The 242,766-nt window shown below is 44.0% G+C and overlaps 2 protein-coding genes and 1 long non-coding RNA gene across 15 annotated transcripts; 1 reads left to right on the top strand and 2 right to left on the bottom strand.

Annotated features, from left to right (window-relative positions):
• Positions 1–55,829: 55,829 nt before the first annotated feature.
• Positions 55,830–95,505, bottom strand: STRIP1 (striatin interacting protein 1). Its single transcript, XM_056557909.1, has 21 exons — positions 95,209–95,505; positions 92,427–92,496; positions 87,887–87,961; positions 87,651–87,785; positions 87,431–87,551; positions 85,939–86,007; positions 80,570–80,676; positions 79,415–79,542; positions 78,830–79,012; positions 78,101–78,318; positions 74,329–74,394; positions 74,184–74,247; positions 73,579–73,650; positions 72,356–72,430; positions 67,276–67,373; positions 66,612–66,738; positions 61,553–61,653; positions 61,405–61,471; positions 61,226–61,330; positions 56,812–57,016; positions 55,830–56,709 (listed from the first exon to the last, which is right to left on the bottom strand). The coding sequence occupies exons 1-21, from the start codon at positions 95,332–95,334 to the stop codon at positions 56,462–56,464; spliced, it is 2,460 nt and encodes an 819-aa protein (XP_056413884.1). The 5' UTR covers positions 95,335–95,505; the 3' UTR covers positions 55,830–56,461.
• A 22,740-nt stretch (positions 95,506–118,245) lies between these two features.
• AHCYL1 (adenosylhomocysteinase like 1) lies at positions 118,246–226,109 on the bottom strand. 13 transcript variants are annotated; one of them, XM_056557914.1, is made up of 17 exons: positions 225,781–226,107; positions 192,168–192,279; positions 172,975–173,103; positions 172,777–172,877; positions 164,863–164,965; positions 154,375–154,469; positions 152,673–152,779; positions 149,968–150,084; positions 139,502–139,565; positions 138,193–138,281; positions 134,545–134,615; positions 134,268–134,362; positions 132,616–132,714; positions 132,120–132,188; positions 130,161–130,239; positions 129,893–130,013; positions 118,246–120,453 (listed from the first exon to the last, which is right to left on the bottom strand). In XM_056557914.1, exons 1-17 carry the CDS (start codon positions 225,868–225,870, stop codon positions 120,447–120,449), a joined length of 1,548 nt encoding a protein of 515 aa, XP_056413889.1. In that variant the 5' UTR covers positions 225,871–226,107; the 3' UTR covers positions 118,246–120,446. The 13 variants fall into 13 exon arrangements, with proteins under 13 accessions (XP_056413889.1, XP_056413890.1, XP_056413885.1 ...); XM_056557915.1 differs by having other exon boundaries at positions 192,168–192,276; XM_056557910.1 differs by having other exon boundaries at positions 172,975–173,118; positions 225,781–226,104.
• On the top strand, positions 153,379–162,507 carry LOC130356402 (uncharacterized). Its single transcript, XR_008888871.1, has 3 exons — positions 153,379–153,687; positions 153,917–154,111; positions 161,014–162,507. It is a non-coding gene; the product is annotated as an uncharacterized LOC130356402 (long non-coding RNA).
• Positions 226,110–242,766: the final 16,657 nt, after the last annotated feature.

The following is a 242,766-nucleotide window of genomic DNA, read 5'->3' as shown; positions in this document are numbered from 1 at the left end:
CCAGCCTAAAATTTAATTTTTTCGGGACAAAAATTGAAATCATGGACAGCCAATGTTTAAAAAAAATTATTGTCAAACCATAATGAATATTAAAGGGGAGTGATATTAAAACTTAACTTTTACTAGTATTATAAATAAAACACAAGATAGCGAATGTTCTATTGGTAATATGTTACCATCAATTTGACGCAAAATATAGAGACAACTGTTAAATATAGTCGCAAATTCTCATTTATCTTATATATACAACAATAGTCCCTATCCCAATGTACACGTCTCCATATGCTGACCGACGCGTTTCAGACATGGGTAGGGTGTCTTCCTCAGGGGCAAAGAAGGAGGCAGTGACCTTGTAAGAAATTCACTATTGCATATAGATTTAGCACAAACCAGAGTCGCCAATACAGTTGTGACTCTAGTTATAGGTATTTATTGCTTGTCATAGCACATAATCAATATTGTGAGCAGTGTCAGCCTATGGTCCAGTCTGATGACCTGTTTTGGCTCCTGCGTCTGTGCTCCAATATGCGCTAACCCGCTGTGGCGGGGAGCCGAGCAGTTATGCCGGCTTCCGAGCGCACGTTCTCATATACGTTGATTGGGGGCACTGCATACTATAGGTGATTAGATGCCTGATCCATCTTTTTCCATTATCAAACCATAATGAATCATGAAGATTATAAGGTCTACATGTTAATAGTTCAATATACTGATATAATATCATTACCAGCATTACCCTGAACTGTAAAATGATGACAATTACCGTCGCAATGCCCTGCTAAAGTACAACAGTCTAAAAAAAACTTAAAAAAAAAACTTTTTCCCACGGACACTGGAAAAAAGTCCCATATTTTTAGAGGCTTTCGAGGCATGTCTGAATAGTGGTCAATGCTGGTGTGTAGTGAACCCTGATGCATCTTACAGCGAGTAAGAATTTGGAAAATCATTGGTGTATTGAAATACAATGAGATATCACATTTGTGTGGTAGAAACATTGAAAAATTAGCACCTAATATTCTTTACTTATTTTCACCTTGGAAACCACATCAGCAGGATATTTGTTGGAAACTCAAACTTTATAAGTTCAGTTTAACATTATATTTTCAAATATCTTATATTATTTCTGGTTTCTGTAGTGTAGTGGTTATCACGTTCGCTTAAAGGAGTACTCCGGCGCACACTTTTTTCCTTTTATCCCGTCCGGGCTGCAAAATAAAAGAAAACAAACTTTCTCTTACCTGCCAACGAGCCCCCGGAGCTCCGGTACACTCCGGTACAGGTGTTCGGTCCCCGGGCTGTATTCTTCTTACTTCCTGTTAGCCCGGCACGTCACACGGAGCTTCAGCCTATCACCGGCCGAGGCGGGACATCGCTGCGCCCGGTGATAGGCTGAAGCTCCGTGTGACCTGCCGGGCTAACAGGTAGTAAGAAGAATACAGCCCGGGGACCGAACACCTGTACCGGAGTGTACCGGAGCTCCGGGGGCTCGTTGGCAGGTAAGAGAAAGTTTGTTTTCTTTTATTTTGCAGCCCGGACGGGATAAAAGGAAAAAAGTGCGCGCCGGAGTACTCCTTTAATACGCAAAAGGTCCCTGGTTTGAAACCGGGCAGAAACATGGGCTTTTCCTCTTCTTATATTTTAAAATGTCTATGGGGGAGATTTATCAAAACCTGTGCAGAGGAAATGTTGGTTTTTCACAGGCCTCTTTAAAAATGAAAGAAGCAAGCTGATTGGTGACTATGGTCAGGTGACCAACATTTCCTCTGGTTTGGATGAATCTCCCCCTATGTCTATAGCTTGAGCTGCCTCACCAGGAAAACTTCTTTCCATATGGCCTTTTAGCAGAGGTGTAGCTTGTAGCTTCTGGGCCCTGATGCAAAACCTGCAACAGGGCCCCATATGCCAATTATAATACTGGTCTTTAATGGGGAAGAAGTGCTTTGGGGACCCCTTAGACACCAGTGCCTGGTGCGACTGCTACCTCTAGAGCCATGCCCCTGCCTTTTAGGGCAAATGGGCATCATTTAAGAATTAGATGATTCTTTATTGAACATTTGACATTGTTGACTAAAGAAATCCTTGGTTAAACAGATTGTCATTCTCAAAAGACCAAGGGGGAGATTTATCAAGAAATGTCTATTTTAGATCAAATTTCCACCTTTTTTTGTCTATACTTTGATTAGCGTGCACCTTATTCATCAATAGTGCGCAGTGTAATGATGAATAAGGCGCAGCTCTCTTTTACCGTGAAAAGTTGTCTAACGTACATCTTTTCTACGAAAGAGTCAGACCAACAACCAGAGGCTTTGGTTCTCAACCTGTGGTACACGTACCCATAGGGGTACGCTAAGGGTTGAGCATTGGTATGCGAAAGCACCGACAAATACTGGTCATGCACTGGCAAGTACTTGTCAATGCATAGCCGGGCAAACCTCCAGCTGTTGCAAAACTACAATTTTCAGCATGCTGTGACAGAAGGGCATGCTGGGACTTGTAGTTATGCAACAGCTGGAGGCACACTACTATAACTTTCAGCATGCCCTTTGGCTGTCCGTGCATGCTGGGGGTTGTAGTTATGCAACAGCTGGAGGCACACTGGTTGCAAAACACAGTTTGTTACATAACTCAGTGTTTCCCAACCCATGTGCCTCCAGCTGTTGCAAAACTAAAACTCCCAGCATGCATGGTCTGTCAGTGCATGCTGGGAGCTATAGTTTTGCAACAGCTGGAGGCACACGGGTTGGGAAACACTGAGTTAGAAAACAGATAATGTTTCCCAGACAGTGTGCCCCCAGTTGTTGCAAAACTACAACTCCCAGCATGCCCAGACAGCCAAAGGGCATGCTGGGAGTTGTAGTTTTGCAACAACTGGAGGAGAACAGATTGGGGACCACTGTGTAGTGGTCTCCAAACTGTGGCCCTCCAGATGTTGAAAAACTTCAACTCCAAGAATGTCCAGACTGCCTAGGCATGCTGGGAGTTGTAGTTCGGCAACATCTGCAAGGCCAGATGTTACAGAACTACAACTCCCAGCATGCCTTGACTGTCTGGGCATGCTGAGAGTTCTAGTTTTGCAACATCTGGAAGAGCACAGATTGGAGACCACTGCACAGTGGTCTCCAAACTGTGGCCCTCCACATGTTGCAAAACTACAACTCCCAGCATGTCCAGACAGCCAAAGGCTGCCTGAGCATGCTGGGAGTTGTAGTTTTGAAACTCCTAGAATCAGCAACGAAGATTAGTGATGATCTTCACTGCTGCCTCTGATGCCACCGCCACTGCCCCATTGCCTCCCCCTTCCTTGGTTTTATAATTACCTGTTCCCAGGGTCCGCGCTACTTCTGGCTCCTGCGGTGTCCTGCACTATTGCTGTGAGCTGCGCAGCGCAATGACGAGTGACGTCCTCAACATGACGTCACCGCCAGGACGCCACTGGAGCCAGAAGTAGCGCGGGCCCCAGGAACAGGTAATTATAAAACGGGGGATGGGGGAGGCAATGGGGTAGTGGCGGCAGCGGTGGTTGGACTAGGAAGCACCCCAGGACAGGCAGGGGGAGAGAAGCGGGCGGCGGTCTCTGGCCCTGCAAAAGCCGCTGCAGTTCATTGATTTAAAGCGCCCGCTTTAAATCATTGATCTGCAGCGGCTTCTGAGGGGGGAGGGGGGAGAAATAGCCGATAACTTATACCGGAATATTGGTATAAGTTATCGGCTATCAGGCTGGTAACAACAGGACTTCTGCCAGTTAACCCGTGCAATGCCGCGCATCGCTGGGTTAACTGAATGCCGTCTATTGACGGCGGAATGCGCGAAAGACCTGCGCAATTTGCCATCTATAGATGGGATTCTGCGGGAAGGGGTTAAAGGTTGAATTGTGGAAGGTAGAAATTATTCTCACGCCTTCTGGTAGGTGGTGTAGCTTTGCGCCTAAAAATGTACCTTTGCGCACAAAATAGCGACTTTTGACAAAAGTCGCAAATGATAAATACGTGACCACTGATAAATACGTGACCACTGCATGGTCAAAAAGAAAAAGTTCTACAGGTAGGCAAAAAGAGTGAAACTGTCTATATCAAAAGGAGCATAACAGTCTCAAAATATGCTGCTTGCACCTGAACTGCGCCTAAACATAGACCAAAAAAAATGCTCTAAAAGCAATGCTAAATCTCCCCCCAAGCGTCACTCTAGTAGACCCAGCCATATGTTAAAAGGTTGGCAATTCAGTTGAAAGTTGCATCTCATGGGAAATCTACACTACTTTGTATTAAAAGCACCTGCTTGTTATGTAGGTCCCACTTGTGCCACCCAAACCTATAGAAGTTCTCCATTACTGAGATACTTATCTGCCATTTATCTTCCTAAGTTGCCAGTCCCCACTTTTAAAACTTCCTGTTCTCCATTCCTATGCACAGGAAATGCCTGCTTAGCCAATCACTAGCCACACCGGTGACCCACCCCAGCCGGTTATTGCTGATCAGCCATTTCCTGCAATGATGAATCTGAATTTATGCTTTGAGCATTTTCTACCTTGATCTGATAGCATGTTGGCGGAATAGGTTTACTACCTTTTTAGGACTTATTTGCTTTTCTTGTATTACATATACTCCTCATACTGATGATTCTATTGTAAAATGTTTATATGTTTGCCATTCTTTGTAGTCTTGTAAAAATACAAATTAAAATTTTTTATAAAATATGTCGAAAATAATAAAAATGGATGTCCTGTAGGGTGCAAGGTTTGGGCTTAATTTCCAGAACATTCCACAGATGCTTAGTTGGACTGAGATCTGATTACTTACTGATTACTCATAAAATATAGACCATTTCTCAACATTTTTTGTTGTTTGACAGTGTGCACTAGCCTGCTAAAATAGGTGTGCTTTGTCTACAGCAATCTTTAGGTAGGTGGAACATTTCAAAGTAACATCCCTATAATGCCGTTACCCAAAATTTCCAGTAGAACATTGCCCAGAGCATCACACTGCCCATACTGGCTTTCAGCCTTCCAATTATGCATACTGGCACCATATGTAAAAGAAACTGTGGTTCATCAGACAAGGTCACCTTCTCCCACTAATCCATGGTCCAATTCTGAGGCTCAGGTGCCCATTGTATGCGATTATGGCAGTGGACATTGGTAGGCATGCCTCATATACAACAACTTGTGATGCATGATGTGTTCCGAGAGCCTTTTATCATAGTCAGCAGTAACTTTTTGACAACATGTACTACAGGTGCTCTTCTATGGATGCAGGCTAGATGGGCTAGCCTTCACACCCTGCACAGATCAACAAGCCTTGGATGCCCATGACCATAGTTTACCAATTATCTTCTTTTGGTTCTCTTCTGGTAGGAACACATAACTCCATACTGAAGGTATTCAGAGCACTTGTGCGTCTAGAGAAAAGAAAACTAAAGGTCTAATGGTGGTGCGCACAGTACTGGTGACAGGAAGCGACCACGGACATCATGGGAAAAAACTTGATAAAGAGAGTAGAAGCTCTCAAAATGTGTTGTCCTTTTACAACTACTAGGCACACCTTTGTACAAGCATACAAAGGTGTTGAGCTCTATGCCCAACACCATCAGGTAAGAGGCACCAGGCAACGCCTTCTCTTGTTCGGCTTTTTCTGCATATCTACTGCACATAACTCTATACTGGAACACATGGATTTTTGCACACCAGTTTAAATAAAGTATACTCTAGAGTTAGAACAAATACAGTACAAAGAGAAGTGACCAAATGGATAAGGGGCATGCAACATCATAGTTGGAAGGGAAAGTTAAAAGAATTACATTCATTGAGTCTTGAGAAGAGACATCAAAGGGGCACATGATCAATTGTACAAAAATAAGGTCAAAAGCGGTTTCATGTGAAACCCTCTCAAATAACAAGGGAACGGTCCCTTCATTTTGTAGAGAAAAGGTGACAAATCTTCATTATCATAACTGTAAACCTGTGGAATGGACAACATTATTTGCTAGTTATAGCAGTTCAACCAGTCAATACATTTTCTTTATAAATGCAGATTGGTTTATACCTTATGGATATTTTATCTTCCTACTGATCAATAGGGACAAATTACTAAAGTTAACCCACATTCCTTCTCTTCATGTCCCTTGATTTAACTTAAAGGAAAACTGACAGCCTGGTTACCCACACTAAACCCAATATTCTGTGTTAAAGTGCCCCTGCATAAAAAAACTGTGTCCACTTACTTTAATTGGTGGATTAGTTGCAGTGTTATGTCTGTTTCCTTATCTATCGCTATTATGGTGCTGTGCTCAATGGAGGCGGGGAGCAGGCTTGCCAAGCTCCACTGCCTCCTCAATTCATTGCCCGGCCTGCCCCCATGATGAATATTCACATGTCTTCCATCTCCCAACACTAGGAAGTGAGAGCCTGCCGCTACCTCACTACACCCGAAAGTGCCTGGCACCTCAATCGCAATAGATAAGGAAACGGCATGACTCTGCAACTACTCCAACAATTAAAGTAAGTGACCACTGATTTTTATGCTATTCACCTGCACTATAACCCAGTATATTGGGCTTAGCGCAGGTGAACAGCCTGTCAGTTTCCCTTTAAAGGACATATATCATTTTGCAACCATAATATTTATTAAACTTTCCATTTGGAGATGCTGTGACCCAGTCACCTAGGGGGAGATTTATCAAAACCTGTCCATAGGAAAAGTTGCTGATTTGCCCATAGCAACCAATCAGATCGCTTCTTTTATTTTTAAAAAAGGCCTCTGAAAAATGAAAGAAGTGATCTGATTGGTTACTATGGGCAATATAGCATCTTTTCCTCTGGACAGGTTTGGATAAATCTCCCCCCTAGTCATTACAATCTGGCCCACGCTTGCCTGTTTCTCCTGCTTGCAGCACATTTACTAGCTGCCTAATATATCCCATCCCTCTACAGGTGTCATTTAACAAGCAAGAAAAATAAATAAACCAAGCTCACGAGTCATGACTAAGGATCATGATGTAGCGGTCCAAAAGGCATTGGCTTTTGTGGAGTGCCTGTACATCCTGATTTTATGTTTTTGCAATAATTTTTTAACAGATAAAGTTTTTGTTTTTATGTATAACGAACACCGGAGATACTCATTTTACTTACTGCAATTGTAACAAGATAATCAATGTTATTTACTTTAAGCTTCAATTTAAGTTTTAATGTTATGGCCAAACAGTGTATGTCTAGCTGAGGCTTCTGAAGCCAAATCCATGGTAGTTAGATGACTGATAAGGCAACTTCAATTTAAAGGAAAATGGTCACCCGTATTTACCGATACACCGGGTTATAGTGCTGGTGAACAGGAGACCAATGCAGGGTCTTGAACTACTAAACCTACCTGCAGTCCGGAGCCCCAATCTGCCAAAGGTCCCCCTCTTCGAGCGCTGAATGGCGCTTTGAGGCGGGCCGACAGCTAGATTTAAATATTCATAAGCGCTGGTCACGTGAACGCTCGTGCCTACCGAGTGCTCACGTGACCAGCGCTTATGAATATTTAAATCTAGCTGGCGGGCCCCCCTCAAAGCGCAAGTCAGCGCTGGAAGAGGGGACCTTCGGGGGATCGGGACTCTGGACTGCAGGTAGGTCTCCTGTTCACCCGCACTATAACCCGGTGTATCTTTAAAAAGAAAAATAAGAGAGTGCATAGAGTAATGCAAAAAATCTGTCAAATTCATAAACCTAGTGGCACAGATTTATCAAATTGGGTGGGAAAAAAACTGGAAAGATTTTCCCACAGCAACCAATCACAGCTCAGATTTCATATCTTAACAAGCTCTGATAAAGTGAAAGTTGAGCTGTGATTGGTTGCTGAAGGAAAATCTCTCCAATTTTTCTCTCACACTGTTAAATCTGGGCCAGTGTATTTCTGGCAGAGAGGCCTTTGAGGCATTCCCTCTGGCATAAGTGCCCTGGTGTGACTGTTTCATGTACACCCCTATATCTAAGGATGCAAGGTTCTGCTAATATTTGTGTTTATTACATTATTATCCAGACAATCTATTGTATATTCAGTATTCACTGTTTATGCTATATAACTGGAAAATGGTCATCCTGTTCCCGCACACTAAACTCAATACACTGGGTTACAGTGTGGGTTAACAGGAGACCGATGAGGGGTCACTGATTAATATATGTACCTTTGGTCCCGAGATAAGTCCCACCGACGATCCGTGACCAGCAACTCCACGTCACTAGGACGTGAAGTCGGAAAATGAATATTCAAATTGAGCTACAGTGCGCAATTCAGAGAAGATAGAAGTGGATCTTTGGTGCAACATTTCTCTGAACCGAAGGTACGCATATTAGTCAGTGACCCCTCACCGGTCTCCTGTTCACCCGCACTATAACCCAGCGCATGACCGTTTTCTTTTGGACTTCTTTTTTACATACCTAAATACCCTTGGTGGAATATTGTTATTTAAATAAAATAGATCAGTGTTCTGTGACTACAAGCAGCATGTTTTATAGTTCATATAACCAGTGCAAAACATTATTGTCATAATGAACAAAAACACAGTAACCTAAATTAAATGGTATTCTGTACAATCGTATTCTGTGTGATCAACACCATTCCCAGCGTAGGTAGTGAAACAGAAACCAGGTGCTGCAATATTAGACAGTATTATTCAAAATAAGTACTAAATGTTTTCACTGTATTTTCAACTATTACAGTACCTGAAGTGGGCATAACATACACAGGCTATGACTAAATTGAGCCAGGAGGACATGCATGACTGTGACCCAGGTTCAGAAAAAGCTCTGTTGGTAGAGGTTAGAGAAAGGGTCCTCCCCACCCTCCAGTCCTTAAAATACAGCATGTTTGTTGTCAGATTAAAATTATTTATATAGATGTCACCTGTACATCTTTTTCCCCACCACTTTCTAGCGAAGTTTATATTCCCCACTTACCCACACTTCAAGCTCTTCCACACATGTGCAGTTGTGTAGGGTGCATTCTTACTTACCCTCACCTCTTAAAGGAGTACTCCAGAGCATAGATCGCGGGGGGTCCGAGTGCTGGGGCCCCCCGGGATCTCCTGGACGGGGCCGCGGCAGTCTGCCGGAAGGGAAGTTTTGTCCTCAGCAGAAAGCCACGGCAGACACTCCCCCTCCATGTATCTCTATGGGATTCATGGAGGGTGTGTGTCGGCCGCCGCATCATGCGGGGACGGAACGCCCCCTTTCCTGTAAATTGCCGCGGCCCCGTACCGAAGATCGCGGGGGGCCCCGGTGCTTGGACCCCCGCGATCTATAACTTATCCCCCATCCTTCGGATAGGGGATAAGTTATTTTGCACTATAGATGTCCTTTAAGCCCTCCATGACTGCTGTACATAGCCCTTTACATCACTCAAGCAGAGGCTGGGAGGTGAGGATAAGCGAGGGCGCATGCCAGACTGTGGCACTTAAGCAGGGAGCTCTGCCTCATTGACACTTGGCTGAGAAGTTTGGCAACCACCATCAGCTTTAGAAAAGTGTCAGTCTGTTTTTAACCCCTAAGGGTACGGTCACACGTAGCGCATCTGCAGTGAATTTCATGCAGAAGGGTAGCACTGTATGTCTGCTCATCAAGCAGACACACAGGGCGACCCAGCCGCAGCAGGGAGCTCACTCTAGTGACTGGCATCGGTGAATCTGCTATGTGAAGCCCATACCTTTATAGCTATCCAACTGTGTATGCCGCTCATAGCAGCAAATACAACTGACTGATTCCCTTTACGAAGAAACAACTTGAACCTCCATTGAATACTGTCGACTGCTATTAGATCGATCTTGATCTGTACAAGTATAAAGAATATAAAGATGTGATAAAGTTTTACCATTTTGTCACTGACCCTGCACATAAACTGATGATGACCAAGCATAATAACACCATCGCCGATTTATGGATTAGGAAGGGAAATGGCTAGTATACAATAATCGAACCAGAAAAGACTGGCATGGATCCTGAACATATTGAGTCACAGTGCGAGTAAACAGAACTTCAGGGATTTCATGTTCTCATGAAATCTGCAATTACCACTTTCTTGTGGGTCTTGGCACTACAATAATGCGTGCGTTGTTAAAGATGATTATAAGGCACAAAGTCATGTGATTGGCTGCAGTTACTGTGCCCTAGGACGTCATGACAAGACCTCTGTACACATGTCCTCTACAGACCTATTTCCATAAGTGCCCTGATGGCTGGCTATAAATAGATCTGTGAATTCAACCCTTCTGACTCGGAGCATCCAGAGCGGAGGATCTGTCACCATGGAAACCTGATCAGCATCTTTCAGATGCTCCTGCCTGTGTCTGAGAAACACCAGCTGGTGAAGAAGTGAGCTAACAGGGAGCTTTCCATAACACATCAAACCCCAGAAAACACCAGTGACAAATGCTAACATGCAGTAACCGCTCTGCAGATTATCCTCAGCAGAAAGCTAAAGGTTTCTGCACATGAGGATTAAAGAGATTAGAATATGAATATTAAGCATCTTTTATGGCACAGTAGTGGAAAAGAGCAGAAACAAATTGATCGAAATACAAGATTATGACGCTTTGGTGATTTTTGATGCAGAAATATTCTGATCATATGCACAGTATGAACAACTGTAAGTATATACTCACTAAACAACCTGCTATATATACTGAAATAGGGATTTTAGAGCAGTTTTTTCTTTACACATAAGAGCAAAAAAAAAAATGTAAAGAGGAGATAGGGGGGACATAATAGCATAAAAAAAATTGAAACCATTTGAATATAGGGTAGGGTCATACTTGCAATGGCCTAAAATGACTTTAAAGTTTATTTGTTAATAAAACATCGTATAGATCTGTTATGTAATTCATTCAAGCATTCTCTCGTTTTTCTTTAAGCCATTTCTTTAAATAACTTCTACTGAATGGAGCTTAAGATAGGAAAAAAAGAGATATGGCTGGCGTGTTAGCAGATTTACATTTGTTGAACACAATCCCAGAGGCTCATGCTCAAAAAGTACAAATGTAATGGAAGTAGAGAGCATTTAATGTTAAGGTAAGCCCAACCATTGGATAGTATAATCTATTAGAATAGGCAGAAGACATCTAGTTTTAATCAGTCTGCTTAAGGGTAGGGTCACTTGTAACGGATGTAATGCGTGCTTTACACTGGGGATCCATGATGACCCCACCCTATAGTGTCCCTCCAGCTGTCCATGCAGCCACAGCATGATGGTAGCAGCTACATCAAAAGTATTCAGCTTTTTTATTGTTTTTGTATTTTTAACTCGCTGAAGTGCGGCCTCCTCCCTACTGCTACTCTAGGCACAGGCCCACATGGGCCATTGGCAAATAGAGCCCTGAGCGCAGGGCAACATGGAAAGTACATTCAGGTGCAGGGACTCCTGTCAAATGCAGGAGTAGCTGCTAATGTACACTGAGAGGAGAGGCATACAATGTGGGCCTCACCATTTAGTTTACATCTACTTGGCCGAGTGCAGAAAGTGTGCAGCCTCCTGGTGGTAGGCACTCCCTATGTTCACTGGGCTGGATGCTCTGCACATAGGCCAGAGAATGTTAGCAGAATGGCCATGCATACAGTGACAAGAATTACTCTCTCTGTAAAAGGTCTCAGGAGTTCTGATATAGGGAATACACCTTGGCATGACCTTGTATGATTTTCTTTATACTGGGGATATGCAGAGGACTCAAACATAAAACAAAAACCTGACACCTATTGTGGATTAACCTGAAGTTATTATGACATTGACCTATTAAAAGGGGCATTTATGGTGAGTGTACACTTCATTGACTATTTTTAATGCTATAGTTAAACTCTCTTGTCTCTCAATGAAATCTGTGTATTTTGTACCCACAGAGAAACGTATAAGTGTACATCTAAACAATTCATTGATGTAGTACCTTGTATTTAGTGGTCATTGTGCCTGGAAATTGCTGTTTTCCTCTGTAAATGCTGCAGATGTCTGGCCCATGTCTCCCCCTCTCAAATGGTTCAGCTGCCACTGGTAAGTTCAGTGAGGTCAGAAGTGAGCAGAGCAGGGAGATAACCATGTACCCCCTGTCAGTAAATCCTACCATATTTGCTGTTGTAAGGATGGATCAGACAAGCAGGCCAGGGTCTAATGATTAGGGTTAGTGACCTCTAGTGGCAGTTTTTTCAAAATAAGTTTTTCACATCTTTAGCAAACAAATATTTTAATAAAGAAAATTAAGAAAATACTTATTTTGAAAGGCAGTATTATAAAAAAAAATGCTAATTACAGTAACGAGAAGTGCAATTTTAAATGGCTCATCTCACATATTTTGTTTAAGTTTCATAATTTTTTTTTAAAGAGTACCTGTCACCAAACTAAATTTTTTATATATTGTTCCTTATGTAATTATAAGACACTTTGCTATTTACTTGCTGTTAAAATTCTCAACTTATATATGTTTTTACTGTGATTGAAAAAACGGCCACTAGGTGGCTCTGTTCCGTTCCCTGCACAAGTCAAACAGTTAGTTTGGTCGTAGACCAAACTCAGGAAGTGCATGCGGGGCACGGCAAGGCACAGCTCTCGCAGGCGTCAGTGACATTGCGCCTGCTGGGGAACGCCCACTTTCTCCTGCCGGGAGCTCTCACAATGTGAGCAAGGGGAAAGGTATGATACAGAGCTTTTTAAAGGGCAGGAGGGGTATAAGTAGTAGTTATGGAATATAATCTTAGTATAGTAAATATTGTTTGATGACAGGTACTATTTAACCTGTTGGGGACAGAGGGCGTACCTGTACGCCCTCTGCCCACTCCCTTTCTATAACACGGGGCCACGCCATGGCCCCACGTCATAGCGGGTCAAGCCTAGCCTCTAACAATGGCCGGGACCCGTGGCTAATAGTACGCGGCACTGATTGCGGTGCGGCGCGCTATTAACCCTTTAGACGCGGCGTTCAAAGTTGAACGCCGCGTCTAAAATGAAAGTAAATTGCTCCCGGCTAGCTCAGTGGGCTGTTTGTGAAATTGCAGGCAGGAGCAGTCAAGTGCCGATAACACTGATCACAGGCGTGTTAATACACTCCAGTGATCAGCATGAAAGATCAGTGTGTGCAGTGTTATAGGTCCCTATGGGAGCTATAACACTGCAAAAAAAAAAGTAAAAAAAAAAAAAGTGTTAATAAAGGTCATTTAACCCCTTTCCTAATAAAAGTTTGAATCACCCCCCTTTTCCCATAAAAAAAATAAAACAGTGTAAAAAAATAAATAAATAAACATATGTGGTATCGCCGCGTGCGTAAATGTCCGAACTATAAAAATATATCATTAATTAAACCGCATGGTCAATGGCATACGCGCAAAAAAATTCTAAAGTCAAAAAAGCGTATTTTTGGTCACTTTTTATACCATTAAAAAATTAATAAAAAGTGATCAAAAAGTCCAATCAAAACAAAAATCATACCGATAAAAACTTCAGATCAAGGTGCAAAAAATGAGCCCCCATACCGCCCTGTACGTGGAAAAATAAAAAAGTTATAGGGGTCAGAAGATGACATTTTTAAACGGATACATTTTCCTGCATGTAGTTATGATTTTTTACAGAAGTACTACAAATTTAAAGTTATATAAGTAGGATATCTTTTTAACCGTATGGACCTACAGAATAATGATAAGGTGTCATTTTTACCGAAATATGCACTGCGTAGAAACGGAAGCCCCCAAAAGTTACAAAATTGTGTTTTTTCTTCGATTTTGTCGCACAATGAATTTTTTTTCTGTTTTGCCGTGAATCTTTGGGTTAAATGACTAATGTCACTGCAAAGTAGAATTGGTGACGCAAACAATAAGCCATAATATGGATTTTTAGGTGTAAAATTGAAAGGGTTATGATTTTTAAAAGGTAAGGAGGAAAAAACGAAAGTGCAAAAACTGAAAAACCCTGAGTCCTTAAGGGGTTAACCTCAGGCACTGGCATATTCCTTTGACACTTCAGTTAGCAATAAATATCAGTCATTTGTGGCACGATAGTTCTAATGGTCAATAGTGCAATAAAGTCCATTACGTAGAAAAAGCTGGACATTACAAAAAAAATTACAAGTGATGGACTAGATTGTTTTCTGGATTTAGAAAATGAAACATTATTGTGCATTTTCGAAGCAGTGAAAGTGCAAATGACAAGTGGTAATTTCAGCATTGTATTTTCCATGCAGCTTTGGCTGACACCCACACACTGCTGTCAATTCACACTCATTAGTTCTGCTAAACCTCACCATTAGCACAATGTTCAGTATACATCAGCATCAATACGTTAGACATAGGGACACGTGAAAGATCACTTGACTTTTCAGAAGTGTAAGTGATTGACCTGACTGGACATAAAGGAATTTAGATCTTATGGATAACTATCAATAGGGCAAAGGACATTTTATCATGAGCGATTCCAGGGGCTTTCCTCAACCTAACACATAAAGAAATACAAGATCTTCATTTCCTAGAGAAACTCTGTTTTATTCATGAGATGAACTAACAAGGGAAGTAAGCACATTCTATGATTTTACTTCAAGATGGATTTGTCAAAGCAGAAAGAAAATAAATGATAATTTAAGAGTTGGCTGAAATATGTCTAAAACCAGTAAGGACTTTTGATATATCCATATAGAATATCATTTTCATGCTTAGGTATGTCTTAAATTACATGCTAGATTACATTAAATAATGAAATAAATAAATAAAGCACAATAATTGTAAGCACTTTTTTTTTACCATCCTCTATCTATGTCATTGGCATCATCAAGTGTGCCGCCATCCACATTATACAGTCCGCCCAACTTGCTGGCAAAGGCGAATTTGGGCAACTTTAATATGGGTACCTTTAGACCATAAAGAAAAAAACACTGCTATTAAACATGGAAGTGTTTCATCCTACCTTTATTAAGTAAATAAGTGTGTTCTTACACAGTTTACGACTGTATGTAGAAAAAAAACTTGACATTCTTATTGCTTAAGAATTTTCCCAATATGTAGATGTTATTTCATATACAGGCTCTGAGTTTAAGATGCAAATAATTTAGAACATATCTGATGATAGAATACTAATATTTTCATAAAAAACAGATAATCTGAGTGGTAGTCAACGTGACTTACTGCAAGGACTTAAAGAGGCACTGTCATTGTTAAAAACTTTTCATATATTGTAGGACTCATTATAATATGACATTTCACAATATACACCTGTTAAAAAAAATGTAAATTTTCACCTGAAATTCAAGCTAAAAATAGCCACCACTAGGGGTTGCCGATCTTTTAGCAAGACAGGCTAGTCTAGATTTTACAGCATACTGGATACCGTCCGTAAAGCATACCGGTATCCAGTATAGGATATTTCTATTGTGTAAGCAAAACTACAGATAAAGGATGTGTGGACATGCTGGGAGCTGTAGTTTTAAAACAGCTGGAGGCAACACTGCTCTAACACAGTTATTTACAAACATTGCAGCTTCAGTTGATACTAAACTACTAACCATGGCTGTTTGGGAGATGCCAAACAGCAGCCAGCAGCGCCGTTCTCCGGGTCCGGGTGTGTGCCGGGTCCGGGTGCGTGCCGGGCAATTAGATAACATTTTTATTTTATGTGGCAGGTGGCGGCCAGCTGATTGGCCTGTCAGTCTGCCCCTGCTTGTATCATTTCTGTTCTAGTAATTTGTTAGACTAAAGAAATTCATTTGTCTGTTTAAAAAGTTGTGTTTGAAGATTTTTGAGGATTCACATCTCGGGAAAAGACATTACTAGCTTATCTTCTAAAAGATAGCAATTATTTCTCTGTAAGTGCTGGCACCAAAATCTCTCCAGCCTAATGAATCAGTGTTCATGATAACATGCGGATGACCCAAAATGCTTTGATAAAATAATTTGTGATGCATTTGTGACTGATGGCATGATCAGCAGATGAATAGCTTAGAGCTACAGTGGGGCAAAAAAGTATTTAGTCAGCCACCAATTATGCAAATTCTCCCACTTAAAAAGATGTGAGAGGCCTGTAATTTTCATCATAGGTATACCTCAACTATGAGAGACATAATGAGAAAAAAAAATCCATAACATCACATTGTCTGATTTTTAAAGAATGTATTTGCAAATTATGGTGGAAAATAAGTATTTGGTCAATAACAAAAGTTCATCTCAATACTTTGTTAAATACCCTTTGTTGGCAATGACAGAGGTCAAACGTTTTCTGTAAGTCTTCACAAGGTTTTCACACACTGTTGCTGGTATTTTGGCCCATTCCTACATGCAGATATCCTCTAGAGCAGTGATGTTTTGGTGCTGTCGCTGGGCAACACAGACTTTCAACTCCTTTCAAGTCTGGTGACTGGCTAGGCCACTCCAGGACCTTGAAATGCTTCCTTTACACGGATCAGTCATCCTGGTCCCTTAGCAGAAAAACAGCCCCAATGCATGGTGTTTCCACTCGCATGCTTGACAGTAGGTATGGTGTTCTTTGGATGCAACTCAGCATTCTTTCTCTTCCAAACATGACGAGTTGAGTTTTTACCAAAAAGTTCTACTTTGGTTTCATCTGACAGTACCATACTCCCAATACTCTTCTGGATTATCCAAATGCTCTCTAGCAAACTTCAGATGGGCCCAGATATGTACTGGCTAAAGCAGGGGGACATGTCTGGCACTGCATGATTTGAGTCCCTGGCCACGTAGTGTGTTACTGATGGTAGCCTTTGTTACTTTGGTCCCAGCTCTCGTTCTGGGATTTTTTTTCTTACTGTTCTTGTGATCATTTTGACACCACGGGGTGAGATCTTGCATGGAGCCCCAGATTGTGGGAGATTATTAGTGGTCTTGTATGCCTTCCATTTTCTAATAATTGCTCCCAGAGTTGATTTCGCACCAAGCTGATTGCCTACTGCAGATTCAGTCATCCCAGCCTGGTGCAGGTTTACAATTTTGTTTCTTGTGTCCTTTGACAGCTCTTGGTCTTGGCCATAGTGGAGTTTGGAGTGTGACTATTTGAGGTTGTGGACAGGTGTCTTTTATACTGATAACAAGTTTGCCATTAATACAGGTAATGAGTGGAGGACAGAGGAGACTCTTAAAGAAAACAGTTACAGGTCTGTGAGAGCCAGAAATCTTGCTTGTTTGTAGGTGACGAAATACTTATTTCCCACCATAATTTGCAAATAAATTCTCTAAAAATCAGACAATGTGATTTCATGGATTTTTTTTTCTCATTATGTCTCTCATAGTTGAGGTATAACTATGATGAAAATTACAGGCCGCTCTCATCTTTTTAAGTGGGAGAGCTTGCACAATTGGTGGCTGACTAAATACTTTTTTGCCCCACTGTATATAGACTTATCACATATTGAATTTACCGAGAGGTGAAATGAATAACATTCATAACATCAGGTAAATAGCCAGTTCATTACCCCTAGTGGCAGCCATTTAGGGGACTTCTGGTACACCACTTTAAGAAGAATTTCTGGAGAAGATCGCAGTACCATGCATTGTACACAGACAATGCCCAGGTTGTTTGCAACAGCACTGGGCATCTGGAAACTGTTCAGTGACCCAGATAAGACATCCAGAAGTGGCTCTACCATTAGGCAAGTTAGGCCAACTAACTCGCCCCCCTAGTAAAGTAAAATGTGTGGTGATACCTATGTAATTTACGCATTGCCACTCATTATTGTACAGGAACAGGAATCCCTGCTCCTGCACTCACAGCTCCGCATCTCTGATCATGCAGGCCGATTGTGATAACATCATCTCATCACACACGGCCTGCACTAGAAGTTCTGCATCGGAACAGTCTAAGGCCCAGGAAGAGGACAGCTGGCAGCTCCGGAGCTGAGACTGAGCACTGCTGAACCAGAGAGCGTGGACACCGGACAGCAGGCAAGGGGGCAATCACAGCAGGGAAACAGAAATAAGGGAAAATAGGACACTGGGATTATTAAAGAGAGCAGGGCCACTATTAAGGGGGAAAGTAGAATCTGTAAGGGGGGACAGAAGGGGTCTATAAAAGGGTAGGGAAGAACAAGTATTTTAGGGGGGCAGGAGTATAAGATTGCTCTATATAGGGGGTACAGGAGGACAGAAGGGGGCTTTATATAAGGGGGACAGGAGGTGAGGAAGAGGGCTGTATATAAGGGGGTACAAGATGAGAAGAGGGTTCTATATAAGGGTGTACAGGAGGAGAGGAAGAGGGCTCTATATAAGGGGGTACAGGAGGAGAGGAAGAGGGTTCTATATAAGGGGGTACAGGAGGAGAGAAAAAAGGGCTGTATATAAGGGGGTACAGGAGGAAAAGAGGGCTTAATAAAGAGGGTGCAGGAAGAAAGGAGGACTCTATATAAGGGGGTACAGAAGAAGAATAGGGCTCTAACTAAGCTGGTACAGGAGGAAAGGAGGGGTATTTAGACAGGGACAGGAGGAGAAGATCATTGGGGGAAGCAGGAGGAGTGGAGGGGTCTATGGGGGGGATAGAAGAGGAGAGAAAAAATGCATTTAAATTGGGGGACAGAAGAGTCTATGTGGGGATGCAGGAATGACACCTAATAAAGGAGGATCAGGAGGAGGGGTCCGTATAGAGGGGGGAACGGGGAGTCTCTGGGAGGTGGGTGACTGGATATTTATGGGGCTTGCAGATTAAGAGCGGCAGGACAGGGTAAGGTTCTTCAGGGGAGTGTCAGAGAGAAGACATACAGGGCAGCAGAGGGAGCACCCCAGTCTGTCACTATGAGGTCCCTTTAGGTCCTGTTTCTGCTGCTTCCATTCTGCACCCTGCAGAACGCACACACAGTGGTGAGTACTCCTGTTACACTTCCTGGCACCAGTCGTCTGTCATTAGTATAGGAGATTTATGTAGACTTGATAGATTCTGAGGTTTTCCCTTTGTTTTCTTTTGTTGTTGTTGCAAAAAGGGTTAAACAACAATGCAGAACCATAAATCTGAGCCGCTGTAGTGACCTGCCCTGTGATACCTGTACCTAGGTAGCTGCCCAGTATTTTACACAATTCTGTCCCCTGGCCCTGGTGCTGCCAACCCACACTACATCATAACATCTTGTCAATGAGGGCCTTCTGTTTCATCTAGGGCCTCACAAAGTCTAGAGCTGCCTCTGAAGACACCAATGAAGTTGTTTTGACAGATCGATGAGGCCCTTCAGTCAGCCCATTAGCACACTTTGACACAATTGAGGCATACAACAATGGCAGCCAGGGGCCTGAAAAATCTTACAAATATTTTGCCTCACATTGGACAGGATGCAGTAATACTCTGAAATACGAAAATAATAAATAAAAATATATTCATCTAATATATATTCATAAAAATATATTCAATATATACATCTAACCCCCCCCCCCCCACAGTTTATGGGATGTATGTCTCCTTCGGCACAAACTGGGCTCAACATATTTGGCACCGAGATAAATTAGCCATGGAAAATTAGCAATTTATACTCTGTACTATTCAGTGTGATTTAATTTCTAAAAAATACGTGGACTTTACATGCTCACTACAACCCAAGATGAGTTCCCTGAAGACTGTGGATTTTAACCCCTTAAATGGGCACTGTCACCAACTTTATTTTTTGATGTGTTGTAGTACTTATGTACTACAACATATCTCTAATATATTTTTATAATTTTTTTTTCATTAAAAAGGTTTAATTTACATTTAAAAACCGGCCACTGAAAAAGGACTGATTTTGGAGTGGCAATCAGTCCTTTTTCAGTTAGGCTGCACTCGCTCCCTGCCTGTCAATCAGACAGGTGGGAGCGAGCGCATTGGCTCCCCGGCCACTCCTCCCGCACATCGCCGCCGCCGCCTCGTTGCCGCCGCTGTCCCTGCACCCCCGCTGCCAGACTCTGCAGTAACTGCAAGTGTAATGAGGGAACGGGGTATGCAGGGTGGGGGTGGGGGTGTTGGGGGGGGGAGGAGTGAACGGGCTAGTGCCGTACCGGGGGGGGGGGGGTCACGGGCTAGCAAAAAAAAAAAAAAAAAAAATAGGATGGTGGGAGCTACCCTTTAAGGACCAGGCCATTTTTCATTGTTGCACTTTCCTTTTTTTCCTCCTCGCCCTTTAATAGCCATAACTCTATTGTTTTTTAATCTACATACCCATATAAGGGCTTATTTAATGCAGGACCAATTGTACTTTGGAATATCTTCGTTCATTATTCTATAACATATGCTCCAAAATGGAAAAAAATTATGTGTGAGATGAAAAAAAAAAAAAAACATGATTCACCGTCAGGTCAAACTAACCTTGTAATCTTGATACTTTAGGTCGATGCAATTAAAATGCTATTTGCATAGTTTTCATCATGTTTTACTACTTTGAAAAAATTCTAAACTTTATAGAATTTTTTTTTAATTGCCATATTCTGACCACTATAACTTTATAAAAAAAAATGTTTTACCAGGCTTTGTGATGGCTCATTTTTTGTGCCCTGATCTGTAGCTTTTAAGGGTACCATTGTGGAATTGATGGGACTTTTTGATTTCTTTTTACTTAATTTTTTCTGGGGTATGATGAGATAAAAAAAAAAAAATAATTCTGGAGTTTGGAATTTTTTTACATTTACACCGTTCATTGTATGGGATAAGTACAGTTATATTTTAATAGTTCGGACAATTACACATGCGTCGATACCAAATATGTTTATTTTTATTATGATTACACTTTTTTATATGGAATTTGGGAAAAGGGAAGTGATTTAAACTTTTAATATGGAAGGGGTTAATGTACGTGGGTTAAACCGTTATATCGTTATTATCGTTTATTTTATCAAAAGCCAGGGGGGGGGGGGGCTTCAATTCACCCCACTAGACCACCAGGGTCCATTCTAATGTCCCTTTAGACACCACTCTCAGGTTTGACAGTGGTGATCTAAAGGGCTAATAGCCGGCCACGGCAATCATGTCGGCTATTAGTGACAAACCTCAGCTACAAGAATCAGTCAGGAGCCTTCACCATACACACATTGATGGCACATTGATGTATATACATGTCAATGGTCGTTAAGAGGTTAGAATGGGGTCACTTCTAATATACCTCAAAACCTCTGAAAAAAGAAAAAAAAAGTACAAAGCTGAATAACTATCACACACAATTATTAGGCAAGTTGTGTTTTTGAGGATTAATTTTATTATAAAACAACTACAGTGCTCATCATCAATCAAACATGTTAATAAACCTTAAACCTGAATATTTAAAAAGGTACTCCACTGGCCAGCATTCAAAAGTACCGTATTTATCGGCATATAACATGCACTTTTAAAACTTAAATTTAAGGCAAAAAGCCTGCCTGCGTGTTATACGCCGATAAATCTTCTGGTCACTGATTTAAAGCGGCTGCTTGTTAAGTATTAGAAGCACGGCCGCGGCCACTTTAAATCAGTGACCAGCGGCGTCTCCTCCCCGCTCTACCTGTGGATAGTGCGGGAGAAAACAAGTGACAGTTTTACTTTTAATTTTTCTTACCTCCCCCCTCCCTCATCATTCCCCCTTTTCCCTGCTTTTTATAGTTTTTTTTTATTTTCCTTACCTGGCTGCGCTTCAGCAGGTCAGGTCTTGCGGGCTGCGGTCAGTGAAGCAGATGAGTGACGTCCTCTCCCGGTTTCTCTGCGCGGCATCAGTGATGTAATTTTTTATTTCCTGTAGTCGCCGCACTCCGAACTCTGACTAGCGGCGGTTACAGGAAATGAAAAGTGACGTCCCTGATGCCGCGCAGAGGAGCCGGGAGAGGACTTCATTCATCTGCTTCACTGACCGCAGTCCGCAAGACCCCCGCCTGACCTGACCTGCTGAAGCGCAGCCAGGTAAGGAAAATTAAAAAAACGATGAAAAGCAGGGAAAAGGGGGAATGATGAGGGAGGGGAAGAATAGCATAGGACAGTGGTCTTCAACCTGCGGACCTCCAGATGTTGCAAAACTACATGCCCGTTGGCTGTCCGGGCATGCTGGGAGTTATAGTTTTGCAACATCTGGAGGTCCGCAGGTTGAAGACCACTGGCATAGGAAGAACATGATGGGGGGATGATGAGACAAGGGGAAATGATGAGGGGGGGGATGATGGGGGGCATAATGAGACAGGTTAGGGGACATGATGAGACAGGGTGGGGGATGATGAGGGGGGAATGATGGGGGACATGATGAGACAGGGTGGGGGGGTGATGAGGTTGGAATGATGGGGGACATGATGAGACAGGATGGAGGGATGATGGGGGACATGATGAGACAGGGTGGGGGATGATGAGACAGGGGGAAATGATGAGGGGGAAATGATGGGGGACATGATGAGACAAGGTGGGGGATAATGAGACAGCGGGAAATGATGGTGGGGGAGGCACTAAATGCTAAATGTCTGTATGGCTAGTGGTGGTCTATGACAGGGGGAAATTATGAGTCATGGGGGGATGATGAGACATGGGGGGAGGCGATGAGAGGGGTAAATATGGCACAGGGACTGATAAAAGGGAAGGAATGATGTGGCACTGGAGGGGACAGGACCAAACTGAGGTGCAGAAGAAAACGAAGTTGGGCGGATGATATGGCATTTAGTCCAAGTCATTTATTTTACATTTTATTTTTTTTACTTAAATTTCCCTGTTAAAATGGGGGTGCGTGTTATACGCCAGTGCGTGTTATACGCCGATAAATATGGTAAATGTTCCGAACGTCTCTTTATTCTGTGGACCAATACAATTAAAATGATACCTTTACACGCTTTTCTATTACTGCACTACTTTAAAAATAAACTTTTTAACGAAATTAGTATGTTTAAAATTGTCCTATTCTGACCCCCTATAACTTTTTTATTTTGCCGTATACAGGGCTGCATGAGAGCGATTTTTTTGCGCCGTGATCTGTAGTTTTCATTGGTACCACAAATATGTATATATGTCTTTTTTAATTCTTTTTAATATTTTTTTTTATGTGATGTGACCATATATAAGCAGTTTTTTCATGTTTATGCGGTTTACCGCACGGGATCATTAAAATAATATCTTAATAGATCGGACATTTCCGCATGTGGCGATACCAAATATGTTGATTTATTTTTATTTTTTACTCTTGTTTTTTGGAAAATGACAGAAGGGAATTCTATTTTTTATTGGGGGAGTGGCTTTTTAACTTTTATTAAAACTTTTTTTTTACACTTTTTTAGTCCCCACAGGGACTAAAGGAATTGCAAATTCTGATCAGCATAGCACTGATCAGTGTTATCTGCGATCTACTTCTCTGGTTTGCTCGAAGGCAGACTACAGAAGAAGACCCCATGATAATGGCAGAAGGCAGGTAAGGAGACATCTGTCTGCCATCTGCAGCTGTGCTGAGGGCGATCAGATCAGCCACCCAAACCGCCACATTGTCGCAGATGCCGTGATCAATATTGATGGGTTTGCTGATGCTCACCATTACTGGTGGGTATCTGGCTGCTGATAGCACTTGATAGCTCCTGCACTTGCTTCATAGCCGTAGTGGGACGTAGGACGTACAATATAGCCGCCCTTCATTTCAATAATAGTCATCAGCCTTTCATTTATAGATTTATTAGTTTCTGTCATGTCTGCATTGGCTTGTGTCTACACACAGCTATTGGTTTGGTTGTGTGTGAACAGTTTTATAGTTGATAGCCTTTTGCTTGCTAGCCAATAGCTCCTAGGGTGTGTCTATTTAAAGTCATCCCAGTCTAGCCTCTGGGCTGGTGATTGACTTCATTATATCCTGACTTGCTAAGATGCTGGACATGCTGCACGGAGCTCTTGATGAAACACTGTTTGTTTGAGCTTTTAATCTACTATCTCTGTTTTAGCATGAACTTTATTTTTTTTTTTTTAGCCATTGTTATGTGGCATGCTCTTAGTAGATTTTAAACTGTGTTTGTTTAGTCTTAGTTTTAGGATTTGTATGTTCTTTTTGCTGTGTGTCTGTTCACGCTGTGTTTTCTCTTGTATTCGTTTATATGAAGTTCTGTGTTTTATATTTCTGTTTTCCTAATAGGTCAGCTTCTGATCACACTGTGGAGTGTGCCGCTGGCCAGTAGTCTATTTGGATTTATTATTATTCATGGGGACTCCTTGTCTACTGGAGGTATTCAGAGGGATTACTATTCCTGTCTTGTGTTCAGTGTGAATAGTGTTCCATAATTATATCCTGTGTATTTAGGCATCCCTGTTACCTGTCCATGGGGACTCAGAGGGTATTGTTATTCCTGCGTCTACTGGAGGTTTTCTGAAGGCATTGTGATTATTCCTGTTTGTGTTCAGTGTGAACAATGTTCTATATCTATATCCTGTGTATTTAGGCACCCCTGTTTCCTGTCCATGGGGACTCAGAGGGTATTGTTATTCCTGCGTCTACTGGAGGTGTACTGAAGAGATTGTGATTATTCCGGTCTTGTGTTCAGTGTGAACAGTGTTCTATAAATATATCCTGTACATCCCTGTTACCTGTCCATGGGGACTTTCGTGTCTACTGGAGGTTTTATGTGGGATTGCGACTATTCCTGTTCCGCGATAGATCCTGTTTACCGTCAGAGTGTATTGTTATTCCTGTGCCTACCGGAGGTTTTTCTAGGGGATTAAGCTTATTCCTGTTTTGTTCTGGAGTATGTTCAGACTTATCCGTTTTACTGTCTGGGGTTTTGAACTCTATGGGGAAGATTTATCAAAGTTGTCTATTTCCTGCATCAATATAAACCCACCTACAGAGGGTTAGGCCGGTCTATTGTGCGCCTAATTTATCAAAAGTCGCAAGGCTCTTGATAAATTCTGGATCTATGGTTTAGACTGTATTTAAACCTGCTGCATACTTTGAGCTGATGCAACTTCGAAAAGTCGCTTTTGATAAATTCAGCACCAATGCATTTTTCTGTCTAAAATGGAGTAGAATGCATCATGTTTTAAAAATCCTCTAAAGCAAAAGTTGCAAAAAAGTTGCACATATTTAGACTGCGACTTTCTGTGCGACAAATTTAGATGGGAAAAACCAGTCTAAATCCTTTGATAAATCTCCCCCTATATGTTTATTAGTTCTTTATTCAGATCTTTGGAGTTCTGTTCATGACCACTTATCTATCGTGTCCTCTGTTCATGACTGCTAATCTATAGTGTCCTCTGTTCATGACCTCTTATTCCTCTGTTTATGACGGCTGATATGGCGTCCTCTGTATTAACTCTCTGATCTGAGCCTTCTGTACTTTTATACGATGGAGTTCTATGTTCCTGTTTTTTTCTGGTTTGTGACTGACTATTTCTTAGTATGTGTTTTTATTAGGCCCCTGCACTTTAGTTCAGGGAGGGACCGGCGCCCAGATCCGGTTAGGGTGGATGGGCAAGTAGGTAGGGAGAGCGGGTTTAGGGTCAGTTTAGGGCTCACTTTCCCTGTCCCCTGGTCGGTCCCTGACAGTTTCTTGATCTGTTGATCAACTTTTGTGTGCAGCAGTAACCACAGCCTCCAGACACTGTTCAGAGAGGTGTACTTTTTACCTTGACCGTAAACTGGAGCACTGATCCTTACAGTTAACTCTATAGATGCTGCAACACGTGCAACTGCTGCATCTACAGTTCTAAGAGGGGAAGGAAGCTTCCCCTGTCACCCATTGGATACCCTGTAATGCGATTTGAATCACGGCCTCCTAGTCTGCCAACTACAGTAGCCTCCGAGGCCCAGCCACAGGATGACTTTCTCAGGCTTAAAGGGGTTAAACACCATAAGGTGAATTTAGTACGTACCTGCCAGACAGTAATGGATATGCTTAGGAAGGATCTGCACTTGTCTTGGGGCTAAATGGCTATGTTGTGAGATTGATTCACAGAAAAATTGTATAGATACCCAATGTCAAATCAGAATTCACAGAAGGGGTAAAGCAATTTAAAACTTAACATTTAATGTGCAATGTAAAACCACAAGACCCCACTGACAATACAACAACAGAAAAATGTCATGTAAAACAATGACCCAGAGACCAAGATAGCTGGTGTAGCAGTCCGAGCCCGTGTCAAAAATTGGCCAAAATAAAGAAGTCAGGGGATAGGGGTATATTGGGGATGTCCAGGGAGGGTAGGGTGGATAGCCCTAAGAAACCCTAGCGGGAAGATGTAGTGCCGCTACCCCTGCTCGCTCAGGGAACTGTCGGGGCACTCGTCCTTGAAAGGACGACCCCTGCCCCGTTCTACCCCTTTGTCAGCCCCTACACTTGAGAAAACAAAAAAACCTGCCCAACGCGTTTCCCCCAAGTTGATGGGTTCGTCAGGGGCTAGATGGCCCAATGTAGTCAATCTTAAACAATAGAAATCACGACAAATAGACCATATAGAATGATCAAAAGTCACGGCCAACAAGGTGCATCACAAATAGTATCGTGCACTAAACAGAATCAGTACATCACTATTACATCCACCGTTTATAGATAACCCATCATTATGTAATACATTGACTGGGAAAGTGATGTGCTAGAAACCCAGGGCAGAGCCCTGCTCCTGGGTATGGACTCACGGATACCACAGTGGTGGTCGGCGAGAGGCTGGCATCTGCAGTGGCGGTATGCCCAGCTTTGGCGTCTGTTATCCGCTGCTGGTAGCAGTGAAAACGGGGCCTTTTTAAAGCACCTACCTAAGTCAGACGCTACCACGCTCGAATCACCCGCGCCGCTTCCGGATGCCGACGTCAGCTAGTGAGTCCGCGTCATTTCCGGGGGCGCGTCATTGCTGTCGAGCGGAGCGTCTGTCGTTGCTAGGCGACGCCCGCTGAGCAGGCGCCGCTGCAACTGATTAGTAAAAGAAGAGTATTCTGTGGCTGGGATCCGACATGGAACTGAAAGAAGTAACCTGAGAGGTAGTAAGTACTACACTATGGGTAACTTGACAATAGATTACACCATAATATGGAACGAAGTAGTAATCTAGTAAATTAGCGGGATGATATTTAGAACAGGGGTCAAAAATGTTGTGAGATTACCATAAGACTGTGGCTACCTTTTTGTGAATTGGTATTTCCTGTTTGAGTTTCCTTCTTTGCCTACAAATCCCATAGTTCAATTTTCCTCCCTCCCACACATTAGCCACCCCACCCATTGAAACATAAATGAGCTGCATCCCTTCAAAAGACCTCTGTTTTTCCTCTGTTTTTCAATTAGTTGCAGATTGATCTCTCTTCCACCAAGCGATCGCTCCACCCATTGAAGCAGGCAGGCTCCCTATCATCAGGTGACTAGCGATGTCAGGTCTCGGCCGCATTGCAACCTGGGAAAAATCTGAGACAACTGTCATTGGGGTGAAAATCACATAAGAATTGTGAGAAAACCGTCGCACACAGGTACAGACACTATATTATGAACTACGCTAACTTTACAGCCCCTGTAGCACAGTCAAATCCCAAAAATTCCTGGAATACTCTAATGTCAGTATAGTAAAAAAAAATCCTTTCAAAAATCTTTTCTAAGACCCTCACATAGTGGTGTTTCATATTCACACCCACAATTATTAAAATTTTTGTCTGCATCTACATGTTATATGTACCACACATATGCAGGGACACATTATGGAAATTACTAATGGCTGTAAGTATTATCAGTATGTATACACGAAGAATATTTGTAATTATATGTACATGCATTTTTATTATGCTGTTGTTGTGTATGTGATAGGTGTAGACCAGTGGTCACATTGGTTTTAAATGTCTCTATTTGCTTTTCACGTAGCCCTACCCCCATTATGGGTCTGGGCCATGATTCTTTTAATTGATTGCATCTGTGTATGTGAGCTTTGAGAGGGGTACTCCGGCCCTAAGACATCTTGTCCCCTATCCAAAGGATAGGGATAAGATGTCTGATCGCGGGGACTCCCGTAATCTCTCAGGCAGAGACTGTTTCAGCTGCACAAAGAGATGATCACATCCGCCCCCTTGTGATATCACGCCCCACCCCCTCAATGCAAGTCTATGGGAGGGTGTGTGATGCCCATGAGGAGGAGGGGCATGATGTCACAAGGGGCAGAGTCGTGATGTCATGATACAGAGCGTCAGACACGGAGTGATCATCGCTTCGTGCAGCTGAGACAGGTGGGTGCTGCATGAGAGATTGCGGGGTCCCCAGCCATTTGTTCTTTTGAATTGCTGGATCATCTCCTTTCATTTTAATGTCAGTATAGTAAAATATAATATATATGACTGTTACGCCGAGCGCTCCGGGTCCCCGCTCCTCCCCGGAGCGCTCGCTACACTCTCGCTACTGCAGCGCTCCGGTCAGATCCACTGACCCGGTGCGCTGCGATACCGCCTCCAGCCGGGATGCGATTCGCGATGCGGGTGGCGCCCGCTCGCGATGCGCACCCTGGCTCCCGTACCTGACTCGCTCTCCGTCGGTCCTGTCCCGGCGCGCGCGGCCCCGCTCCCTAGGGCGCGCGCGCGCCGGGTCTCTGCGATTTAAAGGGCCACTGCGCCGCTGATTGGCGCAAGTGGTTCTAATTAGTGTGTTCACCTGTGCACTCCCTATGTATACCTCACTTCCCCTGCACTCCCTCGCCGGATCTTGTTGCCATTGTGCCAGTGAAAGCGTTTCCTTGTGTGTTCCTAGCCTGTGTTCCAGACCTCCTGCCGTTGCCCCTGACTACGATCCTTGCTGCCTGCCCCGACCTTCTGCTACGTCCGACCTTGCTTCTGTCTACTCCCTTGTACCGCGCCTATCTTCAGCAGTCAGAGAGGTTGAGCCGTTGCTAGTGGATACGACCTGGTCACTACCGCCGCAGCAAGACCATCCCGCTTTGCGGCGGGCTCTGGTGAAAACCAGTAGTGACTTAGAACCGGTCCACTAGCACGGTCCACGCCAATCCCTCTCTGGCACAGAGGATCCACCTCCTGCCAGCCGGCATCGTGACAGTAGATCCGGCCATGGATCCCGCTGAAGTCCCTCTGCCAGTTGTCGCCGACCTCACCACGGTGGTCGCCCAGCAGTCACAACAGATAGCGCAACAAGGCCACCAGCTGTCTCAACTGACCGTGATGCTACAGCAGCTACTACCACAGCTTCAGCAATCATCTCCTCCGCCAGCTCCTGCACCTCCTCCGCAGCGAGTGGCCGCTTCAGGCCTACGACTATCCTTGCCGGATAAATTTGATGGGGACTCTAAATTTTGCCGTGGCTTTCTTTCTCAATGTTCCCTGCACTTGGAGATGATGTCGGACCAGTTTCCTACTGAAAGGTCTAAGGTGGCTTTCGTAGTCAGCCTTCTGTCTGGAAAAGCTCTGTCATGGGCCACACCGCTCTGGGACCGCAATGACCCCGTCACTGCCTCTGTACACTCCTTCTTCTCGGAAATTCGAAGTGTCTTTGAGGAACCTGCCCGAGCCTCTTCTGCTGAGACTGCCCTGTTGAACCTGGTCCAGGGTAATTCTTCCGTTGGCGAGTACGCCGTACAATTCCGTACTCTTGCTTCTGAACTATCCTGGAATAATGAGGCCCTCTGCGCGACCTTTAAAAAAGGCCTATCCAGCAACATTAAAGATGTTCTGGCCGCACGAGAAATCCCTGCTAACCTACATGAACTCATTCATCTAGCCACTCGCATTGACATGCGTTTTTCCGAAAGGCGTCAGGAGCTCCGCCAGGATATGGACTTTGTTCGCACGAGGCGTTTTTTCTCCCCGGCTCCTCTCTCCTCTGGTCCCCTGCAATCCGTTCCTGTGCCTCCCGCCGTGGAGGCTATGCAGGTCGACCGGTCTCGCCTGACACCTCAAGAGAGGACACGACGCCGCATGGAGAATCTCTGACTGTACTGTGCCGGTACCGAACACTTCCTGAAGGATTGTCCTATCCGTCCTCCCCGCCTGGAAAGACGTACGCTGACTCCGCACAAAGGTGAGACAGTCCTTGATGTCAACTCTGCTTCTCCACGTCTTACTGTGCCTGTGCGGATATCTGCCTCTACCTTCTCCTTCTCTACTATGGCCTTCTTGGATTCCGGATCTGCAGGAAATTTTATTTTGGCCTCTCTCATCAACAGGTTCAACATCCCGGTGACCAGTCTCGCCAGACCCCTCTACATCAATTGTGTTATCAATGAAAGATTGGACTGTACCATACGTTTCCGCACGGAGCCCCTCCTAATGTGCATCGGACCTCATCACGAGAAAATTGAGTTTTTGGTCCTCCCCAATTGCACTTCCGAAATTCTCCTCGGACTACCCTGGCTTCAACACCATTCCCCAACCCTGGATTGGTCCACTGGGGAGATCAAGAGTTGGGGTTCCTCTTGTTTCAAGGACTGCCTTAAACCGGTTCCCAGTTCTCCTTGCCGTGACCCTGTGGTTCCCCCTGTAACCGGCCTCCCTAAGGCCTATATGGACTTTGCGGATGTTTTTTGCAAAAAACAAGCTGAGACTCTACCTCCTCACAGGCCTTATGACTGTCCTATTGACCTCCTCCCGGGCACTACTCCACCCCGGGGCAGAATTTATCCTCTCTCTGCCCCAGAGACTCTTGCTATGTCTGAGTACATCCAGGAAAATTTAAAAAAGGGCTTTATCCGCAAATCCTCCTCTCCTGCCGGAGCCAGATTTTTCTTTGTGTCCAAAAAAGATGGCTCCCTACGTCCTTGCATTGACTACCGCGGTCTTAATAAAATCACGGTAAAGAACCGCTACCCCCTACCTCTCATCTCTGAACTCTTTGATCGCCTCCAAGGTGCCCACATCTTTACCAAACTGGACTTAAGAGGTGCTTATAATCTCATCCGCATCAGAGAGGGGGATGAATGGAAAACGGCATTTAACACTAGAGATGGACACTTTGAGTATCTGGTCATGCCCTTTGGCCTGTGCAACGCCCCTGCCGTCTTCCAAGACTTTGTTAATGAAATTTTTCGTGATCTCTTATATTCCTGTGTTGTTGTGTATCTGGACGATATCCTGATTTTTTCTGCCAACCTAGAAGAACACCGCCAGCATGTCCGCATGGTTCTTCAGAGACTTCGTGACAATCAACTTTATGCCAAAATAGAGAAATGTCTGTTTGAATGTCAATCTCTTCCTTTCCTAGGATACTTGGTCTCTGGCCAGGGACTACAAATGGATCCAGACAAACTCTCTGCCGTCTTAGATTGGCCACGCCCCTCCGGACTCCGTGCTATCCAACGTTTTTTGGGGTTCGCCAATTATTACAGACAATTTATTCCACATTTTTCTACCATTGTGGCTCCTATCGTGGCTTTAACCAAAAAGAATGCCAATCCTAAGTCATGGCCTCCTCAAGCGGAAGACGCCTTTAAACAGCTCAAGTCTGCCTTTTCTTCGGCTCCCGTGCTCTCCAGACCTGACCCATCTAAACCCTTCCTATTGGAGGTTGATGCCTCCTCAGAAGAAGCTGGAGCGGTCCTTCTACAAAAAAATTCTTCCGGGCATGCTGTTACTTGTGGTTTTTTTTCTAGGACCTTATCTCCGGCGGAGAGGAACTACTCCATCAGGGATCGAGAGCTACTAGCCATTAAATTAGCACTTGAGGAATGGAGGCATCTGCTGGAGGGATCAAGATTTCCAGTTATTATTTACACCGATCACAAGAACCTCTCCTATCTCCACTCTGCCCAACGGCTGAATCCTCGCCAGGCCAGGTGGTCTCTGTTCTTTGCCCGATTTAATTTTGAAATTCACTTTCGGCCTGCCGATAAGAACATTAGGGCCGATGCTCTCTCTCGTTCCTCGGATGCCTCGGAAGTAGAGCTCTCTCCGCAACACATCATTCCTCCTGACTGCCTGATCTCCACTTCTCCAGCCTCCATCAGGCAAACTCCTCCAGGGAAGACCTTCGTCTCTCCACGCCAACGCCTCGGAATCCTCAAATGGGGTCACTCCTCCCATCTCGCAGGTCATGCGGGCATCAAGAAATCCGTGCAACTCATCTCTCGTTTCTATTGGTGGCCGACTCTGGAGACGGATGTTGTGGATTTTGTGCGAGCCTGCACTGTCTGTGCCCGGGATAAGACTCCTCGCCAGAAGCCCGCTGGTCTTCTTCATCCTCTGCCTGTCCCCGAACAGCCTTGGTCTCTGATTGGTATGGACTTTATTACAGACTTACCCCCATCCCGTGGCAACACTGTTGTTTGGGTGGTCGTTGATCGATTCTCCAAGATGGCACATTTCATCCCTCTTCCTGGTCTTCCTTCAGCGCCTCAGTTGGCAAAACAATTTTTTGTACACATTTTTCGTCTTCACGGGTTGCCCACGCAGATCGTCTCGGACAGAGGCGTCCAATTCGTGTCAAAATTCTGGAGGGCTCTCTGTAAACAACTCAAGATTAAATTAAACTTTTCTTCTGCCTATCATCCTCAATCCAATGGGCAAGTAGAAAGAATTAACCAGGTCCTGGGTGATTATTTACGGCATTTTGTTTCCTCCCGCCAGGATGACTGGGCAGATCTTCTACCATGGGCCGAATTCTCGTATAACTTCAGAGTCTCTGAATCTTCCTCCAAATCCCCATTTTTCGTGGTGTACGGCCGTCACCCTCTTCCCCCCCTCCCTACTCCCTTGCCCTCTGGTTTGCCCGCTGTGGATGAAATATCTCGTGATCTTTCCACCATATGGAAAGAGACCCAAAATTCTCTCTTACAGGCTTCATCACGCATGAAGAAGTTTGCTGATAAGAAAAGAAGAGCTCCCCCCATTTTTTCTCCTGGAGACAAGGTATGGCTCTCCGCTAAATATGTCCGCTTCCGTGTCCCTAGCTACAAATTGGGACCACGCTATCTTGGTCCTTTCAAAATTTTGTGCCAGATTAATCCTATCTCTTACAAACTTCTTCTTCCTCCTTCTCTTCGTATTCCTAATGCCTTTCACGTTTCTCTTCTTAAACCACTCATCATCAACCGTTTCTCTCCCAAACTTGTTTCTCCCACTCCTGTTTCCGGCTCCTCGGACATCTTCTCCGTAAAGGAGATACTGGCCTCCAAGAAGGTCAGAGGGAAAACTTTTTTTTTGGTCGATTGGGAGGGTTGTGGTCCTGAAGAGAGATCCTGGGAACCTGAGGACAATATCCTAGACAAAAGTCTGCTCCTCAGGTTCTCAGGCTCTAAGAAGAGGGGGAGACCCAAGGGGGGGGTACTGTTACGCCGAGCGCTCCGGGTCCCCGCTCCTCCCCGGAGCGCTTGCTACACTCTCGCTACTGCAGCGCTCCGGTCAGATCCACTGACCCGGTGCGCTGCGATTCCCCCTCCAGCCGGGATGCGATTCGCGATGCGGGTGGCGCCCGCTCGCGATGCGCACCCCGGCTCCCGTACCTGACTCGCTCTCCGTCGGTCCTGTCCCGGCGCGCGCGGCCCCGCTCCCTAGGGCGCGCGCGCGCCGGGTCTCTGCGATTTAAAGGGCCACTGCGCCGCTGATTGGCGCAAGTGGTTCTAATTAGTGTGTTCACCTGTGCACTCCCTATGTATACCTCACTTCCCCTGCACTCCCTCGCCGGATCTTGTTGCCATTGTGCCAGTGAAAGCGTTTCCTTGTGTGTTCCTAGCCTGTGTTCCAGACCTCCTGCCGTTGCCCCTGACTACGATCCTTGCTGCCTGCCCCGACCTTCTGCTACGTCCGACCTTGCTTCTGTCTACTCCCTTGTACCGCGCCTATCTTCAGCAGTCAGAGAGGTTGAGCCGTTGCTAGTGGATACGACCTGGTCACTACCGCCGCAGCAAGACCATCCCGCTTTGCGGCGGGCTCTGGTGAAAACCAGTAGTGACTTAGAACCGGTCCACTAGCACGGTCCACGCCAATCCCTCTCTGGCACAGAGGATCCACCTCCTGCCAGCCGGCATCGTGACAATGACAGTTATACTATGCTGCAGTACAGATGTACCGCAGTATAGTGATCAGAAATGTAAAAAAAAGAAAAAATATATAATATTTTCCCTTTTTTCAAATAAGGACCTTTATTAGTAAAAAAATAAGCAAAAACAAACTCCATGCATATTAGGCATTGCTGCGTTTGTAACAGCGTTTGTCTTTTAAAACTATAATGTTATTGATCTCTTACTCTGAACACTGTAAAGAAAAACAAAACTGAAAAGAATGACACTAGAATTGTCATTTTGGTCACCTTGCCTCGAAAAATATGGAATAAAAATTATCAATAGGTAGCATGAATCACATACAGTTGCATCTGGTGACTCTACAGCGGTGGCTGTTCTGCTTTTCTATAGAGGACAGGGAGAGGTATGTTGCTATTTGCTAACATCACTGCCTCGTGTCTTCTAGCAGATGTTCCTTTGTGTGGCACATGTGCTCCCAGCAGCCACTGCTCCTTTAAAGTGGCATAGGGTGGTTGTACTCTTAGTAAGGCCATAGCGGACTTGGGTGACTGTCACTCAAGAGAACACACTGTATCAAACTTTACCCATGGAATTACCTTTCCAATAATGTACTGTAACAAACCCTCCTCTTGGAAATACCTTCCTGATAACCCACTGTAACAAACCCTCCTCATGGAGTTAATATTCTGATATTAATACACTATAAGTGTACACTATAAGAAAAACTTATGTCGTTACCATCATCACAACACACTGTAACATACCTCCACCTCATGTAATAATTTTACTGCTGGGGTGACACCGGGGAAGCAGAGATCTCCACACACAACACAGCAGCAGTGACCTCCACTCTAGCTCAGCATCACCACAGGTCCTTAAGCTACAAGTGAAGCTCCTCAACTAGTTACTGTCAGTAGATGGTGACACTATCACAGGTCCTACACCTCCAGCATCTAACAGGCTGAGTCAAGAAGGAGGCACTGTCTTCCTTTCTCTGCTGAAGCTGCTGTGGTGTGTGCAGGACAGAGAACAGAGAAACAGTAAAGAGAAAGGTGCGCAAAGGGAGGGTGTTGACCATGTCACTGCATGGCAAAGTTCATTAAAAGATAATTGCGCCAATTCAGCCCATGAAATGCGGCCCTGAAGGCTTCCAATATTTGCAAGTAGGTGATTACTGCCCTTCTGACATTAAGGGTATGTCATGTGAATTGATCTTCTACTGGATAGTCAAAGAAGTTAGGCTGGGTTCAAATCAGCATTTCGAGCTTTGTTCTGAAGCTCCATTTGCTGATTTGGCTGAAATGACAGGGTTTTAGTAGGGAGAAAACCCGGCATGTCAGGTTTTTCACTGCTAAAATCATCTAAAATAACGGGCATGTAAGGGAACCCTAACAGATTCACTCAAATTGAATGGACATGTCCATTTGATTGATGCCCGCTGTCATAATCTCCGTCCCAGCACTATTATCAGTATTTGTAATGGAGCTCCACAATGCTCATGTGAACATAGCCTTAGAAAGGTAAACCTCTTGATCTACATTCTGTGAAGAGATGAAGTAGTTTAAAGCACTAGACAACATTGTGCCACTCGCAGATACGGTTCTTTACAAGAGAGGTACATCTTTTTGCAGATGGCGACCAAAAATTCCACCATTCAGGTGAAAAACTTCATTTCAGAATCAGGAAGAGGCTTAAATGGAGACTGTGTTAGGCTAAGTTTCCACTTTTTTTTTTTTGTTCCAAAAAAGCCCATAAAAACGCCCATTCTGCCGCATGGCATTTTTATTGTGAAAAAACACTGCGGGCAGATGTTAGCTGCAGGTCTATAGGGAACTTCAAAATGCCATATCCACTTGGCGTTTTTCAGCTTGGCCTTTTTTTTTTTTTTTTATCCTTTTGGCGTTTTTCTGCTCCTTGGCAGTTTTTCAAAATCGTAGCATGTTGAGACTATGGCGTTTTTTCACAGAAATCTTGGCGTTTTTCGCCCATAGTAGTTTATGGGACTGAAAAAACGCCAAGAAAAACGCCATGCGGGTTTTAACTTTGGCCTGTACTAATAGACCAGTACCTGTACTAATAGACAGATCGCAGCAGGTGCCACTCCTGTCACCCGTTGTGATAGCATCGGTTGTCAGGAGTGACACCCGGCGCGATCTGTCTATAAGTAGGTATTAATAATATGTTCATCGGAGAACCCAAGGGATCTTAAATCCGCCTGTTCAACCTCCAGTCTGTGAGTTGGAGCTTGTCAGGAGCTGGATGTAGAATGTCTCTCTGTAGCAGGATATCTGTTCTCTGCAGAATCTTTAAAAAATGCCTTCTCAATAGTTTCAACACGAGTGGAAACCATGCCCTTCTGGGCCAAAAAGGTAGAATGGCCATAGCTATGGCCTGGCCTTCCAAGATCTTGCTGAGAACTCTCGGGATCAACGGGAACAGGAAAGATGCATATCAGCATCCCCTTCCGGGAAAAGGACAGGCTGTTCAGGTGATCTGGTTGATAGAAAAGAAGTTCTCTACTAGTCTGTTCTCCCTGGTCTCCATCTTTGGACACCTGAATCTCCTGGTTGATCTTGTCGGCAGATAGAACAGAAGGTTTCTATTGGCCTGTTCTCCCTGGTTGCCTTTCCATCCATCATTGGACATTATTTATCTATAATTAATCTAATTACCAATTCCTGAAACACTTCCGGGTGAAGGCTCCATTCCGCAAGATTTACAGGTGATACACGAAAAAATTTGAATATCGTGCAAAGTTCATTTATTTCAGTAATGCAACTTAAAAGGTGAAACTAATATATGAGAGAGACTCATTACATGCAAAGCATGATAGATAAAGCTGTGATTTGTCATAATTGTGATGATTATGGTTACAGCTCATGAAAACCCCAAAGCCCCCCTGCCCCCCCAATTACTATGATTTGGGGAGCCATGTCATCTGCTGGTGTTGGTCCACTGTGCTTCATTAAGTCCAGGGACAACGCATCCGTCTACCAGGAGATTTTGGAGCACTTCATGCTTCCTTTCCTTTTAAGTTGCATTAATGAAATACAATGGACATTTGCACGATAGTCTAATTTTTCGAGTTTATATAGAACATAGAAGCAATGTTGTCTGACTGAACTATAACCTTGTTGTGATGGACGAGCAACTCAAAGTGGGCCAAAGCTAAACAGGCTGCTCACAACCTGACCTCCTTCTGAATCCAATAGGAGCCTAGGTGAGCTCCCAATCCAGAATTGGGTGCATCGGTGGTCCGTAGGATTTGTGGCGTGACCAAAATTCATTCAGAGAGAGATAGAGAAAAAATTTCTGCTCCCATCTTGCAAACTCTCCTGACAGAAAAAGCCTCATATTTTTTTGAATCTACTGTAAATCCTAGGAAGCAGCATTGCCAGGATACCTGAGACTTATGATTATTATGGTTTTCTAGGACCACAACAGTAGTGGAAACTTGCTGAATGACTTATTAAAGCAACATCCAGCAGCAGTTGTCCAAGTAGGCAATGAAAAAGATGCCCTGAGTTTGTAAATAGGTCGCCAGCACCACCAATACTTTTGTGAGAAATGCCAGATAGCCCAAAGGCAGGCAGGTGAAATGAAGGTTCTCATTCTGTTCCCTTCTGAAAGGCCAGACAAAGAAACCTTTTATCCGCTGGTAGTACTGGGAAATGAAGATGAGCATCTTTCAGGTTGACTGTAGCCATAAAATCTCCTTCCTGTAAAACGATGATAACCGGTTGAAATGTCTCTATCTTGAACCTTTTGTTGAGGTTTTTTGGCAAGAACTACTTCTATGAGAAGTGTCTTTCGGAATTTACATAGAACATGTTGGAAGGCAACTTGTTTGGCTCTAGAACCAGGAGTCTGATATCATCTCTAGCCAGGCAAGAGGTGGCCCAATCTTGCAACCACCCTAGGACCTGTACCCGTAGCCTTATTGTTTAGGGTCCTTTGGACCTGGAAAGGGCTTCTTTGCAAAGGATGAAAAGTTGTACTTTCACTAATCTTGACGTGTTGCACCCTGTCTTAACCCCTTAAGGACTAAGGGTTTTTCCGTTTTTGCACTTTCGTTTTTTCCTCCTTACCTTTTAAAAATCATAACCCTTACAATTTTCCACCTAAAAATCCATATTATGGCTTATTTTTTGCGTCGCCAATTCTATTTTGCAGTGACATTAGTCATTTTACCCAAAAATGCACGGCGAAACGGAAAAAAAATCATTGTGCGACAAAATCGAAGAAAAAACGCCATTTTGTAACTTTTGGGGGCTTCCGTTTCTACGCAGTGCATATTTCGGTAAAAATTACACCTTATCATTATTCTGTAGGTCCATACGGTAAAAATGATACCCTACTTATATAGGTTTGATTTTGTCGCACTTCTGGAAAAAATCATAACTACATGCAGGAAAATGTATACGTTTAAAAATGTCATCTTCTGACCCCTATAACTTTTTTATTTTTCCACGTACAGGGCGGTATGAGGACTAATTTTTTGCGCCGTGATCTGAAGTTTTTATCGGTATAATTTTTGTTTTGATCAGACTTTTTGATCACTTTTTATTCATTTTTTAATGGTCTAAAAAGTGACCAAAATACGCTTTTTTGGACTTTGGAATTTTTTTGCGCGTACGCCATTGACCGTGCCGTTTAATTAATGATATATTTTTATAGTTCGGACATTTACGCACGCGGCGATACCACATATGTTTATTTTTATTTTATTTTTTTACACTGTTTTATTTTTTTTATGGGAAAAGGGGGGTGATTCAAACTTCTATTAGGGAAGGGGTTAAATGACCTTTATTAACACCCTTTTTTACATTTTTTTGCAGTGTTATAGGTCCCATAGGGACCTATAACACTACACACACTGATCTCCTATGCTGATCACTGGCGTGTATTAACACGCCTGTGATCAGTGTTATCGGCGCTTGACTGCTCCTGCCTGGATCTCAGGCACGGAGCAGTCATTCGCCGATCACACACCGGGGAGGCAGGTAAGGGCCCTCCCGGTGTCCTGTCAGCTGTTCGGGATGCCGCGATTTCACCGCGGCGGTCCCGAACAGCCCGACTGAGCAGCCGGGTCACTTTCACTTTCACTTTAGAAGCGGCGGTCAGCTTTGACCGCCGCTTCTAAAGGGTTAATACCGCACATCGCCGCGATCGGCGATGTGTGGTATTAGCCGCGGGTCCCGGCCGCTTCATATCGCGGGAGCCGGCGCAGGACGTAAATATACGTCCTGCGTCGTTAAGGGGTTAAAGACCTTTCTGCCTAAAATGATTCAGGCAACATGTGCCAAATGTCCACCCCTGCCACATGTCCAATGGTAAAGGGGCAAAGGAGAAGGAAGCCGGACTAGCTAATTGCAGGAGATGGCACTTTACTACAAGAAACACCCCCTTTCACCTCCGCAACTGCTGAGGAGAGAAGGGCTCAAGTAAGCTGTATACGTGTCAGGCTGCATTATACTGAGACCCACCCTGAAGCGCAAAGGGTATTAGGGAACCCTGAAAGTTTTTTTTTTAACCCCTCAAGGACAGCCTATTTTGACCAGATCAAACAAAAAACATTTTTTTTTTATAGATCACTCAGTACCTAATCCTGACCATGTACATCTAATTTTTATGTGTCTAGCACCTTTATTTATTTTTTTATTACACTTTTAATTCAGCTCACTAGTCTGAATTTGTCTAAAAGGGAGGGGGCATGGCCTCACTGTGCAGGTCTCCACCCCATCCCTCAGTATGCTGTCTGCTCACATTTCCCCTAGCATTACCAAAACTACAACTCCCAGCTTGTCCTCACTGACAGTAGCGGGACACAAGCTGACAGTGGGAGGATTTTTCCTCCAGCTATGAGCCCCGCGCTCACAGCTGTCAATCAAGGAAGTGTGTCCATGACATAGGGGACGCATGGACACAGCAGGACTAGTATGTGTCCAAGCAGGCAGGGGGGGCAGTTGTTTGACTGGCTTTTTCAGTATGAAATACTGAAAATTTTCTAATGAAAGCTTGGTTTTGCATGCTTTACAACATATCAAAAGTTTTTGTATCTGACAGTGCCCATTTAAGGACACAATTTCCTTTTTGCCTTTTAAGAGGCATAATTTTTTATTTAACCTAGGGTTAACCTATGAGCTGGATCCTCATTGCAATCGTGAAGGAGCAATTCCCAGACCTTGGCTGTCCGCCCTGCACCAGGACACTGCAAGGAGGATGGAGAATGGAGCTTCTAGCGGGTGTCAGGAGAAAAGGCTTTTAGTGACAAAAGGAGGCGCTCATTGATGATGCTGCCGCTGGCTTCCATACTGCATTCCAGGCCACAGTCTCAGGAGTATGGGTAAGCCAGCAGAGTCTATTAGTTGCCAAGCCACATCCCCTTACTACCAACAAATCAATGATGGAAATCGTTGACAACATCCATAACATTGGTTAATCGTTGCAGTCTTACAAAGGTCCCATACACAACTGTAAGAACATACCGGTCAGTGTACGTACCAGTCCCACACATCCTCCAGGAACAACACAGTCTCACACCTCAGCAAGGGGACACTGGCAAAGACAAGCCATACAAGGATCCGGCAGCTGCAGGCTCCGCACTGATGAGTATAGATTATAACCAACACAGAGTCTCTGGGTGATCAAATATGGTGGTGGTGGTGGGGGCCTAGAAGCTAAGGAGTACCTTAGTATGCCTGATCTATAGGAAACAGAAGGAAGAAAACATGCAAAGCTACCCAAAAAACACACTTTGTGTCTGGGGTAGCTTTTTTTTTTTTTTTTTTTGTTTAATTATTACAAATTGTTAATCCTAGTAGGAAAAGAGGAGTTTTTAACCTTTTAGTGTGCTTCGAAATCTATAGTATCCATTTTGCCTGAGGAAAAGAAGCTGCCTAATAATTATGCACACCTTGATAGGGTGTTCAATTCCTTAATAGACATCCTCCCTCAGTACACAGATAAACATCACGTGATAGGTTTAAATTCAAATAAACATTCAAGTTTATACAGCTTATACAGTTTAAAAATATGCATAAAAAATGGGAATTATGACTTACCGACAATTCTGTTTTCTTGAATCAACACATCAGCACAACAATGAGATTGCCCCATTGATCCTAAAGGAACAGGAGCACAAAGAGGTTAAAAGGCCCCTCCCCGGACAACCCCTCAGTGTTTACAAATTGCTAAGAAGCATATATATATATATATATATATATATATATATATATATAAAACTAAACATACGTACACTACTTAGGGAGGGATTAAAGGGTGCTGATGTGATGATTCAAGAAAACAGAATTATCGGTAAGTCATAATTCCCATTTTTCATCTCATCATCACATCAGCACCACAATGAGACATACCAGATAAATGATGTCAAGGGAGGGACTGCAGCTTGCAGCACTTTCTGTCCAAAGGACAAATCCTGAGACGAGGCTACATCCAATTTGTAGTGTTTAAAGAAGGTATGAGGGGTAGACCAAGTCGCTGCCCTGCAAATCTGCTCCAAAGAAGCAGATGATTTTTCAGCCCAGTAGACTGCCATTGCTCTAGTTGAGTGAGCTTTTAGATGTTCAGGAACTTGTTCCCCAGAACTTCTGTAAGCCTCAGCAATAGATGACTTCACCCATCTGGCAATAGAAGCTTTAGAGGCTTTCTTCCCTTTATTAGGGCCCTGGAACTGAATAAAGAGATTTTGATCTTTCCTCCAATCCTTGGTCTGTTGTAAATAGAAAAGGATAGTTCTTCTCACGTCCAAGGAATGGAAAATTTCTTCTTTTTTATTTTTTGGGGAATTACAAAATATTGGTAGGATAATATCTTGGGACCTGTGAAAATTTGTCACGACTTTTGGTAAAAAAGATGGATTTAGTTTCAGGATAATTCTGTCTTCAAGCACAGTAAGGTAAGGTTCTTCAATTGACAATGCTTGAATCTCACTTCCTCTTCTTGCTGTTGTAAAGTCAGGAAGACTGCTTTCCAAGTTAGGAATTTTATTGAAGAGTCTGAAAGTGGTTCAAAAGGTTCTTTGGTAAGACTAGTGAGTAATAAATTTAGATCCCAAGGTGGTGAAAGGTTAGATATTTTTGGCTTTAGTCTCGACACAGCACCAAAAAATCTTCTGATCCACTTATGTTCTACGATACTTGAATAAAAAAAACCACCTAAGGCTGCCATCTATACTTTCAAAGTACTGATTGATAATCCTTTGTCAAGTCCTTCTTGAAGAAAGTTTAAAATTTGCGGTATATATGGGTTCAGAGGATTAGGAGGGGAGGAACCACAACAGGAGACAAGTTGTTTCCATTGTTTCCAATAGATAGCCGAAGTTGAAGGTTTCTTGTTTTTTAATAGAGTATCTATTACTCTGTGAGACAGGCCCCTATGAATCAAGACTGACTGCTCAAAAGCCAAGCTGTCAACTGCAGGTTTGCTAGATCCTTGAATAATAGAGGACCCTGCAAGAGATCTTCTGTTACTGGAAGAGGGTAAGGGTGACCTATCGATAGGTGTTGAAGTAGAGTGTACCAACCTCTTTTGGGCCATCTTGGGGCTATGAATATCACTTTGGCCCTCTCCAACTGTATCTTCTGTAGAGACCTGCTGATCAGAGGGAAAGGAGGGAACAAATAGGCTATGTTGAAGTTCCAACTTTGTTGAAGGGCATCTACTCCCTCCGGGAGATCGCCTGGAAACAAGGAAAATAATTTGTTTACCTTTCGATTTTTTCTTGTGGCGAATAGATCCACTTCTGGAATGCCCCACTTCAAGACAAGTTCCTGAAAAACTTGTGGATTGAGTTCCCATTCCCCTGGATTGATCTGATGTCGGCTTAAATAATCTGCCTGGATGTACTCGCTTCCCTTGAGATGCACAGCAGAAAGTGACAATATCTTGTCCTCCATCCAATAAAAAATTTTCTCTGTCAAGGCTTGTAGGAGACTGTGTCTTGTTCCTCCTTGATGATTTAGGAAAGCTACTGTGGTAGCATTGTCGGTGTAAATCTTCACATGATGATTCAAGATTCGATGTTGTGTAGCCTTCAGAGCCTTGAATACGGCTTTCAGTTCTCTGAAGTTGGAAGAGCGCAGACGAGTTTCTTCTGACCAGGTGCCCTGTATGTAAATATCCTGAACATGTGCGTCCCAACCTTTTTGACTGGCGTCTGTTGTAACTGTCACCGCGGGAAGAGGAATCCTGGATACTCCTTTTTCCAGGTTTTTTCTTTTCATAAACCATTTGAGAGAATTTTTTACAGAATTTTCATCTTCTTTTCCTCTGCGAACGGTTCCAGACTTTGAGAACATGCTTCTGAAGGATTCTTGTGTGACTTTGGCACCATGGGACTGCTGGAATGCAAGAGGTCATGGAACCCAACAGGGACATTGCATTCCTGATGGTAGAGAAATTTGCTTGATGGAAGACTTTGATTTTCTGGATTAGAGCAATATCATCCCTAAAAACATCTTTTGTTTTGAAGGGAGGAGATTCGACTTCTGGAAGTCTACAATCCAGCCTGAATTCTGTAAAGAGAGAATTGTTGAATTTATATGCTGGGACAGAAGTTCCTTGGACCTGGCAATAACTAGGAGATCGCCCAGATATGGAATGAGTAGGATTCCCTTTCTTTTGTCTCACTCAAGAATGCCACTACTTCTATCATCACCTTGGTGAAGATTCTCAGAACTGAGGATATTCCGAATGGCAGAGCCTGGAATTGATAGTGGAAGGTCAGATGATTTTTGGTTTCCGCAAATCTCAGAAATTTTTGATGTTTTGTAAAAATTGGCACATGAAAATAGGCGTCCCTTAGATCTTTGGTTGCCATCCAGGCATTGTGAGGTATCAGGGCAACTGCTGTTTTGAGAGTGTTTGTAAGTTATGAAACAGTTCAGATGTTTTAGATTTATTATCATTCTGAAAGAACCATTCAGTTTGGGAACAAGAAAAAGGCAAGAGTAGTGGCCCTGTTCCTCCAGAGGAACAGGAATGATTGCTCCCAGAGCCAACGAATCCTGAACTCCCTGAAATAACTGGTTGTTTAGAGACTCTGGGGGAGATTTATCAAAACCTGTCCAGAGGAAAAGTTGCTGAGTTGGCCATAGCAACCAATCAGATCGCTTCTTTCATTTTGCAGAGGCCTTGTTAAAAATGAAAGAAGCAATCTGATTGGTTGCTATGGGCAACTTTTCCTCTGGACAGCTTTTGATAAATCTCCCCCTCTGTGCTGAGATTTGTTGTGCAGAAGGATTGAGGTGGAGGAGAGACAAACTCTATCTTGAACCCGTTCTTGATGGAATTTAGAATGAACTGGTTTGTTGTTATATTCTTCCACTGATGGTAGAATAGAGTCAGTCTCCCCCCACCGGAGGCTAGTCACTGATTTTTGTCTGAGTTGTTAGGGTTGAGCAAGAAGTCTCGCCCCTTACCTCCTTTAGGATAACTCCACCTTCTGGACTTTCCCTTTCCTTTATATTCCTTCTGTCTACTCCTGAAGGGATGAAAATTCTTCTTTGGTTTTGAAGATTTCTCTTCAGGAAACTTCTTTTTGTTGTCTGCCGCCTGCTGTAAGATGTTATATAAGACAGATCCAAACACCAGTTTACCTTCAATAGGAATAGAGCAGAATTTAGTTTTGGATACAGAATCTCCCTGCCAGTTCTTCAGCCAAAGGGCTCTTCTGGCAGAGTTGGATAATGCCACAGATTTTTTCTGCCATTCTCACAGACTCAGCTGACACATCCACTAAAAAAGCAGTGGCTAGCTTTAACATAGGGATAAAGGAGAGAAGTTGATCTCTGGGTGTTTTATTCTCAATATGGTTTTCTAATTCACCCAGCCACAAAAAAAAAAAAAAGAGATCTTGCAACACTTGTTGCTGCAATGTTGGGATTTAATAAAGCTGATGAGGCATCCCAATTTTTCTTAAGAATCCCTTCCATTTTCCTATCCAAAGGCTCTTTTAACCTCCTGAGCGGTATTCCCGAGCGTGACTCTGGGTTAATTTTCCCTGCCAGGATCGGTAACCCCGAGTCACGCTCGGGGTAGAATTGCAGAGTTCCTGGCCAGGCTGCACGATATATCGCAAAAGCAATGCGATATAGCGATGCGGCCCCCCGGGAAAACTTGCAATTATCTGCTCGGGTCGGCTCCCGTTGCTGGGGCCGGCCAGAGCAGGTAAAGAAAAATACTTAAAGTCAGTGTTTCCCTACCAGGGGGCCTCCAGCTGTTCCAAAACTACAACTCTCAGCATGCCCGAACAGCCAAAGGCTGTCCGGGCATGCTGGGAGTAGTAGTTTCACAACAGCTGGAGGCCCCCTGGTAGAAAAACACTGAGCTAAGTGTAAAAGGAAGAAGTAGTAAAATAAAAAAACCTTTTGCTCACCTAATCCCGGTCCCTGCAGATGCCGTTCCCCTCCGTGCGGTCCGGGGTGTCCTCTCTTCACTTCATCTTCTAGGACCTTTCACTTTTCAGCCAATCACAGGCCGCAGTGGTGTAAAGCCTGTGATTGGCTGAAGGGGAAAGGGCTTGTTCTGCAGCAAATACACTAGGTTTGAAATCTGCCGGCAAACCTAGTGTATCCTGCTGCAGGACAAGGTGACAAGGTGAGAAGGGGGGATGAATGTGACAAAGGGGGGAATGTGACAAGGGGGGGGATGTGACTGGGGGGGAATGTGACAAGGGGGGGAATGTGACTGGGGGGGGGGGATGTGACAGGGGGGGAGGGGAATGTGACATGAAGGGGGGATGTGACAGGGGGGGAGGGGAATGTGACATGAAGGGGGATGTGACAAGGGGGGGAGGATGTGACAGGGGGAGGGGAATGTAACATGAAGGGGGAGAATGTGACAAGGGGGGGAATGTGACAAGGGGGGAAGAATGTGACAAGGAGGGGGGAGAATGTGACAAGGAGGGGGGAGAATGTGACGGGGGATGTGACAAGGGAGAGGGGAATGTGACGGGGGAGATGTGAAATGGGCGGAGGGAGATGTGAAATTCAGTTAAAAAAAATTGTACCACTTTTGGTACACATTTCCAGACAGAATCATACCGCCAGGGAGGTTAACTGTGAGGAAGCCTCAAATGGGAGAGATGTTTTCTTGACCACTTTAGCCACCTGATTATCTATTTTGGGGGCTTCACTCCATAATTCAGTATCTTCACTATTGAAAGGGAACCTTGCTCTGAATTCCTTAGCTTTCATGAGCTTTTTATATGTATCTTTCCATTCATTCATAATTAAACTTTTCAGGTTCTCATGAATAGTGAACATATTTTGTTTCCTAGGTTTTAACTCTGCAAACATTTCATTGAAAGGGTAACCTTAGGATCTTCTATATTCATAGTACTTTTACGGCACTTAGGAGAGTATCCGTATCTTCGGCCAAAAAATATTTCTTATCTTCAAATTTTTTGGAGGAAGAAGGAATATCATTATCTGACTCCAGGTTAGAAGATAAGGCATTCATTTCTGAATCAGAATCCCCATTAAAAGTAGGCTTAGATTTTTTAGCAGGAGGAGGATCACAAGAACTTGGCTTAGGCAGAGCAGCTGCCACAGAGGCCTGGGCTTGTTGGTTAATTAGTGACCTTAGTTCTTCCATAAAGGACGGAGTCTCCTGATGAACATTCCAGGCCATACAGGAATTACATAAGGATTTTAGGACTTTTCAAAACATATGGCACATTTCTTAAGCTTGGCTTTAGAAGACTTTTTCGGGGTGTCCTTGTCTCCCTAAAAAAGGAGAGAAGGAATACCCATGAATAGAGAAATAATCCCCACAAAATTAAATAAATGAAAACCCCAAGGGGCCAGATACTCACTGGGCTGATAGAATTCCCTAGTTCCACAGACTCAGAGCGAATTGCAGAAGCAGAGTCCATTTTAGCAGAAGACATGTCTTACCAGAGTCTTACCTTTAAATAGCCCAGCTGATTTGAATTTGGCGCATTTCCAGTGGTGTCCATGTGCAGCACCGCCTGGCAATGATTTTCAAAATCTGCACCACAAGAGGAGGCAAAACTTCCGGTCCCCGGCAATCCCAGCACCCCGCGCGCAACGTGACGTCACACTGGACCGCTGGAGACCAGAAAAGACCAGCGGGGACACGCGCGTGCGCCTGAGGTCCCGCATGCCTATCTCCCTGCCGCAGAAACTCACCGAGCGCCGCAGCGGGGACTCTGAGGGTCCGGGAGGCCAGCTACAGAGAGCGCACGACCCGGAGCGGCATCTATGAGGGGGAAATCTCCGGGACGACCAACCTCTGCCGTCTGGCTTGGCCCACACCGATCCTGATACCAGCCCAAGGACCAGGAGGTAAAACATCAATGCTTCCTAAAGGAACAGAAAACACTGAGGGGTTGTCCGGGGAGGGGCCTTTTAACCTCTTCGTGCTTCCTGTTCGTTAGGATCAATGGGGGCAATCTCATTGTGGTGCTGATGTGATGAAGAGATGAAAATGATATGATAAAAATACTCTAATAATTGTGCACACAGGCATAAGCCATGGTGCTATGTCCCTTCCGAGCTCAGCCATTTACTCAGTAAACAGATAACACGTTACATCTGGGGTATTACTGTCCCCGGGAGAATTCCGCAGTATTATTTTCAAAATGAATGTTTCTTTTGTCTGCCTTATTTACAGGGTCTAGATATGTAATAAAGTAACACTAGGATAGGAGTTTAAAAGATTGCTTCTGAACAGATTTAAGGGTGGTAGGATGTAAGTGGATTATAAGGAAAGGCAAGGCACCTTACCTCCAGTGATCTATACTTTGCAGAGATACAACTGGCTTAAAGGGGTACTCCGGTGCTTACACATCTTATCCCCTATCCAAAGGATAGGGGATAAGATGCCTGATCGCGGGAGTCCCGCCGCTGGGGACCCCCGGGATCATGCATGCGGCACCCCTGTTGTAATCAGTCCCCGGAGCGTGCTCGCTCCGGGACTGATTACCGGCGACTAAAGGGCGGGCGGCGTGTGACGTCACGCCCCCGCCCCCGTGTGATGTCACGCTCCGCCCCTCAATGCAAGCCTACGAGAGGGGGCATGACAGCTGCCATTTGTGTGTGTACATGAGGAACAGCACTATATATGGCTATTATATAACTTGTATAGGGTATTTAATAGCTGATTTCTGCTCCGCAGGCTCAATCTCTAATTTGTAGTTTTCCCAGAGCTTGTGGGCGGAGCTCCCTCTTTCTCCCTCAATAGACTTGTATTGCTCGTCTTGCAGACACTGGACAAAGCTGAGCTGGTATTCAGAGAAGACTTAAGCAGCAGACGGAAACAGGGAGGAGGGAAAACTTGCTAACAGAAGAGAGAAGCATTTTTGTCTTACTAGTACAATATATTTGCTTGTACTATTGATCTTTGAAAAGTTTGTTCAAAAGACATTGCCTATTTAAGCAGGGTTGACCAGCTATGTCAATCCGAAAATTTAAAAAGTACCAAATAAACGTTTCTAAACTCACTCAGGCTATGTTCCCTAACACTCTCCCACCCTTAAAAAAAAATCAGAGCTTTAAAAAGCTGTGTATCTTACCTTTATTCTTGCTCACATAGTGCAATTTCCCGGCAGGAGAAAGTGGGCATTTCCAGCAGGCTTGACATCACTCTGCTGGGGACCACTTCCGCCTTCACATCGTTGCAGTGCTATGATGAATTATAGACATCAGGCTCTGTGCATGTTTCTTTGAGGCTCTTTGCAGCTTTCAATGAGGCTCTTTGCAGCTGTCAATCAAGCTCAGTGCAGAGAAGAACTTCCTGAGATTTATGAAACTCTGAGACCACTTTTGGCAGAAAAGATGGTAAAGTTCTCATTACTACTCAGTCATCTAATATCTTAGTATAAGGAGAAAAGCCAGAGAGCGCTTGCAATTCTCCTACCCTCCTAGTCATTGTTATTGCCAGGAGGAAGCACATCTTGAGGGTGAGCAGTTTGATGGAAATAGAATGCAGAGGTTCAAAATGGTGATCCTTGATAAGGCATCTAACACCAGATTCAAGTCCCAAGGGGGAATTGTAGGTCTTGATAGAGGATTTAATCTTGTAGCCCCAGAAATAAAATGTTTAACCTAGATATTATCTGCTAACTTTCTTTTTTCCTCAAATTTTAAAAATTATAACCCTTTCAATATTGCACCCAAAAATCCATATGATGGCTTATTTTTTGCGCCACCAATTCTACTTTGTAATGACATAAGTCCTTTTACCCAAAATCTATGGGTAAACAGAAAAAAAAAAATAAATTGTGCGCCAAAATTGAAGAAAAAACACCATTTTGTAACTTTTGGGGGCTTCCTTTTTACGCAGTACATTTTTTGGTAAAAATTACACCTCTTTATTCTGTAGGTCCATACGATTAAAATGATACCCAACTTAAAGGTTTGATTTGGTCCTGGAAAAAATCATAACTACGTGCAATAATACATTTAAAATTGTCATCTTCAGACCTCTATAACTTTATATTTACGTGTACGGGGCTGTATGAGGGCTCATTTTTTGCGCTATGAGGGCTTGTTTTTTGCGCGATCAGTTGTCCTTTGTAATGACATAACTCATTATATCATAAAATGTATGGCGCAACCAAAAAACACAATTTTTGTGGGGAAATTAAAACGAAAAACGCAATTTTGCTAATTTTGGAAGGTTTCGTTTTCACGCCGTACAATTTATGGTAAAAATGACGTGTGTTCTTTATTCTGAGGGTCAATACGATTAAAATGATACCCATAATTACATACTTTTATATTATTGTTGCGCTTAAAAAAAATCACAAAATTTTTAACCAAATTAGTACGTTTATAATCCCTTTATTTTGATGACCCCTAACTTTTTTATTTTTCCGTATAAGCGGCGGTATGGGGGCTCATTTTTTGCGCCATGATCTGTACTTTTTTTTTATACCACATTTGCATATAAAAAACTTTTAATACATTTTTTATAATTTTTTTTTTAATAAAATGTATTAAAAAAGTAGGAATTTTGGACTTTTTATTTTTTTTTTCGTTCACGCCGTTAACCGTACGGGATCATTAACATTTTATTTTAATAGTTCGGACATTTACGCACGCGGCGATACCAAATATGTCTATAAAAAAAAATGTTTACGCTTTTTGGGGGTAAAATAGGAAAAAACGGACGTTTTACTTTTTTATTGGGGGAGGGGATTTTCCACTTTTTTTTTACTTTTACATTTTTTTACTTTTTTTTTTTACACTTGAATAGTCCCCATAGGGGACTATTCATAGCAATACCATGATTGCTAATACTGATCTGTTCTATGTATAGGACATAGAACAGATCAGTATTATCGGTCATCTTCTGCTCTGGTCTGCTCGATCACAGACCAGAGCAGGAGACGCCGGGAGCCGCACGGAGGAAGGAGAGGGGACCTCCGTGCGGCGTTATGAATGATCGGATCCCCGCAGCAGCGATGCGGGCGATCCGATCATTCATTCAAATCGCGCACTGCCGCAGATGCCGGGATCTGTATTGATCCCGGCACCTGAGGGGTTAATGGCGGACGCCCGCGAGATCGCGGGCGTCGGCCATTGCCGGCGGGTCCCTGGCTGCGATCAGCAGCCGGGATCAGCCACGCATGACACGGGCATCGCTCCGATGCCCGCGGTTATGCTTAGGACGTAAATGTACGTCCTGGTGCGTTAAGTACCACCGCACCAGGACGTACATTTATGTCCTGCGTCCTTAAGGGGTTAAGGACGCAGCTCATTTTCACCTTAAGGACAGTGCCATTTTTTTGCAATTCTGACCAGTCACTTTATGCATTAATAACTCTGGGATGCTTTTACCGATTATTCTGATTCTGAGATAGTTTTTTCGTGACATATTCTACTTTATTTTAGTGGTACATTTTCGTCATTACTTGCATCCTTTCTTGGTGAAAAATCCCAAAATTTCATGAAAACTTTGCATTTTTCTAACTTTGAAACTCTCTGCTTGTTATAAAATGTATTTAGAATATCCATTTTCCTATTGATTCACAAATACAATGGGGGAGATTTATCAAAGGATTTAGACTGGTTTTTCCTGTCTAAATTTGTCGCACAGAAAGTCATAGTCTAAATATGTGCGACTTTTCTGCGACTTTTGCTCTAGAGGATTTTTAGAACATGATGCATTCTAGTCTATTTTACACTGAAATGCATTGGGAAAATGCATTGGTGCTGAATTTATCAAAAGCGACTTTTCAGCGACAAGTCGCATCGGCTGAAAGTACGCCGAAATGTCAGACCATGTTGGAGCAGGTTTAAATACAGTCTAAAGCATAGATCACGAAGTCTGTGCACAGAATTTATCAAGAGCCTTGCGCCTTTTGATAAATTAGGCACACAATAGACCAGCCTAGCCCTCTGTAGTTTGGTCTATATTGATGCGGGACATAGCTTTGATAAATATCCCCCAATATGTCTACTTTATGTTGGCATCAAAAAATGGACATATTTTTACTTAGGACTTAGCTTCTTATCCCGGCCTAACTGGAGGAAATGAAGGATTTGAAGCATATTAGGATCTCCCAATGGTTCGACTGCAGGTCCTACTACTCTAAAGAGCGCTCACCATGTTCTTAGGTATATGGCGGATGTTACGTCTTTCCTACTTGCAAGTAAGTTGTTTATTACTTTTAGAATTGACCTCTCAGCGTCCAGGCTGTTAGATGAAGGTGAACTGATTTAGGATGATTAACTGGTCCCTGGTACAGTAGATGCACTCTGGAAGGACCCACGGTTGTGAGACTGACATTGTCCTTAGCAAGGTAAACCAGGGCCGTCGAGGCCAGAAGGGGGCGCTATCAATAGACTAAGGCTCTGACCTGTCTTATCTTTTTCAAGATCCGAGGGATATGGCGAAGAGGTGGTAAAGCGTACCCTCTTTCTCTTCCCCAGTCCTGAGAGGTGTCTACTGCTGTCGGATAATCCAGAGGGTCAAGAGAACAGTACCTATGATTCTTCCTGTTTCTGGAAGCAAAGAGATCTATATAGAATTTTCCAAACCTTTCCTCTATCATTGCAAATATCTCCTTGTTTAGACACCATTCTGACTGAAGATGATGAACTCTGCTCAGGAAGTCTGCCACCTTGTAGTCTTCCCCTTTTAGGTGAACTTCAGAGAGAGAGAGATGCCAACCTGGCCTCTGCTAGGGAAAAAAATCTGGAATAAGCAGAGATATTGCTTGAAACACTGCATAAAGCTCTTTGTAATTTGATGTAGACTGATACATCTGAGGAGACCATCTGCCTTGAAGGAGACGCTGGCCGCAGGTGGCAACCACACCCCAAGGACTGGCGTCCGCAATTCTACTCACTACCGCCGAGGGAGACTAAGGTACCCCTTGAGATAGGTTGTTGGGGTTCGTCCACTATATCAAGGAGACCCTTGCTTTTGAGGAAAAGGAAAATTTGTGGTTCAGTGATGAGGGATTGCCATCCCACTTTTGAAGGATATCTGTCTGTAACATCCTGGATCTGTACTGAGCCCATTTCACTGCTACAATACAAGAAGTCATGAGACCTAGTACTGACATTGCTTCCCTGAAGACCGGAAAATAACTTCTACTCTGTCCTTGATGAGGATCTGTTTGGCTAGAGGCAGGAGGGAAAGCAGAGACACTGAATCAAGAAGGATGCCTAAGAAAATGCACTATTTTATTTTTTTGTTTTTTTTTTTACCAAGAAGAGAGGGGAATAGAATCCCCCTCCCCCACCTGCCGGGGGACTGGAACCAGGACCTTTTTGGGCAAAAAGAGATTTTATTTCTGTTATCATGGCCTCTTGTTTCAGGGTGAAAGGTTCTATCCCAGTGTGAAAAACTTTGTCCGGAGGAAAAGACCAGAACTCCAGGAGGAGACCCGATCGCAGGGTGGATAGAACCCAGGGGCTGGAGGAAATTTTCTCCCAGGCCCCCACAAAACTGGACAGACCCCCCCACTTGGAGAAAGCAAACATTGTTTGGGATCTTTAGAACTAGACTACCTCTTGGGATTTAAGAGGAGACCTCTACCTTTGCTAGGGACTTTAAATTTCTGATTAAGCTTTCTGGATTGTTTTTTGCTACGAAAGGAATCAGGGGCACAACCCTGAGTGGGAAATCCTTTCTTTCGAGCAGAAGCCTTCGCATGAACTTCGTCTAAGATGGGACCAAGAAGGCGATCTCCAATGCGAGGGATGGAACATAGTTTGCCCTTTGAGCCTACATCACCCTTCCATATGGCTCTGGCACCCAATTTTTCGGAATCTACCAAGGAGTCTGCCAAAAAAACATCTACCACCTTGGAGATTACGGGTAAGGATTCTAAGATCTCTTCTCTAGGGGTCTGGTTAACAAGATGGGATTGTAATTGTGAAACCCAGACTCTTAGGGAGTGAGTGACACACGTAGCAGCTACATTGGTTCTAATAGAAGCTGTGGCCACCTCCCATGTCTTTTTGTTAAAGAACTCTGCTTTTTTTTATCCATAGGGTCAGACAGTTCCTAGATCCTCAAAAGGCAAGGTGGATTTCTTAGTCATTTTAGCCACCGGGGCATCAATTATCAGTGCTCTATGCCATGAGTTGGTAACTGATTATTCAAAGGGGTACTTCCTTTTAAAAGGAGTTTAGGAAAAAGATTTTTTTTCTGTACTCACATTAAAATCTCTCTCTCGTAGCCTTCATTAGGGGACACCTTACTGATGAGTATATGCTCTTGACACTAGGAGGTGCTGAGACTAGGAAGAAAGAAAAAAGTCAGCTCCTCCCTGGCAGAATTTACCCACCAACTGGGAGGGAGGTAATCAGTTGTGTCACAAAGCAGTAGGAGAAGCCAACAAAAACATAAGTCTGAAGGATCCTGGAAAGGAAACATGGAAAAGGAACCAGAAGAGACCATCTGGACAAAAAAAATGAAGACATGGGTGGGTGCGGTGTCCAATGAAGGCTATGAGAAAGATTTTCCAAGTACAAAAAAATTCTCCTTTTCTCGGCCGCTCTTCATTGGGGGACACCTTACTGATGGGATGTACAAAAGCAGTCCCCAAGGGAGGGAATAATGACCACGAGAGAAATGGAAACAGAGACCGAACCCACTCGGTTAACTGTGCATACTTCTATGCCCCGTGCCCCTTAGCCGCATATGGAGAAACAGGCAGCGACATGCTCCTGAACTCCCACCTGGAAAAAAAGGAAACAAAAGGGAAGAACCTAACTAAACAGCCCTCAATAGAAAATAATAAAAAAGACCAGGACTGGGGAGCACCCAGACCTGTGTCTTGCCTCCTACTGACACTAGCTAAAACGGATTACCTCACTTCCAGTGGGCGGGTATATCCTGCCAGGGATGAGCAGACTTTTTCTTCTAGTGTCAGCGCCTCCTAGTGGCAAAAAAGAATTCTTCTCAGGATCGTCCCATTCTTTATCAATTATTTGCCTGATACTTTTATGTAAATTAAAAGTACGGGACTACTTGTGGCCTAAGCCTTTATTAAGGGCATCTTCAGCCGTGACCATCTCTCTCTGCTCTCAAGATTAGCCATTAGACAGATTGCTTTAAAGGAGCTGATCAGTATCATCTGGAGAAAGGAGCCATTTGGATTTAAATTCTTCCTGCTCTTCATCGGAGGAGGAATGGAGAGTAAAATTTTCTTCTTGAACACTAGGAGAAGGGGAAATAGGAAGGGTGACAACAGAGGAGGCAGAAGCACCCACATTCCCGACAATTCCTAGTCCTTTAAGAGATGAAGCTATCTCCTCCTGGATCATTATTCTTCAGTATTGTATTACTCTACAATTGCAGAGGTTTCCTGGGCCACGATAATTTCAATACAGGCCGCACATCTAGATTTTGTATAACAGCTTCCTACATTCAGCACATTCTTTATTACGCTTTTAGAAGACTACTTCTTGCTACCCTACAAAACAAAATAGCCTGGAGCGTCCACCTCCCTCTGTCGAATTCTCCAACATGCTGGAGGAGTTCTTTTAGCAACACTGCAGGGCAATCAGGAATGGTCTGCTCAGCGGCTGCGGGCTGTAAATGCTGCAGGCTCGGGTTCTGGATAATGCTGCTGTGGATATTGCTGTGGGCTGGCTGCCTGCTGTCCACAGGGTTCAAGGACACTGGAGAACGCAGACTGGGAATCCAAACTGGAAAAATCCCACGCCCTTTTTGAAAGGAGGCCTGAACCGGAAGTGACTCTACGCTGCCAGGCTTACGCACATCCGCCGGCATCACTGTGCAAGAGTCGTTCCGGCCTCAGACGGGAGAGCTGCCAGTCAGGAAGCCCCACTACCGGAGGAACTGCAGCCCCTTGGAGAGGTATGGAGACAGCTCCCAGTTCTCCTGCCGGAGGACAGGAAACCTGAACTGGGGTGGAGAGACGTGTCCCATTTTATATTCCCAGGTTTCCTGTCTTGCGGTGTTAAGTCCTCTCCAAGGGAGTTTTTTTTCTTCTATCCATAAAATTTTTATTTTAAGGTTGATTCAGCATGATTTTTTTTTCTCGAAGGGGTGTTTCTCAGAAATTTCACAGATTTGGGGTGAGGAGTATAGAGTCCTAGAATGGATTGCAAACACCACATGTTGAGCCCAAATGCGCAGTACACCCATATATGATTTGAGAGGTGGAGTTTAAGTTTTGGGGTACTTATTTTGTATTTTTATTTAAGCTGAAATTACTTACCAGAAAAAATTCTATATTTCACCTTTGAAGCCTAATCCTAACACATTCTATAAGACTGTGGGGGTCAAATGCTCACTACACCCCAAGGGGTGATCTTTTGGAGCTTTGTATTTTGGCACCTCATTTTCTTTGCAACTAAGCCACTGACTTGACAATTGAATTCTATTTTGCCCTGGACAGATCTGAAAGTGCTCATTGGACGTAAATTGTTTGGGGCCCAACAGGCTGTATATCTGTTTATTTTAAACAGAAATAATAATGATGATAAATAAAACTGTTTAAGTGAATAAATAAGAGGACTACCCACACCAAAACAGTCCAAATTACTCCACTTTTAAAAAAATGTGTCCAGATAAATTGCAACTTTAATCCCGCTTTTATCTGTGGTCATACATTCTGTACACACTGATAAAATATATATATAAAAGCACAAATATAAAAAGCACATAAAACTTTCCTTAAAGATAAACAAGAGGAATGTTGTTTCAAAACCATAATAAATAGTCCACTGGTGTACAATTTCACTCAGCATCAGAAATACCACTGTTGCAAGTGACAGACGACTTGATGCAATACACAATATATAAATAAAATTATTTTAGGAGTCACACATAATCTTACCCTCATCCAATCCTGCAAAGGCCCTTTACAATATATGAAAGATCAGATAGTAGTTTATTGTCTACCTTGATGTGTAACCAAAAAAGGGTCAAGAAAAGAGGAGCAATTATTACTAGAAGTGAACCAAAGTATGAAGAAAAAAAAAAAACAAGGGAATGCCCTCTTTAAAAAAAACTAAAAAAAAAAAAATAATAATTCATACTTTTGTTGCATCTAAAGGTCATGTTATAACCGTTTGGCCCAGGTATATTCGAGGATGTCAATAAGAGGTCATCACTATTTTTGTAAATTAACTAGTGTTATAAATGTATGTAGGCAGATGAAACCGATCATCTTTAGGCAGATGTTAAATAGCATGTTATTGCAGCAATTCTTCCCAAGATATAGGTTTAGAAAACACCTCTCTCTCTAGCCACAAGTCATAGTTCATTTGGAAGTCCTCTGGTAGCTCCACATGTTGACCAAGCACACTCTGAAGACAGTTGTCTACTGGAAGGAATTCAGGGTTTCTATGAGTGCGATCATATCGGCGAGAGTTGAAGCGCTCAATGTTGGCTCTCAGTGCACACTCCTCAGCCTGAAAATCCCAGGGGCGAGCATCAAGATCTATGTCAAATGAAAAAAAATGAAAAAATTAACAAAACAAATGATATCTCTTGCAGAAATTTACACAAAAATAATAAATCTAAAATTCTTAAAATTTCATACCATTTCCATATGCCCAATCATCATTCAGACGGTGTCGCACTTTCTGGTAAATGGCTGACATAGTTTTCATGTTGCTTTTCCTCCACTGACGTCCTAAGTACTTGGTCTGTACTTTCAGTAACTTGAGTACATACAGCTGCATCATCGCCTGTTTGACTTTAAGAGCTCTTTTTAAGATGGGAGCAGACTTGAAAACAACAAGCATCTATGAAAGGCAAGATAAATGATAAACATTGGCTAGATTAAAAAGGCACAAAATTACTTAGTATCAAACCAATCAAGTTAATTGAAACACAAAAAGGATCATGACAAACTCGTACATGTACCTGGCCGCCGAACCATACATAAAAATATAACATATTATAACGATAACTAAGGCCAACAGGTCTACACACCCACAAAATTACTTAGTAAAAGGAAAATACATAAGTCTTACTACAATAAAAATATCTAATCTCACAAATCAGCTAAAACATGCATAATACTGTGTAGACCAGTGGTACTCAACTGATCCAGACATTGGATGCTAGTCATCTAGACCTCCAGCCGGTTCCCTGAGGAGGCATCAGGCTCTCCGGGTATTCATGTGTGCCTGTGTCTTTAAGACACAGATATTAATTAATAGCCAAGCACTGCTCAGTGCAAAGGAACATTCTGGCACAGGTTATATGGGGCATATAGTTACTGCTTTTGAGGGGGCATAGTGACAGCTCTTGAGGGGGCATAGTTACACAGCTCATGGGAGGCATGGTGGCAAAGTTTATTAAGTGGCAGTGGCATAATTTATTGAGGGCACAGACACCTCACTGTTTTAAGGTAAAAAATTTTGTGTTAGGGCACAGTGTTTGGCAATATAATATTTGGGAGCATAGCGTGTTGCAGTAAAATATTCAGATGCCAGTATTATATTTAGAGGCACAATACGTGGTAGTATTCAGGGCATGTTCGGTTTGGGTAGTCTGCCACCAAGTTTTTCACTTGGGAATTTGGAGTGCAGAGATGGTCATGGGACACTGAGTTCCACCCAGGAATGTATCTTCAACATTTCAGTCATGGCTGATTTGCTCCTAGTGCCGCCTTCACATCCAGACAGACAAAACTATGGCCATAGCGTACAACAATGATGAACAGGAAGGGCTTGAGGAAGATCTGCCAATACAAAGGGCAGAGGAAGATGGTCCTAAGTTCTAACACAATGATGAGAAGGACATCAACCTGATACTGTATTGCAACAGAACCCCAAAGACCAGGGACAGAGGGGAAGGGTGGACTTGTCTCAGAGTGGATGGCTAAAAACTGATAGTGCTCCCAATACTGCAAAGCGAAGAAACCATTGGCAAGTTAGGAAGATGGGCATGCATATATAGGTGTGCTGGATGTTCACCAATAATAGGTATTTGGGGGGGTGGGGTCAAAAGAAACATTTGTTGGGGAAGAAGGAAAATTAATGTGCAGCCCTGCAAGACAATCTGCAAAAAAACTGGAGTTCTGCACCTGCACCAACAACACAGTCCGGGAAACAAGACAGACAGCTGCCCACCAAAGGGGAGGACCCAGACTGGGGCACTCCTTCAGGCAGACAGGCTTGAAGGATCCAGACTTGGAAAAAAATCCAGACCTGGGGGCCAGACTTCCAGGAGGCACAGGTCTTGAAGGATAGGACCACCTTCTTCTCCTGATTTGTAGAGGCTTTGTCTGAGCAACCAGAGGGGGTACAGATAGGTAACAAGCTCCTTCTTCTGGCCTTGTCTGAGTTAGTGCATTGTATATACAGGTAAGAACTACAAGTGGCTATTCACTTTCGGTTACACCCACACACGTGATGTCAGGGATGGGCATGTCTAGGAACCAGAAGCACACTGCCATGTCAGTTCTATCATTTAACCCTAGAGGGCCTGTTGCATTGGATCTAATTATACAATGCAGCTCTCTTTGAAGTAGTATCTTGTCTATTCGTTCTCCTGCTTTTGATTCTACTTTTTCAAGTCCTGCAAAGCGCAGGACCTCTGGGTTATTTTCATGCATCTCCCTTATGTGGGATAGTAAACGGGGTGCACCCCGTTTCCCCGTACGAATGGAGTAAAAATGCTCCCTGATCCGTACAAACAGTTGGCATCCCGTATTCCCTACATAATAACTGCATGGACAGAAAATAGCATACACTTTATTTTTTGAGCAGCATGTTATTAGCTCATTAACAGTATGATGGATCGGACCTATCCTCAGTTATCTAGTTGACATGTTATAATTGCAAAAGTTGCAATTCTTGCATTTTAGATTTCCTTTCGGTACAAGGTCTCCCCCAACCATGTAGTTTTTTTTCTATTCTGCTCTGTACAGGCTGACTACATCAACAGAGCAAAATGGTACCACCTACCAAAAGTGCACAAGTCACTGAGCTGACCCCCTGGAAGACCCAGGCGGGCATCGGCTCCGTGACTGAGCACTTATCTCAGTACATAGATTGGCTCTGGAATCCTCTTATCCTCTATCCCATCTTACAAAAAAGACACCAGGCATTTGTTACAAATGGTAAGAGAGATTCATTGGGAGGAGGGGTACACATTATGCTCTGTTGATGTAGTCAGCCAGCCTGTACATCCGCATCCCACATGATGCGGGTGTGCAGGCAGTAAGAGAGTTCTTACAATATACAGACAGATCTGCAGCATTTATCGATTTTGTATGTGGGGGTTTACAGTTCATATTCTCCAACAGTACATTTAAAGTTTGCTGAAAAATTGTATAGGCAAGAGACAGGGACCCAGCCAATTTGTTTTTAGCCATTTCTGAAAAGATACGTGTATACTTCCCTCAATCATTATCTGCAGTATATAAAAACCTACACTAGGTATGTGGATGACATCCTAGTTATATGGTCAGGTTTTGAACAGCAGTTCTCAGATTTCGTTGCTTACTTAAATGCTAGCAATACTGTAAATATGGCTGTTAAGCATGAATATGGAGGAGTACACTAGAATTTCTTGACATTCGACTAAAAAGTTATAACAACACTCATCACAGAAGGTTACAGAAAGGAAGTGACTAGGAACACCTTACTTTACTATGATAGTTCTCACCAAAATACGAAAAAAAAAAAAAAAAAAAGAAGTCCCTTATGGACAATTCATTAGGTTAAAACGTAACAACACAAACAAAGAATCTTATAAAAAGACTGAGAGAAAGGTCATATCCAGAAAATTAAAAGAAGAGTAGATTAAGAGCAAACAAAAAAGACAGGATCTCCTGCAAAACAAATCTAGACAGAACCAAGAAAAACTTTTACATTCGTCTTTGATATCTCTCCTATGAACAGGATACTAGAATCAGCCGTTAAACGCAATTGGTATATATTAGAAGTAGATGAGGACTTGAAAAATGTAGCTAATAAAAAAAAAAACGTAATCACATAAAAAAAAAGGACAAAACAATAGGTGATGCACTGAAGTGTACAAAAGAAAGAGCAGAATAGAACAAAAACTACATGTTTGGGAGTCCATGTACTAAAAGGAAATCTAAAATGCAAGAATTGCAACTTTTGCAATTATAACATGTCAACTAGATACCTGAGGATAAAGTGTATGCTATTTTCTGTCCATGCGGATTTTATTATGTAGGGAAGACGGGACACCAACTGTTTGTACGGATCAGGGAGCATTTTTACTCCCACTATTCGTATGGGGAAACCGGGCACACCCTGTTTAGTATCCCACATAAGGGAGACACATGAGAATAACCCAGAGGTCCTGTGGTTTGCACGACTTGAAAAAGTTGAAGAAAAAGCAGGAGAACGAATGGACAAGAAACTCCTTCAAAGAGAGCTGCATTGGATAATTAGATCCAATGCAACACGCACTCTAGGGTTAAATGATAGAACTGACATAGCAGTGTGCTTGTGCTTCTGATTCCTAGACATGCCCATCCCCGACGTTGGACATCACGTGTGGGTGTAATTAAAAGTGAATAGCCACCCGTAGTTCTTACCTGTATATACAATGCACTAATTCAAACAAGGTTGTATGGCCCGAAGAAGCACTTGTTGCCTATCTGTACCCCCCCCCCCCCCAACCCCCCCCCCCCCCCCCCCCGTTTATGTCTCTCTCCTCTGTTTTTTATGTGAGTATCTTTTTGTCTAATGAAGCTTGAAGACAAGAAATAGTGAGTGGCGGGCTTTCATTTTCTCTTCTTCATGTTGTTATCTGCATACTACCTATAGCCTGAGCACCACCATATGTCCATGCTGCAGTTAAAGTATCAGCCACAGTACAAGATTCTCAGCATTGCTGCAGTGCCAAACTAATCTACAAGCTGACTTGTTAATTATGTATCCACTACTGGGTAAAGTTATAATGTATATTGTGATATAAAAAAAGGATGAAAATTAAGTGGAAAAAAAAAACCCTTGTATACTAACCATGGTCCTAGAGTGCTTCCACTTGGTCAGTTTGTTTAGGATGCGCAAAAGATTTATGCAGGAAAACAAGTTTCGCCAACAAAATCGGTTATTATCTCCAGCTTCCTGTAAAGACATTACAAAACCAGTAAATAAACATTCATAATATTCAAATTGCATATATCAAATCCATCACTTACTAGACTCTCTGCAGTAAGTTCAGGCAGCTCATGGACGACACAATATGGGTAGTCAAGAACGGAAATACTATAGAAAGAAATATAAATATAGAAAACATTACACATATTGTTTACCATAAATAATATTTTCAGCTCCCACCTCAGTTACCTGTTTTTGGCAGTAATGTACGACATAATATTTTGATTAAAAAATTTCAATATTAAAGGAATGCAATTTGCAAACACCAGATGCTGAGCCATATACTCCATCTGGGGAAAAAAAAAAAAAAAAGCTCTCATAAAACATCTTAAATGTGACATCACAGAATACCAGACCTACTTTTCCATTTCATTATTTATTGTTTGCTATTTGGCATACACATTCTAGAATACTTTACTGGCAAGTGATGTATTATGTTGACAAAAATATTTACAAAATATAACTAAACTTTGGGAATGTAGTCAGGTAATTAATAATCCATTTAACAGTCAGTGACTAAAGTAAATTGAGTGGTCATGTGCTTCTGCAAAAATGACAATAACTGGGTGATGTTTGGACAACTGAAAATAAAATCACTACACACTATTGCATATTCATTTGTACTTTTAATATAGTGCTGCAGCTTTGGGCTAGCCAAGTTGGAACACAGTATGTAGAACAACCATCTTCACATTCCTTCCCATCAGTCATAACACTTAAACCACCTGCTTATTATTAAGCCCCGTTATACCACCAAAATAGCTATCGTCCACAGAGGTATGGACTCTAGGAGACCTCTGAAGGTATCCTGAGGTATCGGACACCAAGATGTTAGTAACATATGAATGTTGCCTAGCATACCAAGCTTGACATGTGCCATTGTTACAAAATAATGTTATTCACTGAACCAGTGGTTTTAAGGGGTACTCCGGCCCTAAGACATCTTATCCCCTATCCAAAGGATAGGGGATAAGATGTCTTATCGCGGGGGTCATCACTCCTCCCTCCCATAGTCTTGCATTAAGGGGTCAGGGCTTGATGTCACAAGGGGGCAGAGTCCTGACGTCACGATACTCTGCCCCATGGTAGTGAGGCTTCAGACACGGAGCGATCATCGCTTTGTGCAGCTGAGACAGGTGGATGCTGCATGAGAGATTGCAGGGGTCCCCAGAGGTGAGACCCCCCACAGTCAGACATCTTATCCCTTATTCTTTGGATAGGGGATAAGATGTCTTAGGGCCAGAATACCCCTTTGATGTCATTTACAGTGGCTTTCTGGTGTAAATCTTAAATACAATATAAAATAATGTACAACATTATAAAACATGAACATTATCTGACCGTGCCCATTATCAGGGACAGCCTTGAAATAAGTCTCCTTCTCTTTGATTACTAGGACAGTAGCAGCGTGCAGGAGCGAAGAATACTAGGGATGGATCTGTTCCCTTTCTGAATTGAAGGGCATCCCGGCTGCTACTGTTGTAAGCATACGTGCCAATGTCTAGAAGGTCATGAACAGAGACTGCACAGATTTACTGTGAGTATAAAATAACAGCCCAATGGTATAGCCTTTACAGTAAATTAACCACAGACAAATGTACATCCTGGTGCAGAGGTACATTTACTTCCTGTACATGACTGCGAGCAGTATTTTGTAAATGTCCGAACTATCAAAATATAATGTTAATTATACTGTATGGTGAACAGCGTAAAAAAAAAAAAAAAAAAAGCTGCGTAAACGGAAAAATTAAAGTCATAGGTGGTCAAAATAGGGGCAATTTTAAACACTGGATTTTGTACAAAAAGTTTGATATTTTTTAAAAACAGTACAATTATAGAAAAGTATGTAAATATGGGTATCATTTTAAGTGAATTGACACACAGAAGAAAACATGTAATTTTTAGCGTAAAGTGTTCAGTGTGAAAAGGAAACCCTCCAAAATTAGCAAAATTGTGGTTTTGATTTAAATTTCCTCACTATTAAAAAAATTATTTGCCGTACATTTGATGGTAAAATGAGAGGTGTCATGACAAAGTACAATTGGTGATGCAATTGGGGTCTGTGGATGGAAATGTAAAAGAGTTATGGATTTTAGAAGGCAAGGAGGAAAAAACCTAAACGCTAAAATAAAATTGGCCTGGTCCTTAAGGGGTTAAAGGGTTGTCCAGAGTGCAGAAAAAGGTATTGCCTCAGCTGCTTCCTGGCAGGTAACGAATCACGGTCATCAGGTGTAGGCGAAACCCCGCCAGAGTCCAATAACTTAAAGTTGCCGATGTTAAAGGGGTACTCCATTGGAAAACATTTTTTATTTCTTTTTTAAATCAAGTGGTGCCAGAAAGTTAAAAAGATTTGTAAATTACTTTTATTTAAAAACCTTAATCCTTTCAGTACTTTTCAGCTGCTGTATAATCACAGAGGAAGTTATTTTCTTTTTGAATTTCATTTCTGCCTTACCACAGTGCGCTCTGCGGATACCTCTGTCCATTTTAGGAACTGTCCAGAGTAGGATCAAATCCCAATAGCAAACCTCTCCTGCTCATGACAGCTCCTAAAAATAGACAGAGGTGTCAGCAGAGAGCACTTGCGGTCAGGCAGAAAGGAAATTCAAAAAGAAAATAAACTTCCTCTTTAGTATACAGCAGCTGATAAGTACTGGAAGGATTGGGATATTTTTATAAAAAGTAATTTACAAATCTGGCACCAGTTGATTTAAAACATTTTTTTTCCAGTGGAGGACCCCTTTAAGATCACATTGCACAGCTATGGTAATACGTTTACTGCTCTCCAGACCACCCCTTTAATCAGGAAACAAACAGCCTTTAACCCATTCGAGACATTGGGCATAAAGGTACAACCAGGTGTTCTAATACTTAAATGCACTCCTTATGGTAAATAAAAAAATCTTTCTAATGTACTTTGCTTAAAAAAAATAAAATAAAAAAATAAAAAAATGTTTTCTATGTTTTATTTGTGTTTAAAAAAGCTGCCACTATGTGTCTCCCTACTTTTCCAGAGCACATTTCTTCACCCCCCCCCCTCCCCCCCCATCGTTTGCACGGATTATGGACTCCTGCTGGCCTGGCAGAAGTCCAAAATCAGGAAATGCTGAGGGGGGTGTGTGCAGCCTCACTCAGTGCTATGACTAGCAGCTGCCGATTCCACCAATGTCGGTCATTTAACCCATTTGACGCAGTGATCAATGACGATTACGGAGTCTAAAGTGACAATAAACGTTGCCGGTAGCTCAGTGTAGCTCACTGAACCCGCCCGACATGATAGCAGGGGTTCAGTGATATAAAATGGCGAAGGAGGGTTCCCTTACCTGCCTCCTGCTGCAGATCCACTGATGTAGCTTGGTTTAGCCAGACTATATCAGTGGATCGCCAATATATCGTACTGTGTACTGCTGTGTAATGATAGCATTACACAGTAAACGAATGATCTAATGATTGCATATAAAAGTTCCCAACGGGGACTTAAAGGGGTATTCTGGTCAAAGACATCTTATCCCCTATCCAAAGGATAGGGGATAAGATGTCCAAACGCAGGGGGTCCGCCACTGAGACCCCCGTGATATCCGTGCTGCACCCGCATTCTATGCCGAGCTGCTGTTCCAGTCTCTGAAACCTCTGATGTCACAGCGTGATGGTCATACCTATATACCAAAAAATAAAGTTAAAAAAGGGTCAGCATAGGACAATTTTATGCATACCAATTTTGTCAGAAAAAGATTGCATTTATTTTAAGTAGTAGAATAAAACAAAAAAAAAAAAACTATATATTGGGTATTGTTTTAATCATATTGACCTACAGAATAAAGATAATGTATCATTTTGTACCATAGAGTGCACTGTGTAAAAACCAAACCCCACAAAAGTTGCAAAATTGCAGTTTTCTTGGTTTTGCGTTACATTTTATGGCAAAATGTAAGATCTTATTACAAAATTACAATTGGTCACTTAAAGAACAAGCCCTCATATGGGTCTGTAGGACTCAGGGTTTTTAAATTTTTGCACTTTCGGTTTTGCCTCCTTACCTTTTAAAAATCATAACCCTTTCAATTTTCCACCTAAAAATCCATATTATGGCTTATTTTTTGCGTCACCAATTCTACTTTGCAGTGACATTAGTCATTTTACCCAAAAATTCATGGCGAAATGGTAAAAAAAAAATCATTGTGCGACAAAATCGAAGAAAAAACGCCATTTTGTAACTTTTGGGGGCTTCCGTTTCTACGCAGAGCATATTTCGGTAAAAATGACACCTTATTATTCTGTAGGTCCATACGATTAAAATGATACCCTACTTATATAGGTTTCATTTAGTCGTACTTCTGGAAAAAAAAATCATAACTACATGCAGGAAAATGTATACGTTTAAAAATGTCCTGTTCTGACCCCTATAGCTTTTTTATTTTTCCACGTACAGGGCGGTATGAGGACTCATTTTTTGCGCCGTGATCTGAAGTTTTTATCGGTACGATTTTTGTTTTGATCAGACTTTATCACTTTTTATTCATTCTTTTATTTTAGTGACCAAAACTACTCTTTTTTGGACTTTGGAATTTTTTTTTTTACGTGTACGCCATTGACCGTGCAGTTTAATTAACAATATATTTTTAGTTCGGACATTTATGCACGTGGCGATACCACATATGTTTATTTTTATTTACACTTTTTTTTTTTATGGGAAAAGGGGGGCGATTCAAACTTTTATTAGGGAAGGGGTTAAATGACCTTTAATAACACTTTTTTTTTACTTTTTTTTTTGCAGTGTCATAGGTCCCATAAGGCGCTTGACTGCTCCTGCCTGGATCTCAGGCACAGAGCAGTCATTTGTCGATCGGACACAGAGGAGGCAGGTAAGGGCCCTCCCGGTGTCCTGTAAGCTGTTCGGGACGCCACGATTTCACCGCGGCTGTCCCGAACAGCCCGACTGAGCAGCCGGGATACTTACACTTCAGACGCGGCGGTCAGCTTTGAACACCACGTCTGAAGGGTTAATACAGGGCATCACCGGGATCGGTGATGTCCTGTATTAGACGCGGGTCCCGGCCGTTGATAGCCGCCGGGACCGACCAGATATGACGCAGGGACACCGCGTGATCCCGCGGCATATCGCGGGAGACGGCGGAGGACGTAAATATACGTCCTTTGTCTTTAAAGGGTTAAAAGGGAGGAGGAAAAAACGAAAACGTCTTAAAGGCCAAAATGGGCCATGTCCTTAAGGGGGTTAAGGAATACAAACCTGATAAACATGGTTTAGCTTGAAGTGTTTTAGTAACAGCAGCAATACAGCGGAAATAGCTTTCACGATAATCTCTTTGTGTCGATTCACATCTACTCCTAGTTTCATGCTCTGTAGAACTGTGGTCCTGTAACAGAAAATTGAGAAGTAAAACAAGCATAATAAAAAGTCATGAGATTTTATTTAAAATTTATCTCCAGATATCAGGAGAATGAACTATATAGTGTGAACTATATTTAAAAAAAAAAAAAAAAAAAAAAAAAAAAAAAAAAAACACATTGCATGGCAGATTCTGCTTCTAACTAGAATCAGAATAGAATAGGTCCTCTATCAAGGAGGGCAGCCAACACAGTAGAATTACATTACATGCTGTCCTGTTGGCTGAACTACAGAATTATGTGAATCCCATAACATAAGCCACTGCTAGTGCCCTGCTGCTAGCCAAGGTAGAATCTGCCAGGGAGTTTACTAAGAAATAATTATTGTGTTTACCCCTGCATAATAATCCGTTTTCTATGTAACTAGGAGGTGGGTTTCAAAAGAAAGTAAGCCAGATTCACATAAAAAAAAAATTAAACCTTCACAGAAAGGCACACATTTCCATTCAGCAGCTAAACTAAACAACCATCCTACACATGCGCCCACACATGCCAGCATTACTTACGGCATTTCTTCCGGAAGCACATCTGCCAGAATATTAATTGAATCTGTCTTTGCTTTGGAAGTAGGCGCAGCAGCAAGCAGGATCTTTAGCAAGGCGATCTAAGAGTATTACAATAGTAACATTTATTACCTGCGGTTGCACTTAGAGGGTCTGACATTTTGAGATATGATAAGTTTTGATCAGTCAGTTTTATTTGTAAAAAAGGAAGAGGGTAACTTATTTTTTTTGGGGGGGTGAGGGGCTTATTCACATTTATTAACCCCTTAAGGACCAAGCCCATTTTCACCTTAAGGACCAGAGCATTTTTTCTAACCTTGAAGCTCTCTGCTTGTAAGGAAAATGAATATTCCAAATAAATTATATATTGATTCACAAACACAATATGTCTACTTTATATTTGCATCATAAAGTTGACGTGTTTTTACTTTTGGAAAACATCAGAGGGCTTCAAAGTTCGGCAGCAATTTTCTCATTTTTCACAAAATTTTCAAAATCTGAATTTTTCAAAGGACCAGTTCAGTTTTGAAGTGGATTTGAAGGGCTTTCATATTAGAAATATTTTGTTAAAGTCTGATGTGTACGTGAAAAAAACATTTCTTCACTAAAATGCAGTTTTTTACCCAAATTTTACATTTTTACAAAGGGGTAATAGGAGAAATTGCCCCCCCAAAGTTTGTAACCCCATTTCTTCTGAGTATGGAAATACCACGTGTGGACGTTAAGTGCTCTGCGGGCGAACTACAATGGTCAGAAGAGGAGGAGACCACTGTATAGTGGTCTCAAACTGTAGCACTCCAGATGTTGCTAGGCAACTCACTGGCTTCCTTAGTCTGCACCAGGGAGCCGGCCGCATGTCATTGCCACCCGCTGCCGATGGTAAGTGACCTCTGGCACTGGTCACCAACAGTTCCTCTGCTCTGCCCGGACTACAGTGGGTGGTGGGTGGGCAGAGCGGGGGAACCAAACTTTAACCCCCCCCCCCCCCCCCGACAAATAGCAGGGATAGGAGGGGTGGCACCGCTGCCACCTAACTCCTATCCCTTCAGGGGGACCAGGGGTTTCCCTTTTCCTGCCAAAAAATTGAAGATAATACGAAGAAAATCAGATCACTTCTGAACAAACAATTAGTTTCCCTTCGAGTCATAGCTTCAATGTCTTAAAGCACAACATTTGAGAGAGGGACTGGGTTATTTAGACAAGATTTTACTCAACTCAGATACCAAAGAGGAACTTCTATACTCCTGGAGTGACATCCGAAGATCCTGGGTCCTCTAAGTAAAAGATGTCTCTTATGGCGGTCACCAATGAGTTCACCGTTTCAACTGAATCAGAGCGGTCGGAGGCCTCAGCCACCGAATGGGAGACTTGGGTCAAGTCAGCTATAAACTGGGTCAGGGAAGAAACCCAGGCTGGTGGAGTGGCTGAACCGAAAGGGCATCAGGGGGTACCAGGGGGTCTGGGGGAGCAGTGGAGCAGGCAGGACAAGTGGGCTCAGTAGAGCCAGGCATCTTGGCATTACAGTGCTTACAGACAAAATAAGTCACTGACGTTCCATGTTTCTGTTTAGAGAGAGGAACAGCTCTGGGTACGGACATAATGAGAGAAGAGACAGGAACTTTCTCACCCTAGTCTGTGTCCCCTGGCAGCTGCGGTGAGGAGGAACTTGCTCAGTGCAGCTAGAGTGACAGAAACAGGCCAGCCAATAGCAGAGAGGGGCGTGCCTGAAGCAGAGGCACTAACTAATTGGCCCCTTCTAACTGAAAATAGCGCCCACGGCGCTGATTGGAGGCTACTTCGTGCCTCTGAAGAGCTCCGACAGCCATGTGGGCGGAGCTATAGACTGGCCGAGAAGAAGCTGTAATGGCGCCCGCTCCTTGTCCCGAGCGCACGTCAGCCGCATATGCGCTCGGGGGAATAGAGCAGGCGGCCTATACGCCGGCAGAGACTGCCGGAGAAAGTGAAAGTAAGCCGGCGCTCAGAGCGCCCGGCCCGTACAAGCGCCACGGCTGTCAGCCGCATACAAGGCGCTGCGGTCAAAGTAACCACACACACAGTGAAGTAAAACAGATTACATGCCCCCTAAAATGCCACTGCTCCCCCAGAATAAAAGTCCAGCCCCTGTATAAGCCAGCCCTATAACCTGAAAAGGTGGGCCAAAAACAGGGGGTCTTCAGAGCTTGCAAGTCCGCACCTAAGGAGAAAAGGGGGAAAGTACTTACCTCAGTCAGAAGAACTTACCTAATGGAGTCTTCAGTGAAGTCTTCAGTCAGCTTTTGTCACCTGCATCACGCCTGGCTGCTATGCGCGAGCGAGCAGGTAAATAGGGGGACCCGGACCCATGAGGTACCAACCCAGGCGCTTACCATTGGCGAGGGGGGGGGGGGGGGTGAACAGCGCATATAAGCAATGTCTGTGCCCCCTTACTCTCAATGGGGAAACAGGGAACCGGAGTCCCTGAGTCCCCACCTGAAAACAGGAAAGAAAAAGGAATAAAAAACTAACACGTCCATAACTAGGAAAACAAAAATCAGAAGACCTGGTCTGGAGAATTCCAGACCATGTCCACCTCCTTCAGACACTAAGCTTAAACTGATTACCTCAGGGCCTGAAGGCGGGTATATCCTGCTGGGAGGAGCCGACTTTTTAATTACCATAGTGTCACACCTCCTAAAGACAGCAGCATACACCCACGGTCTGTGTCCCCCAATGGAGCCGATAGAGAAATTAATTTTTTTTATTTGCAGAGCCCACTGTTCCAAAGATCTGTCAAATGCCAGTGAGATGTAAATGCTCACTGCACCCCTTATTAAATTCTGTGAGGGTTGTACTTTCAAAAATGGGGTCACATGTAGGGGGGGGGGGGGTCCACTGTGCTGGCACCACAGGGGGGCTTTGTAAACGCACATGGCCCCTGACTTCCATTCCAAACAAATTCTCTTTCCAAAGGCTCAATGGCGCTCCTCCTCTTCTGAGCATTGTAGTGCGCCATCAGGGCTTTTGATGTCCACACATGGGGTATTTCCATACTCAGAAGAGATGGGGTTACAAATTTTGGGGGGCATTTTACCCTATTACCCTTTGTAAAAATGGTAAATTTGGGGGGGAAAAATGCACTTTAGTGAAATTTTTTTTTCTCATTTACACAACCGACTTTAAACGAAAAAGTTGTGTTAAGGCTCACTGGACCCCTTGTTACGTGCCTTGAGGGGTGTAGTTTCCAAAATGGTTCTGATACCATAGGGGCTTCCTAAATGTGACATGCTCCCAAAAAACCATTTCAGAAAAACGCACTCTCCAAAATACCATTGTTGCTCCTTCCCTTCTGAGCCCGCCGAACACTTGACATACACATGAGATATTTCCTTACTCAAGAGAAATTGGGTTACAAATTTTTAGAGGATTTTTCTCCTTTTACCCCTTCTAAAAATGCAAAAACTGGGTCTACAAGAACATGTGAGTGTAAAAAATGAAGATTTCGAATTTTCTCCTTCACTTTGCTGCTATTCCTGTGAAACACCTAAAGGGTTAAACACACTTTCTGAATGTCATTTTGAATACTTTGAGGGGTGCAGTTTTTATAATGGGGTCTTTTATGGGGTATTTCTAATATGAAGGCCCTTCGAATCCACTTCAAAACTGAACTGGTCCATGAAAAATTCAGATTTTGAAAATTGTGTGAAAAATTAGAAAATTGCTGCTGAACTTTGAAGCCCTCTGATGTCTTCCAAAAGTAAAAAACATTTAAAGTAGACATATTGTATATGTGAATCAATATATAATTTATTTGGAATATTCATTTTCCTTACAAGCAGAGAGCTTCAAAGTTAGAAAAAAGCAACATTTTCAATTTTTCTTCATCAAATTTTTGAATTTTTCACCAAGAAATGATGCAAGTGTCAACAAAATTTTACCACTAACATAAAGTAGAATATGTCTCGAAAAAACAATCTCGGAATGAGAATGAAAAGATAAAAGCATCCTAGAGTTACTAATGCTTAAAGTGACAGTGGTCAGATGTGCAAAAAAGCTGTGGTCCTACAGTGAAAATTGGCATAGTCATTAAGGGGTTAAACAAGCATAATGTGAGCTTCCTCGTCTTGTAATAAAATTGGAGATTTTCCTATTTTTAATGACGGAAAATACTGATTTTATTAAAGAAAGGAGGGCAAGTATTATCCCACCCTTGTCTATACCCATTCTAGGATCTAAGACATTCGGAAAGTTTTCTAACCCTTTTACATTTCTTTATATTCAAGTTTTCCCCTATCATTCTGAACTCAATATCCCGTAACAAGTGACAAACAGAACATTAGAAATCTTATGGGAAAAGTTTATGGGGTCACAATGGTACCTCACAAAAGGATTCAGGTGCTGCCATTACTGTATACTGTAGTCTTCCCTCAACTAACAGTACAGTGACCAACTCATGCCCCTTCTGAGTGTTAGCTCAAGCAGCAACCTAATGAGGATGCTAAAAGCTGGTAAATACTCACTGGATATTCTTTTTCCCCTAAGGTAGGACAGCACAACCTGAGGGAGAGACTCCACCCCTAGGTCAGGGTTTCCCAACCAGGGTGTCTTCAGCTGTTGCAAAACTACAACTCCCAGCATGCCTGGACAGCCAAAGGCTGTCCGGGCATGCCGGGAATTGTAGTTTTGCAACAGCTGGAGGCACCCTGGTTGAGAAACACTGCCCTAGGGACAGGAAACCTCATCTCCAGTCTCAGTGAATTTCCAACACCAAAAGAGCATTCCTTATTGATTAAATACAAATATATACTGCTTAACATAACAGAAAGAACTTACACTTTTTAAAGGTAAAAGCATAACAAAAGTGAAAGCCAACACCAGGAATTCAATCCCAAAAGAACATAAGATGGAAATGCCCCCAATGTTGTCATGGCTCGGGAAAACTGATTCTGTAACGCCTATATAAATGGATGTTATAGAAAAAGACAATTGCCAATGATAGCTGACCTTCGCTAATAATCTCCCTGGTCCTGTGGAAGGCTGGAAATGCAAATATTGAGAGAGAAAAATTCACTCACTAAGATTCTGGGGACAAACATTATGTACTTACCATGTACTGAGGTAAACTGGGGAGAAGACCCTGATATAAGATCTCTGCAGGAACTTGTTCAACCTCTTCTTCACCCTAAGTAACAAAGAATTTAAATTAAATGGAACTAGTTAAAAATAGACTAAAGAAGCACTATGAATTGTTTTTGCCTGCCCATTACAAAACATGCAATTATTAAAGAATAATAAAGAGGCACTTAAGCAAGCCTTGTGCATACTAATTGTAGTTGGCATTCCCTTTATGGCTTTGTTTCCAATCTTGATTCCTATTTCCCTTCCGGTATGGCTCTTTTAATACCACCTACATTTCCCATGGTACCTCTTATTTTGCAGACAAGTCCTATCTAAGCGCAGCAAGTGATAGAATGAAGACCTCCAAAAGACTCAGGAACAAGCAGGGCGCATGGAACTCAGGTAAAACAATTAGGTTTATTACCCACAATGCAGCGCGTTTCGTGGTAAACCGCTTCATCAGGCATGCCTGATGAAGCGGTTTACCGCGAAACGCGTTGCATTGCGGTTAATAAACCTAATTGTTTGACCTGAGTCCCATGCGCCCTGCTTGATCCTGAATCTTTTGGAGGTCTTCATTGTGTTTGCTGTTTAATCCTAGGAGCGGCTGCTGGATCCCGGATCTACTGATCTTTTACACGCTATTCCATTGTTGTACTTGGCTTTAGTACAGCCACCAAGGGTGAGCACTTCCAATATTGTGTTCGCCTGCATTTGTTTATTGCGTTATCACACCATGGAGCGCTTTCCCTTATTTTAGTGATTTTCAGCAAGTGATAGATAAGAGACAAAAAGTCTGTTCCCTAACTCACACTACAGAGTATCATATTAGAGAACAAATTTTTCTATTTCTCCCTGTAGCTCTAACACATGAGAGAAGATGCCAGGCTGCCACACACAGGGCAATAACAAAAATCTGCACATAGAGAGACAGCGCGAGTCAATGAACTTGTACAACTCTATAGCTAATCCAAGTATGGACTCACCTGCTAGATCACACCTCTTAGAGCAGAGATTCTATCAACAGCAGTAGACTATACATGAGAAGTGTACAAAAGGAGGACAGAGCTGCCAGAAGAAGGTTTCCAATTATGGTGCACAGAACTGACAACTTCCTGTTATATATGAAAGCGTGCAATTTCCTGGTAGTCTGAATAGAGGTCACATGACCCAGCTGCAACAATGAGAGCTTATCACTGTAATACTACTTACGCCAGAGAGCGGACACATTATGAACTCTTCCTCAAGGCGAATCTGAATCTCAGCAATAGATGTGTATTTATGCTGTGGAAGAGGCAAATGTATTAACTGTAATTAACCGTTATTAGTTTTTTTTATTTTTATGAAGAAGTAGCCAACAACCATTTTACACATGACAATGCTTTTTTTTTATCAAATGTGCTTGAGGACTTTAATCTTATGACTGAATTATGTATTTTCTTGTAACATGGATTGTAGACACACATAAGTAGAGGATCTGAGAAGATTCCAAAAACGATATCATTTCGTAGCCTCAGGTGCCCAGATTCCAAATGTATTTTTCTTGCTAAATTATCCGAGATACAGGAATATTGCAATGTTGTAATGAATAAGAAGTTGGACAGGAACTTTATTGCAAAAATGAGCGGGAATGCTAGGCTCTTAACATGAACGTAATTCATGCCCACTCGTATTTACCACTTTCAGCGTAGATGTCACATCCTATTTTGCAATAAAGTTACTATCTAACTGGTTATTCAGTAAAAAGTGGGGATAGCTAAACAAACAGCAAAACTATAAGAAAGGAAAATGACAGCTAAAAATCACGGGAGACTTACCAGCTTTAGAGTGCGAATACTCTCATGAATAGGGCGTGGTAAACCAACTACTGTATCTGTGTCACTGAGAAATTGGAGAGAAGTTAGCAAAGACTACATTTAAATACTATAAACTAGGAATCACAATAAGGCATCATTATCTTACCTTCCAAGAGTGTAGCCAATGAACTTACTGCGACTTGATTCCAGAAATATCTCAATGTCTTTCTCCCTGTTTGAAAGAAAAACCACAACACAAGTCATATTGAATGTTTTACCATATTTAAAGGGAACCAATCATCTGATTTTACCCTATATAATGCTTGGCAAAGCGTTATATAGGGTAAAATCTTTATTTTCGCCATTCCCGGGGGATGCTCCTGCCCCCAGGGATGGTGAAGATATGAAGTTATAAACTAGTCGCCGTAAGTAGTCACCTGGGTGGGGAGCTCTTCTCATCTACTCCCGTTCTTCGGACAGGAGAGACGCCCTCTCCGCTTGATTGATGGGCCGCAGCATTGTTCCGCTCACTGAACAGACGGAGCAGAGTGATGACGCGGCCCATCAATCAAGCGGAGGGGGCGTCGCTCCCGGCCGAAGAACGGGAGTAGATGAGAAGAGCTCCCCGCCCAGGTGACTACTTACGGCGGCGGCGACTAGTTTATAACTTCATATCTTCACCATCCCTGGGGGCAGGAGCGTCCCCCGGGAATGGTGAAAATAAAGATTTTACCCTATATAACGCTTTGCCAAGCATTATATAGGGTAAAATCTGATGATTGGTTCCCTTTAAGCATATAAACCTGCTCAGTTTCCTACACTAGCAAACTGCAAACAGATAGCACAGTATTAGCAGAATGATGAGAAACTGATGAAAACTAGGAATTTTTCATTAAAATTAAAGCGATTCAGCATCCCCAACAATATTTGTCCCTGCTGTTTGCTAAGCAACAACCTTAAAGGGGTACTCTGCTGGAAAACCTTTTTTTTTTTTTTTATCAACTGGTGCCAAAAAGTTAAACATATGTAAATTACTGCCATTTAAAAATCTTAATCCTTCCAGTACTTATCAGCTGCTGTATAATACAGAGGAAGTTCTTCTCTCTTTGAATATCCTTTCTGTCTGACCACAGTGCTCTCTGCTGACACCTCTGTCCATGTCAGGAACTGTCCAGAGCAGGAGAGGTTTGTTATGGGGATGTGCTCCTACTCTGGACAGTTCCTAAAATGGACAGAGGTGTCAGAGAGCACTGTGGTCAGAAAGAAAAAAAACTTCCTGTGAAACATTACAGCAGCTGATAAGTACTGGAAGGATTAAGATTTTTAAATAGAAGTCCCTCTCTGACAGCAGCCCCCACTCTCCTGAGAGACATAGACCACATGACCACATGGTTTCTGCCCTACACTGATGAGTCATGCACCCTTTAGTGTCGACAGTTGGGAGGTGTGTGCAGCCTCAGTCAATCACACACTGAAATATCTCTGAGCACAGAGCATAAGGGGGAGGTCTGCTTTCAGAGAGGGAGCTGGCAGGCAATGAGAGCAGAGCTGCAATGGTTGCCTGGAAATTTATTCATGCTGAAAGGGAGGAAAGGATGGCAAAGAATATCAAGCAGCAAGAGAAGACAACAGGGGTCACAGGAGCCATGCATATCAGGCAGGATCATTTACAGGAAACATATCCAGGTTCAAACTACGGAATCTACTGGCAGAAAATTTCCGCACAGAGATTCCGAGTGCGGTCAGCGCAGACTGAATCAGTCGGCGCTAGGACCTCCAATAGACTGCAATGTGTTCCGCACGGATTTCCGCCTGAAGAACGAGCACCGCCATTATTCAGGCGGAAATTTCCAAGCGGATTTTCCGTTCACAAATTCCGAAGTGTGAATTTGTGAACGGAAACCCATTCACTATACTAGTGGTCTTCAACGTGCGGACCTCCAGATGTTGCAAAACTACAACTCCCAGCATGCCCAGACAGCCAAAGGCTGTCCGGACATGCTGGGAGTTGTAGTTTTGCAACATCTGGAGGTCCGCAGGTTGAAGACCACTGCACTATACAGTACATTTTAGCAAGCGGAATTTCCGCCTGCAATTTCAAAGCAGAATTGCAGGCAGAAATTCCGTAGTCTGAACCTAGAGTTTTTTCGTTGTTTTAATAAATCTGTACTTCACTGGAGCACCCCCCTTTTAACCCCTTAAGGACACATGACGTACTGGAACGTCATGTGTCCACTCCCGATCTATAACGCGGGGCCACGGCGTGGCCCCGCGTCATAGCGGTTCGGGCCCGGCCTCTAACAACGGCCGGGACCCGTGGCTAATAGCGCGCGGCATTGATCGCTGTGCCGCGCGCTATTAACCCTTTAGACGCGGCGTTCAAAGTTGAACGCCGCGTCTAAAGTGAAACCGAAAGCATGCCGGCTAGCTCAGTGGGCTGTTCGGGATAGCCGCGTCTAAAGGGTTAATGGGACCTATGGGACCTATAACACTGCAAAAAAAAAGTGCAAAAAAAAAGTGAATAAACATCATTTAACCCCTTCCCTATTAAAAGTTTGAATCACCCCCCTTTTCCCATAAAAGAAAAAACACAGTGTAAATAAAAATAAACATAAAAGGTATCGCCGCGTGCTGAAATGTCCGAATTATAAAAATATATCGTTAATTAAACCGCTCGGTCAATGGCGTGCGCGCAAAAAAATTCCAAAGTCCAAAATAGTGCATTTTTGGTCACTTTTTATATCATGAAAAAATGAATAAAAAGCGATCAATAAGTCCTATCAATGCAAAAATGATACCGTTAAAAACTTCAGATCACGGCGCAAAAAATGAGCCCTCATACCGCCCCATACACGGAAAAATAAAAAAAAAGTTATAGGGGTCAGAAGATGACAATTTTAAACGTATAAATTTTTCTGCATGAAGTTATGATTTTTTCCAGAAGTGCGACAAATTCAAACCTGTATAAGTAGGGTATCATTTTAATCATATGGACCTACAGAATAAAGGTAAGGTGTCATTTTTACCGAAAAATGTACTACGTAGAAACGGAAGCCCCCAAAAGTTACAAAATGGCGTTTTTTTTTTTCAATTTTGTCTCACAATGATTTTTTTTCCCGTTTCACCGTAGATTTTTGGGCACAATGACTGACGTCATTACAAAGTAGAATTGGTGGTGCAAAAAATAAGCCATCATATGGATTTTTAGGTGCAAAATTGAAAGAGTTATGATTTTTTAAAGGCAAGGAGCAAAAAACGAAAATGCAAAAACGGAAAAACCCCCGGTCCTTAAGGGGTTAAGTGCATTTTAAAAATACCCCTTAAAACTATGCCATATATATATATATATATATATATATATATATATATATATATATATATACACACACACACACACACATTATAAATGTATATTGCAGCTATACCTTTGGTTGCTTTTTCTGTGTCTTTATAACGCTAAAATCCACCTTTTAAGAAAGTCAGCAATAGTCAGTCAGAGAGGCATCGCCAGGGGTCTGCAATGTTCTTGCGCTGCCAGTTCTCTTTCCTCTATGTCAAAGCTTGGCCCGCTGACTGATTGACACACAGGTCCTCTGTGCATGCGCCGTTGTTCACTAATGATGAGTAGCTTTATTAATAAGTGACGATGTATACATGGTGGGCCTGTGCGTCAATCACATAGTGGGCCAAGCACTGACCAAGACGTGGCAGCCCCGAGGCATTACGGATCCCTGGCCATGCCTCTCCGACTGTTGCGGTCTGAAAAAGAGAATTTTAGCGTTCTAAAAAAGGCACAGAAGAAGCAGCAAAGATATGGCTGCGTTACATATATACACAGCTTTTATATAGTGGATATAGTTTTATTAGGTATTTTTCTTATTAAAACCTTAAGAGGCGATTCATGTTGGACCTTCCATTTAATCTTGTTATGCTCCTACCTCACTTTTGGTGCCCAAGGTAAACCTTTTGGCAGAGCAAGACGATCAGCAGGAGGCTGAGTAATTGATGGTGGCATCACTTCTTCCCGTTCAATAGAAAAAGGTTCCCCCTCTAAGCTGTTGTCTTCATCGTTTTCCTCTTCTTCATCCCGAGAATCATCTGTTTTGTATGGATCCCGCTCATTAAAGGCATCAAGGTTATCCTGCTTAATGAGAGCCTGGAAACAAAGTCAAACTGTATTATGTATGCACCTACAGTTATTCCTTGCATCTCTTATTGCACATGAAGTCCACTAGTGCATTGTTAGGGTATGTTCACACTGTGGAATATCCGCTCGCAGAATTCCGCGAGCGGAGATTTCATCTGGCGTGCACTGCCAAAAATATTTCGGCAATAGGACCATGCGGCACTGTGCCGCCACCATGGACTGGTATGCAGTGCTCGCGGACTTCCGCACAAAGAACGAACACCTTCTTTCTTTGCGCAGAACAATGTCAGCGGCAGAATTGTCCGCCGCTGAAATTCCTCAGTGTGAACGGGTCTCATAGATCCATTCACACTGATGCTAATGTTCACTGTGTAATTCCAATGGTGGAATTCTGCAGTGTAAACATACCCTTACAGTCCATACTAGGTTAAACTATGATAGTTTGGAAAATGTTATACTGCATACTGTCAAGGTGCTCTATTATAGCAGAGTATATGCCATAAAACAAGGCACTGCTTACCTTATGCTCCCTTCGGCCTCTTCTTTGCTGTTGCTCAATGAGATCAGATGCAGAAGCTGGGGGTGATGCAGCTCTCATATTGCGTATAACTTTAATGCTATCTTCCGGAAGAGGTGGAAGCCCCAAGATCTCCCGCTTCTCTGCCTTCATTTTCTGCAAATCTTCAAACCCACCCAGTGTGCACTGTAGAGAGGCAAGACATATTTTAAACTTTTTTATTGAAGGAAATATCACAGGTACATTAAAAGGGTTTTCTCAGCTCATCATCTTGCTTTTTCTGACCATCTTTTGCCTGTTTGCGGCAACTGAAGATGGTTAGAAAAGCTGAAAGTTGCTGATGTGGGAAAGTTATGCAATTTGCATAACTCCCATTGACTTTAAAAAGGAGTTGTGCAAGTGGCATAGTGCTGCAAACTATGTTGTTCACTTAACTCCCGAGTTGGCCTTAGTTGTTGCCATGCTTTATTACACACAATGGAATATAAATCGCTTAAACAAAAAAACATAATTGAATATAAAAACAAATACATTTTAATTTTATCAGTAAAACACACACATACTTTTAACTGGAAAAAGTAAACTTACCAACACAGTCTTCCACAACAGCAGCAGCACCTTTTTCATTGGAAAATGTGGAGCATGACCACTACAGAACTTTGTGACCATTCCAAAAAGTAGCACTGCAAAAGGTTCACCGTTGTATACAGGGGATCCTTAATTAGAATGATAATACAAACAGTGATTAATCCTAAAGAGAAGTAAACAATTCATAACCTTTTTACTTTCGAATCATAAAAAAGTTTTATGAAGTATAAGAACAGGCATATCATCCTAAAAGTAAATACCTTACCATAGTTCTCGGAAACGTCTAAACTCTGTCCAAATAAGGGCCATGGCCTTTGTTCATCATTTATAAACTAGAGTGAATAGGACCTACTACTATACCCATTATATTTACATGCATTTTAGTAGTTTAAAAAATACAGCCTTAGTATTTAAATGCTTATGTTGATTGCAAGGGAAAAAGAAAAAATCATATCAGTCATATAAAAATCATGTAAGTTCTATTTACTGTTGAGGTCATGGAACCTGTGGATTCATTGATTTTTTTTTACATTCACATTACATTTTTATGGAAATTCTTTATTTCTAATTTGCTCCTTTTTTTCTAACTTATTTTATTTGTTTGTACATTATTATGAGGGCAGCCATATGAACATAGGCAGCAATAGACAAGAGGGGACTTCTATAGGAGAGTTTTCTAGTAATGCTCTGTGATGCACACAGATCTTTGGGCAGGAAGAGGGGGAGCAGGGAAGCTCTGGTCATCACTTATTGTGAGTGATAAGATTCCATTTAATCTATATACTAAAATCACCTTTTACTGCAATGATAAGGAGGACACTGGTAAAAAGCAATCGCTACAGTTCAGGAAGTGCCAGCTTATTAGGCCTAGTGGCCAAAGTGAGAACTACATGATTTTAGAATTCTATAGTACAAGAGAGTAGAATGGAAAAAAAAAGTCACCATGAATAAAAAATGTTTAAGATAAAACTTAATTTAAACAACAGATCCTTTTCCAAAGACAAATTCTCTTTAACATGATCAGTATTGAAATTCTAGTGGATCTCCAGGAAAAAGTAACAGAAATCAGATGTGATAAAAACTAGTGTGAACAGATTGCAAACTCAAATCTTTAAACATTTCATAAGCTGTTTATAAAGACAGTTGTACATATACCAAGTTCTGCACGGAAAGTATTTCTCGAGGTTTTCCAGTCTTCACTATCGGCATCACCTTCCTCTCGTAATGTATCTACCATAAGGTACATGATATTCAGAAGAACTCTAAAATCAAAATCAGAGAAAATAAATTAAAACTTCCACAGTTCCCTACAAAAGGAGATTTTTGTTTACTTACCGTAAAATCTCTTTCTAGGAGGATCCATTGGGGGACACAGACCATGGGTGTATGCTGCTGTCTCTAGGAGGTGTGACAATATGGCAAAAAATAAATAAAAATGTCGGCTCCTCCCAGCAGGATATACCCGCCTTCAGACCCTGAGGTAATCAGTTTAAGTTCCAGAGCAATAGGAGGAGACCAACAGGTCAAAGAAAAAAAAAAAAAAAAAAAACTGTCCGAGAACCAGAAGAAACATACATAACTAAACACACCCTCGGACAGAGAACCAAAGGAAAACCCAAAATGGGTGGGAGCTGTGTCCCCCAATGGATCCACCGAGAAAGAGATTTTACGGTAAGTAAACAAAAATCTCCTTTTCTCTATCGGCTCCATTGGGGGACACAGACCGTGGGACGTACCAAAGCCGTCCCTTGGGTGGGCAGATAAACAGTCAGGCAGACGGCAAAGCCACTGCCGCCTGCAACACTTTACGACCCAGACTAGCATCCGCCAATGCGAAGGTATGAACTCGGTAGAACCTCGAGAAGTGTGCAAAGACGACCAGGTAGCCACCTTGCAAATCTGCGAGGCCGAGACTCTATTCTGGAGAGCCCAGGATGCCCCAACAGAACGGGTAGAATGAGCCACAACCCTGAAAGGAGGAATCTTCCCCGTACAGCGATAGGCTTCCGAAATGGCGGACCGAATCCACCGAGAAATGGTGGCCTTGGACGCAGGTTGTCCCTTACGACGACCTTCCGTAAGGACGAAAAAGGAATCACACTGACAAAACTGAGAAGTGATGGAGAGATAAGACCGAACAGCCCGAACTACATCCAGCTTGTGTAGTAAGCGCTCCGTAGGATGAGAAGGAGCAGGACAAAAAGACGGGAGGACAATGTCCTCATTGAGCTGAAAGGCTGAAGCCACCTTAGGCAAAAAGTAAGGATCTTGCCGGAAAACAACCTTGTCCTGGTGGATCACCAGAAACGGAGAAGGCAGGAGAGAGCTGCCAATTCAGACACCCTCCGGATGGAGGTGATAGGAACAAGAAACGCCACTTTCCAAGAAAGGAGGCGGAGAGACACCTCTCTAAGGGGCTCAAAGGGTTCACCCTGGAGGGCACTCAGAACCAAATTCAAGTCCCAAGGGGAGAGGGTGACCGATAAGGAGGAACAGCATGCGCCACTCCTTGAAGGAAGGTCCAGGCATGAGAAAAGAAACAGGGGCCGCTGAAAAAAAATAGCAAGGGTCAAAACCTGACCTTTAAGGGAACTGAGAGACAACTCCAGTTCCAAACTCAACTGCAAAGAGGAGAGAAGACGGGGAACCGAGAAGGTTACAGAAGATAAATCCTGGGCTTCACACCAACGAAAATAAGACCACCAAGTACGGTGGTAAATTCTTGCGAGGGAGGGCTTACGAGCCCTGAGCATGGTGTGAATGACTTGGGAAGAGAACCCGTGGGCCTTCAAAACCGCGGTCTCAACCGCCATGCCGTCAAATGCAGCGACTGTAAATTGGGGTGGCCAAGAGGACCGAGAGAGAGCAGGTCCGGAGGGAGCGGAAGGCGCAGTGGAGCCCCGTCCAGAAGCCTGACTACGTCGGCGTACCACGACCTTCGGGGCCAATCTGGAGCTACCAGAATGGCGGGGACGCCCTCTGTTTTGAGCTTCCTCAGAACCCTGGGAAGGAGCGGAAGGGGAGGGAACAGATAGGGTAGGGTAAACCCCGCCCAAGGAAACACTAGGGCGCCCATGGCCAGAGCCTGAGGGTCCCGGGACTTGCTTTAAGCCCAGATGAGAATCTTGGTCACCTCGGCCAAGGCTGCCGAGCTGCGAATGCCGCCTTGACGATTTATATGCGCCACGGCCGTGGCGTTGTCCGACTGGACGCGGACAGGACGGGACTGAAGCTGGGACTCCCAATGAAGACAATATGTTTATCGGAAGAAGAGTCTCTCGGGGAGACCAGAGTCCCTGAACCGTCCAACCCTGAACACGCCGCCCCAGTCCGACAGGCTGGCATCCGTTGTAACCACCTGCCAGTGAAGGGGAAGAAATGACCGCCCTTGGAGAAGAAGGGGGGAGCGGAGCCACCAGAGCAGAGATTGACGGACCCTGCGAGGGAGAACAATCTGACGATCGAGGGACAGAGGAGACCTGTCCAATCGAGAGAGAATCGCCAGTTGAAGGGGGCGGTAATGAAACTGGGCCTCCATAGTTGCCACCATCCGACCCAGGACTTACATACCAGTGCGGATGGGGACTGACCTGGGTCCGAAGGGAGCGGGCCCCGACAGAAGCGCAAGACGTTTGTCCGGCGGGAGGCAATTCGGGCAGAGGCCATGTCGAAGTGAAGTCCCAAGAAGGTTATAGACTGGGTAGGACAGAGGACTGATTTGTCCCGGATGACCATCCACCGGAAGCGATCCAGAGTGTGGAGAGTGACGTCCACATTCTCCAGAGTCTGGGCTCTGGTTGGAGCCTTGATGAAGTCTTTCAGGTAGGTATCACCGAGACTCCCTTCGACCGTAACATGCCCATCACTGGCACAAGGGTCTTGGTAAAGACCCGAGGAGCCGAGGCCAGACCGAAGGGGAGGGCTACGAATTGAAAATGCCCCTCCGGAACTGCAAAGCGGAGGTACCGATGATGGCCTGGAAATATTGGCACATTGAGGTAGGCATCCTTGATGTCCACCGATGAAGGAAATTCCCCTTGTTCCAGGGACGCCACCACCGAACGGAGAGATTCCATTCGGAAGAGACTGATGAGAAGATGACGGTTGAGACGCTTGAGGTCTAGGATTAGTCGCACAGAACCGTCCTTCTTGGGAATCACAAAAAGATTGGTATAGAAACCCCGGAACCGTTCCCCTGGAGCAAGGGGAACGATAACCCCCTGGAGAAGCAGAGATTGGAGAGCCTCTCGAAATTGCTTCGCCAGAGAAGGCGACCGGGGACCCAGGATCGAAAAAAAGCGATCCCCCGGAAGGGAGGTGAAGTCGATTCGGTAACCGTTGGACACCACGTCCCTGACCCAAGGTCCAGATGTCTCGAAAAAGTAAGAGACGACCTCCCACCCGAGAAAAAAGCTGCAGGTGGAGGCCTCACTTCATGCAGAAGTGGGTTTGCGGTTGCCTGATTTGGGCGCAAAACTGCCGGACTGGTTGGAGTCCGACTTCCAAGACGGGCGCGCCCGGAACGAGGGAGCCTTCTTGTCCCGCGAAGGCACCTGCCAGGACCCTTTGCTGGAGCCAAAGGTTCGAAGGAAGAGGACTTCCTTTGGGAAGTAGGGCGAGCCTTATTTTGAGGGAACAAGGAACTCTTACCTCCCGTCGCCTCAGGGATTATCTCATCAAGGCTCCTGCCAAAAGGACAGCCACCCGGAAAGGGAAGCACAGTGGGAGACCTTTTGGAAGCGGCATCAGCATTCCAAGCTTTAAGCCACATAGAGCGGTGGAGAGCCGCTAGGTGACCAACGGGCTGACTGCATGGAAGCTGCGCACAGGCAGTCTTCAGATTTAGAGCATTGGAGAGCCAGGACAGATAGATCCTCTGGGGGGGATCCCGCTAAGATATCCTGATGGAGCTTTTGGTACCACTCCTACAGGGCCTTGCCCATGTCGAGGCGAAGATGGGAAGAAGAGAAGAGCCAGCTGCTTCAGAGGCAAACTTCGCTAAGGATTCTACCTTCTTGTCCGTGGAATCCTTGAAGGCAGCGGCATCTGCCAGTGTAGTCGCCTTAGAGATCCGGGAGATCGGTGGATCCACAGAGGGAGGGGAACCACCTTAGTGACAAAGGCCTTGTCAAATGGATAACGTTGTTGAATCGTCTTGATTCCCGGGAACCTCTTGTTTGGATGTTTCCATGCAGATTCCAGAATGTCGTCAAAGTCAGCGTGAGAACTGAACCTTTGAGGTGCTGGCTTAGCACGATGAAAGGATACTCCTGGAGTGACATCCCAAGATCCTGGGTCCTCTAAGTGAAAGGTGTCTCTTATGGCTGTCACCAATGAGTTCAACGTTTCAACTGAATCCGAGCGGTCCTCTCAGTCAGATGCCGGCTCGGAAGCCTCGTCCGCCAGTTCCCCAGGAGAATGTGAAGGAGTAGAGGCAGTCCTGGAGGGGGGCGCCCCTGACCGGGTAAGCGGCGACTCCGAGAACGTCTTCCGGAAGAGTGACGTTTGTGCCCAGACGACGGGGGGGGCTGCGGGACCCCATTTATTGCCATAGTGTCACACCTCCTAGAGACAGCAGCATACACCCACGGTCTGTGTCCCCCAATGGAGCCGATAGAGAAAAAGCAGGAAGTAATTTGAACAAACTTCATAAATCCAAATGCAGAATTCGGGGAAAAGGAGAGCTCCACACTGCAAAGCTCATGTTGGCACCACCGTTTTGCAGGTTTACTGCTTTGCCATTCCTGAATATTATCATGTTCCTCACTTGACAAAGAGGCATTGCTTACTTACTGTCAGAATGGGGTATAGCTTAAAATGAAACATCATACAGCAAAAAAAGCGGCAAAACATTGGCAAATAACTGGTCTAAACTTAGACTAGACAGAGTAAACTAGACAGTGTACAGATTTGTCAAACAGGCTGAGCCACTGTGATCATTCTGGAGCATTCTTAAACTGTCTAAGAACTAGATACTTGAAAGGAGAATTGTGGTGAAACATTTTACATTTTCCCTGTGCCCGTGCTGCAAGAACTAAAAACCTTTAACTCACTTTCCTATGTTTCCCCATTGCGCAGATATTGGCGTCCTGGTTTTCCGTTGCTCGTCTTCTTCCTGGGGATGGCGAGTCATACTGCGCTCAGCGTATTGCCGGCCGCAGCGATATCCTGTCTCGGCCGGTGATCGGCTGAGTGCAGTGTCATGTAAGGAGCGCGGGCAGCAGGGAGAAGGCGGGGCTTAGGTTCCTTACATGACAGTGCGCTCAGCCCATCACCGGCCGAGGTAATACATCGCCGCGACCAGTGATACGCTGAACACAGTATGACTCACCGTCCCCAGGAAGAAGACCAGCACCAGAGGACCGGGACGCCGACATTGGCACAACGGAGGAACGTAGGAAGGGGATTATTTTTTATTTTTTTTGCAGCCTGGGAACAGAGGAAAGAAAAATATTTCACCACAGTTCTCCTTTAATTAAATTCCCCAAAAAGTCTTGATAATATTAGTAAATTTTATTGCTTACCGAAGATCTGTGCTGTCAGCCAGAGAGATTGCGGGCTTTCTTACAGCATTACTGCAAGCTGCACTGTTCCTAAATGACATCAGACATGTTCACATTATTCAGATGAAAATTTTCATTGTGATTTTCAGTACTTACAAGCAGTGTCTGTCCTAATGCTCATTAGACAACATTTCACTGAATTGCAATGACTTTCCAACCCGTGGGTCTTGGTTTTAATATCTTTCTTTTAAAGGGGTACTCCACCCCTAGACATCTTATCCCCTATTCAAAGGATAGGGGATGAGATGTCTGATCGCGGGGGACCCACCGATGGGAACCACTGCGATCTCTGCTGCAGCACCGCAGTCATCTGGTGCATCTTCACTCCGTGCCTGATGACTATCGATGCAGCGCTGACATCATGGCCATGCCACTTCATGACATCACGCCCTCCCACTCAATGTAATTCTATGGGAGGGGGCACCATGCCCCCTCCTATAGACTTGCATTGAAGGTGCATGGCCATGACTTCATTGGGGGGGGGTTTGGAGTGACCGTGTCGTCACGAAACTCCAGTGCCGCATCAGGCGTTCTAAACAAAAGACGGGTGCTGCAGGGAGATTGCGGGGACCTCAGCAGCCAGACATCTTATCCCCTAACCTTTGGATAGGGAAAAAGATGTCTAGGGGCGGAGTACCCCTTTAATGTTTCTATTTGGGCATTCCAACAAGTAGGTGAGCTGAAAATTCCTTTTCATTGTTAAATTGCATATTTGTTGTCCCATTAAGAAAAAAAGATCTAAAATTATGCAATATGTAAAAGTAAACATATTTAAAATGTTAAAGTATTTCTGAAAATGTACTGTTTAAGAGATATATACACTATCTCCCATGTGCGTGCATTGTTTTAATAAACGTCACCCTTGGCTACAACCTACTAAGGTGGGTTACACATGCTCAGTTAAATGCTGCAGTCGCCTAAAAAGTTAAGAGCAGCTAGCCTCCACTGCATGTGCAAGCAAGGGATTTGGGGAAAGTGAATCCTCTCTGTTGCCTGTATACAGCAGGGTCACTGTTCAGAGAGTAAGACAGGAAATAATCAGATCCATGGGGGAGAAGAACTGTACAGGGACGTAAGTTACTTTACTGAAAAATAGCGCATTTGTTCTCCTTTACATATGTATGTCATATATATCTGGTTGTACCATCCTTGCTTTGTGGAACAACCCCCAAAGTTAAAGGGGTTATCCAGGGATATAAACAAAGCTAATTTCTCCCCCCCAAAAATCAGCACCACACCTGTACTCAGGTTGTGTGTGGTATTACAACTTGGCTTCACTTCAATGAAAATAATATGCAATACCGCACACACAAGCTGAGGACAAGTGTGGTGTTGTTTTTGGAAGAAATCAGCTCTGTTTCTCTAAACCGGAATAATCCCTTTAAAAGACACTTATCAAGGAAACCAATGTCTACGTATGCAAATGGATATCAAATCCCTTATTAATACTCACTCGACTTCCATGTTAAGAAGTTCCACAAGGGCATTGAATGCTCCTGCTTCTAGCAGCAGGAAGATGTTATGGCGTTGCCAGGTCTGCACTTCAGACTCAGATGTGCACTCCCCAAAAGTGCCTAAGCAAATAAGTGAAAATTTGCATCAAAGTGACTAGAAGACAAACCAAAAAGCAAACTAAGAAGAGGGGGAAAAAAAACAAGCATATCCAGACTTACCCTGTGCAACATACAGGATTGCCCTGGCCACTTTTAGCCTTTTTTCTCTGCCTGTGACCTCCAAAGCATCAAGGAGCCGCATGGTGTGTGCACGCTGCTGGGACACATCTAACTCTGTCCATTTTTTGTCAGGCACTTAAAGTATGAAAAGATATAAAATATACAAAAAACATTCTAAGCAGAGCAAACCAGATGGCTAGCATATGGATAATAAAATGCTAGCTTTACAATCTTACCATGTAATTGCAAATCCTCCTCAAAACATTTCCTGTTCCATTGAAACTCGGGGCCTTCAGTGTAACTGTAAAGCTCTGTAATAGTAGACAAAGATTAAACTCTACCCATGACATCAATGTGCTCCATCAGGTTAACTGTACAGTAAAGTTAATGACTACTTGCCCATATCTTGCCTGATATAGCAACTAAGAATTCCTGTATCTGATTCACTGAAATGCCTTTCATAACCCCTGCGGAATGGAAGTTCTGGATTTCTGATAGAGCTATCAACTATGGCTACAATAAGAGCCAAGAGGGGCTATGGACCCCCATTGGCACATACCATGATCATTTTTAATGTTAGTGAATGGAAACATTCTTGTTTATATACAGTCCCTGAAAAGTTTGTTCCAGTTGTATCCAACACAGGCAATCCCCTGAAGTAAACAGCCAGCACTCCTGAACAGATATTGACCTGCACTGATACAGTGTAGCAAATCTGTACTCTTATGTATTTAAAAAAGATGCTAGATAAAGGATACTCCTGTATCCAGCTGGGAGAGTTATGGGATATTAAGGGGGTTTCAACTTCAGAATACAAAGAATGTCCGATAACACTGACTGCAAGAAGTCATCTTAAGACACAACTTTATATGAACAACACACATTACCTAAAACCAGTCAATACCTTTCTGCACTGCACCACAAGAAAAAAAGCAATACACAATACAGCGTACACCCAAAAATATATACAAGTATAACCAAGTTTATTACAGTTAACAAAAATACACAGCAAGCACACACATTTTAAAACCTCTAAAAGGCCAAAAGGGCCACGGCACACACAAGAAGGGGACCCCAAAAAAAGGAGACCCCGCCCAGGGCACCTGCAAATCTCAATATAGATAAATATGTATGCCAATCACTCTAACCTATATTATAATAAGTAAACCTGCATGATAACAGCCCTGGCTAAAAGGTAATATAGATTACAACCTGCATCCAGGTAACAGTGTAATCAGCGTATAGGCAGACAGAAGAGGGAGTATCCAAGGCAGGTGCCCCCCTGGACCCCACGCATTCAGTTGCCCGTCGGCAACTTCCTCAGGGGTACTGTAAGTCAGCACCCCTATACTAGATGAGTCTTGATATAGCTGAGCCTGCTTGCCTTGTTGTGTGTAAATACCTTTGTGCACGACACATACATTGAATACCTGATAGCTGACATGGTTTCAACAGGATTCACGAACAATACAAAGCCTAGAAGGCCCAACAATTGCTATGACATGAAATGGATCAGACATGATAGATTTACAACAACTCCTTAAATCCACCCAAAAAAAATAAAAAATAAAAATTTATATTTTTATATATATATATATATATATATATATATATATATATATATATATATATATACATATATACACACATATACACACATATACATACATATACATATACACACAGTACCAGAGGTCACTAGCAGCCATATGTGCACCCCCTCATTCTATGCTGAAATAACACTGCTACATGTGTGCTGGGAATAAGCCGTAAAATCGTAAAATCTCTCTCTCTCTCTCTCTCTCTCTTCATTGGGGTACACATATACTGATGGGTATATGCTCTTGCCACTAGGAGGCGCTGACACTAGGAAAAAAAAGTCAGATCCTCCCTGGCAGGATATACCCGCCCACTGGAAGTGAGGTAATCAGTTTTTTCACAAAGCAGTACAGGTGATAGGCTGAGCCTATCATCGGCCGGCGCAGGACATCGCTGCGGCCGGTGATAGGCTGACGGCTCTGTGACGTTCCCATCCCCAGCGTGAGGCCGTTACCGGAGCGATGACGGGGGGGGACGTAGAAAGGGGAGTTAAAGTTTTTTTGTTTATTTTTGCAGCCCGGGCACAAGGAATATGTAGAACAGAACAGATTTCCAACGCCGGCGGCCCGCAACTCACAGGAGGACGAGGTGACATGATAAGTTCCCCGATGTGGGGGGACAGCACAGCACTGATAAGTCATTCGAGGGCCCAACCAGTATTGCGGTATGGGAAAAATTCATATCATGGAGGGGGGAAAAAATTCGGTATTCAGTATACCGCCCAGCACTAGGCTGGAATGGGATTCTTGAAAGCACAGGGTCACTCCTTCAAACTCTAGGAGACCATGCAGATGAATGTCTGGCTTACTGGCATCAGTTCTGTGTACCGGCAGGGACCCGTGGCCAGATTTCTCCCACCAGAGAGATACGGGAAACCCCAGCCATGCAAGTGGCAGCAGCCCAGAGGTGGAAGACAACAGTCTGGCTTAGCGAGTACACCTCAGAGCACTGGCGAAAAGGGGGCAACAGGCAGATAGGCGAGAACTGTGTGCCCTTGAAGCATGTGGGAGGGCGGGAGGCCTTGGAGCCATGGAGAAAACAAAACCCCCCGGTCCCGCTCTCAAGGAGAGGGGGGCAGAGATAAGCTCCAAGACCTCGGCCAGCCAGCGGTGGAAGGGAGAGCAACCAACCTCAGCTGCTTGTGGCTAAATAGAAGGCATGTGGGCATCTGCTGCGGAAGCAGCTGGTACCGGAAGAGTTGGGTGTGGATGCTCCCTTACAGGAGCGGAGAGAAGCATATTGTAGGAGCCCCTGCCACTCCGAGTCAGGGGGGGGGGGTAACTGTAGCGCCCGGGTGGGAGGGATCCTGCCGGGCTGGAGGAAACCACAGCCCTGAACCAGGGAGTCAGGAGGAACACAGCCTCTGACATCCCTGGTAGCACTATGACCCCTGCAGCGCCAAGCCAGAAGGGCTTGCTGCGAGGAGAAGAGGGGTGGAGGAGAGCAGAAAGGCGCCGAGCTTCCCTGTCTGGCACTCTGAAGGCAGTGCCGACAGAGCAGAGAGAGAGAGTCCCCCTTCAGTTGAACCCCAAGATTCCGGGCGCTGAGCTTGAAAAAAAAAAAAAAAAAAAGGGGTGGAGCTACTTGCCACCATTGTGGCTACCACCAGCCAGCACAGTGCTGGAGGAGCTAAGAGTTGAGACCAAGCTGGGAAAAGTCTGTGGCCACAGAAAGTACAGGAAGCAGTCGCAAAAGCTGGCAACTGCCCTGAGCCAGAACGGCCGCCATAACTCCCAACCTATATATAGACAGGTGAGACTACTGGTGGGAATCCAGACCCCTGTAAGACCGGGATCATGGCCCCTTAAGTGTCCTGTTGAGGACCGGCATATCCTCAAACCACAAGCACAAGTGCACAAAGTGACAGTGCAAGATACCCAGGGAGAATATTAACCCCTCAAGTCCATCCACAGGCCCTGCCAGAAAGGGGGGGGGGGGTGGGGTGTACAGACTCACTCAGCCAGCTTATGGCCATGCTGCATCATACCAGGCTAAGATAGCGGGGCGAGTAGGGGCAGTGGGGGACCCGAACCCAGGGTACAACCTCCATGCGCTGGCCATTAGCGAGAAGGGGTTAACAGTACATACTCTGTGTCCCTTTGTCGCATATGGGGGAACAGACACAGAGTAAAACAGCACCAAGAGGATGTATACCAATATTTATACCTCATAGTTGTATGCAGTACTGAGGGTCTATATAAAGGTTATGCAGTATAGCTCCATATTTTACACCCAGAAAAAGAACTAGAGCAATGGCTACTGAATAAAACGTATGTTTTGTCAAAAACTGAAATGGAAGATAGTCAGCTACTCCTTTCCCCGCGCCCGGCAATCTCCTCGGATATAGGAAGAAAGCAAGCAGGAGCCAGCGCACGGTCTTCAGATTTATTCAAGAGGTATAAGCAGGTAACAGGATGATACACATACCGGCACTCCGGATAGGATGTGATGCGTTTCGGGTCACGGGACCCTTTGTCAAACAGATGTTTTGTCAACTTGATAGACCTTCTCAAGGGAAGCGTCAAGTTGATGAAACTTACATTGGGACGGTGGTGACAGGACCTAACCATGGGTGAGTGAGGTAGCATGTGGTAGACCTATTCACAGTATATAGGGTGTTTTTTATACCAGCATGTACAGGCACGATTGGTTACTAGTTGAGGCTTAGGCCCGGGTTTTCCCTATAGATACACTACTTGAATGCTAGTTATATATTGCTGCTCAACCTTGCTGCTTTATTATTCTCCCCTACTGTCTGGTGACAGAATATGAATATTTAATATATTGATTAATAAAGCATATATTTTATTCAGTCTCAATTGCTCTAGTTCTTTTTCTGGGTGTAAAATATGGGGCGGGGGGGGAGAAGAGAACAGGTAGCGCCATGCTCCTGAACCCCCACCTGAAAATGAGAAACAAAAGGGAGGAATAAAGCTAACTAAACAGCCCTTACTAGAAAGTAAAAAAAGACCAGGTCTGGAGAGCACCAAACCTGTGTCTTGCCTGCTACTGACACTAGCTAAAACTGATTACCTCACCTTTCATTGGGTGGGTATATCCTGCCAGCGAGGAGCCGATTTCTTTCCTAGTGTCAGCGCCTCCTAGTGGCAACAGCATATACCCATCAGCATGTGTGTCCCCCAATGAAGTGCGATTTATTCTACTATAGTGCCTTACCTGAGAGCTCTGCGGCCCACTTATCAGCGTCAGCATAAATAAATTCGATATCTGGAGACTCTGAGCAACCCTATAAGGACAAAACAGTATATGAAAAACATGTGAATTAGTCTGCTGTGGGAAACACAGAAGTCAAAGGTGGGAGACACCCAAGTTCACATCAGCGTTGTGCTCCGTTCCTCTCGATGTCCATTTAGAAATTTTTTTATGCCGAACGGACCAACAACCAGTCAGAGCAGAACTGACACCAAAGGGTCCCATTGACTTTGAGTTTCCGTCAAGTGTTAGCTGTTTTAGCTTAAGTTGCTTGCAGTATTTTTTCTCCGTTAAAGGGGTATTCCAGGAAAAAAATGTATATCAATTGGCTTCAGAAAGTTAATCAGATTGGTAAATTATACAAGTGGAACAACAGCCAGCGCCTGTTAATACTTGAGGTTTATTGGAATCTTTAAAAATCCATATGGACAGCAGTTGGGGAACAAGTCCATTGTTCCCCCCACTGCTGTCCATATGGATTTTTAAAGATTCCAATAAACCTCAAGTTTTAACAGGCGCTGGCTGTTGTTCCACTTGTATGGTCTTCGTATTGAGGATTGCCGTGCACCTTGGATCCAGGTGAGCTGATACTATCTCAGGAACTATCCCAAGCATTAGAGGTTTGCTATGGAGATTTGCTCCTGCTCTGGACAGTTCCTGAGACATGCAGAGGTGTCAGCAGAGAGCACCGTTGTCAGACAGAAAAGAACAACACAACTTCAGCAGCTGATAACTACTTGAAGGATTAAGATTTTTTAATAGAAGTAATTTACAAATCTGTTTAACTTTCTGGAGCCAGTTGAAAAATAATAATAATAATAATTTACTTCCATTGTGGTTTCCTTTAACCACAATGGAAGTAAATGTACGTCATGGTGCCATGGTACTTAAGGCACCATAACGTACATTTACGCTCCGCCATGACCACGAGCACCGAACCAGTGTTCGCATCATGCGCGGCAGGACCCGGCTGCTATCAGCAGCCAGGGACTTGCCGTAATGGCGGACATACGCGATCGCGTGGCTGTGCGCCATTAATCCCTCAGATGCAGTGATCCATACAGATCGCGGCAGTGTGGTACTTTAATTGGATGATTGGATAACCTGCAGCGCTGCTGCGGGGATACAATCAACCATAATGGCTAACGGAGGTCCCCTAACCTGCCTCAGTCAGTCTCCAGGGGTCTTCTGCTCTGGTCGAGCAGACGAGAGCAGAAGATCAGCCATAACAGTGATCAGTGCTATGTCCTATGCATAGCACTGAAAAGTATTAGCAGTCAAATGATTGCTATAAATAGTCCCCTATAGGGACATAAGTGTGTAAAAAAAAAAAAAGTAAAGATGTGAAAAACCCCTCCCCCCCCCCCAATAAATATGTAAATCATCCGTTTTTCCCATTTTACCCTCCAAAAAAGCGTAAAAAAATGTAACATATTTGCCATCGCTGAGTGTTTAAAAGTCTGAACTATCAAAATACATTGTTAATTATTCCGTATGGTGAGCGGTGTAAACGTGAAAAAATAAAGTCAAAAATTGCTGCATTTTTGTCACATTTTATTAAAAAAATGGAAATAAAAAGTAAAACCTAAGCAAAGGTGGTACCGATAAATAAAAACTACAGATCACAATGCAAAAAAATTAGCCCACATACCGCCTTGTATAGGGAAAAAAATGAGAGAGTTATAGGTGGTCAAAATAGGGCAATTTCAAACATAAAAATGTTGTTAAAATAGTTTGAGATTTTCTTAAGTGGTACAATTATAGAAAAGCATATGACATGAGTATAATTTTAATCGTATTAACCCACAGAATATTAGAAAACATTTCATTTTTACCATAAAGTGTACACCGTGAAAACAAAACCTTCCAAAATTTGCTAAATTGCGTTTTTCTTTTCAATTTTCCCACATAAATAATATATTATTTTGGGTTGCAACGTTCTCTGCCATTAGTAATAAAGCACAACATGCTAGATAGCGTCTAGGCCAGTGTTGCCCAACCAGTGTGCCTCCCGCTGTTGCAAAACAAACTCTCAGCATGTCTGCTGGGCAGTGACTGAAAGGATGGTCATAGACTGGCATGACCAGGACAAAGCGCCACTGCATGCCATAATGTGAGAATTTAAATAAAACAGTAGAGCGCTCCATCGAGTAAAACCACCTTTAGGTAATCCACCAACTATAGGAGGAACTCTTATGATAGGCGGTTGTGTGGTCAGCGTGTACGAGTAATGTCTGCTCTGCAGCCTCCCCAACCGAATGGACAGTGGTAAGCAGCGACTTCACAGGGTGGGTAGGGGCTCAGCGGCGCTGACCAGGATAAACAAGTCAGGGAAGATAAAGCAGGTTTATTGGATAAAAATGTGACGTGTTTCACCGCGCAAGCGCGGTGAAACACGTCGCATTTTTATCCAATAAACCTGCTTTATCTTCCCTGACTTGTCCATCCTGGTCAGCACCGCTGAGCCCCTACCCACCCTGTGAAGTCGTTGCTTACCATAATGTGACCATTACAGTGCAGAGCCTGCCACAATCTATACAGGCTGCCCCTATGTGGCATCATAGTTTATACCCCCCATAATGTGAATACAGAATAGCATCACTGTATGGAGCACAGACAATGCACAGGGTCCACTCTGCAGGTGTATGGACACCACAGTGGTAAGAGCTGGACTGACTCTCCTCATAGCTCTCAGGTGTTACTGACACCCAGCAATGTATCATTCACACAGTATGAGCATCCGAACCTCCGAATCCTTCCGCTGGTTGCGATTATATTCTCGTCCCTTTCCCGGCTGAGGACTCCCGGCACCAACCCCGCCGACACCGGCTCTCATTTTATTGTTGACAGTCAGCGACCCGGAGGCCTCCATCTTTCATAGGAAACGCCCACGAAATCTCAAAGTATCGCGATAACTAATGACGTGACATCTTCCGTCAACTGTAACTACAGCATTCCAGGCAGCTTCCGCGAGTCACGTAAACAGCGTCCGGCTGACGCCTCTACACCATGTGACCAGGCATACTGCGGCGGCTTTCTGTACCACGTGACTAGGCCTGCTGACGTCTCTATACCATGTGATCAGGCCTGCTGACTCCCCTATACCATGTGACCAGGGCAGCGGCTTTCTGTACCTCATGACCAGGCCCGGTGACGCCCCTATACCACGTGACCAGTGCAGCGTCTTCCTGTATCATGTGACCAGGCCTGCTGACGTCCCTATACCAGGCTTGCTTACGTCCATATACCATGTGACCAGGCCGTGGCGTAGTGAAGCAATTTCCCGTATCAGCAGACGCTCTTATTACCTGACGTCCTAACCAGTAGCACATATAGGGTATTTTGCCCCTGTGGAACTGGTTAGGACTAGAGATGAGCGAATTTACAGTAAATTCGATTCGTCACAAACTTCTCGGCTCGGCAGTTGACGACTTATCCTGCATAAATTAGTTCAGCTTTCAGGTGCTCTGGTGGGCTGGAAAAGGTGGATACAGTCCTAGGAAAGAGTCTCCTAGGACTGTATCCACCTTTTCCAGCCCACGGGAGCACCTGAAAGCTGAACTCATTTATGCAGGATAAGTAATCAACTGCCAAGCCGAGAAGTTTGTGACAAATCGAATTTATTGTAAGTTCGCTCATCTCTATTTAGGTCCGGCTGAATTTCAATGACACACCTTCAAGTAATTAACATTTTAAGCCCTCCCACCTCCCCCATAAAGGGAGGGGAGACACCCAGCCCCCTTGTGTTTTTTTTACTGTCCTCTGGACAGTGTTAGGATCGGTGGTGATCCTGTAGGACCCCCTATTTTTTCTTCCTTTGAATTGTTTGACATACTTTGTGGGGCTTTTTCTGCCCCTCTCTCTTTCCTACTATCGGGAGCTAGTCCCGGCGGTTGCGGCTTCTGCCGCCCCTCTCTTTTCTATATATATAGGAGCCGCATTATGTGGATCTGGGCTCCTCGTCGGTTTGGGCGTCCTCCTGCTGCTCCGGCTTTACGCTGTGCCAGCGGAGGTGCGGGATCGTGTCGCACATCACTTCCTGGTTCTGTAAGAACCTGCTATCTTTTTTAGGATATTCAAAATATACTTTTGAGCTTGCTATCATTATTTATGCCTCCTGGCGATGCCAGGAATGTTTCTTTAGCCCTGTTTTTCTTTCTCTTTAATCTGTCAGATACAAAAACTTTTGATATGTTGTAAAACATGCAAAACCAATAGGTTTTGCAATTGCTTTCATTAGAAAATGTTCAGTATTTCATACTGAAAAAGACAGTCAAACAACTGCCCCCCCCCTGTCTGCTTGGACACATACTAGTCCTGCTGTGTCCATGCGTCATGGACACACTTCCTTGATTGACAGCTGTGAGTGCAGGGCTCAGAGCTGGAGGAAAAATCCTCCCACTGTCAGCTTGTGTCCCGCTACTGTCAGTGAGGACAAGCTGGGAGTTATAGTTTTGCTAATGCTAAGGGAGATGTGAGAAGACAGCATACTGAGGGAGGGGGCGGAGACCTGCACAGTGAGGCCACGCCCCCTCCCTTTGAGAGGAATTCAGACTAGTGAGCTAAATTAAAAGTGTAATAAAAAATAAAAAAAGATAAAGATGCTAGACACATAAAAATTAGATGTACATGGTCAGGATTAGGTACTGAGTGATATATTGAAAAAATAGTTTTTTTGTTGGATCTGACGGGTACGCTTTAAGGGTTTTGGTGCCTAGGAGACTATTTAAGTCTATTTAAGTAGCTTTTTCTATTTAGTGCTTCAAATTTCCTTTTTTGTGCTTTACTCGGTAGAATTTTTTTCTTCTTTTGAAAATTTATCTTTTTTCTTTTTTTTCCCCTCCCTTCTTTAACACTTTTTGCTCTTTTTTCAGAGCATGTCTTCAGCAGACTGGTCTAGGGATGCTTCCTCTAGGAAGGCTACCTCTAAGAGGAAACATCTCCAGTGCCACAATTGCCTGGAACTACTAGAGGATGGCTATCAAATTTCCCGTTGCCCGTCCTGTCGTGCTAGGAGTCAAGCCCAGCAAGAGCTGACCATTCAAGACATGGTCGTCTGGGTGAAAGATTTTGTCTCATCCAACATGAGTACCATGGGGCCTCCATTGAGGAATTGGAACAACTCGTGACCTTCAAGCGTGCCAGACCATCGTCTCCACCTAGGTCTATGCAGGTGTCGGGGGTAGCTGCTCGGGAAGATTCCCAATCTGAGGAGGAGGATACATTTCAGTATATGTTCTTTCCTAAAAAGGACCAAGCGTCTGCTTAGGTCTCTCAGGTCGGGGGACCATGATGTTGGTGAGGGTGAAGCCTCTACTTCTGCCTCTAATGGGCCCAATGCCTTTAAAGCAGATGATTCCCATTCAGGAGGACCAGGTGTCTTCCTGGGGACCTGTTCCAAAGGTGGATTTGACCATCTCAAAACTGTCCAAATGGATCTGATGATGGTTCTAGCCTCCAGGATCTGATGGACCTCAAGACACGCCTATTCTACTGCCTCATCTGCTGCTTCAGTAGCTATTTCTTCTGCCGAGGCAGCAAAGTTTCTGAGAAACCGTTTCTCTTGGATCCAGTCTGACTTAGACCATGGGGTCTCTAGAGACGACATCCTTGCCTCCTGTAAGACTGCTAGCTTAGCGATCGATTTTCTTTGTGATGCTGCCCCCCAGCAATGAAAGCTCGCTGCCAAATCCATGGCTCTCTCCTCTGTGGGCCGTCGCTCTCTGTGGCTTAAACCTTGGAGGTCGGATACATCCTCCAAGCATACACTTTGTGCTATGTCCTATGAGCCTGGCCTTTTGTTTGGGACCGAACTCGACCGCAATATGGAGGGGCTGTCTGATAGGAAGGGGAAATTTCTTCCTCAGCAGTCCTTTTGTGGTCGAGGCAAAAGGTACGGAGCCAGGTCAGGCTCCCAAAACCAGATCCAAAAAGATTGGGGGTCCCAAAGACAAAAGGACGCTTTAAATCAATGAACTGCAGCGGCTTTTGCGGGACCAGAGACCGCCGCCGCCACCCGCTTCTCTCCCCCTGCCTGTCCTGGGGTCCTCCTGAGTCCTACCACCGCCGCTGCCCCCCCCCCTATCCTCTGCCCCCCCTACCTATCCTCTGCCCAGAGACTGCCGCTTCTCTCCCCCTGCCGGTCCTTAGTCCAACCACTGCCGCTGCCCCATTGCCTCCCCCATTCCCGGTTTTAAAATTACCTGTTCCCGGGGCCCGCGTTACTTCTGGCTCTGGCGGCATCCTGAGCTGTCACTGTGAGCATTGACGGTGACATTGCGTTGAGGACATCATTCGTCATTGCGCAGCGCACAGCGTAACACAGGACGCCGCAGGAGCCAGAAGTAGTGCGGAGCCCAGGAACAGGTAATTATAAAACTGGGGATGGGGGAGGCAATGGGGCAGCAGTGGTGGCGGTCTCTGGCCAGGGAGGTGTAGTGGGGGGGGTGGGGGGTTGCGGTGGGGGGTGCGCTGCGGTGCAGCGGGGGTGGTGCGGGGCATTATCGGATTATCGCAAGGTAATTGCCGATACCGATAACGTCCAAAATCGTGAATATCGGCCGATAATATCGGCTAAACCGATAATCGGCTGATCCCTACTTAGGTCTATTATCATTCTCCAGTCCCCATTGACTTTGGGGACCAGGAACACAGGAGAATATATTCCTGCCCCCTTCTCCTGAAGAGGGACCTCTTCCAAAGCTCCCTTTTGGAGATACTCTAGAATGTAAGCTTCCAAAACTGTTTGTTTGTTGGAAGGTAAAAGTTTGGTCCTGACAAACTTATCTGTAGGAGAACTGTCCAACTCTACCTTGTAATCTTCCGAGATTACTCGAAGGACCCAAGGGTCCCGAATATGAGTTTCCTAGGAAGACAGGAAATGCTGAAGGCGACCGCCTACAGGAATTGAAGGAAAAGGGAGTTGAGACAGAATGGGAGCACTGGCAACAATCCAAGAGCCTCGGGGAGGCCCGTAGTCAGGGCGCTTTAAATCAATGATCTTCAGCGGCGTCGCCGGGGGGGGGATGAATAGCCGATAACTTATACCGGAATATCGGTATAAATTAGCGGCTATCGGCCTTAACCTCCACAGATTATCGGTATTGCCCCTAAAAAATTGATATCGGTCGATCCCTAGACCTAAGGTATTTCAACCGGTCTATCAGATGCAAATGTTTCCGCATGGAAACAATACAGTCTGTCATCAATCTTCTCATGTCAGGGGATTTCCTGGCAACCTGGGACCTCAAGGATGCTTACCTTCATATTCCTTTCCATCCTGGGTCCAGAAGATTCTTAAGGATCGCTGTCCAAATTCAGGGAGTGCTAAAGCACTATCAGTTCGTTGCCCTCCCGTTTGGAATTTCTTCGGCCCCAAACACCTTTACCAAGGTGGTAGTTGCTGTGGTGGCAGCTCTAAGACTTCAGGGACTATGTATAGTCCCTTACCTAGACAACTGGCTTCTCAAGCCTCTTCTCAAGCGATCCTGTCCCAACAGCTGTTTCCTTCCTCCATCAACTAGGATGGATAATCAATTGGAACAAGTCCAATCTTCAGCCAGCCACCTCAGTGAGATTCCTGGGGTTCCTGATAGACTCGGTAGCCATGACTAATGTCTGCAACCGCGGAAACGGTTCCTTGGGCATTATGGCACCTATTTCCGCTTCAGTCGGAAGTATTAGCTAAGTGGGATCACAGTCCGGAGGGACTAAATTCCGTGCACTCCCGGCCTCCTCTAGTCCGGTCCTCTCTGAGATGGTGGAGTCATCTCCAGGACAGCAAGTCCCTGATCCAAACCAATTGGATCATACTTACCACAGACGCATCCCTTGTATGCTGGGGAGCGCACTTGTTGGGCAAAACAGTCCAGGGAAGAAGCAGGGAGGCATGAGGTCACAAAGTCTCCTGAGAGAGATAGGTGTGATTCTGGATTGGACAGAAGTGAACCTCACCCGTTTGTCGGCTGTCCACATCTGGGGCACTCACAATGTGATTGCGGATTGCCTGAGCAGAGGTCTTCCTACCGGAGAGTGGTTTCTTCATCCAGACATCTTCAAGGAGATTTCGCTCAGGTGGGGTATGCCAGAGATCGATCGATGGCAACGAGGTTGATTCCGAGGGTGTTGATGAAAATCAGGCAAGACCAAGTCTCATAGTGTCATAGCCATCATTCCATACTGGCCCAAAAGAGCTTGGTTCACCCAGCTTATTCTGATGAGTCGAGGTAAATTTTGGAGGCTTCCCCCAGAGCAGGGGACACTCACAGCTGCTCCAGTCTCCAAATGTTCAACCTGACAGCCTGGAGATTGACCAGTCCCTTCCAAATGTCCAAATGTAGAAGGGCTTTCAGGGGCCGTCTTGAGGACCTTATTGCACTCCAGATCTGAAGCCATGTCAAGATCCTATAAAAGAATATGGAATATATTTTCATCCTGGTGCCGGCTACGCCAACTGTCTACCAAGAATCCTGCCACATTTGCAGTTCTTCAGTTTCTACAAGACTGACTAGACAAAGGTTTATCTCCTTCCACCTTAAGAGTGCAAGTGTCTGCCATCTCAGCTTTTCTCCACAGGTCTCTCTCTCTCTCTCAAGATCCCCTGGTTAGAAGATTCCTTAACCGAGCTTCTAGAATCAAGCCTACAATCATTCGACCTATCCCTGCATGGGATTTATCAGTCGTGCTCAGGGGGTTATCATCTCCCCCCTTCCAGCCTTTGGAGGAGGTAGATCTTAAATATCTCACCTTAGAGATTACCTTCTTGTTGGCCATTACCTCTGCAAAACGAGTCAGAGAACTCCAAGCTTTCTCAGCATTTGAGCACTACATTCAGTTCCTCCCGGACCGGGTTCTTTTGAAGTTTTTGCCATCCTTCATTCCTAAAGTGCCAACTTTTGCTAATATCAAACAGGTTGTTTGTTACGTTATACACTCCGCTATGAGCGAATGGTCCCGTTACCTGCTGCTGCCGTTGGGGCTGGGACTCGCATCGCGGGACACGCCCGCATTCGAGCCCCAGTCTGTCACTCACCTAGTGCTTCTCCTGCCCCAGCCTCTGCCTCACTGCTCTGGCTCGCGTGTCCCAGTGCGCTCATTAGTGTGATTCACCTGCGGCTCATTTATTTATACCTTCACCCTCCTCGCTCCTCTGCCGGATCTTTGTTGCCTTGAGCCTGAAAGAAAGCATTCCTGTTTCTGCCTTGCCGTGTATCTGATTCTTCGCTTTGTGAACCGATCTTGCTTCTCTGCCGCCTGCCTATTGACCTCCTGCTACGTAATGACTACGCAACCATGCCACCTGCCCTGAACTTCTGCTATCCAGACTACGAGCTGCCTTATCCATCCTGTGCCTTGCATCTCCTCAGCCGCCTGTGTGGTCGAGCCATGCCAGGGGTAGCGACCTGAGTACCGCCTGCCGCAGCAGGCTCTGGTGAAAACCAGTGGCACCTTATACTCCGGTCCCTGGTACGGTTCGAGTCATCTGCCACACAGGTCCAGCGGATCCACATCCACCGGGGTTCCTGTCTTCTGAAACGTGAGTGTTACATAGTTTCTCTTCCTGTGTTAGCTCCACTCACCTCCGCGGAAGAAAACAGAGGCCTTCACAGCCTAGACCTATCGAGATGTCTTCGGATTTACCTGAATAGATCCAAGGAGTTCCGTAAGGATGAAAACCTTCTAATCCTTTTTTCTAGTGGCCGTGAGGGCCACAAGGCTTCCAAACCAACAATCAGGAAGCTATTCGGGAGTCTCATGCTTCTTTGGGCCTGGAGCCCCCTGAATTTGTTAAAGCTCACCTGTAGAGTGCATTCCAGGAGCTATTTCTCATTTGGGCTGTCGGTATTATTCTCCGACCCATGAGTGCCCTCCCATGGGGGTATCTGCTTGCCAAATCCCCATATGTCCCACTGGTTAGGGTGTAAGGTAATCGTTAATTTGTAACAATAATTTGTTTTCCCTTAGTCCTAACAGTGGAACAACAATCCCTCCCTATATATTTTTTTGTATGTTTCTTTGCTTGCTACAACACCAGGGGGCTAGGTGTCTCCCCTCCCTTTATGGGGGAGGTTGGAGGATTCCAAATGTTAATTACTTGAAGGTGTGTCATTAAAATTCCACCGATCCTAACCAGTTCCACGGGTGCAAAATACCCCATATGTGCCACTGTTAGGAGTCTTCCAGCTTCCTGTACCATGCGACCATGGCTGTTGACATGTGGTACTTCTTTGTAACGTCAAATATGTGGTTGTGTCGCAGAATTATTGTCCATTCAGACAATAGAATTTCTGAGCGGAGGTTCTGTAGTGTGAATGATCCCTAACTTTTTCTGGTGCGGTTCTACCCGTAAACAGTGTAATTTTCTTCTATGAATTCCATGGAAGAGCTTGAAAAACACGTGTGCTTTACTTTGCTTTATTCTCACATATGAAAATTAAATAGTTGGTTCCTCTTGTAAGTTGTCCTGATCGTCAGTCGGGTCCCGGCTCCCTGGGCAGCGGTTCTCCTGCTAGCAATAGAGGAAAGCCAGCGGCGTCCTCGAGGCAAGGATAGCACGTACTGTCCTATGTTTGATTGGCAGGTGCTGTGGATCCTGTAAAACGCTGTATCCTTGTGAAGCTTGGTGTGTGGCACTTTGGATTAATGGTAGTTATGGCTGGACACGTTTCAGGTCCCCCATAGGACCTTTCTTCAGCAGCTAAACATATCATAAATGTAAGATTGTGGGAAGCCCAACCACTGGTACCCCTCGCGATCTCCTGAATGGGGCCCCAGCTCTCCCCAGGAACAGGGGGTGTCAAAACAGTGGCTGACACGCCCCTTCTATGTATCTCTATGAGAGAGCCAGAAATACAGTGTTCTGGTATCTCTGGCTCTCCTGCTTTGTGCAGGGGTTGACACACTAGCTTCCTTGGGAGAGCCAGTGTCCCATGCAGGAGACTGCGTGGGGTCCCAGCAGTCGGACCCCGTTGATATAAAAAGCACCCCCTATCATTGGGGGGGATAACTTTATGGTAAAAATTGTTCTCTTCATACTGTAGGTCAATACATTTAAAACAATACCCAAGTTATATAACTTCTCTATTACTGTACTACTGGGAAATTTTTAATTTTGCCATATATGGAGCATGATCTGTACTTTCAAACACCATTTCAGATTTGATGGGACTTTTTGATCGCTTTTTATTCAATTTTTTTAAATATATGAAGGGACCAAAAATCATACATTCTGGCACTTGGTATTTTTTGGTATGATGCCATTTTAACTCATCAGACACCCGCATTCTCATAGTGAGGGTCCAGTGAGGACCACCAACATACAGGACCTGTATTTCCTTCCTTTATATGCTGTGTTCAGCATCGATCGCTGTGTTTAAAGGCTTAATGATGGGCAGCAGCGGTATCGCTGCTGTCCGTCATTAGCGGTGAGTGCCTAGCTACTGATTGTATCTGTCACTCACCGCCTATGAAGTTAGAACAGCTTCTAAGCTCCCTTCTTGTCTCTACAACATGTCAAAAGTTTTTTTTAAGTGATAGTGCCCATTTAGGTTGACTACACTATTGGTTAATATGGTATTTCTTAAACTTTCTTTGTGTCTAAGAATTGGGAATGTAATTTAACAAAAGATATGTCTTTTAGTGCATGTCTGTGGCCCATATGAGCTAAGTGGTATTAGTCATTAGTAACCCCACCCCTTGTGGAGTACACGTGTTAGTGTATTCTTACATACTGACATTGACTAAACAGTACTGACAATAGTATTGCCAAGAGGAACAACACAAGAACATGCCGTCTCCTGTCTTGCTTCCTTTGCTCCGAACAGTATAATGTATTAACCTAAGCTTCTATATGCTACCAATATGTAATATCACAGCTACTGCCTATTAGATAATAACCAATGTTAGGGCTGTATTTTTGCAACGTTTGAAGTTTGTCTATGCTGCCTGTGCTGTGACTGCCGTTATTAAGAACACACTCTCCCACCTCCCTGATGTTTTACTGGCGTGCCGACATTGTCAAGGGTAAAATACTAATGGAGCTGAGATGCTGTGCACTGGTTAAATATCCTCATGTTGTGTTGTCATTATTAGTGAGCTGGAAACACCAATCATCATATGTCAATAGTACCTCATCTTTATCCTTCCCTACCAGTGTGCATGATCTTAGGGGGAGATTTATCAAAACCTGTGAAAAGAAAAAGCCTCTTTAAAATAAAAGAAGCAATCTGATTGGTTGCTATGGGCAACTGGTCACCTTTCCCTCTTCACAGGTTTTGAGAAATTTCCCCCTTAGTCTGGGACAAAAATCTCCAGATGACATTCTAGTGCGCATCTCCCCGATGGGACATTCTAGTGCGCATGGGTGCAGGACTTAAGTATCCCCATGCATTCACAATTGCCTGTGCATGTAGAATTTCCTACCTTATCCATTCTACAGACATTTGACCTCATACCTAATTCTACTTGGTGCTAAAGGATAAAGGTGTGGATTAAGATGGCCTTCTAAGATTCTCTGTACAGTTATTTTTTACCATGATGCTTGCTATATTATTTCATAGTTATCCCAAATCTACAGACATTTAAGGTATAAATATATTCACTTTTTCATAAATTGTTATCCCCGAATGCATGTTTTATTTTATAAAATGATCTTACTTTGATAATAGCCATCTGACTAAAAGTCAGTAGTGAATATACATTGCATGGTAATACACAGTAATAATTATAAATATGTTGTAATCATTTCTATAATATTGTATTAGATAACTTTATTAAGATGGTAACAGAATAACTTAATACTGCATGATACTAATTATTAATCCAAGTTTGTTTTTTTTGTTTTTTATATCTGAAGAGTCCCCACCTCTCCCAAACTCACTCTAAAACTGGCTCTCCAGACTAAACAATCTCCCTAATTTAGGACCTTCAACCCCCATAGACCTCATGGTCCTCCTTTCACCCCACCTGTAGATATATGCCAAAAGCAAGAAGATAGACGAGAATATCCAACAGTTTCATACACAATAGGATACTTAATAAAATATTTATTTTATTATATATTTAATATAAATATTTCTCCTACATTCATAGAATAAATCTTGTAGGATAAAAAAAAAAAAAGTGATTTATTTTTGCTGTCAGGGTATCATTGATAGCACTTGTTAACCTCAAAATAGATTGAATGACATTATATGCACATAAATGTGTAGCATTTTCTCCTGGGTTTTATTATCTCTTTTCTTTCTTATATTCAATTTGTAATCTAATTTACATTTCCACTAGGACATTATACTCTGACCCACATATGAGTCAACACTCGAGTGAACATCATAGAACATATTGATAGAATAATACTATATTATCATATATGATAAACACTGAAGGCGATGACACTATACCTGGATGAAAGGACAACCCTGTGGTTTATAGGGTTGAAGGTCCTAAATTAAGGAGAGTATTTAGCCCGGAGGTCCAGTTTAGAGTGAGCTTGAGAGAGGTGGGGACAGTGTTATTTTGTTACCATGTAAATGAGGTTTTCCTGTTTGTCCTTAAGGTGGCACAAATAGGTTAATGCTTTCTAGCTGACCCGGAAGAAGAGCAATTACTAACAATGTAATTAAAGACAAGTTAACACAAAAACATGAACACCTGGGTAGAACATATAAATACCCTAATAAAACAACCAACACTTGTATTTTTTTCTTCTCTCGGAGGAAGAACATGGAGACAAGTACCTCATACTTGGAGCTCCTGAGTCTCTGAGGTTTCAGGCCGGTTGCATACCAGATGCTAACTCTGGTCCCTTAGCTGCGCCCTCCGCTGCTGGGATTCGTGCGGCAGTCAGTAAATGCTGCCATCTGTGGAGCCGGGTCTTTGGCTGCATTTTCAGACGTTTCCTACGTGCCTGAGGTAAGAGATTTCAGCCAGGTTTCGTGGGCTGGGCTCTGCTGCGGTTTGTTTCCGATCCTAATGCCGCTAGGTCTCATTGCGGACAGGTATGTGGGGACTCCAAGATGGCGCCGGCATACGGACGCGTTTGGAGTGACGTGATCAAGCGCAGGGTACGCTCTGTGCATGACCAGAAGTGCGGCTTGTCACTGTTATTTAAGCTGGCTCTGGATCTGTCAGATGTTGCGCTCAACCTAGGCAGCAGATCCTTCGGCCGGTTAGAGTTCAGCATGGTGATGTTTTCCCTCTGTCTTTCCTCTAATAATCAAACCATGAAGCTTTATTGTTGCACAAAGTCAAAGTACAAATATATCAGTTCAGCATAACCAGTACTCTGTCTCTCCTCTAATGTTTTATATACAAAATTTTGCTTGCCCTTGTGTTAGGAAAATCCAGGAGAAAGACCAAGCACAATATATGTGCCCACATGGGAGCTGAGTACATGTGAAGCCTGTTGAAGTCCTAATGATATGCAGCCTGGTGCATTTCTGAGCTGGTTCAAGGGTGAAATGTGTAATACCTTCAAAGAAATTAAAGAGTCTTTGGTGCCTAAAAAGAGGTCTACCAAACGCACTTCGCCTGTCTCCTCAGATTCTTCCTCTAAAGAGAATGTGTCCGATGGTTCTGATTCAGAGGAAGTCATTGAAGAAGTTGAGGATGATCTTTATCTTCTGCCTAAAGAAAAATTTCCAAAAGTTGATTGACTAGCAGCCAGACTGGCCAAAAAGGCTTTGATCCCGTCTAAGAATCCTCTAAACTTACAGATCCTTTGGAAAGAAAGGCGGACAGACTTGCCAAGAAAGCTTACCTGGCGGTGGCGTCAACATCCAAGGTGGCTCCAACTACAGTTCCGGTGGCCAGGGCCTTAAAGGGGTACTCCGCCCCTAGACATCTTGTCAGATGTCAGATCGCCGCGGTGCCGCTGCTGGGGAGCCCCGGGATCCCCGCTGCGGCACTGCACTATCATTACAGCACAGAGCAAGTTCGCTCTGTGCGTAATGACGGGCGATACAGGGGATGGAGCCGCATGATGTCATGGCTCCGCCACTCGTGACATCACTGCCCGTCCCCTTAATGCAAGTCTATGGCAGGGGGCGTGACGACTGCCGCACCCCCTCCCATAGACTTGTATTGAAAGGGTCGGGCCGTGACTTCACGAGGGGCAGAGCCGTGACGTAACGATGCTCCGGCCCCTGTATTGCGCGTCATTACGTGCAGAGCAAACTCGCTCTGTGCTGTAATGATAGCGCGGTGCCGCAGCGGGAATCCCAGGGCTCCCCAACAGCGGCACCACGGCGATCTGACATCTTATCCTCTATCCTTTGGATAGGGGATAACATGTCTAGGGGCGGAGTACCCCTTTAAGGGTCTGGTTGAGTCAATTATTTCAAGATATTGAAGATGGGGTTTCCCATCTTCTCAAGGGGGTAAACATGTTGAAATCGGCTTCAGAATTCCTGTGTGACACGCCCATTGGCGTATTGAAGTTTTCTCCTAGGGCTCTGGCTGTTATGCCGAGCGCTCCGGGTCCCCGCTCCTCCCCGGAGCGCTCGCAGCGTTTACCTGCTCGCAGCGCCCCGGTCAGACCAGCTGGCTGGGAGCGCTGCAATAGTGTCTCTTGCGGGGATGCGATCCGCGATGCGGGACGCGCCCGCTCGCGGTTCGCATCCCAGCCTGCTTACCAGACCTTTCCTCTGTCTGTCCAGTCCCGGCGCGCGCGGCCCCGCTCCCTAGGGTGCACGCGCGCCGGCTCTCTGCGATTTAAAGGGCCAGTGCGCAGCTGAATGGCGCCTGGCCCAAATGAGTAATTTCACCTGAGCACTGGTCTATATTACCTCACTTCCCCTTCCCTGTATTGCCGGATCTTGTTGCCATTGTGCCAGTGAAAGCGTTCCTTGTATTTCCCAAGCCAGTGTTCCAGACCTCCTGCCGTTGCCCCTGACTACAATCCTTGCTGCCTGCCCTGACCTTCTGCTACGTCCGACCTTGCTCTTGCCTAATCCCTTGTACCGCGCCTATCTCAGCAGTCAGTCGGGGTTGAGTCGCTATCGGGTGGAACAACCTGGGGGTTACCTGCCGCAGCAAGTCCATACCGCTTTGCGGCGGGCTCTGGTGAATACCAGTAATCCCTTAGACTCCGTTCCCCTGGTACGGCCCACGTCATCACCCCACTGACACAGAGGATCCACCACCAGTATCCTCTCAGTACCCGGATCCTGACACTGGCCCTATCCAACGCAACTAGAGGTGCATTATGGATTAAACAGTGGGGAGGTGACATCTCATGTAAGTTTAGTTTCATGGGACTCCCTTTTCATCCTTCTTTATTTGTTCCTCGTCTAAAAGAAATCTTAAAGTCATTCAATGAAGATAAGGACTCTCATTTTCCCTTTGAGAAGAAAAAGCCTTCCAGGGCTTTTTAAGGCAGATCCAAAAGTTCTCCTAGAAGAAATTACTCCTTTCGTAGGAACAGAAAGCTGCATACAAGAAAAAATGAGAACCAGCCTCTTCAGCAAAAAAGAAGCCCTTCAATAAAGACAAAGATTTATGATGCCAGTGGTATGTCTCTTCCTGTCGGGGGCAGACTAAGGGTTTTTTCAAGAATTTGGCGGATGACATCATCAGATTCTTGGGTTACGGACATTGTATCAAAAGGTTACTCTCTGGAACTGAAAGCCTTTCCTCTGAACAAGTTTGTCCTCAACAAAGGTTATAATCCCATAATAAAAAGTCTTAATTCTAAAAAACACTCTAGAAGAGGTTCTGGCAGAAGAGAGGTTCAAAAGCCTGTATTCTTCTATTTTTGCAGTCCCCAAAGCCTCAGGGGATTGGAGGTTGGCTGTAGATCTTTCTTTCTTGAACCAGTTCTTCTTGAAGAGGAAATTCAGAATGGAGTCCACCAGATCTGCGATCTGCAAGACACATATCTCCACATACCGATTCTTCAAGCCCACAGGAGATTTCTCAGAATCGCCATTCTTGTTCACCATCAAATACAGCACTTTCAGTTTACATGCCTTCCATTCAGCATCACGTCTGCTCCTCGAGTGTTCACCAAAGTGGTGGTGGAGAAAATTCAAAATCTTCATTTTTTACACTTGCATATTCTTGTAGACCCAGTTTTTGAATTTTTACAAGGGGTAAAAGGAGAGAAATCACCCTAAAATGTGAAACCCAATTTCTCGAGTAAGGAAATATTTACATGTTTGCAAGGGGTAATAGGAGAAAATGCCCCCCAAAATTTGCAACCCCATTTCTTCTGAGTATGGAAATACCCAATGTGTGGATGTCAAGTGCTCTGCTGGTGCACTACAATGCTCAGAAGAGAAGGAGCGCCATTGAGCTTTTGGAGAGAGAATTTGGTTGGAATAGAAGTCGGGGGCCTTGTGCATTTACAAAGCTCACCGTGGTGCCAGAACAGTGGACCCCCCCCCCCCCACATGTGACCCCATTTTGGAAACTACACCCCTCACAGAATTGAATAAGGGGTGCAGTGAGCATTTACACCCCACTGGCGTTTGACAGATCTTTGGAACAGTGGGCTGTGCAAATAAAAAATTACATTACACTCGCAAGTTCTTGTAGACCCAGTTTTTTAATTTTTACAAGGGGTAATAGAACAAAAAGCCCCCCCAAAATTTGTAACCCAATTTCTCTCAAGTAAGGAAATACCTCATATGTGTATGTCAAGTGTTCGGCGGGCGCAGTAGAGGGCTCAGAAGGGAAGGAGCAACAATGGGATTTTGGAGAGTGAATTTTGCTGAAATGGTTTTTGAGGGGCATGTCACATTTAGGAAGCTCCTATGGTGCCAGAATAGCGGAAAACCCCCACATGGCATACCATTTTGGAAACTACACCCCTCAAGGCACGTAACAAGGGATCCAGTGAGCCTTAAGACCCCACAGGTGTTTGACGACTTTTCGGAAGTCGGATGTGTAAATGAAAAATTTTTTTCACTAAAGTGCAGTTTTTTCCCCAAATTTATCATTTTTACAAAGGGTAATGGGAGAACATGCCCCCCAAAATTTGTAACCCCATCTCTTCTGAGTATATAAATACCCCATGTTAGGACGTAAAATGCTCTGTGGGCGAACTACAATGCTCAGAAGAGAAGGAGTCACATTTGGCTTTTGGAAAGCAAATTTTGCTGAAATGGTTTTTGGGGGGCATGTCGCATTTAGGAAGCCCCTATGGTGAAACAGCAAAAAAAAGAAGAAAACCACATGGCATACTATTTTGGAAACTACACCCCTCAAGGAACGTAACAAGGGGTACAGTGAGCCTTAACACCCCACAGGTGTTTGATGACTTTTTGTGAAAGTCAGATGTGTAAATGAAAAAAAAAATTTTTTTCACTAAAATGCATTTTTCCCCCCAAAATTTTACATTTTTACAAGGGGTGATAGGAGAAAATGACCTCCAAAATTTGTAACCCCATTTCTTCTGAGTATGGAAATACCCCATGTGTGGACGTCAAGTGCTCTGCTGGCAAACTACAATGCTCAGAAGAGGAGGAGCGCCATTGAGCTTTTTGAAAGAGAATTTGTTTGGAATAGAAGTCGGGAGCCATGTGCGTTTACAAAGCCCCCCGTAGTGCCAGGACAGTGGACCCCCCACATGTGACCTCATTTTGGAAACTACACCCCTCACAGAATTTAATAAGGGGTGCAGTGAGTATTTACACCCCACTGGCGTTTGACAGATCTTTGGAACAGTGGGCTGTGCAACTGAAAAATTAAATTTTTCATTTTCACTGATCACTGTTCCAAAAATCTGTCAGACACCTGTGGGGCATAAATGCTCATTGTACCCCTTATTACATTCTGTGAGGGGTGTAGTTTCCAAAATGGGGTCACATGTGGGGGGGGGTCCATTGTTCTGGTGCTATGGGGGCTTTGTAAACAAAGGTGGACTTCAATTCCGGACATATTTTCTCTTCAAAATCCCAATGGCGCTCCTTCTCTTCTGAGCATTGTAGTTCACCCGCAGAGCACTTTACATCCATATATGGGGTATTTTCTTACTCAGAAGAAATGGGGTTACAAACTTTGTTTTTTTTTTTTCCTATTTTCCCTTGTGAAAATGAAAAATTTAGGGTAACACCAGCATTTTAGTGAAAACATTTTTTTTTTTCATTTTCACGTCCAACTTTAATGAAAATTTGTCAAACACCTGTGGGGTGTTAAGGCTCACTATACCCCTTGTTATGTTCTGTGAGTGGTGTAGTTTCCAAAATGGGGTCACATGTGGGTATTAATTTTTTTGCGTTTATGTCAGAACCGCTGTAAAATCAGCCACCCCTGTGCAAATCACCAATTTAGGCCTCAAATGTACATGGTGCCTCTCACTCCTGTACCTTGTTGTGTGCCCGCAGAACATTTTATGCCCACATATGGGGTATTTCCGTACTCAGGAGAAATTGCGTTACAAATTTTTTTTTTTTTTGCTTTTACCGCTTGTGAAAATAAAACGTATGGGGCAACACCAGCATGTTGGTGTAAAAAATTTAATTTTTTTTTTACACTACCAGGCTGGTGTAGCCCCCAACTTTTCCTTTTCATAAGGGGTAAAGGGAGAAATTTCACTTAAAATTTTGGGGGGCTTTTTTCCTGAGTACAGAAATAGCCCATATGTGGCCCTAAACTGTTTCCTTGAAATACGACAGGGCTCCGAAGTGAGAGAGCGCCATGCGCATTTGAGGGCTAAATTAGGGATTGCATAGGGGTGGACATAGGGGTATTCTACGCCAGTGATTCCCAAACAGGGTGCCTTCAGCTGTTGCTAAACTCCCAGCATTCCTGGACAGACAGTGGCTGTCCGGAAATGCTGGGAGTTGTTGTTTTGCAACAGCTGGAGGCTCTGTTTTGGAAACACTGCCGTACGATAAGTTTTTCATTTTTATTGGGGGGGGGGGGGGCAGTGTAAGGGGGTGTATATGTAGTGTTTTACCCTTTATTATGTGTTAGTATAGTGTGGTGTTTTTAGGGTATATTCGCACTGGCGGGCGTTTACGGTGAGTTTGGCGCTAGGAGTTTGCGCTGCGGTGAAAAATTTGCAGCCCAAACTTGAAGCAGAAAACTTACTGTAAACCTGCTCGTGTGAATGTACCCTGTAAACCTCCAGCTGATTTAAAACTACAACTCCCAGCATGTACTGACAGACCGTGCATGCTGGGAGTTGTACTTTTGCAACAGCTGGAGGCACACTGGTTGGAAAACCTTCCGTTATCTAACTCAGTATTTTCCAACCAGTGTGCCTCCAGCTGTTGCAAAACTTCAACCCCCAGCATGTGCTGATCGCCGAAGGGCATGCTGGGAGATGTAGTTATGCAACAGCTAACTCAACTACAACTCCCAGCATGCCGAGACAGCCGTTTGGGCATGCTGGGATTTGTAGTTTTGCAACATCTGGAGAGCTACAGTTAGAGACCACTGAACAGTGATCTCTAAACTGTGGAGCTCCAGATGTTGCAAAACTACAAATCCCAGCATGCCCAGAAAGCAAACTGCTGTGTGGGCATGCTAGGAGTTGTAGTTTTGCAAGATCTAGAGGGCCCCAGTTAGATCACTGTACAGTGATCTCTAAACTGTGACCCTCCAGCTGTTGCAAAACTACAACTCCCAGCATGCCCAAACAGCTGTCTGGGCATGCTGGGAGTTGTAGTTTTGCAACATCTGGAGGGCTACAGTATAGAGACCACTATATATGGTCTCAGACTGTAGCCCTCCAGATGTTGCTAGGCAACTCACCGGCCTCCGTAGGATCGAGGGAGTCGCATCGCCGTCCTCTTTTTCCGCCAATCCCCGTCCCGATCGCAGCCCGCAGCCGTCGCCGATGGGTAAGTGGACTTCGGCGCCCGGTCCTCTGTCATTTTCCCATCCTGTCCCGCCTATTGTGGGTGGGCAAAACGGGGAAAACGAAAGTTAACCCCCCCGCCCCCCGATCTGCTATTGGTGGTCGCGTCTAGACCACCAATAGCAGGGATAAGAGGGGTGGCACCCCTGCCACCTCACTCCTATCCCTTCAGGGGGATCGTAGGTGTCTTGGACAACCGCGATCCCCCTTATATTCCGGGTCACCGTGTCACCATAGACCCCTAATGACCCGGAATCGGCGCAAATCGCAAGTGTGAATTCACTTGCGATTTGCGCTGATCGCCGACATGGGAGGGTCTGATGACCCCCCTGGGCATTTGCGCGGGGTGCCTGCTGATCGATATCAGCTGTCACCCTGGTCCGTTCCCCGCCCGGCGCGCGGCGTACTGGTACTTAAGTACCAGGGACCGAAGGCGTACCTGTACGCCCTGGGTCCCTATGTGGTTAAAGGGGTACTCCCCTGGAAAACATTTTTTTTTAAATCAACTGGTGCCAGAAAGTTAAACAGATTTGTAAGTTACTTCAATAAAAACATTTTAATCCTTTCTGTACTTATCAGTTGTATGCTCCATAGGAAGTTATTTTCTTTTTGAATTTCCTTTCTGTCTGACCACAGTGCTCTCTGCTGACACCTCTGTCCATTTTAGGAACTGTCTGGAGCAGGAGAGGTTTGCTATAGGGATTTGCTCCTACTCTGGACAGTTCCTAAAATGGACAGAGGTGTCAGCAGAGAGCACTGTGGTCAGACAAAAAGGAAATTCAAAAAGAAATTAACTTCCTGTGGAGCATACAACAGATAAGTACAGGAAGGATTACAATTTTTTAATAGAAGTAATTTACAAATCTGTTTAACTTTCTGGCACCAGTTGATTTAAAAAAAAAAAAAAAAAATGTTTTCCAGGGGAGTACCACTTTAACTCCTGGAGCCACATTGACAATGTTAAACAATGAGGATCTCTCTGTGTCGCTACTTTGTCTCCCAACACTTCATATGAGAGAGGATCGATCAGTACCTGGCCTCTAGACTGATCATAGGCTGTAGTGGTATGGCAGCAGGCAGCAGCCTCTAGATCTTTGGCTACCCCTAGGCCTTCCAAAGCTGCCAATATTACTGTGGTCAGCCAGCTGGAGCCTGATGAGGACAGCAGCTGATGCGAGAGCTCTTGATCCCCAGGAGGCCCTACACAGTCCACCTGCTTGTAAGGGACAGCTGCCCAGCATGGGGTGAGTGAGCCAGATGTTTGGCAGCCTAGGCCCAGCAAAAGCCGGGTTTGCCAATCAACAGGTGCACCGCTGGTTAGAGCATTATTTTGAATAAAAAGGGCTCACAGAAGGAAATTCTTAGTCGCCTTGGCGACCTGGAATTTGTCAAGCCCTGGTTTAAGGTATTGCAAGCAAGTTTTACTTAGGAGAGACAGTATGTAGCACAAGGGGATAGAGTTTGGGGTGTTCCCTTTTTAGTATATCTTAACCCCTTAAGGACTCAGCCCATTTGGACCTTAAGGACAATTTTATTTTTATGCTTTCGTTTTTTCCTCCTCCTCCCCTTCAAAAAATTCTAACTCTTTTATACTTTTTCATCCACAGACTAGTATGAGGGCTTGTTGTTTGCGCGACCAGTTGTCTGTTGTAATGCCATCACTCACTTTACCATAAAATGTATGGTGCAACCAAAAAAATACTATTTCTGTGGGGAAATTAAAAAGAAAACCGCAATTTTGCTAATTTTGGAAGGTTTTGTTTTCACACCGTACAATTTATGGTAAAAATGACGTGTTCTTTATTCTTTGGGTCAATACGATTAAAATGATACCCATGATTATACACTTTTCTATTACTGTTGCGCTTAAAAAAAAAACGCAAACTTTTTCACCAAATTAGTACGTTTAAAATCCCCCTATTTTGAAGACCTATAACTTTTTCATTTTTCCGTATAAGCGGTGGTATGAGGGATCATTTTTTGCGCTGTGATCTGTACTTTTTATTAATACCATATTTGCTTATACAAAACTTTTATATACATTTTTTATACATTTTTTTGGGAATAAAATGTTATAAAAAAAGCAGCTATTTTGGACTTTTTCTTTTTTTTTTTACGTTCACGCCGTTCACCGTACAGGATCATTTACATTTTATTTTAATAGTACAGATATTTACGCACGCGGTGATACCAAATATGTAAATAAAATAATTTTTTTAAACTTTTTGGGGGTAAAATAGGGAAAATGGACCAATTTACGTTTTTATTGGGGGAGGGGGTTTTTCAAATTTATTTTACTTAATTTTTTTACTTTTTTTACTTTTATTTTTACACTCTTATAGTCCCCATAGGGGGCTATTTATAGCAACCATTCGATTGCTAATACTGTTCGGTGCTATGTATAGGAGACAGGACTGATCAGGGTTATCTTCTGCTCTGGTCTGCGGGAAGGCAGATCAGAGCAGAAGACTTAGGGAAGACAGCGGAGGCAGGTGAGGGGACCTCCGTCTGCCGTGCAGGATGATCGGATCGCCGCAGAAGCGCTGCGGGCGATCCGATCATCCTGTTAAGTGATCGCGATGCTGCAGATGCCGCGATCTGTATTGATCACGGCATCTAAGGGGTTAATGGTGGACATCTGTGGGATCGCGCGTGTCCGCCATTACCGGCGGGTCCCTGGCTGCGATCCACAGCCGGGACCTGCCGCGCATGATGCCGGCATCGCTCCGATGCCCGCGGTTATGCTCAGGACGTAAATGTACGTCCTGGTGCGTTAAGTACCACATCACCAGGACGTACATTTACGTCCTGCGTCGTTAAGGGGTTAAAGGAGATATATCATGCCCAAAAACGTATCCCCGGTCCGCATGATAGGGGATAAGTTTTTGATCGCGAGGTGTCCGACCGCTGGACCCCCCCTTCCACTCTCCTTTATGGGGCCCTGGCTCTCTCTGAGAATGGGGCACCAAGTGGTGTCTTTCATGTCCCCTCCATATATCTCTATGGGAGAGATGTTCGACTATGCCATAGAGATATATAGGGGGGCATTTCGGCCATCGCCTCGTGCATGCTCCATTCCCAGGGAGAGTCAGGGCCCCATACCTTAGATAGCGGGGGATAAGTTTTTGGCCATGATACTTCTCCTTTAATCATTTAAAGTTCTAAGGGAAAGGATCCCAATATATGGCACTGCTCTTCCGTGCACTGTGGCATGCATTGTCACTGAAAACAATAAGCATACTTTGGACATGTTTTTCAGCACATATTTTTGGATGTAATAAGTGTGAACATAGCCTCATGGCATTGAACAACTATACCAAACACTGCACTTGTATGGTGCTGTTTCTAAAAGAAAGTCATATTTACTTTTATCCTGTAAAACCCAAATTGCAACTTACATGTAAATAAGACTGCAAAAACATTGGGCATGGGTGTTTTAATTTTATTCATAGGCAAACATTAAAACCACGTGATCCGTAGCAATACAATTATATTACTGATAACGGCAGGCACCCCAGCTTCACTGTAGAGTCCTAGCTGAACACTACAAATAATTGTGTGCTTGCATCAGTGAATAATATATTCTTACGTTGGTGGAATGAAGTTATTCTTTGTTATTTCATGCTAAGTGTGTTTTCGCTCTCCAAGGCATGGATACATCAGCAAAAGTCAAGGCAATGTATGTGTGCTCAGACCACTCAAATCAATAGGGCCTGTGGCTCTCTGAGCACATCGGCTTGCCATTTTGATATTTTGCCAAAGTATCCACGCCTTGGAATGTGCAAATGTGGTGTGAACACTCTAGGCTGTCCCTTCAAACAATTCACCGATTCTCCTGTGTAGAGACCAAATATGTTTATTTCATCCATCATCTTGGTTACATATTTGATAACAGCCTTGTAAACTGAAACATGGCATTTTTAGGGTATGTTCATACGCTTCAGATTTGTTGCAAATTTTGACTTCCATATTGACGTTACCTGGCAAAATCTGCAGCGAATCCGCAACTCCACAGAATGTAAACATACATGTATGTTGCAAGTTATAGTACTGCTAATTAAATAAATAAATATAAATGATAAAATATTCTGATCTTTGGAATGATTACCCCTTTTAGTATTAAATAATATAGTGCCATGCACAAAAAACATACAAGTATTAAGGAAAACACACACACACAGGTTAAATAGAATCTTAATTTGGCTTTATTTTATATTGCTTACCTGCATGGATTGTTGTAGTATTGCATTCAATAGAATTCATTCACATATACATATATAAATAAAATAAATCTCTGTCAAGCAAATCAACATAACATGCTGATAAAGGAATCAAATTTACTGCAAGGGTCTCACAACTGGAAGGGTTGTGTTAGATTTCAGCCCTTTGCTCAAGTAAGAATGACATACAAAGCAGTATTTGTGAGCTATTATTCTCAGGGACGTCTACATGAGTCCCCTGGCAGAGGTTACAAGAAGGCATTGATCACATGCATAGCATGGAACTTCTTGAGCACCATAAAGCCAAATCAAGGGCTGTTGATTCACATTTTAGGAATATGGCATTTGCTGGAGATATCATTATAAGTTATTGAGTGGCAGAGGAGGTGAAATGGTAAGAATCACGTTCATCTACTTCTAAAATACATATTTAAAACAGTTTTGTGTTAAAAAAAGGAAATAAGATCATAAATGAGATTATGATTCAAGGATAAAAGCAAAGCTTATTGTGTTCATACATTTAGCTCACAGTGTTATGCAGAATTGTGAGTATAGTGCAAGGGTCATTTAGGAAAAATCTTTTTGCCAAAAGGCATATGTCCCGCTGGGCCACCTTTTTGGAAATGTCATCAGCAATCTGGAAATACATCTCCTGTACATTGTTAAAGGGGTTATCCAGGAAAAAACTTTTTTTTTTATATATATATATCAACTGGCTCCAGAAAGTTAAACAGATTTGCAAATTACTTCTATTAAAAAATCTTAATCCTTTCAGTACTTATGAGCTGCTGAAGTTGAGTTGTTGTTTTCTGTCTAAGTGCTTTCTGCTGACACGTGTCTCGGGAGCTGTCCAGAGTAGAAGCAAATCCCCATAGCAAACCTCATCTACTCTGTGCAGTTCCTGAGATAAGCAGAGATGTCAGCAGAGAGCACTGTTTCCAGACAGATAAGAACAACTCAACTTCAGTAGCTGATAATTATTGGAAGGATTAAGATTTTTTTAATAGAAGTTATTTACAAATCTGTTTAACTTTCTGGAGCCAGTTGATCTAAACAAAAAAGTTTTTTCCTGGAATACCCCTTTAACTCCAAGATGCTGATGTTTTCTGTGTCATCAACAACACAGCACAGAGAAATGGAACACCATCACCATGAAGAAAAAAATCTTAATTTCTATTTCCCCTTGCATATATTTTTTTGACCTTTTCTTACAGCTCCCATAAATGTTCCCATGTTATTCACATTATGTTGTGTGTGACGTCTTTTGACAGCATATATATGATTGTATAAATACAGAACATGCAGCTGGTCCTTACCATGGGCTAAAAATGGCCATACATATTCCATTAATGTTGGCCAAACCTACCAATGATCAGCTCACCATGTATTGTGTATGTGGTCTCCTGACAGCAAATGTCAGAGGAGATTTGGCATGCTGGATTTTAACAAGTCTGATCCTTTTGTTCTTGGTGTGATAAGCAGCCGTCAGATAAGTCTGGCAGCTTTCTTAATTCCCCCTAATGAGAATACATGTATAAGTGAGGATCAGAGAAGGTGGCACTTGGCCAAACATGTTTAGCAAACAAATATCTTAAATGTATGGTTATCTTTACAACCAAAAGGTGATAAAAGAAAAGCATTGATACCCTGGGCCACATACCCAATATTTACCTTTATAACATTTAGTGCTAAATTTTACTTAAACACACACAAAGTCTTCATGGAATTTTCCAGATCTGCTTATAGACAAACATCAAACTGCATAACCAAGAATGAAAAATAAAAGAGGTACTATAGTGTATTAAGGCAGAAATATTGCCAGGGCTCCTAGGAGACATTCTTGGTATTAAAAAAGTGCTTAAAGGTTCAGTATAACCTGAATGGTGGCTTACCAGATTCAGCAATGCGAAAGTCTGAGGACTTAAAAACACATATGATTAATCTGTATGAGGACATACCGTAAACTGTCTGTTTTTCCCACAGCAACCAATCATAGCTTTCTTAACCTCTGGTAAAATCAAATCTAAGCACTGATAGGGTATGGGAAAACCAGACAGTTTTCCATATGCACAGAAAACAGGAGAACCTGCTTCTCTACCTTGCGCTGTATCAAGCCCCCAGATGTTTCAGCAGCATGGAGGACATTATAAAGCCATACTTAGCTGTACTTAAAAGGAAACTGACAGCATCATCACCTAAATATACACCTGACAGTGATACACCTGATAGGTTAGTAGTTCACCTGATAAAAGTCAGTTCTGCCAGTTCTGTAATATGCTAATTGCCTTTTTTGATGGGGTCTTTTTCCAGCCTCTTTGAGCAATGTTTATCCTGCCGTTCTGGCTGACAATACTGCCTCCTTTATAAATATTCCTTCCTATGCATGATGTTCGAGTTACTACCCACGTGACTGCCAGGTTTACATTGCAGAGTACGGTCATGTGGGTAATATCTCCCATATCATGCAGATAATCAACATACTATAAAAAGGTACATGATCAGCCCCCCATCACCAAGTTATCTAAAGTCACAGTTACACCTTGTCTATTGGTGACCACAGGCCCAGGTTCATGCATAGTTGGGTTTACGTAATTTTATTTTTATTTTTTTTAAAAGCCAATCTGCTACCATTTAAATATATAAAATAATATTATGTATTCTCTCTCTCTCTCTCTCTATATATATATATATTTTTTATTTTTATTTTTTTATTCAGGTGATACTTCCCCTTTAAACTTAAATACTGTCACTGGAATATAAGAATATTCCTGGAGCTCTGCATTGCAAAATAAACATATTTTTTTTTTTCTTTCACATAGTTTTTTTTTTCACAAGTGAAAACATGCAAACACATACAGAATTAGGCATGATAGACATGTAGAAATGAAGACAAATGAGCCTGGTAGTTTTCACTCTAAAGCTGTCTTGAGATTTCACAGATGATTTGCTCAAATTCAAGTATCAGTATCTAAAAAAAATGATACATATTGAAAGTTATTGATAGCTATATAAGGTAACACTTATGGGTGCAACAGGTATACAGATTTAAATATATAAATATACACATGCACTTCTAATAACTATACCCCGAGGGACAGCTGCTAGTATAAGTGATGACTTCTGTACGCCTCACAAAAAATAGAAAATATATAAGTAATACCAGCGCTTGAACCACAGGGTAAAAAATAGAGAAAAGTGTGTGTGTATGATATATATATATATATAGTGCTTACTTTCGTGTGTCTCCTGCAATGCTATTCAACTGGGATCCTCCAGATGTGTCTATAAAACATGAATATGAGGAGCTATTTAATACAATACTAGTTTTAAGGGCAGCAGGTAAACTGAAATAGTGAATATGGGAATTCAGCTCACTTGCAGCGGAGCGACGTTCTGCATCTGCTGCTAGGATTTTCTTAATAAAGTGACTCGTGCGATCTCAAAAGGTGTCCAATATCCACTGGGTATAGATTGTTAGGTATCTACAAGGTCAAAGTAACAACTATTTAGGGATAAAATACAACAAAATAAGTAAAGCCAATATTTCTACACTGGGAGAAACATTCTGCAGACTCACTTATTTTATTGCAATCCTAGGTGCGCTGTCTGCTCAAGGTATAAGATTCTCCGTAATAGCATAGAATATGTTCACAGGGTGGTCCAATTTGTACTGCAGAAAAGAACAAGCTTAGCTCATAAAATACTGTTTGTAAGAATAAGGTTATAAACACACTGCCAGAACAAGAGTAGTTGCAAAAAATGCTATGCTCTAAGTAGTTGTAAGTTGTTTCATTCGTACTACCGATAGTCTATTATACAGCGCAATGCTTTGTAGAGTTCCGTGTGCCGTATAGAGTTAAAATATCTGTCGTTGTCTTCATACGTTAGAACTCCACTTCCAAGATTGCTTGCGTGCTTGTGTATATGTTGTAGGATCGGGAGACAGCCCCAGCCAGCAGCGTCTCAACCAATCTCCTGCCCATTAGAACTCCGGAATCGCGCTCTTTGACTGTGAGTGATGTCACTACTGGTTGCAGAGGAGGACAAAAAAGAGCCAACGCGTTTCGGTGACCGGCTTGTCACCTTCATCTGGGATGCAATCTCCTCCCTTCCTTGGATTCCTTTCTAGTTCCAGATTCAGGGGGTATTTTCATACAAAAAATCATCGGGAGACATTGGAATATATCGCTGGGGGACAGAATAATAGGAGAACAACTATCATCACAACTGGCTTTTATTTTTAAAAGGCCACAAAATGTGGGGAATTATATATCTCCAGCAGTAAAATTCCAGAAAGGGAAAAACAACTCAGAAGCGAGGTGTCAATTGGCCCCAATACCTGGTTTCTACCCATGTAGACATTGTAGAGCATGCCAAATAACAGAAAATAAAACCCCCATATTAACAATTCCAAACATGGATTAGGGGATTGACAGGAAAATTAAAGAACACATTGACTGCAAAACTAAAGGTATTATTAATGGGATTAAATGTCCTTGTAATTAACTATATATAGGACAGACCAAAAGGATGTTCAGCAAAAGAGTGGGTGAACATATATATAATATCAACAGAAAATTCAAAGGACACCCATTATCCACCCATTATAAACATCTACATGGAGGATCAGCATAGAGGACAATTTTCTTCTGAAAAAGTACCCCCACATTGGAGAGGGGGAACCATATTGCCCAGATGTCTAACCTGGAGGGCAAATGGATTTTCGAATTGACACACTGGCCCCTCAGGGGTTATATATATATTTTGAACTCTTTGCCTGCTTATAAAAATATGTTTCTGAATACTAGGTGCCTTTCATATACAGAATGTCCCACAAACAAGGTGAAATATTATTGTGAAAAGTCGCACTAATGTTGCATCTGGAACTAGAAAGGAATCCAAGGAAGGGAGGAGATTGCATCCCAGACGAAGGAGACAAGCCGGTCACCGAAACGCGTTGGCTCTTTTTTGTCCTCCTCTGCAACCAGTAGTGACATCACTCACAGTCAAAAAGCGCGATTCTGGCGTTCTAATGGGCAGGAGATCGGTTGAGACGCTGCTGGCTGGGGCTGTCTCCCGATCCTACAACATATACACAACCACGCAAGCAATCTTGGAAGTGGAGTGAAGACAACGGAAGATATTTTTCAGGTACCGCTAATACATATTTTAACTCTATACGGCACAAGAACTCTACAAAGCATTGCGCTGTATAATAGACTATCGGTAGTACGAATGAAACAACTTACAACTACTTAGAGCATAGCATTTTTTGCAACTACTCTTGTTCTGGCAATGTGTTTATAACCTTATTCCTACAAACAGTATTTTAGCTAAGCTTGTTCTTTTCTGCAGTATAAATCGGACCACCCTGTGAACATATTCTATGCTATTACGGAGAATCTTATACCTTGGGCAGACAGCGCACCTAGGATCGCAATAAAATAAGTGAGTCTGCAGAATGTTTCTCCCAGTGTAGAAATATTGGCTTTACTTATTTTGTTGTATTTTATCCCTAAATAGTTGTTGCTTTGACCTTGTAGATACCTAACAATCTATACCCAGTGGATATTGGACACCTTTTGAGATTGCACGAGTCACTTTATTAAGAAAATCCTAGCAGCAGATGCAGAACGTCGCTCCGCTGCAAGTGAGCTGAATTCCAATATTCACTATTTCAGTTTACCTGCTGCCCTTAAAACTAGCGAATGTATTAAATATGCAGAAAAGAAGAAAAGTTGGAGCACACACCTGTTTGACTTGCTTGAAGTGGTTTATTTCAGTAAATTCGGATCCAACATCCCGACACCCCTAGACCAAACAGAGCTGGAGCGGCAAGAGCTATTCACCTGGAGGACCGCACAGTTTCATGTTGACAGGCATTTCTTCAGGTCCACGGTCACCACTTCAAGCAAGTCAAACAGGTGTGTGCTCCAACTTTTCTTCTTTTCTGCACATATTTGAAGATTACTGCAATTGCTATATGTGAGCACCACACTGTATCCTGCTTCATGCTTCATCCCACCCCCACCGCCATATAGATACCTGTGTTGGCTATATCCACTTACCTTCCTTGCCTGCAGTGCCCAGTCGCTTCTTTTTTCTGGTTGTATGTATTAAATAGCTCCTCATATTCATGTTTTTATAGACACATCTGGAGGATCCCATTTGAATAGCATTGCAGGGGACACACGAAAGTAAGCACTATATATATATATATATATATAATTACTTTTCTCTATTTTTAACCCTGTGGTTCAAGCGCTGGTATTACTTAAATTATATATTTTCTATTTTTTGTGAGGCGTACGAAAGTACTGCTTGCTTAAAAGACATTTTTAGAGAAATTAACTAACTAAACTATAGGCTATATAAAAAAGACACTGCTCCCCTTCTGTGCACATAAACATTTTTTTTTAACTAAATATTTTTTTTTCTTTTACTGACAAAAGCATATCCCACTATAGATTGTACTTTATTTTATGAAAAGAAGAAAATGACTTTAACATAGTGGCCAATCTAGATACTTTTCATTTATATCAGGGCATATCAGCAGATTATGTCCCAGTATTTGACAGGGATAACATACTCCCATTTTAAAAACCCTACATGTTTTTTATAAATTGGAGCACGTTATCCCCATCAAATACTGGGACATAATCTGCAGATATGCCCTGATATAAATGAAAAGTATATAGATTGGCTAACGGCTGTGGCCATTCCTACAAAACATTTGGCACACTATCCAAATCAGGGGCACACTATAATTTTATACAATGATTTTTTTTTTAATAAAGTTTTGATTTACCTTTTACAATAAGTTAGTGTTTGGGAACATAGGGTATTAATGACCATCTAGGTGGTTTTTGGTTTAATTTTGATGAATTTACCCTCCAATCGTAAGTTTCATTTGTTTTGTACACCCTAACAGCACACTATACATAAAAACAAATTGAAATAAAAATGATGCTATATTCCGGAAATGTTTTTTCACCTTTGAAAACAGCAATGCCTTTATTGTTTTCAGTTTTCATATGGCTCACTGACTGATCCTAAAATGCCAACAATATTATATATTTGAGGTGAGTTGTACTCTCCTCAGCTTCACTGTTGTAATGTGTATGTGCTTGAAGTAACATTGTAAGGGTAAATTCACACGAGCGGACCCACAGCGTATTTTACGCTGCAGATCTGCCGCTTAAGGACCCCTGCATGGTGGCTTTACATGTGCCTGCTCGGAGCGGCAATATGCCGCTACGAGCAGACACACTACAATGTGCGAGTCACAGTGCGCATGCGCAGTATACTCGCACATCGCGGCAGCTCTCGGCCTAGCTCATGGAGCAGGGGGAGTGGCCGCGATGTGTGCGAGTACACTGCGCATGCGCGGCAACTCGCACATAGCAGTGTGTCTGCTCGTAGTGGCGTATTGCCGCTCCAAGCAGGCACATGTAAAGCCACCATGCAGGGGTCCTTCAGCGCATCTGCAGTGTAAAATACGCTGTGGGTCCGCTCGTGTTAACGTACCCTAAGGCTACATTTCCACATAGGGTTTCTTTCCACCATTTTGTGGAAAATTGCCACTGCAGTTTTTGAGCCAAAGTCAAAAGTGGATTTAAAAAGCATGGCAAATATAAAGAAATAACTTTTATGTCTCCTTGCTACTGGATCCACTTCTGGCTTAAAAACTACAGTGGCAGTTTTATATAGAACAACAGAAGAAAAAAACCTGGGAGGATAAACAGTATTTCTAGCCATCATATGACTACTATCTGGCAATTTTACTATGTTTTCCCTCTGCATGCAGGGACTACTGACCTAATGGGAAAGATTGAGAAAACAAAATATATCTCAGTACTTTAGGTCAGTGGTCTCCAACCTGCGGACCTCCAGATGTTGCAAAACTACAATTCCGAGCATGCCCCGACAGCCAGCGGCTGTCCGGGCATGCTAAGAGTTGTAGTTTTGCAACATCTGGAGGACCACAGTTTAAAGACCGCTAATCTAGGCCAGTGGTCTCCAACCTGCAGACCTCCAGATGTTGCAAAACTACAATTCCCAGCATGCCCGGACAGCCAACGGCTGTCCGGGCATACTGGGAGTTGTAGTTTTGCAACATCTGGAGGTCCACAGGTTGGAGACCACTGCTCTACGTTATATAAGAAATTTGTGGAAAAGAAAGGTGTTAAAATAAAAAAATATGTGATATTAAGAACCAGGTATATAGGAAATGGTATTGGAAAATAGTAAGTAAATTGGATAATATTCTATGCAAATAAGCAACATAAATGGATACAATATATAAATACATTTATTAAGATATTGGTGAACTAGGCGGTGTAGTCACAGGGCCCTTGTGACTCACAACCAATTTATATAATAATTTGTATAAAATACAATCATAAAACAATAAGAATATATAAAATGCTGCTAGTATATATCTAATTTGTTCAGAATGAGCTGGGACCTAGAATATAACCAGCCCTAGAACAGTAACTGCCTTTTGTGTGATACAGCTTGAACAGTACTTTTTAGGGAAAGCTGGGATTTGTGCTGGGATTTGTAGTCTCTGTGGGTAAAGTCTTTATCAAATATCCATATATAGCTTATACCCACTTAATATAATCGTTGGTGGTATAGTAGATAACAAATGTGGGTAGTTACTGTTATTGCCGGTATTTGTAGGGCATGCTGGGATTTATAGTCTCCCCAAGTGAGATTGTTGATGGTATAGTGGATAACAACCAATAAACAGTAACATTTCATGCCTGTTTTGCACCACTGGCAGGCTCCTCTGTTAGCCGCCTAACAAATAGACTGATAATCCAAAAGGTAGAAAACAAGATAGATCTTACCCGCTCTTGTGTGAGTCCTCTCCCCGCAATGTAACTGTCCGATGGGGTTTCGCTAGTTCGCGCATGCGGCACTAGCTGGTAGCAGGTACAGGGAGATCTGAAAGGTAGGAATGATTTGCGGACTGCGCCACTTCCTGGAGATTAGCGATCTGCGTCGCTTTGTTGGTAGAATTGCGGACTGCGCCGGTCAAATAGGTAGAATGATTAGTGATAGGAAATGTGACAGGTGGGACACCGTCCTCATGGATGCCTGGCAGGATGTTGGTCTTTTTACAAACCAGGTGTAGGAAAGGCAGTTAGAACTGAGATACTAATAGTAGTAAAAGGCAGCAATGTAGGTTTAAAATAGATCAATTGGCTGGACGTATTTCAGGACAGACATCCTTTCTTCAGCAGCCTATGTGGAATACTGGAGCCTGCCAGTGGTGCACAACGGCATTAACTGTTGCTATTTTTTGGTTGTTATCCACTATACCAGTGGTCTTCAACCTGCGGACCTCCAGATGTTGCAAAACTACAATTCCCAGCACGCCCGGACAGCCGTTGGCTGTCCAGGCATGCTGGGAGTTGTAGTTTTGCAACATCTGGAGGTCTGCAGGTTGAAGACCACTGCACTATACCATCAACAATCTCACTTGGGGAGACTATAAATCCCAGCATGCCCTACAAAAACCGGCAATAACAGTCACTACCCACATTTGTTATCTACTATACCACCAACAATTATATTAAGTGGGTATAAGCTATATATGGATATTTGATAAAGACTTTACCACAGAGACTACAAATCCCAGCATGCCCTAATAAGTACTGTTCAAGCTGTATCACACAAAAGGCAGTTACCGTTCTAGGGCTGGTTATATTCTAGATCCCAGCTCATTCTGAACAAATTAGATATATACAAGCAGCATTTTATATATTCTTATTGTTTTAGGATTGTATTTTATACACATTATGATATGTATTGGTTGTGAGTCACAAGGGCCCTGTGACTACATCGCCTAGTTCACCAATATCTTAATAAAGGTATTTATATATTGTATCCATTTATGTTGCTTATTTGCATAGAATATTATCCAAGTTACTTACTATTTTCCAATACCATTTCCTATATACCTGATTCTTAATATCACATATTTTTTATATTTTTATTTTTATCTTTTTCCACTAATTTCACTTATATAACCTAGAGGACTGAGATATCTTTTGTTTTCTCACTTTGTCTATACACTCCCAGGGTGTGGGAGTCTATCTCAGTAACCTAAGTTATATTTAGAATAAGTGAGCTGCACCCACCCCATACCTATAATGGAAAAGATTATCTACATGGATCACCTACCTATTAGGGCTTATTAGGCTTATCTCCAGGGCCTAATGGGGCTATTACCTGCAGGGACCACCTACTTAATGGAGGATATTATTTGCAGGGACCACCTACCTAATGGGGGATATTATTTGCAGGGACCACCTACCTAATGGGGGATATTATTTGCAGGGACCACCTACCTAATGGGTCATATTAATTATAGGAACCAGCTATATAACTGGTAGACCTTTTTCCGTAAATTGCTGTACCTGATGGAGGGGCATCCTACTCCTTCCCCAACCCACTTACCTACCCACTCTACTATGCAGTAAAAAAGGGGGACATTATTACTGAGGAGACTACGGTGCTTATCGAGCAGGTAATGATGACAAAAAAAATATACATAATATAGAAGATACACCCTGTGAGTCATTAGATGGAACAGGACTGAAATAATACTCACTGGCCACTTTATAAGGTACACCTGTACAGTAACTTGTTGACACAAATAGCTAATAATCCAATCACATGGCTGCAACTCATTTTGTGTAAAAAAAACCAACTTGCTGAAGATCAAACCAAGCATTAGAATGAGGAAGAATTTTTAGTGACTTTGAACGTGAATGGTTGTTGGTGTCAGACGGGCTGGTCTGAGTATTTTAGAAACTGCTGATCTACTGGGATTTTCACGCAAAATCATCTCTAGGGTTTACCGGGAATGGTCCAAAAACCGAAAATATCCAGTAAGCAGCAGCTGAATTCAGGAAAATACCTTGTTGATGTCAGTAAAGAATGGGCAGATTTGTTTGAAATACAAAAAAGGCCACAGTAACGCAAATAACGACTTGTTACAAGCAAGGTATGCAGAATACTATCTCTGAACTTACAATATTTTCAACCTTTAAGCAGATGGGCTACAGCAGTAGAAGACCGTAAACAGCATGAAAGCATGGATCCATCCTGCCTTGTAATAAAGGGATACTCTGCTGTAAAACTTTTTTTTTTTTTAAATCAACTGGTGACAGAAAGCTAAACAGATTTGTAAATTACTTCTATTCAAAAATCTTAATCCCTCCAGTACTTATCAGCTGCTGTATGCTCCACAAGAAGTTATTTTCTTTTTGAATTTCTTTTGTGTCTGACCACAGTGCTCTCTGCTGACACCTCTGTCCATGTCAGCAACTGTACAGAGCAGGAGAGGTTTGCTATGGCAATTTGCGCCTACTCTGGAGAGTTCCTGACATGGACAGAGGTGTCAGCAGAGCACTGAGGTCAGACAAAAAGGAAATTCTAAAAGAAAAGAAATTCCTGTGGTGCATACAGCAGCTGATAAGTACTGGAAGGATTAATAATTTTTTAGAGAAGTAATTTACAAATCTGTTTAACTTTCTGGCACCAGTTGATTAAAAAAAAATGTTTTCCAGCGGAGTACCCCTTTTCAGAATGATGGGAGTATAATGTTGTTAGGACATTTTCTTGGCACTCTTTGGGCCCCTTAGTTGGGCAGTCACATTTAAATGGTCTAAATTGGTGCTTTGTTGCTGACCACGTCCATTCATTTATGACCACAGTGTACCCATATTCTGATAACTTCTTCCAGCAGGATAATACACCATGTCACAAAGCTCACATCATCTCAAAATGGTTTCTTGAACATGACAATGAGTTCACTGTACTCCAATGGCCCCCACAGTCACCAGATCTCAATCCAATACAGCACGTTTGGGATGTGGTGGAATGGAAATTTTGCATCATGGATGTGCAGTCCACAAATCTGTAGCAACTGCATGATGCCATCATGTCTATATGGACCAAAACCTCTAAGGTATGTTTTCAGCACCTTGCAGAAAGTATACACAAAAATGAAGGCAGTTACAAAAGGGAATCCAACCTGGCACTAGCAAGGTGTACCTAATAAGGTGGCCAGTGAGTGTATATAGTCTTTAGTGGTAATGGAAGCAGACATGGCAAGGTGGCATTTTTTAGGGTATTATGTTTTTGAGATTCACTCTGTTCGCTAAAATGCTAAGAAACTGCCCTGTTTCTAGTTTTCTCTGAGCTCAGCTAAAAAGTGGGTGGAAACAAGATTCTATCAAGTCTACCACACAAAGTCTATGTAGGGAAGATTATATTTTATGTGCTGATTAGAGACAATCTGCGCGTAAAATAAAATATGTTGCCAATTTTTCTGCTGGGTGAACCTTGCCAAGGATTCACAAGGTAATATATCCAGTATTATGCTTTACCTGTAATAGTTGGGTTTAAATGGTCCATTTTTGTTGAGTCCAAGATATTTGGCTTGGTCATCATTTAACTCAGTAAGATGGGCATCGAAAGAAGGTAGATGCAAGCTGGCAACGTATTCATCTTAAGAAAAGAACATTGAGATGGTTATCACATGCTTTACTTTATTTAGGTTTTTTTTTTTGTTAAATTAATAGTTCAAATATACACGTGTATGTATACAAAGTTGTAATCTTCCCAAATGATTAAATTAAATATTCCATAACTTACCCATTTTTTTAGGTAGCAGGTACACATCCTGCTTGTATCTGCCTTCAGGGGCATTGTAGAGTTCAATTAAAGCTAATGCCTATGGAGAAGAGTGAGATTTTGACAAAAAATATGGCATATTTGTATTACCGGTAAAAGGAGCAGATTGCTACTGTTAACATAGTAACATAGTTCATAAGGTGGAAAAAAGACCAAAGTCCATCAAGTTCCACCTATTGGGGGATTTGTCCAACCCCATGATTTAAAAACAAAAAACAGCTTAGGAACAGCCCAGGAAGTATAAGTATTTGCTTTTCTTCAACACTGTAAGCTGTAGTTGTAAAATAAAATTGGACAACTCTTTTAAAGGAATACTCAAATTACACAATTCTTTGACATGTCAATAATATAAGGCTCTTAAAGGTGTAGCTTGTAGGCTGACTGAGAGATCATTAAAGGACACCTCTCTACAGATTATGCCGAGTGTCTGATTGGTGGGGGTCCAACTGCTGGGATCCCCAACAGATTCCAAGAGCATGGATCTGGTGCCCCCAGCCTTTGGACATGTGTGCTGCCCCTCCATTAAACTCTGTGGGTTAGGTGAGGATAGTCGAACAGTGTTCTGGTGATCTGGTGAGTCGGACCAATGATTGGACCCCCACCGATCAAACTCTAATCACTTATTCTACAGGGCCCTTGTGGAAAAAATCCTATTATGTATGTAATACATATGGTAAGAAGCATTAGAAACAGGGTCACTCACACTATGTACCTGAATATTCAGGTTAGTGCGAGTGACCCTGCTTTTTCTCTTTAAAGAAAATATGCCATCAGAAAAGGATCTGCTGTTTAAATCAATTTTGTATATAGTTACATAGTTAATAAGCAGAATTAATATTATTTATATAGAGCATCTTTAAATTCCAGGCACTCTACTTTCAAAATACAGAAGGGATTTGACCCCTTAAGGAGGTACAGAGAAAACTAAGAAGCAGAGCCCGCTATATACCAGGTGGCTGCTGTCAGCAGCTGGTAGGCCCCATCAATAACTGGCATGGCTGGTTGCTGGAGAAGAAAGGGGCAGAGAGACGGGTCACTGCTAGTGTCAAAACTATCCTATCATGTTGAATTGGAAGTTTTAGATGTGCCAGTCATCCCCACCCAGGATATAGTGATCCCTATGACTCCTGAGATGCTATCAACCCAAAACATGCAGCTCTGACGTCATTATGACAACACTTACAACCTGTGCTTTGGCAAGGTTCCAGTTCACTAAGCTAACAAAAACCACTATTCACATCAATGTATTTATTCACATGAAATATTTATGTTACATGTGTGCACAAAGTGATGTGGATATCTATTTGGATTCATGACATGTTGCAGGCCAGGTCTCGAAAAGTGAGGGCCATTCGTTTCAACCAGCTCTCCTCTCTAGCTTACAGTGAGCAATGACCATTAATGATATATATTTGTCTTATAGACAAAAGGGATCCAGCTCACAGGAATGAAGGTGGTAATTAAAACACAAAGAAAAAGGGGGAAGGGGGGGGGGAACGCACCCCTACACATAAAAACAGTACTCCGACGCGTTTCGAGCTACTGGAGAGCTCTTAGTCTATCAAGTCTACCAGTAGATCGAAACACGTTGGCGTACTGTTTTTATGTGTAGGGGTGCGTCCCCCCCTCCCCCTTTTTCTTTTTGTTTGTTCATTATGTTTTTAACATGAGCCAGTAAGCTATGTTTTAATTACCACCTTCATTCCTGTGAGCTGGATGCCTTTTGTCTACATGGTTCTCATCTACGGGATTCATCCGAGCTCCAGGTGCTCCTACCCAGCTAAAGTCTCCATAATATGCTACGAAGTGGATGGTGAGCTGAACATTTTTCTTTTGCTGTTGTATATTTATTTATCTTAACTGGGTGTATGGAAAGAAGATCTCTAAAACAAAACATAAAATCAGATTTTGTCAACTTACTTCTGTAGTTGCAGTTATTGAAAGTACAAATGTTGGAATGGTTGAGCAACTCAAATTGAGGAGACGACCCTGAAAGACAAAGCAGTGTTTAATTGTAGTGTGCTGTGTACAGATATAAGATATGGCATACTCTATTGAAACCCCGTACAAGCTAGAGGTGTGTCTGAGACACAGTCTAGACTGCTCATTACTACTTTATCATGCTTTCCATGCTGCTGATGCACTTTGGACTGTGTATAGAGACACAGAAGTGCAAGATCTCCTCCTCTATGTATGCAGTGTATGGCAGAAATTATAAATGTTAGGCTCCACCCACCAGCTCTGGGAGAACTGATATTAAAGATGGAGTCTGCAGAGCAGATATCTGTTGAAATATGCCATATGCAATTTATATAATGAACAGAAATAGTGCTGCTTCTCATGTACATACATAACAGTTTATCCTGAAAAGTCCCTTGAAATGACAGGTACACATTAATTTGAGCACAGTGCTTACCTCAGCCAATAGGACAATCCTTTTTCCATCTGGCCAGATTACATGATCCACTTGAGATCTGATACGCTCCCATGTGAGCTCAGGAGTGCGTAAACTGGTCTGAAAAAAAAGGATACAGTGAAAACATTGGCAGAAAGAGTTATGTGATGCTTTATGAGCAGAGTTTTATTACTTGCAAAAAGCTTGCATAACTCCACGGTCTGCTGTATTCATGAAGCAGTCCCCCTGCTCCTCTCAGCAGTGTTGATGGGCTGCTACGCATACAGATAAAAGGAGCAGGGGTGGTAAAGAGCACACTCTCTTCATGAATACACCGTAGAGTACAATAAGTTTGTCTCTGTCCAGCTAATGGTAACAAGGTAAAGGCTGGTTTGAAAATGTTTATTTTCATAACCCTTACCCCCCCCCCCCTCTTAACCATGACCATATTTACTCAATTATAAATAACTAGTTCTGTAGCCAATTCAATAACAATTCTTTCTCTACAGAAAAAGAAGAATAAAAGGAAAAACAAAAAACATCCAGGGCAAGAAAAAACAAAACAAAAAAAACAAACAACAATTTCTACACCCATGCTTAACTACATTTTAAGGCTACATTCATACCCTTTACATTCTCTCTTATTTATCTGTGTTCTCATTTTCTTATTATCAAATCTGAGTTTCACATGTATTAGTAAAAAAAGGCCTCATCCCCCTCTGGACTAGAAAATCTGATGCGCTTATGAAGCACTTACATCCAATTGGACTGCTCCTCATGTGTCCTCCAGAAGTGTATATTACATATCCTGATACCTCTACTGGATGCAAAACTATAAGAGCTTATATATATTTACTTATCATTTTCACATATATAATTTCATGCTTATTTTTTAATTTTTATTGCTATAATGGGCTTCTTCCCTGTTTCGCCCAGGGCCTGTGATGCTCTTATGAAGCACTCGCATCCAACTGGACTGCACATCCAACTACAAATCCCGATACCCTTTCTGGATGCTAGAACCACTTGCCCTATCACTATAAGATCTTATATATACTAACTAATAATTTTCACATATACACATGTTTACAAAGGATTTCATGATCTATACCTAAAAATCCCAATATTTATATACCATGTTACCTATACAAGTGATGACCACATCCACTTGTCTTATAACTTCAGTGAGTTTCATCACTAAAAACCTTCCATGCTGCCCTGGATCCAATGAGTTTCACTTCTTCCAAAGGCTGCTTTTCTTACTTTAGCTGTGTCTGTGCGCTCCATTTCTGCATAACGTCAGAGGCACACAGAGACAGCTGAAGTAAGAAGAAGGTGGATTACATTCCCCACAACAGCCCCCATTCCATCCCTCCTTACATCACCTGTGTCTGTGTGCCTCCGAATCTATGAAGGTATGGAGCACCATACATGATTGGCAAGGCACCTAACTCGATTGGATGTTTCGTTTTTTTTTACTTGATAACATTTTCTGCTGTTCGGATTTCTGGACAATGCCTTTAAAAGGGTCATTCATAAGACAGTTATATATGCATACTTTTTTGCAGTACATTACTTTTTGCTAGCTATTTAGTATATCACCTGCTAATATTATAAAATACCAATGATATCACAACTATTACTGTTAATGAAAAAAATTATATTGTGCTTACTACATCAATCTCCGTATTAGAGTGTCCCATATTACATACAATGCAACCATTCTTCATACGGTCAAGGTGCTCCCGCATTACGACATTTTTGTTACCTATGGATAAACGTGAAAAAGATCACAAAGTTTAGAGGAAAATAAATGCAAATCTCACCTCTTAAAATCTAGTACGATTTTTTTTTTCCTATTTAGTCAATTTCAATGTTGACTGCATGTCTACCAGTTATGGGATTTCATGGGCTATAACTAAAAATCCCAATATTCATATACCTGGTTACCTGTACAAGTGATGACCACATCCACTTGTCTTATAACTTCATTGAGTTTCATCACACGAAAACCTTCCATGCTGCATTGGAGAGAAAAGTATTGTACTTGAGACCACAGGCAGCCACAGCCCATGAACATACAAAGGGGTATTAATACTCTATGAATACTCAGATTATCATTACATGGGTCGTCTAGTTTTGAAAACCCATTTTTATGTATCCTATGAGGTAGTTAGTAGAGGGGGTCTGTTCAGGATTCTCATCTCTTTACCAGAGTGGAGAAGGGTTACAAAGAGCATTTCTCTCTCTGTGGGACCTATACTGTCCTGCATTGCGTAGACAGTCCACCTATCTGAATGGATACTGTCATTTTCTCCAGTGGTGGCACTGCAGGGAAACTAAAAACTTTCCAAATTTGCCAACAAATTACAGATGATCGCCGATGGTCTCAGGTGGAGAACCTGTTAATGAGCCAGTGGATCCAATGAAGTTTTCATTTTTATCAGCTCTCTCAGGAATGTAACATAGAGTGAGGGGATTTATCCTTCCCAGTGCCAGCTAAAAGTGGCAAAATTGCACAAAACTTTGCACAAGCTCTGTGCAATTTTATTTTAGTGCAAAATGGGAGTTTGCTCAACATTTTTTTTTGTCCAAAGAAGGGAAGGGGCTTGCATAAAAACTTTTTAGCAATTCTGACACTGAGCTAATGCAGGGAATGATAATTCACGCTGTCACGCCCCCTCCATAGGCTTGCATTGAGGGGGCAGAGCCATGACGTCACACGGGGCCGGGCCGTGACGTCACTATGCTCCGTCCCTGTGATCGCTAGTAATCAGACCCGGAGCGAACACGCTCTGGGGGCTGATGCTAACGGGGTGCGGCGTGGAAGATCACGGGGGTCCCCAGCGGCGGGACCCCCGCGGTCAGGCATCTTATCCCCTATCTTTTGGATAGGGGATAAGATGTCTTAGCGCTGGAGTACACCTTTAACTATAAAAAAGGCTTGAATCCTGTGAAATGTTTCAGCCTCAAAATTTTGGATTGGGTAGGAGGCCAACTTGAAGCTTTGGGGCTCTGATGCAAAAGCTATATTTGGGCCCTCTACATTGAAAATTGCAACATCAAGAAGGAAAAAAAGAAATTATGGCAACCAAAGGATCTTACACACACTTACATGCCTGTGTTTGCTATCAATGAGGCTAAAGGGGTACTCCGCTGCTCAGAATTCAGAACAAGATGCCCCTTGGCTGTAAGCGTTCGAAACATTTTGTTCTGAATGCTGAGCAGCAGAGTACCCCTATAATACTGGTTGTCTGAGGAAGGCATTGCTATATGTTACATCAGGCTCTATGATAATGTAGAGGCTGTACGTAATAAATCATATCACAGACGGAAGAAATAGTTTTACCAAAACTTATCATTTCATTACCAATAACAAAAAGATGATAATCGCTAACCAGTGGTGATATGAAAGAAAAACCCTTAGGTTAGAAATGCATGCAGATCCATGTACAAGCTAGAAAAAAACCACATGATTGATGCAGTTGCCCCTATTACATCTTAGCATACAAATGTCACGGCAGGAACCTACCGTGATAGTTAACAGTTAGGTAGATGCCAATGGCTAAATGACAAGGGCAAACCTTAAAGTAATAGTAATTCAACAACCTAATGTGTTTCCCCCAAACAATATACAGGGTTCATCAGGGGTGTATAAATAATAGGGATAACCATATCCCAGCAGTTCTTGCTCTAGATAGAATGTGGATAAATAGAACAGAACACGGTCCGCTGAAGGACCACTCACTCAGATAACCATGGGCCTGTGCTGCTATTGTAATGATGAGATGAAGCAACAGCCGCCTGGGCTACTGGGGACTTGCATCTACACTATGACCGGCCGTGAATGTTCCTGCACAAGAGTATCGTGTTGCTTTAGCTCATCAGAACAATAGCAGCACGGGCCCATGGTTATACGAGTGAGTGGTCCTCCAGCGGACCGTGTTCTGTTCTATTTATCCACAAGAACTGTTGGGATATGGTTATCCCTATTATTTATACATCCCTGATGAACCCTGTATATTGTTGGGGGAAACACGTTGGGTTGTTGAATCGCTATTATTTTAAGGTTTGCCCCTGTCATTTAGCCATTGGCCTCTACCTAACTGTTAACTATCACGGAAGGTTCCTGCCATGACATTTATATGCTAAGACGTAATGGGGCAGCTTCATCAATCTTGTGTTTTTTTTCTAGCTTGGATCTGCATGCGTTTCTAACCTAAGGGTTTTTCTATCTTGTTCATGGATCTGCATGTGTTTCTAACCTAAGGGTTTTTCTTTCATAACACCAATGGTTAGCGATTATCATCTTTTTATTATTGGTAATTAAAAGTTAAGTTTTAGTAATACTATTTCTTCCGTCTGTGATATAAAGGAATTGCCATGTTGAACGCTCTTGGGCACGCAAATCATCAAGACCCGCTACTAATAGCTCCCTTTGAAGCTGTTAGTTAATGATGTTCAAGACGTGTTTGATGGGAGACAAGTCAATAGGCACTACATGCAAGTTGCTCACAGTAGCACAAGCAACATGGCTTGGTGCTGCCTGGTTCCATGACTAAACCAATGTAAGGCTGTTAAAGTACCTTGAATTTAGACTAGAGGGGTCTGGCTACCATCCATTATGCCGCTCCACACCATAATCTTGGTAGTAGAACCGTTTTGAAGTTCCCTTAAGAAGGCCTATCATGGCATTGGCCATGTGATCACTCTAGACAAATATCCAGCTACCATTGCCTCTGAGAAAAAGGGGGACTCTCTGAAAAGGATAGACCTCTATTCCAACCTCCATTGCCATCTTGCTCTGCAATACGGTCTCTCAGTTTAAGGATTCTGTCCCTCTTATTTTCAACAAGAGGCCATAACTGGCATGTTGATGTAAAGGAGGTATCGTACAATCAGACTGTCCTGACTTGATTTGATTTCTGAGGTTTTTATGCAGCTGAAAAAATGATTGCTTTTGATCTGGCTTTGAAGCCACTGATGGCTCTCCCATATGCCACAAATTGGAGCTAGGGGTTTGAAAGTTTGATTATTTAAAGATCTTAGTGCCACCTTCTACTCCTCAATTTGCATAAGGTTGCATTCACACCAAGTTTCCGGTATCTGGCTGGAAAATATAAAAACCAGGCACTCACATATCCCAGCTGGATTGGTGCCAAATCGCATTCATTTAAATGCGCAGACTGGAGTCACATAGGGACTCCGGTCGGCTCATTTTTGCCCCATATCCAGTTTTGTGGCCGGACTGGTATGCCGTGGTATGCCTCTCCTTCTAGGTGTTGTCATTTCAATGTTGAGGGGTGTATATGGTTTTATTAAAGGTATTTGAAAACTGTAATTCTCCTAAGGGAAGGTGGGGTCATGGAGGATGTTTATACTCTTTGCTGAGAGAAATGTAATTTACATATTATGTATCAGCCTTAAAAATTGTAATTTCCAAGATTAATCCCAGTTTTTCGGTAGCTAGCTATAATAGTGCAACAAGGTATTATAACCCAAAATAGATACAGATCAATTGTATGAAACTGAATAGGCCAGGTTCAACTTTCTAAATATTGGATGTTATTCATATTATTTTGAGTGTTCACTTCTTACCAAGCTTGCAGAGCACAGATAGGGTCAATCTCTGTGACATTCACAATAGCACCTAGTGCCTTTAGAGCTGCACAACATCCTTTTCCAACCTGTACCGGGAAGATAATAAAATAAGTACAGATACATGGGTAAACATATTGCCTAAAAGTCAGACTGAATATACATATGCATTACCACTAAGCATGAATCCTTCCAGGTATGGTTTTCTAGATGCCTTAACTAGAATGAAGAAACTTATATAGAAGAGCAGATCTCTGTAACCCTCAGTTGAGTCCCCTGTCAGGCAGATTGATGGGGTAATAAATGATTTTTGTGCCGTGTAGATAGCGGACTGAATAAAATCTAACACACACTTTGGACACTTAATGTATAAAGGGCTGTTCACATCATGTTTTCCCCTTATGTGCAGTTTTTTTACATCAGCACCCTGTCTAAAAGAAGCATAACATAGCGTTCAGTGGCCCTATTCCCTTCTGTATGTCTGGGCCATTTACTGCATATATATACGATTACTTTTCAGAGCTCAAAAGTCTGGTCACATAAAGTAAATGTGTATGTGCAGGAAATAGGTAGACTTTTCTGTACATCCAGTCTATGTTGCACTTTGTGAGCTTAACAGGAACCTGTCACATTGAAAATGCAGGCCATTGCAGGCATGTTATAGAGAAGGATGAGCTGAGAAGACTGATATCTGTATATTACTTTGTGGGAAAAGATTTAAAAAAACTTGCCATTTATTGATTTAAGCAACTGAACATGACAAATGAATCAACCCACCTAATATAATGTAAACAAGAAGGATAAGAAATAGTCGGCCACTCACCGGTGCTGGTTTGATTAGTCCTTCTTGTTTACAATACATGAACTACTGTACGAAGTCAGAGCACCACCAAGGTTCAATACAGCAGTCCACGCATCCCACCACGTTGCAGTCCTAAGTCAGACTAAGCAGTGCCGATCTTACCTCTTTCTAATGACCACCTAATATAACATAGACTACAGGCATCAACCTCCACTTTTACCTTACACCACTTCTACCCTAGACCCCAGAGTTTATAACATTTACCTATTTCCTTAGATCACAAGGAAATTATTAATTAGTATGAAGTATTAGCATGACATTTTTTGTTGTCTTAACCTGAGCGCATCCTATAGCCAGGTGGTATACATATATGTATTTTTGTCTTTACCTATAACACAAACTTTTTAGTGATAATTTTTTTTTTACACATGTACAATAATAGACTGTTGTCTGTGACTCAGAAGTGTTTCATTGAATAAACTGGATTATGCCTTATACATTACTCACCTCTCCATATCCACACACCACAACCTGCTTTCCACCAAACATAACATCAGTGCTTCTTTTTAATCTGCAATAAACAATAAACAAAAATTTACATTTGTAAAATTACAGTATCCATTTATCTATCTATCTATCTATACATACACATAACATACAGACGAGGCACACAAGACACAACACAGGGATGTGGAATTTCTATCGCCCGACGCCCCGGACTAGCAGTTTTGGGCGCCGGGCAGGTGAATTTGTCCGGCCCTTAGCCCGGCTTCGGGCAAGCAGGGCCGGACCTGACAAGTGCCGTGGCGATCTGCAGTCTGTATGGAGCGGGCACCCGACTCCTGCCCGCTCCATACTCTGCAGCCTGTGTAGCAGAGCAGGGGAGATGAGAAGCTGTGTATGTGTCTTCTCTCCCCTGCTCTGCAGACGTGCGGGGGGAGATGAAGGGGGCGTGGCTTATTTCTCCCCGTGCAGATCTGCGTCCGTTGCCTTCGCTCCCCGCACGTCTGCACGGGGAGACTGTATGCGGCGCTCTGCAGTATGTATGGAGTGGGCTCGGGATTCCTGCCCGCTCCATACTCTGCGGCCCCCGGCTGTTCTCAGTAGCCGGGGGCCGCCGCTAATAGCCAGCATGCGGCGATCGCCGCAGCTGGCTATTAACCCTTTAGATCGCCGCTGTCAAAGCTGACAGCGGCGTCTAAAGGGACATGTGAACGCTCCCTGGTGGGCTAGTGGGGTGGATCGCCCCCCCCGCAGCGCGATCGCAGGGGGGCGATCCACTATGGAGGTAGCCGGAGGACTTACCTCTGCTTCCTCCTGTCCCGGCTCTGTCATTGATAGATCCTGGCTGGACCCGGCTCTATCAATGGATCACAGAGCTCACAGATTAATAGAGTTCAATAGAACTCTATTCATCTGTCTGAGGAATCTAATGATTCCTCATATAAGTGTAATAAAGTGTTAAAAAAAAAATCATAATAAATAAAAGTTTTAATAAAAGTTTGAAAGACACACATTAACCCAGTGGTCTTCAAACTGTGCCCCTCCAGATGTTACAAAACTAAAATTCCCAGCATGCCAGGACAGCCGTTGGCTGTCCGGGCATGCTGGGAGTTGTAGTTTTGCAACATCTGGAGGGCCACAGTTTGAAGACCGCTGCATTAACCCCTTCCATGTTAAAGGTTCAAATCACCCCCTTTACCTATATAAAAACATGTAAACATAATAAAAATAAACCTATTCGTTATCGCTTCGTACGTAATTGTATAACCTATTAAAATATAACATTATGTATCCCGTACGGTAAATGTAAAAAAAAAATACCAAACCACAGATTTGAAATTTTTATAATATCCCATAAAAAAAAGTAAAAAAGCGATTAAAAAGTCAGATGAATACCAAAATGGTACCAATACAAAAAACAGATTATGGCGCAAAAAATGAGCCCTCATACAGCCTGGTATGTGGAAAAAAAATAAAGCTACAGGGGTTAAAAAATGGCAATTAAAAAAAATTTGAAAAAGTCCAGAATTAGTAAAACATGACGTAAACGATACAAATCTGGAATCGCTGTAATCAGGCGCCTAAAGTATAAAACTAACCTGTTACCTCAACCACAAGGTAAATGGCGCAGAAAAGAAAACCACCAAATCTGCAAAATTATCTTTTACTATTTCAATTTCACTTCCCTTAATATATATTTATATATTTTTTGATTCGGAGAATATGTTATTGAAAAATTAAAAGGTGTCATTATAGTAGGTAGTTATCGCTATTATAGGGCGAGGAGGAAAAAACGAGAGCGTAAAAGCGAAAATTGGCCGGACAAGTGGATCGTCATGAGGGACAAGTAGATTTTGCTCCATTTTAGTCCCGTGGACAAGTAGTTTTTTATAAAATTTCCACACCCCTGCAACACAAGACTTCACTGTTCGATGATCAATCAGTTTCTTATCAATGTATTATCTATTATTATTATAATCTATTATCCAAGTACATTGTGAAAGCTCACCTGACAATTACACAGTCAGAACTGAGCTACTGAAGGGCTATTCTGAAATCCACATGAATTTTACAGTACCCCCTTACTGTGTTCTATGTAGAAAATAAAAAGGAGATTTTTATGCTTACCGTAAAATCTCCTTCTCGAAGGATCCATTGGGGGACACAGACCTTGGGGTATATGCTGTTGTTGCTAGGAGACTTGACACTATGGTAACAAAAAAGTTGGCTCCTCCCAGCAGGATATACCCGCCTAAAAAAACAAAAAAGGAGTCACATTGACAAACGAAAGAGGTGACAGAGAGGTAGGTTTGTACAGCCGGCACCACATCCAGCCCATGGAGCAAACTAGGAATGAGATGGAACGGGCTAAAAGGACGGGAGGACGATGTCTCCATTGAGGTGGAAGGCAGAAAACACCTTAGGTAAAAAAAGACAGAACCAGATGAAAAAACAACCTTGTCCTCGTGGATGATCGGGAAGGAAGAGCAGCAAGAGAGAGACACCAACCAGCTCTGAACCCGTCTGATAGAGGCAATTGCAATAAGGAATGCTACCTTCCAGGAAGGAGACCAAGGGAAACCTCCCTGAAATTAAAGAGAATGGAGAGGGCCGAGACCTGACCTTTCAGGGATCAGAGAGCTAATCGTTGCTCCCAGCCCCGACTACAAAAAGGAAAGGAGTCAGGGGAGGGAGAAGACAACTTGAGAAAGACTGAGATTCACACCAAAGAAAAGAAGACCGCCAGGCCCTGAGTATGGTGCGAATCACCAGGGTTGAGAAACCTCTGGCCCTTAGAACTGCGGTTTCAACCGCGATGCCGTCAAAAGCAGCGACAGCAAATTGGGGTGGCACAGGGGACTCAGAGAGAAGGTCTGAACGAAGCGGGAGGCACAGAGGCACGTCATCCAGAAGTCGGATTACGTCGGCGTACCACGGCCTCCGAGGGCAGTCCAAGCCACGAGAATGGCGGGGACGCCCTCAGCTTTGAGCTTCCTCAGAACCAGGAGGAGGAGGAAGAGGAGGGAATAGAGAGGGTAGGGCAAAGCCCGACCAAAGAATCACCAGAGCATCAACGGCCAGAGCCCGAGGGTCCCGGGACTTTGTCACAAGGAGGGGAAGTTTCTGGTTATCATGGGATGCCAAGAGGTCCACGTCTGGAGTGCCTCAGAGGATGCAGATCTCCGCAAATACCTCCCGAGAAGGAACCACTCCCCGGGGTCAGCTGAGGTCTGGCTAAGAAAGTCTGCTTCCCAGTTGTGTACTCCTGGGATGTGAATCGCAGAGATGGCTGGAACTCTGAATGCCGCCCAGAGGAGAATTCTGGATACCTCAGCCATCGTCACAGAGTTGCGAATGCCTCCCTGGCGATTGATGTACGCTACAGCAGTGGAGTCGTCCGACTGGACACGAACCGGACGGCCCTGAAGAAGGATGTCCCAATGTAACGGCAGAGACAGATTGCCCTCAGCTCCAATACTTGATTGGGAGAAGGGCCTCTCGGGGGGACTAAAGGCCCTGGACCGTCCGGTCCCGGAAAACACCCCCCCAACCCGAAGGGCTGGCATCTGTCATAATGACCCGCCAGTGGAGGCGCAGGAAGGATCGCCCCTGAAGAAATGGGAGCGAAGCCACCACAGAAAGGACCTGCGAGACGTCCGAGGATGGACAATCCTGCGATCGAGAGACAAGGAGACCTGTCCCACCGGGACATAATCACCAGGTGAAGGGGTCGGAAATGAAACTGAGCCAACGGAACGGTCTCCATGTCCGCCACCATCCGACCCAGGACTTCCATGCAAAAGCGAATGGAACCCGGGTGGGGTACCGAAGGGAACGAACCCAGACAAGAGAGTCAGCCGCTTGTCCGGCATGAGCCAAATCCGGGCAGATGTCGTGTCGAACTGGAGGCCCAAAAATTCCAGAGACTGGGTGGGAGAGAGGTTAGACTTTGACCATTGACCATCAATCCGAAACGAGAGAAGACCTGAAGGGTGAGGGTGAGACATTCCAGATTCTGGGCTCTGGTTGGAGCCTTGATCCGGAGGTCATCCAAGAAGGAATCACTGAGACACCTCTGGTCCGCAGAAGGCCGATCACCGATGCCAAGACCTTGGTGAAAACCCTCTGAGTAGAGGCCAGACCAAAGGGAAGAGCCACAAACTGAAAATGGCCTTCCGGGAAGCAAAGCGGAGGTACTTTTGGTGCCCTGGGAAAATCAAAACATGGAGGTAAGCCTCCTTGATGTCCACTGAAGAAAGGAACTCCTCTAGATCCATGGTCGCCACGGCCGAATGGAGAGACTCCATGCGGAAAAGGTGAAAAAGAAGCTGGTTGAGGCGCTTCAGATCCAAGATCGGGAGTACAGAACCTCGTTTCTTGGGGACCACGAAGAGGTTGGAATAAAAATCTTGAAAACATTCAATGAGAGGAACCGGAACAATGACTCCCTGAATGAGGAGTGACTGGAGCGCACCCTGAAAAGCTCTGTCCAGAGAGGGGGACTGGGGGGCTCGGGAGAGAAAAAAGTGATCCCAGGCAGGGATGCCAACTCGATCCGGTAACCATTGGACACCACGTCCCTAACCCAGGAGTCTGGCACATTGCGCGGACCAGACCTCTCGGAAGAGGAAGAGACGACCTCCCACCTGAGAAAAATCTGCGGGTTGGGGAGTCCAATCAGGCGGAAGGTATTTGCAAGTGCCCGTTTTTGGCCGCAAAACGGCCGGAACGGTTGTCCGTTTTTAGGATGGACGGGCCTGGAAGGAGGGGGCTGGCTTGCTCCGCGAAGGCGCCTGCCAGGGCCCTTATTGGCACTGAAGGTATGAAAGGACCAACCAGAGGTTGGCTTGGTACGGGAAGCAGGACTGCAAGCTTAATTTTGGAGGTAATGAGGAACTACCCCCCTCCGCCGCCTCTGAGATGATTTCATCTAGCCGCTACCAGATAAGGGCAGCACAGCGGACCACGTCAGGCAGGGGTAGGGTAGCCGCCTTGATAGGCGGGAGACTGGAGGGACCACCGTAGGAGAGGAGGTCCACCGGGTAATGAGGTCCTTGGCAAAAGGATAATGCACTTGAACCTTCTTTGTATCTTGAAACTTCTTGTCAGGATGCCTCCAGGCAGACTCCTGTAGAGCTTCAAATGCAGCATGAGAGCTGAACACCTTGAGTGCCGGACGGGCACGGAGAAAGGAAACTTCTGGAGCTACGTCCGAAGTTCCTGGGTCCTCTAGGTGAAGGAGTCCACCGTGTCAGTCCCGTCTGTTCGGTCCTCTGAAGCAGAGGCAGAATCAGAAGCCTCATCTACGAGTTCTCCAAGAGCGTGAGAACGGGTGGAGGAAGCCTTTGAGGAGGGAGAAGCTGACCTGGTATGCGGTTCTGGAGATCCAGAGTGGCAACCAGGGGAGCGTCCGCTTGAGGGAGACCGGAGCAGAGGGGCGATACTAGTGAGGGGAGCGCCTGTGTCTGCTAGAAGACTCTGTAGATGTCAGAGGAATTACCACTCTGTAGAGTGAGAGGAATTACCCCTATTACGCTTGTGAGAGCGTTTAGCATAGGGGGAGTGAGAGAGGGTCTCCCTTCACGGTTGGTGTAAGGAGGACCTCTCCAAGGCAGTCACCACAGAACGTGAGACTTGCGCCAAGTCTGAAATAGACTGGGAGAGGGAGGATACCCGACCTGGAGGATAGCTGAGTCCGCCGGGTCTGGAGAAGCATCCTGGGGGGGGTGGTCAGTGGTTTCAGTGGTGCAGACGGAACAAGCAGGTTCAGCAGAACCAGACATTGTAGAATAGCAGCCCTTGCAAGTATAATAGATGACTAGGGTCTCTGGCACCTGTCTAAAAGGAGCATATCAAAAAAAGAAACAGCCTCACTCAGAGTCTGGGTTCCCAGCGAGGTAGCTGCTATAAAGAGAACATAAGGAGTTAAGTTACTGACTGTTCAATGGAAATGCAGTTTATAGAAGGCCATGACGGTCGCTCCTCTCACTGCTATAAGGAGAAAGCCGGTCGTAGCTGAGAAGAGAGAGAGACAGGGGGGTTGGAATGCAAAACCAAGTAGAGAGGGGTTGGTCTAGGAAAAGGCGCCTCTCATTGGTCCTAGAAGTTCTCTGCACGTACATAGCGCTGATCAGCAGAGAGTGTGCGCCCACACTTCATATAGTGAAATCCTGCCAGCCGTGAGTGAGCCGTCGGCAGCGCTCCACCGTCGAAGTGAAAATAAAAGCCCGCTGAAATGCCGATGTCAGCATAGACAACGTTGGGAGAAGAAAAAGAAGGGCACAGTCCTACACCACTGATATACAGTCCAACACCACTGATAGTGAGTGTTCCAGTCCTACACCACTGACATAAGAGGGTTCCCCACATCCAGGGATGAGGGAGCTAAAGGAAAAAGGAGTGGGCTGAAACTAGGGGGTCTCCAGAGGCTGAAACCCTAAAACCTGAAAGAACAGGGGGGGAAAATACTCACCTTTTGTCAGAAGAACTTACCTAATGAAGTTTTCCTAATGAAGTCTTCAGCCAGCTTTTAGTCCCCTGCATCATGCCGGGCTGTAACAGCGAGACGAGCAGGGAAAAGTGGGGGACCCAGACCAATGAGGTGCAACCCCAGGCGCTGACCGTTGGCGAGAGGGGGTTGACAGTACATCCACGATGTCTGTGCCCCCTCAATCGCAAATTGGGAAATCAGTGAACGCTATGTTCCTGAGTCCCCACCTGAAAACCAGGAAAAGGGAAAGAAAAATCTAACTAAACATCCCTAATCTTAAAAAAGAAATTACCAGGTCGGGAGAACACCAGACCAGTGTCTATCTCCTGCAGACACTACGCTAAAACTGATTACCTCAGGCTCTGTAGGGAGGTATATCCTGCTGGGAGGAGCCAACTTTTTTTGTTACTATAGTGTCAAGTCTCCTAGCAACAACAGCATATACTCCCAAGGTCTGTGTCCCCCAATGGAGCCGATAGAGAAAAATCCTTGAACAGTACAACAGACTTGAAAGTATCTGTGGCCCACTGTTTCACCTGCTCCGGGCCTCTACAGTATAGACTGGCACGTAGTGACATCCATCAAGAACCTGAATTACAGCCAGTCGTGTTCATGATGTCTCAATAGACATCACATCACTAGCCAATACTTAAGCAAAGCAGAGCAGTGTGCCACAGCAAGAAACAGGTTTTTGTTTTCTTTCACTTAGTTTGTGAATTTCATAGAAAACAACACATCAAAGTCAGCACAATTTTTGTTAGTGTATCTCCAATGTTATCCTCCCATATGATCTTCAGAACAAGGATGAAAAACGAAACAGCAAGTTGGATAATTGGACTAAGGCAACTGTATATAGCATTTTACAGATTTCATGCACGGGCCTTATTAATCAGAATACGACCTGTACTAAAAACTCATTGTCTATGTATATTATGTGCAGAAAGGCCATATATCTACCTTTGAACTCTTTTACAGATTATATAGCTGTACAACTAGTTTAGTTTAGAGCTCTCTGCTGACATCTCTGTCCATTTTAGGAACTGTCCAGAGCAGCATATGCTTGCTATGGGGATTTTCTCCTAATCTGGACAGTTCTTAAAATGGACAGAGATGTCAGCAGAGAGCATTGTGCTCATTATATCAGCAGAGAGCTCTGTGTTCCAAAAAGAAAATAATTTCCTCTGTAGTATTCAGCAGCTATGAAGTACTGGATGGATTAAGATTTCTTAATAGAAGTAATTTACAAATTTGTTTAACTTTCTGGCACCAGTTGATTTAAAAAAAAAAAAGTTTTCCACCGGAGTACCCCTTTAACCCCTTAAGGACGCAGGACGTAAATGTACGTCCTGGTGAGGTGGTACTTAACGCACCAGGACGTACATTTACGTCCTAAGCATAACCGCGGGCATCGGAGCGATGCCAGTGTCATGCGCGGCTGATCCCGGCTGCTGATCGCAGCCAGGGACCCGCCGGCAATGGCCGACGCCCGCGATCTCGCGGGCGTCCGCCATTAACCCCTCAGGTGCCGGGATCAATACAGATCCCGGCATCTGCGGAAGTTCGCGATTTAAATGAACGATCGGATCGCCCGCAGCGCTGCTGCGGGGATCCGATCATTCATAACGCCGCACAGAGGTCCCCTCTCCTTCCTCCGTGCGGCTCCCGGCGTCTCCTGCTCTGGTCTGTGATCGAGCAGACCAGAGCAGGAGATGACCGATAATACTGATCTGTTCTATGTCCTATACATAGAACAGATCAGTATTAGCAATCATGGTATTGCTATGAATAGTCCCCTATGGGGACTATTCAAGTGTAAAAAAAAATGTAAAAAAATTTAAAAGTTAAAGTAAAAAAAAAAGTGAAAGATCCCCTCCCCCAATAAAAAAGTAAAACGTCCGTTTTTTCCTATTTTACCCCCAAAAAGCGTAAAAAACATTTTATAGACATATTTGGTATCGCCGCATGCATAAATGTCCGAACTATTAAAATAAAATGTTAATGATCCCGTACGGTGAACGGCGTGAACGAAAAAAAATAAAAAAAAGTCCAAAATTCCTACTTTTTTAATACATTTTATTAAAAAAAAAATTATAAAAAGTGTATTAAAAGTTTTTTAATATGCAAATGTGGTATCAAAAAAAAGTACAGATCATGGCGCAAAAAATGAGCCCCCATACCGCCACTTATACGGAAAAATAAAAAAGTTAGAGGTCATCAAAATAAAGGGATTATAAACATACTAATTTGGTTAAAAAGTTTGTGATTTTTTTTAAGCACAACAATAATATAAAAGTATGTAATAATGGGTATCATTTTAATCGTATTGACCCTAAGAATAAAGAACACACGTCATTTTTACCATAAATTGTACGGCGTGAAAACAAAACCTTCCAAAATTAGCAAAATTGCGTTTTTCGTTTTAATTTCCCCACAAAAATAGTGTTTTTTGGTTGCGCCATACATTTTATGATATAATGAGTGATGTCATTACAAAGGACAACTGGTCACGCAAAAAACAAGCCCTCATACTAGTCTGTGGATGAAAATATAAAAGAGTTATGATTTTTAGAAGGCGAGGAGGAAAAAATGAAAACGTAAAAATTAAATTGTCTGAGTCCTTAAGGCCAAAATGGGCTGAGTTCTTAAGGGGTTAAGGACTCAAACAATTTTATTTTTACGTTTTGTTTTTTTCCTCCTTGCCTTCAAAAAATCCAAAATCTTTTATACTTTCATCCACAGACTAGTATGAGGGCTCGTTTTTTGCGTGACCAGTTGTCCATTGTAATGCCATCAATCACTATACCATAAAATGGCGCAACCAAAAAAATACTATTTGTGTGGGGAAATTAAAAAGAAAACCGCAATTTTGCTAATTTTGGAAGGTTTGTTTTCACGCCATACAATTTATGGTAAAAATGACATATGTTCTTTATTGTTTGGGTCAATACGATTAAAATGATACTAATGATTACATACTTTTCTGTTACTGTTGCGCTTAAAAAAATCGCAAACTTTTTAACCAAACTAGTACGTTTAAAATCCCTCTATTTTGAAGACCTATAACTTTTTCCTTTTTCTGTATAAGCGGCGGTATAAGGGCTCATTTTTTGCGCCATGATCTGTACTTTTAATTGATTTCTAATAAATTTTTTATCAGTTTTTTGGGGGAATAAAATGTTATAAAAGAAGCAGCAATTTTGGACTTTTTTTTTTACACGTTCACGCCGTTTACCATACTGAATCATTAACATTATATTTTAATAGTTCAGATATTTACGCATGCGTCGATACCAAATATGTTTATTACATTTTTCTTCTTTTTTTCTTTTTACATTTTTTGGGGGTGAAATGGGAAAAATTTGACAATTAAAATTTTTATTGGGGGAGCGGATTTTAAATTATTTTTTTAAATTTTTTCAAACTTTTTTTTACTTTTAATTTTACTAGTCTATTTATAGCAATCATTTGATTGCTAATACTGTTCAGTGCTATGCATAGGGCATAGCACTCATCAGTGTTATCAGTCATCTTCTGCTCTGGTCTGCTCGATCTCAGACCAGAGCAGAAGACCCGTGGAAGGAAGTGGAGGCAGGTGAGGGGACCTCCGTCTGCCATTTTGGATGATCGGATCTCTGCGGCAGCACTGCGGGCGATCCGATCATCCATTTTAGTGATCGCAATACTGCAGATGCCGTGATCTGTATTGATCAGGGCATCTGAGTGGTTAATGGCGGACATCCGCGCGATCGCGGATGTCGGCCATTACTGGCGGGTCCCTGCCTGCTATCAGCAGCCAGGACCTGCCGCGCATGACCCGAGCATCGCTCCGATGCTCGCGGTTATGTATAGGACGTAAATGTACGTCCTGGTGCGTTAAGTACATTTGCGTCCTGCGTCGTTAAGAGGTTAAACTAGAAAGTTACTTGGATTGACAGTATAGACCAACAGTATAGACAGTATTACAACACACATTTCTTACCCATCCAGTATTGACTCACGACAGCAGTATAAATTGTCAAATTTCTGTTTGGTGACGGAGTCATTCACATTCATGGCAGGAACGCAGAGCTTCCCAGCCTTGGACAGTTGATACAGGCTGTAAGAATACATGAAGCATATTGTATAATGTGTATAAAAATATCTTAGCATTACTATATTTAAAGTGATTGTCTGAACATATAATAAAAATAAAGGGGGAGATTTATCAAAACCTGTGCAGAGGAAAAGTTGCCCATAGCAACCAATCAGCTCGATTCTTTCATTTTGCAGAGGCCTTGTCAAAAATATAAGAAGTGACCTGATTGGTTGTTATGGGCAACTCAGCAAATTTTCCTCTAGACAGGTTTTGATAAATCTCCCCCAAAGAGTTTGCAGGAGATGTCAAATCTTTAATATCCTGGCCTCAGTGGTGATTTAATATGTATAGCAGGTCAAGACACACTATCGGTACATGTATGGGCTCCCAAAAGTGGCAAGCAAAATATCAGGTTATCTAAAATGTCACCTGTGAATCACTGGATGTAACTGTAATCACTGAGTGCATAGTTCAGAGGAGATATTTTTACTTTGTGATTATTAAAACTAATATAACATTTATATTATTTATTAATATGTAGTTACAAATTAAATATGAATAAATACTACTATCTGCATGTATTTCTTAATTTTGATGTACAGTGGGGCAAAAAATTAGTCAGTCAGCCACCAACTGTGCAAGTTCTCCCACTTAAAAAGATGAGAGAGGCCTGTAATTCTCATTATAGGTATACCTCAACTATGAGAGACAGAATGAGAAAAAAAATCCATAAAATCACATTTTCTGATTTTTAAAGAATTTATTTGCAAATTATGGTGGAAAGTATTTGGCCAATAACAAAAGTTCATCTCAATACTTTGTTATATACGCTTTGTTGGCAATGACAGAGGTCAAACGTTTTCTGTAAGTCTTCACAAGGTTTTCACACACTGTTGCTGGTATTTTGGCCCATTCCTCAATGCAGATCTTCTCTAGTGCAGTGATGTTTTGGGACTGTCACTGGGCAACATGGACTTTCAACTCTCTCCAAAGGTTTTCTATGGGGTTGAGATCTGGAGACTGGCTATGCCACTCCAGGACCTTGAAATGCTTCTTACGAAGCCACTCCTTAGTTGCCCGGACAAGGTGTTTGGGATCAATGTCATGCTGAAATACTCAGCCACATTTCATCTTCAATACCCTTGCTGATGGAAGGAGGTTTTCACTCAAAATCTCACGATACATGGCCCCATTCATTCTTTCATTTACACAGATCAGTCCTCCTGGTCCCTTTGCTGAAAAACAGCCCCAAAGCATGATGTTTCCACCCCCATGCTTCATAGTAGGTATGGTGTTCTTTGGATGCAACTCAGCATTCTTTCTCCTCCAAACACGACGAGTTGCGTTTTTTACCAAAAAGTTCTACTTTGGTTTCATCTGACCATATAACATTCTCCTAATCCTCTTCTGGATTATCCAAATGCTCTCTAGCAAACTTCAGACAGTCCCAGACATGTACTAGCTTAAGCAGGGGGACACGTCTGGCACTGCATGATTTGAGTCCATGGCGGTGTAGTGTGTTCCTGATGGTAGCCTTTGTTACTTTGGTCCCAGCTCTCTGCAGGTCATTCACTAGGTCCCCCTGTGTGGTTCTGTGATTTTTGCTCACTGTTCTTGTGATCATTTTGACACCATGGGGTGAGATCTTGCATGGAGTCCCAGATCGAGGGAGATTATCAGTGGTCTTGTATGTCTTCCATTTTCTAATAATTGCTCCCACGGTTGATTTCTTCACACCAAGCTGCTTGCCTATTGCAGATTCAGTCTTCCCAGCCTGGTGCAGGTCTACAATTTTGTTTATGGTGTCCTTCGACAGATGTTTGGTCTTAGCCATAGTGGAGTTTGGAGTGTGACTGTTTGAGGTTGTGGACAGGTGTCTTTTATACTGATAACAAGTTCAAACAGGTGCCATTAATACAGGTAACGAGTGGAGGACAGAGGAGACTCTTAAAAGAAGAAGTTACAGGTCTGTGAGAGACAGAAATCTTGCTTGTTTGTAGGTGATCAAATATTTATTTTCCACCATAATTTGCAAATAGGACTATGTGTTTTTATGGATTTTTTTTTCTCATTATGTCTCTCATAGTTGAGATATATCTATGATGAAAATTACAGGCCTTTCTTATCTTTTTAAGTGAAAGAACTTGCATAATTGGTGGCTGACTACATACTTTTTTGCCCCACTGTATATGCATGTTCATTGGCCCTGTTCATTTACTAAAGGTAATCTGACTTTTTTTCTTGGGTTTTGCATTCACGTTGTGTCGCATGCGCCAGATTTTGCAACCAAAAAATCTGAAAAACTTGACCAATTCCAAGATAAGGCCATAAAGTGCGGATGCAAGCAAAGATCAGAGACCAGGTCCCTGTCAGTCCCTCTTGGATACAAGCAAACAGAAATTCAATGCAGCACTCCAGGGTGTGATAAAAAGTGAAAAAATATTTATTCCATCAAAAAAATGTACAGCAGCAATGTTTAGACTCACTCCTGAGCTCTAGATATCGACTAGAGACTCTAGATATCGTCGAAATATAATGGCAGCTTCAAAAGATGAAGCATCACTGTTAATTGAAGCATCACTGCTAATTGTCAGGGAAAATAGGCTTACCGATGAACCCCAGTCACGCTCTCCTCCACAATACCGCGGATCTTTTTGTACACATTAGGGTACTTCTTGTATACCCAATGAGTTAAATCTCCTCCATCATCCAGGATCTAAGAAAAAAGAAGATAGCAGTGATAAGAGGTTTAAATGGGTTATTACATCAATAATGTTTTTAACAAAACTCCTGACAGCTGTTAAAGGGGTACTCCGGCGCTTAGACATCTTATCCCCTATCCAAAGGATAGGGGATAAGATGCCTGATCGTGGGGGTACCGCCGCTGGGGACCCCCGTGATCTTGCACGCAGCACCCCAGTTACATGCTCCGGGGACTGATTTTAACTGGGGTGCTGCGTGCAAGATCACGGGGGTCCCCAGCGGCGGGACCCCCGTGATCAGGCATCTTATCCCCTATCCTTTGGATAGGGGATAAGATGTCTAAGTGCCTGAGTACCCCTTTAAAAGGGTTTCCAGTCTTACCCAAGAGCAAGGAATGGGAAGTATAATAAAACTTTCAAAAAGCTATACTCACCCCTTGCACATGAACACTGTACACTCCTGTGAGTGTACAGGAAATCATTGGGGCACTTCGCCAGGCATTCTGTAGCAGCAGCAGTGCTCGAATGACAAGGAGCTAAAAGTAAGTACATTTTTTTTGCTTCCCCATTCCTCCACTGGGTATTTTTTAAAGGCTGGAAATAGCTGTTTTAATGTAGTTTACTGTGTTTGTAGCTTAAAAATCTAATTATCAGTATTTTGGTTTCTATGTGTTACATTGAAGCTGGAGTGGAGCTGGAGGAGTGTTCTCAACAGAATCAATCTCCTTGCCGCTCCGGCAGCTGACAATAAAGGCTGTTCCTACTTTCCCTGCAGGAGTATTTTCTGCCACTGCAGAACCTATAGGCAGAAAGCTATTTCTATTGGTTGCTCTGATGTAAGTGTGAGATGCATCATGTGTGTCCATGAGCCCTCAGCTCATCAGGTGGACGTGGACGCCTTACACTTTAATAACCATACTATGTAAGTATATATCATAAATTGATTTTTTTTTAACATGTTTTTCATGGACTATATAATAAAAAACAACAAGGAGTAGAGTGGAAGTGTAGTTTAATTCCATCACAGATAAGCACCAGTCTTTTTTTTTCACATTTAACCTAATTTGTGTGTGCTGCAGTGATTTTTCTGTTCTATATATTTAAGATATTTATTGGTGGTACAATATTTATAACAGTCATGCTCTTTACAGGTAATACAATCTAAAGGAGTCGTAAGATGAAAGAAGGAGTTGCTTGATAACTAAGAACTAGAAGAAACAAAGATAATCTATTTTATTTAAATGCAGTTTGGTCACTTTGGGACACCTTTTGGATCCAACTAGATGTTTAAGGGGTTCCCTGACTCAATAATATCCAGCTTAATAGGACTAGATCCTCTCTTTGTGGTACGTCTTTACTTTTCCCATTACCCCCCCTTCCTTCCCTCCTCTTGTCTTTTGTCACAATATGTGTTTGGAATGTTTTTGGCAGATACTAGAATAGACCTTTGATTAGCTCTCATGTAATAGATAGCATCTACATGTCCTTCAGCTTAGATCACTGAATGGATTGTACAATATTTATTCTTAGCTAATAGACTGGTCTGAGGGTTATATTCCCTGTTAATTTGTTGTTTTAATGAAAGAGGTAGCTTCTAACTCCTAAGTACCATGTTTGGCTGCCAGCTATCACCATTTACAGAGCGATCAATGCACCACCAAAAATCATCCTCTGATTCGCCTTTCCATGCAAACACTGCAACACCTACAGTTTGTGAGAAAAAAAGAAAATAATTACTTATTATAGCATATACATACAAGAACATGGCAAATAGAATACATTTGTGAGTTCTGAATTGGGAATGGGGAGAAAACCACTGCCAATCAAGTCTGGCAGTGGTTTATTTTGCTAAGAACAAAAAATTGGGTAGTTAAAGGGGTACTCCCGTGGAAAACTTTTTTTTTTTAAATCAACGGGTGCCAGAAAGTTAAACAGATTTGTAAATCCCTCCTATTAAAAAATCTTAATCATTCCAGTACTTTTTAGGGGCTGTATACTAAAGAGAAATCCAAAAAGAAATGCATTTCCTGTAATGTCCTGACCACAGTGCTCTCTGCTGACCTCTGCTGTCCATTTTAGGAACTGTCCAGAGAAGCATATGTTTGCTATGGGGATTTTCTTCTTCTCTGGACAATTCCTCAAATGGACAGCAGAGGTCAGCAGAGAGCACTGTGGTCAGGTCATCACAGTAAATGCACTTCTATTTGGATTTCTCTTTAGTATATAGCCCCTAAAAAGTACTGGAAGGATTAAGATTTTTTTAATAGAAGTGATTTACAAATCTGTTCAACTTTCTGGCACCAGTTAATAAAAAAATAAAAAAAAGTTTTCCACGGGAGTACCCCTTTAAAATCCAACATGCCTGATTCCTCTCTCCCCAAACATCTGCCACTGAAGGAAGTGTCAGGAGACTACTGTACATATTAGATTTTGAATTGTGCCATTCCTCTGTTCCCTAATTAAAAGGATAAGGGAGTTGTCATACATGACATTTTACAATCAGTGCATCAGTGCTGACAGAGCATAATCACTCCATAGCCATGGGGAATAGTAACGGCCAGCAGTCTATTTATTCATAATTTCCCAGAGGGTATCAAAGTAATGGTACGATTTGGAGTATTTATGAGATAAATATAGTTCAAATTAAAAGATTATTCATTTATTTAAATCAAAGCACTGAACTACAACAGGACCCAAAAAAGTCAACTAGTTATCAGAAAACTTAGTTAAGGTATAAAGTTGGTCAAAGGAGTTCAAGAGTTACTATGGTTGTATACCAGAGCAACTTTCAGAAATGCATTGTACACTAGGGTGGCTTGTTTTTTCATATTTTTTATCTAGTCAAATCCTAATACTCTGAAAAAGTTACCCACTCATAAGGGGAACTCACATGCAAAATTTGGTTCCACTATTAGTTCCATGTTTTATATAGGAAATGAGCTAAGGATTATACTAGAATGATTACCTGAGATAATCCACAGTCCCTAATGTGTTAAGGCATGTTTCTCTTCTTGACACGAGTGCCAGGGTGGTCTTTAACTAAATACTCATGCTATACAGTGGAAAGGGAGAGGACTGTGAAATTTGTGACAGAGGTGTCTACGAGAGTATAAGGTCAAGAGGCATGTCCTCACCAAATTCTATCTACTGTCTTATACAGACAGGCCTTGCCCAAATTTCACAATAAGGGTAAATTTGTTACCATCTTTACTGTAGTCGAAAAAGCTCTACATGGTTGGGTAGGACTTCTGCAGACAGAAAGTTTTGTCCCATCGGAACCAAAAAAGTCGAAAAACAAACCACCCTAGGGTACACCATAGGTTCTTATAGGGGTTATACAGAAAGATGTAAAGGTATTACCTTTCCTCTCTCCCCGATAGCTCACTTTGGTGTCATTTCAGCCTTAAAACTTCCTCCCCACTTAAATGGGTTTGCTGAGACAGCGGGGCATATACTGTGTTGCGATTGATGCATGTAAGCAAAATGTAGATATATGTTTGTCCACATGTGATGATCGCAACATAGTACCTGTTTAACCCCCAAGATATCCCAGATAACACCACATGAAACAACAAAATGGCTACATGTAACTTGCGTATAGATTAGAAGTTGCCAATATGATGCCCCATTCTTTGGCATCACTTCCTATTTCTCGGATTCCTTTTAGCTACTTTCCTCTGTTTTCTGCTCACACTATGCAGCTACAGCAGGTAATATGGATCAGAGAGCTCTCAGTATAACCAGTATAATAGAGTACATGTGGGGGTGGATACAGCCGGAAGTCTGTGAAGTAAAGCTTCCGAAAATAGCTGCAGAGCAGAAGATGATGTCCGAGAAGGGGGTTGTGTTTTGGAAACTTCTCCTGTACAGCCCATTTATAGTTATTTTGTTGTTTCCTGTGGTGTTACAGGCCTCAAGTGTACAAAGCACAAGGGAAAGTTATATTTGAGAAGCTGATTGAAATGGTTAAGGGGTAACTATCGTTTTAAAATCTTCTGTAGATAAACAGGGCCCTGGGTATAAATGTGATAATCTATTGCCTAAACCATTTCACTACAAAAAGATAATTTATGTCTTTAGATCTTTCTATCTAAGACAGTAGATAAATGAAGCCCAAAGTATGTATGTGTGGGTGTGTATATCTGATGCAAATGTGACATAAAGTACTTGAGGTCAAATGCAAACACGGCATATTTCTGATGGGTAAAAGTCTACTTTAGTTATTTAACATTCTAGAGCAGAGTTTTCTAACCAGTTTGCCTTCAGTTGTTGCAAAACTAAAACTCCTGCTGGGAGTTGTAGTTTTGCAACAGCTGGAGGCACACTGGTTGGGAAACACTGTTCTAAGGTGTTAAAATGGTACCTCTCTCTAAATTATATTATGATATGTCATAGCTAGATGTCAGAAATTTTGATCAGTGTGGGACCGGATGCTGAGACCTCCACTGATCATTAGAACTAAAGTAAGCAGCATTCAGCTGACCGCTATGTTCATTGGTTCTTCTGCTAAGCTCTTCTCATGAAACAGAGCAAGCGATATATAGATTTAAAGTAAATCAATGAGACTTTCTGACAGTCCATATAATGCTCACTTTGCTAACATAAGCAGAATGAAGAAGAAAAAAGAAGGGATGCAATGCTCAGGTGTGTGCTTCTTGCTTCTGACCCTTCATTCTAGTGATTAGTAAAGATCTCAGCACCTGGACCTACATCGATCAAAACTTCTGACATGAAATTATGACGTCAGAATTTTAATAGTATAAGGTACCCTTTAACACCCTAGAAAGCTCTCTCTGTGAAGCCACAACTAAAATGTGGACTATATTATGCAAGCCGTTTTATCACCAAGTGTCTTCTAAAATCTTTCTTTCATAGCCATAGGTTACTGTTGACTGAGTACATCAAGGGAATGCAGAACAGCTAAATATGACAGTGGGGGATTACATGTTCACATAGTGCCTCATAAACACTTCTTAGCACATCAACAAAATAAGGAGAGGTTCGCGTGTCGTGTCAATAAAATGGAATATCAAAGTACAAAAATATAATTCACAAAAACAGTAGATGGCTTAACCGTGCAGGCACTGTGGGGGGAATTCATCAAGAGTGGTGTAGGTGAACATCCTTTTACCCCATTAATTCATGTGGTGGTAACTGTGTACCTGCACCAGATGTATTACATGGTGCAGGGCAAGTGATAAATCTGGTATTGATCACATTTCTTACATCAGTAAATCACTTTGTATGGTGCCACTCTGCGGCTTTTTGTGCCACTTTTATATCACGTGCAACAAAATGTGCGACTTTTTAAGAATGTTGTTTGCAGTCAGTTTTGTAAGCCAAGTCAGGGCTGATGTAAATTTGCACCACAGTCGCACATCATGAATTCCTTACTACTGCATGATATTAACTAACATCATGACTTGGTATGTTCTTTTAGAAAAACCTTCAAAAGCAAACATCTCAATGGAAAATCTCAAAACAGCATCTGAGATATGTGGGTTTATAGTTTGTCTGACAATTCAAGGAATCAGTCAGATGGCCGTGAACTTAAAAGAGATCTGCAGCTGTATATAACTTATCCCCTATCCGCAGAATAGGGGATAACTGTTTGATCGCAGGGGGTCCGATTGCTACGAGCAGATGAAGCAGGACACACGGGTACAGCAGAAGGCACACTCTAGGTACAATCAGTAGCGCATCTGCAGCATCAAATACGCTGCGGATGTGCTAGGTATGACCCTATCGTTAAAAGGGAATGTGTCACCTAGATTTTTTTTTTGTGCTTAGCAGCAGATACAGATAATTTTTTTCTAATCTATTTCTATTACAGTGGGGATCAAAAGTTTGGGCACCCCAGGTAAAAATGTGTATTAATGTGCATAAAGAAGCCAAGAAAGATGGAAAAATCTACAAAAGGAATCAGATTACAGATTAGACAATCTTATAATATGTCAACAAAAGTTAGATTTTATTTCCATCATTTACACTTTCACAATAACAGAAAACAAAAAAAATGGCGTCTGCAAAAGTTTGGGCACCCTGCAGAATTTATAGAATGCACTGCCCCCTTTGCAAAGCTGAGACCTGCCAGTGTCATGGATTGTTCTCAATCATCATCTGGGAAGACCAGGGGATGTCAATCTCAAAGGTTTTAAATGCCCAGACTCATCTGACCTTGCTCCAACAATCAGCACTATGGGTTCTTCTAGAGAATAGTTGACGCTCACAAAGCTGGAGAAGGCTATAAGAAGATAGCAAAACGTTTTCAGGTGTCAATATCCTCGGTTTGGAATGTAATTAAGAAATTGCAGTCATTAGGAACAGTGAAAGTTAAAACAAGATCTGGAAGACCAAGAAAAATATCAGACAGAACAGCTCGCAGAATTGTGAGAAAAACAATTCAAAACCCACATTTGACTGCACAATCCCTCCAGAAAGATACTTGTACAAATATGGTCTTCATGGAAGAGTCATCAGAAGAAAACCTCTTCTACGTCCTCACCACAAAAAACAGCGTTTGAACTTTGTAAATGAATATATAGACAAGCCTGATGCATTTTGGAAAAAAGTTCTGTGGACCGATGGAGGTTAAAATTGAACTTTTTGGCCGGAATGAGCTAAGGTATGTTTGGAGAAGAAGGGGAACAGAATTTAATGAAAAGAACCTCTGTCCAACCGTTAAGCATGGGGGTGCATCAATCATGCTTTGGGCTTGTATTGCAGCCAGTGGCACAAGGAACATCTCACGAGGTGAAGGAAAAATTGATTCAATAAAATTTCAGAAAATTTTGGATGCTAACTTGATGCCATATGTGAAAAAGCTGAAGTTAAAGAGAGGATGGCTTCTATAAATGGATAATGATCCTAAACACACCTCGAAATCCACGGGGGATTACATCAAAAGGCGTAAACTGAAGGTTTTGCCATGGCCTTCACAATCTCCTGACCTCAACATAATTGAAAATTTATGGATAGACCTTTAAAGAGCAAGGCGTGACAGACAGCCCAGAAATCTCAAACAACTGGAAGACTTTTGTAAGGAAGAATGGGCAAAGATACCTCAAACAAGAATTGAAAGACTGGCTACAAGATATTAACGCTGCAGGGTGTCCAAACTTTTGCAGACAACATTTTTTGTTTTCTGTTATTTTGAAAGTGTAAATGATGGAAATAAAATCTAACTTTTAAGAAAAAAGAATATGGAAGTGCAGCTCACAAAAAATTAGTCGAAGTATGAATGGAAAGTACTTACACCAAAAAAAGTACACAAACTGAAATAGGGAGAAAAAGAATAAAAACCATTCACCTCTAGACTAATACCAGAAAAGACTGATACATAATGATTATAATATGAATTTAAAAATAAAAATTGGAACTGTGCTTCAAATTTATGAGAATATGAAAATGTATTTAAAAGGGGTACTCCGGTGCTTAGACATCTTATCATCTTAAGCATCTCCGGTGCTTAGGGGATTTGATGCCTGACCGCGGGAGTCCCGCCGCTGGGGACCCCCGTGATCTTGCACGCGGCGCCCCGGGTCTGATTACGGGCGATCACAGGGCAGGCGGCATGTGATGTCACGCCTGCGCCCCCGCACCTCAATGCGCCCCCGCACCTCAATGCAAGCCTATGGGAGGGGGCGTGACAGCTAACACGCCCCCTCCCATAGGCTTGCATTGAGGGGCGGAGTGTGATGTCACATGGGGCGGAGGCGTGACGTCACGCGCTGCCCGCCCTGTGACCGCCCGTAATCAGACCCGGAGCGAACACGCTTCGGGGACTGATTACAAACGGGGTGCCGCGTGCAAGATCACGGGGGTCCCCAGCGGTGGGAATCCCGCGGTCAGGCATCTTATCCCCTATCCTTTGGATAGGGGATAAGATGTCTAAGCACTGAAGTACCCCTTTAATAGCCGCTAATATAAAATACATATGACAATTAGACAATAATATATATAAAAAATATAGTAAGATAAAATAAAAGATGTCTCCTTCCACAGGGCCCTTGTGGGGAGGTAAAGATAACTTCAATGAACTACTGACTCTTTTTAATAATCTAGATACCGATACTTAAATACTCCAGTGACTTACATATTGTTTTTCTACGACACACTCATTAAGAACTATACTACCTTCATTGTACATTGTCATGCATATTTTTATATTGAATATATGACTCTGTTTTTATTTTCTTGTTTTCTCTCATTTCATTATATGAAGTAATTTATGCTTTTTGTATCTCAGATGTTATATGAAAATTGAAAAAATTCTTTAAAATAAACAATTATTAAAAAAAAGAAAATGGAAGACCTACAAGACCACTGATAATCTCCCTCGATCTGGGGCTCCACGCAAGATCTCAGCCCGTGGTGTCAAAATGATCACATAAACGGTGAGCAAAAATCCCAGAACCACACGGGGGGACCTAGTGAATGACCTGCAGAGAGCTGGAACCAAAGTAACAAAAGCTACCATCAGTAACACACTATGCCGCCAGGGACTCAAATCATGCAGTGCCAGACGTGTCCCTCTGCTTAAGCCAGTACATGTCCGGGCCTGTCTGAAGTTTGCTAGAGAGCATTTGGATGATCCAGAAGAGGACTGGGAGAATGTCATATGGTCAGATGAAACCAAAGTAGAACTTTTTGGTACAAATGCAAAATAGAAAAACAGTATGCGGCACAGCAATGCAGAAGCAACTATACGGTAAATGGACTTATCTGTTCCTATAGTAGGAGCCTGGCGTCACTCTTGGTGCACGGCTTTAGGAAAATCAGCCCAGTTGAAAACAGCAATCGAAAGAAGACAATTGTTTTGCATGGATAATGTGCTTCTACTGGCCCCTGACAAGGGCCAGTAGAAGCACATTATTTGTGCGAAACAATTGTTGCCCATTTTATTTGCCTCCTGCACTCTTGTCCTCCCCTTGCCATGTGTTAATATACACCGAATAAAGCTCTGGATTTTACCTTCAAGTTACCCCGGTATGCCGCTTATCTTCTTTCGCTTGCTCTTTTTAGTAAAAACTCAACACGTCGTGTTTGGAGGAGAAAGAATGCTGAGTTGCATCCAAAGAAAACCATACCTACTGTGAAGCATGGGGGTGGAAACATAATGCTTTGGGGCTGTTTTTCAGCAAAGGGACCAGGACGACTGATCCGTGTAAAGGAAAGAATGAATGGAGCTATGTATCGTGAGATTTTGATTGAAAACCTCCTTCCATCAGTAAGGGCATTGAATATGAAACATGGCTGGGTCTTTCAGCATGACAATGATCCCAAACACCCCCCCAGGCAACAAAGGAGAGGCTTTGTAAGAAGCATTCCAAGGTCCTGGAGTGGCCTAGCCAGTCTCCAGATCTCAACCCCATAGAAAACCTTTGGAGGGAGTTGAAAGTCTGTGTTGCCCAGCGACAGCACCAAAACATCACTGCTCTAGAGGAGATCTGCACTGAAGAATGGGCCAAAATACCAGCAATAGTTTGTACAAACCTTGTGAAGACTTACAGAAAACGTTTGACCTCTGTCATTGCCAACAAAGGGTATATACCAAAGTATTGAGATGAACTTTTGTTATTGACCAATTACTTATTTTCCACCATAATTTGCAAATAAATTCTTTAAAAAATCAGACTGACAATGTGATTTTATGGATTTTTTTTTTCTCATTCTGTCTCTCATAGTTGAGGTATACCTATGATGAAAATTACAGGCCTCTCTCATCTTATTAAGTGGGAGAACTTGCACAATTGGTGGCTGACTAAATACTTTTTTGCCCCACTGTATATATATATCTCTAATAGTGAAAGGATACATACCAGGAATGATAGTCTACGATCACAACATTCATATTAGCAATGAAAAGTTTATCTACACTGCTGTGTCATTACAGAATTAGGTTAAAGGTCTAGGGTGCCGAATATTTTTACGTCACAGTCATGCACTTCAAATATTTGCCTTAATCACAAAGAGCTATTATATAAACAGGGTTTTGAGCCAAGACCCTTATTCGTTCTTCTTTGTTGATGCAAACAAGAACTGAAGTAAGAACTGTCAGCCCTGTAAATACAGTCATTGCCGTAAATGTTGGCAGCCCTAAAATTTTTCTAGAAAATGAAGTATTTCTCACAGAAAAGGATTGCAGTAACACATGTTTTGCTATACACATGTTTATTCCCTTTGTGTGCATAAAATTTAAGCCAAAAAAGGAGGGGGAAAAAGCAAATTGGACATAATGTCACACCAAACTCCAAAAATACGCTGGACAAAATTATTGGCACCCTTTCAAAATTGTGTAAAAATAAGAATGTTTATAACCTGTGATGCTCTTTTAAACTCACCTGGGGCAAGTAACAGGTGTGGGCAATATAAAAATCCCATCTGAAAGCAGATAAAAAGGAGAGAAGTTCACTTAGTCTGTGCATTGTATGTCTGTGTGCCACACTAAGCATGGACAACCGAAAGAGGAGAAAAGAACTGTATGAGGACTTGAGAACCAAAATTGTGGAAAAATATCACCAATCTCAAGGTTACAAGTCCATCTTCAGAGATCTAGATTTGCCTTTGTTCACAGTGCGCAACATTATCAAGAAGTATGCAACCCATGGCACTGTAGCTAATTTCCCAGGGCGTGGACGGAAGAGAAAAATTGATGAAAGGCGTCAACGCAGGATAGTCCGGATGGTGGATAAGCAGCCCCAAACAAGTTCCAAAGATATTCAAGGTGTCCTGCAGGCTAAGGGAGCATCAGTGTCAGCGCAAACTATCCGTCAACATTTAAATGAAATGAAACGCTATGGCAGGAGACCCAGGAGGACCCCACTGCTGACACAGAGACATAAAAAAGCAAGACTACATTTTGTCAAAATGAACTTGAGTATGCCAAAATCTTTCTGGGAAAATGTCTCGTGGACAGATGAGACTAAGATAGAGCTTTTTGGTAAAGCACACCATTCTACTGTTTACCGAAATTTGGAATGAGGCCTACATTGAAAAGAACACAGTGAAATATGGTGGAGGTTCAATGATGTTTTGGGGTTGTTTTGCTGCCTCTGGCACTGGATTCCTTGAATGTGTGCAAGGCATCATGAAATCTGAGGATCACCAATGGATTTTGGGTCACACTGTACAGCCCAGTGTCAGAAAGCTGGGTTTGCATCAGAGATCTTAGGTCTTCCAGCAGGACAATGACCCCAAACATACGTCAAAAAGCACCCAGAAATGTATGGCAACAAAGCGCTGAAGAGTTCTGAAGTGGCCGGCCATGAGGCCAAATCTAAATCCCATTGAACACCTGTGGAGAGATCTTAAAATTTCTGTTGGGAAAAGGCGCCCTTCCAATAAGAGAGAACTGGAGCAGTTTGCAAAGAAAGTGGTCCAACATTCCGGCTTAGAGGTGTAAGAAGCTTATTGATGGTTATAGGAAGCAACTGATTTCAGTAATTTTTTCCAAAGGGTGTGCAACCAAATATTAAGTTAAGGTGCCAATCATTTTGTCCAGCCCATTTTTGGAGTTTGGTGTGATATTATGTCCAATTTGCTTTTTTTCCTCCCATTTTTGGTTTAGTTCCAATACACACAAAGGGAATAAACATGTGTATAGCAAAAATTTCAAGGGTGCCAACATTTACAGCCATGACTGTATATACTCAATAAACATGTCTTAATTTGCCAGACCACAGTGATGAAGTTCCACAGTCACTACCTGGCCATGTCAGGCAATTATCACCATAACACTGAGGTACAATCCATACTGACATCGTCACTGCCTCCAGTGATTTCTGCCACAGCCATGTGTTCATCATCATTGCGGCCAAGCAAACAAAGACTGTCGATGTGCGGCTCACACAAAGGTTGTTTTGTACTATGAACTTCAGATGCTCTGTATTTCAGCTGACCTCTATGATTTTATAAAGATGTTTATCTAGTGATTAGATTGGTTATTATTAAAAACAATAATTTACACTTCATCCATTACATGTTCAAGTGCCACTAGCATTGGAAAGGTAAATGATTGACAAACTAGATAGATTTTTATTAAGGATCAAAAAAACTCCCAGAAAACCTTTACATATACCGTAACTCAGTCACTTACCTGTCTCTGCCAAAGCAGCAGCCACTTCATTCTGAGTGGAGTAAATATTACAAGCAGACCAGCGGCATTGGGCTCCGAGGGCACACAAAGTCTCAATTAGAACCTAAAAAATATTATGTGTTACCAACGTAACCCAAAATTCTCATAAACTAATATAACTGTATATGAATGTAAAAAATATAGTATAGGCATACATACAAGTGGTTAAACTATAGAATTATAATCTGATCTGGTCAAGTATATTGGTGCTTGTTTAATAAGCCTATTACACCTCTTGACAGGCTGGTTTGTGCCCCATACTTCCATTTTTGTCGTCTACACATCCCTCATTACCCGGGAATATGTGGAGAAATTAGGAGTCTTTTAACCTGCCTAAAACATGCGAAGAGCCAACAAACAAGCACAAGCACTGATCGCTGGCCCTATTACACAGGGTAATATCGGCATATTCACCCGATAAGCACCCTGTGTAATAGGACCCTTAGTCCCTTATCGGTGACTGACGGCTATGTGTATGTCTGCATGTTATCATGACATCCAACACTGGTAAACGGAGCATAGGGAGGTAAGGAGAGTTGGGGAAGTGCTCCCTTCAGAATTATGGTGGGATTACAGCAGTATTTTTTGTTATGTGATATAACCTCATAACAGCTTGTTATTTTCAAAGTTATAAAATTATTATTTTCCTTCCAACCTCAAGAGTCCCAGAGGCCCGGCTAAGTTATGGCATGCCAGCCTCCTCCTTTCCCCCTACCCCTTTGTGATTGATGTACAAGACTAAGGGGGATATTTATCAAAGCTGTCTATGTCCCGCATCAATATAGACCAAACTACATAGGGTTATGCTAGTCTATTGTACGCCTAATTTACCAAAAGGCGCAAGGCTCTTGATAAATTCTGTGCACAGACTTCGGGATCTATGCTTTAGACTGTATTAAAACCTGCTCCAACATGGTCTGACATTTCGGCGTACTTTCAGCCGATGCGACTTGTCGCTGAAAAGTCGCTTTTGATAAATTCAGCACCAATGCTTTTTCCAATGCATTTCCGTCTAAAATAGACAAGAATGCATCATGTTCTAAAAATCCTCTAGAGCAAAAGTCGCAAAAAAGTTGCACATATTTAGACTGCGACTTTCTGTGCGACAAATTTGGACAGGAAAAAACAGTCTAAATCCTTTGATAAATATCCCCCGAAGTGCTGAAAGCAAAACTCAGCGAGGGGAGGAGGAGGGAGGGAGGAAGCTTTCATGCTGCAGCTCAGCACAGGCTCTTAAGCTTATAAGAAAAACATAATTTTATAACTTTGCAAACAGTCCTAAGCTAAGAGACAGGTATTATTTGTTTTATCTTCCTTTTAGCCATCTGCCGTTGTCTGCAGCTCCGTGAGTGACGCTGCCAGAGCTGTGACTTGAATTTAATCGGACATCTTTGGAGAGACCTGAAAACTCGAAATCCAACTCGAACGAGGAGCTGCAGAAAATAATGGCAGAAAATCCCCAAATCCAGGTGAGTAAACCTTGTGGCATCATACCCAAGAAGACTGGAGGCTGTAATCGCTGCCAAAGGTGCTTCAACTACGTACTGAGTAAAGGGTCTGAATATTTATGTCAGTGCAATAAGGAGATTTTTTAACACTTACCGTAAAATCTCTTTCTCGAAGGATCCATTGGGGGACACAGACCGTGGGTGTATGCTGCTGTCTCTAGGAGGTATGACACTATGGCAACAAAGAAATCGGCTTCTCCCAGCAGGATAGGAGCAATAGGAGAGGACCGACAGGTCAAGGAAAAAACACGAACTGTCCGAGAACCAGAAGAAAAAATATAACTGAACACACCATCGGACAGAAAACCAAAGAGAAACCCAAAAGGGCGGGAGCTGTGTCCCCCAATGGATCCTTCGAGAAAGAGATTTTACGGTAAGTGTTAAAAAAATCTCCTTTTCTTTATCGGCTCCATTGGGGGACACAGACCGTGGGACGTACCAAAGCCGTCCCTTGGGTGGGCAGATAATCAGTTAAGCAGACGGCTGTTCCACTGCCGCCTGCAGCACTTTACGGCCCAGAATAGCATCAGCCAATGCGAAGGTATGAACCCGGTAGAACCTCGAGAAAGTGTGCAAAGACGACCAAGTAGCCGCCTTGCAAATCTGCGAGGCCGAGGCTTTGTTCTGGAGAGCCCAGGATGCCCCAACAGAAACAGGTAGAATGAGCCACAACCCTGAAAGGAGGAATCTTCCCCCTACAGCGATAGGCTTCCGAAATGGCAGACCAGATCCACCGATAAATGGTGGCCTTGGAAGCAGGTTGTCCCTTACGACGACCTTCCGTAAGGACGAAAAAGGAATCGCACTGACGAAACAAAGAACAGATAGAGAGGTAGGACCTAACAGCCCGAACCACATCCAGATTGTGGAGTAAGGATGAGAAGGAGCGGGACAAAAGGATGGAAGAACAATGTCCTCATTGAGATGAAAGGCCGAAATAACCTTAGACAAAAAGGAAGGATCTGGTCGGAAGACAACCTTGTCCTGGTGAATCACCAGAAACGGAGAACGGCAGGAGAGAGCTGCCAATTCAGACACCCTCCGAATGGAGGTGATAGCAACAAGAAACGCCACTTTCCAAGAAAAGAGGCGCAGGGACACCTCCCCTAAGGGGTTCAAGATGTTCACCTTGGAGGACACCCAGAACCAGATTCAAGTCCCAAGGGGGAGAAGGTGACCAATAAGGAGGGGCAGCATGTGCCACTCCTTGAAGGAAGGTCCGGACATGAGAATTAGAAGCCAGAGGACGCTGAAAAACAATAGAAAGGGCTGAAACCTGACCCTTAAGGGAACTGAGAGACAACCCCAGTTCCAATCCCGACTGCAAGAAGGAGAGAATACGGGGGACAGAAAAAGTAACAGGAGACAAGACCTGAGCTTCACACCAACGAAAATAAGACCGCCAGGTACGGTGGTAAATTTTCGCCGAGGAGGGCTTGCAAGCCCTGAGCATCTTGCGAATGACTTGGGAAGAGAAACCGCGGGCTCTCAAAACCGCGGTCTCAACCTCCACGCCATCAAATGCAGCGACTGTAAATTGGGGTGGCAAAGAGGACCCTTTGAAAGCAGGTTCGAACGAAGTGGAAGGCGCAGTGGAGTGTCGTCCAGGAGCCTGACCACGTCGGCGTACCACGACCTTCGGGCCAATCTGGAGCTACCAGTCTGGTGAGAACGTCCTCCACTTTGAGCTTCCTCAGAACCCTGGGAAGGAGCGGAAGGGGAGGGAACAGATAGGGCACAGCAAACCCCACACAAGGAATCACTAGGGCGTCCATGGCTAGAGGTCCACGTCTGGAATGCCCCAGAGATCGCAGATCTGCGCAAAGACCTCTGGATGTAGGGACCACTCACCGGGGTCGGCTGAGGAAGTCCGCTTCCCAGTTGAGCACATCTGGAATGTGAATCTCCGAAATGGCCGGAACCTTGTTTTCCGCCAGGATGAGAATCTTTGTCATCTCGGCCATGGCTGCCAAGCTGCGAGTGCCGCCTTGCCGACTTATGTAAGCTACGGCCGTGGCTTTGTCAGACTGGACGTGGACAGGGCGGGACTGAAGCAGGGACTCCCAATGAAGAAGACAAAGAAGAATCGCCTTCAGCTCCAAGATGTTTATCAGAAGAAGGGCTTCCCGGGGAGACCAGAGGCCTTGAACCGTCCAGTCCCTGAACACATCACCCCAGCCCAACAGACTGGCATCCGTTGTAACTACCTGCCAGTGGAGGGAAAGAAATGATCACCCCTGAAGAAGAAGGGGGAATCGGAGCCACCAGAGCAGAGACTGACGGATCCGACGAGGGAGAGCAATCTTGCGATCGAGAGACAGAGGAGATCTGTCCCATCGAGAGAGAATCGCCAGTTGAAGGGGACGGTAATGAAACTGGGCCAAGGCTATGGCTCCCATGGCCGCTACCATCCGACCCAAGATTTCCATGCAAATGCGGATGGGCCTGGGCCCGAAGAGAGCGGACTCCTGACAGGAGCGCCAGACGTTTTTCCGGCGGAAGGCAAATCCGGGCAGAGGCCGTGTTGAATTGAAGTCCCAAGAAGATCAGAGACTGAGTGGGAGAGAGGACAGACCTGTCCTGGTTGACCATCCACCCAAAGCGATTCAGGGTCTGGAGAGTGGGATCCACATTCTCCAGAGTCTGGACTCTGGTGGAAGCCTTGATGAGAAGGTCGTCCAGGTAAGGGAGCACTGAGACTCCTCTCGACTCCAACAGGGCCATCACTGGCTCAAGGATCTTGGTAAAGACCCAGGGAGCAGTGGCCAGATCAAAGGGTAGGGCTACGAATTGAAAATGCCCCTCCGGAACCGCAAAGCGGAGGTACCGCTGATGGCCGGGAAATATTGGAACATGAAGGTAGGCATCCTTGATGTCCACCAAAGAAACTCCCCTTGTTCCATGGATGCCACTACCGAACGGAGAGATTCCATTCAGAAGTGGCGGATGAGAAGATGACGGTTGAGACGCTTGAGGTTCAGAATTGGTCGCACAGAACCGCCTTTCTTGGGGACCACAAAAAGATTGGAATAGAAACCCTGAAAAAGTTCCCCTGGAGGAACGGAGACAATAACTCCCTGGAGGAGCAGGAACTGGAGGGCCTCCCGAAACTGCTTCACCAGAGAAGGAGACCGGGGGGCTAGGGGCTGAAAAAAACGATCTCGGAAGGGAGGCAAATTCGATTCGGTATCCGTTGGACACCACGTTTCTGACCCAAGAGTCCTGAATGTGTGCGGTCCAGATGTCTTGCCAAAAAGACGGGTACCAGTAAAAGGAAGCTCGGTGAGAGACCTTTTGGAGTGGGCATCCGCATCCCACGCCTTAAGCCACATGGAGCTGCGGAGGGCCGCTAGGAGACCCATGGCAAAGGCAACACAATGGACTGACTGAATGGAAGCTGTGCACAGAAAGTCCCCAGCTTTAGAGCATTGGAGAACCAAAGCAAAAAGATCCTCTGGAGGGGAATCCCGCCAGGATACCCTGACGGAGTTTTGAGCACCACACCGAAAGGGCTTTGGACACCCATGCAGAGGCGAAGGTGGGAAGCAGAGAAGAGCCTGCTGCTTCAGAGGCAAACTTCGCTAAGGACTCCACCTTCTTGTCTGTTGAGTCCTTGCAGGCAGCCGCATCTGCTAGCGGCAGTGTAGTAGCCTTAGAGAGGCGGGAAATTGGTGGATCCACTGAGGGAGGGGAAACCACCTTATAGGCAAGATCCTTGGCAAATGGGTAACGCACTTGAACCTTCTTCATTCCCGGGAACCTCTTGTCCGGATTTCTCCATGCACAATCCAGAAGGGTGTCAAATTCAGCTTGAGAGCTGAACCTTTAAGGTGCCGGTTTTAGCACGATGAAAGGATACTTCAGGAGTCACGTCCGAAGATCCTGGGTCCTCTAAGTGAAAGGTGTCTCTTATGGCCACAACCAATGAGTTCACCGTTTCAACTGTATCCGAGCGGTCCTCCGAGTCAGATGCTGATTCGGAAGCCTCATCCGCCAGTTCAACAGGAGTATGTGAACGAGTGGAGGCAGCCCTGGAGGGGGGCGACCCTGACCGGGTACGCGGCTCTGGCGAGGCAGAGTGGCGACTCCGGGAACGTCCTCTGGAGGAGCGACGTCTGTGACCAGACGACACGGGGGGGGGGCGAGACCCACGGGGGGAGCGCCCACGTCTACCTAAAGACTCAATGTAAGAGTCAGAAGAAGCACCCCTAGTACGCTTGCGAGAGCATGAGGCTTGTGGAGAAGAGGAGCAGGACAACACGTCACGGGAGGCCTCAGCCACCGAACGGGAGACTTGAGTCAAGTCAGCCATATACTGGGATAGGAAGAAACCCAGGCTGGAGGGGCGGCCGAATCCACCAGAACTGTAAGAGCATCCGGGGGAGCTAGGGGGTCTGGGGGAGCAGTGGAGCAGGCAGAACTAGTGGGTTCAGCAGAACCAGGCATTTTGGAATTACATGTCATACAGACAAAATAGGAGACTAAAGTCCAGTTGTCTGTTTAGAGGGAGGAACAGTTCTGTGTTCCCTGTAGCAGCTGCTGTGATGAAACTGCGCTCTATGTAGACAGAGAGGAGAACAGACAAGCTAATAGCTGGAGAGGGGCGTGCCTGGAGCAGGGGCACTGTCTGATTGGCCCCTGCCACGTGCATCGCGCGCACAGCGCTGATTGGAGGACGATTCGCGCCTCCAGTAAGCTCCAGCGGCCCTGTGGGCGGAGCTATAGCACCCCGGCCGCCGAAATGCCGATGAAGAAGAATAATAATGGCGCCCGCTCCTTGCCCCGAGCGCACATGTCGTCCGCATATGCACTCGCAGGGAAGTGAGCGGGCAAGACTGATATGCGCTGGCAGCAGTCTGCTGCAGAAGTGAAATTAAGTCGACGCTTCATGCGCCCATACAGTACAAGTGCCATGGCTGTCAGCCGCATAGTAACACACGAGTGCATAGAAAAAACTAAGCCATTCATCCCAATACGCCACTGCTCTCCCCAGAATAATAAAGATTAAGCCCCTAGCACAGGCCAGCCCCATTAGACCCTGAAAGGTGGGCCAAAAACTGAGGGTCTCCAGAGGTTGCGAGTCAGCAACTAAGGAAGAAAGGAATATATATACTCACCTCAGTCAGAAGAACTTACCTAATGGAGTCTTCTGTGGAGTCTTCAGTCAGCTTTTTGTCACCTGCATCACGCCGAGCTACCATGTGCGAGCGAGGCGAGCAGGGAAATAGGGGGACCCGGACCTATGAGGTACAACCCCAGGCGCTGACCTTTGGCGAGAGGGGGTGAACAGTGCATATACGCAATGTCTGTGCCCTCTCAATCGCAATGGGGAAACAGTGAGCCGCAGTTCCAGAGTCCCCACCTGAAAACATGAAAGAAAAAGGAATAAAAAAACACATTCCCTAACTAGGAAAATAATAAAACCGAATACCTGGTCTGGAGAATTCCAGACCATGTCCACCTCTTTCAGACACTAAGCTAAAACTGATTAGCTCAGGGCCTGGAGGCGGGTATATCCTGCTGGGAGAAGCCGACTTCTTTGTTGCCATAGTGTCACAACTCCTAGAGACAGCAGCATACACCCACGGTCTGTGTCCCCCAATGGAGCCGATAGAGAAATTTTAGTTTTTCTTTTTCATACATTGGCAAGTCTGCAACATAACAAAATGTGAAAAAGTAAAAAGGTCTAAAAATTTTCTGATTGCATTACGCTACTGACAATAGCTATCTTGGAATCTCCAAACTTGCCATAGATACAGTTAAACTAACTATTCCAAAGATCTGTGGGTGTCTAAGCAATTAGACGCTTATTGACGCTGGCTAGGTCATCACTTACTATAATAGGAAAACCACTTTGCAGTTGCCCATAGCAACCAATAAAATGGCTTCTTTCACTTTTCAGAGGCCATTTTACAAATGAAAGAAACAATCCGATTGGCTACTACAGGCAACTGCACCACTCTTCCTCTACACAGGTCTGATAAATGTCCACCATATTCTCTACTCTGGATTGTATTACACTTTATGGTAACATAAACTTTCAACACCAATAATTACTAGTTTTATATTAATAAACTTAATAATTTGCCAGCACAGTCTACAAAGTGTCTCTCTGAAATGTTTACTCAAGAAATGTAAACTCATTTTACAACTGACAGTTTTAGATAAAAACAGTTGGAGCAATATTTCTTTCTTTGGTCAAGAAGTCTACAGTCTACAGCAGTATTTCCCAACTAGGGTGCCTCCAGCTGTTGCAAAACTTCAACCCGGAGGCTGTCTGGGCATGCTGGGAGTTGTCATTTTACAACAGCTGGAGGCACCCGGTTGGGAAATACTGGTCTACAGTGTTTATTCCAGATGTACTAACCCCAGTTTGTGCTGTAATGTGTGTGCATCCAACTATCTTCGCTCCAGCTAGCGGTTTCTCCCCTTGTGCTCTTTTTCTTAAAGAGATTAGAGCAGTCATTTCTGTAAACATTTATAAAGGGAAACATATTAATATTGACTAATGATAAACTATTTAAAGTAAGGAGTCAATTCTTTCTCTTTGAATATTAGCAGTCACCTTGCTCTGCAATCTCAATCTCTCTCCTTCCAAACTCAGCTTGCTTTATGTTCTTGATGCAGAAGTCACTGCTGCCTTTGGAGGTGGTTTGCTGCTTGTCACGAGGAGACGTCTCATCATCTGAACTGTCTGTGTAGGAGGCAACTAACAGTAGAACAATGCATATAAATTAAGACATCTTAAGTGTTGCCAAAACTATTAATTGTATCTTTGTGCTTTAAAGGGGTACTCCGGTGGAAATTATTTTTTTTTTAAAATCAACTGGTGCCAAAATTTTATACAGGGGGCGTGGCCTGAATGGCGGGTAGAGCGTTCGCACTTTGCAGTGCTCCCGCTAGCCCGACTCCTTATTACCCTGAATTAGTTCCTCTGTGGGCCCTTACTCACCCGATTGGAGCCCTTGGTGCAGGGGTGACTTGGCTGTGGCTGCCGGAGGCTATTGTGGCTGCCGGGTGGAGGATCCTGCAGAGTCGCAGGAGCGGCTGTTCTGAGGAGCGGGCGGTGGTGCATCCTGAGGACAAGTGGACAGGTGCTATTGGAGACCGGAGGAGCCTGTGAGTGTGCGCTGACGCAGGGGCGGTTTGTGACGGGGACGGCATATCAGAGCCTGCAAGCCGGAGCTCCGCCATTGCTGGGCTACGTGGGAGGAGCTACCTTGTTATTGTGGTGACTCCCACGCCTGGACTGATTGGCGGGCGTGTGCTAGTGCTCCAGTGGGCTTGCTCCTGCAGCTGCTGTGGGGAGAGAGTGCTGGGGGTTCCCATTTACCCTGCCATATCTGTGGACTTCTGCACTGGCCTGCAGTCACCTGGAAGAGCTGTTATAGAGGTGGCTGGCTTCCCTAGTTAACCCGCTGCTGCCTGGCTGGAGAACGCTGCTGTCTACTGGCATCTGCTGCTGGAACACTGGAGGTCTCCTGAATATACCTACCCTGGGCTGAACAGTAAGGGCAACTGACAATGCTTTATTCTCTCACTGCCTCTGGGATACCTGCAATACTGGATCTTGTTGTGGTGAGCCTGCCTGCATCATAGCTATAGCTGGAATTAACTGTATTGCTACTACCCTCCTGTGTAATCTGAAGAGAGTTGCAATGCCTGGTTGGGCTGGCCCTGTGCACCACCCATGCTGCTGGTCCTAGTGGGGCTGATTCTGCCCGCCTTCAACTTGTGCATACAGTGAGACTTGCTGTGAGGCTGCTGACATTCTGTGGGCTCTGCTGTGGGCTGTTGGATCCTGCTGTTCTTGCTCCGGTTACCTGGACTCTGCTGCTCAGCTGAGACTTGTGGTGTCTACATTACAGCTGATTGTTATCCTACAGGAGATATGGGTGGCTAACGGAACAAGACTAAAAAATCTAAACAAATGGCCGCAAGGCAATTGTCAGAGAAAGATGCATTTTCAGATGAGGGTCATTCCCAGGCTGGCGGACATTCCAGGTGGGATTCATGTGTTCCCACTCCTCTGGTTTCTAAGGTTTCTACACATTTTGCCAAGGCCCTCAGTCAATTCTCCATGCCTGCGGAGGTTGTGGATAGAACCTTGTCCAAGCCCTCTCCATGATTTCGGGTTGTCCTAGCCCTGAAGCGCGGTGTTCTCCACCACATACTTCCTGCCATGCTGAGTATATTGATCAACAATTTAATCATTTGCTTGCAGCCTTTACTTCGTATCAAACTATGATGGTGTCCAAGGTGGATGAAAGACAAGAATTCGTTATCCTCCATCATGAGAAGCAGAAGCTGCAGGAATGCACTGGAGAAGTGTAGCGCAAGCACTCAGCTGTTGAAGATACCCTCCATCCTTTGCCTGAACAGATGTCCTCAGTACAGTCATGGCCATGAATGTTGGCTCCCCTGAACTTTTTCAAGAAAATGAAGTATTTCTCACAGAAAAGGATTGCAGTAACACGTTTTGCTATACACATGGAAGGAATCTCCAAACTTGGGAGGAAAAAAAGCAAATTGGACATAATGTCACACCAAACTCCAAAAATGGGCTGGACAAAATTATTAGCACCCTTAACTTAATATTTGGTTGCACACCCTTTGGAAAAAATAACTGAAATCAGTCACTTCCTATAACCATCAATAAGCTTCTTACACCTTTCAGCCAAAATGTTGGACCACTCTTCCTTTGCAAACTGCTCCAGGTCTCTCTTATTGGAAGGACGCCTTTTCCCAACTGCAATTTTAAGATCTCTCCAGAGGTGTTCAATGGGATTCAGAACTGGACTCATTGCTGGCCACTTCAGAACTCTCCAGTGCTCTGTTGCCATCCATTTCTTTGGGGTCATTGTCCTGCTGCTGCTTTCTGACACTGGGCTGTACAGACCCAAAATCCGTTGGTAATCCTCAGATTTCATGATGCCTTGCTCACATTCAAGGCACCCAGTGCCAGAGGCAGCAAAACAACCCCAAAACATCATTGAACCTCCACCATATTTCATTGTAGGTACTGTGTTCTTCTCTTTGTAGGCCTCATTCTGTTTTCGGTACCCAGTAAAATGATTTGCTTTACCAAAAAGTTATATCTTGGTCTCATCTGTCCACAAGACTGTTCCCCAGAAGGATTTTGGCTTACTCAAGTTCATTTTGGCAAAATGTAGTCTTGCTTATTGTGTCTCTGTGTCACCAGTGGGGTCTTCTGCCATAGCGTTTCCTTTCATTTAAATGTCAACGGATAGTTCACGCTGACACTGATGCTCCTTGAGCCTGCAGGACAGCTTAAATATCTTTGGAACTTGTTTGGGACTGCTTATCCACCCTCCGGACTATCCTGCGTTGACACCTTTCATCAATTTTTCTCTTCCGTCCACGCCCAGGGAGATTAGCTACAGTGCCATGGGTTGCAAACTTCTTGATAATGTTGCGCACTGTGGACAAACGCAAATCTAGATCTCTGGAGATGGACTTGTAACCTTGAAATTGTTGATATTTTTCCACAATTTTGGTTCTCAAGTCCTCAGACAGTTATCTTCTCCTCTTTCTGTTGTCCATGCTTAGTGTGGCACACCCAGACACACAATTCAAATACTAAGTGAACCTCTCTCCTTTTCATCTGCTTTCAGGTTTGATTTTTATATTGCCCACAGCTGTTACTTGCCCCAGGTGAGTTTAAAGGAGCATCACATGCTTGAAACAATCTTATTTTTCCACAATTTTGAAAGGGTGCCAATAATTTTGTCCAGCCCATTTTTGGAGTTTGGTGTGACATTATGTCCAATTAGCTTTTTTTCTTCCCTTTTTTTGGTTTAGTTCCAATACACACAAAGGGAAAAAACATGTGTTACTGAAATCCTTTTCTGTGAGATATACTTCATTTTCTTGAAAGATTTCAGGGCTGCCAACATTTACGGCCATGACTATACAGCGCCAAATTACACAAGTTCTTGAGCGGGCGGATGACCTGGAAAACAGACTTAGGCATAACAATATACGTCTGGTGGGACTGCCTGAGAAAACGGAGGGCTCTGTTCCTGTGGGCTTTCTGGAATCCTAGCTTAAGGAAATACTACCCGCTGACACCTTCTCACCTTACGTTACTGTAGAGAGGGCGCATAGGGTCCCGGCTAGACCCCTTCCGCTGGGAGGCCCTCCCAGACCGTTCTTGGTGAAATTGCTTCATTAATCTGACAGAGACGCTATCCTGCGGGCGGTTCGCATCAAAGGAAAGGTGTGCTTTAATGACTCCAGGGTTGCCTTCTATCCGGACTTCTCCGTTGAACTCCGTAAACAGAGGATTACATTTATGGAAGTCCATCTTCGCCTGTGTACTAAAGGATACCGTAATGCGATGCTGTTCCCGGCCAGGCTTTAGGTGGTGTATGGAGTGACTGCACTGTTCTTTACGTCGCCAGCTGAGGCGCAGCAGTTGGTGGACGCTGCACCTGTGGCGGGACCTCCGGACTGACTTACATGTCAAGACTCCTGCTGCTCCCTTTTGTTAGTTACTCTTGTTAGGCTAGGGAGTTAGGATTGCTATCTAAGGTTTCCCTGCTAAGAGAAAACCTGCAGACGCTCATCTACAATTATCTGACCAGTTAAAGGGGCTCTTTAGTGAGTACTTGAGTTCTTGCTACTGCCCATCTGTTAGAGTTTAGGGTCTAGGTCTGCACGAGTTCCCAGTGTTAGACAGGGTTTAATGGGAATGTTATTGCTATATTTTGCATTTGTTTTTGTGTTGTTTTGGTCTAATGTTTTTATGTCTGCTGTGTTGGTGTGTATGTGGTATGTGTGGTCCGTGTTCCCGAAGAGCCCCCCAGGTAGAAGTTTTTAGCCTGGTTGGTTTTTACTGATATCTTTTATTCTCTATTGGGATTATGGGGACGCTTCAGATATTGAGTTGGAATGTCAGACGTCTCAACTCTAAGTTAAAAAAATCTCTGTGTTTAGATTTTGTCAAACGCCAGGCCCCATATTTGATTTGTCTCCAGAAAACACACATCACGGGGCAAAAATTCTTAGCCCTTAAGAGGGCATAGATTGCGAGGGGTTATCATTCCACTTACTCTTCTTCCACTAGGGGGTGTCACTGTTAGTGTCTAAATCCCTCCCCCTGGTAACTGAAAAGGTGGCTTGTGACCATTTTAGAAGATTTGTGATTGTCCACTGCTCCTTACATGCCTTTAGTTTTCTCCTTGTGTCAGTGTATGTCCCCCCTCCGTTTCATGTTAATGTCTTAGAGTGTATTAAGTCTAAAATGCTTACATTTCCCTCTCTTCCTGTTCGTATTATAGGCGATTTTAACCCCTTAAGGACCAAGGACGTATGAGTACGTCCTTGGTCCCGCTCCCGAAATATAATGCGGGGTTCCACGGTGACCCCGCATCATATCACGGTGGGCCCGGCGTCATAGTGAAGCCGGGACCCGCCAATAGCGCGCGGCACTGATTAACCCTTTAGCCGCGCGCTCAAAGCTGAGCCACGCGGCTAAAAGTGAAAGTAAAAAGTGCCGATTAGCTCAGTGGGCTGTTCGGGATAGCCGCGGCGAAATCGCGAACAGCTGACAGGACAGCCGGAGGGTCCCTACCTGCCTTCTCGCTGTCCGATCGCCGAATGACTGCTCAGTGCCTGAGATCCAGGCATGAGCAGTCAAGCGGCAGAATCATCGATCACTGGTTTCTTATGAGAAACCAGTGATCATTGTAAAAGATCAGTGTGTGCAGTGTTATAGGTCCCTATGGGAGCCATAACACTGCAAAAAAAAAAAGTGAATAAAAATCATTTAACCCCTCCCCTATTAAAAGTTTGAATCACCCCCCTTTTCCCATAAAAAAAAAAAATACAGTGTAAATTAAAATAAAAAAACATATGTGGTATCGCCGAGTGCGGAAATGTCCAAATTATAAAAATATATAGTTAATTAAACCGCATGGTCAATGGTGTACGCGCAAAAAAATTCCAAAGTCCAAAATAGTGCATTTTTGGTCACTCTTTACATCATGAAAAAATGAATAAAAAGCGATCAATAAGTCCTATCAATGCAAAAATTGTACCGTTAAAACCTCAGATCACGACGCAAAAAATTAGCCCTCATACCGCCCTATACGTGGAAAAATAAAAAAGTTATAGGGGTCAGAAGATGACAATTTTAAACATCTTAATTTTCCTGCATGAAGTTATGATTTTTTCCAGAAGTCCGACAAAATCAAACCTATATAAGTAGGGTATCATTTTAATCGTATGAACCTACAGAATAAAGATAAGGTGTCATTTTTACCGAAAAATTTACTACGTAGAAACGGAAGCCCCCAAAAGTTACAAAACAGCTTTTTTTCCCAATTTTGTCTCACAATAATTTTTTTCCCGTTTCACCGTAGATTTTTGGGCAAAATGACTGACGTCATTACAAAGTAGAATTGGTGGTGCAAAAAATAAGCAATCATATGGATTTTTAGGTGCAAAATTGAAAGAGTTATGATTTTTTAAAGGCAAGGAGCAAACAACGAAAGTGCAAAAACGGAAAAAACCCCGGTCCTTAAGGGGTTAATGTAGTTCCGGATCCAAGTGTAGATCGCACTGGTGTGGTGGATTCTGGCTCTCCTGGTCTTAATGCCTGGAGTTCTGCATTGTCTCTTACTGAGGTATGGCGCTGGAAGCACCCGTCTGACCCAGTGTTCTCCTTTTATTCAGCAGTCCACAAAACTTACTCCAGAACTGATCTGGCGTATGCTTCATCAGATCTTCTGTATATGGTAAGAGATGTCACGTACACCACTAGGGGGATCTCAGACCACTCAGCTCTTATACTCACCCTATGTTTGGCCCTAGTCGTTCCTCTAGAATTTGGTGTATGTATCCCGGCTGGCTGCAGGAGGAGGTTTGGTGGCTTGAAGCTCATAATTGTTTTTGGGAACATAACAGGTCTCACCCCGACAAATTAGTGCAGTGGTATGCTTATAAGGTGCATGTTAGGGGTGCATTTATGGCAGGGGTTGCGGGGCAGAGGATTGCTTATTCTGCTAGGGAGCGGGCATTGCAGATGGAGATTGGGGTTTTGGAGGCAGAGAGGTGAGAAACCCTTCCCCCGAAGTAGAGAGGAATTGGGTTAAGGCCCAGAGAGCTTTATTGATTAATCAGAAAGAGAGAATTCAGAAGAGGATGGTGGTTGGAGATACAAATGGTAAGCTGCTGGCGTATTTAGCTAGGGAGAGTAGGCCGGTGGTATCCATTCCTTGTATTAAAGGAGAATCTGGGGTGTTGGAGATGGGCCCACTAGTTATTAAAGGGTACCTCTCATCAAAAAAACTTTTGATATATTATAGATTAATGTATGCAGAATAACTTTACAATTGCATGTTATTAAAAAATATGCTTCTTTCTATTTAATTTTCCACTTTGAAGAAATGACCACTGGGGGTCTCCCTACCAGTCCTGGCAGCAAGCATTTCAGACTCATGCTGGAGTCCTAAACACTACAAGCTGCCAGTCTGCTTTGTTCACAAAGGAGAACACTTAGAGCTGCCAGCCTGCTTTGTTCACAGCCTGTTTGGCTGTAAACAAAGCAGGCTGGCAGCTCTGAGTGTTTAGGACTCAAGCATGAGTGTCACGATGCCGGCTGGCAGGAGGTGGATCCTCTGTGCCAGAGAGGGATTGGCGTGGACCGTGCTAGTGGACCGGTTCTAAGTTACTACTGGTGTTCACCAGAGCCCGCCGCAAAGCGGGATGGTCTTGCTGCGGCGGTAGTAACCAGGTCGTATCCACTAGCAACGGCTCAACCTCTCTGACTGCTGAAGATAGGCGCGGTACAAGGGAGTAGACAAAAGCAAGGTCGGACGTAGCAGAAGGTCGGGGCAGGCAGTAAGGATCGTAGTCAGGGGCAACGGCAGGAGGTCTGGAACACAGGCTAGGAACACACAAGGGAACGCTTTCACTAGGCACAAGGGCAACAAGATCCGGCGAGGGAGTGCAGGGGAAGTGAGGTATACATAGGGAGTGCACAGGTGAAGACACTAATTGGAACCACTGCGCCAATCAGTGGCGCAGTGGCCCTTTAAATCGCAGAGACCCGGCGCGCCCTAGGGAGCGGGGCCGCGCGCGCCGGGACAGGACCGAGGGAGAGCGAGTCAGGTACGGAAGCCGGGGTGCGCATCGCGAGCGGGCGCCACCCGCATCGCGAATCGCATCCCGGCTGGAGGCGGTATCGCAGCGCACCCGGTCAGTGGATCTGACCGGGGCGCTGCCGTAGCGAGGATGTTGCGAGCGCTCCGGGGAGGAGCGGGGACCTGGAGCGCTCGGCGTAACAGTACCCCCCCCCCTTGGGTCTCCCCCTCTTCTTAGAGCCTGAGAACCTGAGGACCAGACTTTTATCTAGGATATTGTCCTCAGGTTCCCAGGATCTCTCTTCAGGACCACAGCCCTCCCAGTCCACTAAAAAAAAAAGTTTTTCCTCTGACCTTTTTGGAGGCCAGTATCTCCTTTACGGAGAAGATGTCTGAAGAACCGGAGACAGGAGTAGGAGAAATAAGTTTGGGAGAGAAACGGTTGATGATGAGTGGTTTAAGAAGAGAGACATGAAAGGCATTAGGAATACGAAGAGAAGGAGGAAGAAGAAGTTTGTAAGAGACAGGATTAATTTGGCACAAGATTTTGAAAGGACCAAGATAGCGTGGTCCCAATTTGTAGCTGGGAACACGGAAGCGGACATATTTAGCGGAGAGCCATACCTTGTCTCCAGGAGAAAAAATGGGGGGAGCTCTTCTTTTCTTATCAGCAAACTTCTTCATGCGTGATGAAGCCTGTAAGAGAGAATTTTGGGTCTCTTTCCATATGGTGGAAAGATCACGAGTTATTTCATCCACAGCGGGCAAACCAGAGGGCAAGGGAGTAGGGAGGGGGGGAAGAGGGTGACGGCCGTACACCACGAAAAATGGGGATTTGGAAGAAGATTCAGAGACTCTGAAGTTGTACGAGAATTCGGCCCATGGAAGAAGATCTGCCCAGTCATCCTGGCGGGAGGAAACAAAATGCCGTAAATAATCACCCAGGACCTGGTTAATTCTTTCTACTTGCCCATTGGATTGAGGATGATAAGCAGAAGAAAAGTTTAATTTAATCTTGAGTTGTTTACAGAGAGCCCTCCAGAATTTTGACACGAATTGGACGCCTCTATCCGAGACGATCTGCGTGGGCAACCCGTGAAGACGAAAAATGTGTACAAAAAATTGTTTTGCCAACTGAGGCGCTGAAGGAAGACCAGGAAGAGGAATAAAATGTGCCATCTTGGAAAATCGATCAACGACCACCCAAACAACAGTGTTGCCACGGGATGGGGGTAAGTCTGTAATAAAGTCCATACCAATCAGAGACCAAGGCTGTTCGGGGACAGGCAGAGGATGAAGAAGACCAGCAGGCTTCTGGCGAGGAGTCTTATCCCGGGCACAGACAGTGCAGGCCCGCACAAAATCAACAACATCCGTTTCCAGAGTCGGCCACCAATAGAAACGAGAGATGAGTTGCAAGGATTTCTTGATGCCCGCATGGCCTGCGAGATGGGAGGAGTGACCCCATTTGAGGATTCCGAGGCGTTGGCGTGGAGAAACGAAGGTCTTCCCTGGAGGAGTTTGCCTGATGGAGGCTGGAGAAGTGGAGATCAGGCAGTCAGGAGGAATGATGTGTTGCGGAGAGAGCTCTACTTCCGAGGCATCCGAGGAACGAGAGAGAGCATCGGCCCTAATGTTCTTATCGGCAGGGCGAAAGTGAATTTCAAAATTAAACCGGGCAAAGAACAGAGACCACCTGGCCTGGCGAGGGTTCAGCCGTTGGGCAGACTGGAGATAGGAGAGATTCTTGTGATCGGTGTAAATAATAACTGGAAATTTTGATCCCTCCAGCAGATGCCTCCATTCCTCAAGTGCTAATTTAATGGCCAGTAGCTCTCGATCCCCGATGGAGTAGTTCCTCTCCGCCGGAGAGAAGGTCCTAGAAAAAAAAACACAAGTAACAGCATGCCCAGAAGAATTTTTTTGTAGAAGAACCGCTCCAGCTCCTACTGAGGAGGCATCAACCTCCAATAGGAAGGGTTTAGATGGGTCAGGTCTGGAGAGCACGGGAGCAGAAGAAAAGGCAGACTTGAGCCGTTTAAAGGCGTCTTCCGCTTGAGGAGGCCATGACTTAGGATTGGCATTCTTCTTGGTTAAAGCCACGATAGGAGCCACAATGGTGGAAAAATGTGGAATAAATTGTCTGTAATAATTGGCGAACCCCAAAAAATGTTGGATAGCACGGAGTCCGGAGGGGCGTGGCCAATCTAAGACGGCAGAGAGTTTGTCTGGGTCCATTTGTAGTCCCTGGCCAGAGACCAAGTATCCTAGGAAAGGAAGAGATTGACATTCAAACAGACATTTCTCCATTTTGGCATAAAGTTGATTGTCTCGAAGTCTCTGAAGAACCATGCGGACATGCTGGCGGTGTTCTTCTAGGTTGGCAGAAAAAATCAGAATATCGTCCAGATACACAACAACACAGGAATATAAGAGATCACGAAAAATTTCATTAACAAAGTCTTGGAAGACGGCAGGGGCGTTGCACAGGCCAAAGGGCATGACCAGATACTCAAAGTGTCCATCTCTAGTGTTAAATGCCGTTTTCCATTCGTCCCCCTCCCTGATGCGGATGAGATTATAAGCACCTCTTAAGTCCAGTTTGGTAAAGATGTGGGCACCTTGGAGGCGATCAAAGAGTTCAGAGATAAGAGGTAGAGGGTAGCGGTTCTTTACCGTGATTTTATTAAGTCCGCGGTAGTCAATGCAAGGACGTAGGGAGCCATCTTTTTTGGACACAAAGAAAAATCCAGCTCCGGCAGGAGAGGAGGATTTGCGGATAAACCCCTTTTTTAAATTTTCCTGGATGTACTCAGACATAGCAAGAGTCTCTGGGGCGGACAGAGGATAAATTCTGCCCCGGGGTGGAGTAGTGCCCGGGAGGAGGTCAATAGGACAGTCATAAGGCCTGTGAGGAGGTAGAGTCTCAGCTTGTTTCTTGCAAAATACGTCAGCATAGTCCATATAGGCCTTAGGGAGACCGGTTACAGGGGGAACCACAGGGTCACGGCAGGGAGTACTGGGAACCGGTTTAAGGCAGTCCTTGAAACAAGAGGTACCCCAGCTCTTGATCTCCCCTGTGGACCAATCCAGGGTTGGGGAATGGCGTTGAAGCCACGGTAGTCCGAGGAGAATTTCGGAAGTGCAATTGGGGAGGACCAAAAACTCAATTTTTTCATGATGAGGTCCGATGCACATTAGGAGGGGCTCCGTGCGGTAACGTATGGTACAGTCCAATCTTTCATTGTTAACACAATTGATGTAGAGGGGTCTGGCGAGACTGGTTACCGGGATGTTGAACCTGTTGATGAGAGAGGCCAAAATAAAGTTTCCTGCAGATCCGGAATCCAAGAAGGCCATAGTAGAGAAGGAGAAGGTAGATGCAGATATCCGCACAGGCACAGTAAGACGTGGAGAAGCAGAGTTGACATCAAGGACTGTCTCACTTTTGTGCGGAGTCAGCGTGCGTCTTTCCAGGCGAGGAGGACGGATAGGACAATCCTTCAGGAAGTGTTCGGTACCGGCACAGTACAGGCAGAGATTCTCCATGCGGCGTCGTGTCCTCTCTTGAGGTGTCAGGCGAGACCGGTCAACTTGCATAGCCTCCACGGCGGGAGGCACAGGAACGGATTGCAGAGGACCAGAGGAGAGAGGAGCCGGGGAGAAAAAACGCCTCGTGCGAACAAAGTCCATATCCTGGCGGAGCTCCTGACGCCTTTCGGAAAAACGCATGTCAATGCGAGTGGCAAGATGAATGAGTTCATGTAGATTAGCAGGAATTTCTCGTGTGGCCAGAACATCTTTAATGTTGCTGGATAGGCCTTTTTAAAAGGTCGCGCAGAGGGCCTCATTATTCCAGGATAGTTCAGAAGCAAGAGTACGGAATTGTATGGCGTACTCGCCAACGGAAGAATTACCCTGGACCAGGTTCAGCAGGGCAGTCTCAGCAGAAGAGGCTCGGGCAGGTTCCTCAAAGACACTACGAATTTCCGAGAAGAAGGAGTGTACAGAGGCAGTGACGGGGTCATTGCGGTCCCAGAGCGGTGTGGCCCATGACAGAGCTTTTCCAGACAGAAGGCTGACTACGAAAGCCACCTTAGACCTTTCAGTAGGAAACTGGTCCGACATCATCCCCAAGTGCAGGGAACATTGTGAAAGAAAGCCACGGCAAAACTTAGAGTCCCCATCAAATTTATCCGGCAAGGATAGTCGTAGGCCTGAAGCGGCCACTCGCTGCGGAGGAGGTGCAGGAGCTGGCGGAGGAGATGATTACTGAAGCTGTGGTAGTAGCTGCTGTAGCATCACGGTCAGTTGAGACAGCTGGTGGCCTTGTTGCGCTATCTGTTGTGACTGCTGGACGACCACCGTGGTGAGGTCGGCGACAACTGGCAGAGGTACTTCAGCGGGATCCATGGCCGGATCTACTGTCACGATGCCGGCTGGCAGGAGGTGGATCCTCTGTGCCAGAGAGGGATTGGCGTGGACCGTGCTAGTGGACCGGTTCTAAGTTACTACTGGTGTTCACCAGAGCCCGCCGCAAAGCGGGATGGTCTTGCTGCGGCGGTAGTAGCCAAGTCGTATCCACTAGCAACGGCTCAACCTCTCTGACTGCTGAAGATAGGCGCGGTACAAGGGAGTAGACAAAAGCAAGGTCGGACGTAGCAGAAGGTCGGGGCAGGCAGCAAGGATCGTAGTCAGGGGCAACGGCAGGAGGTCTGGAACACAGGCTAGGAACACACAAGGGAATGCTTTCACTAGGCACAAGGGCAACAAGATCCGGCGAGGGAGTGCAGGGGAAGTGAGGTATACATAGGGAGTGCACAGGTGAAGACACTAATTGGAACCACTGCGCCAATCAGTGGCGCAGTGGCCCTTTAAATCGCAGAGACCCGGCGCGCGCGCGCCCTAGGGAGCGGGGCCGCGCGCGCTGGGACAGGACCGAGGGAGAGCGAGTCAGGTACGGAAGCCGGGGTGCGCATCGCGAGCTGGCGCCACCCGCATCGCGAATCGCATCCCGGCTGGAGGCGGTATCGCAGCGCACCCGGTCAGTGGATCTGACCGGGGCGCTGCCGTAGTGAGGATGTTGCGAGCGCTCCGGGGAGGAGCGGGGACCCGGAGCGCTCGGCGTAACAATGAGTCAGAAATGCTTGCTGACAGGATTGATCGGTAAAAATACAATAGAAAGAAGCATATTTTTCATTAACATGCTATTGGAAAGTTATTCAACATTCATTAATCTAAAATATATCAAAAGTTTATTTGATGAGAGGTACCCTTTAATGATGTTTTCCAGGCCTTCTATAGTACTCTATATGCTTCCCGCTTATCGGATGTCGCAGAGGGCTTAGTCTCGTTTTTGAGGGAATTGCCCCTTACATCACTAACTGAGGCGCAGGCAACAGCTTTAGATGCCCCCTTTTCTGCTGAGGAAGTCTCCCTGGCTATTGCTTCACTGCAAATGGGAAAAACTCTGGGTTTAGACAGTATGATTGGGGACTGGACAGGGTGAACGAGGAGAGGATGATCCCGATTTTGCTAAATCTCTTTAGTGTTGCTGCATAGACTGGGAAACTTCTGGATTCCATGAGGGAAGCCCTTATTGTGGTTCTCCCCAAGCCGGGGAATGATCTGACTCTGCCAGATTCTTACCGACCGATCTCCCTTGGCTTAAATTCTGGCTAATCGCCTGAAAGGGGTCATAGCAGCTATTGTTCATCCTGACTAGACGGGATTTCTGCCTGGGAGAGCTACAGACATGAATGTTAAACACTTACATCTTTATATTGCTGCTGCGGAGAATTATGCTTCTGTGGGCTACGTGGTCAGTCTTGACGTGTATAAGGCTTTCGATTCAGTAGAATGGCCTTATCTTTGGACTGTGCTGAGGATCCTTTGTTTTGGTCCGAGGTTCAGAGCTTAGGTAAAGTTGCTAAACAATTGTCCGAGGGCTAGAATCCGAGGGCAAAAATTTGGATATCTCTGACTCTTTTCTACTGGGCAGGGGTACAAGGCAGGGGTGTCTTCTGTCTCTGTTTGCTTTAGCTATTGAACCCTTGGCAGCGGCAATCAGAGCTTCACCTGATATGCATGGGTTACGTAGGGGGTCCCTTGAAGAGAAGATCTCCATGTATGCAGACGATACTTTGGTCTACTTAGCGGATGGTCGTGGTTCCCTGGGGGCTTTATTCGATCTCCTAGATAGCTTTGGCTCCTTCTCGAGCTTGAGGGTTAACTGGGCAAAATCTTTCCTGATGCCTTTGTCGGGGATTGCTGATCCTCTGCCCTCTCTTCCCCATGGTTTGCAGGTGGTTACTCAATTTAGATATCTGGGAGTAGAGGTGACTGTGTGTCTGAGGGATTATATGGCGTTTAATCTGGATCTTGTTCTGGCCTCTACAGCTGCCAGAAATCCTTGCCTCTTTCGTTAGTGGGTAGAATTAATATTTTCAAAATGATATATCTCCATAAGTTTCTGTAGGTTTTCCATTCGTCCCCCCTGATTCCCCCTAAGAGGTTCTTTTTGAAATTGGGTGGTGTTCTGAGATCCTTCTACTGGCAAGATAAACCTCCACGACTGGGTCAGGCGCTGCTTCAGGCATCAAAGCAAAGGGGTGGTCTTGCTGCCCCTGCCATGCATATCTATTTTCTAGCGTCTCAATTAGTGTGCGCCGCCTGATGGATCGACCTGGATCTTGCAAATGCAGCTACATCACTGGCAGGAGCTATCATGGTTTCTTATGAGATTCTTATTAACACCCTGAATAGGTACACCCCCTATTCTACGTTACCGTCTCCTATTAAAACTATAGCGGAGGTGTGGTCGGTGGTCCCCAGGCACTACCTCTGTCTGTCTCAGGAACTGTCCAGCGTAGGATAGGTTTGCTATAGGGATTTGCTCCTGCTCTGGACAGTTCCTGATACAAACAGAGGTGTCAGCAGGGAGATCTGTGGTCAGACAAAAAAGAACTCCAGAAAGAAATACAACTTCCTCTGTAGTATACAGCAGCTGATAGGTACTGGAAGGATTAATATTGTTAAATAGAAGTGATTTACAAATCTGTTTAACTTTCTAGCACCAGTTGATTAGAAAAAAATGTTTTTCCACTGGAATACCCCTTTAACAAGTATGTTCCTTTATAGAGTGCGGTCCCTCCAGAGCGGGTTAGTTCTCCTCAAAGTATTATCTCCTTGTGAGTGGGGGCAGGGTGGGGGGTGCTTCTCTGGGTGTGTGAGTGTAGTGTGTGTGTGTGGGTGTCCGTGTGCTGTGTTACTGTGCTGACCAGCGCTGGGCTTCATGATTAACCGGTCTTCCATGTGTTTATTGTATCTTTTTCCTGTCTCTCGTTACTAGTCGGGATGCTTTGAGGAGCTCTGTGCTGGTGTAGTACTGTATTTGTTCTTTTTTTGTTCTTTGAAAAAAGTTCTAAATAAATACTAAAAAATAAATAAAAAAAACAGATTTGTTTAACTTCCAATACTTATTAGCTGCTGTATACTACAGAGGAAATTCTTTTCTTTTTGGATTTCTTTTCTGTCTGTCCACAGTGCTCTCTGCTGACACCTGAACTGTCCAGAGCAGCATATGTTTGCTATGGGGATTTTCTCCTGCTGTGGAGGTGTCAGCAGAGAGCACTGTGGACAGACAGAAAAGAAATCCAAAAATCCTCTGTAGTATACAGCCGATAATAAGTACTGGAAGGATTAAGATTTTTTAATAGAAGTAATATACAAATCTGTAACTTTTTGGCACCAGTTGATTTATAAAAAAAAAGTTTTCTACCGGAGTACCCCTTCAAACCTTTTTTTACGCAGTGCACTTTATGGTAAAGATGATACATATATTATCTTTATTCTTCAGGTCAATGCGATTAAAATGATACCCAATTTATATTGTTTCTCTGTTACTGTACAGTGTTATTTTTTTTTTTTTTTTACAAAATTGGTGTGCATTTAATTGTCCTTTTCTGGCCCCTACAATTTTTTTATTTTTCCATATGCAGGGATATATGAGGGCTCATTTTTTTGTAGTTTTTATGGGTACCATTTTTGTTTTGATGGGACTTTTTTGATCGCTTTTTTAATTATTTTTCTGATATATGATGTGATTAAAAATTAGAATTTTTGGTGTTTGGTATTTTTTTATGTTCACGCTGTTTACGGTGCGGGATCGTAAAATTTTATTTTAATAGTTCGGTCATTAACGCACTTTTATATGCAATCATTAGACTGCATTCACTGCATAATGTTATGCCTATGGAAGTTAGCATTATATTCATTCATTCCCTATGGGGGCTTGTCAGTGTTTGGCATGTGAAGAATCAAACTTATGCTGCTGAGCACTTTTATAACTCTACAGTTATGGTTAATTTCATCCCCCTAGCAGCTATCTGCTGGGATTTTTAACTACATACCCGGTACAGAGGTGACAGATTCCCTGTCATTGTATACGTATCAAAGTATGAATTAGATACAGTATGTATCAAGGAACAAAGTATTCCTTAATAAAAGGGTTATGAGTAACAAACTACCAATCAACATGATTTACAGTAGCCTTCTTGTAATGACGTAGGTTCCACTAATGTACATTTCAGCTTTGCTCCACTTCTCCTGTCATTACTGTCAGATACCTTGCATGCAGTTTTGTCCTCAAAACTTTTTCTTCTGTGCAATGTTTCCTCCTTTTACATTTGCCTATGTATATCAGGGTTTTCAGGTTTACATATAGACAAGTCTGCAATCACTGGTGGTGGTCCGAGAGTGAAAAGAAACTATTTGTCCATTTTGATTCTGACTTCGGCCACTTGGTTTTCAAAGTAAAACATCCTATTGTTTTTGGCCATATGACACACAACGTGATTATACAACTACTTTAAGTGAATATTCCAGGATTTTTTCAGCAGCCTTTGAGCCCATGATAGCAAGTAATAATACAGTGTAATATGCTTCAAATACCTTAATGAACTGTTTTGTCCTGTTTTCATGCACCAGATCCACACCCAAAAGTGCTGTAGTGCACACTTTTTTCTGTTGTCTCTGACCTTTCCCAGCATTCCATTCTGCCGGAGACAATATGTCAGTCCCATGGTCTCCAGGGGGTGACATATTGCTGTAGTGCACACTTTTTTCTGTTGTCTCTGACCTTTCCCAGCATTCCATCCTGCCGGAGACAATATGTCAGTCCCATGGTCTCCAGGGGGTGACATATTGCTGTAGTGCACACTTTTTTCTGTTGTCTCTGACCTTTCCCAGCATTCCATGCTGCCGGAGACAATATGTCAGTCCCATGGTCACCAGGGGGTGTAGCTATGCTGCAGTAGGTAGGTAGAAAGCAGGGTGAAAAAAGAATTTACTGAAGTAATGCTATCCACCCACCCACTGCAGCATAGCCATGTCCCCTAGACACCATGTGAATTATGATATACTGTCTCTGGCCAGATGGAATGCTGGGAAAGTTCAGAGACAACAGTATAAAAAAAAGAAATAAAAAAAGTGTACAAGGGCACTTCCGGGTTTGTGTCCTGTGCATGAAAACAGGACAAAGCGGTGCAAGGAGGGAACTGAAGCATATTACACAATATTATAAGTTGACTGATGGTCTCAAAGGCTGAAGAATATCCCTTTAACCCCTTAAGGACAACAAACATAAATGTACATCCTGATGTGCTGGTACTTTGCACACCAGGGCGTACATTTACGTCCTGGACAAGATGCGAGCACCGGAGTGGTGTTAGCATCATGCACGACAGGTCCTGACTGCTATTAGCAGCCAGGACCCCGCCGATGATATTGGATACCATCGATCGCTCTGATGTCTGCCACTAACCCCTCAGATGCAGTGATCAATACAGATCACAGCATTTGTGGCAATGCAGCACTTGTAATGGCTGATCTGATCGCCCACTGCACGGACGCTGGGATAAGATCAGCCAAGATGGCGGACAGTTTAATATATATCCAATAAGTAGATAAAGCCGAGCACCGCTGGCTGAAAAAATGATGAAATAGAGCTGGCAAGTGTCTAAATTGGGGGGCGTGCCATTAGCAGACCAGGAGCATAGGGGGTGCTTCACGTAAGTAGGTATACAAAATATGAAATAAAAAATATGGAGAAAAGAGATACATAGCACATACCTGGAAATCCTGCTGAAACGGTTTATTCAAAGTTCATTCAGAACACAGATGAGACATCTTCCCCAAGACACGAGCGGAGCTAAGAGGCAGGAGCGTGCATCTGGACGACAGCCACTGTTTCGGCATTTCATCAGGCGTGAAACAGTGGCCAGGTGCACACTCCTGCCTCTTAGCTCCACTTGTAGTACAATAATAGTAAAGAGTGTAAACATGTGTATCATTTTAATTGCATTGACCCACAGAATAAATAGAACATGTCATTTTTACTGTAAAGTGCACTATGTAAAAATGAAATCCTCCATAAGTAGCAAAATTGCATTTTTCTTTGCCATTTCCCTACAAAATAATATTTTTTTGGTTACGCCATACATTTTATGGTAAAATAAAAAGATGTAATTACAAAGTATAATTGGTCACGCAAAAAAACACGCCCTCATATAGGTCTGTGGATGGAAAAATAAAAAGAGTTGTGAATTTTAGGAGGCAAGGATGAAAAAACAAAAATGCAAAAATGAAACTGGCTTTGTCCTTAAAGGGGTATTCCAGGCAAAACCTTTTTTATAGATATATATCAACTGGCTCTGGAAAGTTAAACAGATTTGTAAATTACTTCTATTAAAAAAAATCTTAATCCTTCCAATAGTTATTAGCTTCTGAAGTTTTCTGTCTAACTGATCAATGATGATGTCACGTCCCAGGAGCTGTGCATGATGGGAAAATATCCCCATAGGAACTGCACAGCTCCCGGGACGTGAGTCATCAGAAAGCAGTTAGACAGAAAACAGCAACTCAACTTCAGAAGCTAATAACTATTGGAAAGATTAAGATTTTTTAATAGAAGTAATTTACAAATCTGTTTAACTTTTTGGAGCCAGTTGATATATAAAAAAAACTTTTGGCCTGGAATACCCCTTTAAAGGAGTACTTCGGTGGAAAACAATTTTTTTTTCATTAACTGGTGCCAAAAAGTTAAAGGAGTAGTGTAGTGCAAAGTATTTCTATTCTGCTGTGCCTAGGCTGCAAAAAAAAAAAAAAAAAAAAAGAGAAGAAACTTTAACTCATCTTCCTCCATTCCCCCGTAGCGCTGCTACAGCTGTTCGGTCCTCCGGTCCAGTTTTCTTCTTTCTTCCGTGTGCACAGATAATCACACTGTGCTGAGCCTATCACTGGCGGGGACATCCCTGCGGCTGGTGATAGGCTGAGCGCAGTGTCACCATCCATGCACACGGAGGAAGGAAGAAGACCGGAGGACCGAACAGCTTGCAGCCTGGGCACAATGTAGTAGAAATCATTTGCACTACACTACTCCTTTAAACAGATTTGTAAATGATTTCTATTTTTAAATCTTAATCCTTCCAGTACTTATCAGCTGCTGTATATTACAGAGGAAGTTTTATAATTATTTTTCGTTTAAGGCCAAAATGGTCTGTATCCTTAAGGGGTTAATAAAACAAATAAAATCTATATATATATATATATATATATATATATATATATATATGTATATATTTAAACATACCAGAACTATAGCTGTCAGTGGATGACTGAGAAATTGAGCGTGACAGAGATCTGCGTCCAGTCTTCGTTGGAAACTTGGTAAACTCCTGCATGTCATCTGCAAACTGGATCTGCTTCAAGAAAGAGCAAAATGTACATAAAAGTATTATATCGCAGCTCCCTGGACTACACAGAGCAAGACATGCAAAATGATATGGCACAGACAATCCTCTAAAAAGACCAGCAACTGAAAATGTACTGTGTGTGTGTTTTTTTAACTCTTTCTGAAGGTGTTGCTGAAATAGTCTCAGATCATTCACAAATTAAGAACATTTTCTAAATGTTCACCTGACAACAGCTTTGTTCTTTGTAGGTGGGGTGTGATATAGAGGCCCAGCCGCTAGGCTCTGCAGGGAACTGCAAAAGAGCCCCTTAAAGGGGTACTCCGGAGAAAAAAATGTTTTTAAATCAACTGGTGCCAAACAGTTATAGAGATTTGTAAATTATTTCTTTGAAAATCTTAATCCTTCCAGTATTTATTAGCTACTGTATGCACCACAGGAAGTTGTGTAATTCATTCCAGTCTGACCACAGTGCTTTCTGCTGCTACCTCTGTCACAGTATAACTGTACAGGGCAAGAGAGGTTTGCCATGGGGATTTGCTTTAGCTCCTGACACAGACAAAGCTGGCGGTAGAGAGCACCATGGTCAGGCTGGAAAGAAATACACAACTTCCTCTGGAGCATACAGCAGCTGATAAGTACTGGAAAGGTTAAGATTTTTTTTATTTTTTAAATAAAAGTAGTCTACAAATCTATATACCTTTCTGGCACCAGTTGATTTGAAAATATTTTTTTTCTCTCTGAGTACTCCTTTAGAGGGAGTGTCACCCAGATTATTTTTTCCTGATTAGAGACAGATACTAAGGGCATCTGATTTTTGACATGGACTGAAAATCGTGGCAGACGACGATTTTCAGTCCGTGTCAGAAATGTGATGCGCTGACTACGATCGGGTGTGCAGCCCCATAAAAGTTAAAGGGTCAGTATCTGTCCGTGCACAGATCCGATTACGATGATTTGAGCTTCCGAAATTGTATCGGTGCATTGGAGGTTCAAATTGTGATGTGAACCCAGCCTTAGAAGTGGAGGAATACAGGGAGATAGGTTTAGTGTATGCAGCTCAGAAAACATTAAAAATCTGTGAAATGTCTGGATAGGACACAGGAAGTTTGCTTCACTGACTACTTCCAATTCAAAGTTCAGGAACAATAATCTTTTTCTAGAAGCCACGTGCTGTTGCATCAGCAATGCAGCGCAGGAATCAACACATTAAGCACAAGTGGGGGAGCTATGGATTATCAGTGTGTAATCCTTCCCCGCTGCATGAGCCTGAGCAATGCTTAGCAAATTCTAAAAATATTAAATATATCCAAAGCAGCTTAAAGAGGTTCTAGAGTTAAACCAGCGACCGTCAGAGATCTGAACAATGGGGGGGAGCAGTACAGAGTTTTACGGATTATAGCTCTCAGAAAGCAAACGTGGGGGAAGGGTGCTTGTATGGCTAAAAGACTACATTAACAGACTTGGTATTCCACATGACAGGCTAATAATAGGCAGCTAAGATGATAGGGAGAATAAGACAGACGTAAAAATAGATATTTAGGCCACAAGTATCAAGAGATCACTTTTGCTTTAGAAATAAAGGACTAAGCTTCTGAATTGTGTAGCATAAAGTTATATATATATATATATATATATATATATATATATATATATATATATAAATTTATTAACTAATCAGCCATGTTAACATTAAAATTAAAGACAGGTACTTCATGACAAAGGCAGTTGATGCGTTGGAAAACTTTGACGAGGGCCAAATTGTGAAGGCTATACAACTGGGTCAGAGAAGCTCCAAAACAGCAGATACTCTCACTGGTCATTTTGTTAGATACATATTGCTAGCAGGGCCGGACTGGAAAATTCCCGGTAGGCCGCCCGCCCCGTGAGCTGGCAGTGGCTGGCCCGTGCTTTGCTGCCCAATTGCAGCAGCAGTGCGGGCCAGCCGCCGCCTCACACTAGCATACAAGGTCCTGACACTTGTATCAGGACCTTGTATGCATAATGAAGCGGCCGCTGAAAGTTTTTTAGGGGGGCGGGAGGAGCAGGAATCCCTGTCACAGGCTCTCAGGCAAAAGTTTGTGTTCCCCCATCTGTGACTCTCCAGTTATTGTAGAACTACAGCTACCATCATGACCTTCTGTCTATGCATGATGGGAGTTGTAGTTTGCAACAGATGAAGAGTTACAGTGGCAAAGTTCATGTAGGGGCACAGTTTATATGGGGGCACAGTGGCATCATTAATTCCGTGGGCACAGTAGCATCATTAATTCTGTGGGCACAGCGGCGTCCTTCATTCTGTAGGTAAGTGGCATCCTTAATTCTGGGGGCACAGCGGCGTCCTTAATTCTGTAGGTACAGTGGCATCCTTAATTCTGGGGGCACAGGGGCGTCCTTAATTCTGTAGGTACAGTGGCATCCTTAATTCTGGGGGCAAGGCGACATCATTCATTTTGGGGGCACAGTAGCATCATTAATTCTGGGGCACAGCGGCATCCTTAATTCTGTAGGTACAGTGGCATCATTAATTTTGGGGGCACAGTAGCATCATTAATTCTGGGGCACAGTGGCATCCTCATTTATGTTGGCACGGTAGCATCCTTAATTTTGTGGGGCAAAGTGGCATATTTAATTCTGTGGGAAAAGTGGCTTTCTTAATTCTGTAGGTACAGTAGCATCCTTAATTTTGTGGGGTGCAGTGGCATCCTTAATTCTGTAGGCACAGTGACATTCTTAATTCTGTGGGCACAGAAGCATCCTTAACCCCTTAAGGACCGAGGGTTTTTCCGTTTTTGCATTTTCGTTTTTTCCTCCTTGCCTTTAAAAAATCATAACTCTTTCAATTTTGCACCTAAAAATCCATATGATGGCTTATTTTTTGTGCCACCAATTCTACTTTGGAATGACATCAGTCATTTTGCCCAAAAATCTACGGCAAAACGGAAAAAAAAATCATTGTGAGACAAAATTGAAAAAAAAAACGCTGTTTTGTAACTTTTGGGGGCTTCCGTTTCTACGTAGTAAATTTTTCGGTAAAAATTACACCTTATCTTTATTCTGTAGGTCCATACGGTTATGATACCCTACTTATATAGGTTTGATTTTGTAGTACTTCTGGAAAAAATCATAACTATACGCAGGAAAATTAATACGTTTAAAATTGTCATTTTCTGACCCCTATAACTTTTTTATTTTTGCGCATATGGGGCGGTATGAGAGCAAATTTTTTGCGCCGTGATCTGAAGTTTTTAGCGGTACCATTTTTACATTGATAGGACTTATTGATTGCTTTTTATTCATTTTTTCATGATATAAAAAGTGACCAAAAATGCACTATTTTGGACTTTGGAATTTTTTTGCGCGTACGCCATTGACCGTGCGGTTTAATTAATGATATATTTTTATAATTCGGACATTTCCGCATGCGGCGATACCATATATGTTTATTTTTATTTACACTATGTTTTTTTTTTAAGGGAAAACTTTCAAACTTTTAATAGGGAAGGGGTTAAATGATCTTTATTCACTTTTTTTTCACTTTTTTTTTGCAGTGCACACAATGATCTATTACAATGATCACTGGTTTTTCATAGGAAAACAGTGATCGATGATTCTGCCGCTTGACTGCTCATGCCTGGATCTCAGGCACTGAGCAATCATTCGGAGATCGGACAGCGAGGAGGCAGGTAGGGACCCTCCTGCTGTCCTCAGCCCACTGAGCTAACCGGCATACTTTCACTTTAGACGCGGCGTTCAACTTTGAACGCCGGGTCTAAAGGGTTAATAGCGCGCGGCACCGCGATCAATGCCGCGCGCTATTAGCTACGGGTCCCGGCCGTTGTTAGAGGCCGGGCCCGACCCGCTATGACGCGGGGCCACGCCGTGGCCCTGCGTTATAGATCGGGAGCGGACACATGACATTCCAGTACATCATGTGTCCTTAAGGAGTTCATTTTGTGGGGCATATTGGCATCTTAAATTCTGGGGGCACAGTGGCATAATTAATTATGTGGGTACAGTGGCATCATTAATCCTAGGGGCGAGTGGCATTATTAATCCTGGGGGCACAGAGGCATCATTTATTTTGTGGGGGCACAGTGGCATAATTCATTGTTTTTAGAGACACAGAGGTACAATTAGTCGGCATTGGGGCATAGCATGTGCCAGTAATGTTGCAGGGGAATAGTGTGTGGCAGTATTATATTCAGGGTGTACAGTGTGTGGCAGTATTATATTCAGGGGTACAGGGTGTGGCAGTATTATATTCAGGGGCCCAGTGTGTGGCAGTATTATATTCAGAGGATACAGTGTGTGGCAGTATTATATTTCGGGTACAGTGTGTGGCATTATTATATTCAGAGGATACAGTGTGTGGCAGTATTATATTTAGGGTACAGTGTGTGGCAGTATTATATTCAGGGATACAGTGTGTGGCAGCATTATATTCAGGGGTACAGTGTGTAGCAGTATTATATTCAGGGTGTACAGTGTGTGGCAGTATTATATTCAGGGGTACAGTGTGTGGCAGTATTATATTCAGTGGGTACAGTGTGTAGCAGTATTATATTCAGGGGTACAGTGTGTAGCAGTATTATATTCAGGGTACAGTGTGTGGCAGTATTGTATTCAGGGATACAGTGTGTGGCAGTATTATATTTAGCGGTACAGTGTGCAGCAGTATTATATTCAGGGGTACAGTGTGCAGCAGTATTATATTCAGGGGTACAGTGTGTAGCAGTATTATATTCATGGATACAGTGTGTGGCAGTATTATATTCAGGGGCTCAGTGTGTGGCAGTATTATATTCAAAGGATACAATGTGTGGCAGTATTATATTCAGGGGCCCAGTGTGTGGCAGTATTATATTCAGGGGCCCAGTGTGTGGCAGTATTATATTCAGAGGTACAGTGTGTGGCAGTATTATATTTAGAGGTAAAGGGTGTGGCAGTATTATATTCAGGGGTACAGTGTGTGTCAGTATTATATTCAGGGGTACAGTGTGTGGCAGTATTATATTCAGGGGCACAGTGTGTGGCAGTATTATATTCAGAGGCACAGTGTGTGGCAGTATTATATTTAGAGGCACAGTGTGTATCAGTATTATATTTAGAGGTAAAGTGTGTGGCAGTATTATATTCAGGGGTACAGTGTGTGGCAGTATTATATTCAGGGGTACAGTGTGTGGCAGTATTATATTCAGGGGCACAGTGTGTGGCAGTATTATATTCAGAGGCACAGTGTGTGGCAGTATTATATTTAGAGGCACAGTGTGTGTCAGTATTATATTTAGAGGTACAGTGTGTGTCAGTATTATATTTAGAGGTACAGTGTGTGTGTCAGTATTATATTCAGGGGTACAGTGTGTGGCAGTATTATATTCAGGGGTACAGTGTGTGGCAGTATTATATTCAGAGGGTACAGTGTGTGGCAGTATTATATTCAGAGGCACAGTGTCTGGCAGTATTATATTCAGGGGCACAGTGTGTGGCAGTATTTTATTCAGGGGCACAGTGTGTGGCAGTATTATATTCAGGGGCAAAGTGTGTGGCAGTATTATATTCAGGGGTACAGTGTGTGGCAGTATTATATTCAGGGGTACAGTGTGTGTGGCAGTATTATATTCAGGGGCCCAGTGTGTGGCAGTAACAGTATGACGGTAATATGTATGCTGGTAATATTCCTCCTTGTATACTGGTATTATTGGTAATATTGGTCTCAGTATACAGGATTTGGTTAGTAACATTGTGATAGTGATATGCATGGTGAGAATATTCCTCCTTTTATACTGGTATTATTGGTAATATTGGTCTCAGTATACAGGATTTGGTCAGTAACATTATTATAGTGATATGCATAGTGATAATACTCCTCCTTGTATACTGATATTATTGGTAATATTGGTCTCAGTATACAGGATTTGGTCAGTAACATTATGATAGTAATATGTATAGTGAGAATATTCCTCCTTTTATACTGGTATTATTGGTAATATTGGTCTCAGTATACAGGATTTGGTCAGTAACATTATGATAGTGATATGTATAGTGATAATACTCCTCCTTGTATACTGATATTATTGGTAATATTGGTCTCAGTATACAGGATTTGGTCAGTAACATTATGATAGTAATATGTATAGTGATGATATTCCTCCTTGGATACTGGTATGATTGGTAATATTGGTCTCAGAATACAGGATTCACATAGCACTTTTCTTTCTTTTGCAATTTTTCACTATAAGAGAGGGTTGTGGCACTTTACTTTTTTAATTTGTGGTGAACTGTGATTAGATCTTGAACACTGACATCTTGAAACATCCCTATCCCTTTCCCTTATCCCCTTACATCCTTCCCTTCAATCCCCTGGTTGGACTTGATGGACGTATGTCTTTTTTCAACCATACTAACTATGTAACTATGTAACTATGTAACTGACACCATCCATTGTAACATTTGGCAAAGTAGGGGTGTACTCCTTATATATAATATATGTATAGCCACAAAGTGATACGCCTGCACTCTACGGACGTTTGCTGGCACAATGACACCATGCTGTGGGGCTGGTATGCAATAAATTTCCAGGGCTGGTTTTCATCCCCAGTCCAGCCCTGATTGCTAGTACTGTATTGGACCCCTTTTATGCCTTCAGAATTGCTTTTATTCTTAATGGAATACTTTCTACATTCCTCAGAGATTTTAGTTTATATGGACATAATGGCATGACACATTTGCTGCAGATTTGTCGTCCATGATGCAAATCTCTCATTCCACCACATCCCACAGAAGTGTCACCCAGTGTGGTCTTCTGCTGTTGGGATGCAGTGTGTGTTCAGATATGGTAGTCTGGATACCTTGGTTGTAACGATTGATTATTTGAGTTATTGTTGCCTGTCATCTCTAACCAGTCAGCCCATTCTTCTCTGACATCAACAAGGCATTTCTGTCCACACGATTTTTGGACCATTCTCTGTAAACCCTAGAGATAGTTGTGGGTAACAATCCCAGTAGTTTCTAGGAACAATCAGACCAGCCCATTTAGCACCAACAATTATGCCACGTTCAATGTCACTTAAATTCCCTTTTCCCATTCTTGGTTTGAACTTCTTCAAACATCTTGACCACCTCTACATGCCTAAATGCATTGGTTGCTGACAAATGATTAGCTACCATGTGAATGGCAGATTATAGACCCCTTCTTACAACTTACAGAGCCCAACTTAAAGGGGTACTCCACTACATTTTTTTCCGAATGCAAGTCTATGGGAGGGGGTGTGACAACTATCATGCCCCCTCCTTTGGACTTGCATTGAGGGGGCATGGCATAATGTCACGAGGGGAGTGGCCGTGACATCAAGAGCCCGGCACCCACACTCAGCATTTGGAACAAAATGTTCCTAACGCAAAGGCAGTGGAGTACCCCTTTAATGTCTGAATGGGTAGGAGTTGTTTTGCAGCCCAAGGGAGTACTACACAATATTAGGCAGGTTGTTCTATAGGGGTCCAATCTGGGAATGAGTGCTCTCCAGCCTGCTTTCAGTTGTAGATGGTTAGGAAGCCTGTTTACCCACACCAAACCCACCGGGTGAATTTGAATATCCATGGGCTCTGATCACATGAGTGTTTGCGCCTACTGAGCGCTCACGTGACCAGCACCAATTCATATTCAAATTCAACTGGTGTGCCCACCTCCTGGGCGCAATTCCGCGGGGATATAAGAGGATCTTCGGAGGAACACAGCTCTGGACTACAGGTACATATTTAACTCATAGACCCTTTATCGGTCTTCTGTTCACCCACACTATAACCCCAGGGAGGTGGAAATCCTATCGCCCTACGCCCGGGACATGCAGTTCCGGGTGCCAGGCAGATGAGTTTTTCATACATTTAGCCCTGCTGCGGGCAAGGAGGGCCGAACTGACTTCCCCCTCTAATTTTAAGAGGCCGGCGCTCAGGGTGTATGGAGTGGGTCCCGGAAAAAACAAGCCTCATATGGGTCTGTAGATGGAAAAACAAGATTTATGGCTATTATAGGGCGAGGAGGAAAAAACTAAAGTGCAAAAACTATTAAAGACCTTATTTAATGGTGCCAGAAAGTTAAACAGATTTGTAAATTACTTCTATTAAAAAATCCTTACAGTAATCATCAGCTGCTGTTATGATCCACAGGAACTTCTTTTCTTTTTGAATTTCCTTTCTGTCTGACCACAGTGCTCTCTGCTGACACCTCTGTCCATTTTAGGAACTGTCCAGAGCAGGATAGGTTTTCTATGGGGATTTGCTCCTACTCTGGACAGTTCCTAAAATGGACAGATGTGTCAGCAGAGAGCACTGTGGTCAGGCAGAAAGGAAATTCAAAAAGAAAACAACTTCCTGTAAATCATAACAGCAGCTGATAAGTACTGGAAGGATTAAGATATTTTAATAGAAGTCATTTACAAATCTAGTAAAGAAATTGGGGCTCAGGGTCGTGAATATTGTAATAAATGGTTTATTAGATAAATAAATCATACAAATATGTTTGTGTTCTGTGACTCACAGGGCCCTTGTGGGTCAACAGGGACACAGAATAAATACAATATATAATATACAATAGTACAATCAATAGTATTGCAAAAATATATATTTATATATATATATATATAATTAAAAACCTTTAGTAAAATAAGGTTTAAAAGAAAAAATGAAAAAGTGATATTAAAAAGTGTCCACACATCTGTAGTAGGTTCAACCTGGATGTAATATGGAGCAGTAAAGATGCACAGTGATGTCTCTATTGAACAGTTTTTAGTTCTACATTTTGTTTAAATCCAGGTGAGTAATCTCTTACTAGAGTAATTGCCCAATTGGGAGATATATATATATATATATATATATATATATATATATATACAATCATAATCCGTACCTTCTATGTAAGTCCTGGTCGCAGGTTGAGTCCCGGCTCTCTATGCAGAGAGCGCGCTGCTAGAGACTCGGCAGTCTCAGGTCCACAGTGGCGATGGTGGGCTTAATTCTTGTGGACTGCAGTGGTTCTCATGTAGGTAGCAGTTAGAAAGGCCGGCAACGTCCTCGTGGCGGAATAGTGCGCACTGTCATATGTTCATTGACAGGTGCAGTAGAAATCCAATATAGAGCTGTATTCTATTTGCGAGGCTTGATATTGTGGCACTTGGGTTTATGGTTGGTTATGGCTGGACGCGTTTCAGGTCCCCCATAGGACCTTTCTTCAGCAGCTAAACATATGTTTGATTTAATGATATATATTTTTTGCCATACTATTGATTGTATTATTGTATATTATATATTGTATTTATCCTGTGTTCCCGTTGACCCACAAGGGCCCTGTGAGTCACAGAACACAAACATATTTGTATCATTTATTTATCTAATAAACCATTTATTCCAATATTTACGACCCTGAGCCCCAATTTCTTTACTACATTTTGCATATTATTTGACACCGTGGGTATGGGTGTTATTTGGGTTACTCAGGTCCTAGGCGGCCATGTATATAGGAGCCTCTCCAAAAATTTATTTTCTGTTTAACTTTCTGGCACCAGTTTATAAAAAAAAAAAAGTTTTCCAGTGGAGTGCCCCTTTAACCCAATACACTGGGTTCAGGGGTGTGGAAAAAAAACTACTAAAACGAAAACGACACACAATCTACTTGTCCTGTATGGTCTCATGACCATCCACTTGTCCTGTACACAAAATAATTTCAACCAATATAGTGGGTAAACAGGATGACGGTTTTCCTTTAAGACAATTTGCATAAATCCTGTTGACTTGACTTTATTGGAGATAGCATAAATAGTGTAGTATTGAAAACTACGTTGTTAATTTAACTCTGGGAGAAAAGGTAAAAGCTTGTGGGGCTGTACTATTTACGTAACTCCCAAAGTTACATACCGTATTTATCGGGGTATACCACGCACCGGCCTATAACACGCACCCTCATTTTACCAAGGATATTTGGGTAAAAAAAGTTTTTTACCCAAATATCCATGATAAAATGAGGGTGCGTGTGTCGCGTGTATACCCCGATATACCCCCAGGAAAGGCAGGGGGAGAGAGGCCGTCGCTGCCCGCTTCTCTCCCCCTGCCTTTCCTGGGGTCTAGAGCGCTGCTGTCGGCCCTTTTCACCCCCTGGTTATCGTCATTGCTATGCGCTGAACGGCGCGGCGCATGACGTCAGAGCGCCGCGCCGTTCAGCGCATAGCAATGACGCCGGGGACGCACGACGGAGGCCTGGAGCAGCGCGGACCCGACTCAGGTAATTATGCCACCGGGGATGGGGGGAGGCAACGGGGCAGCGGCGCCGGCAATGGGTGCCGCTGCCCCTTCTCTCCCCCTGGCTGTCGGCGCCGCTTCTCTCCCCCTGGCTATCGGCGCCGGCACCGATAGTCAGGGGGACAGAACGGGCAGCGGCGCCGATAACCAGGGGGTGAAAAGGGCCGACAGCAGCGCTCTAGACCCCAGGAAAGGCAGGGGGAGAGAAGCGGGCAGCGACGGCCTCTCTCCCCCTGCCTTTCCTGGGGGTGTATCGGCGTATAACACGCACACAGACTTTAAGCTAAAAATTTTAGCCTAAAAAGTGCGTGTTATACGCCGATAAATACGGTAAATATCATAGCTCTCGATGCTTTTAAGGGGTATTCCAAATTTTTTTTTTATTTGACTATGCTACAGAGGCTGTAAAGTTAGTGTAGTTCATAATAAAGTGTCTGTATCTGTGTGTGACGGTTTTCTCACAATTCTTCTGTGATTTTCACCCCAATATTTATTTTTAACTGCATACAAAATGACTGTTGTTCCAGATTTTTCCCAGGTTGCAATTCAGCCGAGACCTGACCTCACTAGTCAGCTGATGACAGGGAGCCTGTCTGCTTCAATGGGTGGAGCGATCGCTTGGTGGGAGAGAGATCAATCTGCAACTAATGCAACAGCTGTAGGCACCCTCCCTGATTGAAAACCACAAGTCTTTTCAATGGATGCAGCTCATTTATGTTTCAATGGGTGGGGTGGCTGATGTGTGAGAAGGAGGAAATGGAATTATGGGATTTTTTGGCAAAGAAGGATACTCAAACAGGAAATACCAGTTCACAAAAAGCTATCCACAGTGTTATGGTAATCTCACAACATAGCCATGTATCCCCAAGACAAGTGCAGATACTTCCTAAGCATGTCCATTACTGTCTGGCAGGTACGTACTAAAATCCCCTTATGGTGGATAACCCCTTTAAGCAATCCCCATTAAAGTCTATAGGAGTTATGTAAATTGCGTTTAACAGCCACCTAATCAGCCAAACGATAGCTAGTGGTGCTCTACGTTTCACAGCTAAACATACAGGACACTTCAATTTTAGAAAGAGGATAAACGGAGCACCCACGTTTATTTTCTTTCTGATATTGATTAGAATCTAGTATGTTTCCTGTGGTTTTGTATGTCTTTATTTAGTTTTATTGTAAATCCACATTAGAATAGAAAAATCCAGTGATCAGAGTGACTTGGAGCAAATTCATCAGTGCTAGACTAGTCAGGGCCAGTATTTCAAAAATTGCCAACCTTGAGGAGTTTTCTCCTGTAACAGTTTACAGTGTATATTGACAATGGTGATCAAGGAAAAACATCCAGTGAACGGGGATCAACAAAACTGGTCGGAGAAGGATGTGAAAAATCATTTTGATGAACAGGTGGAGTTCAGTTAAACAAAACTGCAGCCAAATACAACGATGGTGTTCAACTCATGTGTCTGGTCACACCACTTGTCAGTCCTTGGCAAGGACTGTCAAAAACAGTAGACAAACAGTTTGAGTGCCACTACTGTCTAATGGAAAGAGAAAAGAATGACTTTCCAGTAGTCAATTGAGTATAAATATTGTATCACTGAGAAGTGGAAAAACATGACACAGTCAAACAAATCCAGATCTCTATTGCGTCATGCTGATGGAAGGGTCAGAATTTAGTACAAGGAGCACAACTTGATGAACTCTTCCTGGTGACGGTGGCATAATGGTGTGGGGTATATTTTCTTGCCATACTCTGGATAATCTGAAGTGATGATCTTAGGACCATGATATAAAATAACAAAAGGACCTTTATTAAATATTACGGGCAGCACATTTCAAAAAGGTCCCACTTTTCCTCATAAGGTCCTTTTGAAAATGCGTCCTTTGTTATTTTGCATCATAGTCCATGGTTGTTCATCTCCACGAGCCAGATTGTGCCACTAGCAAACACCTTTTTTCGAGACCACTTTGAATTTTTCTTTACTTCATCTTATCGATTATCCTATGTGACATAGGTCTGGGATGGTGGCTGCAGCCATGGACATCCTCTACTACAACTATTATTATAAATGCAATTTATAGGTGTTCAACACCCCTAAGCTTAACACCCCAAGGGGAGCAGTTTTCCATCCCACACATTGCCACTTCTGTGTGAGGTTAATTACATTAGTGTGTAATCAAGTAGTGCCCCAATTGTTCTTCTATTTTCCTGCACTATGTCTATCTAAAGTATGGAGAGCACAAGGGGGCATAATTACGTTATGGGGACACAAAGGGGCCTGTTAAGGGGCAGAAATAGGGCCCTACTGCTGTGTAAAGATTATATGTGGCACTATAACTTTTTGGGGTGCACTATTACTGTGTGGTGCGTACGGTAATTATCATTAGGAGCACTATGGATAGAGAGTTTGTATAGGGTGCTGGCATAAAGAGCCCAAGAGGTTTGTCTCGTAATTCTGCAGAGTTGTGGCTGAAAAAAATCACAGCAGTCAGGATCGGATGGAAAGAATAAAAACATACAGAAAAAGAGAAGGACTCTGATCAGAGAAGATATGAGCTGTAATCACTAGATCTATCTGCACTTTAATCACTTATACGGTCTGCAGAGCCTGACTACGTGCTCACTATATGAGCTCAATAGAGTGGTACCCCGACATATGATGGCCCCAACATACGATATTTTCAACATACGAAGGCCATCGTATATATTGAAGGCAGCATCAACATACGATGTGCCTTTGCGTCGGGGCCATCGCTAAAACAGCTAGCTGTTTAACCCGTTGTCGTCAAAGACGACAGCAAACGGTGTATGGCGTGGGCTTCTGACTCGAGCCCTCACCATAGCGGCAGGCCCCCAACTGATTCCCGTAGCGCGCTTAAAGGAGTACTGTGGTGCTTTTTTTTATTCACCATCCGTGCCCGGGCTGCAAAATGTAACAGAACAAACTTTAACCCCTTAAGGACTCAGGGTTTTTCCGTCTTTTCACTTTCGTTTTTTCCTCCTTACCTTTTAAAAATCATAACCCTTTCAATTTTCCACCTAAAAATCCATATTATGGCTTATTTTTTGCGTCGCCAATTCTACTTTGCAGAGACATTAGTCATTTTACCCAAAAATGCACGGCAAAACGGAAAACAAAATCATTGTGCGACAAAATTGGGAAAAAAACGCCATTTTGTAACTTTTGGGGGCTTCCGTTTCTATGCAGTGCATATTTCGGTAAAAATTACACCTCATCATTATTCTTTAGGTCCATACGGTTAAAATGATACCCTACTTATATAGGTTTGATTTTGTCGCACTTCTGGAAAAAATCATAACTACATGCAGGAAAATGTATATGTTTAAAAATGTAATCTTCTGACCCCTATAACTTTTTTATTTTTCCACGTACAGGGCGGTGTGAGGACTCATTTTTTGCGCCGTGATCTGAAGTTTTTATCGGTATGATTTTTGTTTTGATCTGACTTTTTGATCACTTTTTATAAATTTTTTTAATGGTATAAAAAGTGACCAAAATACGTTTTTTTGGACTTTGGAATTTTTTTGCGCGTAAGCCATTGACCGTGCGGTTTAATTAATGATATATTTTTATAGTTCGGACATTTACGCACGCGGCGATACCACATATGTTTTTTTTTTTTTTTTTTACACTGTTTTATTTTTTTTTATGGGAAAAGGGGGGTGATTCAAACTTTTATTAGGGAAGGGGTTAAATAACACTGCACACACTGATCTCCTATGCTGATCACTGGCGTGTATTAACACGCCTGTGATCAGCATTATCGGCGCTTGACTGCTCCTGCCTGGATCTCAGGCACGGAGCAGTCATTCGTCGATCGGACACCGAGGAGGCAGGTAAGGGCCCTCCCGGTGTCCGGTCAGCTGTTCGGGACGCCGCGATTTCACCGCGGCGGTCCCGAACAGCCTGACTGAGCAGCCGGGTCACTTTCAGTTTCACTTTAGAAGCAGCGGTCAGCTTTGACCGCCGCTTCTAAAGGGTTAATACCGCACATCGCCGCGATCGGCGATGTGTGGTATTAGCCGCGGGTCCCGGCCGTTGATGAGCGCCGGGACCGACGCGATATGATGCAGGATCGCGGCGCGATCCCGCTTCATATCGCAGGAGCCGGCGCAGGACGTAAATATACGTCCTGCGTCGTTAAGGGGTTAAGTCACCTGCCTACGTTCTCTTGTTGCTCCGATGTCTGTGTCCTGTTCTCTAGTCCCTGTCTTCTTCCGCTTCCTGCGGGTCAGCGAGTCACGCTGCTCTCAGCGTATCACCAGCCGCAGCAATGGGACATTGCTGCGGCCGGTCATACGCAGGAAGCGGAAGAAGACAGGGACCAGAGAACGGGACACCGACATCAGAGCAACGGGGGAATGTAGGCAGGTTAGTTAAAGTTTGTTCTGTTTCATTTTGCACCCCTGGCACGTTGGGTTAATTTAAAAAAAGTGCCATAGTACTCCTTTAACAGCCGACATGCGGCGATTGCCGCGGCCAGCTAATAACCTTTTAGATTGCCACTGTCAAAGCTGACAGCGGCATCAAAAGGGTGATGTAAATGCTCCTTGGTGGTCCAGTGGGGTGGATCGCCGTTACGCCCCCTCCCATAGACATGAAGGGGGCCCTCACACATCCCCGTATACAGAAAAATAAAAACGTTATAGGGGTCAGAAGATGACATTTTTACACATACTAATTTTCGTGCATACAGTTATAATTTTTTAACAGAAGTAAAACAAAATCAAACCTATATAAGTTGGGTATCATTTTAATCCTATGGACCTACATACAACTAAACATACAATGGTCGTCCTGGAACAAATTACCAGTTTTCCATAGATATGTGTACTCAACATATGATGGTCTCAACATACAATGGTCCTCCTGGAACCAATTAATATTGTATGTTGAGGGACCACTGTACTCTGTATATAGTTGACTTAAAGGGGTATTCCAGGAAAAAACTTTTTTTTTATATATCAACTGGCTCCAGAAAGTTAAACAGATTTGTAAATTACTTCTATTAAAAAATCTTAATCCTTTCAGTACTTATGAGCTTCTGAAGTTAAGGTTGTTCTTTTCTGTCTTAGTCCTCTCTGATGACACCTGTCTCAAGAAACGCCCAGTTTAGAAGCAAATCCCCATAGCAAACCTCTTCTAAACTGGGCGTTTCCCGAGACAGGTGTCATCTGTTTAACTTTCTGGAGCCAGTTGATATATAAAAAAAAGTTTTTTCCTGGAATACCCCTTTAATTCAGTAACAATATGGTGACAATAGTTACTATGTGGTAGTTTTATATGGCTCTTATAATAAAATCTTATCATTGGTAATATGTATATTTTGCATAGTATTAATTGTATTATTAGTAATGCTGGTCTACGGGATTTGTTCAGGAACAGTATGATGATAGTGATATTTGTTTCTTGGATACTGGTATTATTAATTAGCAATTTCGTAATTTTTTTCTCTCACACAGTTTGATAAATCTAGGCCTACATGACTATTGTTTAGAAGTAGATCATACATATAATCATCTTCTATGCATATTAAGACTGAAAAAAAAAAAAAAATAATATATATATATATATATATATATATATATATATATATATATGCATATTGCTTGGGTGGTAAAAAAAAAACATTTTATAAAACATTTATATTTTCTAGCAATGCTTTTGTGGGGAAGAGGGGGCTCTGGTCCAAAAATTTGCCCTGGGGCCTATAGAACTCCAGGTATATAATAAGCACACTTATACAATGATCAGCTACTATATCATACATGTCCCCTGAATCACAATGCTGAATCACTATGAGTAGATTCTGTGACACTGATTGTAATAGTAACAGAAACACCTTCCTGAGAGACAGACTCTCACTAATACTCTATGGCACGAATTAGAGGAAGGAAGTTCTATGGTATTGATCTATTACTTGCTGCACTTGGGGTACGTTTACTTTGCTGCTTATTTCTTGCATTGCCAGAGTCTTTCTTAAGTCCTATATAGTATTTCTAGGACAAGAGAGAATGGGCTGTTCAGAACATGTCAGTACTTCCAGCCGATATTCCAGCAACATGCTATTACATGAATGTCCATTCAGTGTATATTAACCCCTTAAAGGGAACCAATCATCAGATTTTACCCTATATAACGCTTTCCCGGGGGATGCTCCTGCCCCCAGGGATAGTGAAGATATGAAGTTATAAACTAGTCACCGCCGCCGCCGTAAGTAGTCACCTGGGCGGGGAGCTCCTCTCATCTACTCCCGTTCTTCGGCCGGCAGCGACGCCCCCTCCGCTTGATTGATGGTCATCACTCTGCTCCGTCTGTTCAGTGAGCGGAACAATGACGCGGCCCATCAATCAAGCGGAGGGGACGTCGCTGCCGGCCGAAGAACGGGAGAAGAGCTTCCCGCCCAGGAGACTACTTACGGCGGCGGCGGTGACAAGTTTATAACTTCATATCTTCCCCATCCCTGAGGGCAGGAGCATCCCCCGGGTATGGCGAAAATAAAGATTTTACCCTATATAACGCTTTGCCAAGCGTTCTATAGGGTAAAATCTGATGATTGGTTCCCTTTAAGGACTGAGGGTTTTTCTGTTTTTGCATTTTAGTTTTTTCCTCCTTACATTTAAAAAATCATAATTCTTTCAATTTTGCACCTAAAAATCCATATGATGGCTTATTTTTTGCGTCACCAATTCTTCTTTGTAATGACATAATTCATTTTACCCAAAAACTACTGCGAAACGAAAAAAAAAATTCATTGTGCGACAAAACTGAAAAAAATCCCCACCATTTTGTAACTTTTGGGGGCTTCCGTTTCTACGTAGTACATTTTTCGGTAAAAATTACCTTATCATTATTCTGTAGGTCCATACGATTAAAATGTTAACCTACTTATATAGGTTTGATTTTGTCGTACTTCTGGAAAAAATCATAACTACATACAGGAATATGTATATGTTTACAATTGTCCTCAGGGCGTACAGGTATGCCCTGCTTCCTTAAGAGGTTAAAGAGTACCTGTCATCAAACCATATTTTCTAAACTAACTCAGATTATATTCCCTAACTACGCCTAACACCTCTCCTGCTTTAAAAATCATACCTTTCCCCTTGCTCAAATTGTGTGAGCTCCTGGCAGGAGAAAATGGGCATTCACCAGCAGGCGTGACATCACTGAAGCCTGCAAGAGCTGTGCCCCGCACACACCTCCTGAGTTTGGTCTGCTGCCAGGATGGGAGGAGACCAAATTAACTGTTTGAATTGTGCAGGAAACAGCACAGAGCCACCTAGTGGCCGTTTTTTCAATCACATTAAAAACATATATATGCTAAAATCTGCTGAGTGGTTCCCTTTAAAATTCTCAATCTTTATAATGCTTGACAATGCGTTATATATGCTAAAATCGTTATCCTCACCATCCCCAGGGGGCTACTTGCGGGGCGGTCGGGGGGACTTTATAGCTTAATATCTTCACCATCCCTGGGGGGCAAAAATATAACGCGTTGTCGAGCAATCTATATGCTAACATCTGCTGATTGGTTCCCTTTAACAGAAATTAAATAGGAAAGTGTTTTATAATTACATAAATATTAAAAGTTTACTCTGGTGACAGGTACTCTTTAAGTACAGTACATAGTTACATATGTACTTAATATACACATAAGTACAGGAGCCAGCTTTCGCTGCTCAGGAAGCATAATACTGTAAACCCCCTTTAAATCTCAGTGAACTGTGTTACGTTACAAGTGGTATTAGCGTGTCATTTGTGCCAGCAGGAAAACATTAGCAGGCTCTGAGGGGACACTACAAGGCTCTATGTCACAGTCTATAAACAGAAGCTTAATTAAAATGGTTTATTGTCCTCTCCGACCTTCCTCTTCTGCAGAATATAACCTTTCCTCTACAGCACAACACAATAGGAACCCACAGAGCTATAATTCTACAGATTTCTTAATTCCTTTTGGTTGAATATTATGTACACAAGCTCACAACAAAGACCTTTCCCACACATTTGTAAAGACTGCACTCAGTCTGATAACAATATGTTATTATATGCACTAACCAATGTAAAAAATCACAAATGTCAGAAGCAGTGCTGTATTTTGTTAGGCCTTATTTATACAGGCAAATTGCTAAGGGAATCTGTCACCTCTATTTGCTGCTAAGAGCTGGAAACACCACTAGATAGCTGTTAGCGTCTGTTCACACTACAGAATTTACAATGCACAGTTCCCATAAGGAAATTATGGGAATCAATATTCTGCCACGGACAGTAAGCGATATCACTAATGTGCAGTGGAAAATCTGTAGTGTCTAGAGGTGGTGTCAGGCTTCTCACATGCTACACACCCTGGCAGGCCTTCTTTCATGCCCTTACCTCCCAGCCAATCATTGATTGCTTTACAAGCCCTGTACGTCAATCAAGGAAAGGCTAGGAAGTGAGGACAAGCCAGGAGGCGTACCAGGATGTGGCACTTGAGCAGCTCGGCACTACCTCTTTGACACTTGGCTAATAAAGGAGATTTTATAAGTTTGGCAACCACCATTCGCTCCAGGAACAGCCCTTGAACATGATTCATACCTCCTCCGTCTCTATATACACCCCCCCCCCCCAACCTAGCAATCACAGTCTATTTTGCAATGAAGTTTCTCGGTGAACAATATGAACAGTCAACTACATAACAAAATCCCTATATCTCAGGAACTAAGGGGCATAGAAAGGAAGTAGAAACACTTTTCTTTTCTTTAAAAAAAAAAAAAAAGTAGAAAGTTTCTCGCAAAGCCCTAAATTTTCCGAGCACTTATATCGCTCCAAAAAGTAATAACACCATGGTGTCTCACACAGTAGAGTGGGTAGATGAGTGGGTTGGGGAAGAGTAGGTAGGCCCTCCCTATTAAGTAGTTAGGTCACTTCAGTAAGTAGTTTCCCCAATTACGGAGGTGACCCCAGTAGGTAGGTCCCTGTGAATTTAGCTGCCCCCTGTAGGTAGTAAATCCCTGTTGGCAGTAGCAGCCTCCTATAAGTAGGGGTTACTCCCTGAAGGTAAGTCCCAGTAGTAGCAGCCCCCACATATAGCAGTAGGAGCAGCCCCCCTTTAGGTAGTAGCAGCAGCAGCCTCCCCTAGTTAGTTGTAGAACTCCCCCGCCCCCCCCCCCCCAGGTAGTAGTAGAAGCCCCCTTTATGTAGAAGTAGCAGCCCCTTTAAAGCAGTAATAGTAGCAGCCCTTTTAGGCAGTAGTAGCAGCAGAGACCCCTTTAGGTAGTAGTAGCAGCAGCCCCCTTTAGGTAGTAATAGCAACAGACCCCCTTTAGGTAATAGTAGCAGCAGCCTCTTTTAGCCAGTAGTAGTAGCAGCAGCCCCCTTTAGGCAGTAGTAGCAGCAACACACTTTTAGGTAGTAGCAGCAGACCCCTTTTAGGTAGTAGCAGCAGCCTCCTTTAGGTAGTAGCAGCAACAGCAGCCCTTTTTTGGTAGTAGTAGTAGCAGCATACACACATCATACATCTATCATACACACATGCACATGATGCATGTATACACACCACATACATACATCATATGCACATTTATAATACACACATGCATACATCATACATACACACATCATACATACATCTATCATACACTCATCTATCGAACAAACATATATCGTACATAAACACATTATAAATACATACATAATGGATAGATGTCAGCCAGTGGTCATCTTTTATTGTAACCATATAAAAGCCACATGATATATGGCACAACCCGGATAAAATATGCAACAGAGCAAAGAGAAGAAGGCGTGGTCCATGCCTTCTTCTCTTTGCTCTGTTGCATATTTTATCCTGGTTGTGCCATATTTCGTGCATTCATCCATCTATCATACAGTCATTATATGCACACACATCATTCATCCATACACACAAATTATTCATACATATACAACCCCTGCCCCATCAGCACCCCCAGTCCACTCACCTGCGGTCACCATGAAATCAGCGCCGTGGCCTGCTGTTGATCAGGTGATGTGGCCAGGTCGGAGGCAGCACCTGCAGACTATCCAATCCGCTACACCGGCGCACCTTGTCGGCCTCCACACGGCCAGATTGGGGGGGGGTTACCTCAGGGGCAAAAAGTAGACGTGAGTGCCTGCACGGGGCACCTCTGCCCTCTGCTTTTAATGCGCCAGTGTCCCTGCCCCATCTGATTGCGGCTTCTGCGTGACAAGAGAAGGGGGTAGAACGTCTGGAGCTGTAAACTCGAGATAGGCAGACTAACTGGGAGCAATTTAATTGGGAGGCACATGGGGGACACAACAGGATGTAGGGGGGGGGCATGGCCCCCTCTGCCCCTCCCCTGGCAACGCCACTGCTCTCTTTATATTAGTAGCCTGGCATTCACCACTCCATCATTAACTATTTCAGTTGCTGTGATCAATTTGGTATTACAATCCAAATGACAGTAACCTCAGAGTGCTCATTGGACCCCCATGACATGATCATGGTGATCTGAGGATTGAGAATGCAGCCTGGCTCAGCATCAATTTTTTTAAAATCCCAAAATTTGGTCACATCATACATTGCTTAAAAGTCCCCTCCAAACAAAAAAGGTACGGATACCGATCACGGCACAAAAAATGGTCCCTCATCTCCGTATAGAGAAAAATTAAAAAAGTGAGAGGGTCAAAGACTATATAAAGAGTATTGTTTTAATCACATTGACCTACAGTATAAAGAGAACATATCACTTTTACCATGACGTGACCTGCATAAAAACTAAACCCTCCCAAAAGTTGCAGAACTGCGCTTTTTCTTTCAACCCCCCACCACACACAAATAATATATATATATATATATATATATATATATATATAATTTTTTTTTTTTTACCATACATTTACCACTTTGTGTCATTAAAATTACAATTGGTTGCGCAAAAAAAACAAAAAGCCCTTATATGGGTCTGTGGATGGAAAAATTTAAGAGTTTTGGCTCTTAGAAGGCCAGGAGGAACAAACGAAAAGGCAAAAATGAAAACTGCCTGTGTCCTTAAAGGGTTAATGATAAGTCATCTAAGTTCTGGGGGGGTTACCCACAGGTCCTCTTAAAGTAAAGTAACTTACATCCATGTAGAATAGCTCTCCCCATAGATCTGATCACTTCCTTTATGAACAGTGACCCTGCTGTTGCCAGGCATCACTTTCCCACAATCCCCCTTGCTTGCATGCTCAGTGAAGACCAACTGCCATTACTTTCAGGAGACTGCAGCTCAACCGAACATGTTTGATCATGTGTAATCGCACGTAATGAACAGCGCAAGGGATTTTTGGTCACTTCATATTCCAGAAATAAAATAAAAAAAAGTGATCAAAAAGTCCCATCTAAACTAAAATGGTACCGATAAAACTCCAGATCACTGTGCAAAAGATGATCCCTTATACAGCCCCCTTTGATAAAAGAATAAGGTTAAAAGGGGTCCAAATAGGGTCATTTTAAGCATACTTAGGGTAGGGTGACCAGGATCGGAATGATCTGAGCCCGTGAGCCGCCGACCGCTGCTGTGCTGTGACAGATAGTCACTTCCAGGGGCGGACCGACAGGCCGGTCCATTCGGCCCTCTTCCGAAGGCCCTGACGGGGAAAAGGGGCCCTTGCCGGCTAATTGCCGGCACACACCCGGACCCGGGCCGGGCACACACCCGAGCCCGGAGAACGGTGCTGCTGGCTGCTGTTTGGCATCTCCCAAACAGCCACAGCAGCCCTGGGAGAGGCTCTTTGAACTCCGGCGTGGCGCTGCAGTGCTTCGACGTGAGGTCACATCACCACGTCGGAGCTCACTGTGCGTCCGCCGCTTTGCTCGCGCTCTCTCTTGTTCAGGGCCCGCTTGTCCTCAGGTACAAAACCCTGCTTTTCCTCAGTGTACAGGGCCCCGCTTGTCCTCCGAGGACAAGCGGGGCTCTGTACACTGAGGACAAGCGGGACCCTGTACAGTAAGGACAAGCGGGGTCCTGTACACAAAGTATGGTGACCACATTTCCTAACTGCCATTCAGGGACACTTACTTCCACAAGTGCATTTCGTCAAGACTCCACCCCTAGCCCCACAACTGCCCCGCCCCTATTTCCGCCCAGTATGCATATGAATATTTGCCATAGAAAGGAATAGGGGTTGCAGTGCGCTTCAGGCTATGGGGTACTTTGAGGGATGGCAATGCCAATCACCTTAACTACACCGAGGGGGAGATTTATCAAAACTTGTGCAGAGGAAAAGTTGTCTAGTTGCCCATAGCAACCAGTCAAATTGCTTCTCTCATTTTTCGGAGGCTTTTTCAAAAATGAAAGAAGCGATCGGATTGGTTGCCATGGGCAACTCAGCAACTTTTCTTCTGGACAGGTTTTGATGAATTTCCCCCCCAAGTGCCTTAAAACACTGAACTCCTTTTTTTTGTGCCAACTTGGGATCTCTGTCTGTGATACCCACTCCAACTTGGCTCCAGCCTCCACTCACCTTTAAAGGTGTACTCCAGTGGAAATTTTTTTTTTTTTTTTAAATCAACTGGTGCCAGAAAGTTTAACAAATTTGTAAATTACTTCTAATCAAAATTTTTAATCCTTCCAGTACTATTAGCTGCTGTATACTACAGAGGAAATTGTCTTCGATTTGGGATTTCTTTTCTGTCACGACCACAATGGTCTCTGCTTGGGTGAGGCTGAGGCCTCTTAGATTTATTACAGAAATAGCACAGCAGCACAGAGTATTTCTGGAGGGAACTGTAGTGAGGCAGACTGTCTGAAATACTCTGTGCTGCTGGGAAGCCTACTCCATTTTCTACCTGCCTTTCACTGCCCCCTACATGACGGCACAGTCAGAGATATGTTATATTTCGCATATAACTTATAAGTCAGACTGGGCCATTATGTAGGGAGCGGTGAAAGGCAGGTAGAAGATACATACAACTATACAATTCATAAGCCACCCACCTTGCCAGGCTAGCCAGTTTGTGTGTCCATGCAGATGCCGACTGAGAAAGCTGGCAGAGAGATCAGGGCACTTCTTCGGCAGGGCTCTGTACACGGAGGACAAGCAGGGGCTCTGTACACCGAGCACAAGCAGGGCTCTGTACACCGAGGACAGGCGGGGCACTGTACACCGAGGACAAGCGGGGCATTGTACACTAATGACAAGCAGGGCCATGTACACTAATGACAAGCAGGGCCATGTACACTAAGGACAAGCGGGGCCCTGTACACTGAGGACAAGCAGGGCCCTTTACAATGAGGACAAGCAGGGCTCTGTACACTGAGGCCAAGCAGGGGCTCTGTACACAGTGTACAGAGCCCTGCTTATCCTCAGTGTACAGGGCCCCGCCTGTCCTCGGTGTACAGGGCCCCGCCTGTCCTCGGTGTACAGGGCCCCGCCTGTCCTCGGTGTACAGGGCCCCGCCTGTCCTCGGTGTACAGGGCCCCGCCTGTCCTCGGTGTACAGGGCCCCGCTTGTCCTCGGTGTACAGAGCCCCACTTGTCCTCGGTGTACAGAGCCCCGCTTGTCCTCGGTGTACAGAGCCCCGCTTGTCCTCGGTGTACAGAGCCCCGCTTGTCCTCGGTGTACAGAGCCCCGCTTGTCTTCGGTGTACAGAGCCCTGCTTGTCCTCGGTGTACAGAGCCCTGCTTGTCCTCGGTGTACAGAGCCCTGCTTGTCCTCGTTATACAGAGCCCTGCTTGTCCTCGGTGTACAGAGCCCTGCCGAAGAAGTGCCCTGATCTCTCTGCCAGCTTTCTCAGTCGGCATCTGCATGGACACATAAACAGGCTAGCCTGGCAAGGTGGGTGGCTTATGAATTGTATAGTTGTATGTATCTTCTACCTGCCTTTCACCGCTCCCTACATGATGGCCCAGTCTGACTTATAAGTTATATGTGAAATAAACATATCTCTGACTGTGCCGTCATGTAGGGGGCAGTGAAAGGCAGGTAGAAGATGGAGTAGGCTTCCCAGCAGCACAGAGTATTTCAGACAGTCTGCCTCACTACAGTTCCCTCCAGAAATACTCTGTGCTGCTGTGCTATTTCTGTAATAAATCTAAGAGGCCTCAGCCTCACCCAAGCAGGAGGCAAAAAAGGTAAAGTGTGTGGCTTATAAATGGACTAGTTGCTATTTTCTACCTGCCTTTCACCGCTCACTATATGATATACTATATGAGATGAGTTGAAAAACTTTTTTTTTTTAAATAAACTGGTACCAGAAAGTTAAACAGATATTTAAATTACTTCTATTAAAATTTTATAATCCTCTCAGTACTTATTAGCAGCTGTAAACTACAGAACAATTTATTTTCTATTTGGGATTTCTTTTCTGTCACGACCACAGTGCTCTCTGCTGACACCTCTGTCCATTTTAGGAACTGTCCAGAGCAGAAGAAAATCCCCATAGCAAACATATGCTGCTCTGGACATTTCCCCAAATGGACAGAGGTGTCAGCAGAGAGCACTGTGGTCGTGACAGAAAAGAAATCCCAAATCGAAGAGAATTTCCTCTGTAGTATACAGCAGCTAATAGTACTGGAAGGATTAAGAATTTTTAATAGAAGTCATTTTCAAATCTGTTAAACTTTCTGGCACCAGTTGATTTAAAAAAAAAAAAAAAAAAGTTTTCCACCAGAGTACCCCATTAACCCCTTCAGGACGGAGCCCATTTTGGCCTTAAGGACCGGAGCGTTTTTTGCACATCTGACCACTGTCACTTTAAACATTAATAACTCTGGGATGCTTTTAGTTATCATTCTGATTCCGAGATTGTTTTTTCGTGACATATTCTACTTTAACATAGTGGTAAATTTTTGTCGATATTTGCATCCTTTCTTGGTGAAAAATCCATAAATTTGATGAAAAATTTGAAAATTTTGCATTTTTCTAACTTTGAAGCTTTCTGCTTGTAAGGAAAATGGATATTACGAATACATTTTTTTTTTGTTCACATATACAATATGTCTACTTTATGTTTGCATCATAACATTGACGTGTTTTTACTTTTGGAAGACACCAGAGGGCTTCAACGGTCAGCAGCAATTTTCCGATTTTTCACAAAATTTTTAAACTCAATATTTTTCAGGGACCAGTTCAGGTTTGAAGTGGATTTGAAGGGTCTTCATATTAGAAATACCCCATAAATGACCCCATTATAAAAACTGCACCCCCCAAAGTATTCAAAATGACATTCAGTAAGTGTTTTAACCCTTTAGGTGTTTCACACAAATAGCAGCAAAGTGAAGGAGAAAATTCACAATCTTCATTTTTTACACTCGCATGTTCGTGTAGACCCAATTTTAATTTTTACAAGGGGTAAAAGGACAAAATTTTTACTTGTATTTGTAGCCCAATTTCTCTCGAGTAAGCACATATCTCATATGTCTATGTAAAGTGTTCGGCGGGCGCAGTAGAGGGCTCAGAAGCGAAGGAGCGACAAGGGGATTTTGGAGAGTACGTTTTTCTGAAATGGTTTTTGGGGGGCATGTTGCATTTAGGAAGCCCTTATGGTGCCAGAACAGCAAAAAAAAAACACATGGCATACCATTTTGGAAACTAGACCCCTCGGGGAATGTAACATGGGATAAAGTGAACCTTAATACCCCACAGGTGTTTCACGACTTTTGCAAATGTTTAAAAAAAATTTTTTTTTACCTAAAATGCTTGTTTTCCCAAAAATTTTTAATTTTTAAAAAGGGTAATAGCAGAAAATACCCCTAAAAATTTGAAGCCCAATTTCTCCTGATTCAGAAAACACCCCATATGGGGGTGAAAAGTGCTCAGCTGGTGCACTACAGGTCTCGGAAGAGAAGGAGTCACATTTGGCTTTTTGAAAGCAAATTTTTCTCTGGGGGCATGCCGCATTTAGGAAGCCCCTATGGTGCCACGACAGCAAAAAAAAAACCACATGGCATATCATTTTGGAAACTAGACCCCTCGGGGAACGTAACAAGGGGTTAAGTGAACCTTTATACCCCACAGGTGTTTCACGACTTTTGCATATGTAAAAAAAAAAAAAAATTTTTTTACCTAAAATGCTTGTTTTCCCAAAAAATTTACATTTTTAAAAAGGGTAAAAGCAGAAAATACCCCCCAAAATTTGTAACACAATTTCTCCCGAGTACGGCGATACCCCATATGTGGCCCTAAATTGTTGCCTTGAAATACGACAGGGCTCCAAAGTGAGAGCGCCATGTGCATTTGAGGCCTAAATTAGGGACTTGCATAGGGGTGGACATAGGGGAATTCTACGCCAGTGATTCCCAAACAGGGTGCCTCCAGCTGTTGCAAAACTCCCAGCATGCCTGGACAGTCAACGGCTGTCCGACAATACTGGGAGTTGTTTTGCAACAGCTGGAGGCTCCGTTCTGGAAACAGTGGCGTACCAGACGTTTTTCATTTTTATTGGGGAGGGGAGGGGGGCTGTGTAGGGGTATGTGTATACGTAGTGTTTTTTACTTTTTATTTTATTTTTTGTGCTAGTGTAGTGTAGTGTTTTTAGGGTACAGTCACACGGGCGGGGGTTCACAGTAGTTTCTCGCTGGCAGTTTGAGCTGCAGCAGAAAGTTTACGGCAGCTCAAACTTGCAGCCAGATACTTACTGTAATCCTCCGCCCATGTGAGTGTACCCTGTACATTCACATTGGGTGGGGGGGGGGACATCCAGCTGTTGCATAACTACAACTCCCAGCATGCCCGTTGGCTGTCGGTGACTGGTGAGAGTTGTAGTTTTGCAACAACTGTAGGCACACTGGTTATGTATCACTGAGTTTGTGACCTAACTCAGTGTTTCACAACCAGTGTGCCTCCAGCTGTTGCAAAACTACAACTCCCAGCATGTACGGTGCATGGTGTACGGTGACTGCTGAGAGTTGTAGTTTGCAACAGCTGGAGGCACACCGGTCGTGAAACACTGAGTTAGCTAAAAAAAAACTCTGAGTTTCACAACCAGTGTGCCTTCAGCTGTTGCAAAACTACAACTCTCAGCAGTCACCGACAGCCAACAGGCATGCTGGGAGTTGTAGTTATGCAACCAGCAGATGCACCACTACAACTCCCAGCATGCACTTTAGCTGTTTGTGCAAGCTGGGAGTTGTAGTTATACATCAGCTGAAGGTACACTTTTCCATAGAAAAAAATGTGCCTCCAGCTGTTGCAAAACCATAAGTCCCAGCATGCCCATAAGGGAATGCTGGGAGTTGTGGTGGTCTGCCTCCTGCTGTTGCATAACTACAGCTCCCAGCATGCCCTTTTTGCATGCTGGGAGCTGTTGCTAAGCAACAGCAGGAGGCTGTCACTCACCTCCAACAATCCAGCCGCATGAGGTCAGTCCCGCCGCCGCCGTTGCTCCTGGGGCCCCGATCCCAACATTGACGCCGCACCCTGTCACGTCCTCCGGAAAAGGGGCGGAGCGGGTGCGGGAGTGACACCCGCAGCAGGCGCCCTGATTGGTCGGCCGGTAATCCGGCCGACGAATCAGGGCGATCGTGAGGTGGCACCAGTGCCACCTCACCCCTGCAGGCTCTGGCTGTTCGGGGCCGTCAGAGACGGCCCCGAACAGCCAGTAATTCCGGGTCACCGGGTCACTGGAGACCCGATTGACCCGGAATCGCCGCAGATCGCTGGACTGAATTGTCCAGCGATCTGCGGCGATCGCCGACATGGGGGGGCATAATGACCCCCCTGGGCGATATGCCGGGATGCCTGCTGAACGATTTCAGCAGGCATCCGGCTCCGGTCCCCAACCGGCTAGCGGTGGGGGCCAGAATTCCCACGGGCGTATGGATACGTCCTGTGTCCTTAAGGACTCGGGATGCAGGGCGTATCCATACGCCCTATGTCCTGAAGAGGTTAAAGGTGAGTGGAGGCTGGAGCCAAGTTGGACTGGGTATCACAGACAGAGATCCCAAGTTGGCACAAAAAGGAGGAGTTCAGTGTTTTAAAGCACTTGGGGGGAAATTCATCAAAACCTGTCCAGAAGAAAAGTTCGCAGATCGCTTCTTTCATTTTTGATAAGGCCTCCGAAAAATGAGAGAAGCAATTTGACTGGTTGCTATGGGCAACTAGACAACTTTTCCTCTGCACAAGTTTTGATAAATCTCCCCCTTGGTGTAGTTAAGGTGATTGGCATTGCCATCCCTCAAAGTACCCCATAGCCTGAAGCGCACTGCACCCCCTATTCCTTTCTATGGCAAATATTCATATGCATACTGGGCGGGAATAGGGGTCGGGCAGAGGTGGGCTAGGGGTGGAGTCTTGACGAAATGCACTTGTGAAAGTAAGTGTCCCTGAATGGCAGTTAGGAAATGTGGCCACCCTAACTTAGGGTAGGGTCACACGTAACGGATCCGCAGCTGCTCCGCAATGTCTGAGTACACTGTGAGAGCATTCTGTGACTCTCAGTCCCCAGTGTGGCTGCTCGGAGGGGCAGATTGCCGATGTGAGCAGGGGGGCGGGACAACAGCTGGAGGCACACTATGTCTCGGGTCACCGGCGGATCCGCAGCGTAAAATACGCTGCAGATCCTTTATATATGACACTACCCTCAGGGCAAGGTTTCTCAACCAGTGGTACGCGTACCCCTAGGGGTACGTCATGGGTTCTGCCGGGGTACGCCAATGAGCTGACAAATGGTGACCATGCATTCCCAGTAATTGTCAGCACAGAGCGGGGAATGGCCGCGGCAGCTCTCTGTAAAGTACCATGTCCGGAGCTGTGGCTACTTTACGGGAGCTGCGTGGGTGCCATGCAGACATGTGACATCCTCTGACGTTGTAACACTAACTCATAGACTACCAAAAAGGCAGCCCAAAAAAAAACCCTTTATTTCCCATATATCAAAAAAGTGAGATTAAAAGTGCAATCTTTATTGTATTAGGTTCGCACTTAGTAGTGTTTTAAAATATAGAGCACCATGTCGTCCTACTTCTTTAATTATATATATATATATATATATATATATATATAAATAGACCATCCGGTCTAATGAATTGAATACACACTGAAGCGAAGACGAGGTGCCTGCAGAACACCTACATTCGGCGCTATTGTAGGACAATGGAGCTCAAAGTTAAAAGCTTTACATGGCCCCCCTGACGTTGGGCAGAGGTGCCGCACAGCGCAGGAGGTCCCGTCAGTGCGGTCTCGCCAAACGGGACTTTGAGGACAGGGCGCGCTGTATACCCGAACAGGCCGGGTAATGTAAAAAAAAAAGTTAAACTAGGTGTATGGGATGTTATTGTCTGTATACATATATTAGTCCAGGGGGATTCGTAAGGGGGGGGGGGGAGAAATAATGGCACAAGGGCATTAAGTTGGGGGGGGGAGATAATGGCAAAAGGGGATCAGAGAGAGGGGGGAATAATGGCACAGGGGGATTAAGATGGAGGGGGAGGGGGGTAATGATCCCCCCCCCCCCCCCATGTTAATCCCCCTGTGCCATTATCCCCCCCCCCCCTGACCACCTTTTGCCATTACCCCCCACCCCCCCTTCCATATTAATCCCCTGATGGGGCTAGGTTTTCAAGTAATTTTTTTTAGCAAAACCACAAATAAAAACGCCCATTCTGCTACATGGTATTTTTTGGGTGAAAAAACGCTGCGGCCAGATGTTAGCTGCAAGTCAATAGGGAACTACAAAATGCCATAACCACTTGGTGTTTTTCAGTTTGGCATTTTTTAATCCTTTTGACATTTTTCAGCTATTTTGGGTTCTTTGGCAGTTTTTCAAAAATGTCTCTTGTTGAGACTTTGGTGTATTTTTCAGTAAAATCTTTGCAGTTTCCTCCCATAGAAGTCTATGAAAGTGAAAAAACGCCAAGAAAAACGTCATGTGGGTTTTAACTTTTATTTTTAAGTTTTTATTCTTTATTTGGACTTTAGCGATCCAAAAAATGGATGGAAATACCTTTTTTATTAAAATTTCATAAGGTACTATAAAAAAAGATACATTAGGGATGCAAAAAATACTATTTACCAAAATTTATATTTTTTATAACAAATTTATATTAATTTTTAAACAAGGATCAATTTATGTGGGCGGGCAGAGAACTAAAAATGGAGCAGACAATAAAATAAATGTAGAAAGGGGCCATTTAAATGTAAAAATAATATATTTTGTAAATTTAATTTTGTTAACATTTTTATTAGTAATGTATTTTGAAAATGTGCTTAATAAAGTGTGTGTTTTTCCCTTTTTTTTTCATTATTTGTAAAAAATTTTAGGTAGTACTACTACTCCCAGCATGGAACAGGTTGTTACATGATAGGAGTAATAATACCTGTCTATAATAATAGACAGATCGCCCCGGGTGTCACTTCTGACACCTGTTGCGATCCTCCTATATAATGTATAGAAGCGGGGGGCACGGACGCTCTTCTTCGGTCTCCTGCACTGTATTCTGCGATGTGAAGTTCTTTACATCACAGATTCATATTTTCCGCAGAGAGCTGTGATTGGCTGGATGGTTCCAGACAATCACAACTGTCTGGGGGAAATATGAATAATAGATATACATACGTAAATGCAGGGGACCAGAGAAGAGCGGCCGTGCTGCCCGCATCTATACATTATACAGGACGATCGCAACGACCGGAGTGACACCTGCTGTGATCATCCTTCATCCCTGAGATGTGGCGCAGCTTTCTCCTGCACTCGCTTCCCTGCACTATAATCCAGCCGGCCAGTGATGTGAATAGAATTCACATCACTGATTCGTATTTCCCTCTGAGAATGATGATTGGCTGCCACATACGGCCAATCACCACTCTGGGCAGAAAATATGAATTCACACCACTGATCTACAGAGATGTGAGTGCAGGAGAAAGCCGCTCAGCATCTCAGCAATAGAAAGGACAATTGCATCGGGTGTCAGGAGTGACACCTGGGGCGATCTGTCTATTAGTACAGGTACTACAGCTCCCATCAATAAAGTAAAAACATACACACTTTAAACACATTATTAAAATACATTACTAATAAAAATTTTACAAAATTATATAAAATATATTATTTTTACATTTAAATGGCCCCTTTCTACATTTCTATTATTGTTGGCTACATTTTTAGGTCCCTGTCCGCTCACATAAATTGGTCCCTGTTTAAAAATTAATTAAAATTTCGTTATAAATTTTTTTTAATTTAAATACATTTTTTCCATCCCTACTGCATCTTTTTTTTTTTTTTTTTGGTACCCAACAAACTTTGAAAAAAGATGCCAAAGGGGCCAAAAATGCAATTTCCATTCAAAGGAAAAACTGCCAAAACGCAAGGAAAATCCGTGGCAATTTTTGTAAAAAAAAAAAAAAAAAAAAAAAACTGTGGAAACCTAGCCTTACAGTTATTCCTCCTTGACACTTGAGCTCTGAGCAAGATATACATCTGACAGAGTCCCTTTGAAGAGGCCTGTCACCAAAATCTTCAGCAATATGACTTCCAATCTTCCCTGCTTACAAAGGGTGTATTCTAGGAGGCCAGAGAGTTTGTAATACAGTAGTAATAAGCTTCATTACTTAATGACATGTTATCTTGAACTGGTTCCTCAAGGCTGCATCCATACAACACAGTACAGTATTAGACAAATTCCAGATAACATATGTCCAGCTTGCAAGGTCAGTTCTATTTAATAAGCCAAGCAAACAATGCACCTGATAACTGTAACAGACGGCAAGAAAAATACACCTGCAGCCTTATTAAAAAGTACACATTACAATACGATAAAGATGTAGATAACTATATTTAAAAAAAACACACACTCCCAAAATGAGGTCACCTTATCGAGGTGGGATTGTACGCTCAGAACCTCTCTTTTCTATATAGCAGTATTACAGAATTCAGTGGATAAATTCCATTGCAGCAGACTTCCATTCCTCTTAGGAAATGCATTGCTGTCTATAGAGAGGGCGAATTTCCGAGCGGTTCTAGCGCCAGCTTGTCCTTCCAGCACCTGATGTGGACAGAATGTCCGGGCAGAAATATTCTGCAATGTGAATGGATCATAGGGAAGATTCACTTTCAGCAGATATCTTGCAGACATTTTTTTTTGACTGTTAGGGTACGTTCACACGGTAGAAAAATTCATAAGAATGTGGAAATTCTGCTATTCTGCTCAATTTCCGTTGTGCCAAACTCCTGCAGATTTTTTGTAGTCTTGAGGAATTTGAGCAGAATTTAGACAGAAATTTTGGTGCGCTGGAAACACAGAATTCTGCCAAAATTCAAAGCCCCATTGAGTTCAACAGAATTCTGCAAAAATAAAAGACAGGTCTTATATTCTTGCAGAATCCAGAATGTGGAATTTACGCAGCAGAAATTCCACTGTGAGAATGGGACAGCGGAATCCCCGTAGGGCAGTAACTTTTGCCAAATTTTCCGCAGAAAATCCACTGTGTGAACATAGCCTTACAGAAAACCTTGCGCTTTGTGCAGCAACAACCCTGATCAGATATATGGTAGGGGGTTGATTTCTGAAATGCATTGTGGTTATTGTGCGTGAAAGTAGGATTATACAGGAAAAGAAAAACAGAGCTAATTTCTTCCCAAAAAAAAAACAGCCCCACATCTGTTCTGTTGTGTATTGTATTGCACTTTGCTCCATTCTAGTCAAGGGAACTAAGCTGCAATACCACACACAACCTGAAGACAGGTGTGGAGCCATTTGTGGAAGAAGTCCTCATCCACATCTATGTAACAGACTCCTTCTGGGCCCAGAATACAGAGCTGGATGATCCATTGCACAACAGACACAGACTGATCCCATTGACTATAATAGCATATTTACCCGGATCTGACCAGACAATAATATTACCACTTGCTAATTTAATTGTAATTAGATTCTGTGACAAAGCTCCAGCGCACATGTGAACATGAGTCTAAAGAAATATAAATATATATGTAGTGTTTTGATAAACAAGTGTGTACATGGCTATAAATGAAACTGTATGTCAAGTCTGTACTGTCTTTATCCGGTGTCCACACAACCTGCCCCTCCATTGGCGCTCATTGTATGAAGGTGACACTATATACATAACACAGGCTCCATTACTGACACATAGTGTCACTGTTCTACACGATCCCCTATCACACTACAACATGGAGAAGGGGAACTGAACACCGAACCCCCAGACCCGGGGGACAAGTGAGAATGACGCACACACTCGTAACGTCCAGTGGGTGTGGCAAGTGAACAAGTGACGTCATTACCTTCTTTGGGGTCTTGCTGACGGCAGCCATGAAAGAAAATTTGTTGGACGCCTCTGCTTCGTCAGATGCAATTGCGTCTGGGGTCGACATCTTGTTTCTTCTACAGTAGGTGAAGTAACTACCGGAATAAGTGACGGAAACACCGGGAAGAAAATGTAGATGCTATTTCCTAGTGGGCTAAAGGACCTCTGATGACGTCATGTCCATGTGACCGGCCTCGTGAGGGCGGAGCTATTTTAAATCTGCAGTTTTTTCATGGTTTCTCTTCAGCGGAGCATTGCTGGAGTGTGTCAGTGAGTGCTTCGTATTCCAGTAGAAGAGCACCAACACTCTGGGTGCACTATTCTGCAATACTCTGCAGGAACTAAGGGGGCACTGTTATCCAATACTCTGCAGGAACTAAGGGGGCACTGTTATCCAATACTCTGCAGGAACTAAGGGGGCACTGTTCTGCAATACTCTGCAGGAACTAAGGGGGCACTGTTCTGCAATACTCTGCAGGAACTAAGGGGGCACTGTTATCCAATACTCTGCAGGAACTAAGGGGGCACTGTTCTGCAATACTCTGCAGGAACTAAGGGGGCACTGTTATCCAATACTCTGCAGGAACTAAGGGGGCACTGTTATCCAATACTCTGCAGGAACTAAGGGGCACTGTTATCCAATACTCTGCAGGAACTAAGGGGGCACTGTTATCCAATACTCTGCAGGAACTAAGGGGGCACTGTTATCCAATACTCTGCAGGAACTAAAGGGGCACTGTTCTCCAATACTCTGCAGGAACTAAGGGGGCACTGTTATCCAATACTCTGCAGGAACTAAGGGGGCACTGTTCTCCAATACTCTGCAGGAACTAAGGGGGCACTGTTATCCAATACTCTGCAGGAACTAAGGGGGCACTGTTATCCAATACTCTGCAGGAACTAAGGGGGCACTGTTATCCAATACTCTGCAGGAACTAAAGGGGCACTGTTCTCCAATACTCTGCAGGAACTAAGGGGGCACTGTTATCCAATACTCTGCAGGAACTAAGGGGGCACTGTTCTCCAATACTCTGCAGGAACTAAGGGGGCACTGTTATCCAATACTCTGCAGGAACTAAGGGGGCACTGTTATCCAATACTCTGCAGGAACTAAGGGGGCACTGTTATCCAATACTTTGCATGAACTAAGGGGGCACTGTTCTCCAATACTCTGCAGGGACTAAGGGGGCACTGTTATGTAATGCTCTGCAGGTACTGGAGACTGTGGATGCACTTTTAGGTATTGCTCTGCAGCAACTGGGGTATGTATAGGGGGGTGCTGTTAGGTATTATTCTGCTGGAGGGGGGGCTGTTAGGTATTGATCTGCAGGGACTGGGGGGGGGAGCTGTTAGGTATTGATCTGCAGGGACTGGGGGGGGAGCTGTTAGGTATTGATCTGCAGGGACTGGGGGGGAGCTGTTAGGTATTGATCTGCAGGGACGGGGGGGAGCTGTTAGGTATTGATCTGCAGGGACTGGGGGGGGAGCTGTTAGGTATTGATCTGCAGGGACTGGGGGGGGAGCTGTTAGGTATTGATCTGCAGGGACTGGGGGGGAGCTGTTAGGTATTGATCTGCAGGGACGGGGGGGAGCTGTTAGGTATTGATCTGCAGGGACGGGGGGAGCTGTTAGGTATTGATCTGCAGGGACTGAGGGGTGGAGCTGTTAGGTATTGATCTGCAGGGACGGGGGGGGGCTGTTAGGTATTGATCTGCAGGGACTGGGGGGGAGCTGTTAGGTATTGATCTGCAGGGACTGAGGGGTGGAGCTGTTAGGTATTGATCTGCAGGGACGGGGGGGGGGGGGCTGTTAGGTATTGATCTGCAGGGACGGGGGGGGGGAGCTGTTAGGTATTGATCTGCAGGGACTGGGGGGGGAGCTGTTAGGTATTGATCTGCAGGGACTGGGGGGGAGCTGTTAGGTATTGATCTGCAGGGACGGGGGGGAGCTGTTAGGTATTGATCTGCAGGGACGGGGGGAGCTGTTAGGTATTGATCTGCAGGGACTGAGGGGTGGAGCTGTTAGGTATTGATCTGCAGGGACGGGGGGGGCTGTTAGGTATTGATCTGCAGGGACTGGGGGGGAGCTGTTAGGTATTGATCTGCAGGGACTGAGGGGTGGAGCTGTTAGGTATTGATCTGCAGGGACGGGGGGGGGGGCTGTTAGGTATTGATCTGCAGGGACGGGGGGGGAGCTGTTAGGTATTGATCTGCAGGGACGGGGGCTGTTAGGTATTGATCTGCAGGGACGGGGGGGGAGCTGTTAGGTATTGATCTGCAGGGACGGGGGCTGTTAGGTATTGATCTGCAGGGACTGAGGGGGGGGCTGTTAGGTATTGATCTGCAGGGACTGAGGGGGGGAGCTGTTAGGTATTGATCTGCAGGGACTGGGGGGCTGTTGGGTATTGATCTGCAGGGACTGAGGGGGGGAGATGTTAGGTATTGATCTGCAGGGATGGGGGGGGCTGTTAGGTATTGATCTGCAGGGACGGGGGGGGCTGTTAGGTACTGATCTGCAGGGACTGAGGGGGGAGCTGTTAGGTATTGATCTGCAGGGACTGAGGGGGGGAGCTGTTAGGTATTGATCTGCAGGGACGGGGGGGGGGCTGTTGGGTATTGATCTGCAGGGACTGAGGGGGGGGAGATGTTAGGTATTGATCTGCAGGGACGGGGGGGCTGTTAGTTATTGATCTGCAGGGACTGAGGGGGGGAGCTGTTAGGTATTGATCTGCAGGGGCTGAGGGGGGAGCTGTTAGGTATTGATCTGCAGGGACTGGGGGGGGGAGCTGTTAGGTATTGATCTGCAGGGACTGAGGGGGGGGGGGGAGCTGTTAGGTATTGATCTGCAGGGACTGACGGGGGGAGCTGTTAGGTATTGATCTGCAGGGACAGGGGCTGTTAGGTATTGATCTGCAGGGGCTGAGGGGGGGAGCTGTTAGGTATTGATCTGCAGGGATGGGGGGGGGGGAGCTGTTAGGTATTGATCTGCAGGGACTGAGGGGGGGGAGATGTTAGGTATTGATCTGCAGGGACTGGGGGGGGGAGCTGTTAGGTATTGATCTGCAGGGAGTGGGGGGAGCTGTTAGGTATTGATCTGCAGGGACGGGGGGGAGCTGTTAGGTATTGATCTGCAGGGACGGGGGCTGTTAGGTATTGATCTGCAGGGACGGGGGGGGGCTGTTGGGTATTGATCTGCAGGGACTGAGGGGGGAGCTGTTAGGTATTGATCTGCAGGGACTGAGGGGGGAGCTGTTAGGTATTGATCTTCAGGGACGGGGGGGGCTGTTGGGTATTGATCTGCAGGGACTGAGGGGGGGAGATGTTAGGTATTGATCTGCAGGGATGGGGGGGGCTGTTAGGTATTGATCTGCAGGGACTGGGGGGGAGCTGTTAGGTATTGATCTGCAGGGACGGGGGGGAGCTGTTAGGTATTGATCTGCAGGGACGGGGGCTGTTAGGTATTGATCTGCAGGGACGGGGGGGGGGCTGTTGGGTATTGATCTGCAGGGACTGAGGGGGGGAGATGTTAGGTATTGATCTGCAGGGATGGGGGGGGGGCTGTTAGGTATTGATCTGCAGGGACTGGGGGGGAGCTGTTAGGTATTGATCTGCAGGGACGGGGGGGAGCTGTTAGGTATTGATCTGCAGGGACGGGGGCTGTTAGGTATTGATCTGCAGGGACGGGGGGGGGGCTGTTGGGTATTGATCTGCAGGGACTGAGGGGGGAGCTGTTAGGTATTGATCTGCAGGGACTGAGGGGGGAGCTGTTAGGTATTGATCTTCAGGGACGGGGGGGGGCTGTTGGGTATTGATCTGCAGGGACTGAGGGGGGGAGATGTTAGGTATTGATCTGCAGGGATGGGGGGGGCTGTTAGGTATTGATCTGCAGGGACTGGGGGGGAGCTGTTAGGTATTGATCTGCAGGGACTGGGGGGGAGCTGTTAGGTATTGATCTGCAGGGACTGGGGGGGAGCTGTTAGGTATTGATCTGCAGGGACTGACGGGGGGAGCTGTTAGGTATTGATCTGCAGGGACAGGGGCTGTTAGGTATTGATCTGCAGGGGCTGAGGGGGGGAGCTGTTAGGTATTGATCTGCAGGGACAGGGGGGGGGGGACTGTTAGGTATTGATCTGCAGGGACTGAGGGGGGGAGATGTTAGGTATTGATCTGCAGGGACTGGGGGGGGGGAGCTGTTAGGTATTGATCTGCAGGGACTGGGGGGGAGCTGTTAGGTATTGATCTGCAGGGACTGGGGGGGGGGAGCTGTTAGGTATTGATCTGCAGGGACTGAGGGGGGGGGGGAGCTGTTACATAATGCTGTGCAGGGACTGGGCACAGTGTTATGCAATGCTTTTCCGGTGCTACAGTGCCCTGCAGGTACTTGGGTCTCTAGACAGACTATCCTCCTCACTGTGTTCAGAAATGTATATGATGTTCTGTTTATATATAAAGAATTACTGGTTTAACCCCTTAATGCCCCATGATAAATATGTCATGCTGGCGTAAAATGGGCACTGTCAGATATAAAAACTTTTGATATGTTGTAAAGCATGCAAAACCAATAGGTTTTGCAATTGCTTTCATTAAAGGAGTATTCCAGCACAAAATAATGTATCCCCTATTCAAAGGATAGGGGATAAGTTATAGATCGCTGGGGCCCCTGGGATCTCCTGGACGGGCTGTGGCAGTCTGCAGGATGTGAAGTTTCCTATCTAACAGAAAGCCGCGGCAGACACGCTGCCTCCATGTATCTCTCTGGGGTACATGGAGGGGGCGTGTCAGCCGCCGCGTCATGCGGGGACGGAACGCCCCCTTTCCAGCATACTGCTGCGGCGCCGTCCAGGAGATCCTGGGGGGCCCCAGCGCTTGGACCCCCCGCGATCTATAGTGGATAAGGGGATAAGTTATATTGCACTACAGATCTCCTTTAAACAATTTTCAGTATTTCATACTGAAAAAGCCAGTCAAAGAACTGTCCCTTGCCTCCTGGGATACATACTGGTCCCACTGTGTCCACTTGTCATCACCTATGTCATGGGGGGGGGGGTCAGAATCACAGGCTCCCTCACTTCTCTGCTGTGTGAAGAGAAGGGGGGGGGGGGGGGGGGCAGAAGCACACTGCTGCCGTGACTGAGCAGGAGACAGAAGACTGAATGGTGCATTTCTTTGTTTCAAAAGTAAGTGTCCCTACGTGTGTGTGTGTGTGTGTATGTATATATATATGTATGTATGTATGTGTATATATATCTGTGAATATGTGTGTTACAGGGGGACTACAATCATGTTTCCAAATGATGTGTGGGCATGCTGGGAGTTGTGGTTTTGCAACAAGTGGAGGAACACAACCTGCAGTTTTACCAGTCATATGCCTCCAGCTGTTCCAAAACTACAACTCGAAGGATGTGTGGGCATGCTGGGAGCTGTAGGTTAGCAAAAGCTGTAGGCACTCAGTGTATCTGTATAGCATAAAACCAGAAAAGAAAGGGTTACCGCTCCCAGAGCAGGGAGGGGGGAGTGGTCATCACAGTGAGGATCCGCCCCCTGCTGTAAATGAAAAGTACTTTCACTTTGCAATCACTCCAAGTAAATAAAGTGAGTTCTAAGAGACATATTGGTAATAGACACATACAGATTACATGTACATGATCAGGATGAGATACTGAGCAACATATAACTTTTTTTTTTTTTTTTTTTTTTTTTTTTTTGGGTGATCTGACAGGTACGCTTTAAAGGGAACTGATCAACACGTTCATGCTTCCTAAACCTCTAGTCATTGGGGTGGTCCCCTGTGGCTTCTCCCCTCCTCACCAGCCTTGATTTTTTCCGTATACCAAAACAATAAGTCCTATGAATGAATGCAGGTGTGGCAGGGAGAAGTCACGATAACGTGGGGTTCAGGCAGCATAAATGTTAGGATTCGGCTAGCTGGATGTGGATCCTCTGTGTCAGCGAGGGATTGGCGTGGACCGTGTCAGTGGACCGGTTCTAGGGTTGCTACTGGTTTTCACCAGAGCCCGCCGCAAAGCGGGATGGTCTTGCTGCGGCGGTAGCAACCAGGTCGTATCCACCGGCAACGGCTCAACCTCGCTGACTGCTGAGAAGGCGTGGGACAGAAGGACTAGGCAGAGGCAAGGTCAGACGTAGCAGAAGGTCGGGGCAGGCGGCAAGGTTCGTAGTCAATGAGGATGGCAGGAGATCTGGAACACAGGCTTTGGACAACACTAAACGCTTTCACTGGCACAAGGCAACAAGATCCGGCAAGGAAGTGCAGGGGAAGTGAGGTAATATGGACAGGAAGCAGGTGGAAGCTAATTAGGCTGATTGGGCCAGGCACCAATCATTGGTGCACTGGCCCTTTAAATCTTAGAGAGCTGTCGCGCGCGCCCTAAGGAGTGGAGCCGCGCGCGCCAGGACATGACAGCCGGGGGCCAGGACAGGTGAGTGACTTGGGATGCGATTCGCGAGCGGGCGCGTCCCGCTATGCGAATTGCATCCCCGCCGGCAATGTCAGTGCAGCGCTCCCGGTCAGCGGGTCTGACCGGGGCGCTGCAGAGAGAGAGACGCCGCGAGCGCTCCGGGGAGGAGCAAGGGACCCGGAGCGCTCGGCGTAACAGTACCCCCCCCTTTAGGTCTCCCCCTTTTTTTGTCCAGTAATTGCTTCACGTGGGACGAGGACACTGGGAGCGATTGTAGGGTTTCCTCATCAAAGGCAGGCAGTTCAGAAGGAGTGGGAATGGGGAGGGAGGGCAGAGGGTGAAGCTTGGCACGGGGCAGAGTGTTACCAGGACGGGGGCTATGAGGAGGCAAAGCATAGTCCTGATAGGCCTTGGGGATACCAGGTGTAGGGGGAGGCACTGAGGCTTGCCTGACGGGACTGGGAGCAGACGTGAGGCATTTCTTGCGGCAAGCAGGGCCCCAATTCTTGATCTTCCCGGTGGTCCAGTCAAGGGTGGGAGAATGATGCTGGAGCCATGGCAGACCGAGGACGAAAAATTCAATCTTTTCGTGATGGGGTCCAATGCACATTAAGAGGGGCTCAGTGCGGTAACGCACAGTACAGTCCAACTTCACTCCGTTGACCGAAGAAATGTAGAGCGGCTTGACGAGACAGGTCACCGGGATGCAGAACTTATTCACCAAAGAGTCCAGAATAAAATTTCCAGAAGCACCAGAGTCCAAGCAGGCCACGGCTGAGAAGGAGGAGTTGGCAGAAGGAGAAATCCGCACGGGCACAGTGAGACGTGGAGAAGCAGACTTTGTACCAAGAGACGCCACACCCACGTGAGCTGGGTGCATGCGTGCGTTTCCCAGACGTGGAGGGCGAATAGGGCAATCCACCAAGAAATGTTCGGTACTAGCGCAGTACAGACATAAATTTTTATCCCTACGGCGAGTCCTCTCTTCATGGGTCAGGCGAGACCGATCCACTTGCATAGCCTCCTCGGCGGGAGGCATAGGGGTAGATTGCAAAGGATACTGTGAGAGAGGTGCCCAGAGATCAAGGTCTTTTTCCTGGCGGAGCTCCTGGTGTCACTCAGAAAAACGCATGTCAATGCGGGTGGCCAAATGGATAAGTTCTTGCAGGTTGGCAGGAATCTCTCGTGCGGCCAGCACATCCTTGATGTTACTGGATCGGCCTTTTTTAAAGGTCGCGCAGAGAGCCTCGTTATTCCAAGATAATTCGGAAGCGAGAGTACCAAATTGGATAGCGTACTCTCCTACTGAAGAATTACCCTGGACCAGGTTCAGCAGGGCAGTCTCGGCAGAAGAAGCTCGGGCTGGTTCCTCGAAGACACTACGGACTTCAGCGAAGAAGGACTGGATTGTGGCTGTGGCAGGATCATTGCGGTCCCAGAGTGGTGTGGCCCAAGACAAGGCCTTTCCAGACAGAAGACTCACTACGAACGCCACCTTAGACCGTTCTGTAGGGAATTGGTCCGACAACATCTCCATATGTAGGGAACATTGAGACAAGAAGCCACGGCAGAGTCTAGAGTCCCCATCAAATTTGTCCGGCAGGGACAAGCGGAGGCTAGGAGCGGCCACTCGCTGCGGAGGAGGTGCAGGAGCTGGCGGAGGAGATGGTTGCTGTAGCAGTGGCAGAAGTTGCTGTAACGTGACGGTCAACTGTGACAGCTGCTGTCCTTGTTGGGCAATTTGCTGCGATTGCTGGGCGACCACCGTGGGTAGGTCAGCGAGACTTGGCAGCGGCACCTCAGCGGGATCCTTGGCCGGATCTACTGTTAGGATTCGGCTAGCTGGATTTGGATCCTCTGTGTCAGCGAGGGATTGGCGTGGACCGTGTCGGTGGACCGGTTCTAGGGTTGCTACTGGTTTTCACCAGAGCCCGCCGCAAAGCGGGATGGACTTGCTGCGGCGGTAGCAACCAGGTCGTATCCACCGGCAATGGCTCTACCTCACTGACTGCTGAGAAGGCGTGGGACAGAAGGACTAGGCAGAGGCAAGGTCAGACGTAGCAGAAGGTCGGGGCAGGCGGCAAGGTTCGTAGTCAATGAGGATAGCAGGAGATCTGGAACACAGGCTTTGGACAACACTAAACGCTTTCACTGGCACAAGGCAACAAGATCCGGCAAGGAAGTGCAGGGGAAGTGAGGTAATATGGACAGGGAGCAGGTGGAAGCTAATTAGGCTGATTGGGCCAGGCACCAATCATTGGTGCACTGGCCCTTTAAATCTTAGAGAGCTGGCGCGCGCGCGCCCTGAGGAGCGGAGCCGCGCACGCCAGGACATGACAGCCGGGGGCCGGGACAGGTAAATGACTTGGGATGTGATTCGCGAGCGGGCGCGTCCCGCTATGCGAATCGCATCCCCGCCGGCAATGTCAGTGCAGCGCTCCCGGTCAGCGGGTCTGACCGGGGCGCTGCAGAGAGAGAGACGCCGCGAGCGCTCCGGGGAGGAGCAGGGACCCGGAGCGCTCGGCGTAACAATAAAAGTAATGACAAGGTCTCTAAAACACAACTTGTTGGTTATGTTATACACCCTAACTGAGGACTGCATAATTCAATCGAATAATCTACACCTGCTAGCTTAGCAGCACACAGCCTGGAAAGAGTCATAGCTGCTTCTGTCCCACCCCCTGACTGACTGATTTCTTCTAGAGATGAGCGAATTTACAGTAAATTAGATTCGTCACGAACTTCTCGGCTCGACAGTTGATGACATCCTGCATAAATTAGTTCAGCTTTCAGGTGCTCCGCAGGGCTGGAAAAGGTGGATACAGTCCTAGGAAGGAGTCTCCTATGACTGTATCTACCTTTTCCAGCCCACGGGAGCACCTGAAAGCTGAACTCATTCATGCAGGATAAGCCATCAACTGCCGAGCCGAGAAGTTCGTGACGAATCGAATTTACTGTAAATTCGCTCATCTCTAATTTCTTCCTGTGAAGGCTATGTTCACACTGAGGAATTCAAGAGTAATTCACGAGGAATAATTTCAGTCAGGAAATTGTTGCCTTCTTCATCAAGCGGAATTTTCATGCGGAAATGAAGAGGAATGAAGGAGGAGGCTATTTAATCTACTTTTCTGAATTCCACTTGAATTCCGCTTGAAAACGATGTCGGGCAGATTTTTTTTTTTTACCATTGACTTCTATTGGATTCTGCTTGCGGATTCCGCCTGAAGAATGAACATGTCCTTTCTTCAAGCGGAAAGGAATTCAGCGTCGTAATTCTGCTAGCAGAATTTCCGCAGTGTGAACAGGCCAGCAGAAATAACATTAAAGTCAATGGGCAGAGGAGATGTGCATTCATTTGGAGCGGAGAATTCAAGAGGAATTACTCGAGTAAATTCCTCTTGAATTACTCTGTGTGAACGGGGCCGAACAGTGACAGGGAGGAACATGTCAATCATCAGTGGGTGAGCGTGGCAGCGGTGAGTCTTTTTAGGCTGCATGCTGCCAGCTAGTGGTTGTAGCTTCTCCAAATGAACCTAGCTGTAAGATTCCCATTAAAGGTGTAGTCCGGTGGGAATAAAGTTTTAATCAACTGGTGCCAGAAAGTTAAACAGTTTTGTAAATGACTTCTATTTAAAGATTTTAATCCTTCCAGTACCTATTAGCTGCTGTATGCTCCACAGGAAGTTGTATACTTCTGACCACAGTGCTCTCTGCTGACAACTCTGTGTCAGAAACTGTCCAGAGCGGTAGCAAATCCTCATAGCAAACCTCTCCTGCTCTGGACAGTTCCTGAGACCGACAGAGGTGTCAGCAGAGAGCACTGTGGTCAGACTGGAAAGAACCACACAACTTTCTCTGTAGTATACAGTAGGGATTGACCGATTATCGGTTGGACTAAGGACCGGCAGGGGGAGGGAAGCGGGCGGCGGTGTCAGGGGGGTGTGCTGAAATAGCCGATAACATATACCGGAATATCGGTATTAGTTATCGGCTATCGGCCTTAAAGTCCACAGAGTATCGGTATCGGCCCTAAAAAATCGATCCCTAGTATACAGCAGCTCATAAGTACTGGAAGAATTAAGACTTTTTTTAATAGAAGTAATATACAAATCTGATTAACTTTCTCTCACCAGTTGATTAGAATTTTTTTTCCCACTGGAATATCCCTTTAAAGAGGTATGGAGAGGGCTTAAAAGTGGAGCTCTTTGCATACATAGCGTGTGTGTGTTAGGAGGCGGCGGCGATGGGAAGAAGCAGTGGGCATGTAGGGGCAGTCTTTGTGTGAAAAAAGGAACATGTCTTGTATTTGGCTATAATCAGTAAAAAATTAAATAAATAAATAAGGTGATACATTTACTATGGTTTATTAATTTTTTTGTGTTTTGTAGGCTCCAGTATAGAAGACTCCAGTATACTGCAGCTACAAGCTGATGGTGTCTATTGATGTTGGTCTGAGCATTCGTTAATCCCATTCTCAGCCACCCATATGTGTTTTTAACAGTCAAACCATGAAGCTTTTATTAAAGCATAAAAAAACTTATACAATACGGCATTATATTGAAGAAATAAGAACAGCGACCAAAAAGATCCAAACAATAACAAAAGGCAGGTTCAAGGTACAAGTGTAAAAGGGGCACAGGGCAGGCATATTGAATTAAGCAGGACAGGAAGTCCGTAACAAGACAATTAGCATAAAACAATGACGGTCAATCCCCACAGTGAATAAACAAAATAATACTAATCAGGCACCCTCTCCCCGTCAATACAGTGAAAAACATTGGCAAATCGCCGGACAATGCGAAGAAGACAGCTATGGATCCCATACTGCTTCAAACTGCTCAACCGTGTCATCTCTGATAGCAGACAACTTTTCGTTAAGAATAAGATTAAGTCTATCAATCACTTCTGTAATCCAGGGCTGACTGCCTCCACTTCGAGGCTATATATCTGCGAGCTTCCATTAAAACAAACGGTCAAGCGGAATATTTTATACAGCATTCTGCTCAGTCTAAAACAGGCAAAAAACTGGGATGCATGGAATATGGGAGGCCACAAGGGCGCTAAGCAAATCCAAGACATGCGCCCAGAAGCCAACCACAACCGGGCAGCTCCACCAAACATGGTACCCCTCTGGCCACAACCACGAAAACATAGCAGTGAGACTTCTGGATACAGTAGGACAAAAAAGTATTTAGTCAGCCACCAATTGTGCAAGTTCTTCCACTTAAAAAGATGAGAGAGGCCTGTAATTTTCAACATAGGTAAACTTCAACTATGAGAGACATAATGAGAACAAAAATTCATAGAAATCACATTGTCTGATTTTTAAAGAATTTGTTCTCAAATTATGGTGAAAAATAAGTATTTGGTCAATGACAAAAGTTCATCTCAATACTTGGTTATATAGACTTTTTTTGACAATGACAGAGGTCAAACGTTTTCTGTAAGTCTTCACAAGGTTTTCACACACTGTTGCTGGTATTTTGTCCCATTCCTCCATGCAGATATCCTCTAGAGGAGTGATGTTTTTGGTCTGTCGCTGGGAAACATGGACTTTCAACTCCCTCCAAAGGTTTTCAATGGGGTTGAGATCTGGAGACTTGCTAGGCCGCTTCTGGAATGCTTACGATGCCACTCCTTAATTGCCCGGGTGGTGTGTTTGGGGTCATTTTCATGCTGAAATACCCACCCATGTTTCATCTTCAATGCCCTTGCTGATGGAAGGAGGTTTTCACTCAAAATCTCACAATACGTGGCCCCATTCATTCTTTCCTTTACACGGATCGGTCGTACTGGTCCCTTACCAGAAAAACAGCCCCAAAGCATGATATGTTCTTTGGATGCAACTCAGCATTCCTTCTCCAAACAAGAAGAGTTGAGTTTTTACCAAAAAGTTCTACTTTGGTTTCATCTAAACATATGACATTTTCCCAATCCTCTTCTGGATCATCCAAATGCTCTCTAGCAAACTACCTGTACTGGCTTAAACAGGGGGGCATGTCTGGCACTGCATGATTTGAGTCCCTGGCGGCGTAGTGTCACTGTCTCTGCAGGTCATTCACTAGGTCCCCCCGTGTGGTTCTGGGATCATTTTGACACCACGGGGTGAAATCTTGCGTGGAGCCCCAGATCAAGGGAGATTATCAGATGTCTTGTATGTCTTCCATTTTCTAATAATTGCTCCACAGTTGATTTCTTCACACCAAGCTGCTTGCCTATTGCAGATTCAGTCTTCCCAGCCTGGAGCAAGTCTACAATTTTGTTTTTGGTGTCCTTTGACAGCTCTTTGGTCTTGGCCATTGTGGAGTTTGGAGTGTGACTGTTTGAGGTTGTGGACAGGTGTCTTTTATACTGATAACAAGTTCAAACAGGTAATACAGGTAATGAATGGAGGACAGAGGAGACTCTTAAAGAAGAAGTTACAGGTCTGCGAGAGCCAGAAACTTGCTTGTTTGTAGGTGACCAAATTTTTTCTCATCATGTCTCTCATAGTTGAGGTATACCTATGATGAAAATTACAGGCCCTCTTATCTTTTTAAGTGGGAAAACTTGCACAATTGGTGGCTGACTAAATACTTTTTTGCTCCACTGTATATGGCATGGAGCCGAGAGGGGACCATATACATGCAATGCATCACCTTCAATGCTGTCTCCATGAGTGACATTTGCTATCTGCCCTTGCCAAGTGCAACGCACCCCTCCCTCCACTGGTTAAGAAAGAGAGAAGAGTGAACATCAGCCTCCCAGTCTAACATGAACTTTAGCTTCTGATCCTCTGGGGCATTCATATGTGCATATAGTTAACTATGTAAAAGAAAGAAGCCCTGTAGACGGGTGTATAAAGGAGGTAGGCCACAAAAAAAAGGGCGAATATTGGAAAACCCAGTGGTTTGGCTGCAAAATAAAGGAAAGAATCTGATTGGCCCTAAACACTTCCCTATCAGGGAGGGCAAAACTGGTACAAACGGAGGCCAGTGAGAGCAAATTCCAACCATAGGAGAAATTGTGTAATCTAAGAAGTTTCTCTTCTATCCACCAGTGAAAAGAACCCATATGTGTTTTTAACCCATACAGGACATACAACAGCGTATGTGTACCACGCGTGGTTCTGCAATCACCAGGGCTTCTAACGTGGAGATTCGGCCAAGGTGACTGCTGTAATCGGCAGCCAAGGACCCGCAGCTAATGGCATCAGCGATCATACTGAGATCTGTTAACCATTTAGAGGGCTTTGAGACTCATCGCATTACCTGCAGCTCGTTTGCGTGAACTGATAAGTTTGGTAGGCTGTACAAGTAGATTACAGATATCACTGAGCATTGCTATGCCAATGATTGCAGATACCACTGAGCAGTGAACAGTAATAGCAATATATATATATTTGTGTTCGGGGCTTCACGCTCATGCTCGTGGTTACAGCAATACATACGTACCTGTATGGAAAATAATATACTAAACCTAACGGTCAGAATTGTGCCCAATGACCGCGACGGAGGGCACGCCTATAGTGGGCATGCCCTGTAATGGATAATTGAAAAAAGGGGAGGGTTGGGAGGGTTCCGCAAAATGTGACGTACGCCCCTCCCGTAGGAGCAGGGGTGTTATATACCCCCGCCCCTAGCCACAACTACTTGACACCCCGCCTGAACACGTGTGGGGCGGAGCTCCCGCCCCTCACACAAATTCAGCCGATAGGCTTCCCACTTGTGTTCGGGGCTTCACGCTCATGCTCGTGGTTACAGCAATACATACGTACCTGTATGGAAAATAATATACTAAACCTAACGGTCAGAATTGTGCCCAATGACCGCGACGGAGGGCACGCCTATAGTGGGCAAAAATGAACCTGGTAGGAATAGAAAAAGGGTTAATAAACATGGATCAAACCCAACAACCTTAACACATACTCCAAATTCAACCTCTAGATTGAGATCAAAATAAAGAATCTGCAAATTACTTAGCCTAGTAATTGATGCCTGGAACCAATGAGCTGATGGAGACTTACTATTCTGTAATCAACGACCAGATCAAACTGACATACAAGCAGATAAATGCCTCTTCAACATGCTTGCCTGTGAAATTGTGGTAAGAGGGAAACCCATAGATACCTGTCAGGCACCCTGTGAAACTATCAAGTACCCGCTATTAGTTGGCAAAAATAAACTGTTAGCAAGTGACCCACAGCACGCTGACAGACCTTTCCTGAGTGACATAAATTATTTCCATGAAAATGTGTCTGTGACAACAAATTCACAGTGAATGCTCCTGCAGACGTGGCAGGTAAGAAGTTTACAACCGCCTACTTGTCGTGATGTAATTGCTCAGTAGACGTGCCAGTAAAACAATTACGCAGTGCCTTCCCCTGCAGAAGTTGCAGGTAGCATGGGTATACAACAGTCTGTGAAGTGTGATGTTATCGCTCTGAAGCTGTGTCCCTAGCAGCAATTGCTTGGTGCATCCCCGTAGCCGTTTTCACAGGTATACAACGGCCTGTGAATCGAGATGTTATTGCTCTGAAGAAGTGTCAGTACCAATAACCTGCTTGGTGCCTCCCCCTGCAGACATGGCAGGCGTAACTGGTAAACAAGCCACCTATATGTCATAATAATAATTGCTGTACAGCCGTGTCAGTACAATAACCTGCGTGGCGTATTTTCCCCTTTTATTTATTTATTTATTTTTGCAAAAGTGGCAGGCATAACAGGTAAACCACCACCTATGTGTCGTAATGTTATTGCTCTGAAGATGTGTACGTAGCCATAATTACATGGTGCATCCCCTTGCAGACGTGCAGGTATAATGGGTGTGCAACAGCCTATGAATCGAGATGTTATTGCTCTGAACACGTGACAGATAACAATAACCTGCATGGTGCCTCCCCCTGCAGACGTGGCAGGCCTATCAGGAAACTAACCACCTATGTGCCATAATGTTATTTCTCTGAAGATGTGTCAGTAGCAAGAATTTCGTGGTTCATCCCCTGCAGATGTGGCAGGTATGATGGGTATACAACACCCTGTGAATCGAGATGTTATTGCTCTGAATACGTGTCAGTAACAATAACCTGCATGGTGCCTCCCCCTGCAGACGTGGCAGGCATAACAGGTAAACAACCACCTATGTGACGTGATGTTATTGCGCTGAAGATGTGTCAGTAGCAACAATTACGTGGTGCAGACCTGCAGACGTGGCAGGTATAACGGGTATATAATAGCCTGTGGATCGAGATGTTATTGCTCTGAATGCGAGTCAGTAACAATAACCTGCGTGGTGCCTCCCCCCTGCAGACGTGGCAGGCATAACAGGTAAACAACCACCTATGTATCGTGATGTTATTGCGCTGAAGATGTGTCAGTAGCAACAATTCCGTGGTGCATCCCCTGCAGACGTGGCAGGTATGACGGGTGTACAACAGCCTGTGAATCGAGATGTTATTGCTCTGAATACGTGTCAGTAACAATAAACTGCGTGGTGCCTCCCCCCTGCAGACGTGGCAGGCATAACAGGTAAACAACCACCTATGTGTCGTGATGTTATTGCGCTGAAGATGTGTCAGTAGCAACAATTCCGTGGTGCATCCCCTGCAGACGTGGCAGGTATGACGGGTGTACAACAGCCTGTGAATCGAGATGTTATTGCTCTAAATACGTGTCAGTAACAATAACCTGCATGGTGCCTCCCCCCTGCAGACGTGGCAGGCATAACAGGTAAACAACCACCTATGTGTCGTGATGTTATTGCGCTGAAGATGTGTCAGTGCAACAATTCCGTGGTGCATCCCCTGCAGACGTGGCAGGTATGACGGGTGTACAACAGCCTGTGAATCGAGATGATATTGCTCTGAATACGTGTCAGTAACAATAACCTGCGTGGTGCCTCCCCCTGCAGACGTGGCAGGCATAACAGGTAAACAACCACGTATGTGTATCATGACGTTATTCCTCTGAAGGAATGTCAGTAACAAGAACCAGCATAATGCCTCCCCCTGCAATGTGGCAGGTATAACGGGTGAACCACCACCTGTGTGTAATACTATCGTTGTTCTGAAGCAGTGTCGGACAATAGTCTGTGTGTGCCTCCCCCCTGTGGTTGTGGCAGTCACAACAGGTAACCACCCCCTGCGTATCATAATGTTGTTGTTCTGAAGGCGTGTCAGTAATAATGACCTGTGTGGGGCCACCCCCCTGCAGAAGTGGCTGGCATGACAGGTACTGACAACCTGTCAGTGTGAAGTAACTTTTGGCAATAACTGGACACTATAACGTAAGCCCCCAAGCGTGAGCACAGTGTAGTTGATATCGTATGAGCTGTACGATGGTATGTGCATCCTAGAACTGCATGCACTGTATCGAAGTACTCACTACGTACCGTGAATACTATAAGCATATACAGCACAGCGACACCACCACCTCGCCGATGCCGTACCCCATCATATGGCAACAATGCCATGAACGTCCAAACAACCCGAATGCCGGTCGCATGGAACCCAAAGAACCAATCCCCACCCACGCACAACCAGTCCCGTGTCAAGAGTGCATGTGTGGCACA

This window comes from Hyla sarda, chromosome 2, assembly GCF_029499605.1.
Source record: "Hyla sarda isolate aHylSar1 chromosome 2, aHylSar1.hap1, whole genome shotgun sequence".
Classification (NCBI taxonomy): domain Eukaryota; kingdom Metazoa; phylum Chordata; class Amphibia; order Anura; family Hylidae; genus Hyla; species Hyla sarda.
This window is presented reverse-complemented; position numbering and strand designations above follow the sequence as displayed.

What these genes read in the sequence shown, in the direction of transcription:
- STRIP1 (XM_056557909.1), bottom strand. Translation starts at nt 95,334, where the DNA reads ATGGAGGCCTCCGGGTCGCTGACTGTCAACAATAAAATGAGAGCCGGT. An exon ending in GAGGCCGAAGGGAGCATAAG is followed by an intron (nt 78,319 to 78,829) that starts GTAAGCAGTGCC and finishes CTTTGTTTCCAG; the next exon opens with GCTCTCATTAAGCAGGATAA. An exon ending in TAATGTGTCCGCTCTCTGGC is followed by an intron (nt 72,431 to 73,578) that starts GTAAGTAGTATT and finishes TTTGTTACTTAG; the next exon opens with GGTGAAGAAGAGGTTGAACA.
- AHCYL1 (XM_056557910.1), bottom strand. Translation starts at nt 225,870, where the DNA reads ATGTCGACCCCAGACGCAATTGCATCTGACGAAGCAGAGGCGTCCAAC. An exon ending in TGGTGTGTGGATATGGAGAG is followed by an intron (nt 138,282 to 139,501) that starts GTGAGTAATGTA and finishes TTCCCGGTACAG; the next exon opens with GTTGGAAAAGGATGTTGTGC. An exon ending in TGTGGTCATCACTTGTACAG is followed by an intron (nt 134,363 to 134,544) that starts GTAACCAGGTAT and finishes GTTTATCCATAG; the next exon opens with GTAACAAAAATGTCGTAATG.